Below are 243,793 nucleotides of genomic sequence, written 5' to 3' on the forward strand. Positions count from 1 at the left end.
TTTTGAGCATTCCCTTCCCCATGGAATGCCCTGTCCAAGGCGGGGCCTTGGTCAGATCCTGCCTGACCTCTCACCTACAAAACTGGCAGAGCTTTCTCCGTTCAAGTCAAGAAGGTGATTGTTATTGTCACAGTAATAAGCCTCACACCTTGTTATTAAAAAGCATTTTGTACAGGATAACTTAGGTTAGAAACGCCCCCTCCAAAATCTAAAAGCCCCCCAGAGTCCAAGGCCTCTCAGTGCTGCTTTTCTGATTACTGTGTGCAGAACTCACCTCAGCCCGAAGGGTTAATCTGATCCCTGAGTCAATATCCCCCAGACAACAAGCCAAGAGCGTGTGTTGGTCCGTTTGTGTGAAATGTGTTTCCCCAATCACCTGGGCTGGGCTGGGCTGCATTGTATCGGCCGGCAGCTGCTCTGCACTCAAACTGACAGCTACATTAAACCTTGGAATTCTGAGGCAATAAAAAGTAAATTAACTCTTATTTTTTTCCTGTCCTGGTGGAGTAAGTGAATGTGTGTCTGTGGGGAGGTGATCAAGCCCTGGTTCTGCGTGTATACTTGTAGCTCGAGTCCTTGGCCTCTCCCTCCTGAGCTGGGGCCTGGTGTTCTGGCTCCAGGGAGGAGCCCACTGTCTTGCTATGTGGTGTATGGGCCCCCCCCCATGGGCTGCTGGGCCACTCTTGGAATCATGGACTCAGAGTTAACAGTGATGTCAAAGGTCATCCATTACATTTTCTATCTGAACAGGAACTCATCCCTAACCAGGGACTGGGATGGGGGTGCCTGCTCTGGAACCCCTGATCTGCAAAGCATCCTGGGAGTTCTCCAGAAGGTGCCAGAGGAGGAATCCATTATTTTTTGTGACAGCCCCAATGTTTGAGCTGAGATCTGCCCCTTCAACTTATGCCCATCGTTTCAATTCTCCTTCCTGGTGTCAGACGGCACGTCTGATCCTGCCTCCACCTGAAGACAGCCGTCCTGTTGTCCCTAAAGTCTTTGTCTTCTCTGTACCAAATGTCACGATTCCCTTCTGATGGCATGGTTTTGACCATTCTGTGCTCTGGCTCCACCTCCTCTGAATGCCCTCAAGTTAGTCATGCTTTCTACAGTCTTGCGCCCAGAAGTGAACTCTATTTCAGTGTGGTCTGGCCAGAACATGGGACAGTGGCCCTTTGGCCTCCCTTGTTCCAGACACAGTGATTCAGTCTACTTTCAGGTTCGCTTTTTTGGGCTGCTGTGTGATTCACGTTGAGCTTGCTTATGGGCCCCTAAAACTTCCAGGGCTTTTTGATGCAAAATGTTCTGTAGCTATGCCCCTTTCAGCCGGTAAAGGTCTGAGCTTGATGTTCTGAGCCCAAGCATGGTTGTTCACGTTTGTGCCTTCTCAGATTCAATCCATCTTTTTAGTCTTTTTGGATCTCAGTTCTGTCCTCTGTGTTGTCCAGCTTCATATCACCTGAAAATTTCATAAACATGACATCTGTCTGTTCATCTAACTAAAAGTTAAACACAGCAAGGCCAAGGGCAGACCCTACAGCAGTCCACTGGAGACCTCCTTCCAGATCCATCTGCCCAGTCTAGTAACCCTTTAAAAAATAAGAGATCCTAGGGGGTAGCTAGGTGGCACCATGGATAGAGCACCGGCCCTGAAGTCAGGAGGACCTGAATTCAGATGTGGCCTCAGACCAAACACTTGACACTTACTAGCTGTGTGACCCTGGACAGGTCACTTAACCCCAGTTGCCTTAAGAGAGAGAGAGAGAGAGAGAGAGAGAGAGAGAGAGAGAGAGAGAGAGAGAGAGAGAGAGAGAGATCCTACCAGGAACTGAATTTCCTGAAGCCATCTGGCTCCTAGATATTTCTCCTTTCCTTCTAAGCACCCAACTCAATTCACCAATTGTTAATGGAGTGCCTGCTCTGTGCAAGGCACAGTACTGATGTTCACAGACTGTCGGAGGAAAGATGTGTTCTAGAATTTGGCCAGGAAGTGAAGTCAAGCATCCCAGACTATAGTAAGACAAAGCTATCTTCATGCCCTTTAGAGAAAGGGTGCCCAGGTGCCTCTCCCATTGTCTGTGACTTCATCTCTCTTGGGATTTGGGCCCCTCTTAGCCATCTGTGAAGATTTCTTAGCCTTAAGACTGTTGGTCAAGGATATAGAAGAGAATTCAGATCCGAGTAGTTAGTTTAGTGGGAATTCTGTGCCTGCTGAGGTAGCTGCCTATGGCTCACCCTGGCTACCTGAGTGATTTGGTAGTGAATGGCTTCTTTTTGTATATTAGCTACCAGCCTGTAACTGCAGTCCTCAGAGTGACGGAGAATCTCTTGGGATCTCCTTAGGGATTTCCCTTGGGGCCAGAGCAAAGAGAGAGGGACTGCTTGCAGACCCCTAAAGGGGTCCATTGCAACTGGACTTAGTTGAGAAAATCAGGAGGACTTCTGGGAGAATGAGTGATTTCCAGGGCCCAGAAGTTGTCACCTAGAACTTTTCAGGTATTTTTGAGCCCTGGAGACTTAGGAGCCACTTTAGAAATGTTGTGCTAGTAGGAATAAGCTGAGACTTTTTCCCTTTTAACAGAAAAGAAACTACTTTACAAAGAGCTGATCCTCCCACTTCCAAAGCATGGCCAATGAGAGGTGGGATGGTAGTGCCTAGGCCCCAGGGTTTACCTTAACCTTGAATCTTCTTGTAGGTGTCACCTTTCTCTCCAAAGTGCTTCTCCCCCCATTTTCAGATCTACTTCCTGAAAACTAACCAAGTGCTGTTGGGCTCTTCAACCCATGCAGATTGGCACCTGTGGTGCCAGTGAGAATAGATTTAGGATCTGAGCTGGGGAATTCATTCAGTGAATATGGTGGTATTCAGTCAGCACCTACCAGATGTTGGCATGCTGCTCTGGGGAGGCAGACGGCAATAGGACCTTAGATGCAGGGAGGTGGTGGGGGGGAGTGGAGAAGCAACATGCAGAGAGAAAATGACAGCTGTGAAGTAGGCAGATACAGAGTCATTTCTGGGGGCTCAGGAAAGGGCCTCAAGGAGCAGATGGGGCTTGCGCATTAGAGCTTCTACCTAAAAGTTAGTGGGAAGGAGGGAATGAATCTAGACATGGAGTGTAGGCAGCCTAAATCATGGCAGAGGAGCAACAGGTGGCCCACTTTGTCTGGATTGGAGAGGACAAAGAATACAGTGAAGAAGGTGGAATGAGTCATGAAGGATGCAGACATTCATCTCTTGTCCTGGTGGGCCCTGGACTCTTCACATGTCATGTCGGGAGCTCTGTGGAGGGGAGAGACCGGAAGAGGGGGCCCATTCGCTTGGGCTGTCGCACTAGTACTGGTGAGAGGTGCTGAAGAGTTCTGCTGTCGTTGTGCATGTGTCCGATAGAAGCCAAAGGAAAGTGACCAATGAGAACCAAAGACTTAAGGAAGGCAAAAGTGGCCGTCACTGGCCTCCTCCTTGGGTTCTGGCTAGAGGCCTCTAGTCTGTCCGCCCTTTTGCATTGCAATGAGAGCCCTTGGCTAGCTGTGTTCTCTTGGTGCTGGACTCTGAGTTGTCCTCATCTCACCATGACATTGGTGTGGAAGCTCTTCTCCACCCTATCCTCGGAGTGAGTTTTAAGGTTTTGGCACAGGGTGGGTGGTAATGGGTGAAAGTCAGGCATGGGCATGGGTCCCAGGCAGGGGCCAGTAATCCCTGGGAGGAGTCCGTTTTGGTTTATCTGAGCCCTGGGCAGGAGAACATAGTAATGAGAACCAGATGGTACCACAGATTTCTGCATCTTGGGTCTAAAATGGTGGGGCTTAGAGCATGAGAGGGGAATGTGGGCCTCCCACCAGGCCAGCTCTCGGTGGCGATTCTCTGTTGCCTCCTTCTGGCTGGGGAGGCTTCATGCCCTATATCCATCTCTCAGTATTCCTGACTAATGCAGCCCTATCCTGTACACACCCAGCTGCAACCCCAAGGCCTGGAGTTCAACTAGAAGACTTTTCACCTTCTTTCTTCCCTCGTCTTTCCTGTTTGTTTATTTTCCAGATTGCTGCTCTGCGCCTGAACAGAGTCTTTTGACCAGGGCTTACCAGGGTTGTGTTTCTGGTCTTGGGCAGTGGGCTCAAGTGCTCGGCGGGGTACTGGGGAAGCAGGAGGAGGAGGTGGAGGAACCTTGTGTGTCCCTGAGTGGCTCCCATGGGCAGTGCTAACCTCTGAGGCAGCCCCGATCGGCCCTATCACATCCGGTGCTTGTCTCTGCAGCCAGGACCAGAGGATAAACTATCAGAGCTGTGGGCCAGAGCATCATTCCTCTTATTATTTTCTTCTCTGCAGATAGGGGTCGTGGAAAGTTCAGTTCCTTTTAACCCTCAAAGCTCTGTTTATTCTACAGCTGGTAGCCCAAACGCCGTGTTTCCCATTACATCACAAAGGAGCTCGGACAGATCTCTGCACAGAAACGTGTTGCAACTGTTTATTTTTTTCCATATTTAAACATTTCTGACAGCCCAACCCAGCTGAGCCAAAAGATGGAGCTTTGTGAATGAGTCTGGTTGTTGGTGTCTGCAGAGAGAAACTTTAGCAAGCTGTTTGCCTCTCTCCCCTGTGTCTCTTCTCCCTTGTGTGTATTTGCCCACGCACAGTGTAGAGGCTGGTTACCTCTGCAGGACGTGTATGTGGATCGGAGGGCCATTGTGTGATTAATGGGGCCGTGTCCGGCCTGGCTCCCAGGACGCTCTTGAAAACAAGATGTTTCATTTCACTGCATTTTCCTCGTACAGTTATTCCAGTAAATAAACTAGCATTGGTCTTGTCCACCTGGAGCCACTCGGGATATTCCACACCCACCCTCCTTGATCCCCCCCACCCCTTCTTGGATCCTGCCCAGCGTGGTGGAGGCTTGCAGCTTGTCCCTTCCATGCCTTTTGTCTTGCCTTCTTCTGAGGGTCCAGAATGGTGATGTTGCTCAGGGTGAGGCCCCCACACTGAGCGAAGGCGGGAGGAGGGGTCTGAATACAGCAACTTCCCCAGGGAAATTTCAGGTTGTGGCTTGTGCTGGTCATTCCCTTCTGCTCTCTACCGTTCACCTCTTGGGCTGAGCTGTGAAATCTTTGAGGATGACTTTTCCTTTGGTGGAGTAGCATTCCAGGGCCAGTGGGTCTGCTCTTCAGTGGCCTCTCTCAGCAGTCCCGGCTATCCTGAGGAAATCTGACTCTCTCACGTTGCCTGAGTCTGCTGCCAGCCTTGGTTTGGCTTTAAGAGTCATACCTGGTGCAAGCAAGGCAGGCTGCTACCTGGGCCAAGGACTGTCGCATAGGCTGTTGTCGTTGTGGTTTGTCCTTTGTTCTGGAAGGGGACTGTGACATCAGGAAGGAGATGTCATGATCTGCAAGTGAATTGGATGTAAGTGAGGGAGAACTGTGCAGAGTCACCAGCGTCCCTCTCTCCATCTGGGTCCAGTGGCAAGATATAGATCAGGACAAGTGGAGATGGGCCTGGAAGCATAGGCCGTAATAACAGCCCAGATCACAAAAGGATTCGATAAGTGAAAGTGAACCTCTTCCCTCATCACTGTTGCCCTGGAACTTGAACTGAGAACAGCCAGATAATTCACAGGATTCTTCTTCAGGCCCAGCTGGTGTCTGATCATAAGAATGATACTGAGGATGATAAGGTTTAATGTTTGCTATAAGATTTTATAGCTTTGTGCTGGATCCCATTTAGTCCTTCAAGACTCTATATAGTTATGCAGTTAGGTGGGCCAGCCGGTTTCTTATAATTATCCCCCAAGAAACTAAGGATCAGAGAGGTTTTGTGATTTGCTAAAGTGATAGGGACAGAGCTGACATTAGTTAAGGAAGGAAGGACACAGGCATTTATGAAGCACCTACTATGTGCCAGGCACACTGTGCTAAGTGCTTTCTACAGGAATCTCATTTGATTCTTACAAAAACCATGGGAGGTGGGTGCTGTTATTATCTCCGTTTTACAGTTGAAGAAACAGCGCTTCAGAGGCTTGCCCAGGGTCACATAGGTAGGAAGTGTGTAAGACCTGATTTGAACTCAGGTCTCCCTGACTCTCACTGCTTTGTGCACTGTGGTGCCCCCTAGCCACTTCAAGGGAGTGGGATAGACAGTCTGACATCGATGTAAGGGTTTTTGTTTTGTTTTGTTTTGTTTTACTGAAAACATGTCAAAGATCTTGCTTTGGAAAAGAGATGAGGCCAAGACATCTTTCCTAGGGGTGATCTTGCCGTGTTTTTCTATGGCTTGGAAAGAGGGAAGAGATTGCAGAAATACAGGGAGCAAAAGACTCCTGTGATTCTTGACATCTGTGCCTGGGTACCCCATGTCTGTCGTGGGGGGTGGGGAGAAGAGTAAGGCAGGCGCCATGGTGACGTGTCCATGTGGCATGCACTTGGCTGGGCCAGAGCTGGGGAACTGTGGGAGCTGCCTGAGGCACTGTGTCTCGAGTGTCTGAGTGAGTGTCCCAGGCGCACTGTCTGCAGAGGCGACAGGGCCTACATGAGACAGCTGATCTTCTAAATTCCTTTTCCTCTCTGGTGGGGATTTAAAAGGCCCCTAACCAATTTTAGCTTTGAGTACATGGAAACACCCCCAGATTGTAGCCATGGGCTCAGCTTGGGATCCTGGCTTGCCTTGCAAGGTTTCCTGGCAGATGCCCATGCTAACGGAGGTTTGTAGAAGTCCCCTCCCTAGTTGTGGGTGCGAAGAATGCTCCAGTGCATCCCACCTCAGAGCCACTCATTCCTCTTCCCCTCTTTTTCACAGGGTCGCCATGGATGTGTGGGCGACGCTAGCTGATTTCTGTAACATTCTGACAGCAGTGAATCAGTCGGAGGTACCATTGTACAAGGACCCGGACGATGACCTCACCCTTCTTATCCTGGAAGAGGATCGGCTGCTCTCGGGCTTCGTCCCCCTGCTGGCTGGCCCCCCAAGACCCCTGCTACGTGGAGAAAACCTCGGACAAGGTCAGCACGAGGCCAAACATCCCCCCACTCCCACCCCTCCCCTTAACGCTCCAGACTTTTTTTATTCTTGGGGAAGTTTTCTGTGCAAACGGAACATGATTAAGTCATTGAGAAGGGTGTTAAGGGAAAATATCGACCTTTTAGCCGCTGACATCCAGCTCTGTGTCATGAAAAAAAACCCTCTCGACTTCCTTTGGTGTGTGTGTGTGCTCGCTGGCATGTTGTATATACGATCATTTCCTCACTTGTTTAAATAGTGCAGCTTGTGTTGGCAATGCTCTCACTCAGCTCCAAATGGTTTGCATCATGCTTAAAGCACCCTCCTCCCTCCGCCTCCTCCCTCCTCCTAGCCACAGAACTCGGCCCCAGGAAAGGAGCCAGGGCTTTCTTCCCTTCTCTAAAGAGGAGAGTGATAAATAGGTGACTAGAGAGAAGCAGACACCATGTGTTAACTTACAAAAGGCTTTCAGGAATATGAAGCATTCCCCACTGCCTGGTTTCTATTTTCCTTCCTTTAAGAATTACATTTTAACCTGGATTTTTTTCTTGTCTGTCTGTTTATAGAAAAACAAACCCCATTCCCTGTTGACACGGTGGGGACTGTGGGACTTGTGGCCTTGGTTCATCAGGGGAGTCCTTGGCCAGGTGGAGAGTGGGGCAGTGCTTCTAGCTTCCTGTTCCCCACATAAGTTAATAGTCTGGAGAGAAGGCATCCTGATTTCTTGCCCCCCGGGAATAAAGAATTCGCCTCTGTGGGGGCTGGGTTTCCTATGTGAGTTGCAAGTTTTGCAAATTTGTCGGCAGTGTGTCCCCTGGGGGAGAGACCTTTTAGCAGGAGCCTGTAAGTGGCTTCTTAGGAGAATGCTGTCTGTACTTCAGAAATTCCTGATGTGGTGGGGCAGAACTCTGGATATGTTGTGGCTACGGGCAGGGCGCATTAGGAAAATGTAGGGTTAAGGCAAGGGAATAAAAAAGAATTAGGAGACAAAAACCAAAATTCCAGACTGCAAAGCTGTATACAGGGGAGCCCTTAATTCAGTGTTCAATGTTGAGACCCCCAAAGTAAAGAAACTTTGAGTTGAAGGATATTGGTGTACTGGAAAATGGGACATGGGAAGTTAATAGATAGCCATTTGGCCATCCAAAATCATGTTGAGTGTCAGGTTTAAAGCCCCAGATGTGAAGGTATTGGCCTCCATCCAGTTAAAGATGAGGCAAGCAAAATGCAGTCTACTGGTGGGAGATGGAAGTGAGAAAATTTACCTTGTGCCTTACGAGAGAAGAAACCTAGGTGGGGGTTCCTCTTGAAGGGAATATAACCTGCTTTCTGCTTTCCTGAACCAGCTTCTCTCCCTGCTGGATCAGGGCATAATGTGAAGGACTTTAGTGTGAAAAGAGTGAGAGTATTTGACTTACCATGTATGTACAAAGTTTAGAGAAGAGGTTGAATCCGAATAAAAATAGCATAATCACCGCCTGGGTCAATGAAAACCTGCATTGCTCTTCCTTGATCAGCAAGTGACCTTAACTGTGGAAGGAGATGCTTTTGAGGCATGTGGTTATTGTGTTTCTGAGCTGGGAGCTGGAGAAACTCTGACCAGCTACAGTCTTCCCCTTCACACAAACTGAACATATGTCTCTTCAGCAGCCTTTCCAGCTTCAGTGCAGCTGAGGGTCCTAGCTGAGGTCCATACCCATAGCCTTGGTTCTGAATACCTCTGGAATTCAAAGGCTACACAGAAGGCAGATATAGCAAAAGACCAAGAACGTGCATATAACCCCCGCTTTGAAGGCCCAAATGGCAGAACAGAAAAACACCTGAGACAGAATTGTGGGGTGGGGGTGGAAGAGCACCTTTATATCAGCACATACATATTTTTAAAAAACTAAGAGTGTGCACACACACATATACACATACAGATACACGTGAGGGAACCTAAAGATGTGACACCCTGAAGCAAATCTGTGAAAAGTGGGGCGGGAAAAAGGATTTCCATAGAACCAACCAACACCTTAATCATAAGATCACAGCTTTAGAGCTGGAAAAGAACCCCTTGTTTTACAAATGAGGAAACTGAGACCCAGAGAAGTTAAATGACTTGCCCAAGGTCACACAGGTAGGAAGCATTGGAGGCAGGATTTGAACTCAGGTCCACTTCCCATAATCTCCCACCTCTGAAAAGAGGATAGGGGAAAGTGTCTTTTCTCTACTTTTCTCTAGGGCCAAGCTTGGTCACACACACACACACACACACACACACACACACACACACACACACACACGCCCCTATATACATGTATAGATAAATAGTTTTCCTGGTTCTGCTTGCTTTGCTTTGTATCGATTCCTAGAAGCATCCCAGTGCTTTTCTGACACGTTCATGCTTATCATTTCTCAGGAGCGTGGCGATAGGCCATTCCCTTCATGAACACAGTTTGTTTAGTCCCTCCTTAATCAGTGAGCAGCAACTTTGCTTCCAGTTCTGTTGTTGTTGTGGTTAATTGAGAGTTTCCTTTCCTTTTTCTTTTTAAATTATGTTTTGTTTTTCCAGTCCTCAGAAATCTACCTGTTCACCCTCCTGCCCTAATTGAGAATGAAAGAAAACCAAAACTGTTGTAAACATGTATAAGCAATCAAAACAAATTTCCATGTTTTCCTTATCCAAAAAAAAAAAATCTGTCTGGTTCTGCACTCGTAATCCTTTCACCTCCCTGTTAAGAGCAGCATGTTTCCTCATGGGTCCTCCGAAATTGTGGCTGGTCATTGTGCTGATAAGAGCTCCAGGTTCTCTCACAGTTGTTTCTTTTTACCATATTCTCGTCATTGTATAAATTTTTCTTAGCTTCACTTTGCATTAGTTCACAGAAGTCTTCCAAGGTATTTCTGAAACCATCCCCTTCATCATTTCGTACAGCACATTAGAATTCTGTCACATTCATATGCCATAACTTGTCTAGCCATTCTTCAGTTGATGGACACCCCTTCAGATTCCCCTTTTTTTCGACCTAAAAATAAAGTCATAAATATTTTTATACACCCATAGTTAAAGTTTGTTTTGCTTAGAACTGATCCCTCCATTAGTTTACATCTCCCTTTTCCCTCCTATTTCCCTAATGAGTAAAATGTATTTCTTACCCAGATATGTGTGTGTGTGTCTGTGTGTATGAGAGACAGAGACAGAGAGACAGAGAAGGTATTCTTCCATCCTCTGACCATTTCAGATGAGAGTGAGGATCAAGTGTCAGCCATTCCCCACTTTCTTGTTTGTGTAAATGTCAGCTCAGCCTGATTATGAGGCAGTTTTCCCTAAGCTTCCTTTCCCTGCCCTCCTGGTATATTTCTTTTCCCTTCTCTTTCTGTTTTTTTCTTAAGATCATCACAACATGACCACTATGTCTGTGACCCCTGGTGATGATAAAGTTGTGAAAGGATACATGTAGTCTCTCCTTACATAAGAATGTAAACAGTTTATCCTTTAGTTCTTTATGATTGCTTGATCATGTTTACCTTTTTATGTTTCTCTTGACTTGTGTGTTTGAACTTCAAAGTTTCTATGCAGCTCTGGTCTTTTCATTAGGAATATTTGGAAGTTCTCTCTTTTATCCATTCTACTTCATTCCATTTTTTTCCTCTGTAGAATTATACTCCGTTTTGGTGGGTAAGTATTCTTGGCTGTTAGCCCATATCCCTTGCCTTCTGTGATATCATATACCAAACTCTTCACTCTTTTATAGTGGTAGCTGCTAAATCATGTGTGATCCTGACTCTGGCTCCTTAGTGCTTGAATTCTTTCTTTCTGGCTGCTTGCAGAATTTTTTCTTTGACCTAACAGCTCTGGATTTGGACTATAATTTTCCTGCGAATTTTCATTTCGGAGTTTCTTTCAGGAGATGACTGGTGGATTCTATTTCTGTTTTGCCCTCTTGTCTAAGAGGTCTGGACAGATTTTTTTTTTTAGCCAGTTGGGGTTAAGTGACTTGCCCAGGGTCACACAGCTAGCCAGTGTCAAGTGTTTGGTCTGAGGCCGGATTTGAACTCAGGTCCTCCTGACTTCAGGGCTGGTGCTTTATCCACTGCGCCACCTAGCTGCCCCCATGGACAGATTTTTTGAAATAGATTATCTAAGCTCTTTTTTTCATCATAGTGTTCAGGTAGTCTGATGATTGTTAAATTTTTATCTCCTTTATTTTTGCTGTAAGATACCATACACTTCTTCTGTTTTTTCAGTCTTTTGAATTTGTTTTAATATTTCTTATTGTCTCATGAAGTCAGTGACTTTGGTCCATTCTAATTTTCAGGGAATTTGTTGCTTGGACAGGGTTTTGTACCTCTTACACCAAGCTGTTCATTCAGTTTCCAATTCTTTCTTCCATAGCTCTCCTTTTTTTTCCAATTTTTTTCCTGTAGCACTCTCGTTTAATTTATAAAGACATTTAAAGCTTCTTTTTTAACCTCTTGTTTTAGCTCTTCTAGGAATTCTACTTGAGTTTGTGCCCAAGCTGTGTTTTTCTCTGAGGCTTTGCCTGTAGATGTTTTGTAGATTTTGTCTTCTCCTGGGTTCATGTCTTGAGCATCCTTATCAGCGTAATAACTTTTTATGGTGGAATTCTTGTTTTTCTTGCTTGCTCATCCTTCCATCCTTCTTCCTGACTCTGGACTTGGTGTCAGGCCTGAGCTCCACGCGCTTGTGGAAGGAAGGCTTGGCCTGGTCTTACTGCTGCTTTCTTGGGATGTTGAGTTCTTTGTCATTCTAGGCCATGAGGGACAGCTCAGGCTGGGAACGGGCAAGCTTTCAGTGCTCCTGGTCCAGGGCGGAGTCTAATCGCTACACCCCTGGTCTGAGCGCTGCAAGTTCCCGACCTAGATTTGGATCTGATCAATATTAGGTGTTGCTGGACTCATCACTCTCAACTCACTGAAAAGCTGGGCTGATGCAGAGTGACAGAACCACAGGCTCCTTTTTGGCCTGGGAATCCTGCCCCAGTTATTCCTCTAAAGGCCTCTGATGGGACCAGAAGCTTGAACTATGACCCTGGTCCACTCGTGGTTCCAAACCACACCACTGCTGCTTTTTCCCAAACTTATTCAGCTCTCTTGCTGTGTTGCTTGGGGTCTTCTCCTGCTCCTTACCCCAGACGACCTCCTCAGTGTGTCCTGAATCTAGGACCTGGAACCAAATCATGAGCAACGAGGTGCCGCTTGGCACATGTTCCCCTTGTGGGTCTGGGCCCATCTCCTGCCCCAGCACACGGCCCTATGGTGCTGTTCCACGTGTTCCTGTCCAGACCTTATCTCCACAGTCCACGGACCTTTCTCCTGCTGCTGACCTAGGGCTGGAGAAACACCTCACTGGGATTTTGCCTTCAATTCACCTGCCAGAATTTGACCTGGTGCATTTTCCAGGTCTGTTTGGAGTCATTTGAGGGGGAGTACTAGGCTCTTCTGCTTCCTGCTGCTATGCTGTCCTGCCTCCACCTCCTCTGGGTCCTTTTTTACCACAAAACATACTGCTATGGATATTTGATTGTGTTGTAGGCCTTTCCACCCTCGACCTCGGAGTATGGGGCTTGGCAGTAGGATTTCTGATTTAAAGGGTGTGGGCATTTTGGTTACTTTCTAAGCATCATTCCAAATTACTTGTTAGAATTGATAGACCAATTCATAGTTTCCCCACATCGTATATTGTCGTGCCTGTCTTTTTGAAACCCCTGAGACATTAAATGTTCCCATCTTTTGTCATCTTTGCAGTCTGCTTTATGTGAGGTGAAAACTCAGAGTTGGTTTGAATACATTTCTCTTATTGTAGAGATTTAAACCATATTTCATCAAGTTGCCTTTGAGAACGCTTTGTTCATATCCTTTGATTGGTATCCATTGGGGAAGAGATCTTGGTCTTATGTATTTATGTTAATTTGTTGTCTATCTCGGCTTCCAGGCCCTTCTCACAGATACTTGATGTAGAAGCTTTCCTGCTTCATATCACTGAAGTGATTCATTTGATCTTTGATTGCCTGAATGGATTTTTTTGGTTGTTGTAGTGGTCCTTTGGGTGCCAGTTTGTTGGCCCTTCCTAGGCTTAAGGAACTGGAGCATCCTGGGATAAGAGGAACCAATCCACACACTCCTGATAGTCCTAGAAAAAGGGTAGCGTGATAGGGGCTGTCCAGTCACCTTGACTCCCTGACTGTGAATGTTGGTGTGAGCATCTTCTTACCGAGAAAATTGGCATGTGCATTTAGTCTTTAGCAACTTTTGCTCTTTGAATTTGGAATTTAAGAAGAGACACAGAGAAGGAGAAGGGTCCAGATCTTCCTAGATTCTAGCATGCAGTAATGGGAAATGAGAAATGGGAAATACCCTGGTCAGTGCTATCCAGTCTTTACCCACAGGTGCCCAGGGTTAGGCACTTGGATGACTTGCTTTGCTTCTAACCTTGTTACATTCATTCATAGAATAAACACCTAGAGAAGGAGCATTTACTGTATTCAGAGCACTATGAGAGTAACAAAGATTTAGGAAACGTGATCCCTGCCCTCAAAGAACATGCTAGGGAGACAAGCAGGAAACCCGTGGAAAGCTAAGTAGCATAGACAGTGTATGATTATGTCTACAAATAGGAGACATTCAGAATAAGCAGAGATCTCTCTGAGTTAAGAGCAGACAAAGACCTCATGGGTGGGGGCTGGGCCTCATTTGGATGGATAAGTTTTGGACAGGCAAAGAGAAATGGCATCCCATGTTCAGGCTACAACATGAACAGAGGGGCGGAGGTGGGTAATCTACAAGATGTGTTTGTGGGATGAGTAGATCAGCCTGGGGAGAGCAAAGGGTGAATGTTAGGGTGAGGGAAGACAATATTGGAAAGGTAATTTTAGGGCCATACTCTGAAAAGCCTTGAAGGCCAGTCTTGAAAAGCTTTTATTTTTGGGCAGTGGGTGTCAGTAAGGGTTTTGAGCAGGAAGTGATGGAGGAAGCAGCATCTTTAGTGAGAAGAATACTAGCCAGCAGTCAGGAGGCTGGGCTGGGTTCAAGCCATAACTCTGTTGCTCAGTGACACCCTTCATGATCTTAAACCAGTCACTTCCTTTTTAGGGACCCTGATTTCTCATCTGTAAGAGGAGGGGATTGAATGAGATGGTCTCTGAAGTCCTGTGCACCTCGAGCATTCTGTGATTTGTAGTTCTTGAATGAAGGCAGCTTTTGATAGAAGTGAATTTGACAGTGAAATGCAGAATGACTAAAAGACAGGAGGTTATTGCCCTTATCATAGAATAAGGGGAGAAGGGACTGTGGTACGGTGTTTGAGAAATGGAGATGAGAAGAAGACTCGTTACTTATTCCATTGGTTTCTGTCAGTGTAGAATTCACATAATTTTTGGATGATTTTTGAACACTGTTTTATTGTTACTTACTCTCCAATTTCTGGAGTTCATTGTGTTTGAGATCTGGAGTAACTTGGAGTTTGACTACAGATCAGCATAGACACCTGTAAATATCCTCACTTAAGATGATCAAGAAACAAGGGGATAAAGACCCAGGCCCTCACAGCACGAGTGCCACTGTAGCACCAAGTACCAGGCTCAGCTGGCAGCCCAAACCATTCTTATTCCTACTCTGTGTCTTGCTCACTACCATGTATAGACTGCTTTGGTCCATGATATACCAGCCCTATGCACCTCACCTGTCTCCCATAAATAATGTGGTAGAAGAACAAATATATTCAATGGATGATACATTCTACTTCAGCCGCTGCATGAATAAGGTGTGTGGCTGCCCTCTGTTCTTTTTTTTTTTTTTGAAGAGTAGCATTGTGTAATATATTTGGGTTTTTTTAATTAATTTATTTTGATTTATCAACAATCACTTCCATAAGCTTTTGAGTTTTAAATTTTTCTCCCCCTCCCTCCCCTAGATGGCGTGCAATCTGATATAGGCTATACATACACATTCCTATTAAACATATTTTCACATTAGTGATATAAGTAAGAATTAGAACCAATAGGAGGAACCACCAGAAAGAGGAAACAAAACGCAACAGAAAAAAAAAATAGCAAATAGTCTGCTTCGATCTGCATTCAAACTCCATAGTTCTTTCTTTGGATGTGGATAGCATTTTCCATCATGAGTCCTTTGGTGATGTCATTGATCCTTGTATTGCTGTATTAGTATTAGTATTAGTATTAGTATTAGTATTAGTATTAGTATTAGTATTAGTATTAGTATTAGTCATCGCACAACATAGCTGTTACCGTGTACAATGTTATCCTGGTTCTGCTCACTTCACTCAGCATCAGACCATACAAGTCTTTCCAGCTTTTTCTAACGTCTGCCTGTTCATTATTTCTTACAGCATACTGGTATTCCATTACATTCATATACCACAACTTGTTCAGCCATTCTCCAATTGATGGGCATCCTTTCAATATCCAATTCTTTGCTACCACAAAAAGAGCTGCTATAAATATTTTTGACCATCTGGGTCCTTTTCCCATTTGTATGGTCTCTTTGGAATACAGCGCCAGAAGTGCTATTGCTAGGTCAAAAGGGTATGCACATTTTTATAGCCCTTTAGGCATAGTTCCAAATTGCTGTCCATCTAAGACATCTCCAAAGGCCTCATGATGGAAAATGCTATCCACAAAGAAGAAAGAACTCTGGAGTTTGAATGCAGATCAAAGCATACTATTTGCTATTTTTTTTTCTTCTGTTGTGTTTTATTTCCTCTTTCTGGTGGTTCCTCCTGTTGGTTCTAATTCTTACTTACAACATCACTAATATGAAAATATGGTTAATAGGAATGTGTGTGTGTGTGTGTATATGTATATATATATATATATATATATATATATATATATATTATATATATATAGCCTATATCAGATGGCATGCCATCTAGGGGAGGGAAGTGGGGAGGGAGGGAGAGAAAAATTTTAAACTCAGAAGCTTATGGAAGTGATTGTTGATAATTCAAAATAAATTAATTAAAAAAAATTGTTCTCCAAAATGTTTGGATCATTTCACAACTCCACCAACAATGCATTAGTGTTCCAGTTTTCCCACATCTTCTCCAACATTTATCAGTTTCCTGTTTTGTCATGTTGGCCAATCTGATAGGTGTGATGTGGTGCCTCAGAGCTGTTTTGATTTAGGGCCTCGCTTTTGGACAAAAACTTTTGGAAAAGCTGGAAAACATTCTGGCAGAAATTAGTGTTAGAACAACATCACACACTATACCAGATAAATTCCAAATGAATGCATGACTGAGATACGTGGACAAATAAGAGGGGTAATACTTATCACAGGTATGGGTAATGGAAAAATTCATGACCAAAAAAGGGATGGACAAGATTATAGAAGGTAAAATAGACAGTTTTGGTTACATAAAATTGAAGAACTTTTGCACAACAAAATTAGTTAAAATTAGACTCCTATGGACTAATAAGGAAGCATGCTTTCTACCTCCTGACCGGAGTGATGGACTCAGGGGAAGAATTAGATATCAATTTTTTTGACGTGGCAAATATCTGCATTTGTTTTGTTTGGGTAATCTTAAGTTTTACAAGAATTATATTTCTTTATTGGAGTCAGAGAAGAGGAGAACTTGTGATAAGAAAGAAGGGAAAGGAAAGGAAAAAGGAAAGGAAGTCACTGAAACTTTGTTTAAAATGCACACGAGACCTGAAGGAAGTTCAAAAGGAAAAACAAACTATCAGGGAAGCTTTGAAAGTAACATATTAAATTTACTTCTTAAAAAAGCGAGCTGTCTGTGATAGAGATTTAAATTTTTGCATGGAATCATTTTTTTCTGTTCTAAAAATATGGAAATGTTCTTTTTTATGTTCATTAAATTAAGAACAAAGCTCCTAATTAAAGAGGAAATGGCATAATTGAGGGGGGAAGTCATTGTAGCAAATTTTACTGATAAAGGTCTGACATTCAGTATGTTTAAGGAACTGATTCAGAGATATAGGAATGAAAACCCATCCCCCATTGATAAATGGGCAAAAGATATTGAAGTTCTCAAGGGAAGAAATCCAAGCTATCAATAGTCATATGAAAAATGTTCCAAATCACTAATAATTAGACAAACACAAACTAAAGAAACTGTGAAATTTTACCTTTTGCCCATCAGATTGCCTAATATGACAAAACAGAAAAATGACAATTGTTGGAGGGGCTGAGGTAAAACAGGCACATTAAATACAATGTTGGTGGAATTGCAAATTGGTGTAACCATTATGAAAAGCATTTTGGAATTTTACTCAGAAGCTAAATTATGCATATCCTTTGATCTGTCAGTTCCACTACTAGGCCTAGACCCCAAAAAAATTAAAGATAGAGGTAAAGGTTCTACATGAACAAAAATATGGCAGCTCTTTTTGTAATGGCAAATAACTGGAAATTAAGATGATCATCAGTTGGGGAATGGATGCACAAATTCTGGCATGTGTCTGTAATGGAATAGTAGTCCACCTTGAGAAATGATGAAAAGTATTGTGTCAGCAATCCTGTAGGACTTAAATGAACTGATACAGAATGAAATGAGCAGAACTTTGAGAAAAACTTTTACATTACCAACATCATAAAGAAAAACTATTTAAGAATTCTCATCAATACAATAACCAACCACAATTCTAGAGGACCAGTGGTAAGACTATCTGCTCCCTCCTTACCTCAAGGTGCGGAAGGAGACATACTTTCAGCTGTGGCCTTGGTGGAGCTTTGCTTTGCTTAATTGGGCATATTGGATACAAATGCTTTCTTTTCAGTTGAGAGAAGAAGGAAGGGATTGATAGGGTTACCATAATGGGGGTTGGGGTCAGACATTTTCAAAATGCACAGAAGCAGGAAAGAGACAAGCAGGATAGCTTTGAAAAAAATATATTACATTTGTTGTATACTCAGAGAAACGATTTATAGGTGGTACAAATTTGCAGCTGCTTATGTTATCAGTCCTTTTTTGTTCTGTTTTGTATGTGGACATGCTCATCTTATTTATTGCTTAAGTTAAGAATCTTTAATTTTAAAAAATGAGAAAGGATGGGAGAACAAAACAGGAAATGAGAGATTGTGCATAAGAGAGACATGTCTAGATTTAATTATCTGCTCCCCCTTTCTCCGAGTTATTTAATAGTTCTCTAGATCCCAGAATATTCTGGGTACGAAGACTACTGAATGCTTCATCTGAGAGCTCTCCACTACCTTTTCTGCAGTAACATCTTATAGTTTCTAGGGCATACTCATTTGTGAAGCTTAATGAGAACTTGGGTACCTCATCTCAGTGTGCCCAGAATGAAGATAGTTGTGGCAAAATTAGCTCTGAGGTAAAATGATGAAGATTGCTTGCCCTGGACTTAAGGGGGTATCTTTTGGGATGAGGTCCTTTGAGGAAAAGGAGGTCCTTGGGTGAAAATGCAAACCTCAGAAGGGTCACATATAATGTAAGTCGAATCCTACCCCCATATCACCGTACTAACTGTTCTTTTCACATATGCATGTGATGCTTATTTTAACCCTATTTCACCCAGTTATAAGAAAGGTGGGAGGGGTCACAGAGTCTGATTTGCTCCGGGGCATGATCCCTTCTTCACCAGAGCCCCACAGGATGGTCCCAAATTATGGGGCCTTCAGATTTATCCCCAAAATGCAACTTTTGGAATGAAAATTGTACAGGCCTGATGTAGTGCAAAGGTGAATTGTCATGGAGAGTTTGTGTGACATCCTCTGTCATTACAGTTGGTGTAAGAGAATATAGACACGGATCTTTTAACTGCCTCTGTGTTGCTACTAACACAGGGATGCCCAGACACAGTCATTCAAACTGCACTAATAGCAAGTGCTGACCAGGCAGAAGATCCTGGTGAGTGTTTTGGTGTTTTTCCCCCCAAACACATGCAAAACAACCTCTTAATTCCAGAGTGGTAACACAGTGAAAAACGTGGTTTGCATATGTGCAGCAGAAAACTTTGCTACAGGCTGGAGTTGTGCAATGAGTGGAGGTTGAGCAACTCAGCGCCTCAGCCCGAGCCTTCCACGTTGGGCTCGTTGGGGGACACGGCTGTTGCACAATGATGGAGCTCCGGAGCAGCCAGGACAGGGACTTTCCTTTTGCTTTCAGGAGCGCCTCTGTAGAGCTCACTTTTCTTCTTGACTATACTCCTCTCCTTCCTCTTTCTTTCTTTCTTCCTTTTGCTTTTGTGTTCTCAAATAGAGAAAGACAGTGTCCAGACCTAGTCATTCATGGCCTGGCAGCTCTCTGAGGGCCAGGTCCCTCTCCGAAGCCCATCGATGGGGGGAGCGGACTTAGGGGGCTTTTCATCCAGTGCGTTGTTTTGTTCTGTTCTGTTTTTGCAGAGAAACTGCACCCAAGTGTGTAGACTGACCAGTCTGTGTTCTCTTAGCCCTGGGTCCTAATTGGCAAGCTTATTAATGTGTGGGTTTTGTTTCCCTGTATTTGGGTTGGGTTTTTTTTTTGGGGGGGTTGAGTTTTTTTATGTTTTTGTATTTAATGGTAACTAAGATGGCTGTGGGGATCAGTTGTTGTCAGCCTGAAAAGCTGTGAAAAACTGCTGGCCATGAGCATAGACAGCAGGCTGTGCAGCACCACGCAGGAACTGACATTCTTTTCTCTCCAGGAAAGTCAGATTCCCTTGAATCAACTCTGCTCTGCTCACAAAGTCAGTTCAATGCTAAGTGGGCTTCGGATTCTTTTGTCCCACCAGCATCTGTCCGTCTCCTTCCTTGCACTGCACCTCGTTGGGTCCGGGCACCAGAGAAGCAGAAGTTAAGTGTATGGATTTCATGGCTCTCTGTGTGAGTGTTTGTGGGGCAGGGAAGCTTCTAATGGAAAACATTTGTGTCTTTTCTGAAAACAGAGAGAGGCCTGGTTATAGTCTGTCTGCTCTGTCTGTCAGTCTGTTCCCCACCAGCACTAGTCATTGTTCTCCTGGGAGTCTCGGGCGTATCGTGGTTTCTTCTGCTCTTGCCAGAGTTTTTGTGTCACGGGTGGCCCCATGCTCAGTATGGAGTCAAGTTGTAAGGGTGGTGACTAGTAGCTGTGAAGGCTCCCAAGTCAACAGAATGGCTTTTGAGACTCAGAGCAGAGAGGGAGGAGGGAGAAGGGTTTCTAGAATAGCCTTTGGGAGCGACGACGTGTTTCGACACATAAGGACGCTTAAGTCTCTCCTTTTCTTGCTAACGCAGCAACACCCAGGAGTGCCGAGGCTAGAAACAAAGACTTAGTGCTTCGTTCAGCTTGTCGTTTCATTTCTCACTGTTCTGGGGGAGTTCTACCTGGGTTCCCCGGCTCGTAGCTGATGGGGGTATTAGGGCTCAGGGCAGTGTCACGTTATCTCTGAGGCTCCTGGAACTTGCGCCTCTTTCTTTCCCTTCAGCCCTCTGAAGTTCACATTTGTTCATCTTTTTTAGAAACAACCAACAGCCAAAGTCAAGGTAAAAGCTGAGAGCTCTCTGGGTCCCTGAGAAGGCACTGCACCAGTGTGGTTTTCACATTTTCAGGTTTTTGGCGGCTGAATAAGATGGAGGAGAAGCACTCCTTCCCCTGATAACCATCCATTCAGATGCAGGGTCAGGATTGTGCGGATTGAAACCAGACGGTGGATGATTAATACTTTTGCTTATAGGGCTGGACACCACAGCTTCCTCCATTTAAATGAAAAGACCCTTTCTCTGTATATGTACGTGTGCATGCATCTGTCCCCTTGGAAGGTGCAGGTTTTCATAGGGGTGCTTTGGTGCTAGCTGTTTTCTCTTTTCATTTTTTAAACCCGTTGGGAGCTTCCTCATGCGAAAGCATTGGCACACCCCAGTGATATTTCCAGGAGGACTTTGCAGTGGAGTTGAGATGTAGGAGAGGGAATTTGTTAATTCTGTGAAACTGGCTGCTGGCACAGTACCTGACACATAGTAAGTAGTTCATAAATGTTCTAGCTCTAACATATATGCTGGGGTCACCTCTCCTCGGCCCGCCCCTAGGCCATCCCCTGGACCAGTTCCCTGGTCTGGAGTGTGGGCCTCAGGGAGCAAAGGGGAACTTTACTTGGCCTAATTGTAAAAGGTGTCACTTTTTCTTTCAAAGAGTGAGGTTTTTTGAAGGTTGCTGAATTATCATTGTAAGGAGCAAGTTTAAAAGTGCCTATTCTTATGGTGAGTTCAGGAGCTTGGTCTGTGTGCCTTGTGCTGGTGCCAGAGGCTGTTCTGATCCCGCCTTTCCCATCCCCCAGCTTCCACAGCCTCCAGTCTCTTCTGCATCTCTTGTCTGGACCTCGTTACTTACTTTTGGAATGTGAGCTCCTTGAGGGCAGGGACCATGGGTTTTTGTATGTCCAGCGCTTAGCACAGTGTTGGTGTATAGTAAGGGTTAAAGAAATGCTTCTTGACCAGACTCATGACCTACCCTGGCTTTCACAGACAGTTTATTTAAAGTGGCCAACCTTGGCCTTCACCTTCGCTTCAGCAATAATCTGTGTTTCCATGCCAAAGGTTCCTTTTTCCTCAGCTCAGAGGTGAGTCTCAGTTTGATTTCTCCATTGGCAGGTTAAAGCCAGGACAGGTCTGGGCTCTGTTCTTGGCCCTGGTTCACTGAAGCAGTGTTACCTGTGGCTGCTCAGAGCTCCTTTCTCACTGATGCCTGAGCTCTCCCTCCAGGGCTACCAAACTGCAGACACTCACTCCTAAGCAACACAGTCTTTTAGAACAAGGAGCAGCATGTAGAAATGTTGAAAACTGGTAGGGATGGGTAGTCTTAGTGGACCCCAGGCAGGAAGTTTTTGAGCTGCGTCAGCAGAAAGATGGGGCTTCACTCCAGTCAAAGCCGTTCATCTTTTTTTCTCTTCTTTTTTAAAAATTCTTTCTTGAGGGGCAGCTAGGTGGCACAGTGGATAGAGCACCAGACCTGAATTCAAATCCAGCCTCAAGACACATAACACTTACTAGCTCTGTGACCTTGGGCAAGTAACTTAACCCCATTGCCTAGCCAAAGGAAAAAAAATTCTTTTTGGGGAGGTAAGTGGAAAAAGAAACAGTGCACATAGGCCTGTTTGAACTGTTTTCCCTCCTCTTTCCCTTAGCAATCTACTATATGTATTCTGCTCCCCCTTTTGTGGGCATTCTGACTTTTGCCCTCCCTAAGAACTCCCAGAGCCTGGTTCTCCAGTGGGATGCCTAGGGAGACAAAAAAGGCTTCCTACCTCAACTTTAATCCACATACAAGAAGGATTTGAAAAGTAATCAATCCAAACCCCCAAAGTAGTAGAGGCCAAGAAGTTACCCTCTTGGAAGAGTTCTTTTCATCTCTGGCTGGATTTCTCTCCAAACAAGCATTGGCAGAGCCCAGCAAGAGCCCTGTCACACGGGGCCCCTGGCATGAGAAGTAGCTTGGCAGCCAGAGGCCCTACCTCCCCCTGCCCCCCACCCCCGGCAATGGAATTCAAAATGTTTGGCTCTCAGGACATGAATTAAAATGTGCGTGTAATATTTATTTATTAAATGACCCTTTTTGTGTCGTGTGGAATTCCTTCCTCAAGGTGGCCTGGTTAAGGCATGGAGAAGAAAATCCATCCTGCCCCGTTAGGAAATTGGTTTAAAAGAGAAAAAAAAAAGGTAATATGTGGAGCCCTGTCATTTTTGAACTACTGAACCTGTTTGAAATTTCTTTTTCTTGAGCTTCTCATGCATTGCTTATCTAGACACAGCGAAGTTTCTCTGGCATACTACGGGTGATAGGCATCACTGGCACTGTTTGCTTATAATAGAAGGAAGGACCACTTGGGGTCTGGAGATCTCTCCATCTCTCTTGGCCTTGTGCATGGAGGTCAAGGACTGACTTTTGACCCCAGTAAGGTTGAGGACTTTCTGACCTTCCACTTCGTACTAGTTTTTTCAGTGGCCTTAATGAAATAAAACCACATCTTGAGCATTAAAGTTCCTTTTTTTGTCATTCATAGCTCAGCCCAACATTCTCACTTTCCCAAGAGCAAGTAAATCGAGTGGAAGATAAAGCTGTAACATGGAATAATAGTTCAGTCCTTAAAAACAGAAGGAGGGGGGTTAAAGAAAAGTTCTGCAATAAATCTGCAAGTGTGGAATCTAGGGGAAATGATCCCATCTGGAAAACTCTAGCAGCAGTGCCATGGCCGGTTTGAGGAGCAACACAGATCTCAGTGAAGAGAAAACCCTGCAGTCTTGGAAGATGACAAGCTCCGTAATTGATGTCCATTTCAGCTGGTGCGGTGCCAGCTTTCATTGGCCTTCATCCAGCGTTCCTGTAATTTGGGAGCCAGGTGTGAAGCATTTCTGTTCTGTCTTGTTCCCCAGCACTTACGGAAGCCTCACGGATCTCACTTGGAGGCAGCAGGAGCCCTGTAGGAAACAGATGTACAGGTAGAGGTGGAAGGAAGTGTCACACACAGCTGGGTTAAGGATATTTAAAAAAATCCTCTCCCTATTCTCCAATGAGGTCTGGGTTTGGGGGTGATGGTAAAGGCATTTCCCAACATGAGGTGTGACTACAAAGTGCTCTAATGAGACTGGTTTTCCTCTGTGACTTGTGCAGTCAGCCTCATCGTCTTATGGTTAAACCTCATGTTGTCAAGTGGCCCCTCTGACGGCGCCCTCGTCTGCCACTGGGCAGAGGGAGAGCCACTGTAGAGTGTCTCCATGGGGCAGAGTGTAATGGAGGAGTGGGGTAGAGTCAAAATAACAGTGGGTTTGTGAGGGGAGAAACTGGGTTTGAATCTTGCCTCTTCGTTTTGTGGCCTCTGTGACCCGAGACAAGCCACGTAACTTTTCTAGGCCCTTGTTTCCTCATTGTTAAAATAAATGGGTTGGACTGGGTGGATTCTAAGGTCCCTTCCAATGCTTAACCCTATGATCTTAGGTATCCAGTGGCTCAAGGCATTTCTAATTGCTGTCAAGGCTATCTGTGACACATCTGGGGCCATACATCTGAGGTGTTGGGTCTGACCAGTCACTGCTGTCATGTTTCTCCATAGGCTGGAAGATCACTGCCCTTGTAACTCTGGGACTAGGTTACTTCCCTTCTTGAGGCCTCAGTTTCTTCCTCTGTAAAATAAGGGGGTTGGACTTGGTGATGGTCTCTAAAGGACCCTTCCTGCTCTCAGTCCTATGGTACACTAATGATGCAGTGATTAGAGATCAGCTGCCACCAGCCAGGAAGGAAACCCTGGAGTCTCTGCTGGATGAGCATAACCCAGTGATTCCTGGCACAGGGAAGAATATAAATGCCAGCTTGTCTGTCCCTCTCTGCCAAACGCCACATGATGTGATGTGATGTGATATTATAATCTTATATCACAGGCCTCCCATGACTCTTAAACACTAGATAAATTTCCCCACAAAGAGGTTCCATAGGTAGAGCTCATGAACTATCCTGTTAGTCTTCTGAAGTTTTACTCTTCTGAACCCAGGGCTATGGTCAGTTCTTTGCCACTGACTCAGTATGTGACCAGGGGCAGACTTCAGCCACTCAGGGCTAGGGATCCTTTCCTGTCAGCTGGAGGGCATATCCTGTCAACTGACAAATACTGGAACCTCATGTCATCCTGACTTTCAGAGTCTGAACCCCCTGAAGACAAAACTGGGGGAAATCCCCTTCCCCTGTGACCCAGGGACGGGTGCCAAAGGCTGCTGCCCCTCAGCACGCCAGTCCCCTTGACTTTGCTGACGGATGAGGCGGCTTCTTGCTGCCTGCTAAGCTCCATGTGTGGTGGGCGAGGGCCGAGGGATGGCCTCTTACTGGCATCAGAGCCAGCTGACTGCAGAAGCCCTTGTGCCAGATGGTTCAAGAAATCAGAGGAAGAGAAAAGGGGCTAAGACTGAAAGTTCTTCTCTAATGAAAGGGTTATTCTCTGAGGTATACTGAAGACATTTTCAAAGTTGAACCTGTTTGACTTTTGCTTATGATTTGCAGAAATCAAATGAACGTAACAGTGCTCTCCCACAGGCTGGCAGAGGAGGGTGCTGTACTGTGCTGAGCCTTTCTGCTGCTGCCGTGGCCTCATTCCTCACATGCCCTGATAACCACGGTCTCCTACCTGTAGGCTTCCTGTGGGCAGCACCTAGCAGATGATTGTGTCTGAAGGTGGAATCTGTAGCTACTGAGATTTTCTTGGAATTGGAGTATCTTAAGCTCTTCTCATTTGCGTAGCATCTTGGACTCTAAAACAAGCTCTACTCTTACTCGACTAGGCAACTCCTGGCAAGTCACCTCACCTCTCTTAGACTCAGTCTGAGGTGGGATTGCCCTGCAGTGGGAAGGATGCCAAATGAGGACCAGGGTTTGAACTAACTGTGACTTCGAGAAAGTCACATAAAATGTCTAGGCCTCAGTTTCCTCATCTGTAAAATGAAGGGCTTGGACGAGATGGTTTCCCAAGTCCCTTGCAGCTCTGGGAGCCTGTGAAGCTGTGATCTACACACTACAGAGAAAACCTAGACCATAAACTACTATATGTGAAATGTAGGCGACTAAGCTTTGACCAGTCTAAGAGCTGTGTGTAATAACGTAAGATAATGTTCTCATTAGGTTGGGCCATTGATGCAGCAGTTCCAGAAAACGCTCCTGGAATTCATTCATTCATTCATTCATTCATTCATTCATTCATTCATTCATTTTGGCTAGGCAATGGGGTTAAGTGACTTGCCCAGTGTCACACAACTAGTAAGTGTTATGTGTCTGAGGCCAGATTTGAACTCAGGTCCTCCTGAATCCAGGGCCGGTGCTACCACCTAGCTGCCTCTCCAGCTCCTGAAATGTATAGGGAACATCTAAAGATGCCAGCAGATTACCCCTCTGTCTGAGGGGAAGGTCTTCTCCTTCAGCTAGAGTAAGGGGACCAAGGGGGAGGGAGTGGAAGGGACTGACTGCCCTCTCGGCCTCGGGGTTCCAGATACAGGCGACATCTCCCTTGGCCTCCAGAAAGCCTCCTGGTCCAGGTCCTGGAGTCCAGCCTCTTCAGTAGCATGTGTGAAGTAAAAAGGCAGGTAAACTGGCCACACATGGGGTTCTCCTTGTCCCCCCACAAGCATTGCCGCCAGACTGTTCCCAAATGTCAGCTGTGGGTCAGCACAGCACCGCATGTGCACAGACTCTTCAGAAGGGTCTGAAGTGAGGCGCCCCACTCACCCACAGGGCAGTTCTCTGGTGCCATCGACCTCCATAAGCAGCACATTGATCTGAGAACTTTTTAGCTTTCAGTTCAGTCCCCTTTCTAGAGCAAAGGAAAAGAAACTTGAGAATAAGGGCATGTAGTTTGTGTGGACATGCACAATTCATTGGAAGAGGATGTAGATATCATCCACGTCCTTAAGTGAAGGAAGAATTAGGTGCTTGCTGGGGCTGTCCTTGGATTGTGCCCCTGGAGGTCTCCAGTTACTGGGCCTGTCCCATGACTGAGCTCCAAACGGGCCAGCGGGGATGGCTTTTCCTTCCCGGGGCTGCTGATCCTGACCTGTGGGCTGCGCATTTCCTGTGTAAAGGGGGGGATGGGGAGGGCATTGGCAGGAGTCGCTGTCTCCCAAGCACAGGCTGTGGGTTTTGTTTATGGGGCTGTAGCAGAAGCCTGTCTTTGTGACGTCCCCTGAGTGCCCAATGGCTGCGCTACCCCCTGCGTATGCATACTGACATCGTGTACGGAACTGGTCACAAGGTGCTTGACCTGGAAATTCGGACTCTCTAACTAAGGGAATCACCCCACTTTCTCTTTGCTTTCTGAGGTCTGTGGCTTTGGTTAAGATAAGGGAGTTAATCTCTAGAGACCCGTAAAGATCCTCTTGCCTTCCTTGTCTCCTTCCTGTGCTCTGTTCTCACTAGCCTCACCTCCACTTGGGGTCTGATTCAAGAGCCTCGTATGCAGATAAGGCCTCTCTGATTCTTTGGGACACAGAGGCAGCCTTACAGGCCAGACTCCTTATCTCAAGGATGATAAGTTAAAGAGACAAGAGTTTTAGAGCTAGAAAAAGAGAGAGGGCCAGAGGAGTTAGATGACTTCTCCAAAATTCAGAGATAATTAGGGGCAAGATTCAACCCCAACCTAGGTCCCCTTCCTCTTCATCCCATGGCCCCACATTCCCTCAGGAGGGCTTCCCCAGGGCCCGCTATGAGCTTGACTTGGCTGTTGCCCAAAGGAGTACTGGAGCGAGAGCTCCCTGGGGCCTGCCCCCGCTCCCCAGTCTCCTGCTCTGCCTTCCCATGGCTGGACTGTTGGGCCCCCACGGCCACACTCCACATCTAGGAAACCTCGCCATTTAGGGCTTACCAGCTTCACCTTTGTTTCCCCTTTTTAAAAATGTGAATGTGTTTTTGGCCTCTTCTACTTGAAACTGAGGAGAGGAGCTGGCTTGTTTCTGTTGCTGGCTCTGGGCCAGATGTCATAACTTCAGGCAGTGCCACGCTACACATCTCCAGCAGTTTGAAATGGAGAGACAGAGGGAAAGATAAGATCAGCAGCTTTAGGTGATGGCATTGTTTCAAATAAACCATGCATGACCCAAAGCTTCCACTTCAAATGGGGAATGAAATTGCTTCATCCTTTGACAGCTTGCTCCATGAAAGAAATTTATCTTCACTTAATTGCTTTAGATCCCAAGAGGCTACATACAGTAATTTCTAGGAGATAATTATATCAAATTAAAAAAATATGTGAGTCCGTGAATGTGAATATTTGACTGAAATGGACAGGGAGGGAGGAGAGAAGAAGACAAGGCCAGAGACCCTCACTAGACTTTGCTTGTCAGTTTCTGGTCCCATTCTCAAGACTGCCCCTTGGTCCTCAGACTCTCCCCAAGGCTGATGATCCAGATCAAACACTTCCAGGGCTCACTCAGTTCAGGCTGTGGCTTCTACACAGATAGAGGTGGTGAATCATCTCACCTCTTCATGAAACTGGAAAACATTTTGTTCCCAGGCCCTCCGTGGGTTAGACGAGATGGGGACAGATGGCCTGCTTTGCTTCCATCCGTACTTCTGCATTCAGCCAAACTGGGCACAGTCACCTTACTTCCAAGGCCACGGCCACTGGACTTTTTTGCCTTTCAAAGGCAACTCAGAACTGGCAAACTTGTGATTTTTTAAAATGGCTGTTTAGATGTTGAGTGTAAACTTCCTGCAGATGAGACAGGATCCTGGGGTGTGAGTGTGTTTGATTTCTAGTTTTCATTTCCCTTGACTCCATATTAAAGTGGTTTGAAGCTGCCAGTGTGTCTTTTTAACTAACCCTAGCCCTTACCTATCCTTACCCCACATTTTTCTTTCATGTCTTGAATTCCTATCCAAGTGTCTTCTAAACATGTTGTTACCATAGTGGTACAGCAGTTCCTGTAAAGGACTGAAAGTACTTACCCAAGTTCTTCTGTGTCCTATTCCTAACCCTTCTCTTCACCCCTTTCAGTAATGTTACAAAGTGCGGCTGGGTGGATAAAGCCTGGAGTCAGGAGGACCAGAGTTCAAATTTGTCCTCAGGCACATACTGGCTTTGTGACCCTGGACAAGTTGCTTAACCCCGATCACCTCCAAAAAATAAAATAAAATAAAATAACCTTGTACCTTGAAAATTTTCTTTTAGTCTCCTTGAGGCTTTTCTCTAATTCATGTTCCCAGGTACCTGGTACAGTCTTGTGTGTGCTCAATAAATGTTTCCTGACTCTAAGAGTGAGCCAATCTAGCTCGTCCAAACAGCATGACTTAGGCGTAGTTCTGCCCTAGAGGCAGTTGGAAATGGGGAAAGTTCTCAATTTGTTCTGGCTTAAATAAGTGTCTTGAAGTGCCACAGGAGAGTGAGACCACAGCGAGAATTAGAACCCAGAGTTCTCCTGGTAGAATGTACAGACCTCCTGTGTGGTATGGGAGCTTTTAGTTCCCTAAAACACTCGTGTTTAATAAGAAGGGGGTTTTCTCATCATCTCCTGCCTCTTTTTCCCCTAAAAAAGCATGGCAGTTTTAACCAGAAAGCAAATTTGGATTTGAGAAAAATCAAGGCAGTGTGCCTCCAGTATAGCAAGCATCATAATGTTCTATTATTTCTCGAGTTCACATCAAGGTGCTTTTAAAGGCATTACATCAAATCTAGGATACTAGCACCTGAGTGGAAGTCAGAGGGGATATTGAGGATTAGAACAGACGTTGGAAGGCCAGGTAGGGGTTGTGGCAGGCATGGAGTTCATTCTGCTACAAATTTAGGCCCTTGGTCTGAAACCAAAAAAATTAACGTTCAGTAAAATCATTGTTTCTAATACTTTTACCTCCAGGGGCTATTCCTGTGACTGCTTTTGTATGTAACTACAACTCTGAAGGAAGTAATGACCTGGGCAGACCCAGGGAGAGCCTGCTGACAGCTCTTGGGTTCGTCCAGACGTCTGTAGCAGGCTGATAGACGAAGCACCTCTCCGTCCTCCGTGGAAATGGTCTAAGCTGTGGGGGGGGCACTCTGACCTTGTCACTGGGGCTGAAGGGTTCTTCATGGCTAGTGCTCTCAGCCTGGGCCAGAGAGACAAGTGCTCTGAGTGAATGAGCCCCTTATTCACATACCTGTCCTCTGCATGCCTGATCCGTCGACTTTTCAGCTATTGTGCCAGTTGTTTCTTTGGTCAGGGATCGTTCTTTAGGCCAGTTCTCTTCAATGGCCTTCTCCTTTCCTGTTTCTGTGCTTTGGCTCTGCATTTCCCTCTGAGATTGGTGATGATTTTTACCTGAGCAAAAGGGCTAGGCTTATGTCTTCTACGTAGACTTAGCACGGAAAGAGATGGGTAAACTGTTGATGCCCCCAGAGCACTAAACTGGAAAGAGGGCCCCCAGTGTCAGCTGTGACTCAGTGACTCTGATCTGCCTGAGGACAATGCTGCTATTCAAAGCACAATGAATTATGGACATTACCTGAAGGACTCCAGTTGGGTCCAGAGATTTGTGGAGTAGAATGAGGGAAAGTGTACGTGCCTGGGGCCTTCTGTGCCATGTAAGTTGTGAGTTGTTTGTGGCTTTTCTTCTAGCTAGAAGTAACCGAAGGCAGATGCTGTAGTTGGCAGATGAAGACTGCCAGCTAACCGGCGTGGCATGAGAGGTTAGGAAACAGCTCAAGAACGAATCCGTTGAGCAGAGGTGTTGGGTAGAACTGCAGAAGCTTATGTGGGTAGGAGGGCATGAGGACAGAACCTGCCCTCTTGGTGATGACGAGAAATGTGATGAGAATTTTAGGGATGGGGGTGGTGAGTGAGGATTTGGGGTGAGCTTATGTAGCAGATGCCAAGTCGGGGATCAGTTGAGACGGGAAGCAGTGAAGTGCAGAGTAGAAGACTGCATCAGACCTGCCAAAAGAGAATTAAGTTAATAATGTGTTAAACAGGGAATTGTGCCCTCAAAGGAGTATGCACACTTTGATTTCTTTCACTATCTTACATTTTATTTATTTTTTATCCATTTATCAGTCTTCATCTTTTTTCACACCCCCATTTTCTCAGTACTTTTTTTAGAATTTAAATCAGCATCTTAGACCATATGCCACAATAGGCTCAAAATGGATACCATGTACCTAAATGTTAAATGTTAAAGGTCATTCCACAGCAAAATGAGAAGAGAACCAGATCAGGACTAGTAGGAGAATTGTATCCAAACAAGGGAGAGATGCACTCATCTAAGACAAAGTAGGTGAGTTTGAAAAGCTTTTCCATAAGCACAGTTGCAGTTAGGTCCCAATTAGAATGAGTAATGAATCCTATAAAGTGGGTACGTGTATTTGAATTCACACTATTTGAAGTTCTAATTATGGAAATTATGCAGTTGATTCCAGCCCATTGGAAATAATGTAGTTCAAATTCCATTAATGCAAATGGATTAGTTATTCTCACCAAAGGGTACCTAGCCGTAGAGTGAGAAAGGAAACAGTCAGTTGGGGGGAAACCTTTATATCAAATATCTCTAATGAGGGTCTGATATCTAAGATAATATCAGGAACTAATAAGTGTGTAAGACCAAAGACCATTCCCTAATCAATAAGTAATCAGAGGTTTTGAACAAAAAAGTATCAAAAGAAGAATTATAAAGTGTTTGCATAGGAAAGTTTTCCAGTTCACTTATAATTAGAGACGTGTAAATCAGAACAATTCTGTAGTTTCACGTTACACCCTAGCAATTTGTCAGAGATAACAAAAGATGGGAATAGTCAAATATATGAGGGTAGTAGAAAGAAAGGCAAACATACACTAGGTGAAGGTGTGGATTGCTTCACCCATTTTGGAGAACAATGTGGAATATGCTAAGAAAGTCAATAAAATGTCCCTGTCCTCTGACCTAAAGACACCACCGGCATCTTGGGCCTGTAAACATCAGAAGGTCGGTGGTAAAAAAGAAGGTCCCAAATACACCAAAATCCTGATGAGAGTACTTCTTGTAGGAGCAAAGAACTAGAAATAAAATAAATGTCATGGCACCCGAGGAGTGGCTAAACAAGTCGGCTGGGGTACGTGGAAGCAGCAGAATATTACTGTGCTTTAGGAAGTGATGGTGATGATGAATGAACAACTCTTGGGATGGCTTGTATGAAGGGAAATAAGCAGGACCTAGTAAACACAGAAAATAAAATAGCAAATGCAGGAACACAATAAACGCAGTGACCACGTCTGTGTAGGTGGAAAGAACAGCAGCAAAGCAATTGAAGTTGAATTCTCTGAAATTCTGATGACCAGATTGGGCCCCGAAGAAGAGAGAAGGAAATACGCCTCTTTTCCTTCTTTGTAGGGGCTCTGGATGGAGAACACTTATGGAAGGGTGGCCTTGGCTGATGCTGTTGGTTTTTACTGAATGTTTTCCCACCTTTTAAAATTATTTGTTATAAGGGATGGCTCTGTAGGAAGTGGAGGTGAGGGGAAGGGTGGATATTTTGGGAAGTGGATGTGATATAAAGACAAAAGATATCCGCCCCCCAAATCTCCATTTTTTAAGTGGTCACCTGTGTGACCAGAAGCATAGCTCCCCAGGAGTGACAGTGTCATAAGCAGCTGGGAAGACTTATCTAGAGACGTGCAGAAGGAACCCACCAAGAAATAGCTTTCTTGTTGGAGTCGTTCTCAAGCCTGAGTGCCTGTTTCTTTGTCTTTCCTCTTCCCAGTCTGTCTCCTATATTAGAGGCTGTGGAAGGAAATTCAGGAAATTTTAAGGAGATTTTGGAGAGTTAATCTTCTGAAACTCATGCTGGAACTTGTGTGAATAGATTCTGCCTGATAATTAATTAGGTATCAACAAGGAGCCCAAAGATTCAGTGTTTTTATTTCTTGTTATAGGAAAAAATTTTCTCTAAATAATATTTATGCCCTCTCTGCCCTCCCCTACCTCTTTTCTCCGTAGTGTTTTGCTCTAGTTGGGCTTGATGAGAGCAAAACTCATCTTTCTGCAACTCAGCCTCTTTACCCATGGTTATCTTAGGCAAGTCATTTAACACCTCTGGGCCTCAGTTTCCTCATCTGTAAAATGAGGAGATTGGACTAGACGATATTTCAGTCCCTTCCAGCTCTGAATCCTGTGATCCTATAACCTCATCAAGGCTGGAGTTTGAACCTACCTGACCTCAATTCCTGGAACTGTCTAACTCTATCCCTGCCAGATTCTGGCATCATGGGCTCCTGCTGTGCGGCCAGCTGCTTTTACTGAGGGAACACCCACTACCAGGGGAGTAGTTCCTGCCTTTCTCCCTCCCCAGAGATGCTGGTTCTGCCCCCACCCCCACCTAGGGGCCTGAGGATCAGAGGGGAGCATTGCCTGGAGGGGGGAGGTGCAGTGGAAGAGGGTTCCAGGAGCCTTGTGTGCTGTCCAAGTTTCCTGAGAGTGAACAGGACCACTTTGGGGATTCCTAGCACCCACAATGATGGGTTCCAGTTTCTACCATTTATAAAGTAACCATAATGATAAATTGTTTTGCTCTCATCCTGATGAACTGTCCAGTTAAATAAATATCTATTTTTTGTAAACAAATTTTTAATTAATATGTATTTTTAATTTTATTATTATAATTTTTTTTTTTGCTTTTTGGTGAGGCAGTTGAAGTTAAGTGACTTGCCCAGGGTCACACAGTCAGTGAGTAAGTATCTGGATTTGAACTCAGGTCCTTCTGACTCCAAGGCCAGAGCTCTATTCATTGCACCACCTAGCTGCCCCTTAAATATAATATCTTGAAAGGCAGCCATGGAAGCTGTTGTGGTGGATCTTGTTAGGCCTGTTGTTGTTGTGGAAAAGGAGAATGGCTGGGACTTTCCCATTTATCAGATGAGGAGGTCGGGTCAGGTGAGCTCTAAAATCCTGTGGTTCTTGATGGGAACCTCCTTAGACAGCTTCCCCAACCTCTACCCAGTTTTACTGCCACCCTCGGCCTCCATCCCCATGCCATTTACTCGAGGCCCGGGTTTGATGGGCATGCCTTATTATCCATCCACGTCTTGGTTTCCTGTTTTGTCACTGCTACATCTATAGGCCTTGTGTTCATATGCTCAACAAGTATTACTTAATGTATGTTCTGTGCATAGTCCCAGGCAGGGGATTCAAGAGATTCAGCCTCCCTCCAGGACCCTCCAGTCTGGTTGGGAAGACAAAATACAAAACTGTGAAGCAAGTAGTACAAGGCAAGGTGTATTAAGTGCCTGCTAAACACAATGGAGATTACGAGAAGAAGGCAATCACTGAGCACAAACGTGGTAGTAGGCGGCCTGTGCAGGAAATGAGATTTCAGTTGGACCACGAAGGATAAAGGTAAGGGGCAGCTAGGTGGCATAGTGGATAGAGCACCGGCCCTGAAGTCAGGAGGACCTGAGTTCAAATGTGGCCTCAGACCAAATACTTGACGCTTACTAGCTGTGGGCAAGTCACTTAACCCCAATTGCCTTAAAAACAAACAAACAAAAAAAAAGGATAAAGGTAGGCTTGATTAGGCACAGAATAAGATGGAAAGGAGTGATGAGGACCAGATGGTAGTGAAATTATGAATAGGGTTAAAAGAGGCCTAAATAACTCTGACTAGGTATTAACAGCTTGGGGACAACTTGGAGGGCAGTCTCCAGTGTGGTGCTATGGGGATCTGTTCTTGGCCATGGGCTAGTTACAGTTAGCATTATCACCAATGACTTGGATTAAGGCATAGAAGGAAAGTTCACCAACTTTGCAGAACATTGGAGTAAATCTGTGGGATGAAAGTTAATGGAAGAAGATGTCGAATATTACATGTGTTAAAAAAAAATAAATTCACAAGAAAAATGTGGTGTGGCACGATTAGACGAAAGTTGTCTGAAAAAAAATTGGAGGCACTGTATTTAGCAAGCGCAGTGTAAATCGACCAAAAAATCTAAGGTGAGCTAGCGCTTCATTAAGAGAGGGTTCTACTGTAGGAATAAAGGAGCAATGGTTCCTCTGTGCTCTGCACTAGTCAGACCAAGTCCCGGTTTGGGGGAGCACTTTCTGGCTTCACAGACCTTGCTGCTGGGAAGTGCCTAAAGGAGGGCAAAGGGCCTCAGTCCCTGCCCTGGGAGCATCTGCTGAAAGAACCAGGCAGACAAGGAGCACCTTGACTCGAAGGTGGGCAAAGAAGACAAATCGACTCTTCGTGTCAGCGAAGCTCTACTACCAGTGCTGTCCAGGGTAGCGGGGGCTGCCAGAGGAGGCTCGGTTTCCCCTCATTGGAGGTCTTCAGACAGAGCCTTGCTGGGCAGGGAGACTTTTGGGGAGCACAGCATAGGGTGGAGGAGGTGGAGACCAAGGTCCTTCTAATGGTAGAATTCCCTGTTTCTGTGGGAAAAAAGGTCATTCCAAGCTTCTGAAGGGAACAAGCATTTATTAAAAGTGCTTGCTATGTACCAGACGTTACATTCAGTGCTTTCACAAGTGTTATGTGATGTGATCCTCACAGCAACCCTGTAAGGTAGGTGCTCTTGTCCCCATTTTACAGTTGAGGAAACTGAGGCAGGCAGAAGTGAAGTGACCCAGCCAGGTCTTCCGGATTCCAGAACTAGTGCTCTATCCATTGTACTCCCAGAAGCTCGGAGTGAAGTGGAGCCTGCGTGTAGCCTCCCTGGCACAGGCAGGAGACTAGCCTGGCTGGAGGAGGGGGCAGGGTGGGGGGAGAATGGTGTCGGAAAGGAAGCTGGGTACGCGATTGTGGCCCCCGGGTGGTACACGCTGCCCACCTCCGGACAGACCGGCAGTGGCCTCAGCGTGAAGGACGAGATGGAGTTTGGGATGCAGTCAGTGTGGGGATTTGTTACAAAGGTTTGGGGTGGGTGGAGGGGAGAGAAAATGGTTCTTACTCACTGAAAAGTGAAAAGTGACGAAAAGAACGTCGGATGAATGGGATGGGCTTAGATTGTGCCTCTGCGGGCCACAGAGTCTGGGCTTTGTTCTGAGAAAGTTGTTGAAGACGTTTGAGCAAGAGTGCGCCCTGCTGAAGTGGTTTTAGAAAGATTAACCTGACAGCAGTGCAGGGCATATTCTGGAATCACAGACCGACTGCAAGTCCGCTTGTTTCATTCAGTTATTCAGCCACTTCTGACCCTACATGGCCCCGTGGACTCTGTCCGTGGGGTGTTCTTGACAAAGGTACTGGCGTGGTTTGCCACTTCATTCTCTAGTGTGTCTCCATTTTACAGATGAGGAACTAAGGCAAGTAGGGGTTAAGTGACTGGCCCAGGATCACACAGCTAGGAAGTGTGTGAGGCCGGATTTGAACTCAGATCCTCCTGACTCCAGACCCAACGCTCTCTCCACTGTACCACCCAGCTACCCCCCTGTCCCAGGGAGTGGCAGTAATGAGAATGAAAATAAATGCATCCCAGAAGGACTTGGTGATTACCTTGGGTTCAGAAGATAAAAGAGGGGAGATTCGAACATGATTTCAGACTTTCAAGACTAGGTGATTAGAAGAATGGTAGTGCCGTTAACAGAAACGTGAATTAGGTGAACATGAGACTCTATTGTGGCTGAGTTAGAAGGGCCAAGCAGCTGAGGCTTCAGTCCCTAGGAAACCTCATCAGCATTATTGGGATGTGGAGGCAACATTTCAACAATCAGGGCCAGGGGGGATTTCAGAGGGAGACCAGAAAGATTGACTCCCTGCTGGGAGGCTGCAGGGAGGAAAGGGATAGCTGCAGGGACAGCTGCAGTAGGGCCCTGCCCGGCCATCTATCTGGCAGATAACAAAACCCACTTGGAAGGGGCTTCTTGTCTTTCTCTTTGACATGGTGACTGTCCCCACCTCCTGCTGGGCAAAGGCATGAATTCACAGCCTTGGCCTGTGCCTTGCTGCAGAGCTCTTCTGTGTTCTCGCCTCCCTTTAGAATAGGAACTTGTTGAAAGCAGGACTGTCTCCTTTCCCAGTCTGTCTTCCCAGCCCTCGCTAAAGTGCTTGTCATGTTGTAAGAGCTTAAGAAAGGATTTTCCATTCACTCTTTGTTTGGTCAGACTGGAGCTTCGATGAGTACCGGTGACAGGTAGCCTTCGCATGGTAGAGCCTGGCTCCTAGGAAGAAGACCAGGTTCAGAAATCTTGACTTGGCCGTTCTGTGGCCTTGGGCAAGTCACTTAATCTCTTTGGATCTGTTGGATTAGATGATCTCTTAAGAACCCTTCCAACCCTGAAAACTGGGATCCCATCAGTCGAGGGGTCACTCTTTCTTAAAACAACCCCAGACTCTCTTAGAGTGTGAAAACCCTCTCACTCCTCTTTCCCCCCATTTGGAAATGCTTGGTTTTTCCCAGAGCCAAAGGGAAGCTATTATTGCCTTTACTCGAATCAGCAAGAGGCCCACTCTGCTCCTGGCCACTGCTTCTATTCCTGTTTCCGTGGAAACAGAGGTCATGTTGCCCAAAATGGGGTAAGTGCTTTAAAAAAAAATCCCCTCTCTATCTGAAGATGATGATTATTTTAAAGCACTTAGACTGTGCTCGTCAATCTAAAGCCTGTTCCCATGGGAACAAAAACTCTTCTAGGTTTCAGTGATTACTGAGCTCCCTTGATTCTGTTTTCCAAACAACCCAGAGGGTCTGGGGTCTAAGAGGGCTTCCAGTATCAGTGGCAACAAGTTTAATGAAAAAAAAAAACAACATCAAAAGATCACAGAAAATCCCTTTGTATGTCCACATTCTGTCCCCTTTCCAGCCTCCCTAGTGAACAGGGATGTTAAGATACCTGAAAAAGGACAGACTTTTGTCTTCTTAGCCTTGTGTACCATACCCAGACAGTCTTCCCAGCTTCATCACCATCTCTTCAGAATGATCTGGAAAACTTAGTACATCAGAGAGATTCTTGATGTGTTAGCACCCTTCCCTGAGCAGGAAAGAGAATCTCACGGACTTGTGGAGTTGGACATAAAGCTGTTGCCGCTCCCTGTCCAGTGGTGCCCTTCAGACTTCTCCCATACTAGAAATAATTGGAGAAGTCCCTGCCTGCCCGTTTCCGCTATGCATATGGCAGCATTCCTGATAAATTGGAGGACAGCTGGTACTTTCCTCATATTCAGAGTTTGACTGGCCGTGAAAGGCCAGTTCACCAAGAGGCCTTTCCTTAATATGGCTCTGTGCACAGTCCTCATCCCCCAGGTGCAGAGGATATTGGGGGTACCCTTCTCAGCAGTGACCTGAGGATTGGGATTTTCCGACCCTGGAGTTGATCCAGCACCACTCTGCCAAAAGGGTCATTCACCATCTGTGTTGGCAGGACACCCCTCCACACCGCCACATGGGTGTTCCATTGTCAAGAATCAAAAGTATGTCCACTGCTCCGTCCAGCCTCTCCTCCAGCCTCCCCCCTGGGGCCCTTGTGTTGGAGTGATGCTCCTCTTGGGTTTCAGTGTGTGCAGCCTTGTTTGGGTGGAGCCCTGCTCTGTTCACAGCAGTGCTGGTAATGTCTGGCCCTCAGAGCTGCCAAAGGCAAGGAGCTGGCTGCTTCTCAGTTTAAAGCACATAGTTATATTGCTGGGACACAGTTCCATGGAGGGTGGGGTGTGAGTGAATACCACTCTCTTCCTACTGTGTTTTCAGGAAATGTCTACAGAACAGCTGTAAGTGTGAATGAAGTCAAAAGAATGGATCAGTACCCTCCCTGCCCCACCCCCTACCCCTCTGGGGCCCCATCTGAGATTCACACCCCTATTGTTCTCTTGGACTCAACTTAGGTACCAGGTCATGGTTGAGACCCTGCTGCTGGACTCCTGGAAGGGGGACATGGCTGAAAACTGGGCCTCAGTTCTCAATGTTCTCCCCTTCTCTCCCTGACCCCTGCCCCTTAAAGGCAGCCAGGAAACGTTGGGGGAAAGGGGTGTATGTGGGTGTTGAGGGGAGGTATGAGTGTGTGCACATGTGCATGTCGGGGTGAGTGTGTGTGTGTACAGGGAGGATGAGCTATCACCCAGATGACAGCTTTCCTTTCCCAGCCAGAGAGATGGTCCGGTTGGTGGAAACTGCAGCAAAGGAGTTTTCTGGTGGAATGAATCAGGGCTGGGATGGTCACACAAAAAGCACCCTTTCTCCCCCCCCCGGCCACACACACACTTTCATGGCTCTTTGTGCCCCTGCTAACGCCTTGTTTCTTGGCAGCCTTAAGACCCTCAGAAATCATAGCTCCAGAGTCCCCCGAGTGGCAGCATTCAGCTGTGGCGAGCCATCCAGCCCTGAGTCTGTCCCTCCCCGCACTGACTGAGGTGACAGCTGAGCCTGTGTGTGGCCCAAGCCCTGGGGAAACCCTCAGAGTGCGGTTCCTGTGGCAGCCAGATTTGCCAGCCCTGCTCATACCTTCAGGGCTGTGGCATAACAGCCAGCCCGAGTGTGGTGGCATTGTTTAGTGGGAGTCGAATTGCCTTCTCCATCCCCACCCTCTCTGTTTAAAGGAACTTGGCGGCCCCCCAGGAGTCAAAGACCTGGCCCTTGGGGAGAGTGTGGCTTCCTGCCGACTCTGCCTCACTAAGAGCCAAGACCACCTCCTCTCTCTGCCCACCTACCCTCATGGCCGAGGCTCTAGAGCCCCTCTGCCCTCTGCCTCCTGTTGTGAGGTTTCAGATTGCATCAGCCTGGGACACAGCTATCCTCCAGGTTATCTGCCCAGATAAACATTTATTGTTTATAGGGAAGTGTTTCAGCTGCTCTGACTGATCCCAGTGGTAAGAGCTACTAATTTCTTGAGGTTTTAAGCCAGTTTGTGGGGCTAACATCCAGGCCCAAAGGTGCTGGGTTTAGGGGGCTGTCAGGGATGGGCAGGGTATGTCTGAGCAACGCCTTAAGGGTTGACTTTGCTCATATTCATTCTAGCATGAGTCTGGGAAGGTCCCTCTCAGGGCTCGGGCCTGCAGCATTCAGGTGGTAGAGACACATAAATATTTCCTAAATGGAATCTCAGTACTAGTAAGAGAGGGTCCTGTGTCACAAGTGCTGGGTTGCCTCATACCAGAAGTTCTGGGGTGACTGTGCTGTCCCACAGGGGATCCTGCCTTCTTGCCGTGGTCCATAAAAATGAGTTCTAAAGTCATTGTCACTCACGTTTCAAATATGCCAGAATTTATGTACCTCGGTGAGTGTTGTCTTCTTCCAAGTAGTCACTTCGGGAGGCTGTGTGCTTCCTCTAGGAATGCCACCGTTGCACCAAACATTTTTAGAGCTTCTCTTTTCAAATTGCGTTTAGCTACGAAGCACATTTTTTAAAAATACATTTTCTGTGTGCCTTTTGTCTGTACTCTTTAGCCAGGATCAAATGAGAGAATGTATGCAGATTGCCTTGCAAAGCTTAAAAAAGAGTTCAGTAGACCTTGTCACTGGCTGTCCCCAACACCTGAAGCACTCTCTCCCTCCTCATCTCCATCCACTTCCCAGCCTCCCTGGTTTCCTTCATGGCCCTTCCAGAGGAAGCCTTTCCCAACCCCTCTTAATTCTAGGGTCTTCCCTCTACTGACTGTTTCCCTTGTCACGTGTAGATATATAGCTTGTTTGTCCATATCTGTTTTACGCATGGGCTCCTCCATCGCACTGGGAGCTCCTCTGAGGGCAGGATCTGTTTTTGCCTTTCATAGTGTCTGTCCCTACGATAGGTGCTTAATAAATGCGTATTCACTGTTTTGAGGGAAGAAACCCTTCCCCTAAGACTGAGCTCTCTGCTGTAACAAGCAAACACAGGTAGGCCAGTCTCACCTGCTAGTACTGCTGGGCCGTCCTCTCAGTCCTCCACCTCTGCCACGAGGAGGGCCATGTCTGTTCTCTGCGATCACCCTTGGTTTCTCATATACTAGCAGCTCAGCTTGCTTTGAGGAACTTCTTTGCTTACAGTCTTATGGTCATAGGCTATACTTTTTTTTGGTTCTGCTTACTTCACCTTGTGCTGGTTCATGCAGATTTTTCCATGTTTCTCAGATTCCTCATATTTGCTCTTTTTTATTGCATGGCAATATTTCGCTGTATTCCCACACATTGCATTCACACTGAGGCAGTTAGGTGGTGCGGGGTTGCTCTTAGAGCCAGGAAGACCTACATTCAAATCTCACCTAATGGACTTCCTAGCTGTGTGACCCCTGGACAAGTCACTGAACCTTTTTATGCCTCAGTTTCCTCATCTGTAAAATGAAGGGAGTATAATAACACTTACCTCACAGGCTCAAATGAGATAATTTGTGAAATACTTTGTGGACTTTAAAGTTATTAATATATGCCATAATGGCTTTTTCCCCCAAGTGTTCCCCATTCTGGAATGGAGACTCCTTTGTTTTCAGTCCTTTGCTGTCACAAAGAGTACCACTATGAATATTTTGGTATATACTGGACCATTTTTTCTGTCTTTAATTTCCTTAGTCTACCTGTCTCTGGAATAACTTCAGTGATGCCTATTTTTCATTCCTTGAGGTTGGATCTGATTTTTGAAAATAACTGGGGCAGCTAGGTGGCACAGTGGATAGAGCACCAGCCCTGGATTCAGGAGGACCTGAATTCAAATCCGGCCTCAGACACATAACACTTACTAGCTGTGTGACCCTGGGCAAGTCACTTAACCCCATTGCCTAGCTGAAAAAAAAAAAAGAAAAGAAAAAAGAAAATAACCAAAAGTCATTTGAAGCCAATACTCATGAATAAGGTGAATGTTGATGCTGAGGAGTAGTACTGTTTGAGATTGTATAGTTAAGTTCCTAGGGCAGCTTTAAAAGACAGTGTCCACATCCCTAGGGGAAGGGTATGTTTGTATATGTACATGTATATGTGTGTGTCACTGTGCATTTTGTAGTGGTGTCCTGTGACTTCTTCATGGGCAGGCAAGTGGAATTGTCCCCTTTTTGTGGTTGAGTTTATCCACTTTATGTAGTTAGTCGGCAGCAGATTTACGACTGGAGTTTGTGGTGGGGCCCCTGGATGAGTCATTAGCATTTTCAGTTCAGGGTTCAGATAGAATCCGGGGAACCCAGGGCGAAGTCCAGGCTCAGTGGAGCCAGGGCAGTGGACCGTGGCAGAGCCTGTTTGTTCCTTTTGTTTTGGGTGATTCTCGTGCAGTCCGGGCTCCTTAGGAATTTCTAAGGCAAAAAGAGCAGCTGTGCCAGGATCGTGGCACCTTAAACATGTTGGAGCTTCCTAACTCCAGATGTGTTTAAAGTAGCTGAAATCAAGGGTACTGATATGACTTTCAAATTTCTTATTCTCTTTTCCTTGACAAAAGGGGACAGAAAATTATCAGGTCTTTTATCCAAGCGTGAATATGAACTTAGGGAATAGATCTATAGAATTTGGAGTGGGCTCTCCAGAGCATTTTTTAGCAAGGAAACTCAATAAAGAATAGGACTATGAAGGACCCAGACTTGCCTGGTAAGACTGTCCCACCGCCCATGAATCTGCCCCATATCTAAGGCTTCAGGGCCATCCACACTAATGATGGGGTGAGGGAGGGAATCCCAGCTCGACTCCAGGGCTCAATCTGCTGGGAAGGCTTTGGCACCCCTGGAAGAGATTGAAATGACAGACAGGACGTATAGAGATTTGTAAATATGTGCTCAGTGCCAGCTAAGCCACAGAGAAGATACTGCATTTGTGGTCCAGGGAAGTTTAAATATTTGTGGTCAAACTTAAAATTCAACATAAAACTCTCATCTGTGATGGAAACTTTCCAGAAACTGCATGGAAGGATGCACAAGCTGTGTAAACTCTTACAGGCCTCTCCTTCCACAGCAGCTCTGCCAGGTTGAGCCAGAATGGTGTCACTCTTGTCCTCTTTCCTTCTTCACGTTGTTTAAATGACCAGTCCGTCTGTACAGGAAAAGGCCCCCCGGATCTTTGTTTGTCCGTCCAAAACTCTACCTCGGGAAGGACACAGTTTTGTTATTAGTCCTCTCTCTGATCGGAGCACCACCCCTTTGAGACTTATAAAGCCACACTGGGGAAACTTCCAGAGAATATGATGTAGGGAGGAAGCTATTGTATCTCATTCCCCTGGAAGATCAATTAGATGGAACTTCAGACCTTGAGATCAGCCCGACACATGTTAAATATCTGACTTTCTGTTCTAACTTGCTAGCTGATTGTGTCCCCAGTTAAGGAGACAGTACCTTGGAGAAAGCAAAAAAGCTTTAGAATCCATAAAGCAGCTTATGCCACAGCATCTGGGTCCACACAGAAATGGAATTTCTCTTAATTAACACAATAAAAATACTCTAGTTTAAAGATTACTATATCCCTTTATCTCTTACATCTCTCCTCCCTTTTATGGTTAAACTCCTTCAGAAGACTGTCTACAATATGTGCCTCCACTTCCTCTCCTCTCACTCTTTTTACATCTTTTCGGTAGAGTCTCGCTTCCAAACTCATTAAAATGAAACTACTCTTTCCAAAGTTACTAATGATCTCGTGATTGCCAAATTGAATGGTCATCCTTCTTGACTTCCCTGCAGCCTTTGACACTCACTATATTTTGAATGGTCACCCTCTTTTTGCTACTCTCTCTTCTACCTAGATTTTTGTGACCCTGCTCTCTCCTGGTTCTCCTCCTCCCTGTCTCACCACTTTCCCTTAGACAGACTGTCTCTACATCCCCCTTGATAATCCTGGCTGTCCGTCAGGGCTCTGTCCTGGGGCCTTCTTCTCTTCTCAGTCTGGACCAGGGGTGGGGAACCTGCGGCTTCGAGGCCACATGTGGCCCTCTGGGTCCTCAAGTGCGGTCAAGGGTTTGTTCTGGGAAGCCTGGATTCCATCAAGGGCATGTGAGTCATGTGACTTGGTGAGCTCCTTAGCTCCCCTGGTTTCAGGTGAACATCTCTGCAGATGGCTCCCATCTCTTTGTCCAGCACTAACCTCTCTCCCAGTGCCTCCCACTGCCTTGTAGATACCTCAGACTAAAGATCTTGTAGATATCTTCAATTCGACATGTCCTTCCCTCTTCCTGACTTCCCCATTGCTGTCAAGGGTACCAGAATCCTCCCAGTCACCCAGGTTCCCAACCAGGCTGTCAGCCTCAAGCCCCATAGCCAATGGCTGGTTAAGTGCTATCGTTTCTACCATTGTGGCATCTCTGGTAGAGTCCTCCTCTCTCCTCTGACACTGCAGCCACCTCAGGGCAGGCCCTCATCACCTCCCACCTGGACCACTGCAGTAGCCTGCTTTGGGGGGGAGGGGAGTTGTCTCCGCCTCAAGTCCCTTCCCAGTCCAATCTTTACTCTGCTCATCTGTCAAATTGATCTTCCTAAATGACTGACACACTCACATGTTCTTTCTCTCTCTCTCTCTCTCTCTCACACACACACGCACGCACGCACTCACGTACGCATGCACGCACGCACGCACACAGCCCCTTTATTACCTGGCCCTTTCTACCTTTCTGGTCAGTCTTTTTCCCCCTCACTCCCCTTCACATAGTCTGTGACCCAGTCACACTGTCCTCTTTGGTGTTCCTCATACATCACACCCTGTCTCCTGACTCAGAGCATTTTCCCTGGCTGCCCCTCATGCCCTGAATACTCATCCACCCTCCTCGTCTCCACCTCCCGGCTTCCCTGGCCTCCTTCAGTTCTCAGCTAAAAGCACGCCTGCTGCAGGAAGCCGTCCCCAGTCCTCCTTAATGTTAATGTCTGTGCCCTCCCTCTGAGATGACCCCCAGTTTATCCTGTGCACATCTTCTTTGTGTGTAGTTGTCTGCGCGTTGGCTTCCCCATTAGACTGTGAGCTCCTTGAAAGCAGGGGCTTTCCTTTTGGGGTAGGAAGGGGCCTTCTTTGTACTCCCAGAGTTTAGCACAGAACCTGGCATATAGTAGGTACTTAATAAAGATTAGTTGATTGAATGGCTTCTCATACTTCTGATAGTGGGCATTACCTTTCTGGGTAGGTATCTTTGATAGATGCTCTATCTAGCACTTTTCTACACCACACTCATTGAGATTGTCCTTTGATTTACAGCTGTACCTCTCTGTAAAACCTATTTCAGCTTTAATTTCAACCTTTTAGACGTGGGTCTGCTTAAAGCCTTTGCTCATGCCTGATAGTTGTGTACCAGGCCATGATGCCAGCCTATTTGCTGGTTGGCTTTGGTGCTGTCCCATTTGAGCTTGTTGTCATGCTGCTACCTGGAAATCTTACCATCACCTGTTCCTTTTCCTGCCCAGCCCATGTGCCGTGGCCCTCGGGAGGGCTTTGCTGACCTCTCATTAAAGTACTCGCTCCCTCCTCGGTGTTTCACAGGGGAGGAGGACCTGCAGCCTTGAGGCCGGGGTGGCTGTCTAGATGCTCAAGTGTGGCCCTTTCACTGAATCCAAACTTCACAGAACTTGAGGACCTAGAGGGCCGCCTGTGGTCCCCCACCCCTGGATCATATATGCACACTTCTTCATGTCCATGTTATTAATTCTTTCACCCTCTGACCATCAGGAGAATGTGAGCTCCTTGAAGGCAGAGATGGTTTTTCTTTTTGTCTTTTATCACTCAGTTCTGCTTAACTATTCTGCTTTGTCTGATGGGAATGAGAGAGAGAGATGACTGGTGTTTAAAAAAAAAACCCAAACCAGAAAATACTCCTCTAACTTTAAAAAGAAATGTAATTCTTAGGGTCAAGTTCTGAAGGTTTAGGAACGAGCCCTGCGTGGTGGATCTTCATCTTGGCACCAAACCCTGTAGGTCTTCCACAGGGCATGCCATCCTCCTTGGTTTGCTTTTCTGTTCTTTCAGGGTTTGAGGATCACTAGTCAGTGTGCTAAGTAGTAGAAATCAAGATACCTTCTAGAACTTTATCAGCAGCAGTATGAAATCTTTAACTATGGACAGATATCCGTGGGACAGACTGACATATGACTTCAAGCACAGTGTATTTGTGCTGCAGAATGGTTCACAATTATTTGTGTGCAGAGGCACTGCTTCAGGACCCCTCATCAATATGTAAGTCTCTTGGTTACTATCTTTAAGTATATCCTTGTCTTATTGAGTTAGGTGATCTCAAAGGACCAGAAACATATTCTTACCACAGCTTTCACATCTCTTTTCTCATCCTTCCATGAGGCTGTGCAGAAAGTATTATGATCAGACATGCAATCCTGCCTTGCTCTGTTGGGGATAGAAAATGGATCAGACAGGAGGACACCTCAGCTCTGATAACGCCATGCCAGAATTACCAATCCCCCCCCCCAAAGTTGTGCCCTTGAGGTGTCGTGCATGGTCATCTTTATCTAGCCACCTCAGAAAAGCTAGGCTGCAGAATCCAGCAAGGAATTTTCTTCCTGAGGTTTCTGATGGCCTGATGGATAATTAGAAAGTGTCTTTTGTTTTCTCTTGTTTGTGAGTGTTCCTTCATGTCCTTCATCATCCTTGTCTGTACCTTTCAGCTACCTTCCATGTCCTGAGAAAAGGAAAACTTTTTCTTAAATTTTTACTTGGTTTCAAGCCTAGCAACAGGTTAGATAGCTGTTCAGAGGCCTCTTCTGCTTCCAGATATGTCATCCCACAATCTCCTTCAAACAGGGGATGGTTGGCACCTTCAGGGATGCAGAAAGTCAGTACTTTGTTAAGAAATGCTGTCCCTTGTAATTGGAAAAAATAAAATACTATTGCGGGGGAGAAACGCTGTCCTTCCCTGACACCAGGCTCTCTGCTTTGGGGCATAGCATCTGCTCTGTTGTCCCATGCCACCTGTCCCCCTTCTCTTTGGCCCCCTACATTAGCTTGCTTTGTTTATTTTCTCCATGTCCTTGCCCCCCCTTCCACTTCCAGATTTAATGACCTTATAGATGGCTTGTTCTGTAGAAGTTAACAACCTACCATCAGAGGAACTGTCTCCAAAGCTGCTTGTCTTTCTGAGGCCCTAGAAAACTTTTGTTAGCAACTTCCTCAGAGTCCATAGACTTTGAGCGGAAGTCTTGCCGGTTGGGAGTTAGACAAGGTCTTGAACACAGTCATCCTTCAGCGGCTAGCAAATAGCTCTCACTCCAGTTTACAAGTCAGAACCTGGAGTCTGTTAGCTCACACTCTCCATTTCCCACAGAAGACAGAGCAGTGTACAGTTGGCATTCCTCCCCCTCTCTTTACAGCCTGGAGATCCGACAGAAATGGCAGTCCCATCTGTGCTCTGGATGTTGGTTCGAGTTCTTACCAAACCTCTTTTTGAACTCCTGGAAAGGCCGAGGCCTCAACCCTACCTGACCTGAAGGACAGCATTCCCAGCTGTCAGCACATCCCTGGGAAGGGGGTGAACTTCAGGCCCCTGTTATAAATCCTGCAGATGAGAGAGAACCCAGAGACTTACTCTTTCTTTGCTGTCAGCAGAGACGTGTAAAGTTTCCTGTCTCCCCTGTCATCAGCCTCAGGACACTGTTGTCTGCGCCTCCCAACCTTGTCCAACAGGTCTGTGAGTGCCTGCCCCTCTCCTTATTCCTCTTGGGCCCTGTGGGCTCTTTTTCCTTTTCTAGTCAGGTAGCTATGGAAAGGGGCTGATCGTGCCCTCAGACCAGGTAGTTCCCTCCTTGTTCCTGGGAGCTGCGTCTTTGCAGCTGGAACGTAGCAGCAAGTCTGTGCATCTCCCAGCTCACTTATCCATCACCCTGCTGTTTACTCCATCTCAGTCTCTTAGATCGTGGTGGAAGGGAAGTAAAGCTGGCCCACCCGCTACTAGAGGAACGAGTCCCTTTCCCTTAGTAAACAGAGCTCCTTTGGGAGACTCCCTTCCTCCACCAAAGAGCACCGGCCACTCTCTTATTTATTTGAACTCCGCAGTGCCAGACCAGATAAAAGGGAGTCCACTCTTAGCCAGGCAAGAATGGTATCTAAAAAAGGAGGGATGGGGCAATGTCCTCCAATAAGGAAGGACCTAGAATGGGAGTTCTTTCCTCCAGAAGCATCCTGGTTTCTTCAGGTCATATCTTACCCTATTTCCGCTGCAGCCCTTTCTAGATTGCTACACTGTCTCAAAAAAGGGACCAAAAGTGAAAATTGACCAGAGCTTTTGTAGAAAGAAGGAGATGCTGCTCAGCTCTGTTTGCTACCATCTTAAACCTCTGTGGTGGGTTTTCTTGCATTTTCAGGAGGTTGTATTTTCTGGGTAGTTCTCTACCCCAGCCTGGAACAATTCCTTTGTTCTCCCTTATAGATTTTTTTCATGCTAGGGGGCGAGCTGCCTTAAGAAAGGATAGTAATGCTCTTTGTAAAGAGCAGGATTCGGGGTTAGATGACCTGGGTCTGAATTCTCCTCCTGCTGCTTATCCACCTGGAGGATTCTGAGCAAGTCTTTCACCTCCATGGGCTCCAGGGTCCTCATCCAAGGGGGTCTCTTTGCTAACCCAGAAGGGGCTGCTGTTAGCATTTTGTGGGAGCAACGGCCTGGGAATGAGGTCAATGTCCAGTGATTGTCCGGTCCACATATATTTGAATTACCACCATAAGAGGAGATAAGTGTGAAGAATTCACAGAAGCAGGGGCAGACTTAGACGAACAGATAAAGAGTAAAGTGAGCTAGACCAGAACAGCGTACAAGTAACTATAACACTAGGCAGAAAACCGACCAAACAAACACACAAAACCAGAACTAAATGCTGTATAATTAGAATGACCAGGCTCTCCCCAGAGAAACGGCAAAAAAACACACCTGTCACCATTTCAGATCTGAGGTCTGTGTAGAGTATTACCTGGACCGTCAAACACAGGCAGGGTTAGTTTTGTTGAACTATTTCTCCTTTGTAATCTTCATTACGAGAGATGGTTCACTAGGTATGGGAGGAATATGATGTTGAAATGAAGATAGTGAAATCAGTAACAATGAGAACCACTTTAAAATGAAGGGGTTAAAGGTACCTTTCAGCTCTACGTCTTAGATCCCATGACCTTACAGGGTTATTCTGAAAACAGCTCTGTAAACTTGAGAGTACCCTATAAATGTCCTTTACTCTTCTTATCAACATCCAGAGTGGGAACAGTCGGTCATCTTAAGGAGAGGCTCACTTCCCTTGGACCTCCTGGGAGCAGGAAACCCAGAGAGACAACATGCACCAGCATTCACAGTGTGTGACCTGAAGTGAATGAAGAATGAAACAAAATGTTTTTTGGACATAGCCAGTATGGAAATGTCTTTGACTCTACACATGTTTGTGAGACAGAGAGAGAGAGGGAGAGAGAGAGAATGAGTGTGCGTGTGCACGTGTGTATGTGTGCACACACGCACGCGTGCATGCAAACTTGAAATGTACCTGGCAGACTGGCCTCACAGGTCCACCTTTGCCGCACCAAACCACCTGGGCTACATTACCCAGAAGTCATCCTTCCCTACTTTTTATTTTTCAGTCCCTGTCATCTAAGGCAATCAGCCAGCAATAAGATTGTAGGAATTTATGACCTCAGCAGTGAAAAGGGTATTCACGATATCTTGTCACTGTTGTCCAAAAGTCTTCAATCTCCAGCACTCTCAGACCAATCATGTCCACTTTGGCTTCAGATCTCTGGGACCTGGGTGCTAGGCATGGCTTATAACCGTGCCTTGGCCTGGAGGCAGGAGAGACATGGGCTGGAATTGATGACCTGGCAACAGCAAAGAAACAAATCTATCCTAGCAACAAGGTAGGAACCAGAGCCAGAAACTCTGCTCTTCAGTCCCCTCTCTTCGCTGGAAAAAAGCTGGGCAGGGAAGCCGGCAAGATCCTTCAGAACACTGAACAGGTGATTAAAGCATCAGGACGAGCCTTTCCAAGCCTCTCGGAAAGCCAGAAACTCAGTTTGGACACCATCAAAAATTTTCCTCTCTGGAGCCATATAACCTAGTCCACCGCTTCTGTGGCCAGATGGGGAGCTCTGTGCTGATGATTCCATAAAACCCTCCAAGTTATCCTGAGTGTATTCTCATGTGAAGAGAGCCTTCACTGTATTTTTCCATCAGGGATTGTCTCCCAGCCCCTCACTAGATCAAATGCTGAATCTTCAACCAACAAACAAATGACAGGGCTGACTAACTCCTGGCCCTGTTTCTTCTGGAGGGACTTGGCTCCAGCGCCTAGCCAAGTGTCGACGCTTTGTTCGCTCTCTCGCTTCCAAAATGGCTGCCCAGAGTCTGTTATGAAACACAGAAGATCTGGTAGGCAGTTGGTCAGTAATGGGGAGGTACTTAAAGGCAGGCCTTGAAAGTATGACCAGACAGGGCTAGCAATTTCCCCCGGTAATATTTGCTGATCTTGTGGGTAAAGCTTTATGAGTGAGTGAGTCAAAGTTGAAACCACCCCTTTCCCAGGCTCAAAACTTTCAGAAAGACAAAACAGTATGTACTTTAGTTGGTATTTTACAAGGGGCCATCTTTTTGTTAACCTTGAGTCATTGGTGGTAGAATTTATGATCTGGGGATCTTGAGGCCTTCATGATTCAGCATCACATGACCACCGTAAGCCCAGGACATTTCTGCCGTCCATGTCCGCTGTAGAGGCACAGTTTGGCTTTCTCTCCTTCTGTATAATTTTTCTCGTCTTTGATCCCGTGTATCTTTGATGCTTTGAAGTACACAGTCTTCTTCCCTTTTCCACCAGTAGTTCGTGAGAGGTACTTAGGTATTCATACTTTCCTATGAGGAGGGTGTCAGGCGTACCCAGAGCTAAGCTCCTAAGCCACAAACATGGCAGCCAGCCAGCTAGCCAGAGGAGAGCACCCACTGTCACCTGGACTGCAGGACTGGGCCTTTGGGGCAAGCAGAGCAGAATGCAAAGCTGAGAGCAGCATCTTTCAAAGAGGATGTTAGATAGTTTCTTTAAAAAAAAAAAAGTTTTAGGGGCAGCTAGGTGGCACAGTGGATGGAGCACTGGCTCTGGAGTCAAGAGGACCCGAGTTCACATCTGGCCTCAGACACTTGACACTTACTAGCTGTGTGACCCTGGGCAAGTCACTTAACCCCATTGCCTAGCCAAAAAAAAAAGTTTTTATTGATACCTTTTGTTTTTCTAACACCTGTATTTCCCAGTGTATTCCTCCCCCTTCCTCCCCAAGAAAGCCATGAGCTATCCCTTATGACAAAGAACTTGGAAGAGGATAAAAATTTTAACAAGACGAACCAACACATTAACCCAGTTCAGTAATATAATGTAGTGTTCCGCAGCTATCATCCCCACCTCTTTAAAGACACAAGCTAGGAACATTCTTATATCACTACTTTGGACTCAAGCTACGTCATTGTTATTTCACAGCATCCAGTTTCAATTGTTTTGTCATCATTGTTTTTTCTGTTTACATTGTTGTAGTTATTTTGTATGTTGTTTTCCAGGTTCTGCTTCCTTTACTTTGCATCAGCTCACGTACGCCTTCCTATGCTTCTTTATGTTTGTCGTATTCATCATTTCTTACAGGGAAGCAATATTTCATCATACTCGTGGTACCATAATTTGTTTAGCCATTCCCCTCTTGATAGGCAACTATTTTGTTTCTAGTTTTTTGCTACCCTGAAAAGTACTGCTGTAAATGTTTTGATATACATGGGACCTTTGTAATCATTGACTGGGATATAAGCCTACCAATGAAATCCCTTAGTCAAAGGATGTGGGCATTTAAGTCACTCTCTCAACATTATTCCAAAGTCTTTCAATAATGCTTGAACCAATTTGCCATTCTACCAATAGTGTATTAATAGGCCTGTTTTTCTGCCACTTTTACATCATCCACTATCCCCATCTTTTGTCATCTTTATGACAGCTTGCCAGGTTGGAGGCAAACCTCAAGTTGTTTTCATTTCCATTTCTCTGATATTTAATGCTTTTAAGTACTATTTCATACGGCAAGAGTTTGCCGTTGTTTTGATAACTGTCCGTTCGTACCCTTGACCACTTAACCATTTAGGAATGGATTTTGGCCTTATGTATTTCCATTAGTTCCTTATTCATCACGGATAACAGTCCTTCATAAGAAATATTTGAGGCAGTGATTTTTCCCCCCAGTCCACTGTTTCTTCTCTTACTCCATTTGTGTTGTGTTTGTGCAAGTGCTTTTCAGTTTCATGTAAGCAAAGTTATCTATTTTATCAATCATGATTACACATATTACTTGCTTGGTCAAGAATTCTCTCAGCTATCACTGTGAAAGGCACCTGTTCTGCTTCTCTTAATTTTGTTATGGTTAGGACCTTTAACATTGAGGCCCCATAACTAAATACTTTTTATGGTCAGTCAGCCACATTTTTAAGCACCCACTGTGTGCAATGCCTGATAGTGGATGATGTGAAGACATAGCAGAAGTAATTTTAGAATTATGGTCACTGCAGTTGAGAAGTTGAAGGCCACAAAAGCAAGTGCTCATTAAAGTGCTATTTTTAAGTATAAATGAGTAAATAATGCAAATTAGTTATCAAAAATTAATAAAGAATAATAAAAGTATAAAGAAAAATTTAACACTATCATATACACACACATACATATATTGTGGGGGCGTGTATAAATACACATATGCATACACACACATACATATATTGTGGGGGCGTGTATAAATACACATATGCATACACACACATATAGTCTGCCGTCGTATGCAGTGTTTCGCATCCATCGTTCCCTACTTTTTTTTTCTTTTTTTGTGAGGCAGTGGGGTGAAGTGACTTGTCCAGGGTCACACAGCTAGTAAGTGTCAAGTGTCTGAGGGCAGATTTGAATTCAGATCTTCTTGGATCCAGGGCCAGTACTTTCTCCACTGCACCATTGAGCTGCCCTATCATTCCCTACCTTTGCCAAGAAGTGGTGGAGCCAAGTTTGATCGTTACCATTCTGCCGCATCTGTTTTTTATTATTGCTATTTTGTCACAGTTGTGATGATTGTGTATATTGTTCTCCTCTTCAGCCCTCCTTCCTCTAAGGTGCTTTATCTGATATCCAGCACGCTTGTCATTCCATCACATTGGGGATCTGTTGGGCCCTTCTTCAGGGATTCAGCAGAATCTCCAGCTTAGGGAGTACAGACAGCTAAGTCACTTTCTTTGCGTGATTCCAGGTCCGGGCACCTTCTTTTTTTAACATGAACTCAGTAAATATTTATCGAGCGCCCCCTCTGTACAGAGCGCTGTTGAGCATCGGGGAAGAGGCCGATCTTAGGTAAGGCACAGTCCATGGCCCTGCGACTGTCTGTACTCTCTTACTTGATCCAGTTGTACAACAACACAGGCCCCACGAGTTCAGAGAAGGTCAGCATAGGTCCAGCAGCGCGGCTGAAAACGAAAGGCAGGTGCAAAATAACTAGTGCGGGTCGAGATTCATTAAGAAAGGCTTCCTGTAAGAGACAGCTCTTGACCAAGGTTTATTTGATTTTTGTAAACTTTATTTTCTTCAATTAATGAAAACCCACTTCTCTCCCCCCTGCAACAGATTGCTGAGAGTCTACATTTGGAATTCTTACTACCCTCCCTAAGTCTGGGGAGCACGGGCTGACACCAGAGCCGTAGGTTATTGCCTAGGTTTCTCTTTAACGGTGCCTCCCCAGCTGTGGCCGTTCGGTAGGAGAGCCTCCTCCCTGGCACAGCCCTACTTGTGCTTTAGACCACATACTCGCTGATTGTCTGAGGGAAATAAGTCCACGTGTCTGCCGTGGCAGGAGCAGGACCACCAGGCTGCCCAAAAGAGGCAGCGCAGCCCAGGCCAGAGCTTCCGTGCCCGTCAGCAATGAGGTCAGGCCTGCTTGTGGCCACTGCGTTTCAGCCTGGGCGAGATAAGGAGACCCAGCCTCAGTAAACGAGAGTCGGCGTCATCTCCCGGGCTGGCGCTTTGAACAAATGGGCGCGTAGGAGTCGCTCTCGAGTTGGGAGTGTGGCCCCTTCCATTGGCAAGCGGTCATGATGAAGAAGCCTAGGGATGCCCTGACACCTGCTCAGAATAAGGTTTTAAAATCTGTAAAATCCACAGCATTGGAAAGGAGGCCAATTATATTGAAATAGTTATTGAAAAAAAACAACATCGTTAAGCTCACAGACTGCAAGTTAAGACCCCTCCTGTAGGGGGCACAGAAGTAGAAGTGAGCAAGTATGTACTTTAGCAGACTGCATGCCAGTGTGGCTGCCACGTCTGCTGGGGCACAGCAGGTACCCCTTTAAGGAGAAGCATTGGATGGAGGCTTGCTCTGGGCAGGACAGCGACTTGGTCTGAATGGTATTTGCGAAAGAGGTCCTTAGTTGTCTGTGAGATGGGAACAAAGCCACTCTCCCGTGTGACCCTCTCAGGACTGTGCACCACGAGTCCGGTGTGGGGCTCTACCGAAGGCATGCCTCTCTTATCCTTCCTTGAGGTTTTTGAGCCTGCTGCGGAAAGAAGTGTCCTGGCTTCTGCTAAGGAACCCCCTAGAAAGATTGCCCCTTGTTAAGCCGTTGTAGCAGGCGTAGGATCCCTTTCCCCATCTCCTTCATCCTTATGGTTCTCACCCTGTTTGTGGGCCACAGCACAAGCAGGAATGTGCCAAGGAGAAAGGTCTCCCATCAAATGGCCACAACTCGGAAAGTATTTGCTTAAAAAGAAACCTGGACCATAACCTCAGGGTCTCCAGAGGACAGAGGGCATTGTGACTTGGAATGATTAGAGTCCCCGAGATTCTGTGCTCTACTCCCAGCACCTGCTAGCAGGGAGGCAGTAAACAGTCAGCCTCTGTGTGGGAGTCTGCAGATTAAGGCAGACTCAGGGTGTTTATCCCCAGGGGCTGAGCTTGTAGCCTCCCCTGCTGGTCTAGTTAGTGAGAGACCTAGCTCCTGAGTCCCAGGTTTCAGACTAGCTCAGTCAAGCTAGACCTGAATGTTTTGTGTTGGCAATGCCAGCTGGATGCCCCTCCCAGGGCTTCAGAGTACAGCCTTCCTGCCAGTGTGGGTAGCAACATTGACAGCTCTGTAGGGGCAGCATTGTTGGCCTGTAGCCCAAGCTGTGTGCAGCCTATCATCGACGGCATGCCAGCTGCTGGGAGGGCACCTCGGTGGCAGAGCCTGACAGAGCTCGCAGCTTTCCATTTGTGGGCAAATGAGAAGAGCCGAGCTAAAACCCACAACCGCTGCCCTGGGAGGCACCAGTCTCCTGTCTGGCTTTATATAGAATTTTCAAGACCAGGAATTTCAGGTAGGTGGAAAATTCAGTATTAGAGATTTGCTCATCTTTAGTGAGAATATATTACAGGTTCTTTTTTGAGAATACATTTGGCACAGTCCCCCCATTTTTAAGGAACCAAAGAGGTGGTAATATTTAGGCAAAGGATTTCACTTGTGTTGCGATTTTTGATAATAACTCCTTGTGTGGTTACTGTCCTACAAAACTTGCCTGAAACGCTGCAGGCCGTGTACCCATCACTTGGCAGGAGGGAGTTAGTGGAGCTCAGAGTGGTTATCTTCTTCAAGACCAAGAATAGAGGGAAGCTGGCAAGAGTCCTTGAGCTCATGTCTGTGATGCCTGCTTAGCAATATGCCTTGAGCATCAGAGGCTGAAACGAATGCTCCAGCAGCTGTGGCGGCCAGATGGGCAACTCGGTGCCCCCCTCCCCACCTCAATCCCAGGCTCCAAGCCAACACCATGCCTGCCTGCCTCTCTGACTGGCCCTGCAACAGTAGTTGGAGGGCAGAGAGGGAGGCAGGACCATGGCCTCCCTGGTACTCCTAGCCCCACTGCATGTTGCCACCTGAGCCCTGGCTGTAATGCATTCCTTCTTGCTTGCTTCAAACCCAGTCTTAACTGTGGATTCCTTCCTGTAACCAAATGCAGGTGCCTTTTGTAAGTAGCCTTCAGTGAGTCTCCATTGAAATTGAGCCTTTGGCCACCCAGCCACTTCCCTTTTCTCCTGCCTTCTTGGTGGAAAGGAGACAGATGAAAAAGTTTATGATGGAGGAAAAAGGCCTGCAGTGGCAGCTTCAAAAACACATCCCAGGGGTGGGGGCCTTTAGTCCCATAGTGCCTTCCCAGGAGAAGAACACATCCATTGAGCCTGAGAGCATACATATCTCTCATACACACACATACACACACACACACACACACACACACACACACACACACACACACACACACACACACACACACACACACACACACGATTCAGAGATAAAATCTGTCTGCCCCAATTGGCTATCACAGGCTGGAACAACAGCCACTTATCTGGGAGTGCCGAGTGTAGAAACCAGAGGCCTGGTAGCTGGGAGTGGCTGATCCTTTAGGGGAATGATTGGCCTAGGACAGCCTGTGCTCAGCTGCTGATCACTGAAACAGGGCACGTCTCCCTAAGCTTGCCCAGTGGAGTCTGGGCTTGGCACCCCTGGGAACATCACCCTTCATTGACTTTGCTCCCTTGTTCTGTCGGGGCTGTGTTTTGGGGGCTTAGCTTCTCCTGCCCACTCTCGCCTGGGTTAGTTCTACCCAAGTCTTGTTCTGTTTCACCCTCAGAGACCCGAGGGTGCCCCTTTGCCAGACCTTTGGCAGGTTCCATCTCCCACCTGCAGCCAGGGCTTCTACCAGTGCAGTGGCCTCCGATTCCTTGCATCTACTCCTTCTACCCCCAGCTGTCTGCTTCTTGTTGGGAAGCCTCTTCCCTAGGAATGTGGATCCACACAGAGGAGTAACCCATTTCCTTCATCCTCCCAACCCCAGAGGATTCCCTGCCTTTTGGAGTCTAACATTTCATTGGCAGACTCTTGTTCCAGCCGACCCACCCATGACCAGCACAGGGTGGTGCCTTCTGCTCTCATCTGCAAAGTGTGAGCCTTAGAAACCTAAAACATATTCATCTGAGTTGAATTCTTATAGCCAGTCCTGTGGGCTTGGCTTGTTAAGGATGATAATTAACCCGTTGCTAATTGGTGCTTTAGAAGTCGGGCCAAGCAGCCCTGTATTTTACCAGCCTTGGTGAGGGGGGTTTGTGAGCTAGTCTGAGGTTGCTTAATAGCTACTACAACACTTCACTTTCCTGTGTGCCTCTTATTTGCTCTGAGGATATTCTGTAAAATTAACAAGCAGTAAATTTTGATTGAAGGTTTCAACAAATATGAGGATAACTGGCTCCACTTATAACAAGAAACAAGAATGGCAACCTGTAAACTCTTTTGTTTGTACGGGAAACCCCACTGTGACTTTCCCCTTAGCCAGGGAAGCAAAAGAAGGCTGACCTTCTCAGGGGTAGAAGGAACGGTGCTGGCCAGAGGATCAATTTAAATGTGGCACCTCCTGCAATTCCAGCGCCGGCTGTGGCTTGTGTTCCCCATTGGCTCTGTTGCTTCCGCAAGAACAGGTCTCGGAGCAGAGCAGCATGGCACCAAGAAGGCAGCGTGGCCCACTTGCCCCAGAGGTCAGCCGGCCAGACGGGAAGATGCTGCCAAGCCTTGTTGCCACTTCAGGGAAGGACCAAGTGCCAGGGCCTCTGGGATGTGGAGCTTTGATGCTGTGGGACTCCCTCCCTGGCGTGGGAGGCACTGGCAGTGTGGACGTCCGCTCTGTCCTGAATTGGGCCTGTTCTGCTGCTTGAGCATTTCCATCCGTGCTGGGAAGGGGAAGGAATGGAAAGAGGCATTTATACAGTGCCTCCTGTGTGCCGAGCACGGTGCTAAGAGCTTTCTACAAATATTGTCTCATTTGATCCTCACAACAACCCTAGAGGGTAGTGCTATTATTATTCCCATTTTACAGTTGAGGAAACTGAGACAAGCAGATTTTACGTGACTTGCTTAGGATTACACAGCTAGTGTCTGAGGCTGGAATTGAACTCAGGTCTTCCTGAGAAAGCTCTCGCTTTCTCGCTCTCTCTTTTGGTGAGACAATTGGAGTTAAGTGACTTGCCCAGAGTCACACAGCTAGTGAGTGTTAAGTGTCTGAGGCCAGATTTGAGCTCAGGTCCTCCTGACTCCAGGGCTGGGACTCTAGCCTCTGAGCCACCTAGCTGCCCCCTCAGTGCTCTCTCTACTGTGCCACCAGCTGCCTAAGTACAGCTAAGTACCTGTGGCAGCCTCTGATTTCCAAGGACAGAGCAGCCCTCTCCTCAAAAGCTGACGAGTGAGCTCAGCTGTCTGTCCCCCTCTTTCCTAGCTTGGCCTGAGGTATGTTCTCTTTGGTTCAGAGATGCCTCTCTGCATTCTGGCCCTTGGCTCTTCCCTTGGGAAGCCTTCCCATCACTGATCCCCTCGGAGGAACCGAGCCTGGCTCAGGGAGGGCCATCGTCTCACTCCATCACATCTCACTCTCAGTTTTTCTTTCTGATTGGCTGCTTGTGTGTGTGCCTGGGCTGGCCGATAAAGAGAGTCCCACAGACCAGAGTTTCACTTCCACTGATGGCCCTGAACTTGCTGCCCCAGGTGTCACCTGTAGGGAAAAAGGAGTTCTCTTTCTCTGAACTCCTCTGTGTGATACTGCCCTGGCCCCCAGCCCCACTTTCCCTCTCAGCAAAAGACTGCAAGATCAGTTGAGGGTGGGAGTGGAGTTTTTAAGGTAGGGACATTCTTGGTGCCTTCTCTGTCCCAGAGCCCTGGCACAGCCACAGAGCAACTTTTCTGTTGTTGAGTTGTCCTGGCCTTTGGGGCCACTAGAGCTAGACACCCACCAGGCTGGCTCCTCATTGCCCCGCAGCCTCCCTTCTGCAGAGCCCTCAGGTCTGAGCATCCCAGGGCAAGCTCTGGCCACATAGCACTGAAAAGCTCATCGAGGCTTTTACTGTGTTTCCCCAGCAGACACCTCAGAAGGTGTGGGGCGTTTCCTCTTGTCTAAAAAGAAAGGCCTGGGTGATCCCTGAGCTTCCTTCTGATGAGAATTCTCTCATCTCTTCCCCACTCCACCCCACCCCCCACCCCCCTTCCCCAAAGGACAAAATGCAGGTCGTCCCGTTGGGCCTTCAGAGCCCTTCACACCCACCTCGAGTCCACTTTATTCTCTCTCCTTCGGACTAGACTTCAGCCCAGCTGACCAGCCTCCTTACTGTTCCCCTGCCCCTCTCCCTAGGCTGTGGCCCTTGCCTCCTCGTTTTTCCTCCTCACCTCTCCCTCTACCAAGGTTTCCCTTAAAGACTGCCTCCTTTGAGAGACCTTCCTGACGCCTCACAGTTACCCTCACTCACCTGTGTGTATGTGTGTATTGTTCTGAAAATGCATGTTCTCGCCCCCTTAGTCAAATACATATTCCCTGCGGGCGCATACTGAGTCAGGTTTGCCCTTGCATCCGCCAGCACCTAGCCCAGTGCCTGACGACCAAGTGTTTAATTGATTGAGCCTGTGAAATGACTGCTCGTAGTGGGACCTTGTCCTGCCTGGCCTGTTCTAGGGTGATGCCCCTACTCAGACAGAAGTCTGTTTGACAGCAAATGAAACCCTCCAGACAGGACCAAACCCAGAAGTAAATGAAGTTAGCTCCTTGGTGGCAGAAGTAGCCAGCACAAAGGTCATGGATCACAGCAACATGACGTGAAGGGTGGGATAGGCTTGGAGTCAGGAATATCTGTGGCTCTAGCCTGCCTGATACAAGTTGTACAACCATGGGATGCCAGTCACTACCCCTCTGGAAGCCTCAGTTTGCCCAACTATAGAATGGATCTGGTGCCCAAGATTCCCTTCTCAGAGGGTTGCTGTGAAGCTGCATGAGACCGTTTATGTGACAAGCTTCTCAGGCTGTACAATGCCCCCCAGTGCCCTTTGGGACATCAAGGACCACCTGGACTGTCCCTTTGGATCCCTGGTGCTTTTCGGTCCCTTCTGTTCATTTCTCAGCTCTGTCAGCCTTGGTCACCTCCCCAGCTACAGAAGCCTCTGCCCCTGCCTCTGTGCTGTGTGAGCCCAGACCAGGAGACCCTGCCTCCCGGCCTCTGTGTCCTGCAGCTAGAGCTGCCTGGGGTTTCGCTGTGCATACCACTTGCCGATCTCTCTGTTTTTCATTGATAGAGGATGGAAAAATGTGCTCATGAACAGAGTGATTGTGGGGATTATGTCATAGGCTTCATCTGGACTCCTTCCTCCCCAGCAGGCAGGCTGACTTTAACCCCTCCTCTGCCAGGAAGTCTTTCCTGTCCTAATAGGGAATCTCCAGGAGTTTGCTTTTTGTACATCTGGTCTAAAGAGCATCATCGTTGTCCTGCTGGCCCTGGCACTGAGGTTCCACCCATGGATACACTCTCCCAGACACACCGGTGCCCATGGACTTCCCTGCTCCAGCTGGGCCCGTTGAGAGGGCTTGAGGAGACCCTCGAGGCACCGAGCGTCCCCAGGCAGGTTAGGCTTTAACGCTGACACAGTGCTTCCTGAACAGCAGCCCTGGGAGCAGGGAGGACCATTTTACAGATGAGAAAACTGAGGTTTAAGGAAATTGGGGCCTTTTCATGGCCACATAACTCCTAAGGATCGCAGGTCTCTGACTCCTTATCCTCCTTTCTGCCCCTTTTTCAATGCGGGGAGACAGGATGAGAGAGGAGGGTAGAGCCACACTTCTCTGGTGAGAAAACTCCCTTGTTAAAATGCAGACCGGTTTTACAGAGTTGCCTGGGGTCAGAATCCTGTGACCAGTATGGGTCAGGGGCCAGACTCGTACCCAGCTCTTTCAGTCCAGAAACATCCTTGGCTGTTTTCCGGGGGCAGGCAGACGGCTGCTCTCCCAGGCTCCCTCTTGGAGCCCCTCGTGGGTCAGAGCCTCTCCAGGCGGAAGTAAACGTGGAGAAGACGCACTCCCATTGACGTCCGCCTGCCGTCCACCGGTGGTGTCGTGGCATCAGAAAAGGGAACTCCCCTGAGCCCAGCCTTGAGGATGCCGCCCACCTGCAGGCGCCGAGCCCCAAGAGCTCCGCGGGGCGGAGCCAGGTGTCCCCGCCTAGGACCCCCTCTACCCCCGCCAGCGCCACGGCTGACCCATTACATAATCCTCCTCCTCCTCCTGGGGGGAGCAGGGGCAGAAGGTCAGAGGTCACGGTGGGGTCAGGCGGCTGACACACACTGTAACGACAAGGTGGTTAAAATTAGACCACAGAGAGGAAACTGGCAATCTTGGGGAAAGGCAGAAGCTTCCTCTGCGAGTGAGTGGCCGGGGGTGCAGGGAGGCCGCCGTGCGTGCCGCTGCCAGGCGATTACTCATTTCAGCTCTGTTCTCGAGCGCTCGGAGCCCCCGCTTCTGTATTTCTGGCCTCCTTGTCACACGCCTGGGTACACGCAGCATGACCCACCAGGGGCTAGCCCGGCACTCGGAAAATTTCCTTCCCTTGCAGCGAGGTGGGCCCCGCCAGGGCCGTCCCAGGTCTGGGACCCTTGAGGGGAGGACAGTGGGCACGAGAGGTTGAGGCTGAGGAGCCAGGCCCAGGGTCCATGCTGATGTACACAGCTGCCCCACTAATCAATCACAGGCATTTATTAGTGTCCTGCTGTGTGCCAAACCACAGTCACGTGACTTAGCATCAGAAACTGACTTATCAGTGGAAATGACAGGAAAGAAGAGCATCTGCTTTCCCACTCCCCTCGAAGGACCATGGCATCTTTCTGTCTGACACGGGGCTGACACCTTCCCCCATCAGAATGTGAGCTCCTGAGGGCACAGGCTGGCTTTTCTCTTCATATCCCCAGCTCCTTGCACAGAGTAAGTGCTTCATAAGGGCTTGCATCATCCTTGCTTTCATTCCTGTGCCAGGTAGTTCTGGCAGGCCCCGCGAATAAAAACAGCCGAGCCCCTGCCCTCCGAATAGCTCCCCTTCGGTTTCTAAGAACAGCAGGCACTGAGGACGCTTCCCTCTTTGCTAAAAGGTGTTGTGATTGGTCACTTTTTAAAATGTGCCTGATCCATGTGGTATGAATCTGATTGTAAGCTCCTAGAGAGCACAGGTCATTCCTGCTTAATTTACCTAATTCCATGACCCTGCTCTCTCCTGGTTCTCCTCCTCCCTGTCTCACCACTTTCCCTTAGACAGACTGTCTCTACATCCCCCTTGATAATCCTGGCTGTCCGTCAGGGCTCTGTCCTGGGCCTTCTTCTCTTCTCAGTCTGGACCAGGGGTGGGGAACCTGCGGCTTCGAGGCCACATGTGGCCCTCTGGGTCCTCAAGTGCGGTCAAGGGTTTGTTCTGGGAAGCCTGAATTCCATCAAGGGCATGTGAGTCATGTGACTTAGTGAGCTCCTTAGCTCCCCTGGTTTCAGGTGAACATCTCTGCAGATGGCTCCCATCTCTTTGTCCAGCACTAACCTCTCTCCCAGTGCCTCCCACTGCCTTGTAGATACCTCAGACTAAAGATCTTGTAGATATCTTCAATTCGACATGTCCTTCCCTCTTCCTGACTTCCCCATTGCTGTCAAGGGTACCAGAATCCTCCCAGTCACCCAGGTTCCCAACCAGGCTGTCAGCCTCAAGCCCCATAGCCAATGGCTGGTTAAGTGCTATCGTTTCTACCATTGTGGCATCTCTGGTAGAGTCCTCCTCTCTCCTCTGACACTGCAGCCACCTCAGGGCAGGCCCTCATCACCTCCCACCTGGACCACTGCAGTAGCCTGCTTTGGGGGGAAGGGGGGTTGTCTCCGCCTCAAGTCCCTTCCCAGTCCATTCTTTCCTCTGCTCATCTGTCAAATTGATCTTCCTAAATGACTGACACACTCACATGTTCTTTCTCTCTCTCTCTCTCTCTCTCTCTCTCTCTCTCTCTCTCTCTCTCTCTCACACACGCACGCACGCACGCACGCACGCACGCACACAGCCCCTTTATTACCTGGCCCTTTCTACCTTTCTGGTCAGTCTTTTTCCCCCTCACTCCCCTTCACATAGTCTGTGACCCAGTCACACTGTCCTCTTTGGTGTTCCTCATACATCACACCCCATCTCCTGACTCGGAGCATTTTCCCTGGCTGCCCCTCATGCCCTGAATACTCATCCACCCTCCTCGTCTCCACCTCCCGGCTTCCCTGGCCTCCTTCAGTTCTCAGCTAAAAGCACGCCTGCTGCAGGAAGCCGTCCCCAGTCCTCCTTAATGTTAATGTCTGTGCCCTCCCTCTGAGATGACCCCCAGTTTATCCTGTGCACATCTTCTTTGTGTGTAGTTGTCTGCACGTTGGCTTCCCCATTAGACTGTGAGCTCCTTGAAAGTAGGGGCTTTCCTTTCTTCTTTCTTTCCTTTCCTTCCTTCCTTCTTCCATTCCTCCCTCTCTCTCTCTTCTTTCTTTCTTTCTCTTTGTATACTCAACATTTAGCATAGGCCTCACACATAGTGGGCTCTTAATAAATACCACTTGACCAGCCGACAGATAGGGTGTCCAGCACGGTCCCTCTGCAGATGGGCCAGGCGTCTGCTTTTTGGAGCTGAGTGTCAAGCACAGTGAAGTCTGAGAAAGCTAAGCAGGAGTCCTCATTACTTAGGACTCCTCTGGTGTCCTCTCACCCAGCAGTGGCTCTGTGACCTAGTGTTGAATGTGTGAGATGGTCTTGTCAGGGCTGTGGGCATTCAAAAAAGGGAGGGAGAGATCAGTAGGGAGTGGCAGAAATGACTATTCTGGGGGAAGGGGCCAGTTCACTAGGGGGATGTCACATTTAACCTTCTTGTTGATGAGCTTAGACTTCTGCTTGTGACAGACAGTAGGAAGATGAGGTCACCAAAGGCCAGAGAAGAGATGCATGCTCCCCTCCCCCCCAAAAAAAGATGGGTTTGGAAGTCAAGGTGTGTTTGTATGTGTTTACGTGTAGGCATAATGGGGAAAGAGTCCAGATTCTGCCTATGGAAATTCCATCTGAAAGTCTCATAAATGTGATGATTACTCGAGATATTGAATTTCATTTAAACTAAATCAGCCCCAGCTTCCCTAAAGTACTTGGTTGTGTTCAGATATAGTCACGCGGGAGAGGAATAGTGTGAGCTCGTGAGGAGCAGAACTTTGGAGAGACACCACAGCCTAGTTCAGTCACCTCCTGGTGTCTGCCTCCCTGAGCCTGGGAGGACCCTTGGGTCCCCTGCAAGAGCTTGTTCAGAGGAGTTCGCTGTGATTTACACCTGAGAGGGGGAGAGGAAGGGTCTTGGGAGGGGGGGCAGGAAGAGGGCCTCCATTGAGACTGATGATTTCGTTGCCCTTCCCCATAGCAAGGGGTTAGGGCTGCTTGGGCTCTCTTCATGCCTTCCCCCCCCCCACCAATATATTCCTCAACATAGCCCCTTTTCCTCAGATGTGATCAAAAGAAGTTGGAAGACTGAAGGAAACACCAAAGGTGATTTCCCAAGGCCCTCCTCGCAAGGAGGAGGACTGTGGCCATTTGTCAGAGCACGCAGCCCAGAAGTCTGAGGACACTTGGCCAGCCTCGTCCCCAGGGTACACGCACCCAGCAGCCTCCCTCCCTGACAGTCGCTTTGACATGGTTCTCAGGAGCCCCTCAGCCAGCAACTGATCCCTCCCACCATCTTCTCTTTCAGCGAATTCTTGTTTCTCTCTCCCCTTCACTGTAGGTTATTGCAGCTGACTGCAAGAGGGTCACAGTGCTGAAGTATTTCCTGGAAGCCCTTTGTGGACAAGAAGAGCCTCTGCTGGCATTCAAGGGTGGAAAATATGTGTCAGTGGCGCCCGTCCCAGACACCATGGGAAAGGAAATGGGAAGCCAAGAGGGAAAACAACTGGAAGATCAGGTACTGTGCGGGAAAGCTCCCCGGGGACCAGCCTCTGCCCGAGGCTTCAGCTCCCTCTGAGCTATTTATAGCCACTGCAGGCTGGGTCTGTGGGTGAACCTCCAACAGCCAGCTTCTCACGAGTGCACTCTGCTGGTGCCCCTGCCGGGCCCTCCTGCCCGCCCGCTGCCTCCATCTCTCCTACGAGTTCCAGATGCTGCTATTCTGTAGTGCGTTGGAAGGGAACGGGGAAAAGATTTAATAACGTGCAGCTCTGGAGGCTTAGGGAAAGGGCTGGGGTGAGGGGGGTGTCAGGGTTCAGGGTGAGGATCAAGTTTATAGACATGGAGCTCAGGGCTGCACAGGCCTCCATCACAAGGACAGGAAGAGCTGACACTGCTGGCCCCTCCTGCCCCCCCCCCCGGTCCCTGAACATCCTGATGTGATTAAGGAATTCTCCTCATGTTTGTTTGCCCTGGGTTGTTTCTGTAGCCCTCATTTCACTCCAGGTCCTGGGAGGGACAGAGAGACACTAACTGTATACCTGTGTACATGCAGAACATCACTGCTGCCAGAGGCTATGCCCTGTGCGTGCGTGTGTGTGTGTGTGTGTGTGTGTGTGTGTGTGTGTGTGTGTGTGTGAGAGAGAGAGAGAGAGACAGAGAGAGAGAGGTCATGTTTGCTTGCGTACATGTAGAGTGAGATTGCCTTCTGTGTGTGCATATGTGCGTGGGGGGTGGTCAGTGTGAATGTCAAGGTCACCCTGCTGCCAGGCTCCCTACCTGCGGGTACCTGCCTGCTGGGTGCCTGAAAGGGTATGGATTCACAGGGCTTTTGCCCTCCTCCTTGCCTGCTAGGTTAAATGAGGAGACTTACAAGGTCAGAGGCGTATAATGTGGGGAGGTCGGGGCCAGATCACCCTCAGCCAGAAGTTGGCTGGCCTGTAACAGTGGCCAGTGTTTGTGGGGCAGGGAGGCATGAAGGAGGTGAAACCAGTGTCCACTAAGAGTTGTGAGCGGGGGCCATTTGTGATGAAGGGGGAAGCGAGAATAGCCAGGGCCCTCAGACCCTCTCCTTGTTTGGGCCAAGGCAGATCTCACGGATGACTGTGGGTCTGCAGGGAGCTAGAGTCATACTAAGCACTTTTCCTGTTACCAAGCACCTTCCCTAGATCCTATCCTTTGCTTCTCCCAAGAACAGGCAGGTGAGAGCCCTGAGCTGGCAGTGAGAGGGCCTGCTTCCCAAGCCTTTGTGCCCCTCACTGTGGGACCTTCCAAAGCCCCTTCTCACTCCAGATCTGTGGTCTGTAGTCCCTGTTAAGAGATGAAGAAACTGAGGCCCCTGGAGCCTCAGTAGGTGGTTCTCAGTCACCACTCAGCTCCAAGGCTTCTAATTCTCTCCAACAAGTACCTGAAAGCAGTCTTTTGCTCCCCTCTTCCGAGGTGGCACAGAACAAGTCTCTTGTCACAGCACCATATTCCACACTCTCCCCATCTCAACCCATTGACCAGAACAAAGGTCATGACCCACATGAGGCTGCCCACTTCTTCTCTTTCCCACGAGCCTCCTGGCTTCCCTTCTGTGAATGACTCCTGGGAAACCCTTCATAGGCCAGCCTGTGTCATTTCATAACCTAGCACTTCCTCATCTGCTGAGAGAGCGGAGCAAGTGAGGCTCAGTAACCACCTCTTGACCGTGGGCCGACTCTCCCCAGACTCTGTCATGGCCTTGGCCATTGCTGAATATGTGGGCACTGTTCCCCAGGGACTGGCCAGGTGTCCTGCCTCACTTTACCCGGGTGTTCGTGAGCTCTGCAAGGGAGGAAATGGTTTTGAGATGAAGTCTTCCTCCTTCTCATGCACAATCTAAGCCTCTGGAAGGAATGAGGGATAAGAAAAGATGACAAGAAACATGGGCAGATCAAATCTGTGTTTGTGTATGACACTCCAGGCCCCTCAAGGAGAGGTAGTTGAGGTACATGCTCAGTCTGGGACCTCCTGTCCTCTAGAGAGTGACCCGACATCGTCTGTATCGTGGGCAGGAGGCAGGCTTAGTGCGTGGTGCTGTTAGTCACATGCAGAAGAGAATCCAGCTCCCCAGTTCCTCAGAAATGCTACTGGAACAGCAGTAGAGCTCCCTGGGTTCTAATTTTTCAAGATCCTGCTTTTAAGACATGACTCTCACTTCTTCACAGCCAAGCCAACAAACCTCATCAGAATATAATCTTATGAAGAGCAGTTGAAGGGCAGAGCAGAGGCTGGACATTGCCTGGGAAGGGTTCTCAGACCTTACTCAACCAGCACTGGAAGGATTGACTGGGTCTGAGCTTAGGCACTTGACTTAGTCATAGCAGTGAGCAGACACCAAGGGGATCTTGGTTTCTCTTTCACCAGGCTCCTGCCCCTAGACAAAGAAGTCCAGCCTGGTGCTTCTCATGTTAGAACTTCTAGTGGGAAGCATCGGAGACAGTGTCTTGGAGCAGAGGCTGAGGCCCACACCCTCTCTCCCTCCCTCCCTAAGCCCTCCCCATCTACCCCTGCTAACCCTGTCCCTCCAAGGAAGAGTTCCCGAGCTCCGTTGGGCAGCTGCATTTTCTCTGCTGACCAGGGCCAGAAGGAGAGAGGAGCAGAATCTGGGACCACCCGGAGAGTGGCCTTTGAGAGCAGAGGCTGCGGTAGGGGAGGTGACGACCCCCGGGTGTTCTATCAGACTGGCAGCAAGTTTCCCAAGCTGGATACCCTTGGCCCTGGCTGCAGGGGGAACGGCTAAGCAGCCTGACAGTTGAGAGCATTGCTGGAAGAGGGAGCCAGGCTCTAGCCCTGAGAAGGGGCTGTGGCAGGCTCTTCTGGGCCAGGGTGTCAAGGGAAGTTGTAGGCCCACTTCAGCTGTCAGTCACTTTGGATTCCTGTCACATATACTGAGCATGAATTAGATTTCACTTTGAGCACTTCAATTTTCCCGGTTGTTTTTTCTTGTGGTAGTTTCAGAAGGAAAGTAGTCAGGGGCTGACTTAGAACATATAAGGATGCTTGGGAGGACAGTTAACTGTGAATGTGCAAGAACTGTTAGGGATATCCAAGCGGGCCAGCTGGGAGGGCTGGGTGTCAGTGACTGCGCAAAGGGAGTAACTCGGAGTGTGCTGGAGGGAGACAGTAGGGCTGGTGACACAGCTCTTTCCCTACCCCCTCAGCCCTGGCCCACCCTCTGCCTGGTCAGACTGGCCTTTCTTCAGGGAAGTAGAGGGCAGGGCCTCAAGTGAGGGTTCAGGGCTAACTATCTTTTCTCCTGCCTCTTTTACTGGCCTACTCCTGCTGCCTAAAGGAGGACGATGTGGTCATTGAAGATTTTGAGGAAGATTCTGAGGCCGAAGGCAGTGGGGGCGAGTATGACATCAGAGAGCTTCGAGCCAGGAAGCTGGCGCTGGCCAGGAAGATAGCTGAGCAGCAACGTCGCAGAGAAAAGATCCAGGTGTGTCTGGGAGGGCGGGGTCGAGGAAAGGGAAGGTGGTGAAGAGCAGGCTTCATGTGGCTCATGGGGAGGCACTCTGACTTGGTAGAGATGCACTTTGTGGTAGCCTCGCCATGCCAGGGCTTCCCTGGCTGGGCCCATCCTTCCTCGTGGGCCTTTGGGGATCAGGCACTCTAAGGAGCAAGAGGTGAAGTTCTGGCATAGAGTTAGTGCCCTTTTAATAGGAAGGGAGTTTTGGAGGAATTTCTCTGAACCAAAGGGTTTTTAACTTTTCTGTGTCCTGAACCCTTGGTAGAATCGTGTTTTTAAATGTGTCAAAGTACATAGGATTGCAAGAGAAACCAATGAAGTTAAAATGCAGTTACCAAAATATTTTTTTAAAAGTCAGAAACAAGTTCTGGACATCAGGCCCAGAAGCCCTGCTCCAGCCCTTCCTAGAAAGTCCTTCAAATAAAGCGTTTTCACAGCCTCCCATCACTTGCCCTCAGCAAGTCACACCCCTGCCTCCTCTGTCTGCAGCCCCTTCTGCTCCATTTGAAGTCTTCTCTCTCTCTCAAGTCCAGCCTCAATGGAAAAAGGACCCGTCCTCTCTAATCAGCTTTCACATGCTTAAAGAGACAACAACGTCCCGTCTTAAGTCTTGGGGAGACTCTTCCCTGTTCCTATAATCTCTTTTCATCATCTTTGTGCTTCCCCATCTCTGGGCATGATAGAATAACGTCTCCAGTTGCCTGGCCCAGGGAATGCTAGGCTTTACCCACAGGACCTCCATCTTCCTGTGTGTCCTGGAGTTTACAAGGGTGTCTCTTCAGACCCCAGCCTCAGGAGGCTTGCCAGAGTCCTGAGAATCGAGCTTGAATTGCTGGGGAAGCCCCTCTGGCCACCCTGACTGGCCCCTTTAAGAGAAGGCCCCACATTCGCCATGACTGGCTGCCCTGCCTCCTGTCAGCCTCCTTCCTCTGGCCTCACAGCCACAGGAGGATTTCTCAGCAGAGGAAAAATTCCCCCCCAAAACCCCCCTCTTCCCCCTTTAATGCCCAGGGCCCTTCACTTCCATAATTCTTCATTTTCCAGCCTTGAACGTAAGCCAGACACATCTGTCTGGCCATATGCGTGAACCCTGCAGTCTGTGCCGAGGTGGCTGTAAAACAGGGCCGGTGAAGGCCCTTCTGGGAGAACGCACACATGTGTGTACCCTCGGGCCTTTGGCTCCCTGCCCAGAACCACTGGGCTTCGTCTCTCCAAACCCACGTTAACCTTTTCTTATTTTTCCTCTTTTTGTTTAATTTAGAAAAAAAAATCCCAAGGAAAAGGTATAAATTGTCCTGGGAGTGGGGGGAGAGGCTCCCAGTTAGAGGGGCCATTATTGTTGGCAGGTACCTGGGTTGCTAATACAATAAGGAAGAATAGAGCATCGAGTGCATTAAGGTTGGGGAGATGGGCTGTAAATTAAACTGCTCTGAACTCCACCAGCCTCCGAGGGGTGTTAACTGAGAGGTGTAAGTCAAGTCCCCAGCTCTCAGCAAAACAGGAACCACACGTGTTTGGGGAAAGGGATGTAAAGATGGGGTGCAGAAGCTGCCCCCTCTCCACCTCCATGAAGAAACCAAGCACGATTCTCAGGCTGTGGCCCCTCCCCCCTTCCTCACTTGTGGGCCTGGACCCCTGGGCCTAAGCTCATCTATTGCCGGGGGTGGAAGAAGGAGGGGAAGATCTGGGCTCTCTCCACAGCGGACTCCTCCCTCCTTCCGGAGCTGCCGAGGGGCTGTGGAGTGGGGCCGAATGGAGGTCAGAGCAGGGGTGTGGGCAGTTCCCTGGGTCTGTGCAGCTGGAGCTGAAGCCTAATCCAGACCCTTCATGCTCAAGGCAGCCCAGCCCTGGCTTTTTTTGTTGTCGGCCTGGCCCCGCTTTCCTTGGTCATCCTTGACGCCTTGAGCCCCCTCTTTCCGAGAACTCACGCTGAGGGGTGAACAGAGGGCTGGGATGTCCCCAACTAGCCAGTCCCCCGCTGGACATCCTCCCCGAGGTGTGGCTCCTTGGCACCTTGCCCCCTTGCTGGCACTGCTGCCCTGACCCCAGGAGGCTGCTCTGTGCTTTGGGCTGCCACCAGCTGGGAGCGGCCAGGCTTCCTGAGCAGTCGCAAACATCCCACCTGAAGCACAACAGTCTCTTCCTCTCACCATGGCTATTGTTCTGCTCGGCATTACAGCAGCAGTCCCACTCGCCAGCCAGCTATGACATGTGCTCTGAAAATAGCTCTCCTCCCCATCCCCTGCCCGCCCGCCTCCTGGACATGCAGCCGCTCCTTTGTGGCAGCCCGAGGAGTCGGGAGCTAAATATAGCTGGGGAGCGCGGGGGGCTGAACAATGGGGTGTGCGCATGACCCCCCTACACCTGTGTGAGAGCAGCTCGGCTTGCCCGCGGCGGAAGGCAGACACCCAGGCCCGGCTCCCGCCTGGCGGGAGGGCCAGCGCGCTACCAGCCGAGGAACACGTTCACGCCAGGGCAGGAAGGGGGAGCGGAGGAGCCGCCCTCCCAGGTCGAGCATTTATTCCGATCCTCCTGCCCCCATCAAGTTGCCCCTTTTTACAGAGGAAGAAACTGAGGCCCCAAAAGAGCCTTGCTGAAGGCCATGCCAGTAGATTGGAAAGCCAGTCCTCCAGCATCCCCTACACCACTTTCCTTTCTCAGTCAAGCCAGAGGTATTTCTGTAACATGTTCTGTGCCTGGCCTTGGTCTAGGAACTATGAGGGAAACCAGACAAGGTGACAGTATGTTCCCTGGCCTCAAGGGGCTGCCGTTCAGTCTGAGGAGACAGGCTGAGCCCATGCAACACCTGGTCATTAGAATGTTCAGCCCCCGAGGTGCTCCAGGAGAAAGGACAGCTCTGCTTTCCAGGGCCTCTTGTCTGCCAGAGCATTAGGCATCCCCTGAGTCAAGGAGAGGCTGGGAGACATCCACAGTAGGAGCCTCCAGCCCTGGCACTTCCACACCTGCCTAAAGGCACAGTGTGGTTCTGAGCAAGTCTTTATTTCTGGGTCATGTGTGGAGTGGAGATGATGATAGCCAGGCTCATTCTTGATGAGGTGTGCTTTGGAAGCCCTGGAGGCCTCAGGCAGTGCTCACCCTTCTGCCTAATCAGAGGAGCCATGGGGCAGGAGGGGATGAATGGAATAGCCTGTCAGTCAGGAGGAGCCTAGGAGGGGGGAGCAAGGCAGTCCGTGCCTGGCTGTGCCGCCCAATCTTTGCTTAGCTCCTTGACGCCTCTGTTGGCTAGCTGGGCCAGGGTTTTCTCTCTATGCCCACTTACTAATGTCAGCACATCAGAGCTGCCTCACTTTATAGGAGGAGAACATGAAGCGGGGTTTCTCCAGGTATACACAACACATTTGTCTCCTCCCAGCTAGAGGATGAGGGGGTCAGTACCCTTGAGAAGCAGCATGGTCAGAACTTAGCATATCTTTACCTTTGTCCTTTTCTACCTCCATGGCAGAGTGATGTCCATTGCAGATGTATGGCCTGCTCTACAGGAAGGACAGGGGTGGGATACTCAGTCCCCTCTCCTGCTCTGGGCCCTCCTGGCTCACTTCTACCTTTCACCTGGTCTGAGCCAACAGGAACCTCGGCAGGGTGACATTCGCCGTCCGGGGCATCACACTTGGCCAGGGACCAGGCAGAATCTGTATGAATCACCAACCCCTCACCCCTAACAATCCCTCAGCCAGAGACTTCTACAGCTTTTTATTCATACAAACAAAAATAAATCCTGCTACCGGCCTCTGAACTCCACCACAGTGCGCTCCCCCCACTCCCCAAGCGTCCCCGGGCTGGGAGCAGGGGCTTGGCACTCTCCCCACCGACCTCACTTTTTTACACTCCCTGCGCATCCTGTGTCCTTCTCTCACCGTGCGGCCGAGGGATCAGAATGGGACGTGACGGCCGGCACAGGCGCCATGCTCAGCTGCCAGGAATCTGACGGGTAAAATCTGGAAAAGTTGGGAGGGCAAATGCGCGCCACACACACACACAAACACACACACACCCACAGCACTACAGAGAGCATCCACAAAGAGAGAAAGCCTTGAGAGGGACACTCAAAGTGCTCAGCGTTCTGTACTGCTCCTGTCAAGGAAGCCATAGCAGGCTGATGACCCAAACCAGACCATCCCTGGAGACTCAGCTGGTACCTCGGGGAAGAGCGAGCAGCTCCTTTGAACCCTTCTGATACTAAGTGAGGGCATGGGGGGAACAGGAAACGGTTTTTTGGTGACTCACTGGGCAGAGCTGGGTTAGGGGAAGTTCGCTACAGGAGGCCCTGTTACCAGATGAAGGGGCCACGGCTTGACGTCTCACCGCCCCTGGAAACACGAAGGGTTGTTGCCACCGCTGGCCCTGAGCCAAAACCCCTTCTGCCTTTGCTCTCCTGTGTACCTTTCCTTCTTCCCCTCCTCTTCCCATCCCACCTAAATGGTTAACATTTGGGAAAGGCTTGCTGGCCTCTCCCCTTTCACATCAGGTCCCATGCTACCGTCCTGCCACCAGGTCAGGTGCAGAAAGCAGACGAGGACCTGGAAGATGTACAGACTAAGCAAGATAAAGATAACATCAGTCCTCAGTTTCCCTGTGAAGGCAAAGACAGGCCAGTCGTGAGGATGTCCTTGCTAGGGTGAACGAGACTGGCTTGGAAAAGGTTAGCCCTATGATGAGTGAGATCGGCTTGCTGCCCTTGCCTACATGTCTCTCCTCAGAGGGAGGCCAGAACAGGGAGTGCTTCAGGCAGGCAGGAGCGAGAAGGCCTGGGGAAGGGGAGGAAGAGGAGGAAGAAGATGAAGAACAGAGCGGATGCCGTGTTTGGGTGGAGCAGACAGGACAGGAAGAGGTTATCAGAGCTGTGGGGTTGTGGTACCTGGGAAGGGGAGTGACCTCAGTGGTTTGTTCTCACGCTCTCAGTTGCTTGAAAAGAGTTGGTCCTGCCGGTGGGCATGCACGGGGCGGGGGTGGGGAGTAGGGGGCCCACAGATGGCAGCCAGCAACAGAGGTGCGAGGCAGACTTCAGCCATTCAGGGTCACAGAGGCAGCATTCCCTTACTCAGAAAGAGAGGTCCCCCCAAGGTCACAGGGAGGCTACCTTCTCCCTCCTTTAGAAACCCTGGGCTTTCAGTTTTACTGTCATCACCCGGGAACTGGAGCAGAGCTTCTCTTTTCTGTTGGTGGCTGAGGCTCAGCACACAGGACCTGGCCCTTCCGGGTGCACCTGCCCTGGGATCGATGCCACACCCGCTGTGTCCTGAGCAGTTCTGAGGCCTTGCTGAAACTCTCATTCAGAGAGTGTCACCAAGGGAGCTCATGTAGGTGTGGTGGTCAAGCCCAGCTTTGGGAAGATGTCAGGGATGAGGCCCCCCAGAGCACTTGGAATATTAAAGCTCACCCTTATTAAGAAGCCAAACAGGTGCAGAGTGCTGGGGTTCCACAACACCGAGTTTGGAGGGGTGGAAGTGAGGTGCCATGGAGAGAATGGAGAAGAGCCCCTGAGGCCCTCTTCCTGGGTCATCTCATTCAGAAGACTTGACATCAACATCAGCTCTAGGCAGGGGAGCCCTGTGGTACTGATTTGTTGTAACAGTCTGTAAGAGTTTGGACAGACCAAGCATCTCCAGTGATTTCAGAACGTTGACCCAGTGCCCAGGAGATCTATTCGCTTCCCATGTATGTAACTCGCCTTTCTGGGGGCCATTCGGTCTTCATGCTGTCACTGCCCTCGTCCCTCTGCCTTGAGCCTCTGGGGGTCTGGCCCCCGGAAGCCCAGCACTCCTCTCTACCCTCTGAGCCCTGCTTTCAGAGCTGGCCCTGAGCTGCTTGGGACTCCCCTTTACTCTGGTTCCTCTGACACATCTTCCAGCTGACCCTTTCTCACTCACCCATCGGCCTGCCTGTGTCTTGTAGGCTGTCCTGGAGGACCAGACTCAGATGAGGCAGATGGAGCTAGAGATCAGACCCCTGTTCCTTGTACCAGACACCAACGGCTTCATTGACCACCTGGGCAGCCTGGTACGGCTGCTGGAGAGCAGGAAGTACATCCTCGTGGTGCCCCTCATTGGTGAGTCATGCCAGAGAGGCAGCAGGGCCACGGCCTTCCCCGCACACCCGCTGCCTTCACACAGGCCTGAGGGCTCCCTAGACATCACACCCCTGTGATGATGGGCCAGGCATGCAGAGTAGGGCCACTTATATAAGGCTGATTCAGAGGGAACCTGGGAATGAGGAGGGCGAGGGAAAATTGTTTAACAAACCAAGCCTGGCAGATGATTAGGGCCGAACGATGGCTTCGGCTGCCGAGCAAATGGACTCCTGCATCTCAGCAACTAGGGCCTGCCTGAGCCCAGCCCTTGTTTTTATCCTTATAAAGCTCGCAGTAAAACGGCAAAGCTGGTTCCCGTTATTGGTAAACACTCAGCCCTGGCAGATAGCGGCAGTGCTGCTGGGTGGTCTGGCAGCAAGTCTGGGAGGATTTGAAGTGGTTAGATGCCTTTGGTCTGATTGTCTTACAGCTTTTCATGATGATTCTGTCGGTTGGAGGTAGCATTCCTCTGGCCGGTGTCACCATGAGACTGCACCAGGGAGGCCATCTCGAACCAGTCCTGGGCTTTGAGTGGTCACCACTGTCCCAGTGCTGGTGTTGGTTGGGTGTCGACATCTCAGAACCTCAGTTCATCCTGGCCCTTGGAATGAGGGCTTAGTTGAGGCTTCACTGGAGTTAAGAGACACTTTGAGCTTCTCTTCTGAGGGCCCTGGTCTACCCTGTGTCCTGGCACCTCAGACTCATCCCCAAGTGTCTGGTCAGCTTCCCGCAGACTCCATCACGGGGCAGTCAATGGCTAGTCCACAGAGCATGGGCTTCAGAATGTCTCTGTCAAGTTGGCCAGGGGTCAGTTGCCACGGAGTCCTTTTCTCTGGGACATCAGGGAGTATGGGGGAAATCTGCCCAGCCCTCCACCTCTGCCACCCCTTCCAAGACCTCCAGAGAACTGCTTCTCTGCCCTGAGCATCCCAGCTCCTGGGCTGGGGGAAGCAGGTAGGGGGTGACTGCCCCCAGAGAGGTGATCAGTCCCTAGATTACTGCAGGAAACACACTATCAGTCACCACCTAAGCACTGTGGCCCTTGGGGGCCTCCCTGACAGGCCTCCCTCTCTCCCTTCAGCCCCACAGATGCAGGCAGGGGGAGTGACAGCTGTGTGCTGGGGAAACATTTAACAAGCAGTTCTCCTGTGCACACAACACCCTTTGACGTTTCATCTGCATTATTCACATTTTCTCCATCACTTTCTTAAGTTTAAACAATTAACAAAATGAGTAATCTGGCCTTGCTTTTTGGCGGTTTGCTGATTTCTGAGGTGTAAATGCTCTTCCTGAAAATGTAGCAGTTGACTCTCAGGAGGTGGTTAGAGCTGGCTCCATGGCAGCCCAGCCAGGAAAGGGAGAGAGCAGAAATAGCTAGCGGGGTCCTGAGTGCAGGTTCTGGGGACACTGCAAACAGCTGGATGGCAGAAGGCAGACAGCACTTGAGCTGTTCCCCACACACGTCCCTGAGACACAGCTGACAGAAAGGCACCAGCTCACCCTCTTTCTGAGCCCTGGGGGGTGGAGCAGCCTCGGGGCCGTATTCTGCTAAGCCTGGCCTGCCCTGTGCAACCCAGATCAGTGAGATGGGGAGGGGGAGGGGGACCAGGTGGCAGGCCAGAAAGGGATGAGCTTGCTGGACCCAGATGCCGCCGACATCACCTTGGTCACACTGACGTGTCTTACGGACCCAACCTTAGTTCTCTGTGGAAATTCAGAGCCGAGGACCAGCCCTTCCCTGGGACGAGTTTACAGTCTTCATTGGGGAAGCAAAGAGTGTATAGACAAGGAAGTTTGAATTAAATGTATGAAGAAAAAATCTGAATTTGTAGAGGAGATTGGTAGCCCTAGCAGCCCCTCTCTGACCCCCTTCAGGCTCGCAGGCCCTCCAGGGACCAGCTCCTCTTCCATCCGGGCAGCAAGGGGTGAGGGCCCGAAGCTTTCTATTGGGCCTCTTTCCCTTGCCCTTTAACCCGCTCCTTCTCCTCCAGCCTGACCCCAGCATTGAGAAGTCCTGCCTGGTGCCGAAGCACAAACAAGCTTCCCTTTGAAGCCTGTTTGGTTTGGAGCAGGAAAGCGGGTTTGGGGATGGGATACCAGCTTTTCCTGTTTGGTGTTCCTCTGGCTGCTGCGCCACTCCCCTCCCCCTCCCCCTCCTCCCCACCACCAGAATCCCAGCTGAGCCTCAGGGGGCATGTGTGTCCATCCATGTCCGTCTCCATCCCTGCACAAAGACTTACACATATGTGTGTGGGGTAGATCTTCGGAATACCCAGACAGTGAGTGCCAGGCTTACCATGGAACAGCCTGCTCATGCCGGCTCCCCAGGCTGTGAATCACTGTGCTTAGGAGAGGCCTCAGACCCCAAACTCTCCCCGAGCCCCCAAGGAGTGCATATTTCCCACTTGATCTCAGGCTTTTGGCTGGAATCTTGGAAAGAATCTTCACCAGAAATGGAGCTGTGTCTCAGAGAGAGAGAGAGAGAGAGAGAAAGACACACACACACACACACACACACACACACACACACACACACACACACACACACACACACGTCTTGCTGTGTCAGAGGTAACGGGTTTACCGAGGCAGTGGTGTTGGAAAAGGACAGGGCCCTGCTAAATTAATCTGGTAAAGCATTTGAGGCAGTGCTCTCTCCCTCCACTTGGCTTGTGGCATTACCCACTCTGCCAATGGGCACATCCAAAACGTTGGCCTCAATAGCTCCTAAATCCCCACTTGGGCTGCTGCTCCAAGTGTCCCCAAGGTAGAGGAAGAAGAATTTTCCCTCGTTCTCATTCCCTCCCCCATATCCTCCTATTCCACATATACTCTCCCTGCCCTCCCCCTCTGGGGAAAGGCACACCATTTGGCCACATTCTCCCTGAGGCCAGGAGGCCCTGGTGGTGCCTATACCAGCCCCAGGAAATCCTTTTTGAGACTTCAGGGAGGGAGAGAGGGAGTCCCTCGGGGCAGGCTGGCCCTGAAGAATCAGGAAGGAGAGGCAGCGGGCCTGGAGCCTCTCATTGCAAAGAACCTGGGTACTGCCCCCAGAAAGAAAGCAGAGCCAGCCCTTTCCTTGCCTTTTTTTCCCTTCCCAGTGTGTGCCATGATGTTCAGCACCAGGTGGATGAGTCCTGTGGCCTTGGGAGGAAGTTGATATAGGTTGGGAATCCTGTGAATAAGCTGTGACTTGGATAGATGGCCCAGAAGTTGGAATGGCCTTTAGACAAGTGACCCTCCCCTGACCCAGCTGCACTGTCAGAAGGAGCTCAGTGTGGTTGCTAACCTGAACTCTCTGGGGCTCTGTCCATCAGTAATTAATGAGCTAGATGGCCTGGCCAAGGGGCAGGAGACAGAACGTCGAGCCGGGGGCTATGCTCGAGTGGTGCAAGAGAAGGCTCGAAAGTCCATTGAGTTCCTGGAGAGGCGGTTTGAGAGCCGGGACTCCTGCCTGCGGGCCCTGACCAGCCGTGGCAATGAACTTGAATCCATTGCCTTTCGAAGTGAGGATATCACTGGCCAGCAGGTAAGAAGACAGCTTATCTGGGGAAGGGAGAAGTGGGACCAGTAGACTCAGTCATACACCAAAAGGCAGAGCATCAGGAGAGAAGGGGAAGAAAGAGAACTGACAGGGGGCTATGCTGAGGTACAGGGAGCACATAGGCAGGCTCCCCTTGGGCACCATCTGTCTGATGCCAGGCCGACATAGCACATGCGAGGGACTGAGCTGGAGCCGAAGGAACAGGGACGATAGCTGTGACTGTGTAGCTTATCGAGCCCTGCGGGGCCCAAAGTGTTTGACCCTCTCCATTTGCGGTGCACGCCCTTTCCCAGAAGGTTTCAGAGCCACCTTCTGATGTTTTTCACACTCTCCTTCTCCAGGGAAATAATGATGACCTGATCCTGTCTTGCTGCCTTCACTACTGCAAAGACAAGGCCAAGGACTTCATGCCTCCCAACAAAGGTACGGCATGGCCTTGGGCCTTCCTCCCCCCCCCCCGGCCTATTCTGTACCGGTGGGTGCTCTCTAGACAGAGCTGGCAGGAATGTGGGTGGTTTAGGCATGAAAAGCAACCTTTTTGTCCACATTTGCCCTGCTCTGTGCATCCCCAAGAAGATTGGAGTCTGCCTGGAGAGTTCTGAACCAGCTTGCTCATAAGCCTGGACGCAGGTTGTAAACAGAAGCCTCTTCCGTGGCCTGCATGTGGCCCTCCACCACAGCCCTAGTCCCACCCATCTCAGCTTCCACTTTGGTTAATAGAAGATGGCACCAAAAGCCAGTTCTCCCTAACAAGAATATAAATTACCTGATTTCTAACAGGTAACATACACTTCTTTTTATAATCTCATCCCCCACAGTCCTGGTTACCTAGACCAAAAACCCATCAGCCCCTCCAAGCTATGCATGTTCAAATCCCCGTTCTTAGCAGACATTTTCAAATTCTCAAATCCCATCTGTCTCTACTTCCTTTAGTTCGTATTTGAATTCTGACCACATATCAGGCATGAGGGTACTGTTTAAGAGAACCTCGGGGTCTGTAGTCTGGAGGGCAACGTGTATTTTTACCACTTTTCATTCAGGGAAGGAGGAAAGCCCCTGAAAATGTGACCAGTGTCAGATGAATTGGCCAGACCTGTCTGGGGACGATGTTCCCATCCCAGTCTAGAATAATGCTGGCCTGCTGTGATTCTGTCCCTCATGCCTGGGCTCTCCCCAGAGGCCTCGAAAGCCTTCAGTACTTTCCCCACTTGTCCCAGCCCACTGAATCACTGAGGTTCCAGAGAATCCTGTCCTCCTGAGATGACTTTCATCTTGGTGTTTTCTGGCCACGTTTCTGGCCTAGCCTGCTCCCTGTGTATCATTTCTTCTATTTAATGGGAGTTCCCAGTACTTCCTAGCTGAGTGTCATCTGCAGAATCCATCATTGCTCTCAGAGCTCCAGAGCTGGTCATTCTCACCGAGTTCCCGTCTCCATATATGTCGACTGTCTTTGTCTTTTGTCTCTCTTTCATTCTCTCTGTTTATTTTCATAGCACTGACTTTCAGGACAGTCCCTTCTGTCCCTCTCCTGCCCATCTACCCTGGAGGCCTCACTCCAGAGGGGCTGTTCGCCACCCCCCAGCTATCACTTCTTCCAGGCCCGCAGAAGTTTCCCAGCTCTGTTGGTGTGCAGACCCTTTTGGTCATGGCCTTCCGTGCCCCTACTGCAGGATTTGGAGGGAGAGCTCCAAGCTGACTAGGGCTGCCCCAGTAGAGCCCTGCACAGGTGGGATCCTCGTGGTGTTGGGAGAAGATGGACAAATGGCGCTAAAGCCAAGGAATCCTCTTTCCTCAGCCCTGATGGCCCCCCCACTTTGGCTCCCCTTCCCAGGAGGCTGCCACAGGACTCTAACTGCCACCCTCAGGACCGCCCCTATTGCAATTACATCAGCAGCTGCTGGAGTAATCAAACCCCATTTGTCAGTGTGAATTCTTAGCAGATTAACTTGTCAGATTCACAGAGAAACCGTCACCAAATGTTTATGTGTAAACGATGTTGAATTTTAAAATCATGTGGATTATGGCGGATGGGGCCTGACAAGATGACAGTCTCTGGTTTCTAACAAAGTTCAGTTACCAGTGTCAAAACAGAGGATGTTTATTGTTAAAAATGTCTCCAAGTATCCGCAGAAACCCCTTCGGACCCCTGCCAGCAACACCGGGCCTGGGCTGACTGACCTGGGGCCTGGGACTCTCCCAGTTTGAGTCCCAGGCCAAGCAGGGATGGGGTTGTGTGTAGCCTCAGGCCCAGGCTCCCAGCCACCATCCCCACACCCACAAGGGGTCCAGATCTGGACCTTGAAATGGCCTCTAAGAGCATCCCTTTCACAAACCCTTTTCCTCGCCTTTCAGTTCCATCCATGGTCCTCCCTTTTCAAGCCCATCACACACATCCAGCCATCCTTCTCATCCTCCCCAAGGATGAGGTCGGCAGGTCAGACATTGGATGTTTATGAGAGGGAGTGTGCGCACACACACCCTACCCCCTCACACTGGGGGTGGGGGGAGGCCCTTCCCTTCCAGCCTATGCCACAGGCGCAGAATAGAGCATGCTGGAGCACTGAGGAACAGGCATTTGGCCATGGAGATGGGGTCATCAGGCTACCCCCATGCTGGTACATGTGCAAGGAGAGAAGAGCCCTCACTCCCCCAAGACTGAGCTTCATGCCAGAGAGTACCGAGGAATCCTCCCTCTAGTTACTTCTGCCCCCTGGAATCGAGAACAAGGTTTCTTAGCCTTTTATGTGTCTAGACCCCTTCATCAGTCTGGTAAAGTCCTTTTCAGAACAAGGTTTTTAGATGCATAAAGTACATTGGATTACAAAAGAAACTAATTCTATTGAAATAGTTATCAAAATATTTTTTAAAACAAGTTCACAGACCCCAGCTGAAAAATCCTTGGATCTAAGGCAAATGGAAAAAGCTACAGAAACACTTCAGCCTTGGACCCTCCAAGGCGTGGCACCTAGGGAGCTTCCCCCCTCCCTTTACTGTTCCTGTCTCTTTCTTGTGGTCACAGATGAGCCGATCCGGCTTCTCCGAGAGGTGGTGCTGCTGACAGATGACAGAAACCTTCGGGTGAAGGCACTGACAAGAAACGTGCCAGTCCGGGACATCTCTGCCTTCCTCAAGTGGGCACAGGTGGGGTGAGAAGGCCACACCGGGCACCACCCCGATGGAACCGTTCTCGTGAGGCCGACAGGCGCCACGCATGGCGTGGGAGGAGCCCAAGCGCCCTCGCCACCCACCCCACCCAGACAATAAACCATCCTCTTCCAACCCACCACCGTGGCCGTGCTGTGGGGGAGCCAGGACCCTCCTGAGGCAGCAGAGATTTAGCAGGGAGACTGGCTGGTGTCACTGAGCTGGGGCCCATCCCTGGTCTTAGACCTTCTCCCTCCCCTCCTCTCTCCCTCCTCCACCCTGATCCACTAAAGACAGTGGAAGAGCCTCGCCCCTGCAGGAACTTGGGTGCTAAGGTGTGCCAGGTCATTAAGGGTTGGAGTTGGATGCAGGTGAATGGGGATGAGGGCCAGTTAGTGTGATTCCTTGGAATTTCCCCATCTCAAGGTCCTCTTTCTGTCTGTGCCATGATGAGAACATGCAGGGTGCCTCCACCTCCTCTGGGCCTTGGCTTCTGACCCATGCTGCGCTTTGGACGCCTCGTCCTACCAGCAACCCGCGTGGTTGTCCTTCCCCTGGCTTATTTGCTACCTACTGGTCAGACAGACTTTGCTCTTTGCTTCTCCTTCTCTGGGGAGGAGAGGATGGGGTCTAGACTGGAAGGAAGGTCGAGGTTGTTACCTCAAACTTCTTGATGTGAGTGTTCCAGGGAAGATGTCATCCAAGCCCTGGGCCCATCCCTCTCCTCCTACTCCTCCTCCTCTCCCCTTGGCCTTTCATGCCCAATCCTCTCCCATCGACATTAGCCCTTACCCTGCTGGTCCCAGGTGCAGGATCCTGTTTCCTTTCCTCCCTCCCTCCCCTTCTCCCTCATATCTGTTTGCCTTTGTTTCCCTCTCTTGCTTCACTTTTCCTATCTTCTCACACTGTCCTGCAAACTTCCTTCCTTGGCAGTGAGACATGAAACCATTCTGTTCTGTACCCAAGTTTCTGTGCTGTGAGGAGATGTCTGTAAAGCCTGTCCTGCTTGCCGGGGTATCAGGAGAGGATGCCTGCCCAGGCCTGGACATGTCACCCAGGCAGAAGCAAGGGTCAGGGAAAGGAGTGACTAAGGGGCCTTGGGGGAAAGTGCATTTGTAAGTAGGGTTGGTTGTTTTGGGGGGGAGCTGGGGTCCCAGCCTTCTGCAGTTCCTTTATGATGTTCGCTGGAGGCAACTCTACAGGCACAGCCAGGACCACAGGGCTGGGGAGGACAGGAGGGACTGTGGCAGCCCAGGCCACTCATGGGGTGACCACCTCAGCGGTGAGTGGGTGGGGAGGGACAGAGACTGGCTGCTGCTTCAAACAGGGAAGTGTTCCCGGGATTACCATAGGCAGGGCAGGGGGGGTGGGAGGTGGGGCTGTGTTTGGGTATCTGGGAACCCCCTACCCCCACGCCCTTGGGCTGAAGCAGAGGCCTGGAAGGAGGGGAAACAGGCCCTCCCCTTTTCAGCCTGGTTTGCAAGGCTGGTTTTGTTGTTTTCTTAATAAATTTTTAGTTATGAAACATACCTGAGTCCCAGTCTGATCTGTTTCCAACAGGACTGGGGGAGGAAGGGGTTGTACTTTTTGCTAATTTAGGCTTGGGTCACCTAGAGCAGTTCCCTACTTCTGACCAAACTGCCCCCGTCCCTGGTACCCCACCCCCCCCCAGGAGAAAGTGGCCAGGCGTTGGTTACTGCTTTATTGCTGTTGGTTCGAGTATAGAAAATGGAAACGGCTCAGGGAGAGCCTGTGTGTACACGGTAAGAAATATACAAACTCGAGAGATGGGGAGAGGGGAGCTAGGAGGTGGTCGTTTGGGCCCAGCCTTGCCTAGACGAGGACAGGGGCAGCCCAGGACGCATGCAATAAATATCGTCCCGGGCCCCAGGGGAAAGGGGAGGTGAAAGGATTTGGGAGACTGGGTCTGGGGGCTCCTCCCTCCCATCTCGCCTCACAGGGGCTGCGGTCGGAAAGCGAAGTGGGCCCCGGGGGCTGGTGCCACTTGTGCAAAATGAGGAACTTCACATTATCGGTCCCAGGGCGGGGGCGGGGGCACCCCCGGGCCGGCTCAATCCTCCCCCCGCCCCCCCGATTTGCCCTGGCCCTGGCGCCGATTGATTCACAGTGAGAACGGGTGCAGACGCAGTGGCCGGAGGTAGGGCGGGGAGCGCCCCCACAGTGAACCCCAGCGCGGCGGCTGTAGCAGCTCAGGGGCCAGTCAGCTCCCGGGATAGGGAGCGGGAAGACGGGGCAGAGGAACCACAGGAAGAGGCGCGGCTGACACCGCGGCCGTGGGGGCGGGGCAGGGTCGGGGTCTCCTTTGGTTGAAGCTATTATCAAAAATAGAAATCTCCCTTTCCCACCCCACCCCCCACCCACCCCCCCACTCCATTCCGGGCCTCCCCTGCCCGGGCTAAGGCACAAAGCGGTTCCGCCTGGTGTGGCCTTGGGGCCGGCCGGGAGGGGCGAGGGGTGGGGGGGGGCTGCCTCGGTTGCTCGTTGCCGTAGCTGCTGTCCCTCCCGGGGCGGGAACTTCTCTCCATCGCCCCCATTTCCCACCCCACCCGGCGAGGGGGAATGCAGTGCAATCCCCACTCCGGGCTGGGGTGAAGGGATTTCTAAGTAGGGGAGAAGCGGTCAATGGTCCGGCCGTCGGGTCCCCCCGCTAGGTGCGCGCTCTGGCTCAGCACCTCGGCCGCCTTGTCCGGGCTCAGCCCCAGCTGCTCGGCCGTGAACTTGGCCAGAGGGTAGAGGCTCTCGAGCGCCGCTTTGGGGTCGTGCAGGAAGTGCGTGGTCTGGGCCAGCAGCTCGGCCGCCGCCGCTGCCTTGTCTTGCTGTTTGAGGCCCAGCTGCTCCGCCGTGAGCCGTGCCACCGCGAAGACTCCTTCGGGGAAGTCGAGCTTGGCTTTGCCGTCGGGGCAGCCTGGCGCGCCGGGCAGGCCGCCGAGGCCCGCCAGCGCCCCAGCCGCCCCGCCGCCCGCGCCCACGGCGTGCATCTTCATATGGCTGATGAGGTTGCGCTGCTGAGCGAACTTGCCCCCACAGACCTGGCACTCGTAGGGCTTCTCCCCCGAGTGTATGCGCATGTGCTCCGTGAGCCGGTACTGGCGGGTGAAGCGCATGCCACACGCGTCGCAGGCAAAAGGCTTGAGGCCCAAGTGGCTGCGCATGTGGCGGGTCATGGTCCCGCGCTGCGTGAACTTCTTGCCACAGATGGTGCAGGGGTAAGGCCGCGTCAGCCAGTGCGTCTTCTCGTGCTGCCGAAGGGTGGCCGGGTCCTTGTAGCTCTTGTCACACGAGGCGCAGCGGTAGGGCCTCAGCAGCTCGCCCAGCCCCCCGGGGCCCCCGGCCCCCTTGTCGCCGCCGCCGCCACCGAAGGGGGGTCCCAGGCCTGCTGCACCCACAGCCGCTGCTTCTGCCGCCTCCGCCCTCCCATACAGCGCTTCCTCCTCCTCCACGTGCGCCTCGACATGCGCGTTGAGCTGCTCCGAGCTGGGGAAGCCCTTGTCGCACGGGATGCACACGTAGCGGTTGTCCCCGAAGCTCTCAGGCTCTCTGTAGGTCAGATGAGGGCAGTGGTAGCTGGCCAGGTGGCCTCCGCCCGGGCTCGGCTCCTCGCTGCTGCCCGTCTCTTCACTGCTGCTCTTGTAATCGTCCGCGTCGGGCCCGGGTCCGTCCAGGCCCACCCCTGGGTAACGAGGCGGCGGCAGGGGCAGCGGAGGGCCCCCAGGCGAGTCCCCCTCGTCTGCAGGTTCTTCAGCCCCGCCGCGCTCCCCAGGGGAGCCGCGGTCCCGCCCGAGCTCATCTCCGTAGCTGCCCAGGCCCGGCTCAGCCTTCATCCAGCGGTAGATCAGCGCAGGCCCATCCGGTCGTCCCGGGGGCTCAGGCCCGGGGCTGCCTCCCGGCCGGAACGGATCAAGGGGCGGCCCGGCCTCCTCCATCTTCTGGAAGGGCAGGGGCAGCGGCAGCGGCAAAGGCAGGGGCAACGAGAGCGGCGGCTCCTTATAGGCGGCCCCGGGTGGGCTGCTGTCGTGGCGCGAAGGTGCCTCGCGCTCGCGCTCCCCGGGGTGCGGCCTCTCGGGGGCAGCCGCTGGGCCTGGGGGGCTCTTCTTGGACAGGTCCAGGCCGCAGAGCGGGGAGCAGCGGCGCTCCGGGGCGCACAGCGACGGCGGCGGCGGCGGCGGCGGCGGTGGCTGAGGGGGCGCCGGGCCTGAGGCATACAGCTCAGCGCAGTGGGTATTGACCGGCGCCTCGGCTCCTGGGGGCAGCTCTGCGGCCGAGGCCTGTGGCGGCGGAGGCCCTGAAGGCGCGCCACCCGGGTAGCAGGCCTGGATGACTGGCGTGGTGGCACGCAGGCCCCGGCCAGGCCTCCCGTAGGGCGCGTAGCCGCCACTGCCCCCGCCCCCGCGCAGGTGACAGTACTTGCCGTGTCGTTTGAGCCGCTTTTTGCACAGGGACACAAGGTCTGGGATCTGCAGGTAGCTGGCGGCTGCCAGCACCGCGCCCAGACTGGGCTCGGCCCCGGGCGCCGCCGCCGCTGTTCCATCCGCGCCGTCGGCCAGGCGGCCGGTATAGATGAAGTCCAAGACTAAGCGAAAGACAGCGGGGCTGACCATGTCATGGTCCAGGTTGAGCAGATTGTCGTGGACCACCAGGGACTTGAGGTAGGCGCTGCTGGCCGCCAGCACGTTCTTGTGAGCCCGGAAGAGTGCGTTCTGCACCACGATGATCACGTCGCAAAGGAACCCTTTGGTGCGTTGGCTGTTGAGCTGCAGGAGCAGCTGTCTGGAGTGTCCCGGCGCCTCCATTGCGTCCAGCATCATCTGCCCTGTGCTCCCACCTGTGGGGACACACGCGACACGACAGGACACGACACGACATACGTATACACACACACACATGCACACACATACACACACACACACACACAAGCACAGAGAAGGTCAGAGCGGATGCTCAAGGGGCCTCTCTCTCCACCCCATCCCGCTCGGGCAGCTTGAGGGAGCGCCTCCCTTATACACTGCCTGCCTCAGACGGGGGACGCGGGAGTTGCCCTGCTCGGCCCCCATATGATGACCTCGGTCACCTGAGCCCGAAAGGCAGCACGGCCTGGACCCCAGGAGGAGGGAGGGGGCCAGAGAAGCAGGGAAGGAGGTCGTCCCCTCTCTCTTCGGCTGTCTTCTTGATAGAAGAGCCCAGTGAAGAAAGGGGACTGAGTGCCCAAGGCCGAGGCCCCAGTACAGAAGTCGGGGGCAGGGGTGGCAAGCGGGGAGTTTTCAAAAATAAATCCACTTAAGGGGAGAAATTTCCGCTTCGGAATGAGTTACCCGATTTCAGGGAAATATCCTCTTCAGAAAAAGTCATTCAGTCCAGAGGGGAGTGTCTCATTGGAGTGGGGGGGGGAGAGAAATTATCCGATCGAGATGAAATTCGTTCTTTCGCAAAAGTCCCGGTTTGGGAAAAGTTAGCGGGTTAGTGGGGAAATGCTGTGGGTAGTGGTATCGGCATCGGCATCGGCTGCAGCCGGTGGGTCGGGGGCTGGACTCGCGCCGCGGAGGTAGAAGTTCCTCCACGCCGGGCCGAGCCGGGCCGGGGCCGAGGGGGAGCGGCTGCCGCTGCCGGGGCCGGGGCCGAAGGGGAGAGGCTTCCGCGGCCACGGGCAGAGCGCGAAGGGCCCGGGCCGCCAGCGGGGAGGGCGTTATATCGGGGCAGGAGGCTGCAGCAGGAAGCAGGTGGGGGGGGAGGGGGGAGCCACGCAGCTCCCGGGGGAGGGAGGGGGCAGCGCCCCGGGCACGGCGCGGACCCAGCGGCCCTGACCCCGCGCCGATCGCCTCGGCGCCCCGCCCGCCGGCCGGTCAATTCCTCCCGGGAGGCCCCCAAGCTCGCCCCGGAGTCCCTCGGCTGCTCCGCTCGGCCAGCCCGCCGAGGGACAAGAACTTGGGGAAAAGTTGCTCAACTTGGGATGGGCCGGGAGCTGGAGGCAGGCTAGCGGGCCCCTGCCGCGCCCCTGCCGGCGGGGCCGGCGCGGCCGGCGCGCCTCGTCCCTTCGCATCCCTAGCCCTGCCCCGGCTCCCAGCCCGTCCCGTCCCGTCCCGGACTCTGGTGGCGGCGCCGCTCTCCCCGAGCCTCCCCGGCCCGTTACCTGCGGCCCCCGCTCCCGCCGGCCGGCCGGCCGGACTCCGCGCTCGCTCCTCGCTCGCTCGCTCGCTCCGGGCCGCCCCGCCCTCCCTCCAGCCGCCCCTCTGCCAGGCGCCGGGCCGTGCCAGGCCAGCGGCCCGCTGCCAGCTCCGCCCGCCCACCCCCCGCCCATGTGCGGGCAGAGCCCGGGCCCCGAGCCGCTGACCCCCAGGTGAACCCGGCGCCGCGAGCGGGCGGGAAGAGGATGCACCGTGCTCCCCCCGATCCCCGAGGCAGCGCCGCGGAGCGAGGCTGTCCCGGCCCGGGCTCCCAGCCCCGGCCCCAGCCCCGGCTCCGGCTCCGGCTCCGACCCCGAGCCTGCCGTCCCATCTCCGCGCCTGGCCCCAGGACCCACCTGGGGGGCATGTCGGAAGCCCCGAGCCCGGCTGCCGGCAGATCCAGGTGGAGAGGTGGCCGCACTCCGCTCCGCCCGCCGGTTCCCCGGCCGGTCCGTCCTACCGCCCGTCCGTCCTCCCCGCGTCCCGGCCGCGTCTCAGCCCCGCCGCCCGCTCCGCACACTCTTATCTGGAGTGGCCGGGCCCGGGCCGGGCTCCTGGGGGATGGCGCCACCTGGCGGTCGCGAGCGAGCACTGCAGCTCCGGAGCCGGGAGGCCCCGCGCACCTGGGCCCTGGGGCGCGCAGGTGCGCCCCCTCGTTTCCCCACGCCTCTCGCAGCTGTGTCTCTGGAGGACTCCACCCCCACCGACCCCGCCTCGCGGGACAGATGCAGCCCCAGGCCCCTAGTAGCGTGAGGAGTCAGGGGTGGGGGAAAGGTTGGGATGCGCCCTGTCACTGCCCTTATGTGCGCGCGCGCGCGCGCACACACACACACACACACACACACACACACACACATACACACACACATACACACACACACCCTAACCTCACTTCCCAAGGGGGGGAGTCTCAGGTAGGATTGGAGAGGTGAGTGGAAAAGAGACCCCCAATCAAAGCGTGGCCAGGACTGTGGACAGTGTCAAGGGAGAGGATTTGGAGGTCTGGGGATCTGATTTCAAATTGAACGCTCCGCAACTGCCTAGTTGTGTGACCATGGTCAAGTGACTTCCCTTCTTCTTGGTCTTAGTTTACTGCTCTGTAAAATATGGGAACTGGCCTAAACGACCTTTGAGGTTTTAGCTGGTTCTGGAAACTTTTCGCATTTCATTCAACTCTACTCTGTAGTCGAAGAGACTAAGACCATCACACTGTGTTGACCATGCAGCGGCCCCCACTAGGGGATCAGACTTCAACAGGCTGGGTGCACGCAACTAAGCACACATCCAGGAGCACCCAGGCTCTCCTAGAGACCTAATGCTCCCTCACACCCGCACAATGCTGCCCCTCTCACGCACACTCGCTGCGGCCGCCGCCTCCTCATCCTCGTCCTCGTCCTCGTCCTAGTACTCGTCCTAGTCCTCCTCCTCCCTAACCCACCCCACAACCTCGACAGGTGCTCGAGGGGCAGCCTTGCTGTGGTCTGGAGAAATGTGCTAGAGAAACTGTCTCAGAGACACCAGGCAACAGACTGACATCCCCACGCCTCCGATGGTCGCGTCGGTGGAATGACTTGTTGGGGGAGAGGTGGGGAATGGGGAATTGGCAATGTTTCTACTAAGGTCCAGGCGAAAGGGGGGGGGCGGGGAGAGATAAACACGCTTTACAAGGAGAGTATTCCCCCCCCTTCATTGCCATGGTACACGTGACTCCTTTGGGACAGCCCCCTCCCCTTCCCTCTTGCAAAAGCCCCGGATTCTCCAGTTGAGAGTTGACTCTTTCCTACGCACGATTCATGCTTCCTGTGGGGGCGAGGGCACTTCGGAGAAACAAGCAGCCCAGGGTACAAGGGTCTGTTACACGAGACAGGCAGGCAGCCCGAAAATCTCCCTGTGCGCCCCTCCTAAATAGCCTAGTCACTCCTAACCTGACCCTCCTGGTTCCCCTACATTTAGGCCTCCAGGACCACGGCAGAAGAGGCTGCATTACGCTGCCTAAACTGCCCATTAGTACTGAGAGGGGGGAGCTGTGGCCCCGCTCCCTTCGCCTATACGTTGGGGTAATGGGGTCCCCATGTTGGGCATTCAGCGGCCAGAGCTTCCGATCGGCTCCACAGTCCCCCATCTTCTCCTCGCTAATGGTGGAGGGGAGTGGGGGGCGGGGATAGAGGCAGCGGCGGCGGCGCGAAACGTTGCCATAGTAACCGATGAGGTTTGTACAGATCTCTTTCCTCCAAGGCCTTGGGGAACCTGGCAACCGGGCCGGGGGCTCCGGCGGACAGGAGGCGGAGCGCCCTTCGTATCCTCCCGCCCCCAGCTCTGTCCTCAGCCTGTGGCCCCGCGGGGAGGTCAGGGCTGAGTCACCCTGCAGTGGGCACAGGCGGGTATCGTGAAGTTAGTCCTCGGGCGTGGGGACAAGTTTCCCTGGAACCTCTGGTGCTCGGGACCCGGACAGAGTCCCAGGGCCCCTCTTTGGACCCCCTCCAACCAGGTGACTGCAGGGCCTGGGACTCATAGTCATGCAGAGGGACTTCCTAGAGCAGGGGCTGTCTTCAAGGAACCGTGGTTCACCTGGAGGCCCGGAACTTTTTCATCCTTCGCCAATTTTCCAAGTTCCAGGTGCCATTGCCTCTAGTCCCCCCAAAGCAGACACCAAGGTCTTCGGCGCCCTCCAGAGGCGCTTCCAGCCCTCGGCGGATTCACCTCCAGGCTTGCTTTTGACAACTCCCCACCCCGCCCCCGTGCTGCCCTAGACCAATCTCCCCACCAGTCCGCAGTCTCACCCGTCTGCCCTAGGAAGAGTACCACTCTCCCCATTCAGTATCTGGGCTTTGGGGGTCCCTGTTCCCAATTTTTTGCCCCCACTGTCGAAGGATTACATTCCCATTTCCATACCTCGTCTTTCCTGTATCTCTGTTCCTCTCTTTCCCTGTCTCTGCACCTCTCTCTCTTCCCAGGCACTTCTGATCACTCCCTCCCTATCTCCAGTTCTCTGTCTCCACACCTCTCTTCTCTGTTCTCTGTCTCCATCCCCTGTTTATCTCCAGCACCCATTTCATAGCTATCACCATCATTTATACCCTACTCCATCCGGTCTCCATCAACCTTTTCTTTTTCTACCAACTCATCTCTACTCCGTTCTTCAATTACCATCCACTCTTTTCCTTCCCTCTATCCACTTCTTTCCTGTCTCCATCCTTCTTTTAGTCCACTATGCTTCATCTCCCGCTGCCTCATTCCCATTTTCCTGTCTCCCAATATTTTCATTCCCATCCATTGTCCCCATCTCTCATCCTACATCCATTCCCTCCAAATCCTCTCTGTTCCTCCTTGTTCCCCTCTCTACCCACCTCTCTCTATCCCACAAGCCCTTCACCTCTGCCTCCCCCCTTACTCCCCTGTTCCCCCCACCCAAGATTCCAGTCTTATAGATCCAGGACTTCTTAGGGTCACTCCTTCCTAACATTCCAAGCAAGATTTAATACTGCCCTCTCTCCTCTCCCCAACTCCAGGGCTCTATCCTTCCCAATATCTCCTAATTCTCTAACACCTATCATTTCTCTTTAAGAACTCCTTTGGGGGCAGCTAAGTGGCCCAGTGGATAGAGCTCTGGCCTTGGAATCAGGAGGACTTGAGTTCAAATGTGACCTCAGACAAATGACACTTACTAGGTGTGTGACCCTAGGCAAGTCACTTAACCCTGATTGCCTCACCAAAAAGGCAAAAAACAAACAAAAAACATAAAACTCCTTTGCCTGCCACCCCCACTTCACTTCCATGCTTTTGGTCAATTAATTTCCTACTTGATTCTCACCCTTTTCCCTCTCCAGGAGGGCATCATCTCTGCTTTTTCAAGTTTCTCTTCCATTTGAGGGGAAGGGGTGCAAAGGAGAGAAAGATCATGCTCCCTGCAGAGGAGCCCCTTTTCAGCCAGCCTTACTTGCTCCATCAACTTTCTTGCCCAAGTCAGAACCATCACCAGCCCCACACATACACCTACCTCCGTCCTCTTCTTCCTGTGGTCATTCTCCCATTCCATTCCTATCTGTCATTCCATCCCAATCCTGACTCTCCTGAGATGGCCACATTAGCCAATTTGGCCAAGAGACCAGACCCATACTTCTGCACTCAATAAAAGGGGTTTTTTTCAACCCATCTCTCTCCATCTCCTTCCCCTTCCCATTTCTGGCTTTCTCTTACAGAATCCTTTTTCTCTCTATCTGAACTAATCCTATCCATTGCAATGGCACCATTTCACCCATAAGACTTCTTCAACTGGATGAGAAATAGGCATAGGCTCAAAGAACATTCTCTTCCTTACCTTGCCCTTACCCTCCCCCCTCCCCCTCCCCCATGTCCATGGGATGAGCACAGATGTCTGTATTCACAGGAATCTCTCACACTCCCTGGCAGTGAATGGCAAAGAACAAGGTGCAGGTCCTCCACCTCACCCACAATCCTCTACATCACCTACCTTTCACTTGTCACCTCACCCAACCTGAGCCTCACTTTAAAGTCTTCTTTTGCCTGACTCTACCTAGCTAGTGGCTCAGCCAAGGAGGGACAGGGCCTCCCCCAGCTCCCACATCCCCATGAGGACGCTCTCCTTACAGGGTATATGCATGTCTAGGATCTTCCTTTTTTTTGTGTGCCTCTATTCACCAGAATTCCCCTCATTTCTATCCAAGTGGATTCAAGTCTTCCTTTCTAAGAACCCATCCCCCTCCATCCCTCCCTCTCTTGATCCCTCCCCTCTCTCTGCTAGTAAGGAAGGTAATTACAGACCCTTGGTATCTACTTTATAGAACTAGTACTGATGGGGCCTCAAAGGCCATGTAGCCAGCCCTTCCTTTTACAAATGAGGAAAGTGAAGCTTCAGGAGGTGAAATAAGAGACTTGCTGAAAGTCACACACATCCCGGATGCTCTGCTCCATAGGCAGCACTTTTTTCATTTTCAATACCAATAAAAGCTTTCACCTGTTTAGGCCTCTACTCCAAACTTCCCTCCCTCTCCCGTTTTTCTACTGACACCTGGATAGACTTTTCTCAGGGTCAGGGATCATTGGATTTAGAACTAGGAGGAATCTGAGGCTTTCTAGTGCAACCCCCTCCTCATTTTTACTAACAAAGAAACTGAGGTAGGATAAGGATAGCATGTCTAGACCTGGCACTGTTTCCACTGCCCCCATGACCGCCCTACACCTCCCAGACTGGGCTTCTCCTCAAGACTGGCCTCCAGCTCCCAGGGCTTCCCCTCCCACTTACTTTCTGCTCCTCATTCCTCCTATGCCAGGTTGCCTCATCCAAAAAAACCCTCTCAGACTGTTCCTGCTCTCCATTTGACCTCCAGGGTCTCTCCAACCAGTACAGCACAAGCTGTTGCATCTCTCTGCTTGTCCCTCTCACCTCCCTGAAAGTCTCTTTTCCCCTCCTTCTCTTTCTCTTTCTTCCTCCCTCCCTCTTTTCTCCCTTCTTCCCTCCCTCCTTTCCTTTCTTCTTTCCCGTTCCCTTTGTCTTCCTTTCCTCCCTGCTTCCTTCTTCCTGCCTTACCCCTAGGTGGTGACATCGTTGACGTTGTTGTGAAGGTGGTTATGAAGCGCCACTGGAGAACTCTGTGACGTCACAGAGCTGCTCCCTGGACCCAGGTGAAGGGAGCTCTTTCTCTCTGACCTATGAAGAAGCCAACCCCTGATTCCCCAAGCTTAGGAGCTAAGAACTGGCAAGGAGCAGAAGACAGGAGCTTTCTTCCTCTCTCTATGCGGAGATTATTATAGTTGATAATAATACTAGCTGGCATGATTCTATAGCGCTTTACCCTTTACAAGTGACTTCATATATATGCTGTCATTCGAACTTCACAAAAGGGCTGTGAAGTAGACGGGCGGTACAGGAATCATCCTTCCTATTTCACAGATGAGGAAACTGAGGCTGAGAGAGGTCATATGATTTGCCTGAGTTCACCCAGCTAGTAAGGGTGTCAAACTCGAGCCCAAGTTCTCTGTATCTGATTCCAGATCCGATGCTTTCCACCATACCATAGGTGAATCACACCAGGACTGGAGCCTCGTTCTGCTTGGATATTTCCCTTCTTCAGATGACTTAAATGTTTTCATGACTTAAATGTTTCCGCTGAGCCCTAGACCACCAGTCACCGTTGCCTCCACAACCTGAGGCAGCGCAGGTGTAGAATACCCCTGGAGTGGCGACACGCCTTCCTCTGGGCCCATAAGGAAGGGCCCCGAGAGAGAATGAATACAGGTGTAATTAGCTATGGTCCCCTGTTCCTCCTCAAACCACTATTACCAGCACCCCCATCCTATCTTCTATTAGTTCTCTCTAGGCGGGAGCCCTCACACACACACGCCTTGGGTCTGCCAGGGAATTTAACATCTTCCTGCCCCAGGGTCCTAAGCTAGTGATTACCCCTTTCTGAAACAGTTGCCCCTCTCCCGCGGCCCCCCAAAGACACACTACATACATATTGGCCCCTTCCTTCCCGGCTCCCCCCCCCTTGGCTGCCGCCGCTATAAATAGCCCCTCTTCCCGTTTCCTAAATTCCCTGCTGACGTTGGAGCTACGTCAGTGTGTAGGAGCCGCGGCCGCATGAATGAGGAGCCGGCCGGAGTACTATCCCAGCTATAAAAGCTGCGGCGCGGTGGCGACGGCTGAGGGAGCTGAGCGGCGGGGGCTGGGACGCCAGGCATCCAGCCGTCCAGCCGACCGTCTGTCCGGCTGCTTCTACCAGGTAATAGGGGCGCATGAGGGGTGGGAGGTGAAGGTGAGTTAGGCGGGGGTGGGACTGAGTGGTGGCTGGGAGTTCAGGGAGACCAGAAGGCTTCCAGGGAGCACCAGGGGGCCGGCCCGGCACGTGCTGCTTCCTTGCTGCCCTGTCCCTCCCTCACTGTCGGAGACCGCCCCCGCTAGGCCTCTAGAGGATCCCTTGGACCCCAGGAAGTGTGAGGGCTTTGCCGTGGCCATGTCAAAGCCCTCTACACCCGGGCAGCCCCTGGGTGGGTTAGGTAGGTGGGACCACATCTCTCTCTCTCTCTCTCTCTCTCTCTCTCTCTCTCTCTCTCTCTCTCTCTCTCTCTCTCTCTCTCTCTCTCTCTCTCTCTCTCTCCCTCCCTTCCTTCCCCCTCCCTCCTTCTCCTCTCTCTCCTGAGTTGTACCGGTCCACGCACTTCTAGGGCCCTGGGACAAAGCTGCAGTAAAACCACTTATCTTGGTCCCTCCACCCGCCCCGGCTTCTGTCCCAGAGGGAGAGTGGAAGAGCCAAACGCCAAGAGCTCTGTGGGTTCCTCTGGTTCCTGCGCCATCCCAGGCATGGAGGGAGGAGGGGGAGGCGGGAATCCGCCCCCTTTCCACTCCCCTGCCCCAGTCCGGCTCCACATGCCTATCTTGCTTTCCCACCGAGGGCCCCATCCCCCGGACTCCTGCCCCCCAATTCTGTAGCTCCACGCACCCCCGCCCCCTCTCTGCAGCGGCGATGGCTTGGTGACTCAGCCTCGGCGGCCAGAGCTGGGGGTGGGGGTGCGGGAGAGGGAAGGACGTGCTTCCCACTACCGCCCTGCCCCCAGTAGAGCCACTCCGTTTTCCCTGGCTTTGCTGGACTTCGAGTCTTTCCAGGAACCCCTTCCTCGCATTTCTCTCATCTCCAGATCTAACCCATCTCCTTCAACCTGTCCAGAACCCCAGCTCTAAGCCTTCTTCTCTCTTACAAAGGTCCCTGTCCCTCCACTCTCATCCACCCTCCACCCCCTTTACTGCTGAGAGCTCCAGAGGCTCGGAGCTGTCCTCTCAGCACCAGGAGCAAGAGAGGCCGGGTTGCCGCCGGAGCTCCGCTCAGAGTACCGCCTCCAATCCTTCCCCCCACCACATCTCTTCTCTCAGACCCCTTCCCCCCTCAGCCACCGGAACTGCCCCCTCCTTTTCCCCTCCCCCGCTGCAGCCTCCCACGTCACATTGGTTCTGACGTCAGGGGCCGCGTGCTGAGCCCCCATGCTCTGGCACTTTGGGGGGGAGGGGGAAGAGGGGAGCCTTTTAATATTGGGGTGCGTCTGTCTCTCCTGGCAGCTCAGGCTCCTGTCGCTTGTCCCAGCCCCTCTCCAGAGACACTGCAGAAGCAGTAGGAGGAGGATTTATTCAGGTCCGGCCCGGGCAGCGCGCCGGCACCTTGGCTCTAGACTGCTTACTGCCCGGGCCACCCTCAGTAACAGTCTCCAGTCACGGCCACCGACGCCTGGCCCCCGCCCCTGGACACCCGGACACTCCTGGAAGCCCCGCAGACTCCCGCCGCCCCCTTCAATATTTCTGCCCCAAAACATCTTCTGGGCTCCCTCGCCAGCCCCGTGCTGCAAATTTTGCTCCCTACGGTGTCCCTGAATGTAACCTCGGACGATGCCCAAGGCCCCAGACGATGCAGAGGAGTCCCAAGCGGTGGGCTAGGGTGGGGGGCAGGCAATGGAAAAAGCTCTGCCTTCCCAGCGGGGTCCCTAGGCTCTGGGCAGTCCTCCTGCCCCGAGGGCCCATCTTTGGAGCTGTCCGTGGTGCTGATCCCAGCGGACTGCTGCTCCTGTAATCAGCCCGAGCCTCTTCTGCGTTCGGCACCCCGGGGCTGCAGTGCTGCGACTGAGCCCCCAGCCAAGGTTCGAGTGCAGGCCAACAGGTCGTAGGGGGTGTAGGCAGACCCCGCGGGAAATGCCGCAGTCCACTCCCTGGCTGCGGCCCCGGACATCCGGGACTACAAGACCCCAGCCTGGAAAATTTCATGGGGGAAGCAGGGCATTTATGGCACGAAGTATCCCGACCAAACCTTTTTGGGGCCGGGGCTGCTCCACTGAGCGGCCCCTGGAACTGCGCCAACCTTCTCCTCTTCTCCAACATTCCCCTTTCCCCCTCCTCACCCCCCACAACCTAGCCTTAGCCCTCCCCTACCCCCCCCAGCCGCAGTCTGTGACGTCAGGAAGCTACGGAGATGCCGTCACTCGCGCGCCCCACCCCCGCCCCCGCGTCTCCAGGGCAACCGTGGCTTTCGATTGTTACTGTGGGAACCGGGGGTAACAGTCTACAGCCATGGTCGCCCCGCAGCACGCCCACGCGGCCGTTCCTCCCCGCCACCCCTCCTCTGGCGCGCGCTTCTTCGCCCGCCCCGTCTGAGGGCTGGGGGAGGGAGGTGGGACTGTAGGCGGGCCGAAGGCTGAGGGGGCGGGGTCAGAAGCTCCCGGACCCCCACCCCCACCCCTCCCCTGGGTGAGAGACAGGAACCAGGCACCTATGGAGGCAAAGCATTTTGTCTTCCTCCAACCCCTTGGCACCATTTGGGGCTGGGGACACGGCATTCCTGGGTCTACAGCTAAACACAGCTTGAGGGGCCGTCCCACCGCTGCCCCCTACCACCCCCCCAAAAAAAAGGAGAGCAGCCCCAGACGAAAGCTACTGAAGATCGCGGCCATTTGTCACAGTGAGTCTATCTGTATCTATGTCTATTTGTCGCCATGAGTCTGTCCACATTGTCCCTCCTCTCAGGTAAATGTCCTTCCTGATGCCATCTCTCACCCCCCTAGCACCTAGAGATGATTAGTCACAGCCTTCTCATAGCCACTCCATCCCTTTTTCTCTTGAAAGCTCTCCCTGGCCCAAAATAAGAAAGTGGAGACTTGATGGCAAATCTTACGTTCAGCCTCTTTATGTCCGGATGACAATGTCGGACATCTTTGGCCCCTGCAGCCACCGGGGCCTGAATTGGTCAGATCTTCCAGGGATGAATTTGAGAATAGAATTTTCCAGGGGTCTCTTCCCCACCCCCAATACATGCAAAGAAAAAGAGACACTGGTGAGAATTATCATGCTGAGGCAGGAGACAGAAACACAGAACAGAAGGAGGGAGGGAGAAAATATGAATGGCTTCATGCAACCTATTATAGGCATAGTTCCCTTCTCTCCTCCACTAACACTTTCTGCCCAGTACCATTTAGCGTGGCAATGGTAAACTAGAGAAATAACGTTCTCCTAGGATACCAGAGTTCAGCCAGGTAAAGCAGTTCTAAGTGCATGTCTCCAGAAAGTCTTCAATAGATTTCAGCCATAGTGTGACTGGTATTTCCAGGCAGGTGGGTTTTCTGGAGCCCCACTGCCCAAACTGTAGGTAGCTATACATAGGAACCCACTTTGCAGATGTGTAAGATAATGGAACATCCTAGGTCTGAATCCTTACCCTGTAAGACAACAGGTTGTGGGTTCAAACTTCCCTGTTCCACCTCCATAAGGAGGGTGAACTTTGCTTTTCTATTTAATTCCATCCAGGGCAAAAGTCTTGGAGCCTGAAGCATCTAGGATGCTAGAGCTAGGAGAAATCTGAGCTAATTAGTCCAACTCCCTCATTTCATTGATAAGGAAAATAAGACTATCTAGTAAGGAAGTGACTTCCCTAAGGGGATATAGTGAATTTGTGTCAGAGCTGGAATTAGAATCCAGGTTTTCTGGCTCCTTCCTAACCCTAGTTATTATTATTAATTTTTTTTTTTGCCTTTTTTGTGAGGCAATTGGGGTTAAGTGACTTGCCTAGGGTCATACAGCTAGTAAGTGCCATGTGTCTGAGACTGGATTTGAACTCAGGTCCTCCTGATTCCAAGGCCAGAGCTTATGTACGGTGCCACCTAGCTGCCCAACCCTAGCTCTTTTCATTCAACCAATGTACCACAGACAGCTGGGAAATTTGGTTCTGTGAACTGTGAGGTGGGTGCTTTGTAGGTCTGTGAAAATATGGACTCAATCTGTGGAGAGAGAAGGTAGGACAGAAAGACCAGGAATCACACAGAAAGAGAAAGTTGTGTCTAAAATAGCAATTTGGCAGGGGATGAGATCATAGAACCTTAGAATTTTAGCTGGGGAAACAGACTTTAGACCTTTAGTCTCGTTCTCTAATTTTACAAATGAAGAAGCCAGGGCCCAGAGGACAAGTAACTGATTCAGGAACCACATACAGGTAAACAGGAGAGCTAGAAGTTCTGAGGCAAATGATGGCACAGTTTCCTTGGGTTTCCTTACAAGACAGCACAGAACGGGGGAAATGCTGGATTAGGAGCCAGGACCTGAGTTCTACTCCCAGCTCTGACACAAATCTAGCTGTGATACTGAGCAATTCAGGTCACTTCTGGGCCTCAGTTTCCTCTTCTGAAAAATGAGGGGCTTTGGATCTTTTTCTGTTATTGTAAGAGTTACTCTCACTCTGCCCATCATCACCACCATCATCATGCTGTCTGGAGTTAACAGCATTTTGATTGGTTGGTTTCCCTTCTCCCTTCCCCACTGTTCAAAATACAATCAAACCTCATCTTTCATTCTTAGAACCCTGAGAGGTAAGCATAGCAGCAAGCATTATTTTCTAGATCAGGAAATGGAGGTGCGAATGTCACTCCTTTCTCGTTTCCCTCAAAGTACTCACCTTCCCACATTGACACAGATTCTTCAAAGTTAGAATGAGGCTTGCGCCTCAAGACTGTGCACATAGCTGCCAGGGTGCCAGTGCCTAGGGCTCAGAGATGGTGTGCTGGGTGGAGGGGGGAGGGGGGAGGGGAAAGACAACTCCAAATCTCCTTGTGGGGACCAAAGCAAAAGGGGTTTAGGAAGGGCCTGAGAAAGAGAACAAATGGCTTAGTGGTGATGCAGGTTTTCCTTTGTCTCCGAGTCAGTCTGGAAGGACAGTATCACATGGTAGCGTGGCTGAGGGTGGGACCAAGCACTAAATGGAACAAGAGGGCAGTGGGCCAAGTTGTCATACAGTGGAAGGCAGGGGGGGCGGGGCTGGGATGTCTCCAGAGGAGTGACTGGGAAGCCACTGACTGTGCCTCCCAAGGGTAAGGCTGTCAGGCTCAGGTCTAGCTGCTGCTACACAGAAGACTTCAGAAAGCTGTCCTGTGACTCCATTCTACTGGAATTCTACGAATCTTACTCTTGCCTGGGCCTCTGAGTGAGGATCTCTTTTCCTTTTCCTCTTCGCCCGTGGACAAAGTGCCTTCAGACCAAAAATGGAAAATTCAAATGAGAAACTTGGGGATGTATGTGTGTATTTTGTACACTTGTCTTGGGAGTGGCCGACACACTCATTCAGCCCCTACCCAGGGCACTTCATTCACACCCATTCATTCAAAAGTATTTATTTAACACCTGCTGTGAGATGAGAACTGGAGGCACACAAGTAGCTTTCATTCTATTGGGGTGAAACAACCCACACATAAATACAAAATCATTCCCAAGAGGAACGCTAGCAAAGGGGTGTGGGGGAATTAGGGCAGGTTTCATGGAGGAGATGGTGCTAGAACTAAGCTTTAAAGGAAGCTAGGGATCGACAAGGCTTAGAGACATCAAGATTGCACCCAGGCACAGAGGACACCCTATACAAAGACACAAGGACACAAAATATACGGGGAATAACTGCTAACTTGGATGAAACACAGAGTGTGCAAGAGGAAAAAAGAATTGCACAGTAGCAGACCTGGAAAGACAGGCTGGAAACCAGACTGTGAAGGGCTTTCTATGCCAAACATGTTTTATTTTATTCCTACAATCCAATAGCCACCGGAGCTGCTCTGAACGGGGGAGGAACATGACCAAACCTGGGCTTTAAAGTGTATCACTGACAACTGTGTGGAGGAAGGATAGAAAGCAGAAAGTGGAGGCTGGGTACCCAATGAGGCTAACTGCAGTAATCCAGGCAAAAGATGAAGAGTCTGAAGTATGGTGGTGAATGTGAGTGGAGAGATGGGGACAAACAAGCGAATAGACGACAACTGACTGGATAAGAGATGGAAAAATGATACCAAGACTGAAAGTGGGGGGGGCCTGGAAAGACAGTGGCATCCTCAACAGAAACAGGAAAGTTAGGAAGAAGGGAGGAGAGTTTGGAGATAAAAATGAGTACTGGTCTTGAGATGCCAGTTGGGAATATTCAATAGGCAGTTTGGCAAAGTCAAAGCTGGATAAGTCTACGAGTTTTATTTGAATATAGATGATCATCATTAGTGAAAGGATCACTTGCAGAGTAGAGCAGAAAGCCCTGTGATGCACCAACACATAGAGTCAGGGCACAGAATGATGATCCAGCAAACCAGACTGAGAAGGAATGGTCAGAGAAGAGGAGAACCAAGGGAGAGCAGTGTCAAAAGAATGTACAGGAGGGTGGTCAAGAGTCAAGTACTTCAGAGTTCAAGAAGTCTGACTGCTTAGCCCACCCTGCTTAATTTGAGTAGGCCAGAGGCTCCCTCCATGCGACTGGTATATGTGTGCACTAGAGAAACAAACACCTCAAATATCAAAATATATGGTTTATTGGGTGGCAATTACATTACTAACATTTCTCTGAATCCACCCCTTTCCTGTCCACTTTTAGCCCAATATACCCGCTTTAAATTCCCGACAGGTCAATCAGCCCATTTCTTGTCATAGAAACTACGGCACAGAAAATCTGTCCAGTGTCTCAGCCTTTTTGCCCTTTCCCAGTTGAATCCTCCTTCATCTGACTGCAGAGTTCACAACCCTGCTCCTCTCTGGAGGATGGGCATAGTCTGGGCCCAAAGGTACCAACATCTCTATTAGCTGATCGATGAAGGCTAGGAGCTATACCCACGTCAAGCTTGCTGGCAAAAGAGTGGCTGGCCATGAGCTTCAAGTATCCTCAATGATAGGTTGCGGGGACAGAGGGTCAAGGGAACCCAGAAATCTCACTTTGTAAACTGGTCCAGGAACTTGAGATATACTTGGCGCTGGGGAGAAGCTGCTGGAATGAAGTGGCCACCAGGGTGGGAGAGAGTGACTGCCCCAGAGAAGCACCCAGCTAGCTCAAGACTCTCCTGAGTAGGGATGACTCTATCATTCTCTCCCAGCACGTGCAGTGAAGGTAGCAACAGGGGTACCTGCGGGGAAGGCACTGCGAGTTTGGGGCCTCTCGGGCGAAAACCTGAAACCAAGATGACAAATCGAGGGAGGGGGAAGCGGGGGTCACCCGCCTGCCCCAGCGCGCACACCAGGGCTGCTAATGCCGCCCCTTGACTAAAACCAAGGAGTCCATCCAAGGGGCCATACTTGGTCATTGCTTGGCCGACTACACCCAAAGCTTCCTCCAGGCCACGGCACTCAGCGGGCTCCTCTAGGGCGGAGAACACGGCTGCCTCCGGATCCGAGAACCACCAACCTCGAGGGTCTTCCTCCGGGGAATAGGACCCTATGGGAACACGAGCAGGGCAACACGGTGAGCCGGAGCTGCAGATGGGGGGGGCTGGGGGAGTAACTGAGGGCAAGGGAAAGGAGCAGAAGCAACAGAGCAAAGGGTGGCAAACGGGGGATGGGGAAGGGGAGGTCCCGCCAGAGGAGAGCAGCGCGGAAGCTCCGGGTAACCAAGCAGAGAGGCCGCGTGCGAGGGGCGGGGACGCACGCGACTGGGGTGGGCGGGGCCACTCACCAGCCGGAGGGGCGGGCCCTGGGATGGGGTGCGGGCCGCTGAGGTACAGGAGCTCAGCGCGGCCCCGCAGCGCCTTCCTCAGAGACCCGGTTTTCTCGCGGAAGCCGCGCTCGCTCTGTCTAAAGCCGGCCAGGCACAAAATCCGCAGCAAAGGTCGTGGTTCCGACATGGCGACCTTCACACCAGAGAACCGGAAACTGCTCGGCAGCAAGCGGAAACGGAAGTGACTGGGGGTGGGCTGAACACAAGGGGCGTGGCCAGCCTGGACGATTTTTTCCTAGACAGGGTGGGGGGAAAGGGGAGGTGCCGCGATGAAATCCAAGAAATGGGCCTCCGGCCAAGGAACACTAGTTCAGTACGCGGGCGAAGGCGCTGCCTTCTCGAGGCAGGCACAGTCATTGCAACCGACGGTCGGCCCGGTAGCCACGGGCACTTTCACCTGGCGGAGTAAGAAACCTGGTTAGGGAGGCTGCGTGGAAGCTCGCCCCGCCCTCCCGAGGTGGGGGAGTCCTTCCCCTCTACGGCCGCTGGGCGGCAGCGTCGGCTCGCAGCCATCGGACGAGGGGGGCCGACAGCGCCTGCGCGCCTCTCTCCCCGTGAGGATTCCCTTCAGTTCCCCCGCCTTCCCCCCTTTCTTCGCGCACGCGCAGCACGCCCCCAGCCGCCCCACCTGCTCGCCCGCTACAGAGGACGACGCCCTCGGCCGCCAGCCCTGCCGGTGGCTCGTGTGGTTCACTGCCCACGGCCCCAGGGAGTTGCTGGAGTAGAAGTCCATGGGGTAGGGCTGCTGCCAGGAGACGTCCCTCAGGGCCACAGCTGCCTGCGGGGGGCAGGGGGAGTGGTGCTTCTGAGCAGGTGCCCCCCCCCCCCCCGTGGGTAGCAGCCCCACCCACATCACCACCTCCCCTGCAGCTCGGGGCCAGGGGCAGCCCCTCGAGGCAGAAGAGCTGGAGCACCGGTTACCAAACCACTCCGCGCCTCAGTTTCCTTATCCGTAAATGGAGGGGGTAGACCGAGAGGCCCTCTAAGGCCCTTCCAGGGCCAAATCCTGGATCCTTCCTCAGATGTAAACGGTTCCCAAGGGAGACCGTAGCCCGCCTTTGGGGACAGGGGGAGCCCTGACCCGCTTGCCCAGGGGACCCTTCATGCAGTGTTACCTCGTAGGTGGTAAGCAGCGGTTTGGGAAAGGCTGTGCCCCAGTCAATGGAGAGGCGTGGACAGGCCACCTGTACCCACCTGAGACAAAGTATCAAAGGCTCAGCAGACCAATGAACCCCTTCACCGGAAGCTGGACCTGATTCTGCCCAGCAAGAGGCCAAGTGAATGACCTTGGCATCACCTCCATTACCCCCCCACACTTCGGCCACCCCCCCCAGGCCATAGGCCAAGTCACCTTAACTACCCTGGGCCTCAGTTTCCCCATCTGTAAAATGAAAGGGTTGGACTAGATGACCTCAGAGTGTCTTCTAGTTGCCGAGATACATGATTCTGCGATTTGCTCCTCTGGACTAGAGGCTCCCTCTACTACTCCTAAAATTTGTTTTAGGGAAGCTTGTATTTTTTTTTTTGCCTTTTTGGTGAGGCAATCAGGATTAAATGACTTGCCCAGGGTCACACAGCTAGTAAGTGTCATGTGTCTGAGGTCAGATTTGAACTGGGGTTCTCCTGACTCCCTGGCTGGAGCTCTATTTACTTTGCCACCTAGCTGCCCCTCCCAAGCTTGTAATTTTTTCTGCAGGGCTGGACCCCCAGCCAAGTCTGTAAGCTCCCCAAGGGCAGGAATGATGTATGAAGCCTGCCCTGTCAGACCCTCCTGTGATCAAGGCCAGATGACCCAGTCAGTGATCAGTAAATGTTGGCATCTGATGACCACCCTGTTGTCGAGGCTGGTGCTGAGGTGCCCAAGGTGGGATAGTGGTTTGGGCACGTGTGCTGCCAAGCTCCTGTCTTGCTTGGCTCCCTCAGAGTCCTTAGGGGGACTGCTTAGGGGGAGGGGCTCGCTAGAACTCACACATCCACTTCTGGGAATAGGCTGAGCTTGCTGGGGAAGATCTCGGACAGCAGCAGCCTGAAGAATGAGAGCCCCAACTGGCCGAGCCGGGATTCCAGATGCTGTGGAAGTCACACCGATCAGAACTCCAAGGCCACCTACCCACAGACCCATTCCCTCATCCGCAGACATAACTGTCTGAGGGGCCCTGGAGGGTCTCCTCTAATGCTGCAGTGTCCCCCATTCACCTGCCTGCCAGCCAGGCAGATAACGCAGATCATGCCCTAGCCCAGCCCCAGGAGAATCAGAGATCACACTGGACATTGTCTACCTCCCCTAGGCTACCATCTCACCTCGAGGATCTTGGGGCTCCCCTGGCGGCCCAAGGTGCCCAGGATGAGGCCCCAGGATCGGGCAGACTGGGCAGCGGAGACGGCCTCCTGGCGAGCAGCTTGCATTTGCTCATGGCTGTAGTGCTCCCTGGACAAGACCTTACTGTACGGGTCATACCTGCAGAGCAGAGTAGGCTGCCCCCATGCCCAGGAGGCTGTGCCCAAGACAGAAGACTCCCTACCCCCACCCTCCAGTTCACACGGCTTACACAAGCCCCATCCACCACCTGCTTCTGCTGTTGAAGGCTAATTGAGGAGAGGGCTAAGGAAGGCAAGAGGGGGAGGGTTGGGGAGAAAGCAGAGAAAGGCTCTGCCTACAGGGAGGGGCAGCCAGCAGCCCCAGGAAGCTGGCTCATCGGCAGCTGGGATCTTACTCCCACCATGCCCGACCCCTCAGATCCCCCGAGCTATGGGGCTGACCCAGTCCTCAAAGGGAGTGAAGCAGAATTTCTACCAAGTGGAGCCAGGGCAGAAGCAAAACACACCGGAAGGCCCTTACACCGCAGCATTCCAGTACCTGTATGCAGAAATGCCAGGATTGGCAATCATGACAGACTCAAGATGGAAACGGCCATCACCAAGATACCTGTGAGTGCAGAAGAATGTTTAGCATGCCCTCGAGCCTAATCCCAGATGAAGACTGAGGGGAGGCCCCCTCTCAACTCCTGAGGCTGGGAAACAGAAAGCTGATGTGTACCCTGGGGAGGAAGGGCTTCACAGGCACACCAATGCACTGCCTCTAATTCTGTTCTTTGTGAAGGGCTGCCCCCAAGCCCCTTCCTGTCCAGTGGTCCAACAATACCCTTCTTCATCTTTAAAAGGACCAGGGTGTGGGAGAAAGCCTCCATCTCCAGAACAGCCCCTTCCTACACACCCTAGGGGACCAATTCAATTTTAATGAGCAGCTGCCCTCCACACTGCCTCTTCCCCTCCCCCACCTATGCTCAGAGGCCCCTAAGTGCAGGTACTTATCTGGGGAAGAGATATCAACTGACCACAGGCGTCAGGGAAATGGCTGCCAGAGAGGAGGTGGGGGCAGGGCAGGGCAGGGCTGGGAAGGATCAGACAGGGGCCTGTCTGTAGAACTGAATGTTCTCTATCCTACAAAGGGCAGAGATCTAGGGTAAAAACAGCCTTCCCCTTTGGGACAAGGGTCCAGCCAGAGATACCAGCTTCAGGCAGGCCCTGGGACAGGGGGAGTTGAGAAGCACCTTTTCCTCCCTTGGATTAGGGTGGAGAGTGAGGGGCCCCTCCTCAGGGCTGGGGGAACAGTTTCCTCCAAGGCAGTCTGCATTCACACAACATTAAGCATTTCCATTACCTAAAATAATTAGGCAGCAGGAGATGGTGTGCTCCTGCTCGTTAGCTGTCCTGATGCTAAATTAATGGGGCTGCAGTGTGGGCCTGGCCATTCGTCTTCTCCAATTACCTCCCCAGCACTTCGATCCCACCTCCCTGGCCCCCACCCTCTGCCCCTCCCAGTTCTCTCCCACCCAATTCCAATTCACATCAAGATATTCACATCTTGAAAAGAACACTAGAGCCCAGAGAAGCCACTGTGTGACCTTGCGCAAGTCACAGGTCTCCTATAAAATGAGGGCACTAGACCAGGTGAAATCCAAGGTCCCTTCAACCTCCAATGTTAGCGTCTAGAGGTTCCTCTGTCCCCTGCCTCCAGAACTCACACAATGGCCTCCACATCCTCTGAAAGCCGAGGGGATGTGCAGCCCAGGATCTCTCCAGGGGACAGTGGCTTGCATTGAGGCACACAAACTTTGTACTCAGTTCTCAGCTCTTGGGCAACTATCTGTGTTGTGGACAATAAAAGAGAAGAGATTGGCTGGGAGGACACAGCTCGGAGGCAGTGAGATTTCTCTGACGTTCCTTGATTCCACTCACCTGTAAAGTAGATACAAACTGGATGGTGCTGACCAGCGCCAAGGAAGTCTCTGGGGGGAAGGTGAGTCGAACTGAGTCCAATAAGTGGGCAGCGTCTATCCGGATATCTACGAAAACATAGAGCATCCGAAGGCCCTGGGCCGAGATGTCGATGGGCACTGGGGGCAGAAGGAAATCGGTCAGGATGCTGACATTCTCCCTGTGCTCTGGGAGGGACCCCGAGGGCTTGGCTCATGGCTACAGAATCAGCCCAGAAGCCAGGAGGGGGGCTGGGTGGGGAGCAGGCACAACCTGGCTCTTCCAATCCCACCCATTTAGGACCCTCACTGCTTCAGCCAAGCTTTAGAACACCCACATCTGGGACAGCAGCTGTTTCTATGGCAACCAAATCCAAAGGATGGTTCTACCTGGGGATCAGGGAGGCCTTGGCCTTCCCAGCAATGAAAAGAGACTGAGAGCAAAATCTGGGGGAAAAGAAAGCGAATGAGGCTGCAGAGGAGAGGGAGAAGTCACAAGCAGAGCTGCCACCGCATGGGCTCTGGGTACCCAGGCAGCTGTGGCCGTAATGCACCAGGAAGTCGGCTCCCAGGGCACGGGCAGTGAAGTCATCCACGCAGCAGGCGCCATACGTCACATCCCCCATCACCATGGCCTCAGCTTCTGTGAACCTGCCAGGGTAGGGGGTAATGAAAGAATTGCCATCAGCTCCAAAGGTCTGGCAACCTGCACAAAGTAGGAGGGGCCCAACTACTGCCACCCTCTATCACAGCACTGGTATGATGTAAGGATGGTTCCCACAGTGTCCTGTTCTTCCCCCCACTCCACTCTGCCCCCCCACACACTCCCCCAATAAGGAGCTGGTTGTCCACATCACCACATTCTGATACACACGGCACAAACACAGATCAATTCAGATAATCTCACACACACACACATACACACACACACACACACATTACAGAACCATCCAAGGGCCTGCATGTGTAGGTAAGAATACAAGCAAAGAAAGGAAATCATGTATGTAGATCGAGATGCACAGATTCGCAGAGGAAGATGCTGCCCAGCATGGGCGCTCCCTCATGTGGCTATATACCCCTTCACATGGGACCACATGCAACCTCTGCCAACCCAGTCAGACCCAGCCTGCCTCAGAGCTCTTGACATGGGGGAAGGGTCTGTGCCAGTCACTCCCAACACATGCATCACTGGCACGCCTCACGATGCAGAGTGGAATCTGGGTGACACAATGCTGTGGGCACCAGTGCCAGGCCTGAAACATTGAGGGGAAGGGAGAGGAAGGGGAGAGACACTCTCCCATCCCCCCCTCACTGCCACAATCAATGCCAGGCCTGAATCACCACCAGGGTGGGTGGGAGTCAGAAAAACCCTGCCAAAAAATGCACCAAGCCCTCCACCCCAGTCCTTGGCTTGACTAGTCCAGTGTGAGCCTGAGATCCTGCAAGTTACCCCTTCCCAGCCCCCAAGCCCCCCAATCAGGCCCAGCACAGCAGTGTTGTTTAGCTCCTTAAAATGCAGCCTGGGTGTCTGAGTCAGCCCTAGCACTTAATTTTTTATAGATTAAAATGTATGCAAATTGGCATGAGCCCCAGAGAGCATCCCCAAGGGGGTGGGGGAGAGACTGGAGAAGTAGATCTGTGGCAGCAGGATGGGGGAGTTGGGGAGGGGAGCAGCAGCAGGGGAGTAGGAGGTTCCCATCACGAGGTGACCTCCCCTCCCCCCCTCACCCTCCCCCCTCCCCCCTCACTGTTCTGGTGGTATGTTCCAGACAGCTCAGCACACAAGGCCCCCCAACTGTGGATAAGTGTATTGAGGAATCATGGCGGGGGAATGGAACCTTCCAAACACAGGCCTACTGCCCAAATATGCCAGCCTCCAAGGCTGCAACATAGTTGGGCTTTGGGGAAGAAGACCCCTCAGAGCTTTAACCTTACTTGAATCAGCTCAGCACACATCTGTCCATTAACCTATCCCCTGAGCCCCAAGGTACCCTGGCCTCCATATTGCCACCTCGGCATCAGAACTGCCCTGCCCCTGTGACCAGGGGAATGACATTCCAACTTGAAGGTCTTAGACAAAGAGGTGAACCGGGTCGACCAGAGGCAGCTCCTGCGAAGGAGAATGGTGGGAGCCCTGATACACCTAGCCATCCCTGCTGCCCCAAACCTGCTGGAACCGCTCCGTGGTTGCTCATTGCCTCACCTTTCCAGAATGTCAACAATGGTACATGCAAACATGAGAAGGCCTTCTGGCATCTGCAGGGCAACTGTAGACAAAGTTGGGAAAACGTGGGGGCATCAGGCTATGCTTGATGTCCCACCCTCCCCCCTACTCTGATGCCAGGCCCACAGCACAGGTCTGCCCCAAGCAGATGCTTGCTCACACTGTCCAGGGAGGACAGGTGAGCCTGCCCTACCAACAGCTTACCCTTTCTGGCCCCGGCTTGCCGAACTCTCCAGATGGTCTTTGGGATCTCAAAGTTGTAGTTGGAGGGCAGGGCCTGAATGGCCTCCTCCAGCTGTGGGTCGCTCAAGATCTCAGGGGGGATCTGACTGGCTACACGGCCTCGGAGGGGCCCTCTACCTGCTGGGACACACCCAACAGTAAGTCTTCCCCTCAATCCTGCCACGGTCATCCTCACACTCCCTGAGGATACCTACCTCCTGCCTTTCTACACACCGGGGAATCCAAAAGGCAGATGCCCAAGGCCAGCCCTGGGAGAAAAGAAACCTTTCTTCCTCCAGTCCCCCACAAAACCAATATGAAAGCCGTATCACTCGGTGACTGGGAATAAATGAGTGTAATAAATGGGGGCAGGGCTGGTTCTCGAATGTGAAGGGAAGGAACAATCCCAGGGAACTGAGTGGCAGAGAGAACTGTCTTCTATTTGGGGAAGGCACCACCAAGAAAAATGAGGTGACCAGAACAGGGGGACCAGGATGGTGACTGGATCAGTTAACTTGGGAGTATTTGGCCTAGAGAAGACTTGATGGGGGAGGGGGGACAGCTGTCTTCATGTACCTAAGGGACTGTCACATGCAAGAGCGATCAGACTGTGCTCCCTGGCCCTAGATGGCCGGGCTGGGACCCACCAATGGGTGTAAGTTGCTGAGAGACAAATTTCAGACAGACAGAAGGAAAATCTGGACTAATTAGAGTCCTCCCTGAATGGATTGGGCTGGTGTAGAGGGGCTCCTGATAGGATTGGGGGGGGCTGGACTCCAAGGCCTCTGAGATCCCTGACAACCCTCGAATTCTGTGATCCCAAGCAGCCTGGCACAGAGAAGTAGCCTGAGCCTTACTAAGAGATAAATCACCTTGGTATAGTGCTAGGAGGCTTACATAGCACTTAACCGGGGGAAAATCTCATGACCACAGGAGTAAATCACTACCACCACTGTACACAGGAGAAGGGGGGCAGCTAGCTCCTGCAGTGGATAGAGCACCTAGCCTGGAGTCTGGAAGACCTGAGTTCAAATCTGGTCTCAGACACTTACTAGCTGCGTGACCCTGGGCAAGTCACTTCACCCTGTTTGCCTCAGTTTCCTCATCTGTAAAATGAGCTGCAGAAGGAAATGGCTAAAACCACTTTTGTATCTGTACCAAGAAAACCCCAAATCAGGTCACAGAGTCAGACATGACTTAAAAACAACTGAACACATAGGAGAAAACTGAGGCTTAGAAAAGCTAGCCAATTTGACTGGGGGGTTCACACAGATACTAAAAGACAACAGCCCACCCAGACACCCCATTCCCTTGGGCTTGGCAGGAATTCGGGACAGGTTATAGATGATCAGAGACAGATTCCCCAAGCCGGAGGCCAGCTTTATCTGGTGATAGAATAGGTAGATATATTATAACTGGACAGTTGTATGGGGAAAACGTTAGAGAAATCTCACTTTCCCCTTCTCCCCCATAACTCTGTCTCAATGACTGGCCTGGGGGTGATGCCTAAAAGATTCCATCATTAGAAACTGAGTTTCAAGCATATGGCTCCCTGTAGCATAGAATAGAAGGCCCAGAGCAGAGTCCCAAAAAGCTGAGGACCCTCAGGCCTTTGGGAAGGGAGGAGCTTGCCCAGAAGAGGAACATCTGGGAGGTCAAACTCTGCCTGATCCCCAATCTGGGAAGCCATGGATATGTCCTGATCAGGGCAGGCAACCCGTCTGTAACTTCAGACACGAGTCTGAAACCCAAGGAGCCAAGTGACTTGCTCAGTCACATATGACAAGATTTGAATCCAGGTCTTCCTGACTCCACTTCCATTGCAGCCAGGATGCGAAGATTACACCAGGGATCCCAAAGCACTGGGACCTCCAGGTAGGGTACCCCAAGTGAGCAATAGAGCTGGGGTCCTAGGTCTGGAAACCCCCCTAAAAGTGGTTTCTTTGAGTATTTGGAGGTTTGTTGTGGGGGGAGGGTCTGGGGATTGACGATCCCCCCCCCCATCTTTGGGTTTTCACAGATTCTGAAAGGGACCTCAAAAATCAAGGAGTCGTTTCATGGAGGAGAGGTAAGCCTACTATGTGCTAAACTCACTTTATGTCTCATTTTTATGCTCACGACAACCCGGCAGGGTAGGTGCTACATTATCAGCCCCATTTTACAGATGGGGAAACTGAGGAAGGTGGAGGTTCGGTGACTTGCCCAGCTGGTGTTTGAGGTCGGATTTGAACTCGGGTCTTTCTGACCGCAGACTCTATTTTGCAGATGGGGAAAATGGAGCCCCGGAAGCGCCGCGACGTGCCCGAGGTCTCGAAGGCACTAAGGGGTCGCGGGACCCAGGTTCCAGCCTCTCCACGTCCTCTGCTCAGGCCTGCGGGTGCCTCAGACCCGAGGCGAGCGTCTTCTCCGCCCACCACGGGAGGGCAAACGGAGCGGCACCGGAGCACCTGGCGGGCGGCCCCGGAGAGGCCCGGGTACGGAGAGGGAGATAAGAGAAGGAGGAGGACCACCGCCGCAGGAGGGAGGCAGCGCCGGGCCCGGAGTGAAGCCGCCGCACCTACCTTTGCCGGGGCCGCCCCGGCCTCCCGGGCTGCTGGCCTCCGGCTCGGCCAAGGCCGCCATCGTCAGCTCCCCCACGTGGGGACCCAAAAGGCAGCGCTAGAAGAACCCGAGCAGCCGAGACCGCAGGCATCGCCAATTGATCGCCGAGCAGCTCCTGGGAGGGGGCGGGGCGGGGATTGAGAGGGTGGGGAATGGAAATATGGGAGGGCGTGTCTTGCCTCCGAAGCGCCGCGCCCGACCTCGGACCCTTGGCGCGCGGCCCAGCCCAAGTTCCTTCTCCTACCACCTGAAGTCCAGCGGGCGGAGGAAAAGGAGGAGGAGGAGGCTGGGGTGTCTTTCCTCGCCCCTCCCCTCCATAGGACAGACCCTCCCACAGCCCCGCCCTCTCCCAGTGGACTGTCAGCTCCAGGTGGGCAGGGGCTGCTTTGCTGAAACCAGCTTGGTGCCTCCATTGGCCCAGCACAGGGTCCAACATTAGCTAGACTGGACTGGACCGAGGTCAGCACAGGGGGCCGGTCTAGCTCTGGAGGGTCACACTTAATGTCACAACACGTGTAGCTCCACAGACCTAGTTTGGAGATCAGGCAGGAAAGTCCGGCCAAAGGGCGGCTTTCTACCCTCCGGATTTAAGGGGAGCCTGAGGACCGCCTTTGCCAATGTGCAGGAGCCTCTAAGTTCTTCAAATAAGTGACCTTAGACCTGAATCCGAGGCTACTTTCCTGGATCGAGGGGCTAAAGGGTCTTCGGTGTCTGAGGGCCCAAGGTCCCTGGGAGCTGGCTAAGGTTTGAACTGGAGGCGGGGGGGGGGGGGGGGGGGGGCGGGGGGGGGCGCTGCGGCTGGAGCCGGAACCAGCCAGCGTTTCTCTTGCTCTGACCAGGCTATTTTGTCCTTGGTCTGGTTTGAGTATTGGACACAGCATCATGAAAGGCTGGGTCAGTCTGGAGAATCAGAGCGCCCCGGCCAGCCCAGCCCCTTGGGCGCTGCTCCCAGCACAGCCTGCAATAATTTAAATGCCCTAGCTTTCTGGGCTGCTTTGTTCTACCAACTCCCAACCAGGCCTCCCCTGGCTCCTCCCCCTCCCTAAACTAATCCAGGCTTCTGGCCCTTTAAGCGGAACTCCCCGAAGCCAAGCGGCCTCAGGCTCCCCCCGGAGGCCCTCTCTGCTTAGAAACCCCTAATTAAGGTGCCGGAGAGAAGGAGAAAACAAGAGATTGGGTCTAGGCCCTGCCCGGGAGGCAGCGAAAGAAAGCACAGGATGGGGAGGACTAGCAACTAGCTGGCCGCAGGGCGGGAATCGGGGTGAAGGGGCCCAAGCCCTCCTCTGCTTAGTCTGGCTCAGTCACCCTTTGAAGAATCCGCCGTAATATCAGCGACTCCCTCCAACAGGGCAGACTGCACTCCTCCATGCCCTCTCATCCTGCATGTCTGTGCTCTCATCTCCAAAAGCTCCTCTCAACCAAGCAGCAGCACTTATTAACCGCTTACTGTGTTCCCAAACCTGTGCTTAAGCACTGGGGATAGAAAACAAAAGGGGGAAAAGCCCTTCTCTCGAAAAGCTTACCTTTTAATGGGGGAGGGGGAAGACAACGTGGACATATAGGATATACAAGATAGATACCAAGGAGGTACAATACCTTTTAAGGGGCAGGAGTGGGGGGTGGGGGGAAGAGAGACAACGTGGACGCATTAGGGACATACAAGATAGATACCACGGAGATAGGGAAAGCACTCCCAGGCATTATCTGTCGGCTCTCACAACCACCCTGAGAGGTAGGCATTACAAGATATTATTCCATTTTTCAAATGCGGAAATAAATGGAGTTAACGGAAATAGATGGAGGGAATGTTAAATGACTGGCCTCAGGTCACCCAACTGGTGGGTATCCGAAGCAGGATTTGAACCAAGGCTTCCTTTGATCGTTGTTCTATCATTCCTGTTGCCTCTCCCTCAAGATTTCTTGGCATTGCATGGATTCCAATGAATACACATGGCCTGTCTGCTGGCTGGTTATGTCTCATTCCCATTAATGTGATTCTGTCACCTGTTTTTTCAGTCAGATTAGTCTTCTGTCTAACCAGGTTTATGGATGGCAAAAAGCCTTCCCATCCCGGGGCAGGAGCCTAAACCTTTGTGCTTTCTGCTTTCTTTCAACCTGGACCTACTCTGTGGGTCTGCGTCTGTCCCCTTCCCCCCCTAACTCCGGAGGACGTGCCGTTCAAAGCCCAGGCTCCTGTGGGTAGATGCCGTCCTGAGGGCCCTAGCAGTGGTTCGAAGTCCAGGTGAAAATTTGTCTCTGGGCCTGGCTCCTGTCTCAAATCTGAGGCCTGTTCTTGACATCAGATGCAAATGCTAAGGCATCTCAAAGGAACCCATCCTGGCCTGCGAATTGGATCCCTCTGTGAAACTTCCCAGTGAGCATCTCCTCACTTTCCTTATTTCCAAAGAGTGACCCGGTGGCCTCAGAGGCCAGGCAGGAATGAAGTTCGGACTTCTAAACGGCCTTGCTAGTCACTCTTTGTCCTTACTCGTCTCTATGTCTGGTCGGAAGCACCTGAGATCCCTGGCGATCCCTGAGCCGCAGCGAGACTGAGATCGGTTGGTCTCAACTCAGGTCGAGAAGCGGTGATGGGGACCCCAGAATTTTTCTCAGCTGGAGCCTACAGGGTGCCTCTCCACCCTCCATACTCCTGAGCTCCGCCGTCAGCAGATCACACTTATCGCCCCCCTCCCCCTACATACACTCAGCCCAACCATTTCCCCGCGGGGGCTTTTTGGGCCGAATTACTCACTGGCCTGAGTAATTGCAGTACCTAGGGGACAACTCAACTAGCTCTCCCCCATCTTACACCACAACGCCCGCCTCCGCGCCACCCCCGTCCCTGCCCGGGCCCGGACTCCACAGCCGCTCCCAGCTCGCGTGGGGACCAAAATAACTCCGTCCCCCACGCTCTCCAGCAAAAGCCAGTGAGGACCCAGCAGCTGCCTTTGCCAGGGAAGAGTTTGTGTACCCACTAACCGCACCCCCTCCGGTAGCTGCCGGGAGATTGTAAGGAGCTGTCCAAACCAGGCCGGCTCTGAGCTGACCCAGAGAGAACCTGTACACAATTGGTTCCAGTGTCCCCTCTTTTCCTCTCCTGTACCGGCCTGCGTTCCCGGATCGGGAGCTGAGGAGGCCCAGTCTCCTTGCTGGACTTCGTCCTGGGGGTCTTTCCTTCCCCCTAAACTTCCTCTTTTACCTCCACCGCATACGAAGGATCTGAAACCCGGGCTGACTAGGGAATAGGTTGGAAAGAGACCGAGGAACGGTGCTAGAATAAACCCACCTAGGATCTAGTTTCCACAGCAGGCAGCTTTTGAAAGCCCCTCGGTCATCAGTCCCCGCCCCGCCCCGCTCCATGCTATAGTCCTCGTCTCCCTCCCTAGCCTTGCCCAAGCTCTTAGTTTTCCCTACATCCACCAGTGGAGGGGGGCAGCTTCCCAGCCCGACACTCTAGAACCATGGACTATCAGAGCTGAAAGGGAGTTTATAGGTCATCGAATTCAAACTCATTTTACAGAGGAATGCACCGAATGGGGTTAATAGGGTGGGAGGGGGGACAAATGACTTGGCCAAGGTCACACACGTGAAGGCTAGAACAGAACCTGACTTTGAGGACTCCCAGGCTCCTTCTCCCACGGTCTTCGCCACACATCCCAGCGTGCGCCCACTTTACTCAGCCCACACCCCTTCTGCGCCTCTCTCCAGTCCATTCTCTAGGCTTTAGGGAGAAAGACTTGCGCTTCGTAGACAAGTCCCCAAGTGCCAAGGTAACAGCGGCAAGGTCTTATCGGTGTGCCCAGCCCCAGAGAGGAGGGCCCCTCCCCTAGGCTCAAATGGGGCTGGTGGGGTGGGTTCTGACCAGTGGTCTCTCTTTCACTCGCTCCTCCCCAGGACCTTGGCGGAGGTCTGGGGTTGGGTCTCCCCAAATGCCTCTGTTGAACTGCAAAGGTTCATTCTGCCCGGGTGATATCAACCACTTTGTCCATTTAGGAGACTCTCCGGGCTGGGGCTTGAGTGTGTCTATGTGCGTGTGGGAGGAGGAGATATAGTGGTCCTGGAAAAGACCTGCACCTGCTGACGTCCACATAAGAGACCATGTCTGAGACAATCCTCCCCCCCTCTCCCGGGAATGAGGAGAAAGGGGGAGCAGAGGAAGTAGGGACCCCAGCGGGTTAGCTCCAGGGCCGAGCTTCCTGGAGGGTAGGGGCTGGACTTGAATGGGCTTTAGATTGGGTGGGGGGCAGGAAGAGGAGTTGGGATCTCCTCCCCCCACTTCCCCCATCCCCCACTGCCTGCGGAATGTGCCATTCTCGGTTCCCGGCCCATTTCTCCCCGTGACCTCCAAAATCGAGGGGCCGGCGTAGAGGCTGTGCTGTCCTGCCGCCTTTGAAGTCCCTGGGGAGGAGGGGCGAAGGGTCAGAAAGGGGCCAAGGCAGGGAGGGGGCAGAGTCAGGGTCAAGGCTACTGGAGGGAGGGCACAACGGGGCCAGCTGGGAAGGTGGCCCCAAGCCCCCAGGGCACGGCGTGGCTATCGGGACGGGTGGAGCAGAAACACCTTGGGAGGCGCCGAGCGGCTGAGCGCAGCTGCCCAGGGAATAGGACGGCGCTTGGGCACCGCGAGCAGAGCGCACTTTCATAAATTTTGTATGGGAGGCGCTCCGTGAGCGGGGGCGGGGAGCGGAGAGGAGAAGGCGGGAGGGGAGGGAGGGAGAAAAGGGAGGGGAGTGAAGGAGAGGTGGGGGAGGCGGGGGGAGGAAGGGAGGCGCCCCGTTCCGCGGCTCCTCCGTGTCCTGCAAACGCTCAAAGGGCTCTTTCCTGCGAGCTCTGGGGCAAGCGCCCATTTGCAGCAGCAACCCGAGGGGGCGGGGAGGGAGGGGGCCGTGGCCCACAGGCCAGGGGGGCGGCTTCTCCCCTCAAAATCGCCGCCAAAGTGCTCCAGCCGGCAGAGGCGCGGGAGAAGCGAGAGAGTAAGAGAACGCCGTCGTCGCTGCCGCCTCCGGTTCCTGGGCAGGAGCAGCTCCCAGCCCGGCCCAAGGCACCTCCAGCGGACTCGCCCCGGCCGAGCGCTAGCGGCCGCCCCTCATTTGGGCCGGGACAGGGCAGGGCAGGGCAGGGCAGGGCAGGGCAGGGCAGTGCAAGGCAGTGCCGAGCTGCCGCAGCACTTGACCGCGGGGCAGCTATCCCCTCGGCTGCAGAAGAAGCGGCAGCAGCGGCGGCGCGAGGTTGGGGCTCAGGATGCCCCTGTGGAGTCGGGGCGCTGGGCAGGAGCAGGTCGCCGGGGCGCCCCCCGCTCCGCGCCCTCGGATTAGCTGCAGCTCACACCCAGGGATCTGAAGCTGGACCCCGCGTGGGACCGCCCCATCTCCGGCCTCTGACAGAGCGGCGGCCCCGCGACCAAGATGCTCGCGAAAGGTGAGTTTGAGCCGCAGGGGGAACTTGGGCTCCGCCGCGCTGGAATGGGTTTGCTGCGGGAGGACTCCTGCAACGGGCAGTGAGGGGACCGCGGGTAGGTCGAGGTAGTGCCGAAATGTGGGAGGCGCTGGTACTGGCTGCCGCTGGAACTTACGGGGAGAATAGCCCCAGGGTTAGCCAGGGCCAGTGCCCAGGAAGGCTGGTCCTCCGAGCTACTGATCTCGGAGTCAGTGGGTTCCTGAGGACTAGCTGCCCGAAGTGGGGCAGGAACCAGTCATTCGAGTAGAAGCGGAGGAGCTTTTCATTCCCTCAAAGTTCTGCCCTTGTAGACTGGATCTTCCCGCACTGGGAGCCGCAGCCGCTTACCCCAGGCGGCTGTGCTCGGACCCTGGCTCCCGTGCAGCAGTTGCTGTCCCTCCAAGCTGAGCCTCTGAAGGTCTCTCGGAATTCTGCCCGGCCCACCCACCCCTGCCTCTGCCCCATGCCGGTTGCCCGGTCTTTGGCCTCCTCTCCCCATTCCCGTCCTACTTTATTCTCCCGGGAAGCAAGCAGAGTTGGGCCCCGAACTAGGGGATGAAGGCGTAGTGGCCGCACTGTCCCTCTTGCCCCTCAAACTTTGCTGCAGCCCCCGGCAGGACTGAGCTAAGGGTGTGTGCCCCGACTGGAGGCCAGGGAAGGGCTGGGGTGTGGCGATTGATGGAACGGAGAGCGCAGGAGCTGGCTAGGGGAAACGGGCGGGAGCTGGCCAGCAGGTCTCACGCCTGCGGGAGGCGGCCGGACCCCAGGCAGCCTCTATAGCTCCCCGGCAGTCCGGTTCGGGAGCCCGGAGAGGCGCGGCAAAGTTGGCGCCGCTTCTGGGGAAGTCCCACCGCGCCCCCACGTGGCTCTGGCGCTCCTGGGCGGCCGTCACGAGGGAGCGGGGCGCTGTCCCCCGGGCCCCGGGGAAGAGAGACAGCGCCTTCCGAGCTGGGGCCGGTCACCCGCCACGTGGGGTAGCGATCCGTGCCGCCCCTGCCCGGATCTCGGGGTGCTGATGAGCTCTTCTGGGACCACCCCCGAGGCATCCTCGGCTCCCTTGTTCTCAGCATCATCCCTGCACTCCGCTCCCCCACCCCATCCAGCAAGCCGGCAGGCCCAGGCGCCCGGCAGATCCATCGCGCGTCCTCTGGGACAAAGGCTGAGTCGAGAGGCTCAGGTAGCGAGAGAGGGGCCTGATCCGTGAGCTCGCAGGATCCTGCCTTAATTCGCCCTTGTTTCCATGGCAACAGACTGTGATGTCGTAAGCATAGGATTGTGACCTCACAGCAGGATCAGGAAGGAGAACTCTGGTTGGGGGAAGAGGCCCCGGGATTCGGGGATAGGAGCAGGTTTGGGGGGAGGCTGATCCTATTAAAGAGGGACCGGGGCACGTGACGAAAGAAAAAAGATCAAGGCCAGTTTGAGGAACTTGAAGGCTCTTTTTGGTGATGTGGTCTTTGCCTGTCTCTGGGCCACTAGGGGGTTCGATGGAATTGTCTCTGCTCTCCAAAATAGGAGCCAAACTTCTCTGTTACTTTTTCTAGATTCCTGTTTATTGTCCTCCACGTGAGTCAGTGATGAAAAGCCCAGGAGATATGGTTAAGTGTTGTGGTCCGGGCTCTGTCCCCTTGTCCCAGAATTCCCTTTTGTTCTCTCCATCCTACCAGGATGGCTAGTCGTGGCTCCCAGATCAGGTGTTGAAACAGAATGTTTCAGGCTAACCACCACTCGAATTTATGCAGCCCTTTGAGGTTTAGTTGTAACTTCTCTCCAGTCCTGTGAGGTTGGCAGTGCAAATATTACTGGCCTCATTTTGCAGATGAGGAAATTGAGGCCTGGAGAGACTGAGCGACTGGTCTAAGTTCACACTGCTAGCAAGTAGCAGAACCAGAACCTTGGCCCCAGCTCCCTTGATTTCAGACATTCTAACAGGTTATGAAGAGTGATATAGGCTCGTGACCCAGAAGTCTGGGGCTGCAGAGACTTCCATGTCTAAGTCTGTAGGTTTCTGCTGGTAGCAGTAGTAGAGATGAACTGACAGATATCACTTCTTTTTCAGTTATGGGCCTTTTGACAGCTCACAGTTAAAAATGAACCATTGAAAACAGCCCACATGCTATATTTATATGGCTTAGGTGCATAAAGATAAATCATGTACTCCTTTGTATTGCATTTTTTCTCTTACTTCTCGTCTCCAGGCAAGCCAAAGAAGCCTGGCTCCTGACTGGGAAACGGTCCCTTCTGGGAGCCTTTCCTTGGGGAGGGATCTGCACCTCTCCAGGACTGGTTGCTAAAGGTTGGGCAGTCAGTCATATGTGCTTGGGACAGACTATTTTCCTTCTTTGCACTGCTGAATTTGGAGTATGATGCACTGGTACCCTTGGTCACTTGAGAGGTTTCCATCTTGGCTTACCCATGGGAATATCAATAGTGATACTACTGCTATTAATAAATTTATGTTATATGTCACCTTAAGGGTTACAAATGGCACTTTCTTAACCACTGCGGAAGGTAGGTAGTCTCAGCATGAATCTCCCCATTCTACAAATGAGAAACTGAGGCTCAGAGAAGGCAAGTCATTTGAGACAGTCATGGGATTTGGGACTTGAACTCATAGAGGAGAAGCCATAAATAAGGTAGTAGTCCTTGATTCCGTAGGAGGAATATTGTCTTGAAAGGTATCATGTTTGCCAGCATTTCTCTCTTCATCTTCTAGCTAGAGGACTTGGTCCCTCTGCAGAATCTAGCCCAGATCACCCGGGTGGATCCTGACTTCACCCCCTCCCCCCAGAAACTATGAAAACCCAGAGCTGAGGGTCAAAATAAAGGGAGAATGTCCAGCTTCCAGGTATGGGTGGATGTTTTAGCAGAGACCCAGCCAAAAAGGCTTGAGTGGATACTCATCAATAGTGACAGGCTTTCTATAACTTTCTGATTCTTGACAGGCTGTCTGTACCAGGTCTCCAGGAAGCAAAACAAACAAACAAACAAACAAACTGGTATTATAGAAAGCACCACAGGCTTGGAGTGAAAAGAGCTGGGCGTAAGTCCTGCCATGTGACCTCCTGTTAGGCAGACAGTTTTACTGATCGGCCTCAGTTTCCTCATCCATGAAATGGGAATAATGGTATTCACATAAATCACAGAGTAGCTGTGTCAAATTTGAAAATGTATCCAAAATCCTTTTGCAGCCATATATAAAGGACTTGTGATTTACACTGTGGGGACTCTCCAGAGTCCCAACCTCTTTGTTGTTGTTTTGGGGGATGGTTAGGATTCCTCATTTCATCTTTGTGGGGGAACTCCCAGTAGGGAAGCTCCCTCTAAAGATACCAGATGGGTAAGTTTTCTGTAACTCTTAGAAACTTAGTTGCCTAGGGCTCAGTGAAAGTTGGAAATGACTTGCCCAAGGACATCTAGCTACTGTGTGTCAGAAACCCATGACTGCATGTCCTCATGAATGCAGAGCCAGCAGCTATCAATTCACTACAGCAACACAGCCTTTGTAAGTGGCCTGATCCTTTAGGCATCGAAATTAGTGAATTTAAAACTAGACTTAGCTTCCAATGTTGGGTTTCTAACAAAAAGTTTTTTAAAAAAAGAATATTGCCCTAGGCCTGGAGAGATCAAGTGTTTTGCCCGTGGTCAGCCAATTAGTAAGTATCAGAGCAGGATTCTAGCCTAGATATTTCTGAGTCTACCACATACCTATTCATTACACTACACTGCCTCTCCTTGTAACCATAGAGCACTGTGCCAATGGGAGATGCCATTATTATTAGCCTTACGAAGACTGGGATTTTACAGAATGCGCTGGAGAAGAGTTTGGGGAGAGTTGGAAGCAGGGAGGGCAGTGTAGACAGCCCTGAAACCCAGTGGAGAATCCAGAACCCTTCCTATAATGGAAGGGGTCCCACTGAGGAAGCTTGCTCTGACTGGGTAGTGGCCTGCTTTAAACCTGAAGGAAAGCGGAAGGGCATGTACTGCATTGGTTATGTGGGGATGGTGGCTGCTGGTTGAGGGGGAGGCCTTGGGTTGGCAGTCTTATCTCTTTGATCTCCACGTTGCTCAAGCTCAGCTTAATAGTCCAAACAAGCCTGTGGTGCCAAGGGCTTAGCATTTCCAATCAGGGGAAAAGATAGATTCCCCCCACCCTGCCTAGGGTAGATGAGGCCCCCAAACCACCCCCACTGTCAGAAGGCAGAAGCAGCCCAGCACCCCAGGCGGCTTACAGCTGCTGACAATGCTGGGGCTGAATACAGCCGCAGCTGCCCTGGTTTCCATCCCCTGGCTTAGCCTGGTGGTGCTGGGGATATAAAAAGCAATGATCTGGTCAGAGATGGGAATAAGGGAGAGGCGAAGACAGGGAAGTCACCCAGCAACCTTCAGGAAGGAAGGAGAGGATGGTCCAGGGTTCTGTGCCACCAAAGGGAGCCTGTTTAAAGTCAGGAGCTATGGATTTCATTTTTAGAGCTCTGAAAAACAGAATGCAAATCAACAGCCTCTAGGCTCATTTAGAGCCTTTCCCTAAAGTTTTTTGTCTTGTTAAGCAAGGAAATAGAGTGCCAAATAGGCTTTGTTAAGTGGTAGCCTAATTAATAATTTAAAATCTTGTAGCTGTCTTTCATTAGGATTTATCTGTCCACCAACCACAAAATCAGTCAAACACACTCATTTATAAGTTAATGCCATCTCTGAATAATTCAGTGAGCAGCTAGATTAAGGCCTGCCATCCTGCAAGATGCCTTGGTTTCCACAGCCAGATGGTCTGACATGGCAGCATGAATGGACCCCCATCCTTTGGGGATGAAGGAGTCAGTGAGCCTTGGGACTGTCAAACAGTTGGTGGGGCCTGAGTCTCCAGGGCTTCTTTAGGCAGGCCAAGGGGGAGCATACACTATCAATCAGGCATTAATTAAGCACCTATTTGTGCTGGGAGCCATCCTGGCCTCTCTTTGGGTTGATCATGACTGGGCGCCCTTAAAAATGAAAAACTTAACCCAGAGAGAGAAGGGAAGAGGTTGGGAGGAGAGCTGCTCAAAAGAGCTTTTTCCATTTGGTGCAGGGATGTTGGGCTCATAAGACCGTAGCTATAGAGCTGAACACTCCTCTGAGGGGAGAGAGATGAAGATTCTCGAGGGAATCAGCTGGCTTCCTTGCAGGGACTGAGCACCTGAAGATTTTCAGCCCAATCTCCATTGGAGGGGAAGGGCTTAATTCAATCCCTTTCTCCAGGCCAGGAATCCTGCAGTAATGGAGTCTTGGCAGCTCCTAGAAGGGCCTTCAGCCCTCAGCCTGAGTGCTATGTTCTGGGTCATTGTGGAGTCTCTACAGGGCTATGTTCCATAAGGAAAACAGAGAAGAGGGATTGGAGAGAGAGAGCTGAAAATCCTGCCAGAGAGGGAAAGGAGAAGGGGTGCCGGAAAAGGGGAAGCATATGCTACATGACTGTTCTCTCCAGTGGCCTGAATAAAAGAAAATACAGTCGTGAAGGCTTGCGGGGAAATGTTCCCCTTGTGGTGTGTGTGTGTGTGTGTGTGTGTGTGTGTGTGTGTGTGTACACATACATTAGTGTATACACACACACACATCTGTATGGATACATAATATATATAGATCCTTTAGAATTGGAAGGGACCTTGGAGCCATCACTAGATGAGGAAACTGAGGCCTGGGGAGATGAAGTGATGTGGATCATAGCATCATCGTTCTAGATTTGGAGCAGGGCTCTGAGGCTACCTCATCCAATCCCCTTATTATATAAAGATAGAAACTAAAGCTCAGAGATGTTAAGTGATTTGCCCTCTGTTTCACACAATGTAAAAGGAAGCTTTTCATAGCATTCTAAGGCTTGCAAAGCACTTTATAAATATTATCTCATTTGGTTCTCACAACAACCCTGGTAGGTAGGCCCTTTTATTATTCCCATTTTACAGTTGAGGAAGCTGAGTCTGGGCAAAGGTAAGTGACTTGCCCAGGGTGGCAGCAGTAGGAAGTGTCTGAGGGAGGATTTGAACTTGGGTCTTCCTTAAGTCCAGTCTCTCTATCCACTGCACCACTCAGCTGCCTCACCCAGGTCTTTCTGGCTCCAGGCTCAGCACCTCTCCATCATACCATACTGTCTCTGGTCTCTGAAATCTTATGCTTCTGCTTACCCAGGGCTGGATTTTCAGGATTTCTCCATAGAGTCTTCCTTTAAAATTCCCCTCCAAGGCCAACAAGTGGTATTCTGGCTTTTTGAAGGTGATGCTCTATGGGTCTGGCAGGCTTGGAAAGGCTTCAAGGGTGAGCCCAGTGATGCCCTGAGACTGTCCTTATCCAAGAATCAGCCTCACTAAGCTTGTGGCCAGAAAGCTGGCCACCAGGGCCTGCCTTTGCTTTCTAAGTCATGGCAAGTCACAAAGGCCGTCTAGCAAGTGCTGAGGGTCTTTGGTCTACCCTGATTGAGAGGGTGCCCTGTGTTCTGATACCCCAAGTCCTGGGAATGCTGAAGAAGCACAAGGCGAGGCCTGCACGGGAGGCAAGCCCTCTGGCATAGTGTTCGGGTAACATAGTAGAAGTCTTGGTTTCCGATTTTACGTACCAGCCCAAATCAGATTTCACCGAGCAAAGGAACCCTGGCCATAGGGACAGAGTGAGAGAGCAAAATCAGACAGAGAGATGAAATGCAAATGCAAAGGATTGCCAAGATGTGCTTTCAGTGACTTCAGAAGGTGAGCTCACCACCCAGCTCTAGCTCTTGCCATAGGGTGGGGGAGGGGCAGGTAGCCAGGCATGAAGAGGGCCTGGAGCTCTTGGACCCTGCTCTGGAGATGCTGGAAGGTGAGCCCTGATTAGCAATCAGCAGGTGATGGCCCTGAGGTGCCAGACGGAGGGGCTTGTGTGGGCCAGTCAAGGCCAGAGGGATCAGCCACCATAGGGTTGCAGATAAAGTTGGAAGCTTCCTCGATGAAAGGAGGAAGGAATTTAGAAGGCATTGGGATTGTCAGGGGCGGTGCCCATCCCTGACTCAGTCCCAGCTAAGGTTAGAGAGAGACAACAGAGACACGCCAGGACAGGCCTTGATGTGGAGGAACCAGAAACAGGCATTTCCTAAGAAGGAGCTGGATTCTCCGACAGGGAAATGAGGGACTCACATGGCCTGCGAAGGTGCAGGTGGAGGGAAGGGGAGGAGGAGGGAGCAGGTGGGCCGCACAGTGCCATGCCAAGGACTTCCCTGAGGAGCAGGGGAAGAAGGAAGAAAAAGGCAAAGGGGACTGCTCCCACTGAGGCTTCTCCTGCCAGGGCAAGGCACCCACTTAAAGGGTTTCCAGAATGAAGATGCAGATGGGCAGACAATCATTCAGTGCTGAGAGTGCCCGAGGGATGGCCCACCTTGAGTCCTAGGTACCTGGGGAGACTGTAGGGTGGCTCTGGGATCCTTTAGGCTCGGAAATCCCGGGGTGTGCAAGTATCTGTTCTACTCCACTGATGGGGGTGGGTACAGCGAGGGGGAACTGGGCAAGAGCTCCAGACGGCAGCTCTGAACTGGAACCTCCATGGCAACCGTGGCCAGGTCACTGTTCTCCATTTTAGCCCAGTCACAGATCCGTGAGTCCTCAGCTTGGCATTCCCTGTTCTCTAAAGGAGACAGACACCCAGGAAAGGATGATCGGAGATAATTCAGCAATCAGGACAGGGTGGGAGGAGCAGAACCATTCTCTGCTCCATTGCTGAGAGCTACTGATGCTTCCCTGCGTCTACCTCTCCCCTCCTGCCAATCTGTCTTGTTAAGATGACATTTGACAGTTGATAAGTCCTGAATTCTTTGTATCTTTCCTCTTTCCCTCCCTTCTTCCCTGTCCTCCCCCCTCCCTTCCTTCCTTTGCCCCTCCCTCTTTTCCTTCTTTCCTTCCTCCATTCCTTCCCCCTCCCCCTTTCCTCTTTCATCCTTTCTTTCCTCTATCCCTTCCTTCCCCCTCCCCCTTTTCTCTTCCATCCTTTCCTTCCTTCCTCCTCACTTCTTCCTTTCCTCCCTCCCTCCCTCTCTTCTTTCCTTCCTTCCTCCCTCTCTCTCTTCCTTTCTCTTTACCTTCCTTCCTTCCTCCCTTCCTTCTTCCTTTCCTTCCTCCCTTCCTTCCTCCCTCTCTCTCTTCCTTCCTCCCTCTCTCTCTTCCTTTCTCTTTACCTTCCTTCCTTCCTCCCTTCCTTCTTCCTTTCCTTCCTTCCTTCATTCCTCCCTCTCTTCCTTCCTTCCTTCCTCCCTCTCTCTCTTCTTTCCTTCCTCCCTCTTTTCCTTCCTTCCTCCCTTCCTTCTTCCTTTCCTTCCTCCCTTCCTTCCTCCCTCTCTCTCTTCCTTCCTTCCTTCCTTCCTTCTACCCCTCCTTCCATAAGCACTTGTGTGATGCCCGCCATGTGGTGCCAGGTGCCAGGTGCTTGGCTTTCTTCCCCTCTGCTATTCAGGGGCAGTGACCCACAAGTGTAAGCACTGCCCTGGTATCAGCTGCCATCTTGCAGGCCATGTTTGTCTCTGGGTGCCCCCTCTCCCAGGTCCCTCTGCCTTCTCCTCTTCATCGCTCTGCTGCAGTTTTGGAGAGGCAGAGAGGCCTCTGCCAGCCTGTCTCCTGCAGGAACACTAATCTCCAAGGCCTCAAAGGGCAGAGACGCTGTGTTAGTTCCCTGCTTGTGTTTACTCTCCTGTCCTTGGCTAAAGCGGATTTTCTGCTAATGAGCACTTGGCTGCCCAGAGGCCAGTGGCCTTCCTGTGCTTGGCTTTGCACTTGCTTGTGCCAGGGACAAAGAGAGGAAGCCCTATTTTTCTCATTCCCTTCTCCCGAACCTTTCCCCCCATATCATTCCTCACTGGCTTGTCTTTGGGGGCTCTGGCTTTCTCTAATGGCTTCCAGGCCTTTACTGATAGGCTGGAAGCTTTGGGGATAGCAGTCAATCACCTTTACCCTTGGATGCCTGAGCAGTTTATGTGGGGCATGAAACTCAGGGTCACCACTGGCCTTTACCAGCTGGGATTCAGAGCCCATCAGAAAGGGCACTGGCTTTCCAGAGTCAGAGGAGCTGGGTTCAAATCCTGCCTTGGACGCTTACTCCCCATGTGACCTTAGGCTAACCTTTTCTGCTCTAGGTGTGGGTTTCCTCCTTCGTAAATTAAGAGGTTCTCTGAGATTGCCTCTGTGGCCTCTTCTAGCTCTAGTTCTGGGGTCCCACTCCCATCCCCAAAAATTACTTGGCCCTCCCATACAAACTGGTTACAGACCATACCATGATGTATTCTCCAGCTCTGGGAGAGCCCAACTGTGCCCCAGCCTGGTGGATTTCTGAAGCCAGGACAGGACCCGAACTCAGACTTGCCTGCCAAAATGTGATTCTCTTCTAGAATTCCAATAGTTCTTGCTTTGGACTGCAAACTCCACGAAGGCAGGGTATGATGTCCTGTCTAAACTTTGAATGTCCCTCCCACACAGTGCGCTATCTACAGGAGTCGACGTAAGGATGTTTCTCAAGTAAAAGGTTGGATGATTGGGAAGCCCCCTGTGCAGGCTGCCCCATACCTGGAGTTTTCTCCATCTGCCTCTTTCTTAGGTCTTCAGTGCTCAGCTCTGCTGCTGCGTCCTTTCCTTCCTTCCTCCCTTCCTCCCTCCCTTCCTTCCTTCCTTCCTTCCTTCCTTCCTTCCTTCCTTTTTTCCTTCTCTGATTCCCTGTATTCTTAATTCCACTTTATAATGACTTGAGATTTCTCTTTTATGTCTTTTGAATTATCTTTGTACGCGATGTTTCCTCTCCTTTGGAATCTAAGCTCTTTGAAGGCAGGGGCTGTTGTATTTTAGTCTTTGTAAGCCCACCCTGATATATCTAGCAAGTGTGTAATAAATGCTTGTTAAATCATTGCATTAGGACAGACCAATTTTATCTTTTGGGGGAGAAAGTGGGGAGGGGAAGGGAAGAAGCATTTATATAGCACCTACTATGTGCTGTTAAAGTGCTTTATAAATATTATTTCATTTGATTGTCACACCCTGGGAGATAGGTACTATTATTATCCCCATTTTACAGTCAAGGAAAATGAGGCAAACAGAGGTTACACAGGGTCACACAGAAAGAAAAAAGAAAGTAAGGTATGTCCCAGGAAGTCCAGAGGGAAAAGATAGACCCACATGGGAAACGCACTTTTTGCCTCAGAAGAATTTTCTTTGTCTCTTGTTTAGGTTAAAATGTTTCTGATATAACAGATAAAATTTGGCTGGGGATGAGCCTGTGATTACTGTCTAATCGCTCTGAGTAGTCTGGATAATAAACGGCAAACAGCCCCTGCTAAGCTTATTCAGGAAAGTAGCCGTGGAGTCTCTTGTGCTGGCAGAGCAAGTGGCTTGGCACAAGACGATGTGTGTGCTTGAAGACAGAAACCCACCTGGCATGCCAGCAGTGGCCTCCCGGAAAGGGGGATCACAAGGGCACGCTAGCCACCCATGCCCTGTGGGCATACAAGGTTGCCTCCATGTTGGCATTGGCAGCCCCCAAGCACCGGGAGCCCATTGGCATGAGGTGAGATGTTTTTGCCGTGGGTGTGCTAGTGAGACACGCTGTGAGTGGGCATAGGGAGTAGGTGCCATGGTGCGATCCACTCCACGTGTCTCAAGAAAAGCTTGTGGGTGTGGGGCATACATTGCCCACAGAGTGGGTGAGTTGTTGAGACTCATAGCACAAACCAACTGAGCTCTGACCTACCCCACCAGAATGGATGACAGCCAACTCAGGAAATGGCAGCGCGTAGACTTTTGGTGGCAGTCTCCAGGGCACTTGGGAGAGGATGAGGGTTACAGCAACCCCTTTCTTCAAGTTGTGGGGTAGAAGCTTCTTTCTCACCAAAATCATTGCAACAGATCTCTTGGTCTCTTCCAATGCCTCTGCCTCAATCTCGGCACCATTGTGAGAGGGCCCTTACCTATGCTTATGTAGAAAGAGAGATTCATGGGGCCCTTGGGGGGGAAACTGGCAGTCTTCGGACCATCATTTATTTATAGGGATATTGGATGATGAGGGGATGGGGAGCTGAGGGGCTTCCATTAGCGAGAAGTGGACCAGGCGGGAAGCCTTGCTCTGCATTTGACATTTCCTGGGCTCAGTTCTACTAGGAAGCTGCCTTTTCTTTTATGAGGTTTTGCCTTTAATGTTCTATTCATGGGCTTGTCTGTGCAGTCCGTGCAGAGCAGTGAGGACGAGGCTGGGCAGGCTGAAGGTTGAACTGGGCTCCCCCTGCGAAGGGGGAGGGGAGCTGCGGGGGTCAGAGAGCTTAGTCGGGTAATTGGGTGGCAGATGTGGCAGAAGCCATAGAGAGAGCGGGTAAAGGAGGTAACTGCTTTTTGGATTGGGAGGCCGGTTTTTCTTTCTACCTTCATTTGCGATGGGCCCTAAACTCGCATGCCCATTTGTGTTGTCTGCCCCCGGGGAGATGCTGCCAGCCAGGCTGGGGAGCAGCAGCTCTGCCACCACTCTCCTGGCTTGGGGTCCCAGAGAGGAAGGGAAGCCTCACCAGAATGTGAGGAGGAGGCTCTCCAGCATTCCTAAGTTCATTTGCCTTCTGTGGGGAGTGTGGCACAGTGGGGTAGCATGCAGGAAAAAACTGGGCTGCGTGTCAGAACACCTGGATTCCAGTACCATAGTAAACTCCTTCGATCCTGGCGTTAGAAATAGAAAGTCCTTGGAGGTCAACTAGTTCAACCCCTTCAGATGTGACAGAGTGGACTTGCTCAGGGCCACACAGGGAGTAGGTGGGAGAGCACAGATTCTAGTCCCAGATGTTGCAGCTATCCTTAGTGTGACCTTAGACAAATCATTTACCTCTCTAGACCTCAGTTTCCTCATCTGTAAAAATGCGGATGGGGTTGGACTGGAAGACCTCTAAAGACCCTTCATGCTCTAGATTTAAGATCCCATGACACGGATATTAACAGCCTAGGATAGTTATGACAGCCTAAGAATCAATCACCTGTCTACTCTAGCTGGTAGGATACTCTGCATACAATCATAACTCAAATTGCTGTATCTCACCTATTAAGATGAACTGTCAGGGAAGAGCTTTGAGGTGTTTTCCTAGTGGTGAAGATGGATTTCACAGAGCCATCTCACCCTCCTACAGCCCACCCTATCCTCCCATCCTGCGACCAGCAGCCTACATTGGTGAGATGGTTGGTCAAGAAATAGCCCAGTTGTATTGTTATACCTAAGTGTCTCTTCATGAGAGAACAGCTGTGTGTGCTGGGAGATGGGGGGAAGCCAGCTTCTGAGACAGAGGGAGCCTGGATTAAAATCTCAGCTCTGAAGCTTTGGAGGATTCTAGGCTTGTATGTGGATCGATCACTAGTTCCCCAAACAGGGTTTTCGTTGTTTAGTCTTATCTGACTCTTGGTGACCCCCATGTGGGGTTTCCTTGGCAAAGACACTGGATGTTTTGCCATTTCCTTCTCCAGCTCATTTTATAGATGAGGACCTGGGGCAAACAGAGCTAAGTGACTCGACCAGGGTCATACAGCTAGTAAGTGTCTGAGGCTGGATTTGAACTCAGGAAGACGAGTGTTCCTCATTCAAAGCCCAGCACTTTATCACCACACCAGCTAGCTGCCCTCAACACAGGCTAAAACAGTGCTATTATTCTTTAGTCAGGGATGACGTTGGCATGAGGTATGCTCTCTGTCTCCCCATGTAAGATCCCTCTCTGCGAGGCCCATCTCGTGTGCCGTGAGCATATGGCCAAGGGCAGGTGTGCTGACCTAGGATGACAGAAATGGCGGCCACATTCCGTTTCGTGCTGGAGAGTCCAGCAGGGCAGGCTCTGGGCTGGGAATAGAAGCAGTGGCCTCATTTGGAGGGAATTTAGTGTTTTACTTGGCAGGATTTTGTGGAACAGAATTCACACTATTGATTCCGTGGCAAACGAAAACCTCCTTCTAGACATTTTGGGCTGTGGAGAACTGGAATTTTTCAACAAAGCCCGACCTAGCACTAGGAGATAAACTGCAGGGCAATGCTGAGCTCAGGCAGAACCTGGCACAAGCAGGATTCTCCTGTCTTGTCTTCTTCCTGGCCAGTTGCTTTGAGCTTCTGCTTCTCTTCCCTTGGAGGGAATTAGATTGTTACCTAATCCTGTGGTTTCACCTGAATCTCTGAGCAGCTGGAGAGAAGCTTCATTCAGAGGCCCTATAGAAGCATCAGTTCAGAGCTCAAGGGGACCTCTTAGGCCTTCTGGTCTTACAAATGAGGAAACTGAGGCTGAGAGAAGTGATGGTGATTTGCCCAGACAAATCTGAGTGGCAAAGCACAGATTCAAAATCGTGCTCCTTCTTTTCCCAATCCAAGCACTCTCTCTACTACTTGGGTGACTTTGGACAAGCCATCTGAGTCAGGTTTTGGTTTCCTTGTCTGTGAAATGGGAGGATGATACCTGTCATGATTATTTCACACCAGGCTGTTTAGAGGAGAGGGCTTTGCCAACCTCACAGCACTGAAGGCATGTGTTATTACTTTGGACCGCTGTCCTGTGGGCCATCCCTCTGGAGGCACCCAGGAGCTAAGGAGGCAGATCACAGGAGGCCACAGAGCTGGAGAAGCCTTCCAGGTATCTTCATGGGATCTCCTGCTTCCATCTTCCCCTACCCATACTGGAACCCATCCAGGCGCATCTTGTGAAAAATGTTTTGTTGACACTTTCTTTTTCCATTGCTGTTAAGTCCTAATTACCACTCTATACCTCATCACCCCCTTCCCCCCAAAAGAATGTCAGAGTTATAAGTGGTTAGTGATCATTTAGCCCAGCCCCTTCATTGAACAAAGGGTGAAACTGAGACCTAAAGAGGGTCAGAGCAGAAATGCAAACTCAGGACTCCCGACTCTCAGGTCCTGGTTCTTCATACTGTATCACGGTGCATTCTGGGACAGGGATTTTCTGAGCCCACTGAGGCCTGGCCCGAGCTCAGAGATTGTTAGACTCGGACCAGAACCTCAGAGGCTGCTAGTCCAACCTAAATCTGAACAAGAACATTCTCAAACAGTCATTCGGTTTCCCCCTGAGAATGCCCAGTTACCTTGCTGCCTTCCAGGGCAAATCATTCCTCTTAGGGAAACGCTTTAATTGTTTTCTTTGTTTCTTTTTTTGGCCAGGCAATGGAGTTAAGTGACTTGCCCAGGGTCACACAGTTAGTGTCAAGTGTCTGAGGCCGCATTTGAACTCAGGTCCTCCTGAATCCAGGACCAGTGCTCTATCCACTCTGCCACCTAGCTGCCCCAAATGCTTTAATTGTTAAGTTTTTCCTTACATTCAGGTGAATCTGCCTCTTGTTAGCCTTTGGCAACCTGGCTCCAGCTTTCCCTTCCCATATTCATCATACATGCATTTTATTGGCCAAACTTGCTCTTTTTCATACATGATACTTGATAACCATTCTCTGTGCCTTTGCATAGGCTGTCCCCTATGCCAGGAATGCCATCCCTCCTCTCTTACTCTCCTCAGAATCCCTGATCTCTTCAGAGTTCAGCTCAAGTGCCATCTCCTGAAGAAGTCACCTTCGCTGAGGTGCCTCCCTATCTGAAATAACATTGTATTTATTGTGCATCCACTTACGTGTTTACAATTATTGTCTAGTTCTTTTCAGTGGTATCTGACTCTTCCTGACCCAATTTGGGATTTTCTTGGCAAAGATACAGGGATGGGTCGCCATTTCCTACTCCAGCTCATTTGACAGATGAGGAAACTGAGGCAAATAAGGCTAAGTGATTTTCCCAGGGTCATACAGTTAGTATCTGAGGCTAGATTTGAACTCAGGTCTTCCTAACTCCAGGCCTAGCACCCTATCCACTGTGTCACCTAACTATAGGAGTGTACGGGGTATGGAGGGAGGACTAGCACCTTTGGTGAGAGGGCTTGCTGAGCCCTTTCCAGGGACGCTTATCCACCTTTGGTGTTCACCTGTCACCCAACTCTCACCTGTGACTCCAATGAGCAGTGGCCACACCCTGGCAAAAACCATCTTGGCAGATGGGTTAAACCAAGTTAAGGGTAACAGACAGGCCTCAAACCCGTCAGTTAGGAGGGCGTCTAGCCATCATCTTGATTTCTATCTTGCCATTGGACTTGGATGACTTTAGGAGAGAGAGTGAGGCTGATGACTGTGTAACTTCACCTCCCTTAAATCTAATTCACAATTAAGTTATTACTGAAGTCATGATGTCACTGCTCTTCTTAAAAATGAAGGGCAATGAGGGGCAGCTAGGTGGCACAGTGGATAGAGCACCGGCCCAGAAGTCAGGAGGACCTGAGTTCAAATCTGGCCTCAGACACATAACACTTACAAGCTGTGTGACCCTGGGCCAGTCACTTAACCCAACTGCCTAAAAAAAATTAAATTAAAAAAAACAAAGGACACTGTGTGACCCTGGGCAGGTCACTTAACCCCATTGCCTAACCCAAAAAACAAAACAACTCCCCCCTCCCCGAAATACAGACAACATATGCTTACCTGTTGTCTCCTCCAACAGACTATAACTCTCCTTGAAGGCAGGAATTGTTTTGATTTTTGCCTTTGCATCTTCCTCACCTAGCACAATGCCTGGAACACTGGAAGTGCTTAATAAATGCTTGTCCATTGGTTGAGTAGTCTTAGTTATCTCCTCCAGAATTAACCAAAACAAGTGTAGTAATCCCTAGACCAGCACTCCAAAGATAGCTATTATGGTCCCCATCCCCACCCAAGTCTTCTCTTTCCCAGGCAAAACATTCCACCAGTTTCATTGACTGACTCTCACATGGCATAGTTTTGAATCCCAAAGCCTCACTGGTCCCCTGACTCCAGGGGTTACCCCATTCTGTCCTTTGGGGATAGTTTCAGTTGGATATGCTCCAGTTTGTCGGTGCTCCCCCTACTGATGAGGGTAGAGCATCACAGAACTGTCTCATTCCACATTCTACAGAAGGAGTATTAGCATATAGAAGGAATATACAAGGGCATTGTTCCTTCTATTAGTATGTCTTCAGATCGCATGAACCTCACTGGCTACTGTATCACCATATCACACCAGGACTCCATGTTGAGCCTGTTGTCATCACCAACCCCAACTTCAGATTGCACACAAACTATTATTTAGCCTTGTCTCTCCTGCCCTGAATTACAGGATTGAAAAAATTCAACTACACAGTAGAGGGTGAGATCACTGGTAACTGCTTCCTCCAAGGTTTCGTTTTCCTAAGAATTGCAATCTGCAGCATTAACAGGAAAACGTTTCCATTAGAGAGATAGGTCTGTGCACCAGGGAGTAGCTTGAGGCGATTTGAAAGCTCTGTACAATTTCCCAAAGGCCCTCTACCCTCTCTTCCTCCTATTCATCTCATGGTAGTCCGTCCACCCATAGTACCTTTCCCCAAATGTATGTACTAATTCAATGTACAGTATCTATATATCCAGTCAATCTGTCTCCTGAGCCCCAGGCCTGCATTAATTACCTTTTGGACATATCAGATTAGATGTCCTCTCGGCATCTTAAAATTCTGCATGTCCAAAACCAGATCTCATTGTCTTTCCTCCTAAATTTTTTTTAAAATTTTTAAAATATAAATTTATTTATTTTTAGCTTTCAACATTCACTCCCACAAGTTTTTGAGTTCCAAATTTATGCCCCATCTCCCCCCTCCTCCCACCCCAAGATGGCATGCATTCTGAATACCCCTTCCCCTAGTCTGTCCTCTCTTCTATCTCTCTCCCCTTCTCTTATCCCCTTCCCCTTCTATTTTCCTGTAGGGCAGGATAGACTTCTGTACCCCATTTCCTGTATTTCTTATTTCCCAGTTGCATGTGAAAACATTTTTTTAAAACATATGTTTTTAAAACTTTAGGTTTCAAATTTTCTCTCTTCCTCCCTCCCCACCCACCCTCATTGAAAAGGCAAGCAACTCAATATAGGTTGTACATGTGCAGTTATGCAAAACACGTCCATAGTAGACATGTTGTGAAAAACTAACTCTATTTCCCTTAATCCTATCCTGCCCTCCCATTTATTCTATTCTTTCTTTTGACCCTGTCCCTCCTCAGAAGTATTTACTTCTGATTACCCCCTTTCCCAATCTGCCCTCCTCTCTATCATCCCCCTGCTCTCTTGTCCCCTTCTCCCCCTATTTTCCTGTAGGTAAGACAGATTTCCATACCCAATTGAATGTGTATGTTATTCACTTCTTAAGCCAAATCCTATGAGAATAAGATTCACTCATTCCTTCTCACCTTCCCCGTTTCCCCTCCACTGTAAGAGACTTTTCTTTTCTGTTTTTTTTTTGTGAGATAATTTACCCCATTCTACCTCTCCCTTTCTTCTTCTCCGAGTATAATCCTCTCTCATCCCTTAATTTTATTCTCCAGATATGACCCCTTAATCTTCAACTCACCCTGTGCCCTCTATCTATCTATCTACATATACATACATAATTTTTTTCCTCCAACTACCCTAATACTGACAAAGGTCTCATGAGTTATAAATATCATCTTTCCATGCAGGAATGTAAACAGTTCAATCTTAATAAGTCTCTTATGATTTCTCTTTCCTGTTTACCTCTTCATGTTCCACTTGAGTCCTGTATTTGAAAGTCAAATTTTCTATTCAGCTCTGGTCTTTTCATCAAGAATGCTTGAAAGTCCTCTATTTCACTGAATGACCATTTTTTCCCCTGAAGGATTATACTCAGTTTTGCTGGGTAGGTGATTCTTGGTTGTAATCCTATCTCCTTTGCCCTCCTGAATATTATATTCCATGCCCTGCGGTCCTTTAATGTAGAAGCTGCTAAATCTTGTGTTATCCTGATTGTGTTTCCACAGTACTTGAACTGTTTCCTTCTGGCAGCTTGTAATATTTTCTCCTTGACCTGGGAACTCTGGAATTTGGCTACAATATTCCTAGGAGTTTTCCTTTGGGGATCTCTTTCAGGAGGAGATCTGTGGATTCTTTCAATTTCTATTTTGCCCTCTGGTTCTAATATATCAGGGCAGTTTTCCTTGATAATTTCTTGAAAGATGATGTCTAGGCTCTTTTTTTGATCATGGCTTTCAGATAGTCCAATAATTTTTAAATTCTCTCTCCTGGATCTATTTTCCAGGTCAGTTGTTTTTCCAATGAGATATTTCACATTGTTTTCTAATTTTTCATTCTTTTGGATTTGTTCTACTGTGTCGTGATTTCTCATAAAGTCACTATCTTCCAATTGCTCTATTCTAATTTTTAAGGAAGTATTTTCTTCAGTAATCTTTTGGACTTCCTTTTCCATTTGGCCAATTTTGCTTTTTAGGGCATTTTCTCCTCATTGGCTTTTTGGACCTCTTTTGCCATTTGGGTTAGGCTATTTTTTAAGGTGTTATTTTCTTCAGTATTTTTTGGGTCTCCTTTAGCAAGCTGTTGACTTGTTTTTCATGATTTTCTTGCATCACTCTCAGTTTTTCCTCTACTTCCCTTACTTGCTTCTCAAAATCCCTTTTGAGCTCTTCCAAGGCCTGGGACTGATTCATATTTTTCTTGGAGGCTTTGGATGTAGGAGCTTTGACTTTGTTGTCTTCTTCTGGTTGTATATTTTGATCTTCTTTTTCACCAAAGTAAGATTCTAGTCTGACTCTTTTTGCTGCTTGCTCATGATCCCGGCCAATTACTTGAGTTTTAAACTCTTTGTTAAGGTAAGAGTCTGCTTCCAATGTGGAGAATGTATGTCCCAAGCTTTGGGGGTTTGTGTAGCTGTTTTCAGAGATACTTGTAGGGACCTGTACATTTTCAGTTCTTCCAAGGTGGTATGATAAGGGGCGAGGTGTTTACTCCTTTCCTGGCCTGTGACCACAGGTATTCCTTTCTGTCCTGTAACTGTGAGGAAGGATTCCTCTGCACAGCCACTGCAAGCTCTACCACGCCAGCGTTCCTCCTCACCCCAGCACCGCTGCCCAGAACTGTGACCCAGGTCCAAACAGGGGCAAACCAAGAGATTCCTGCCTCAGCGCTGGCAAAGAGATCCCTGCAGTCCCTCTCTGATCAGCCACTGGATTCCCCCTCAGTCTGTGGGCTGGAAGCTCAGGAAGCAGCTGCCCCCCCGGCGCCACGCTCTTGGGGAATGGAGCTGAAACCCCACCTTCCTGTCTCATCACCGACAGAAACAGACTTTTCCCACTGACCTTCTAAGTTGTCTTTGGCATTCGTGCATTGAGGAGTCCGGAAACCTCCCCAGCTGCCCGCGATTCAGTCCTCTGAGGCCTGCTCCAGGTTCCCTGCGTCCTGCTCGCCCACACCACACTGCCCTGCGCTCCCAGCCAGGCGCGATATGCCTTTCTGATCAATCATCCAGGTTGTCTTGGGCTGGAAATTTGTTTCACTCGGTCTTTTTGTGGGTTCTGCTGCTTCAGAATTTGTTTAGAGCCATTTTTTATGAGTATTTGGAGGGGTTTGGGGGAGAGCTCAAGCAAGTCACTGCTTTCACTCCGCCATCTTGGCTCCACCCCCCTAAATTTTTCTATTACTGTTGAGGGCACAACCATCCTCCTGTTCACCCAGGTTAAAAACTTCAGTGTCATCCTCAATTCCTCACTCTCATTCACCCCACAGATTCAATCTGTTGCCAAATCTTGTCATTTTTTTGTATCTTGTATATGTCCCCTTCTCTCCACTAATAGATACCAACCACTCTTATCTAAGTGCTCATTACTTCTTCCTCTCTGGACTACAGCAATAATTGGCCTTCCTGCCTCGAGTCTCTCCCCATTCCAACCCATCCTCCTCACAGCTATCAAAGTCATTGGCCTAAAATGAAGATTTAACCATGTCACCCTCTTTTCCTTCCCCCCAAGAAATTCCACTGGCTTTCTATTGCCTTCAGGATCAAATATGAAATCCTGTTTGGCATCTAAACCTGGCCCTTCCTACCTTTCTTTCTATTCTTCCTTCATGTTACTCCACTCTGCAAATTCCACAATCCAGTTACACTAACCTATTTACTATTCTACACGTACAAACTCCATTTCTCAGCTATGTACCTTTGTGCTTGCTGTCCCCCACCTCCTAGCTTCCCTGGCTTCTTTCAGGATTCAGCCCAAATCCTACCTTCTGCAATAGGCCTTTCCTAGTTGCCACCTCCTCAATCCCTTCGCTCTGAGATTGCCTTCCATTCACACTATATGTATCTTGTATGCACTGTTACTTGCATGGTGTCTCTTCATTTAAAATGAAAGCTCTGTGCAGGCAGGGACTGTATTTTTGCCTTCTTCCTTTTGGGAGCTCTTTAGCACAGTACCTGGCACATTGTAAATGCATAATAAATACTTGTTAACTGATTGACTTGGACTAGCCATTAAGCTGTATGTCTGGACAAGAAACATTTTTCATCCATTTAGTTTTTCCCATGTAGACTGTGAAAGCCAATCTCTTGAACAATCTTGGATCTCACTGAGGGAAACTTTAACGTTTTCCAGTTGAAATCAGTACAATGCCTTCCAGAAACAAAAGCACCTCACCATCTATAGGGAATCCTGATACTACTGAGACTTTGCACAAGACATCCTCTGTAATTTTGGCAAGCATACATTTCTCTGTTCTCTGCCTACTTGACACTGATAATTAGAGGATTATTTGAATGGTTATTTCTGTGATCAAATTCTTGAAGGAATCCTGGATGATTTTAATATGTGCACGAGAGAATCCTTAGGGTTTTTGGTGATTGACAAACAATAAAATGGTGGGATTTTTTATTCTCTGTACCATTGGTCAATTGTGCAACTGTAAGGATGTGGTCTACTCTAAAGAATTTTTTGCAGAGGCCCACCTGTTCCCATCTTACATTTTCATTCAAGATAAATAATAATAATATATCATATATATCACTCAAGACAAATAATAATAAATAAATGATAAATTATTTTTGATTGAGGCAAGGTAACTTCAATACATACATGCAAATTTAGAGACATCTCCACTCTGAATGTTCATATGAACTATTTGTACCCGACTTGTGGTAGAGCCTTCTAAGCTTGTATTGATCTCATCAGCTACAGTCAGACACACTGTACCTTGACCCTAACATAGTGACGTCATGTTGGTCTTCTTGGAGTAGAAAGGACAACAGCCAACCAGCCAGCTCATTCTCTGTGTGTGTCTCTGTCTCTCTGTCCTTCTATGTCTCTCTCTGTCTCTGTCTCTATCTCTCTCTCTCTCCCTCTCCTCTGTATCTGTCTTTCTCTCTCTCCCTCTCCCTCTCTTCTGTCTCTGTGTGTATCTCTCTCTCTCCTCTGTCTCTCTCTCTCTCTGTCTCTCTGTCTCTGTCCCTCTCTCTCCCTCTCCTCTGTCTCTGTGTGTGTGTGTCTCTCCTCTGTCTCTCTCTCCTCTGTCTCTCTCTTTCTCAGTCTCTCTTCCCCTCTCTCTCCCCCCCCTCACTCTCTCTGTCTGTCTCTCTCCTCCTCCCTCTCTGCTAGCTAACATTTTTCTTTCTGCCTTTATAATTTGTTGGTACATTCTGGGTTTGACACAACAGATACTTCCCAACAAACACACAACACCTCCCCACAAAGCACATTGCCTGAAAACATTTACACACAATAAAACCATCTAATATCATGATTGCAACTGATAGTAGATGCCATTTTTTGTAGTTTGAACATAGATCATTCTCATAAAGATTTTATAAAGATGAGAAAGTTGGCATGTATATGGGTAGATAGTTATTGATTTTCTCTCAATTGTCTTCTTTTGGATAATGATGTCATTTGATTTTTTTTTCCTCCCATTCTTTTGGTAGCTTCATTTCCCTTTCCCCTGTACTCCCCTTCCCCCAAGACATCCCTCAATTCTTTCAAGATCATGACTCCTTTGGCATGGATTTTTTCAGTATGGGTTTGGTTTGTCCTCCCTGATTTCATCTTCCTATGCACCGTTTCTGATATTCTGGAAAGCCCAGTAGGAACTGAGAGGTCAGGGGCCAAATATGGTACCTTCTCTGCCACCTAGGTTGAAAATAAATGACTCCATCTTATTAGATTGGTCCATCATTCTACCTGTCGAGGACTCTGGATCCTGATTCTGTCATCCAATCTGCCAGCTTCTTAATCCTTTGTCATTGGTATATTTGATGAGCAGACCATTTATGTCCTTATCTAAGTCATTGATACAAGCGTTGACTATAGCAGGGCCAAGGACCAAGTTCTAGATTAGAGACTTCCTTTCAGATTGTCATCAATTCATTTCCGGGGTACATTTCTCCAACTTCTCTACATACAGACTACAGAGAGACAAAGCATTTATTAAGCCTTTGCTATGTGCCAGGCAAAGTGCCAAGCCATAGGAATCCAAATGCATTGGTGGGGGTGGAGAGTCCCTTCAGGGAGCTTTCATTCTAATGAGGGATGAGAGCCCATAAAAGGCAGCCAGGTGGCAATGGATGCATCTCTGGGCCTGGAGTCAGAAAGACCTGAATTCAAATCCATCTTCAGACTAGTTGTGTGACCTTGGGCAAGTCACTTAACCTCTGTTTCCTCATACGTAAAATGGGAACAATAATAATACCACCTACCTCCCAGGATTGTTGTAAAGATCAAATGAGACAATATTTATGAAAGTGCTTAGCATGGTTCTTGGCACATAGTAGGTGCTTAATAAATGTTTCCTTCTCCTCCTATAAGATCTGGAAGAGGTTGAAAGAGTAAGACAGAAAAGTCTCAGTCAGGAGCATAACCAAGAGAGACATGGTCATAAATGGCCTGAGCCTCTCCTGAGATGGTACTGCCAGGCAGACATTCACCAGTCAGAGAAGGCGTAACATCCAATTCACCAATAACCATTTAGTAAGCACCAATTCTATCTATGAAGTAGTGGGAGGGAACATGATGTAGTTGCCAGAGAGTGTCAGTCTTGGATTTAGGAAGGAGTTAAAGTCTAATCTCTGACACATTGTCTGTGTGACTCTGTCACCACCATTGAATTTCTCAGTGCCTCGGGCTAAGTTGCTGCCGGCCTGAATTGGTGGAGGGAATTTTCTTGCCAGGTATTATCTCTACACTAAGGAAATCAAAGTATCCCCCACCACACCCCCAAATGTGCAAAGCACTGGGAACACAAAGGCTAAAATTAAAAACCCAAGCTAAAAAATAAAGCCCAACAGTCCTGTCCTCAGGGAGCTTATATTCCACTGAGGAAAGACAGCATGAAAACAGAGAGGTAGGGGTACGTGTATGTATGTATGTATGTATGTATGTATGTATGTATGTATGTATGTATGTGGAGATTAGGACAGACTTTCCTCTCCAGGGACTCTGTCCATTGCTGTCAGCAGAAATCAGCTGGTTTTGGAGTTGGGGGATCTGAGGTGGAATTCCTGCTCTGCTGCTGCTGCTGCTGCTCTCTGTGTGACCTTGGGCAAGTCCCTTAACCTCTCTAGATTCCTGTAAAATGAGATGGGACTGGACTAGAAGACCCTCGTTTGTATCTGCCAGTTCTAGATCTAGGACATGATTCCTTACTGAAATCCAGGAAGCTTCTCACTTAGGGAGAGTTAGGATGCACCCTTCTTCCTCAAATCTCTCTGTGGGTCCACACTGAGGACCCCAGGTTTGTGCGGTGTTGCTACCCCTCACCTCTAGGATCAAATGTGAACTTCTCTGTTTGGCATTCGAAGCTCTTCATGAGCAGACTCCAGCCAATCTCTCTATCTTTCATCCAAACTGGCCTTCTTCTTGTTCTAGCTATATAATATCCAATATCCTACCTCCCTATCATTGCATAGGCTGTGCCCCATGCCTGGAATGCTTTCACCTCCTTGCCTTCCACTTTTTGAGTCCCTCACTTTCTTCAAAATTCACTTCAAGGGCCATCTTCTATATAAAGCCTTTCCTGACACGGTCAGCTGCCAATATGCTCCCCTCCTCCCATTACTTTGTGTTTACTATGTATATATTTTGTATTTATTTATATATGTATATATTGTTACCTATCCCCATCTCCCCACCCCCACTCCCACCCCCCATGTCAGTTCCCAGAAGGCACTTTTTTGGTCTGTGTAACCTTAGTACTAGTGCCTTGCACAGGGTCTGGGATGTAGTAGGAACTTAATAAATGCTTATTGCTTGATTGAACAGTCCTACCAGGACTGCCTGGCACATAGTAGGTGCTTAATAAATGCTTCATTCATTCACTCATTCATTTGTTCATTAAAGGCTCGTTGACTGACTGACCGCTAACCACGCCCTCATTAGGAGCCATGTTCCCTAATTGACTTTTCAACTCTAAAAGCCTTTGAGAAGCTAAGCTTTTTAGTTCGTTTCCTGACTATCCACTCTCATGATTTATCTCCTTACCCAGGGCATCTGCACTCAGTGAGGTTTGGCCCTTTGCCAACCCTGAATCCACTCACCCTTCCCCCCTCCCCTTTCAGGGAGATGGAGGAAGGAATGGTGATAATAATAACTGACATTTGTATAGCTCTTTAAGAGTTATGAAGCTCTTGACATACATTAGCTTGTCTGATCTTCACAACAGCCCTGTGAGGTCAGGTACTGTAATTCCCATTTTGCAGACAAGGAGACTAAGGCTCAGAGTGAGTGACTTACCCAAGGATACACTGATTGTAAAGTTTCTTGGGCAGAATTTGAACTCTAGACTTCCTTGATGCCAATTCTAGAACTCTATCCTCTACACCATACTTGGGAGGGGAGGGAGGAAGGAGTATTATCATCACCATTTTAACAGTTGAAGAAACTGAGATCTAGCTCTGCTAAGTGACTTGCCCAAGGTCACTCAGGTAGTACTAGAATTTGCATCTATGTATGTGAATGCTTGACATATCCGAGGGTCCAGGAGAGGGTTCAGGTTAGCATCTACTGCTCCCCGATCACCTTGCTTTGTCCCTGGTAACTCTTAGTTTCCTTGAGCAGTATCAGAGGGCCTCTCCTCCCCTCCCCCTAGCAAAGACCTGGAGTTTGTTCTTTGGGCTGTGGTCTCTAAGAATATTCTTTCCCTCCTCTTTATGCTTCTACCCCCATAAACCTTCAGGCACAGTATGTACACACAGGTGCATGCTAGATGCACTAAACAGGGTTTGCAGGAGCAGCTGCCGTTACTGGTGAGCCGATTATTAAATTTCAGAATTAGTCTTTACACCTGGGAAACCCACAAAAGCTACAAATCTAAGTTTGATTTGTTATTTTTGTTGATTATCTCAAATTAAGAAAGTCATGGAGAAAATGTTAATAATGAAATTTCAACTTAATGTGAACATTTTTTTCCTCAGAGAGCCGACTGTTAAACATTTAGCAGCACACCCCTGCCTCTACTCCTAACTGAAGGCTACTTTGAAGTGCCAGAAAGCACTTCTCCTTAGCTCTCCCTAGTAGGTTTCCTCTCTTCCTTTAAGACACACCTCTTCTGGGTAGCTAGGTGGCACAGTGGATAGAGCACTGGCCCTGAAGTCAGGAGGACCTGAGTTCAAATCCTGCATCAGACCAACCACTTGACACTTACTAGCTATGTGATCTTGGGCAAGTCACTTAACCCCAATTGCCTCACTAAGGGAAAAAAAAAAGACACACCTCTTCTTCTTCTGCAGAAAATCCTTCCACTTACTGGTGCCCTCCCTCCCATAGACCTGCTTTGTGTGTATAGATAGGCACATATTTTTATGCTGTATATATTTGCCCTTAGTTTTGTTGTTTCCCCAATTAGAATGTAAGCCCACTGTTCCCAGGCTTCATTCTTTGTTACCTGTATCTCTAGTGTTTAGCTCATAATAGGTGCTTAATTTATTTATGCTCGCTGATAGATTGACTGAGGGAGAGGTCTGCTGGTTTCTGGCCCCATTCTCCCCACTCTCACTGTGTCCTTTCTTAACAGACGATCTAGCCTCTATCCCACCCCAATTTAATGCACCTGGGACCTGCTCCTTGCCCTGCCTCCCACAATTTCGTCTACACAGAAGCAGGGAGTCTAGCTCTCAAGAAAAGATGATGGGAACCCCACTCCCGCCCCTCCCCTCTCCCACCTCCCCAGCCAGAGGGATCTCAATCTTCCTGACTACCAGCTAGCATTTACCCCTTAAGGTTTGCTTTATGTTTTTTTTTTTCATTTGAGAGTCACAACAGCCCCGGGAGGAGGTGCTATTATTATCCCTATTTTACAAATAAGAAAATTGGGGCTGAGAGGGAAATAGCCAAGTGAGGCCCTAAGATTCAAACTCAGGTCTTACCGCTTGCAGGTGTAACTCTATCCACTGACCTCCAGCCAGTTGCCAGTGACTTATGGGAACAGGAAACAGAACCACTCAGTGAAACAAGGCAAGGCAGGGCACTTGCTTCCTTTCTGTCTGAGCTACTCCCAGGGCCTCTGGTCCCTGCTTGTACAACTGCCTCCCCCCCAAAGAGTAGTTAGTGTGGTACAAAGTAAACTGGATTGGCTACTACCCCTCACAAACTTGCTCTATGACCTCCCCCTCTGAGCCTCAGTTTCCCCCTGTGTAAAATAAGGGGTTTAGACTAAATGATTTCTTAAAGTCTCTGGCTTTCCACACTAATCATTTAGGATGAGAGCCCCTGTAGTAAAGTAGAAAGAATATTTGCTCTGAAGGCAGAGGACCCAGGTTCAAATTCTGCACAAATCAACCAAGAAGTATTTATTAAGGACTTTCTATGTGCCAAACGCTCTGCTAGGTGGTAGGGCTAGGAAGACACAAATAACTTAAGTTCCACAGAAAGATAACACTAGCCATGTTACTTCAGACACATTATTTCCCTTCCTTGACCTCAGTTTCCTCATTTGTAAAATGAGGTGATAGTTGAGTTGTGTCCTACTTTTTGTGACCCCATGAACCATACTGTATGGGAGATATTTTTGGCAAAGTTACTGGATCAATTTGCCATTTCCTTCTCTACTGGACTAAGGTAAACAGAGTTAAGTGACTTCTCCAGGGTCACACAGCTAGTGTGTGTATCTGAGGCCAGATTTGAACTCAGGTCTTTTTGCTCCAGGTTCATCACTGAGCCATCTAGCTGCCCCTGTAAAATGAGGGGGTTGGGCTAAATGACCTCTAAGGCCCCTTCAGACTCTAAAGGGATGATCCCTGGAATGCTAGTCTTTGCTTGGGCTTCACCCACAGAGAACTGCCTTCTCTCTAATTGGGGCCCTTCTTTCCCTGATTCTGGGCTTCTTCTTCCTGTTCTCTTCACCCTTCCTTTCTATGCTTACAAGCTTCTGTGGGGCTTCTCCCAGGCCCAGGATCCTGGCAGGAGGAGGGGGGGTGGGCCATTCTCAGCTCTTCCTCCCTGGCTCCTCCTACGCAGGTCGCAGGTCGGTCGTTGGAGGCCTCATGCCCTTTTAGAGATTATTTAAGCTCAGCTCACTCCATCTGCAACCTGACCACAAGCTTCTATTAACCTTACTTATGCTGTGCTGTGTAACTGTAACCCCAGAGGAGGAAGGAGGGAGGACGAGCCTCACTGTCCATAAGGGCTCATTGGTGCAGTCCCAGGGGGCAGCCTAGAAGCCCCCTCTGCCACTGTGGCTTTCATGCTGAGGAGCGTGCTGGAATTGATCTCTCCTTTTAGGCTTCCTTGAAAAGAGCAGCAACACATGGGGCCAGCCTGCTATTGGCTGAGGCTTCGACCCAGGAGAACAGTGAGGGTGTGATAAAGAAATAGACCGAAGCACGTGCCAGAGGGCAGGGTCTTTGCAGCCGAGGAATGAAAACACCAAAGCAGTGGCCGTACTGGCCTCCCTGGGCTTGTCTCCAGGCCAGCCCTTTTGCCCCTCTGGTGGGTGCTGCCCTCCCTCGGTATCTTAGGTCTGGAGCATCCCAGGCTAGGTCCTACTTACCTACCCCTTCCCATCAGGTTCCCAGTTAGCTGACCTTTGGAGAGGGTCCTAACTTGCAGCCTCACTCAGCTCTGCTACTGATGCAGCCTTGTCTTCCCCTAGGAATTTATTGGGGGTGTTTTTGCTAACAAGCTGGGCGCATTATAATTTCAATGGAATTAGGGGGAAAAACCAACAAAATAGTCCTCACACGAATGGCTTTGCTTAAGTCTCTGCCAGGACCTAAGATCTGGTTCTATCTATCTTTTAATAATTGAGGGTAATAAATATGTATTTCTTTCTCCCTTTCCCCCCCATCCTCCGCAGCTTGTCAGCTCCCTGTGTCTCTCCTCTGATCAGACCTCATCTTCGCTGAGCAAAAAAAAAATCCTTTAAGCAAAAAAGGATTAAAGCCGTGAAAGTAGGTCTGCCTAAGCATCCCACCCCCCAGCAGAATGAGGCTCTCCCCCACCCAGTGATCCTCTTCCAGGTCTAGGGAGGGGCCCCTTGGGACTGTCAGGGACCTGGGGGAAATGCAGCTTCTGGGAGAGGCGGAGGCCAGGAGGAAGGAGGAGGGGAAGGGAGGGGAGGAGAGAGCAGGACAGCCTGAGCAGCAGAAGGTGAGGGAAGGGATGCTTCTCCTGGGGCGTTTTTCCACCAGCCCCAAACCGGCCTCTGCTGCTGGTGTATGTGCTGGGATGCTGGGAGCCTGTTCAAGGCTGCTTTGGGGTGGGCAGGCTTCTTCAGACACAAAGCTCAGCTCAGCCCCTTCCCTGCACAGAGCTTTCTCAGCTCTCTGACCAATTAGCTGTAGGGAATTCCCCCAAAGAATGAGCTGTAGGTGCTCAGGGCCCCCTAAACCTTCATAAGAATTCAGCTAATGTAGTGACAAGAATGTTGGGCCTGGGGTAGGGCAGTCTGAGGTTGTACCTCTGCCTCTTGGTAACAATGTGACCCCTAGCTAAGTCACTTCCCTCTGCCTCAGTTTTCTCTTCTATAATATGGGAAGAATACTTGTACGACTATTCTCAAGAAAGCACCCTACAAATGTGAGTTATCTTCTCTTCCCTTCCCCCACCAGTGGCCAAAGGTCTCCAAGTAGGGACAGTCTCTTAGAAATACTAACACGATTTCACAGCCTATCTTCAATTTATAGGCCTAAGGAGATGTCTGAGGCTGACGGGGGTTAAGGAAATTGCCCTCTGTCTCAGAGCTAGTAAATGTCAGAGGGATGATTTGAAGGCAAGTCTTCTTGACTTCATCGAGGAAGGGGGATGGACTAGGTGTCTCTAAGGTTATTCCAGATCCTAGTGTATGATCCTGTGAGTTCAGGCCCAGATAGTATTGCCCCTGGAAAGGTCGAGCAGGCCACGTTTATGTGGGCCTCATCCTACCACAAGCCTGGGAGAGGAGGCAGTCTGAGTATTCTCACACCCCTCCCCCACTTAACAGATAAGAACCCTGAGATTTTTGACTGGCACATGGGTCACACAGCTGAGTACAGCAGGATTTAACACAGGAGGCAAGGATGAGTAAGTGATTTGCCCAGAATCATTCAGTGACAGGTCCTACATGAGAACCCAGGAGTCCTGACTCCCAGTGCATTTCCACTAACTGCTTCAGTCAGACCTAGATGGGCTCCCCTAGGCCTGGTGCTATAAGCTTCACCTTGCCTGGCTTCCTCCAGTCTTCTGTTGACTCCAAATCTACACCCAGGATTACCTTTGGGAGAGGGGTGGGGGCCTATGGGCATGCAGGCTGCTGCCTACAGAGAGAAACTGGGCTGCAGCCTCCTGGGGTGTTTCTAGGCAGCTATGCTTAAGCAGCAGCTCTCGCCAAGGCCGAGCTCCGTGCCCAGCCCCATCAGAGTCCACTGGCCTGGTTGTAGGCCTCTGCCCACCCCGGGTCCTGCCCTTCCCATCCAGCTTTGCTCCAGTCTCTCTCTGTTGCCCCCACCCCCAACTCGTCTGAGATCCAGGCAGCCCAACTAGGCCCCGAAGCCCACCAGCTCAGGAGAGGTAGGCCCACCAGCGCAGGGGGCACGGGGCGGTCCCTGGGCCGCGGGGCGAAGAGGCAGCCCACCCCGCCTCCCCAGTCCCCTGCCCAGAGGCAGCTCAGGGCCCGAGGCAGGAGGAGAACAGTGCAGAAGGCCGGAGGGCAGGAGAAGCGAGAGGGAGGGAAGAGGCTATTTATAGCTGGCTCCTGCTTTTGTTGCTTTTCCAGCAAAGCCTCTCTTTAAATAGGAGCAGGGCTGCTGCTAGCTACATACAATCCTCCCTTCCCTAGCGTCTGCAAACCGGCCTCTGCTGCGTGCGCTAGTGTGTGCACTCTAGGCAGCTGTGTGGACACCAGGCATGGACCAGGAGGGGTCCAGGGGAGGAGGGCACCTGCCAGGGAGTGGGGTTCAGGGGTGACCTTTTGGCTGCGGGAGGAAAGAGGGCCACCTCGCTGGGAGGGCTCGGTCAGCCCATCCTGGCAACTGGCAGCTGAGCGCAGGGGAGGCGGGGAGGCCGGGAGGCCGGCAGGGAGGCCGGCGAGGAGAGGGGTGGTGGCTCCCTCCCCGAAGCCCTTAGCTCTGCTTGGAGCTGGGTAGGGCCCCCTAGGAGGCCAGCTGGCCTGCGAGGACGCAGGGCCCTGAGCACCTGGCCAGATCTCTTTGCACCACCCTCGGGGCCAGAGCTGGGGGCGAAGGCTACAGCCGTAGTGGCAGCCTTGCCAGAGTTAAGGAGCTGTCGGCTTCGCCGAAGCAGGGTGCTAACCCAGCCTATCAGCGTCGCAAAGTGGCTCGTTGAGGATGACTTCTAGCTCGTTGAGGGGGGCAGGGGGCTGGGGGGAAGCGGGACAGCCGGGAGGGGAGGCTGGCTCCCCCGGGGTCCCAAGCTTCCTGAGAGGCTAGCTTCAACAGGCCTTCGGTCTGCAGGTGGCTAACTCGTCAGGGGCGCTCAGCTCGGAGCCCCTCCCCGCCTTCCTGCCCAGCCCAGCCCTGTGGGCTCCCAACCCTCCTCACTTCTCCTCTCAGTCCCAGGTGGAAACTTGCCCCGGCTTCTGCTCAACAGCTCCCTGATCAATATGACAGGCCAAAGGAGGGAAAGGAGGCAAAACAAAACATGGTAAATATTTAATCCGGTCCAGGGAGCCAAGGAGCCCGCTCTCCCCCGCCCTGCCCCCCTCTCCCCAGCCGTCTGGCTCCTGAGCCAACAAGCGAGCTCCTCGGGAGGAAGGGGCCGTGGGCAACAGTGAGAATCGATAGGAGCCGCTCAGCTGAGGGGGTCCAGGCTGTCCAGGCCTTGCAGCTGCCCTCCTGCTCGCTGCCCATTTGGTAGGTGGGGGGGTGTTCCATTTTTCTCCCTCTGGCTTTCCCAGGCCATCCCTCCAGTGACTGACTACTGCCTCCTTCTCCATCACCTTCCCACCCCCCAGTACCTCTCCCTAGCTTCCCTGATGCCTGTTCTGCTCTGATGGGCTCTGTTCCTGGAAATGGGCAGAGCTACAAAGCAGAAGACCCTTGAGGAGTATCTGGAGGACCTTCGGAGAAAGATTATGAAACAGGAGGGTACTCTCCCCCCCCACTCCTTTCCCCTCTCCCCAAACAAGTGGCCTGGTTGGGTAGGAGGGACCGAATTGGGTCCACTGCTCTGTCTTGGGGTGAGAAGCCTAGACCCTTTGGTGGTAGCTCATAGAGCACGCTGAGGCCCTGTCTGCTTTGGTCACCATCTTGGCCTTGTTTTGTCAGAGAACCCAGCATGAGAAAGAAAGACAGATTAGGAAAAACATCAACAAAGGAGAGAGAGAGAGAGAGAGAGAGAGAGAGAGAGAGAGAGAGAGAGAGAGAGAGAGAGAGAGAGAGAGAGAGAGAGAGAGAGAGAGAGAGAGAGAGAGAGAGAGAGAAGAGAGAGAGGAGAGAGGAGAGAGAGAGAGAGAGAGAGAGAGGGAGGGAGAGAGAGAGAGAGAGAGAGAGGGAGAGAGAGAGAGAGAGAGAGAGAAAGAGAGAGAGAGGGAGAGAGAGAGAGACAGACAGACAGACAGAGAGAGACAGAGAGAGAGACAGAGAGAGAGAGAGAGAGAGAGAGAGAGAAAACACCTCCAGTCTGGGCCCTGCCCAGCCCCCTGCTCTCTTTTCTCCATCCTCTCTGCACCCCTCCTCTCTGCTCAGAGAGAACACGTGAGCTGCGGTCCCAGGAGAGAAAGGGGGCAGGGAAAGTGGGAAGAGAAGGAGGGAAATAAGCAGAAAAGCATCTCTTCAGTCTGATCGTGCAGTTGTAGCCATTCGGGCCTCCAGTGACCGTTTGCTCCAAACTGCAGCACATCCCCACCCTGCAGCGACCAAGCTGCCTTCGGGAGCTAGCTAGGCCCCATGAGATCCTCACACCAAGCCCTCCCCTCATATTGGCTCCGTCCAAGGGGAGGGGGGACCTAGGGGAGCTGGGACCCAGGGCTCTGGGGTTGGATGGATGTAGGCCATGGAATGTGGTTGTTTACTGGAGAGCTGGGAGTCCCTTGGAACTGGAGGGCAAAGGCCCTGGGGCTGCTGGGACTGTCTCCCTGAAGAGCAAGCCTTTACTCTCCGGCTTTCAAGGGAAGATCGCATTGTTTTGGAAGGCCTTGGCCTAGGTCATTTCGGTGATGGCTGTGAATCTTTTCTTCACTTCCATAGCTGAAAGGCCAGGCCCTAGGATCTGTAGTAGAAAAGGCCAGAATGGTCTAGGAGGCTGCAACCCAACCTGAGGCCTCATTTCAAAAACACCACCTGGCCCTGGGTTCCAGGGGTTGGGAACAATGTAGCCAGTGGAAGGAGCACCAGCTTGGCGGGGGGGGGGGGGGGGGGGGGGGGGGGGGGGGATCTGGATTCAATTATGTTCTTTGTTACTTGCTGTCTATATGACCTTCAACCCTGGATCTCAGTTTCCGTATCTATAAGATGAGAGAGTTGGACTAAATGAGGACCTTCTAGTTCAAAGATCCTATGATGTCCACAGAGACTTTGGGTATCCTGGGATGGTTTGGGAGCCCACAGCCCAGCCCTGAGCTCTGTGACTGGCAGGGTGCTCCCACCAGAGAGGGTTCTGGTACTTATGGCAAAGGAGCCCCCCCAGGAAGCCCGGGACAGGCCAGGAACCCGAATCCTGGCCTTGGCCTCTTGGCTGGAAGCCCAGAAAGTTTTGCAGGAGCATTAGAAAATGTTGACATGTTTTTTGAAACAATTTCAGATCTGATATCTCCGCCAGATTGAGTTTGTAACCAGCTTTATTGTTTAAGCCTGCTGGGATTTCATCAAAGGCGTCTGCTGTTTACCCAGAACCATTTCATTGGAGAAAACAGCAAACAGACCTGCATTTCTATCTGATTTCACTTTTTCCTTTTTCTCATGAATTTAAGTGCTTGTGAAAAGTGAGGCTCCAGTCCTGAGGAGGAGGAGAAGGAGGAGGAGGAGGAGGAAGATGCTTCCAGAAGGGCTCAGTCAGTGGTGTGGCTGCTTTGGGGCTTATGTTCCAGAGGGAAGTTGGGGCTCATCAGGAAGCGGGGGGGGCCCAGCCATTCAGTGAGTCACCCAGAGAAAAGAATGGAGCTCTTTGCCCACAGGGAGTCATGGAGCAGGGCATGGGAGTTGCCTGGCCCCTAATCTAGACCAGGATTTTTGAGCTATGCCTTGGTGTCTGGTGTCCTTTTTTTTAAACCAATTTCCAGACCATTTCAGACTCTGGCAACAATAAAAAGGAAAACTTCGACTCCAGCAAGGAACACAGCAGCAAGCCGGCCTTCAAGACAGGTTCAGTGAAAATGGACACAAGTTTTCCTGGTGGAAAGGCAGCCTGAGGAAATACAGCAAGGTGAAGGCAGATACCAGCCATTGAGAGTGCATGGGGAGATCCCAGCTCTCCCCCTCCTCCTTCTCCCCTTCCCCATCCTTCTCCTCTTCTTCCTCCTTCTCCCCTCTTTCCCTTCTTCCTCCTTCTCTTCATTTTGTTCTTCCTTTTCCTCTTCCTTCCCTTCTTCCTCCTCCTTTTCCCCTCTTCCTCTTCCTCTTCATCCTCCTCTCCTCTTCTTTTTCCTCCCCTTCTTTTCTCTTCTTCTTCCCCCTCCTCCTTTTTTCCTCTTACTATCCCCCTCCTCCTCTTCTTCTTTTTCCTTCCTTTTCTCTTCTTCCTTCTCCTCCTTTTTCTTTTCCCCTCCTCTTCCTCTTCCTCCTCTCCTCTTTCTCTTCTTTTTCCTTCCCTTCTTTTCTCCTCATCTTCCTTCTCCTTTTTCTCCTCTCCCTCCTCTCCTCCTACTCTTCCTTTTCCTTTTGCTCTTTTATTCACTTCCTTACCTTTCTCCTCCAATCCCAGTACTCTGGAGCCTGGCTCTATGTGCCAGTAAGCCTGGTCTAAGATCAGGGCTCAGGCACTCTGGCTGAGGCCTCACAAACTCTTCCCTGGGTTTCTTCCAGCTTGAATGCCACAAATTTAATGGGGTACAGGTTCCTTTAAGTGGGATAGCTGATCCAGCAAATGTTTTCACTGAATGGGAATATTGCCTCTCAGTGGGAAATGTTCTGAAGTTTGGATTCATGTGAAACTGGTCCCCTGCTAATGATGACAATTGTTTTCTCTTTAACCAATTGTAGGTCTTGTTGCATACTCATCAGGGCTAGACTCCCCCATGTCAATTCCATCTGAGGCTTACTACCTGTTTGACCTTGGTCCAGTAACCTAACTTTCCCGTGCCTCAGTTTCCTCCTCTATAAAATGAGAGGGTTGAGGTCCCTTCAAGCTCTAAATCTGTAATACTATGGTCCTGTGAACTAGCAGGAATTCAGCTTGAGTGCATTCAATTCAACAAGTCTGATCAGGTGCCTGTTATAGGATATACAATAGTAAGAAGCAAAACGGTCCCTGCCTTCACAAAACTTACAGTCTGTGATTCAAAGGAAAAGTCAGTATGTCTCCAGATTGGAATTGGGAGGAGTAGAGACACCAAGGTCAGAAGAGCCTCACTTGTAGAGACACCCCTACTGCACTTACTGACCACAGAAACTGTGTTCAATCCCCTTTCCCTGCCCACAGGGCATTTGGGACTTCTGATGGAGTCTGCTAGGCATCCTGGCCCTTCCCTTCCTGCTCATGTGCCTTCTCTCCAGCATGTCTCAAGAGGAAGCATGACATGATGAAAGGTAGCTCAGGAAAATAAAGTACTGGACCCCTGGGTAAGAAAGCCCTGGCTTTCTTTGTATCCCACCTCTGACACCTGTTGGCTGTGTAACCCTGGGCAAGTCATGTGACTTCTTCATGGACTCAGTTCTTCATCTGTAATAGAGGGAATTGGACTAGAGGGCCTCAAAGATCCCTTTCAGCTCTGGATCAGTGATCCCAGGAGCATGGATCATAGGGCCAACGTCCCTGGCAACCTTAAAGCCTAAGTCTAGGTTTTCTGAACCTGTGGGAAATAGTCACAGAGATGTTAGTCCTTGAAAGAGCATTTTTCTGTCCCACCAAGGGGGGGAGGTGGTGTTAGAGTTGTGGGGGGGGGGATTCTTCTAGATCCCTGATCATCTACTCCATGGCTGTGCTAGGAACCCAGCTAAGACTGGTGATATTTGAACCAACAGGGTTCAATTCAATTCAATTCAGCAAACATGTACTAGGCACCTACTATCTGAGACGTCATGTGGTATAGTGGAAAGAGCATTGACTTTGAAGCCTGAAGACCTAGGTTCAGATCCCACTTCTGATGCTTACTGCCTATGTGACCTAAGGCAAGTCAATTAACTTCCTTGGAACTCTGTTTCCTTATCTGTAAAATGACAGGGTTGGATTAGGTAGTTCCTGGGTCCCTTCAAGCTCTAGAGCTGTGATCTTATGTGCCAGGCACTATGCCAAATAAGCATTGGGAATACTAAGACAAAAGCAGATCAGTCCCTGTCCTCAAGGAACTTACATTCTATCATGGAATTGGGTTATGAAGGGAGATACTTTTTAAGTGACTACATGGCAGTTTGAGAAAGAAGCAGGTAATAGCAGTTATGGAGATCAGGAAAAGCTTTGAAGAACTGCAGCTGAACCTTGAATCAGAAAGATAAGGAATCTATAGGGGCAGAAATGAGGAAGGGGCAAGATCATTCCACCATGGGGGACTGTCAGCCTGCCCAAATACCTAGAGGCAAGAGACAGCAGGTCAGCAGTTGGTGTTACAGCTTGGCTAGAATTTAGGTTGCGTAAAGGGGAACGAGGCAATATAATGTGAGAAAGGTAGATTAGGGACAGATTTGGGAGCCTTTGAAATGACAGGCTGATGATTTTGTCTTTTCTCTGAGAGGCAATAAATACCAGGGAAGGTTTTTGGCCAGGGGAGCAACATGGTCAGACTCGTACCTTAGGAAGGTTATTTTGGTAGCTGTTTGGAGGATGGATTGGAGAGAGGAGAAAATGGAAGCAGAGGGATCAGTTAGGAAGCTATTATAGTATGGAGAGAATATGGGGGTCGGGGGACGGCTGGCTGCATGGACGGGAGAGCTGTGGATATAGAATTGAAAGGCCTTAACACGGGGTTGCTTATGGTGAGGTAAGGAAGCAGGAAGAGTCCTTGAAGGGGGAGAACCCAGGAACACTAGCCTCCCAACAGTAACCTATGGTTTCTACCTTCAGACTAGAAGGGTCATTAGAGATGGGAATGGACTAACAACCCAGGAATTCTACCATCTCTTCTTAAGAACTATTTGATTAATTTCATTAGTTTCAAACAATACAATCATTTGTTTGAATATCAATATCCTGCTTCCCCATTTTTTCTTCCCATCTAACAACAACAAAATTAAGCAAAACTCTCCCATACACCAATTGTGAGTGACAGCTGTATGTAACTGACAAGACACTTAGTCTCCTCATCTGGAAAATGAGGGGGTTTACCTCTGCATCTATAGTCCCACAAACCCTCTCTGAGTGTTGGCTTCCTCATCTGTAAAATAAGGGGGTTTGACTTGATGACATTTGAAGCCCCTTCTGGCTCTAGATCTATAATCTATGAATCTCCCTGGGCCTCAGTTTCCTCCTCTGTAAAATGAGGAGGCTGACTAGATGGCCTCTGGGATCTCTCCCAGCTCAGCATCTGTTTTCCTCTGATATTACTGTTGTGATAAAAATAGTTGCAAAACCCTGTATGCACATCATATGATACTTGGCACCTTCATGCAGCACCTCTCAACAAAAAGAAATGTGTTTTTTCTCAGGCATCTGAAATCAATATTGAGCATTGCATTTGATCTTAATGCTCTACTTTTTTCCGGTTGTCTTAATTTATATGATTGTAGCACTTGTGTATACTGTCTCTTGATTCTGCTTTCTTTGCTCTGCTTTGGTTTAAATGTCTTCCTATGCCTCTAGGAATTCCTCATTTCTTTTCTTACATTCCCTTTCTTACTGTCACCACCCAAAGGCAGACTATGCTGTCTCCTATAAAGTAAAAGTTTTGTGTTTCTTCTCCTTCTCCACCCCCCCCCCGCCCCGCCCTGGCATCGCCGCCCCACCCCCACCCCCCTGGCCACATGGTTACCTCTTCTCATGGCACTCTATCTTTGGCTGTGGCTATAGTCAAGCAGATATTATGAGACATGGTGCAAACTCTACCCTGTCTACAGATGGTGAGAGAATTTGGGAATGAGATAGACGAGGTGTGACTTCTAAGTAAGAAAACTGACTTCTTCTTTTGAGCAAACAGACCAGAAGGTATCCACCCAAATGAGTGTTCTCCCCTCCCATTGGGTTTCTCCAATTGCTTAATCCGAGGATGCTTCCCTTACTTGAAGTCCAAGTCCATGACACATGCTTCCTCACTGATGGTGGCAACTCTTTGTCCTAATCTAATCCCAAACATCTCTATTTTATGAAGGTGAAAGTGACCTTCAGAAACAACCAAAAAGCATTTTGAGATCAGCCTGGCAAATAAGGCAAAGGGATCAGCCCATATCTCTAATGTAGCTTCCAAACCCCAAGTTGGTCAGAGGGGTTGTCCCAGCTGGAGGTTCTTAGAATTTAGAGCAAGGAGGGGCCTTAGGGATCAGTTAATCCAAGGATTCTTAAGCTGTGGGCAATGAATTTAAAACATTTTAATAACCATGTTTCAATATATCTAGTTTCCATTGTCTTATGTCTTTTATTTTATGTTTGAATAACATTGTTCTGAGAAGAATCTATAGGCTTCATCAGACTGACTGGCTAAAGCGGTCCACGGCACCGAAAAGAGTAATGCCTCATCTATCTCTTACAACTCCCTCATATCACCATCGATAGTAGTTGCAGTAACAAGAAATAATAATAACTAGCATTTTGCACTTTGAGGTTAGCAACACACTTTACAACTATATTATCTCATTTTATCCTTACAACAACCTTAGGAAGTATGTGCTATTATTCCCATCTTATAGATGAGGAAACTGAGACCCAGAGGGAGGAAATGACTTGCCCAAAGTAGCAGATAAGTAGCCCAGGCAGGATTTGAACTTCTAGGTCACACAGATGTTGCATGTGCTGACTTGTGTATGTGTGTGTATATGTATATATATCTTCTCCCTTGATAAGCTCCTTGAGGGCAGACACTTTTATTTGTGTCTTTGTATTGCCCAAGCCTGGCACACAGTAGGTATTTAATAAATGCATGTTGATTGATTGATTGCCCAAGGTCACACAGAGGGTACAAAGACAATATGCATCAGGCGCATACATTCTATAAGGGGAGACAGTACATACATATATATGAAATAAATGCAAGGTCATTTTTGAGAGGAAGGCACTCAAGCCAGTAAGATTCATGTAGAATTGTGCCTCTGACACTTACTAGTCACACACAATAGGCAAATTGTTTCACCTCTTTTAGGCTCAGTTTACTCATCTATAAAATGGGGACAACAATACTGCACATTCCTATCTTACGGGATTGTGGTAAGTCCCAAATGAGATGATGTGCATCAGGGTTTGGCAACCATTTTTATCACAACAGTAATATCAGAGGAAAACAGATGCTGAGCTGGGAGAGATCCCAGAGGCCATCTAGTCAGCCCCCTCCTTTTACAGAGGAGAAAACTGAGGCCCAGGGAGATTCATAGATTATAGATCTAGAGCCAGAAGGGGCTTCAAATGTCATCAAGTCAAACCCCCTTATTTTACAGATGAAGAAGCCAAGATTCAGAGAGGGTTTGTGGGATTATAGATGTAGAGGTGAACCCCCTCATTTTCCAGATGAGGAGACTAAGTGTCTTGCCCAAGGTTACACAGGTAGTATTAAAGGCAAGATTTGAACCCATGTCCTCTGATCCCTAGGGGCAGCTAGGTGGTACAGTGAATAGAGTGCCAGGCCTGAAGTCAAGAAGACTCATCTTCCCTGAGTTCAAATCTGGCCTCAGAAACTTATTAGCTGTGTGACCTTGGGCAAGTCACTTAACCCTGTGTGCCTCAGTTTCCTTATTTGTAAAAATGAGCTGGAGAGGGAAATGGTAAACTGCTCTAGTATCTTTGCCAAAAAAAACCCAAAACAACAAAGCCCAAATGGGGTCAAGAAGAGTCGGACACGGCTGAAACGAATGAATAGCCACAAGCTCTGGTTCCATGGTTTGGTCTGTCTGCTTTTTAGCCCTGGTAGGTGGCATCTGTCAGAACACTGCTCATGTTCCACTCAGAACTCTTTCTTGCCAGTCAATCAGTCTGTTCTTTGCCTCCCCCCTTGCCCCTTTTCTTTCTTTCCCCAAACTGGGCTTCTCTCCCTCTGAAGCCTCCCGTAGTTTCTGGACTGCTCCCACTCTGTCTCAGGTTTAAGGCACTCAAGTGACACAGTGCCATTTTCTGACCATTACTTAAAAATCGACATCTTTATTCTCCACTTTAAAAAAATCAGCGTGCATTTGTTAAGCATCAACTCTGTTCAAGGCTCTGTTCTAGGCCCTGGGGATGTAAGGATGAAAAATGATGCAGGGCCTGCCTCTCAAGGAGTTAACAAGATAATAGAGGGCATAGCATGGAAACACCTAAGTACGATACAAGACAGAATGGGATGGGGCATGAGGAGTGCCAGACAAAGTGCCCTTCAGATGATGCAGGGCCTGCCTCTCAAGGAGTTAACAAGATAATAGAGGGCATAGCATGGAAACACCTAAGTACGATACAAGACAGAATGGGATGGGGCATGAGGAGTGCCAGACAAAGTGCCCTTCAGATGATTTCCTGCTAACCGTCACATATTTCCTTCAAGGTATAATATTTAATAATAACAGCTAACACTTACATAGCACCTCAAGGTTTACAAAATGCTTTACAAATATATTATCTCATTTGATACAGCAATGCTGAGAGGTAGGTACTATTATTATCCCCATTTTACAGTTGAGGAAACTGAGGCAAACAGAGGTTAAATGATTTGCCCAGGGTCACACAGCTAGTAAGTGTCTGAGGCTAGATTTGAACTCAAGTCTTCCTGACTCCAGTGCAGCCTAGCTGCCTATTATGCCTAGGTATAATGGGAAGAATGATGAACCTGGAGCCAGCAGAGGTCTGACATCAAATCCTGCCTCTGCTGCTCAATTAGCTGTGTGATCCTGGGTGAGTTACTTTACCTTTTACTCTTATCCCTAAAATGGAGGTAATAAAATCTATGGGACTTCCCTCCCAGGCCTGCCCTGATCCTCACATGAGATAAAGATATTCTTTGAGACAGGGGGTCTTAACCTGGGTCTCTGGATAGATTTCTGGATGTCTATGTACTTGGAAAAAAACCCATCTTTATTTTCATTCACTCTAACTGGAATAGCAGCATTTCCTTCAATGATTTAAAACCATTTTTCTGAGGAGGGGTCCACAACCTTCACCAGACAGTTGCTAAAAAGGGTCTGAGACACAAAAAAGGGTAAGAATTCTAGCTTTAAAATCTTAAAAACTGTTAGATGAATACCAGATCTTATTTCTTCTTTCCTCCAGACTAACCATCCCTAGTTCTTTGGTAGATCCTCAGATGACAGGGTTTTAAGACCCTTAGCCACCCTGGATGTGCCCTAGCTTGTCAATTTCCCTCCTGAAATCTGTGGCTGTGAAAATTGATCCCAGCACTTCAGATGTGGCATAGCCAACACAGAATGCAACCAGATACGCTCTCTCTCCCAGCCTCCCTTTTTCTGGATGTTGATCTTAGGAAGAGACAATACATATAAGGGAATGGTGTCCAAGGAAGGGAGTTTTGGTCTAGAGGGACCTAGGGATGGTAGCCAGTGATTGACATGCCCTTTCCAAAAGCAGTGGTGGTGTTGATCTCATCACTGTGCCCAGGGCATAAGGGGGAAGACGGGAAAGGGTAATGCATGGCAAGATGGCTGGATGGACAGGTGGCCTGGGTCTGAGTGATCTGGCAAGATAGAATGGGCTAAATGATCTTTCACTCACTCACCCATCAAGACAGTTCACCCCCAAGCAGGTATTCCAAAACCAAGTGGATGAATTGCCCTGAATGCACTGGGAGCATGATTGTGGATGTCTTCTGTCCATGGTATTGCTCCAGGTGTGGAGAAGCAGGGTACAGTGGAGCACATGGCAAGATGGCCTGACTGGAAGGGATAAGATGGGAGGTAGCCCTGCAGGGGACCTTTCACAGAGCAAGAAAATCAAGTGACTGGTCCCAAAAGGTCCCAAAATGATCTCAAAGATGTAGGCTGAAATCATAGAATTTTAGAAGCCAGAATGAGCTTTGGTGGCCACAGTCCTTCCTCCTCATTTTACAAACAGGAATCAAAGCCCCTCTGAGAAGCAAAAGGAAGTAGCTGAGTTGGAATTTGAACCTGGATCCTCTGACTCCATATCCAGGACACTTCCTCCTCTCTAAGGCTGCCTGGAAATTTTATATGAATTTCTGGGTCAAAGATCTGGAGGGCTTAGCAGGCTGCTTAATAGGAGTTAACAGTGTGATATGACAGCAGGACAGCCTCTTATAATTTTAGGCTTTCTTAGGAGAAGATATTGCTCAGGGCTGAGGAGATGGCAGGCCTTTTGTAATCAACCTTGGTCAGACCCCATCTGAAACATCATGTTCATTTCTGGGCAGCATGTGCTAATAGAGACACAGATAGGCTCTGAAGTGTCCACAGGAGGAAGCTAGGGGATGATGGAGCTTAAAACTGCCCATCTGAGGAACAGTGGAAGAACCCAGAGGGTGTTTATACTGGAGAAGAGAAGATTTGGGGAGAGGGGAGAGGGGAGAGGGATGTAGTAGCTGGGTTTAAATTTTTCAAGGGCTGTCATTGGAAGAGGGATTAGACCTGTTCTCCTTAGCCCTTGAGGGTAAAACTCAGTCTAATTGCTACAAGCTACAAGGAGTTAGAATTCTGGCTTGATGTCAGGGAAAAAAATTCCTAACAATTAGAGCTCTCAGTGCCAGAGGAAGTAGTGAGTCCCCCCTCTCTGGAAGTCAGCAAGCTTGGTTGGATGGCCTCTGCCCTCCCTTTGAACTCTGGGATATCTGACTCTCTACTGGTGAGACACATCCTCCATCCTTATAGGATCATGTAATCATCCAGTTAGAGCTAAAAGGGACCTTCAAGGTCATCTACAATCCAATTCCCCCATTTTACAGTTAGAGAAACTGAGGCATAGAGGAATTTGACCAAGGTCCAACAGGCAGTATTAACAAAGGATAATAGGTCCAGAGCTGGAACAGCCAGCTCTGGTCAAACCTCCTCATTTTACAGATGGGGAAACCAAAGCCCAGAAGGGTTAGGGAACACAGATAGTGGAACAGCCAGAATGCCAATCCAAATCCTCTGATTCTATACCCAGGGCTCTTTTGACTGCTTCCTTCATGTGCCTTACAGATTGATTTTTTGGAACCTAAATGAAGTCCTTTGGTTTGTTTTTTTTTTAAGCCAACATTTTTACATAATACATAAATAACTACAATCTAAGGACGAGAGAAGGGATGCCTCATGATGGAGAAGAGGAGGATGGTTCTGATTGGCCAAGGCCGAGGCCAAATGTCCCCACATAAGCCAATGTCTTAATTCCAAGAAGACGTCACATGAGAACTTGAGAGTCAATAGGCCTGAGTTTGAATCCTGAGTCTGCTAATTATGACCTGTTTGACCCTATACAAATTACAACATTTCTCTGAGTCTCAGTAGCCTCATCTATAAAATGGGGACAGCATAGGGGGTGAATTGTTGCAAGGAAATGCTTGATAAAAAATCAACAAGCATTTTTCAAGCGCCTACTATGTGGAGGGTACTGGCGATACAAAGTCAAACAGTCCCTGCCTTCAAGGTGTTCATAATTCTATCAAGAGAATGGAAGAAAAAGCCTTTATTAAGCTCTTGTTGTAAGCTAAGTGATGGGACTACAGATAGAAAAGACAGGCGGTCCCTGCTGTCAAAGAGCTCACATTCTAATTGGGGGAGATTACTCATAGAGAAGGTTCTGCAGCAGGGCAGATGAGAAGGCCCAGTGCTGCTTAGGATGCTGCATCAGAACCAACATTAAGGCCGAGGGGCCATTAAGGTTACTCTGTAGGAAAGGGGAGAACCTTAAAGGGTGGATCTGGGGGTGGGGAGGGCCGCTGCGGGGTGGAGGCCCACCCTAGTTCTGGTGCTTGGGCCTTGTGTTATACAACACCTGTAAGTCATACAAAACATGAGCCTTCCAAAAGTTCTGTTGAAATGGGAACAATTGTTATCATTACACTTAGGGACAATATGGCGTTCTATAAGTAACTCTCGATTTGGAGATCTAGGATCTGGGTTCAAGGCCAGCCATGTGGAAGCCAGTCTTGTGCCACAAGCTAGATGAGACTGATGTGTGTCATTGGCTACAGGAGGGAAGAGTGTGTGTGTGTGTGTGTGTGTGTGTGTGTGTGTGTTTGAGAGAGAGAGAGAGAGAGAGAGAGAGAGAGAGAGAGAGAGAGAGAGAGACAGAGACAGAGACAGAGAGAGAGCTCATGCCATCTGCACTACTGAAGGTCCAGTGTAGTGGGGGAGGGGTGGAGAGGGCCTCAGATCAGCATGGCAGAATGAAAAGACCCTTGTTGAATATTGGCCCTTCCATTTATTTATTGCAGGGTTTCAGTCAAGTCGCTCCTCTGAACCCTAGTTTCCTCCTCCCCAAAATGAGCATGACAACCCTCACCATCCCTGGATACTACCTTCCCTCCTTCCCACCCTCCCTCACTCCCATCCTCCCTCCCTGGGCTGCTGTGTGGCTCTGAGGAGACAATGCTCGGTAACCAGGAAGCCCTGTTTCAATGTGAGCTCCTCATCTGACAATTGTATGATCATGCTGACAGTGAGTCACCAGCTTCCTCTTTGTGGATAAGGGAGAGCCCATTCTAACTCTACTGCAGACAGATATGCAGAGAATTGGCGAGAGCAGGCATCTCTTATGGGCACCAGTTAGGGCCTTCCAAATAGAGAGAGAGAGACACAGAGACAGAGAGAGAGACACACACACAGACACAGACAAAGAGAGAGGAGAGCTCTCTGAGCTCCTGGCCTCCTGACTCAGGATGAATTAGCTGCCCCCAGCCCCCAGCTCCCAGTGCCTTTCTTCTGAGATGACCTCCCGTTTCTATATAGAAGGCTGTTTGCCTATCATCCCCCCCCCATTAGAATGCCAGCTTGGTCTGTGCTTGCCTTTCTATGTAGCTCGAGCACTTAGCATACAGTATGCATTCAGTAAGTCTTTGTCGATTGATTGATTGACTTTAACCTCTCTGTGCCTCCATTCTCCTTATCTGTAAAACGGGATTGGATTCAGTGGCCTCTGAGTCCCCTTGAGTTCTAGGGCTGTGATTCTGTGACTCTCCCTGCCTCCCTGGACCTCAGTTTCCTCATCTGTAAAATGAGAGGATTGGACTGGTTGGCCTCTGAGGCCCTTTCTAGCTCTACAATCCTGATTCTAAGATTATTTTGGTAGCTGGTGAAGATGAGATTGGAGAAGAAAGGGAAAGATATGGGATTATTCCAACCATAACAAGAGGGGCTAGGGGCTTGAAATAAGAAAAAGCGGTATATAAATTCAGGAGAATATGCAAATTAAGGTCATCAGAAATACAGTCTATGAAAATACTGAACCTGATGTCTCCTACACCTCCTGACCTAGCCCAAAGTCTGCCATCTTTGTTCCCTAAATGCACTGGCTCCTGGGCTCCCACAAGGGAGCCTGCTCTTTGTTTCCCCAGTCCAGGAGCTCTTTGGTCCTTCCCCCCACCTCTCCCTTTCCTTCTCTTCCTAGTCCCCAACTAAGGGTTAGCCCAATCAGGTCCCCTGCATGAAATTCACTGGTCTCTTCTTCAATCCCAGACTCATGCTCAGCCAATCAGGGAGCTTCCTGGTTAACAATGGGCTTCTGGGGCTCCATCTACACATTCCTATCAATCACTGGCTTACTGGAGGTTATCCCTCCCTTTGGCCAAGGCATAGTAGAGGAAAAACCGAGATCCAGTAGCATCCCTAATGATGCTATTGGCTGACCACTATCTTTAGAGGTCTTTAAGATATCCAAAGCCTTTTACTTATTTGGCCTTCACAACAACACATTGGATTTGGTAAGGCAGGCATTTCACACCTCCATTATACAGATGAGGAAACAGAGGTGCAAAGTGAGTTTGTCGATGGTCCCAACACATCTTGGGGATAGAATTTGAACCCAGTACCCTGCTACCTCCAGATCCAGCGCCCTTCTGTTATATTTCAGTGCTTTTCCTACCACTCAGAAAAACAATAATTCAACTGGATGGCTACTTCTCCCCCAAGGTTCATGAGAAACCACTATTTTCCTCATACTCTTTTGCTGATAAATCGAATCAAATTGAAGTAAATTCAGTAAACTTTTATTAGGAGGAAATAGCGGGCCTCAAACTCAGAAAAGACCTGGGTTTAGGCCTCACTTCTGACCCAAGCTGTCTGTGTGAGTTGGGTTAAATCACTTAACCTTTCAATACCCCAGGCAATCCTATAAGGTTATAAATTGCCGAGCTGGTGTCTTCTGCCCCAGTAGAGAGATTTCCTCGCCAGGCACTCCCTATGTGGATATAATCACAGGACCAGTCAAAACATGGAGAACAAAACAAAGAAGTATCCATTAATAAGCATCCGCTATGGTTGAGGCTTGTGGGCTGAGCAGTCAAGGAAGTTAGGGATTCCAGCTGATGGAGAGGAGAATGCAGAGGCATTCCAGACTGGGGGACCCCCTGTGCCTAACTCAGAAATGCCATGTACCCTTTGACTATTTCAGACTATAGGGCGAATTGGGCCACAACCATCCTGCTCACAACCCAGGCTTCTATCTCTATAGGAGTTAGGACAGAGCTGCTTTGGCCTACCTTAGGTTGTAGGGCCTCTGGTGCAGCCGCACTCTGGTTGGGGGCACCATAAAAGGGCGTGAGGACAACCAGGATTTCCTATTTTCCTACTCTTGCTTCCCCAAGGCCTATGTTCCAGGCAGAGCCCCTTCCTAGCAGGTCAGGACATTGGACTAAATTTCCAGGGTACATCTAGGCGACAGAGGGTGTTTCTTGCTGCAAGGGAGGGCACCCTTTTCCCTCTGGAGAAGGGCTATCACACACCTCCTCTCCTGACATGATGGCTTCAGCTTCAGGAACAGTTATGCTCAAATCAGAAACACACACACACACACAAACACAAACCCAAGGTTTGAGAGTGGAGTCTTCATCTCTACTGACACTTACACACTCTACCTTTTTTCCTTCTGGTCCATCGGCAAGGCAGGTGGCTTTCGGTGGAAGAGTCCCATAAAATCACCCGAGTGGTATTTTGGTGGGGAGAGCAAACAGAGATGTCATCTTCTCCCAGAGCCTGTGTCAAGGCCACCTTGAGACATCTTTCCAGCGCGGTCCCTGAAAGCCAGGGGTCCACTCCACCGCTCCCAGAAAGCCAGAGTCCCTGGTGCCCAGTGGTTGGCGAGGTGAGGGATGGCATCCCTGCCAATCACCACTTTGCCTTGGCTTGGAGGAGGCAGGCGGAGGAACCCTGTGATTTAGAGTGATGAAATGTAAAACGCAGAGTTCCTGCAGCCCCAGCCCAACCCGATCCCATCAGCATCTCATTCCTGTTACCTGGGGCTCCTCCAGGCCTCATTTAGTGGATTCTGTCAGCTGAGTCCCTCCTTGGCGACTGGAATGACTTGGTTCTTACATCTATCACACCTGCACTGTGACAATGTAATTTTTATCTCTGGTTGTTTATTTCTCAGATGGAACTACTTGTAAATTCCGAGAAGAAAATATATCCCTGTATGTGACAGAGGCAACACAAGACGATTAATCTGGGCCCTTACGACTGGAATGCAAAAGCTGGGCAGTAGAACTCGTTGAATTGGGACTAAAAGTCATCAGGCTGGGACATGATTGCTCCCAAGGGCCTTGTCTAGGGGTTGGAGAGATTTAAGTTCAAGGCCTCATTGGGTGGGTGGGGGTGGCAAAGAAGATACAGCCTCTGGGCTGGGCTCAGGGGGCAGAAGATTTGATGCTGACGAGAGCAGCATGACCACTCTGGGCCTCAGTTTCCCCTGTTTGTCAGTTTTGGGGATTGGACTCTAGGGTCCCAATCCAATTCAACGCCATTCAGTACTCGGCTTGTTTGTTTATACACTGGATCTGTGATTTTTTTGGGGGGGTGGGGAATTTCCGTAGAGTAAGCCTCTCATTAGAACAGATCTGTCTCTGTTCTACAGCTTAAAGCTGCTTAGAGCAAATGACTTACTTGGGGTCACACAGCCACAACTTGAACCCAAGTCCTCCTGACTTCCGAGTCCAGCTCCCTACCCCGCCATATCCCCTGCCTGCCTCGGATCAGCAACGTTTAGATGCCAAGCACTCTGCTGGGGCCTGAGGATACAAACACCCAAAACAAAGCAGCTCCTTCAGCCCGAGGAGCTCATACGCTAATGGCCAGAAGCAACATGGACTCAGATAAATAAATACAAAATAAAGGCTTGGTGCTTTCAGAACGGGGAGGGAGGCCCTAACAGCTAAGAAAACAAGGAAAGGCCTTTTGTAGGGTGGCATAGGAAATGAAGGGAGCTAGGTGTTTCAAGAAATGTAAGCAAAGAGGGAGAGCAGTCCAGGCGTGGGGGACAGTGTGTGCAAAGTTATGGAGGTGAGAGATGGGTTATCTTGTACATAGAAGAGCAAATAGGTCAGTTTGGTTGAAATAAAGAATCCATGAAGGGTAGTACCATGTAACCAGTCACATAAACAAACACTTATTAAGCACCAACATGCTGAATATACAAAGAAAGGCAAAAAAAAGTGGTTCCTGCTCTCAAGGAGTTTACAGTCTAACAGGGTAGACAACAGACAATTATGTACAAGCAAGATTGAGCAGCTAGGGATGAAGTGGATTGAGGTTTGGGCCCAGAGTCAGGAAGATTTGAGTTCAAATCTGGTCTCAGACACTTCCTAGCTGTGTGACCCTGGCCAAGTCATTTGACCTCTATTTGCCTCAGTTTCCCAAGCTATAAAATGGGGATAATGATAGCACCTATTTCCCAGGGTTGTTGTGAGAATCAAATGAGATAATATTTGTAAAGCGCTTAGCACAGTGCCGGGCACACAGTGAGCATTATATAAATGCTAACTATTACTACTATTATTGTCATCGTTAAGATACGTAACAAATAATTTAGATAATCAGCATAAAGAGGAAGGCATTAAGATTAAGGAGGGCAGAGAAAAAACTCTTGAAGAAGGTAGAATTTGAGTTGGGACCTGAAGGAAGTCAGGGCAGCCAGGAGGAGAATATAAAAAGGGAGAGAATGCCAGGCATGGCATTGCCAGGGACGACCAGTGAGGTTGAGGATGAATTGTGAAGGGCTTTAAACACCAAATTTACAAGTTTCAGTTTTATCCTAGAGGTAGTTGGGAGCCACCAAAGCTTCTTCAGCTGAAGAGTGACATGCTCATTCCTGTGCTTTAGAATTAACTCTTTGACAGCTTTGCAGAAGAGGGATCAGGACTGGGAGGCGCTGAATGCAGGATAACCAGTTAGGAAGGTATTGCTATATAGAGCTAAGAAGCAGCTGACCAAGGTGATGGCTGTGTGAGTGGAAAGAAGAGAATCGCATGAGACATGTTTCTTTAATGACGTTTTATTTTTTCCAATTACATGTAAAAAACAATTTTTAATATTCTCTTAAAAATCTTTTTGAGTTCCAAATTCTCCCCCCACCCCAAGATGGTAAACAATTTGATGTAGGTTATATATGTGCAATCAAGCTAAACATTTTTCCGTGTTAGTCATTTTGTGAAAGAAAACACAGACCAATAAAAAAAACCACACACATACACAAAAGAAAGAGAAAAATAGCATGCCTTGGTCTGCATTCAGACGCCATCAGTTCTTTCTCTGGAGGTGGATAGCATTTTTCATCATGAGTCCTCTGGGATTGTCTTGAGTCGTATTGCCGAGAATAACCAAGTCATTCACAATTGATCATTATACCACATTGCTGTTACTTGTACAATGTTCTCCTGCTTCTGCTCACCTCAGTTTTTATCAGTTCATCTAAGTCTTTTCAGGTTTTTCTGAAACCATCCTGCTTGTCATTTCTTCACGATAGTGTTCCATTACAATCATATACCATAACTTGTTCAACTATTCCCCAATTGATGAACATCCCCTCAACTTCCAATTCTTTGCCACCACAAAAAGAGCTGCTATAAATTTTTTGTACAGATATGTCCTTTTCCTTTTTTAAAATCTCTTTGGAATATAGACCCAGTAGTGGTATTAACTGGGGCAGTGATTATGCACAGTTTTATAGCCCTTTGGCCATAGCTCCAAATTACTTTCCAGAATGGTTGGATAAGTTTGCAACTCTACCAACAATGCATTAGTGTTAATTTTCCTACATCCCCTCCAACATTTATCATTTTCCTGCTCTGTCATATTAGCCAGTCGGATAGGTGTTAAGTCGTATCTCTGAGTTGTTTTAATTTGCATTTCTCTACTCAATAGTGATTTAGAGCATTTTTTCACATGACTATAGATAGCTTTGATTTCTTCATCTAGAAACTGCCTTCTCATCTCCTTTGACCATTGATCAATTGAGGAATGACTTGTATCCTTATAAATTTGACTCAGTTCTCTACGTATTTGAAAAATAAGGCCTTTATTAGAGACACTGTAAAAAAAAAATGGTTCCCAGTTTTCTGCTTCCTTTCTAATCTTGCCTGCAGTGGTCTTGTTTGTGCAAAACCTTTTCAATTTAATATAATCAAAATCATCCATTTTATATCTCATAATGTTCTCAATCTCTTGTTTGGTCATAAACTCTTCCCTCATCCATAGATCTGACAGGTAAACTATTCTTTGCTCTCCTAATTTGCTTGTGGTATCGCCCTTTATGTCTAAATCATGTACCCATTTTGACCTTATCTTGGTACGCTACGTAAGATGTTGGTCTATACCTACTTTCTGCCAAACTCTTTTCCAATTTTCCCAGAAGCTTTTGTCAAATGGTGAGTTTGTGTCTGAAAAGCTTGTATCCTTGGGTTTGTCAAACACTAGACGATTATGTTCATTCACTGCTATTTACTGTGTACTAATCTATTCCACTGATCCACTACTCTATTCCTCAGCCAGTTTCAGATTGTTTCAATGATTACAGCTTTAGAATATATTTTGAGATCTAGTATTGCTGGGCCACTTTCCTTCACATTTATTTTTCATGAATTCCCTAGATATTCTTGACCTTTTGTTCTTCCAGATTAATTCTGTTCTTATTTTTTTAGCTCTATAAAATAATATTTGGCAGTTTGATCGGTATGGCACTGAATAAGTAAATTAATTTAGGTAGAATTGTCATTTTTATTACATTGATTTAGCCTACCTGTGAGTAATTAATATTTTTCCAATTGTTTAGATCTGACCCTATGTGTGTGAAAAGTATTTTATGATTATGTTCATATAGTTCTTGAGTTTGTCTTGGAGAGTAGACTCCCAAGTTTTTTATATTATCTACAGTTATTTTAAATGGAATTTCTCTATATCTTGCTGCTGGATTGTGTTGGTAATATACAGAAATGCTGATGATTTATATAGGTGTATTTTATATCCTGCAACTTTGCTAACGTTGTGAATTATTTCAACTAATTTTTTAGTGGATTCTCTAGGATTCTCTTAGTATACCATCATATCATCAGCAAACAGTGATAGCTTTGTTTCCTAATTGCCTATTCTAATTCTGTCAATTTCTGTTTCTTCTCTTATTGCTATAACTAGCATTTCTGGCATATTATTGAATAGTAGTGGTGATAATGGGTATCCTTGCTACACCCCTGATCTTATTGGAAAGGCTTCTAGCTTACTCTATTATAGATAATACTTGCTGATGGTTTTAGATAGCTATTGCTTGTTTTGAAGGAAAGTTCCATTTATTCTTATGCTCTCTAGGGTTTGTAAAAGGAATGGGTGCTGTATTTTATCAAAAGTTTTTTCTGCATCTTATTGAGAAAATCATGTGGTTTTTGTTGGTTTTGTTATTGATATGGTCAATTATGCTGATAATTTTCCTAATATTGAACCAGCCCTGCAATCCTGGTATAAATTCTACCTGGTCATAGTGTATATATTGTGATATATTGCTATAATCTCCTTGCTAATATGAGAGATACTGAGAATCAATAAACCTTGGGAACTGATTAGATGTGGGAAAAGAAGAATCAAAGCTGTCTCTGAGGTTTTGATCCTCTGTGTGACTAGAAGGATATCTTTAATAGGGAAGTTAGGAGGAGGGATGGATTTAAGGGGAAAGGATAATTAATGTTGTTTTGAACATGTTAATAGTATGAAAACCATGGGAAGAGATGTCAGAGATACAAGCTGGAATTCAGCATCCCAGTGATGACATTCTTCTAAGGCCCCTCCCAGCTCTGGCATTCCCCTGTTCTAAAGCCCCTCCCAGGTCTCATATTCTTTCCTTATGTGGATTTGAGATAGTGGCAAGGACAAATATAGGAAATGTTCCTGTAGGCTCCTTCTCCCTCCTTTTTTCCTTCTCCCTCTTAGCTCTTCCTTCTTATTTTCCTAGGTTCTCCACTTCTCCCTTTGTCCTTTCCTCTTCCTCCCCACTGCCTTCCCACCCTCCCCACCCCACCTTCTCCATTCAACAGACAAAGTTTAAGCCCCAGTCATTATGGGCGAGGTGCCGGTAATACAAAGATTAAAAAAAAATGATAGTTCCTGCCCTCAGGGAGCTTAGAATCTACCAGTTCTCACAAGCTTCTCAGCCCTATGGGAGGCTCTTGAGGTAAAAGAGAGAGGTGAGCTCTGGCCGCCATCTATTTCAGGTGACTAGATTACCCATTTAACAGTACTCCACTGAACTCTGGCACCGTACCACTACTTGGAATGTTTGTTTGTTGGTTTTGGGCCCAGAATTGTAATTTCATTAGTAAAGGGAATTCCCCTTCAGGGTATCCTTCTATGAAAACTGTTTGGCAGCTTAGAGTTACAGAGAGAAAATAGCAGTCCCATTCTGTTCAGTTTATCTGGGCTTAAGATCCAGGCCAGTCAATGACAGAGTCATAGGACAAGTTAATTCAATACCCACCCAGCCCTCTTTTACAGGTGCAGGAAAAGAGGCCTAGGGAGATTAAGTGACTTAGGATCATAGATCTGTTTGGAAAGGGGATTTTAAAGGTCATTTAGTCCAATCATCTCATTTAACAGAGAAGATGATAGGCCTCTGGAGTTAAATGACTGTCCCAAGGTCACACAGGTCACAGTGAGCATGCGAGGCAGTATTTGAACAGTGTTGTTTTGTATTTTTTTCCCACTGTACCAGGCTACCTCCTTCCTGTGGCATGGGAAGCAACCTCTGCCCCAATTCCAAGTGTCTGACCAGGTCTCTTGACCTATTCCCTTCCAGTTCCAGAATAAAATTTCGTTGTTGTTTTTGAGTCATATCTGACTCTCCATAACCCCATTTGGGGTTTTCTTGGCAAAGATACTGCAGTGGTTTGGCGTTACCTTCTCCAGCTCATTTGACAGATGAGGAAACTGAGGCCAACAGGGGGAAGTGACTTGCCCAGGGTCACACAACTATTAAGTGTGTGAGGCAGGATTTGAAAAGTTTTCCTGATTCTAAATCAAGTCAATAAGCATTTATTAAGCACTTATCGTGTGCCAGGCACTTCCCAAGTACAAGTAAAAAGAAAAGTATCTGCCCTTTAGGAGCATACATTCTAATGTACAGAATTTAGACAACTTTAATTGTCTAAAGGCAATACATAAAAAAAAAACTGGGGTGGGGAAGGGGACTGAGAAGGCTTGCTGGGGCACGATGGATAAAATCCAGGAAGTCAGAGGTGGAGCCAGGAGAGGAATGGAGATATGGCTGACCTGGGCACTTTCCTTAAAATGAAGTTTCTGGGAGGTCCCTCTGATTGGTTCTGAGGAAGGGCATGCAGGGGCAGAAGTGAAAAGGCTTGTTCGTTTTTTGTTTTTGTTTTTGTTTTTAGGCAATGGGGTTAAGTGACTTGCCCAGGGTCACACAGCTAGTAAGTGTTATGTGTCTGAGGCCGGATTTGAACTCAGGTGGTCCTGAATCCAGGGCCGGTGCTCTATCCACTGTACCACCTAGCTGCCCCTCATTTTTTTTTCTTTTAGGCAGGGGGCTGGTATCCTGCAAAGAAATCCATCAGTGCCCTCCCTAGTTGGCCCATCTGCCCTCCCCTCTTCAGGCACCACTTGGAGATCACGTGTTAGTCTCTTTATATTCCCTTCACATTCCAAGGTTCTTGAAAGCCCAGGTTTCAATAGGAACTCTCAGCTCCTGTGGGAGAAAAGTATGAAGAAAGGGAGTTGATGGGGAGGGTTGGATCATGGGAGCCATTGGCCCCTGTCCCATCTGACAGATGGAGTGGTACTGAGGCCAGCTCATCCTTTCTCTGAGAATCCTGACCCTAGAGCCAATGTGAGACTAGGAAGAGCCAGAGGGGGATCAGGAGGGGATGAGAAGACAGTGGTATGATGGCAGCACAGAAGGAGAAGAAAGCTTCTCTCGCCATTCTCCTAAAAGTCAGACTGAGGCCAGGGAGATGGAACAGAGAAGAAACCGCAGTCCTAGGGGCTGGAGGCCAGCCAGAGGAGGATGGAGGCAACAGCTGAGGATTGACCCTCAGACACCCTAGAGAGGGATTAAACAGTCTGATACCAAGCGAGCTGTCTCTCCTGGCTGTCCCCAGTGGCCTTTTCCCCAAGCAGAGACTTGTCTGTCTTTTTTAAAGCACCCATTCAATGACAGGCTTCGTATTGTTTCCGTCACTTTTCCCTTCTAAGCATCTCCTCTCCCCTCTTTGCTTCTGCTCCTGAAGTGTCCAGTTCTGCGAAGAAATTAGAGAAAAAATGAGAAAGAAAGTCCTTCTTTGTATGCAGGAGCTACAGATGTTTGTTTCACACCAGAGTTTCTTAATTATTAATAATAATGTTGTTGAGTCATTTCTGTTGTGCTCCACTCTTCCTGACCCCATTTGGGGTTTTCTCGGCAAAGATACTGGAGTAGTTTGCCATTTCCTTCTCCAGCTCATTTTACAGATGAGGAAACTGAGGTAAACAGGGTGAGGTGACTTGCCCAGGGTCACACAGCTAGTTAAGTGACTGAGACTGGATTTGAACTCAGGAAGATGAGTGTTCCTGATTCCAAGCCCTGCGCTCTATGCACTATGGCGCCATCTAGCTGCCCATTAATAATAATAAGAGGTAGCCTTTATACAGCATGTTCAGGGTTACAAAACACTTAACGACTACTATCTCGTGTGATCTTCACAACAATCCTAGGAGATAGGTGCTATTATTATCCCTATTTTACAGATGAAGAAACTGAGGCAGGAAGAGGGTAAGTGACGTGTTCAGGATCACCTGGTGAGTGTCTGAGGCTAAATTTGCATTAGCTCTTCCTGACTGTAGGCTCAGCACCATCCACTGTACCACCTAGCTGCCTGGGAAAGGGAAAAAATTCCAGGGGCACACACAAAATGAGACAGATCCCTAGAGCCTGTTGTAAAGTTGGCACAAACACAGAGCCCTGAACTAGGTTCTCTGCCCAGCTCCCTACTTCCTCTGGTCAGTGTGACTTGACTGGGTCTAAGCTTGAAACCCAGACCCACTTCTAGTATAGGAAGTCGGAGTTCTGCTTCAATATAGTGCCGCCATCTTGGAATTAGTAATCTTCCAAAATGAGTGTTTGCAGAACCTACCCAAAGCTTTGAAATGTGCTTTTTCCTTGAAGTTGTGTGCCAACAAGCAACTAGGGAGGAGCCAACTTCTGCCGCTCTGTCTTAACCTGGGCAAAACCTAAGCATAACCCGCTTTCCTCAGAGCAGTGGCAGCTGCAAGCCTTTGGGCATGGCCAGGGAAATGCCATAACATGTCTACCCTAGCTAAGACTATCCAATTCCATCCCAAGCCACATACATAGTTCTCAAAGCGATTCATTCTCAGGAATCTAAAAAAGGCTCGTTTTCAGGAAGCTAGTCAACTTATCCGTGCCTTGATATTCCTTGAGCAGGTGTGGTGGATGAAAATTACCCAAAAGGGATAGAGTGAGCCTGTCTGGAAGCATCCTGACTCAGTGGCCCCAATTTTTTCCCTAATGGGGTTTCCAGTTTTTGTTTTTGTATCCCCCGATAACTAATACAGTGCCTGGCACATAGTAGGTGCTTCATAAATGCTGGCTGATTGTTTTCCAAAGGCCGGGTTGCAGGGAAGGAGACCAGGATTGTTAAAGATATGACTATGAACCTTCTTCCTCCCCCCTCTCTTGTAATCCTACAATCCAAATGTGAAATCCCCATAAGCCTTTGATAAGGATTTAAATGGCAAACCAGATTGCGGAGTAGACCCACTAATTAATCTTTTTTTTTTAAACTGTGTCTGATCCAACCGGGCTTATTTAACAGGTTTTTAGCTAAAATGGATTCATGGGTGTACCCCAACGGTCCCTGGGCTTCAAGAGAGGAAACAGCTGGGTGTGAGTGCCGGACACTGGCAGCTTACTCACCCATGTGCTGCCAGCACATCTCTGTCCCGGATTCCCTCAAGCTTTCCCTAAAGGGCTGGATGGCTGTTTGCCTGAGCTGCACAGATTTTTCCCATCTCTGTGTACTTCCCCTGAATGAGACTTTCACACCTCTCGTGCAGAGTGAGGAAAGTGGGATGAATGAATGAATGAGCCAGCAAGAGAGAGCCAGCCATATCCCCACCGCCCTTTCTCCAGAGAGAGGTCCTATGTGACCACAAAAAGCAAATCAGATCAGGGTTTCTTGAGTCACTTCCCCTTTGGAGGCTGAGGCAGGGGGACAGAAAACCAGTCAGAACCCGTGGCCCCATGCCTCCAGAGGCTCACCCTTCGAAGACCCCTCTGTTCCACTTGGTGCAGGGGCAAAGACAGTTCAGCCCTGCCCTCGGCTGAATTACAGCTACGTGGTGGCTCTGGTGGAGAGGCAGGGGGGGCCCCCAAAGACAGCCTTACATGAGAGACCCCACTGAGTGAGATGAGACTGAAAGCAGAAACCTTCAAATGCGGCCGTGACTCTCCCTCACACCCCCAGTCCCCAGCCCCAGTCCTGCGTTTGTAAGAATTGCTGTACATGTCATTGCCTTTTAGTGAGAGTGGCCAGGAAGGAAGGAGGACAGCAAACAAAGGCATTGCCTCTCCAGCAGAGCTATTCCTGGCCTGCCCACCACTAGTGGGAGAGAAAGGCAGGCTTCAGGGACCTGCAGCATTTGGGGAGGGGGAGTCCAGGGGCTTGGAGAACTCATAGAGAGATTGGCATTATCCCCCCCTCCCACCCCAGCCCTTTACTTTCTGGGATCCTCATCTGAAAAGAGTGAGCTTGGCTAGGATCCTGGAGTGGAAGCCATGAACTTGCCACATGGTGGATTGGGCCTGAACTTCTAAGGAAAAAAGCAGAGGGGAGAAAAAATCATTCTGGCTTGTGATCATGGTGAGCCAAGCTCTCTGATCCAGCTGAGCTTCCCCACCTCCAATCTTCCCCCAGGAAACTAGCTCACTAGGCTGTAATCGAAGGGAGCCCCCTCTTGTTGGTTGGTGACCAGGGTGGGAAACTCTGCCCCATTCTCACCCCCATTTCTAATGGACCTTGGGACAAGCAAGACATCAGGAGGTCAGATTAAAGGCTGGCCCTGCCTGGTCCCCCACTTCCCCCCTACCCAAATGATGCTCAGCCCTGAAGAATGTTGGCCACAGAGTCAGGCCCTGCCCATCACACCTGCTCCTCCTCCTCCTCTGAGGCCAGAAACCCAAGTTTGCTGATGAAATCTCCACTCCTCAGACTACTGCTGTCTTATTAGCACCTTCCCTAGGAACATAAGGAAGTTTATTTACAACTCCCGGGCTCTGGCAGCTCTTTGGTGGCAACAAGGGAGCCTCATTTCCCAGAGGGCAGTGCCAAACGCCGTCCTTCTCAGGCTGATTCCACATGATGGAGGTTTTCCCCAAGGGCCCGATAATGGGCCTGGGGTGGGGAAAACATCAGAGGGGAACTGACAGTCGCTAGCTCTTCAGATGTTCAGTGTTGCTGGTCACTGATTTCACAGCAGGTCAAAGTATAGGGAGTTGGCAAGAAGGAGGAAGATTGGGGCGGGGGGGAAACAAAGTGTGACAGTGAAATTAAGCTCTGCCCAGCAGGACTCATTTCAGTGGGAAGCTAAAAAGACCTAGATAGAGCAGCTCGGTAAGGCACAGGAGGACTTGTCCCCAGCCGGGGGAGGAGGCAGGATTGAGGGAGGGGGGGTTAGCTGGTGAAACCAAGGGACGCAGGAGACAGGCCAGGTTGGTCCCCAGCATCAGTCTCCCACCTGGAACAGACCTCTCTGGCTCTGGTTGGCTCGCTGGGGATGCTGCTTGCCCTATCACATACCTGCATGGTTGCCAGGCAACTGGGACCAAGTTGTAACACCTATGCAAAAAAGCCTGATGGTGTTTTCCTTTCTCAGCGGTTGTGAGGAGACTCACCTTAAAAGTTGTGGAGGAAGGATTTTTTTTTTAATTTTCAGTTCTGTAGAACCACCCCCATCTGTGCTTGGGCAAACCTTCCCTCTCTCCTGGTATAATCCGCCAGGAGGAAGCAGGGAGTCCAGGGGGTATTCGTTTATACCCAGTGCCTGGGGCCCAGGCAGAGGCTGGCAGCCATGCCTGCTCATTAAGGCTCCGTGCAGCATTCGCTGGGGGGGGGTTTTACCCACTCATTTTGGGAAAACCATCACCGTGGGACATGAGGATTTCCACTGGAAATACAATGGTGGACCCAGGGAGAAGCCCACAGGAGCCTGGGCTCCTTCTTAGTGTAGAGCTGCCATCCCCAGGGGCTAGGATGGGCTTGCCATCACAGTCTCAGGTCCCTGCACAGGCCTTCTAGAAGAGACATTGGAGGGAGGGAGATTAGCTCCCACAGGGCCAGGCAGAGACAGCAAAGGAGACATGTTCCCTCATCTGACATTTACTTGATACTCAGTGGTGGCTGACTCTTCCTCACTCCATTTGGGCTTTTCTTGGCAGATACTAGAGTAGTTTGCCATTTGCCTCTCCAGTTCATTTTACAGATGAAGAAACTGAGGCAAACCGGATGAAGTGACTTGCCCAGGGTCACATAGCTAGTAAATGTCTGAGGATGGATTTGAACTCAGGTCCTCCTAACTGCAGGCCCAGAGCCACACTAATCTGACATGGGCTGGGCCAAACACTCTGTCTTGAAGGCTGCTGAGTCCACTCCTGACCGTCTTCTCTATAGCTGCTATAGTGATTTTCCTAAAGTGCAGATATCAGCATGTTGCTGCCCTCCTCAGTCAACTCCTATGGCTCCCTATTACCCCCAGGATCAAATATGAAGTCCTCTGTTGGGCTTCCTACCTTTCCAGTCTCCATTATACCCTACTGCTTCCCACCCCACAGGGGCCTATTTGTTGTTTCTCCAATATAATCTTTCACCTTCTGTCTCTGGGCCTTCACATTTCCCCACCCCCATGTCTGCAATGCCTTCCATCCCCACTTCTGCCTCTTAGAATCTCTTTGTTCCTTCCAGACCCCCGCTGTCTCAGTCCCAACTACTTCTGCTCTCCCTTGCCCAAATCCATGCACTTCTCTTGTTCAGAGTCTGGAGTTATACGTTGTCTCCCCAGTTAGAATGCAAGCTTCCTGAGGGCAGGGGCTGTTTCAGCTTTGTCACTGTATCCCTGGCACTTAGCACAGTCCCTGGCACACAGCCACTTAAGAGTGTTTATCAGTGCAGGGCTGTGCTGCTGTGAGGCTGAAGTGTGGTGGGGAGGGAAGAAAATACTAGATCTAGGGTCAAAGGATATTGGTATGAATTCTATTGGGAAAGACATCGTTAATAGTGAGCCGTACCTGAAGAGGGCATCGAGGTATCACAGTGGATAGAGCACTGGGCCTGGAAGGAAGACCTGAGCTCAAATCCGGCCTCAGACACTTACTAGCTATGTGACCCTGAACAAGTCACTTAATCCTGTTTGCCTCAGTTTCCTCTTCTGTAAAATGAGCTGGAGAAGGAAATAGCAAACCACTCCAGTATCTCTGCCAAGAAAACCCCAAATGGAGTCACAAAGAGTCAGACATAACTGAAAAATATCTGGAAAAAAAAACCTGGAAGATCTGAGTTCAAATCCCTGCCTCAGTTTCCTAGCTGTGTGACCCTGGAGAAGTCATTTGAAATTTCTCAATCTTAACTTTCTCATCTGTAAAATGGGGATAATAATATCCACAGCCCTTAAGCCCCTAGGTTATTGTGAGGACCAAAGGAGCTAATGTATATAAAATGCTTTTTTAACCTTAGCATCCAATATAAATTAATTTTTTTTAACAAAACCTCTGGTTTCATTCTGGTCAGGAAACTCCCTCTATCAATGCAGATCCCACCTCCCTGCTCTAGAACTGAATGGACCCTGAGAGGTTAAGTGAGTTGGCCAGGATGATACACCCAGTATGTATCTGAGGAGAGGACTGACCCCACATCTTCTGGACTCAAAGGTCAGTCCATCACTCACTAGGCCACGATGCTGCTCTCTACCTCTGACAGTTATCATTCTTCTTACCAGCATGCCCTTGCTTCCCCTCTGTGGGCCTTGATTTCTTCCCACGTCAAATCTGTAGTATAGTAGACAGAGCCTTGGCTTTGGAGTCAGAGGGATAGAATTCAAATACTGCCTCTGTAATTTACAATGACTATAACTATATATATATATTTACACATACATACACATACATGTGATATAACATACACACATACATATATCTTTAAGGTTTATAAATTGCTTTCTAAACATGATCTCATTTGATCTTCACAACAACCCTGGGAGGTAGGTGCTATTTAACTCCATTTTACAAATGAGGAAACTAGGGCAGATGGAGGTCAAGTGACTTGTCCAGGGTCACACAGCTATTAAGTGTCTGAGGCCAGATTTAAACCTGGGTCTTCTTGATTCCAGGTCCAATACTCCCCCCCCATGCCTTCTATTTGACCTTGGGCGAGTCACTTAAACTCCTGTGCCTCAGTTTCCTTATCTGTAATATGAGGATTACATGGCCTCTTAAGCCTTTTCCAGCTCTAGATCTATGAGCCTATAATCCTATGACTCTCCTCCCGCTCCTTCCCCTGCTCCCCACCAAAATAGTAATAACAACCTTTCCCTTAGCACAGGCCTCGAACATGGTAGGTGTTTAATGAATGCTTGGTGAATGGATGATTATTTTCATTGGCCCAGAAAGCTCCTTGGACCTCAGTTTCCTCCTCTGTAAAATGACTCAGTGGCCCCTTAGGTTTTTATGATCCTTGACAGATCTGGTCTAGGTCTCTTTTTCAGTTCCAGTGGATTCAAATGAGCTCTTTCTGTGAGGTGGCAGGTGGGGGCAGGTGGGGGGCAGGGAGAGGAAGCTGGGGCTTGTGACCTGGACAGTGCCCAGGATCTGGTCTCAGGGAGGGTGAGCCATCCTGGCATGCAGTACCCCTGCCACCACCGCCAGCCCTCCCCAGCCTCTTCTCTCTCTGTTGCTCAGCCAGAACCTCATTTAGAAAGAGGAACCTACTGTTCTCACAAGCATCTTGCAAAGCATTCAATACCAGCTGCTCCCACCTCCCCCTTCCTCCCCGCCCCCCAACTCCAAGTTGCGACTTGAAACCTCTTGTCCCCACTTTCTGCAGAGAAGCCTCAGGCAGGACGACTTCCTCCAAGCCGGTCCCCTCCTACCCAGAAGCTCAAGGGAGGGCTCCATTAGGCATGCAGCCCCCAGGGGCCAGCTCTGAGCCTCCCCACAGCTCCCCACCCCCCAGGAGCAAACCTCCCGGCTCCCATCGGGCTCGTTTGAAGGAGGTGTTTCTTTGGCCCTATTGTTTCTGCTCCTGTTGGGGCAGTCCATCACGTCCTATCAGAATGAGTGACTACATTTCTCACTCTGGAGCTGGCTGCCTCACTCCTACCTCGAAGGGAAAGAACAAGGGCGCCTTTGGAGAGGGAGGAAAATCATATGTTATTTTTAAAAGGCATTTTGAGTGAGAGCTGAATAGAGTTCAAGGAAATTGCCTTAAAGACTCGCTCTCCAGGGGGGATGGCTTTTTTCAGGGCCCACAAGTATTTGGGAACTTAATTGCACATTTGTACGGGCTACTGTTTTTATTTCTCTCCGGGCTCCGAGGTGGTCTTTGAAGATTGCTGTCTCCCAGTAATGGGTTTCTTTATCTCAAATAAATTTCGCACACCTGCGAGGTGGAAATGCTGGCAAGAGAGGATGGCAGGAGAACCGGCCCGAGATTTAATCAGCCGGCAAATGGAGTCGGGGTGCAGGGAGGAGAGGAGATGCACGGCTTTGGGTGGCCCCTCCCCTCCCTTCCCGAGGCCAGCCCCTCCCCCTGCCCTTGGGGCGTCGGCCCTAGCTTCTGCCCCTTCCTCTTTCCCAGCCTCTGCCCAGTCCTGAGCCTTCCCCCTTCTCAGCCCCAATTCCACCGCAAGCCCGTAACCCTCCCCCTTTCCCAACCCCCAACTCCTCTCCAGCTCCACTTCATACCCTACCACGCTCCCTTTCTCAGCTTCCCCCACCCCAGTAATACTCTCATCGGGCACCTCTCCACCTTCCCCAATCCATACCCCTGCCCAGCTCCTCTCTCTTCTCCTTCCCCTTTCCCAGCCCCTGCTCCAGTCTCATTCCCAGCTTCAATTCAAGGGGTGGGGTGGGGTGAACAAGTAAACTCAGAGGATGTGAAGAAAGGCCGGCTTCAGCTCTGCCCCTGACCTATCCCCACCCACAGACCCCCTTCTTTAAGCCCCAGGCCTGCAATCCAAGCAAATTCGAAATTTAATCCCTTCTTTTGGAAAGAGAGCTGCCTAGCTGACCTCTGGCCCAAACTTCCCTTGCCCCTCTGCCTTTTTCTTTTGCCTGCTTTTCCTAGATTTTTGCAAGAAAGACACCTCCTCCATGAAGCCTTTTTGATGGGAAAGCAATTCACTAGTGCCTTTCCCAAGGAACAACTTTGTATCTACTGTGTCTATAATATGTATCTACTTACATTTGTACCTTAGGTTTCCCTTGATAGACTCCAAGCTCCTTGAGGGCAGGAACTGGTTTTTTTTTTTGGTCTGTATATCCCATAATGACTGTCACATTAGGCCTGTCAGTAGACCTGTAATTTTATTAGAGTAGGCAGCTCCCAGTGAGAAAACTCTCCACCAGAGGAGACTTTTGACTTTCCTACGATATATAGTTTTCAGGAGTTGTGTGGAAGAGCTTTAGTGGCTTGTCCAGGGTCAAAGAGCCAGTATGTGCCAGAGGAAGGCCCCATTTTCCTGACTCCAAGGCCCTTCTCTAGCTACTCAACCAAGTGGCCTGAAGGTGAAAAAGAAATACTTATTGACGGATTGATTGGTGAGGGCCATTGAAAGACTGAAGGAAGATAGGTGACTTCTGCCTTTGGTGAAGAGTTTATATTCTGGGCTGCAGATTCCTGGTTAATCGAAAAGTAGTTAGATCTCCAGTGGAAAGGTACCCCTTCTTCCCCACCCCCCCACTTCTGTTTTCCTAAGGTCGAGACAGAAGAAATAATGATTAGTAGGGAATGTATACCCAAATGGTTAGAGTTCTGATGGAAATCAGAGGATCTGGGTTCAAATTCCAGCTCTGTGCCTTACTACCTATGTAACCTTGTCCAAGTCCGTTCACTTCTATGGGTCTCAGTATCCTCAACTGTAAAATGTGTAAAGGACTCTAAGGTTTTTACAACTCTAAATCTACAATTCCCTTTCAGGAAGCCCCAATCATCTTTGAACTATATATTTATTTGTTTGTTTGTTTATTTATTTATTTATTTTTAGGAAATTGGGGTTAAGTGACTTGCCCAGGGTCACACAGCTAGTAAGTGTCAAGTGTTTGGTCTGAGGACCTCAGGTCCTCCTGACTTCAGAGCCAGTGCTCTATGCACTATGCCACCTAGCTGTCCCCACTGTTTCAACATTCTTAGAGAACTCACCTGGTCCTTGATCTTAGAATTCTCAGGCCTAGCTTAAGGGGTGTGACATTAGGAATTCTGGGGAGAGAGAGGCGGGATGATACAAGGTCTTGGACTGTTTGGGGAAGCTGGGTGAGTCATCTCTGGGCCTCTGAAAGTGTGACCTTCCCCGGGGGAAATGATGGTGGGAAATTTATTCTGCTTTGGCACTGCCCTCCTCCTTTCCTCCACTCCCTACCCCATTGCCAAGGAAATCACCTAGAAACCAAAACGGGAGTGGAAAGGCTAAGGCTAACGGGGCCAATAAAAATGGTTGGGGGAGGGGGGAGGCTTTTATAAGAACTGGAAAGGATCCCAGATGCCCTCATTTGACAGATGAGGAAACTGACTCCCTGAGTACTTGCCCAAAATCACACTAGTAGTAAATATCGTGAGGTAGGATTCAAACTGACACCCTCTGACTCCAGAGCCAGCTGTCCCACACTACCCCTTTCCACCTTTGGGCCAGTCCCATCGGCTAGTCCTCTGCTTCCCCATTCATTAACTCCACCCTGGCTGATGGGTAAGTGGGCCTCAGGTGAGAGGGGCTATGAGGGGGTCAATTCATTAGCATGTGGGCCAGCATCCTTTCAAAGACTATTTGCTTCAGATGGATGGGACAGGAAATGCACGGATGTGTATTCTCTCATGGCTTTGTTTGTTCCAATCTGCCATTGGGAAAGCAGCCAACACCAATTATCCTAAAACTTGGTCCTTCCTAAGGATTGGGCCAAAGGAAATAGAGGACAGCAAACTACCTCTGGTGGGCCTGCCAAACAAGGGGGTGCCTCTAGAACTAGGTTGTCAAACTGAACTGAATCTCTTTCCACCCACTAAAGGATGAGGCTCCAGACTTGTCCTCTCAGCACAAGGTTGGCTCCACTTGTCCAGCAGCCATCCCGAGGCCATCTGGAGCAGGGACAGATTCTTGGGTCTCGTTCCATATTTTAATCTGTGAGTCTTGGTACCAAGAGGATGATAGCACAGTAAATATGCAGAGAGAGAAATATATCAATCGACCAGCAAGTAGTCATTGAGTGGCTGACAAAATCTAGACTCTTCTTAATGATAATTTCATTCTTTAAAAGGTGGAAAAAACAGCAAAGGAAACCTCTAACCTGGACCTGATTCTGACCAATATATAAGGATCACCTGCTAAAGTAAAAATGATAGGAACCTTGGGAGGAAATGAACATTCCATCTTTGAGATTGTAATAATAGATAAGGAGGAGGAAGCCTGGCATAGTCCAGGGCAAACCCTCAATTTTGGGAGAGTGCCTTTTAAAGAGTTCAATCCATCAGGAAGCATTTATATAGTAAGCGCTTATTCTATGCCAGGCACTGAGCTGAGCACTGGGGATGCAAAGAAAAAGTGAAAACAGGGACAGCTCGGTGGTGTAGTGGATAGAGCACCAGCCCTGGAGTCAGAAGCTGAGGTCAAATCCAGCCTCAGACATTTACTAGCTGTGTGACCCCGGGCAAGTCACTTAACCCCGATTGCTTCCAAAAGAAAGAAAGAAAAAGCAAAACCTTCCTGCCTTCGAGGAGCTTCCATCCTAATGGAGGAGACAACATAGAAGCCATTACATAAAAAACAGAGTACTTGGAAAGTAATCTTAGAGGGGGGAGAATAAGTGGGATAAATAAGTGGCCTAAAATTTTGAAGAGAAATTGGACCAAGATAGATGAGATGCTCAGGAATAAAACTATGATCACACAAACACAAATTGTTCTCGTGCTTAACAACAAGAACCACTTCATAGCATTTTAAGGTTTACAATGGGGAACTGTCCAAAGAAAGACAGCTACAGATGGTCAAAGGAGGGCAAAGGACTTCTAGGAAAACATACAGCAGAGAGGTAGGAGGTGTGCCTAGTGTACATAGAGCATGGGCTAGGTGGTCACCCGGTGAGTGGGGCCCAGGCCACACCCTCTGCAGGTCTGCATCCTGAAGGAGCCAGGGCTGGTGATGTTTGCTAATGGGACAACCAAAAGGGCTTTGTTATTTGGGGTTAAGAGGAGGATCACAGAAAGGAGAGGACAGATATTCAGTGTGGATAGGACAGTGGAAAGGATAACAGAGAAAAGATAAAGCTATTTAATACTAATTTTACTTCCGTTTTCTTTACCAAAGAGGATGGTTATCAGGCTATAAAAACTGAGCAGAATTGGTTAAGGGGTAGTTGAAAACCAAGAAAAGGGAAACAGAATGGTCGAGTCGATAATGTGCTTGATTCGCAGTCAGGAAGACCTGGGTTCATATCCTGTTTTTTGACCCTCATTTTTTAACCACAGGCAAGTCACTTAGTTTCTCTGGGCCACATCTGTAAATGAAAGGCTGGATCCTATTACTTCCAGGGACTCTTCCAGAGCTAAATCTATGGTCCTGTGAGTTGACATCACCAAACTGCCTCCGATGAGTTCAAATCACCTGGTTAGTTTACTTCCCAAGCTACTGATGATGGCTGAGGAGTGTTGGTGACCTTTGAAAAACCATAGATAAGAGAGAGGTCTTAGAGAAAAACACCCAGATGACTGGAAACAGGCTGAGTTGTCCTGATTTTCAAAAGAACTAGAAGAGGGTGGTGACTTCAAGCTAGAGGCTTCAATTACTGAAAAAATTCTAGGAGGTATTTTGAAAAATCTACATCAATATAATTTGCTTTTATATCACCTATGTTTCCTACTCTATCCCTCACTCCTCCAAGAAAATCAGCCCTTATAATAATTAAAAAGAGGAGAAAAAAACAATTCCATAAGACAAATCAAATATTGAAAAAAAATTGAAATTGTATGCAGTATTCTGTACCCACAGTCACCCACTTTGGTAAAGAAGTGGGGACCTCTCACATCTCTTCTCTGGGGCTAAGCTTAGACAGTGAAATTTTGCAGCATTCCGTTTTCATTATTTTGTTTTTATTGTTCTTTCCATTTACCTTGTTGTAGACATTGTACGTGTCATTTTCTTGGCTCTGCTTCTCTTTGCATCAGTTCATTTAAGTCTTCCCACGCTTCTCTGTATTAATCATATTTACAGTAATATTCCATTATGTTCATGTACCACAGTTTGTTTAGCCATTCCCAATAGATGGGCATTTACTACCATTCTTTGCTATTTCAAAAAAAAATGCTGCTCTAAATATTTGGATGTACATGGAGCCTTCCTTTCTGTCACTGAATGTCTGGAAAGTATTTGTAAAGACATCATTTATGGGGGCAGCTAGGTGGCACAGTGGGTAGTGCTCTGGCCATGGAGTTAGGAGGACGTGAGTTCAAATCCAGTCTCAGACATGACCCTTACTAGCTGTGTGACCCTGGGCAAGTCACTTAAACCCAATTGCCTCACCAAAAAAATTTTTAAAAAAGAGAGATCATTTATGAGCTTTTAGAAACAGTAACCTGTAAGAGACAGCATGGTATATATTAAGAACAAATCATGCCAGAAAACCTAAATTTTTTTTTTTGACAGAGTTACTACACTTTGACAATAATAAGATTGGATTCATTTTAAAACATACTTTGCTCTTTGGTCTATTGTATATACTGAAGGTATTAAGACAATATAGGGGAATGATTAAAAACATACTATATCTTAAGAAAGCCATTTGACAAGGTCTGTCATGATTACTGTTACAGACAAAATGGGAGAAATGGATTAGTTAGGGGGATGTGGTTGAATGCCTGGGCCTGAAGAGTGGTGATCAATGGATCAATGTCAACCTGGAGGGAAGTCTCTAGTGGAGTATTCCGGGATCTGTCCTTGGCTCTATACCGATCAACATTTTTTTGTTGAGGTTTTTTTTTTAAAGGGACCTAGATGAAGTCTTATCAAATCTTTAAATGACCCAGAGCTATGAGAGATATCGACACTGTTGGTCAACAGAGTCAGGACACAAAAAGCTCACAATAAACAAGAACATTTGGCTGGATCTCATTTGTAAAGTCATACACTCGGGTTCGAAAAATAAACTGCATAAACACAAGACGTAGGAGAATCAGCTAGCCGGCAATTTGTGTCATAGGCGATCGAAGGTGGAAGTCTTTGCTCCACTCTACTATTTATCACAGGCTTTAGAGATCAATCAATCAATCAGGAAGTACTTATGAAGTCCCCGCAATGTGCCAGGCCCAGGTGAACTAGATCCCTTCGTTCTAGTCAAATTGACCTGCATATAAAATGTTCTGTTTGCCGTCCTCATGCCTTTGTTCGCGTGGTTTCCCATGTCTGTAAGACAGTTCCTTCTTATTGCCACCTCTTAGAATACTTACTTAGCTTTCTTGAAGAGCCTAGGTCAAGTGCTATGAAAGGTCTTTCTCAACCTTCCTCCATTTTAAACCTCCTCCCCCTCTTGAAATTACTTCACATTATTTTCCATACAATACTGTGGGTGCATTTGCGTGCTCTCCTGCTTCATTTTTGCCTTCATGTGCCCAGTCCCGAGCATAGAATAGGAACCTAATAAGCGTTTGCTGAATTTAAATGAATTTTGCCCAAATGATACGGAGGTTTTAGTCGATTGCACATTCATTAGATCTCAATAATGTGACCAGGCAGCTGAAAAAGCTTATGGCATTTTAGGGTGCATTAAGAAAGACATCATGTTCAGAACTAGGGAAGTAATGGCCCACTCTGTTTTGCTCTGCTCCAGACTACATCTGGAGTGGTGTGTTTTGTTCCAAGTGCCAAACTTCAGGAAAGACACTAACTTAATGGAGTGTTCCCAGAGGAAGGTGAACCAGGATGCTGAGAAGACTGGAAGGGAGGCTATGGACCTGGAGATGTCTAATGAGAAGAGCAGAAGATGTAGCAGGGGAAGATGATAGTTACCTTCACATGTATGAAGGGCCATCTTGTGAAACAAAGATCATCTTTCTTCTGCTTGGCCTCAGGCAAAGCAAAGAACAATTTCTGCTCAATATAAGGAAAACTTTCTGATTGTTAGTGGAATTCCAAAGTGAAATGGGCCGCCCAAGTAGGTGGTGGATTCCCCGTAATTTAAGGTCTTTGAGCAGAAGCCAGACAATTGTTCTTGGGATATCATAGTGGGGAAGCCTTTCCTGGTCCACCCCCTAGCTACTAATGCCTTTCCAACTAAAGTTCCAACTTTGTGCGCATATTTTACGTACCTGTTCCAGTACCTATCAACTCCTTCAATGGAACCTAAGTTGAATAAAGGCAGGGTTGTTTGTTTTTATCTATATATCTTTAGTGCATAGCATAGTGCCTGGCACACTGTCAGAGCTTAACAAAATGTTTGTTGATTGACTGATTATTGAGGCACGGGCCAATCTCGATATCTCTTGAGGTTCCTTCCAAATGTGTGATTCTGTAATGCCCTGAGCTAAGTTCTGCTGACAAGAGGAAATAGAAGAAGTGATCCCTGTCCTAAGGAAGCTTAGAGTCTAATTGGAAATTTCAGACTCTCCAGTCATAGAACTGGATTTAGTTAGGTCCAGACCATGTGATGCAGCCGGGACATGGGGTAGTCAGTGCAAGCTTTATGGAACTGGAGCTGGGTATTGAAAGAGGAGCATAGAGATAGAAGAGGAGGAGGGGCCTCCTGGCAAGGGCCAGAAGTGGGCAAGTGGTAGGAAATAAGGTTAGATAGCCCCATTATTCAGGGTGGGCAGAGCAGAGGAGTGTGGACTTGCTGTTTGCCATATCAAGTGCTGTATCATGGTAATTTTCTATTACCATGGAAATAAAGAAACAATAAAGAGTTTGGAGCAGGAAAGAGACATGACCAAACAGTGTTTAACGAAGGTTAGATTGGCAGTCTCAATTCAATTCAACAAACATTTTTTTTTCAACTTAGAAAAATGTCCAGACCCATGATTTCATCTCTGCAGGGAACTTCAGGAAGGAAACTCCTCTTGCTCCTCCCCCTTAATGGCAGTGCCTTTCCTCTGTGATTATCTCTAATTTATCCTGTCTGTAACTTATTTGTACATGATTGTTGGCATGTTATCTCCCCCAGTGGAATATGAGCTCCTTAAGAACAAGGATTGTTTTTGCCTATGTGCCTGGCATATAGTAGGTGCCTAATAAGTGCTTGTTGGCAGGCCGATTGAGTTGACTAATTCAAATTGGTCACTGTTTTGCCGCTTGTGGCATTAGAGAATTGCCTGGGGTCCTGAATGGTTGAGGATTCTGCCTAGGTCACAAAGACTATGAATAAGGCTTTGGGGATACAAAGAGCCTATGCCTGGAAATAGCCCCTGTCTTTAGGGAGATGCCATTCTTCTCAGCAGTTGTTGGAGTTGGGAGAGCCTAGGAAGACCAGCGGTCTTGGCTGCCTTTGGCAGTCGATAGATCAGCAAGTATTTATTTAGTCCCTACTAACAGGGCAGTTAGGTGGCACAGTAAATAGAGTGCAGGGCCTGGAGTCAGGAAGACCTGAGTTCAAATCTGGCCTCAGATACTTACTAACTATGTGACCCTGGGCAAGTCACTTAAACCCTGTTTGCCTAAATTCCTCATCTGTAAAATGAGCTGGAGAAGGAAATGGCAAAACTACTCCAGTATCTTTGCCAAGAAAACCCAAAATGGGGTCACAGAGAGTCAGATACAACTGAAGTGATTCAACAAGAAGATGTCCTACCTAGAGATGCAAAGATAAAAATGAGTCAATTCCTGCTCTGAAGGAACTTGCATTCCATTGGTGGAGACAAACACGAACATACGTAGGCATATACAAAGTATATACATGGCAGGAAGTGTTACCGCCTGGGTGGGTGGGGCACCAGCAAAGGCCTCATTTGGTGGTCCTTGAGTCTTGAAAGAAACAAAGGATTCCAAGAGTCATTAGTGGTTCTTTGACCATAACCCAAGCGTCATTGGTGGGAATTAGGCATTGGCTGTGGGTGGCAGCATGGTATGGTGGGAAGAGCATTGTTATGGACCTGGGTTCAAGTTTTAGGTCCGCCACTTAATACCTATGTGACTTTGGATAAGTCACTTCATTTGTAAGGGTTTCAGTTTCTTCATCTGTAAAATGAAGGGGTTCACAAGATGGCCTCTAAGGTTCTTTCTAGCACCAAATCCATTAAGAGCAGTGAGCTCTGCCCAGCACAGGTAGTGCTAAAAGAGGAGATGGGGCACTGCTCTCTACCCAGTTGTCACCCTCTCCTACTTCTTTCTCAACTTTGGCAACCTCTGCCTTTGATTAATCAAGGCTGTCAACACCCAAGACTTCAGGATATCCCTCTCCATAAGAGAGGTACAGTTAATGGAGCAGTGGACTTAGAGTATAGAAGACACAGGTTCAAATCCAGCTTCAGGTACTTTCAAGCTGTGTGACCCCAGGCAAGTCACTTGCCCTCTCAATGCCTCAGTTTCCTTCTCTGTAAAATGGAGATAATAATAGCAGCTACCTCATAGGGTTGTTGTGAGGATCAAAGGAAAGGATCAAAAGCACTTTTTAAACCCTAAAGCGCTCTATTAATAATAGATTTATTATGGTGTCAGGAAACACACCACACCACTTTTCTCTTCCAGGGGATTCCTTCTAGTCAGGGGACATACATCTAGAGTGTGGGTGCTTAACTAACCCAACACAGAGAGGAGGGACAAGTCATGAGGAAATTGCACAACTCACCAAAATAACAGAAAGGATCAGGGGATTGTAGCATAATAGAAAAGTCAGAAAACCCAGTCTTGAGTCCTGGATCTGATACTTCCTGGCCATGGTATGTGATCAAGTCACTTGAGCCTCACTTTTCTCATCTGTAAAACAGGGATAATAATTCTTACACAACCTATCTCATAAGGTTGTTCCTAGGATAGAACTTTGAAAACTTTAAAATGATGTATGAATAAGAGTTATTATCTAGGTCACTAAATATATAATATGTGGGGCAGTCAGGTGATAGAGTGGATAGAGTGTTGAGCCTCAGTCAGAAAGACCTGAGTTCAAATCTGACCTTAGAAAAGTACTAGCTGTGTGACTCTGGGCAAGCCACTTAACCCTGTTTGCCTCAGTTTCCTCATCTGCAAGATGAGCTGGAGAAGTAAATGGCAGACCACTGCAGTATCTTTGCCAACAAAATCCCAAATGAGGTCATGAAGAATCAGACACCACTGAAAAATTACTGAACAACAACAAAATATATAATTATGCTGGCTAATCACAGCTGCAGAGCAGTAGCTAAGATGAGGCAGCTGGTGCTCTGACCCAGGATGGGGAATTTAGAGGGCATTGGCAGCACTACCCTGGGAGTCCTTTCTTACCTTTCATGCTCCCAAGCTGGCAGTAGCAGGGGTATTTCATCTGGGGGCATTTCCTACCCCTTCAGCACCCTGGAGAGCACCTGGTTTCCTGGTGCTACTTTCTCTCTACCCACTCCTCTCCTACCCTACCCCAGGTGAGTCCGCCTTATTCCTGACCACCACCAACCTGGCTCAAATGAAGAAAGGACTATTTATGTCCTTGTATCCCTCACCCACTACATTCCATCAATCATTTCCATGCCTTTGTATAGGCTGTTTCTCATGTACTGTATGTGCTCTTTCAAGCTCTGCTTCTTAGACTCCATAGTGCCTTTCAGAGATCAGACCAAACACCCTCATCTACATGAACCTCCTTTCCTGATTGCCCCTGAAATTATGCTGTGTTTACCTTGTATATATCTTGTATTTACTATATGTGTATACTAGATTCCTTTCTTCCACATAGTATATAAGCTCCTCAAGGGCAGGGAGTCATCATGCCTAGCACACAGTAGGACTTAGTAAATGCACTTTGATGGACCGATTGATTTGCCAGCTCCTATTCATAAGCATAGCTTTTCCCCCAGATTGAGTGGGTGAGGCATCTTTTCCATTTCAATGGTTCATCTCTCCTGGTCAGAACCAGTCTGACCTGATTAAAACCAGCTGAACAATCAATCAATAAATGTTTATCCAGCGCCTACTATGTGCCAGGCACTGTGCTTGTCACTGGGGATACAAAGACTGAAACAATCGTCACTCTCAAGGAACTTGAATTCTTTAACAGGCATTTATTAAGCCCCTATTACATACATGGCATTGTGCTGGGTGCTAGGCATCACAAACAGAGTTCTGACCATCCTGCTCTCCACTATGAGATCTGTCCTTGGTCCTGTCTCTCATAGCAACTGCACAACCCATTTTCGGTAATGACACAATACTTTCTCTTACTATTGGTTGGAATTGTTACTAGTGAAATGGCATTATTCTCTGTCATGTAAGAGTAGGGTTACAAAACTCTTGGGGGTTTGGCGTGATTGGTGAGAGCTGGGGAAAGGGCCACATAAGCTGACTCACACTATTTGACATCGGCCCGTCTTGGCCACTGTTGACTCTGCCTCTCACCTCAGTCTCCCAGATGCACTCTCCTCCCTGGGTTTTTATGACACTCCTGGTTTCCCACCTACTTCTTTAATGTTCCTTTTGGCTCTCATTTCCTCGATAAGATCACAGACTTAGAGCCATAAGGGAACTCTGGTCCCTTGTTTGGTAGATACAAACACTGAGGCCCAGAGTGACTGAATAGCTTACCCAAGTCCACACAGGTAATAAGAGACACAAGTGAGATTTGAACCCATATCTTGTCACTTTCAATCTAGTGCTTTTTATCCACATTCCCACTCCCTATTTGTGGGCATCTCCCATGGCTCTGTCCTCTTCTGTCTCTGTACTCTCTCCTTATCAGAGCACTGGGCCTGGAGTCAGGAAAATGACACTTATTAGCTATGTGGCCCTGGGCAAGTCACCTCACCTCTGTCTGCCTCAGTTTCCTCGTCTGTAAAATGGGGATAATAATAGCACCTACCTCCCATGGTTGTTTTGGGGATAAAATGAGATAATATTTGTAACTTAATATTAATATAACTTAATAAAGCACTATATAAAATGTTAGAATTATTACTATTATTACCACCTCTCCTCGGTCAATTCCCAAATCTCACCTGTAGCCCAGACCCTTACCCAAGCTACAACTCAGCACCTCCAACTGCTACTGAATGTTTCCATTTGGATGCCTCATTTATCACCTTGAACCCAACACATCCCAAACTGAACTTGTCATCTTCCCTCAAAGCCCTTTCCTGTTTCTGATGCTGCTGCCATCATCCTCTGGCCCACCCAGGTCTAAAACCCCAGAGGCCTCTCTGACTTCTCTCTCTGCTTTACCTGGCATGTCCAATCAGTCACCAATGCCTCCTGCTCCTACATCCACAGTGTCTTTTTCATTGGTTTCTGTTTACACACACACACACACACACACACACACACACACACACACACGGGCCTCACCCTACTTCAGACCCTGAGCTCCTCTTGCCTGGGCTACTATGGAACAGCCTCCCTCTTGTCCTCTCCTCTCTGCAGTGCATCCTTTGGACAACGGCAAAAATAATCTTCCTAATGCACAGGGCTGACCATGTCATTCATGTTTGGAAAACTTCACTTGCTTCTCACTGACTATGAGATATGTTAACTGTGCAGTTTGGCAGTTAGGGCTCTCTGTACCTGGCTCCTGACTTCCTTTCCAGTCTCACTTCAGTCTGCTCCTTCCTCCTCATTCCCCCCTCCCCACACACTTCACATTCCAGCCAAGCTGGCCTCCTGGCTCTTCCCCAATCTCGGGGAGCCTTTGCTGCCTTCCTGTCTTTGATCAGGCCATCCCCCATGCTTGGGAGGTGCTCCCTTCCCCCACATCCCTTCCTGTTGGAATCCTCTTCCTTCCCAGCTCAGATAGGATGCCACCTTCATGGTACATGATAGGTGCTTAGCTAATGCTCGATGATTGAATGATTTCCTGATCAGCTGACTGGCTAAAAAAATGACCTTGCCCTCTTCAGATTTCTCAAAGCCCTTTGTCTGGACCTCTCCTTTACCCCCATCACATAGTACTGGGGCAGCTGGGTGGATACAGTGCCTGGCTTGGAGTGTAGAAGAACTGAATTCAAATCCAGCCTCAAACACTTACAAGCTGTGTGACCCTGGGCAAATCACTTAAGTCCTGTTTGCCTCAGTTTTCTCATCTGTAAAATGGGGGTGATGATAATAGCATCTATTTCCCAGAGTTGTTGTGAGGATAAAATGAAATGATATTTATAAAGTGCTTAGCATGGTGCCTGGCACATAGTAGACACTATATAAATGTTAGCTATTATTTATTTGTTATTATTATTATTATTTTTATTATTACCCTGTATCCTACCTTTTTGTATAATGCCCCCATTAGACTATAATAACAATAGCAAAAGCTAGTATTTATATGATGCTTTAAGGTTTGTATAACACTTTACACATATTATCTCATTTGACCCTTGAAACAACCCTAAGAGGTAGGTCAGTAAGCCAATAAGCATTTATTAAGCACCTACCATATGCCAGGGGCAATTAGATGGTTTAGTGGATAGAACACTGGAGTTGGAATCAAGAAGACCCAAGTTCAGATCTGACCTCAGTTTCTTCATCTGTAAAATGGGCATAATGATTCTTACACCACCTACTTCATAAGGTTGTTCCTAGGATAGAGATTTGAAAACCTTAAAATGATGCATGAATAAGAGTTATTATCTAGGCCCCTGAGTATGTAATGTGCAGGGCAGGGGATGGAGCACCGAGCCTGGAGTCAGGAAGACTTCAGTTAAAATCCAGCCTCAGATATTTACTAGCTCTGTGACCCTGGGCAAGTCACCTAACCTCTCTTTACCTTAATTCATTGGAGAAGTAAATGGCAGACCTCCCCCAGCATCTTTGCCAAGAAAACCTTATGGACAGTATTAGCATGTGATGGTCCACAGTGTCATGAAGAGTCAGACACAACTGAATGCCTAGCCAACAACAAATACACCAGGCACTGGGCTTCATGCTGGAAGTAGGTGCTATTATGATCTCTATTTTCCAGATGAGGAAACAGACTGAAAGTGACTTGCCCAGAGTCACACAGTTAATAAGTGTCTGAGCCAGGATTTGAATAATAATATTAATAGCTAATATTTATGGAATGTGTTAAGGTTTGCAAAGTCCTTTACATATATTATTTTGTTTGACCCTCACAACGACATTGTGACATAGGTGCTTTTATCTCCATTTTACAGATGAGGAAACTGAGGCTGAGTCAAGTAAAGTGACTTGCCCAGGGTCACATAGCTTGTAAAGATCTGAGGCAGCAGGGCAGCCAGGTGTCACAGTGAACAGAGCACTGGCCCTGCAGTTAGGAGGACCTGAGTTCAAATCCGGTGTTGACACTTACTAGCTATGTGACCTTGGGCAAATCACTGAACCTCAATTGCCTGGAAAAAAAAAAGTATCTGAGACAGGATTCACATTCAGGTCTTCCCAATTTCAGGTCCGGCATTTTATTTACTATGTCACCTAGTGGAAGACAGGGACTGTCTTATTTTAGTTTTGCTATCTCAGCTCCTAGAACAGTTCCTAGCACATAGCAGACACTTAATATTGAATAGTGGCAGCTAGATGGCATAGAGTGCCAACCTGGAGTCAGAAAGAGTCCTCTTCCTGAGTTCAAATCTGGCCTCAGATACTTACTATCTAGGTAACCCTTGGCAAGTCCCTTAACCTTGTTTGCCTCAGTTTCCTCATCTATAAAATGGAGATAATCATAGCACCTGCCTTCCAGAGTTGTGAGAATCAGATGAGATAATATATGTAAAGTGCTTTGCAAACCTTCAAGAACTACATAAATGCTAAATATTATTATTATTTACTGTTATAATCTAATGGAGAGAGAGTGTATTGTGCAGAGGTATGGTACAAGGTAGTGTGTGATAAGGGTAAAGGAGAGATTGAGACAAAGGGCTTTGAGAAATTTGAAAAGGGCTGATCAGGAAATCAGCCAATCATCAAGCATTTATTAAACACCTATTGTATATGAGTAAGTGAAACCTGAGTTGGATCTTGAAGAAAGAGGTCATCTTGGTCTAAGCCTAGAGCAGGGGCGGGGACCTTTGGCCTCAAGGCCACATGTGGCCCTCTAGGACCTCAAGGCCTGAATCCCTGTTTGACCACATGTGGCCTCGAGGCCACAGGTTCTCCACCCCTGGCCTGGGGTGTGACTGTGCCTCCCTCTTTGTTTCTTTCTAAAAACTTCTGTCCTGCTCCAAGAGGAAACCCTTCCCTTGCCTTTGTTGGGAGTTATAAAAGTATTGCTTTCGTGCCTGTTTTAAAACAACAGGCAGGGGAGGAATGCAGTTAGGGGGCTTTGGGGAGTGTCCCCTCCCTCCCTCCCTGGGGAAAACCTCAATGATGAGTCTTCAATTTAAAACCTGGGCAAGTGGGCCCCAGCTGGTACCCTTAGCTGATAGCGGCATGTAGCATTCACTGAACTAGAGACATGTCAAATTATCTGCAAAGGAGATGAGGGCTGGAGATGCTCCTAAGACAGGAAAGAGGAGCTTAGTGGGTGCGCCCAAAGGGAATCGGGGCTTTAAAACAGGAGCAGAAGTAGGAAGTCTTTTTCTGGCTTGGGTGTCCAACTTGGTAGCAGGAGTACCTTAAGCTTTCAGAGCGTGTGTAAGTGTATGCTGGGCGTTGGGAAGGGTGGAGGACCCTGAAATACCATTCCTTCATCCAAAAAGTACCTACTATGTGGAAGGCACTATACTAGGTGCTGGAGGTAATGAAATGAGAAAATGAAACCCGGTTCTTGAACCACAAAATGAAGCAGTCACTACGTTCCAAGCTTTGCACCCGTAGGATTCGGAACAAGAAGAAACCCAAGAGCTCATCTAGTCCAATCTCTCCACTCACTCCAATAAACATCTGTAATGTCCCTCTCTATATAAGGCACTATGCAAGGTGCTAGGGATACAAAAAAAAGAGAACCCAGAAGAGTCCTGCCCCCAAGGAGCTTACATTCTACCACATGGTGGTGGATGCAACTCATGCACAGAGAAGGAAAGATGGAGTATATTTAGAGTAAATTTTGAAGTGGGATAAGGGAAGTTGGGGAATAGTGCCTTATAAAAAGCACTTACTAAGCACTTACTGTATACTAGGTACTGGAGACACAAATGAAAAAGTGAGACTACCCTTCTCCTACGGAATTCGAATTCTAATGGAAAGGCATGGTGATACTAAGGGTATAGTTTCAGAGATCATGTGGCCTAAAGGTCCTTAGGGTATATGAGGAGTTCAGAAAGCAATGTCTGATGGGCCAGAGGGATGGTGACAGATAAAATGGTAAGGTCCAGTGGTCCTCCACTTTACTATAAGGAAGTGGCTATGTTTGGGGGGAGAGGCTAGGGCCACCATTATTGGGAAGGGGGAAGCAGGGTTGGAGTAGACACTGGCTTCCCTCCCATAAGGGTGGAAATGGAGGGAGATCAGTGTGAAGGGAGGAGGGGTAGGAAAGTTGGGGGAAGGGACTCCCTGGAGAACCCTCTGGTACCTAGTTAGAGTCTAGAATGGAATCCTCTAAAGTGATGGACCTCTGAATGGAAAGGGGATACGTTCTAACTGTAGTTGTTCAGTAATTTCAGTCATGTCCAACTCTTTGTGACCCCATTTAGGGTTTTCTGGGCAGAGAAACTGAAGTGGTTTTGACATTTCCTTCTCATTTTACAGATGAGGAAACTGAGGCAAACAGGGTTGTGACTTGTCCAGGTTCACACAGCTAGTAAGTGTCTGTGCTCAGATTTGAACTCAGGAAGATGAGTTTTCCTGACTCCAGGCCCAGGGCTTTATCCACTGCACCACCTAGCTGCCCCAACATAGACTCTAAAAAGTGACTAAATTTATCATCCTGGGGCATCAACTTGGTTTTCATTTTTCTGGGATACTTGGTACTCTCTTTCAGGCAAATAATAAAGTACATCTCTGTCTGTCTGTCTGTCTGTCTGTCTGTCTGTCTGTCTGTCTCTCTCTCTCTCTCTCTCTCTCTCTATATATATATATATATATAGAGAGAGAGAGAGAGAGAGAGAGAGAGAGAATGTGTGTGTGTGTGTGTGTGTGTGTGTGTGTGTGTGTGTGTGGTAGCTTAAATGTGTGTGTATTCCTGTTACCAGTGTATCATGGGCTGATTTGGTTTAAGGGAGTTTATCCCTTCGTAGAGTCATGATGGAATAAAATTTGGGAAGCTACAAACCAGTCAATAAATCACAAGACATTTATTAATCACCTTCTGCATTTGGGGTACTGTGCCAGGCTCTAGAGATAAAAAGACAGAAATGAAAGCAGGCTAGCCCTCGAGAGTTCTCATTCTATTGGAGAAGAAAGCATTCACACAGAGAAGCAGATACAATATATATATATATATATATATATATATATATATGTATTCATGTATGTATAAAGTAACTACAAGGTAATTTTGGAGGGGGAGGGGCCCCTACTCTGAGCCTTGAAAGGAGTGGGGGATTCTTAGAGGCTTCCTAGATGTGAGGTAGGAGGGAGAACGTTCCAGGCATGGAGGACAGTCCGTAAATCACCACTGAATGGGCTGAGACTTAATTCTTCAGGAAAAAAGAAACCCCGAGGAGAAGCTTGTCACAGGAGACAGAATGTTCAGGACTAGAGAGATGTTGGTTTTGCTGCACTCCGCCTTGGCGAGACCAATCCTGGAATATTGTGTTTGGCTCTGGGTACCGTATTTCAGGAAGGGTGTTTGGGGAGGGGGAACCAGGAAGCTGAAAGGGCTCAGGATCAGGTCATATGAAAATCAGTTAAAGAAACAAGGAAACCCAGACCTGGAGAAAGGGAGCAAGTTGCTTTGGGCCACACAAGAAGTCAGCAGCAAAGAAGGGCTTTGCATCTAAGACACTTAATGTAGGGATGATCTCTGTGCTTCACATCCCATCTAGCTATTCTCTCCAGCTATGGCCTTGCCATCCACCCTGCTTCAGCTCTTTGCTGAGACCATGTCCCAGATGATCTCATCTATACAACTACAGCCAGCTTTTCCTCCTGATAGATGAGTGAATCAGCTAGTGGGGAGAAGTCCGGCTTGCCCTAGACCCTAGAGTAGCACACTTACATCCCCTCTGATCCCCCCCACCCCTACCATCTCCTTCATATCTGCCCTGTCGCACTCATGTTACCCCATTACCACCACTGCCTGGTACGCATTATTTCCCTCCTACTAACAGAGAACTCCTTGAGGGCAGGGATCATCCTGCCTTTGGGTTTGTATAGCCCTTAGCACATGGTAAACACTTAATAGATGTTTTTCATCCATTGATAAATAACTCCCTTATTTTAGAGAGGAGAAAAGCCAGAGAAGGAAGGTGACCTGTCTTAGATGGGGTGGGGGGGGGGAGAGGAAGGAGAATGCTAGAGCCAGCTGTAACTGGCTAATAAAAGAGCTGATTGTTAAATTTTCATTCTGATCATTTACCCTCAGAAATAGGCAAATTCTGCAAATCATTGTTTTGTTGACTTTCTTGACTTAAGAAGGTGATGGAAGAAATGTTAATATTGCAAATTAAACTTAAAAGTGTGTCCAGAATATATTCTCTCCCCCCACCTCCAGCTAGCTGTTAAAACATTTACCAGTACATCCCTGTCTTGGAGCTTTTCCTCCTAAAGTTACCTGAACACTGGGCAAGTCGCTTAATCTCTATTTGCCTCAGTTTCCTCAATTGTAAAATGGAGATAATAATAGCACCTATCTGAAGGGTTGTAGTAAGGACCAAATGAGACAACATTTGTAAAGCACTTAGCAAGTGCCTGGCACATAGTAGGTGCTTAAATGCTTATTCCCTTCTCCTTCCTGCCCCTTCCACCTATTCTGTATCTATTTTTATGTGCTTTCTTATCTAGACCTGTTAACCCCAGAGTGGGCATGGAGGGAAAGGGCCATAGAGGAAGGATAGAAGAGAAGAAGCATCTATTAAATGCCTACTGTGTGTTCCTTGGTTGGAGAAAGGCTCTTTGTGAGGAGACAGCTTTTATTGAAAGGGAGAGAATGGATGGAGGGTGGGTAGTGAGTTTGTTCACGCGAAGGGTTTCAGGTAGAGTCTTGGTAATATGGCTATATTTTGTCTGGGGCAAGAAGTCTTTAAAAGGTCATAAGATCATAGCTTTAGAACTGGAAGGGACCTTAGAAGTCATTGACTCTAACCTTTCATTTTACAAATAAGGAAACTGAGGCACAGAGAGGTTAAGTGATCTGCCCAGAGTCATACAGCTGGAAAGTGTCTGAGCTAGGATTCTACCTGACTCCAGGGTCACTGCACCAAGCCGTGTCTGACCTCAAGGGTTAATGAAGAATGGAAAGGCAGTGTGATAAAGAGATTTGAATTTCAATTCAGAGGACCTGGGTTTGCCTCTAGGCTCTGTCACTTACTGGCTGGGTGTTCTTAGGGAAGCTATTCACTTCACTGGGGCTCACTTTCCGCTATGAGGTGAGAGGGTTAGATTTGACCACTAAGACCCTTTCCAATTCTAGGTCATGTGACCCTATGGAAATCAGTAGATTTTACTGAAAAACACAAGTGGGAGCTGAATACTAACTAGGCTGGAAGACAGGTAACTGAATGTTGGGCTCTTACGGACAGCTCGGAGTGGAGGCCAGGCCAGATGTCGGTGAATGCGAGCGGGCCCACTTGACAGCTGTTTTGAGGGCCAATGAGGGGTATTTTAGGATCAGATCCCATGCTCTGTAACTCACCAGAGTTCCCTCCCATAAGGGTAGGAATGGGGGGAGATCAGTGTGAAGGGAGTTCTATACTCTTTGTAAGCTCGTTGGGTTTATTTTAATTCTCTCTTCCCCCTACATTTCTGGTAAGAGCCTTTTAAAAAAGACTTCAGTTCTGGTTCAGGTTTACCAAGGAAGGAAGGAAGGGTCCATGCAGGCCAAAGGAGGTCTGGAGACAGTGGAAAGAACACAGAAAGAAAGAAGTCTCACCCTTTGGGGGCTGCTGACTGCTAAGGGAGAATGGTGGGATCACAGCAGAGCAGAATTAAAATAGGAACAAATGGGGTAACGGAATGCCTCAGGCAGGATTGATCACATCTTCCCCGCTGGCAGCTACGGTTTTCACACCCACCAGGCCTGGAATCTGTGCCAGCCCAAATCCACCTTGTACTAGAGTAACTGTATTTAACATCCAGACCAATTGAGAAAGCTATACACTGTGGTTTCCCATGTGTCCTTTGCCTTAGTTCTTAGTAAATTACCTGTAAGCCTTCAAGCAGCTTGCAAAGGTATCAAGCGAAGGAGCCGTGGGTGCTTCTGCTCCTCAAATAGCCCAGAGAAGGGAGTAGGGAGCAGTGGGTCTCTATGGAAATGGCGTGGTGACCGCCATACCAGCTTTGGAGTGGGGACGGAGGGAGCTGGCCATCGTAAAGGAAGAGGAAGGGAGGAAGGCAGTAAGCTTTATTAAGCACCTACTGAGTGCCAGGCACTTTACAGATATTGTCTCATTGGAGCTTTACAAGTACTCCATAAAGTAGATGCTGCTATCATCCTCATTTACAGCTGAGGCAGACAAGGGTTAGATGACTTGCCTAGAGTCATACAGCTAGTAAGCGTCTAAGGCTGAATTTGAACTCAAAGGAGGGAGCCAGAAGAGGTAGAATCAGGACTAGTTAAGGATATTGCCTCCGGTTCATGTTCCCCCATCCCCTGAACTTAGACGAGCCTCTGCATGATCCCAAGGGCAGCTTCCTCTGCATCCTCATGTGTACAGAGGACTTCTCATTCCACACCAATGGTCCCTGAGTTGATGGGTTCTTGCCCAGTTCTGCCCCTTCTTCTAGTTATAAACCAGTCCGCTTCCTCTCTTCCCTTTTGAGACACCCTCTATTCATTCTACTAATTTCTTTTTTCTCTGTTTTCTTTTATTTCTATATTAGCAAATATTTATTTTCTCTCCCTCTATCCTCCATTCTCATTTGACAAGAAAAACAAAACTCTTGGAACAAGCACGCAGAGTTAAACAAAACCAATTCCCACATTGGCTTGTCCAACAACATGTGTTTCATTCTGAGTCCTGAATCTCTCCTGTCTGTCAGGAGGTGAGCAGCAGGTTTTATCAGTGGACCAATGGTTGGGCATCATAGTCATCAAAGTTTTTAAGTCTTTCAGAGTTGTTTGTCTCTGCGGTGTTATCCATGTCGTTCTCCTGGCTCTGCTCCATTCACTCTGTATCAGTTCATACAAATCTTCTCAGGTTTCTCTGATATCATCCCTTTCATCATTTCTTACAGCTCTATAGGATTCTGTCACATTCACATACCATCATCTGTTTGGCTGCTCCTCCGTGGACAGCACCCCCTCAGTGTCCAGTTCTCTGACCCAACAAACAGAGCCACCATAACCATTTTTGTACATACAAGTCTTTCTCCTCTTCCTTGACCTCTCTGGGGTCTAGGTCTAGTGGAGGTCATCCCACTGTGTTTCTACAATCCATGCTTAGGATCACAAAATCGGACATGTAGACTTGGAAGGGACCTGAGAGGTCTTTTAGAAAAACCCCCTCATTTTACAATCTGAAGAAACTGAGGCTCTGGGAGATGACGTCAGCCCCCAGGCCCTCTGACTCCAAAGCCATTCCTATTCCCCCCTCACTCAGCTGCACCAAACACTCTCAATGGAATACAGGGTCAGGGTGGGCAGCTGTTTTCACAGGGGGCCAGTGGTGCTGGTCAGCACAAAGAGATTCAGAGTCAGAGAAACTGGGTGTAAACCCTGGCTCTGACACTTACTACTTATGTGATCTTAGGCAAGGTAAATTACCTCTCTGGGCCTCAGTTTCCCCACCTGTGAAATGAAGGGGTTGGACTCCATGGTGTCTGAGGGCTCTTCTGGCTCTGGGTCTAGGATCCTATGATCTTGAGCCTCTTAACATCTCTGGGCCTCATCTGTAAAATGAAAAGGTTGGACTCTGTAGTCTCTGTGGTCCTTTCCAGCTCCAGAGTCTATGAATGATCTTGGATAAGTCATTTAATTTCTTTAAGTAAAACAGGTGGTTGGACTTAATGACTTATGAGGTCCCTGCCTGCTGTAGATCTGAGATGGTGTATAGATTGCCCATGGTATGCCCCTTCCTCTTCTCTGTTTCTTTTCTCCCTTCTCCTCCTCCTCCTCCTCCTCCCCCCTTCCTTTTCAATCCCCCCTATCCCCTTCTCCATTCCTGCAGTCCCCTGCCCAGGCTTTGGGCCTATGTACAACCCCCTCACCCCCCCCCCAGCTAACTCTTGCTCAGGCTCCCGAGGGATCTCAAAGCCTCAGAGCTGGGCCCCAGCTGGGTGGTCTCCTCGGCATAGTCTTCCCAAACAGCAGGATTCATCCCCAAATCGGCTTGAATGAGGGGACAGCATCATATTTGTCTTAAAATGCAAGCCCCTTCTTCCTGTTCCACATGAAGAGAGGGAGGCTCAAAGGCCAGATCTGTTAACCAGTCAATATCTCAGGGCATCCTCCTGAGCTGAGATCTGGGGAAACACAGCAGCCTGTCTTCCCTTCCCCTCATCTCTTTCCAATCACCGTCACACACACACACACACACACACACACACACACACACACACACTCACACTCACTCTTAAAGAGACTGTTTCAGCCTGTGCCTGGATAATTCACCCCCTGTAAGTGTGAAGTTATTATGATATTGTTTCCTTTCTCAGCTTTCAATCTTCTTTGAGCTGAGAGATGGAAGGTGGAGCCATGAGGGGTGAGCTTGGCTCGCAAGAGAATTTCACAGCCCATCTGTCTGCTTTTCGCTCACCGGTTTCTGGGGCACGGGGATCCTCAAGTGGCCAGGCCTGCGATGATCTAGGGGAGGTCAGGCCACTGTGAAGTCTCCTGGGACCAAAGCAGATGTCCAGCTACTCCCCCGGCCAATCCTGAGGCTTGAAGCCATCCCATCAGGACTGGAACCTCATGGAGTTAGAGCTGGGAGACACCTTAGAGGCCATCCTGTCTTACTCCCTCATTTTACAGATGAGGAAACTGAGGCCCAGGGAGACTGAGTGATTTACCTCAAGGCCTTCCACTCTGAGGTTACCTTCTCTACTTTTCTCTGTTCATATCTTTTAGGCACCTTGTATGTTTTCTCCCTCATTAAAATGTAAGCGCCCAGAGGACAAGGACTGTTTCTGCCTTTCTTTGTATCTCTAGCACTTAACACAGACCCTGGCACTTAGTGTTTCATAAATGCTTGTTGATTGCCCCATGGTAGGGGCAGCCAGATGACAAAGTGCATAGAGCACCTGAGTTCAAATCCAGCCTCAGACATTTACTAGCTGTGTGACCCTGGGCAAGTCACTTCAACCCCATTGCCTCATTTAAAAAAAAAAAAGATCAGCCATGGTCAATGGGACTTGAACCCAGGTCTTTCTGATTCCAGACACGGTATTTTACTTAGTATACCGTGCTGTTTCTTTAGGAGAATTAGGCTCCACTGAGGGGAATTGGGGAATGAATGGGAATGAGGAGCCAGGACGTCAAGGATGGTCAAGCTTCCTTCCCCACAGAGTCCCATATTGTCCGGGATGGGGGTGCCTGGCCTAGGAGAGACGCCAGAGTCTGGCTGACAAAGAAGAGAGAGCAATGGGAAGGCCCCTGCAGTACACAGACAGGTTAATGACAGCCTTGGTGGACAATTGGATTTAGCTTCCTTTTACCTTGTTGCTTTGGGGACAGTGTCTCTCATCTGGGGGAGCTTGGCTGGGCCTGCTGTTCCTGCAGAGGAGGTCTGGCTCTGGAGTATTTGATTCAATTAGGAAAAAACAAAGGGAGAAACCAGGGCCTCAGATGCTCCTAAGTGATAAAGAGAAGGTGGGGAGGCATCGGAACATAGGAACGAGGAGGCAGGAAGGCAAGAAGGGGAAAGGAGCTCCGTGGGGGATGCCATCTTCGAGCTGGAGCAGAGATTTGGGCTCTCAACCCTGGATCTGCAAACCTCCTGTGAGGGTGGCATGGAATTCTCAAATCAAAATTAATTCTTATTCACTTCATTTAAAAAAATCAATATCACTACTTTAAGCAGGGCTTAAAATCAAACAGGATGAAAGGAAGAATCAGTCACAGAGCTGGAAAGGACCTCAGAGGACGTTGAGTCTAACCCCTTCATTTTACAGATGAGGAAACTGAGGCCTAGAGGGGCTCAGTGACTTGCCCAAGGTCACACAGGCAGTAAGTGACAAGGGGCAGGATTTCAAAGTCATATAGGATAATAGATTTAGAGCTGGATGAGAGCTTGGAGACTATCTGATCTGACATTCTCCCCTGTCCTCCATTTTACAAATGGATACACTGAGGTCCAAAGAGTGACTTGCCCCAAGTCAAACAGACAGTAAGTGACACAGGCAGGATTTGAACCCAGGCCCCTATTCATCAAGTATCTCTCAAGCCCTAAATCTAAGATCTAACCATCGACACCGAGGCTGAAAATCTCTTCCCCTCGAGCTCCCACCGGTCTCTGAATCTATGATCTTCTGGTTCCAGCACTTCCCAACCAGGGCCCCAGTTGGACCAAAAGGGGAAAAGAGAAGGTATAGATCGGAAGAAGGTGGGGGTGGGGAACCTGTGGCCTCGAGGAATGTGGTATAGACAGTGCCCTCAGATCACTTACATTTTATCAGAACAACTTGCCCTATACAGATGGAGTGTTAACTCCTCCTTCCTCCTCACCTCCGATTAGAATGTAAATTCCTCGAAGTCAGGCACTCTCACTTTATTTTTGTAAACCCGGTGCCTAGCCTGCAGTGCCTGGCACACAGTAGGTGCTGAATAAATTGTAGACTGATCGATTGAGCGATTGATTACTCCTAATCCAAGATCTACGGATCAGAAACACCCAGAGGATGAGAGAAAGGCCGGAAACTGTCCTGATCACTCCCTGGCTTTTTGATTTGCTGAAAAGATGAGCCTGTCCCAGCTGTCAAGCCCCTCTCTCCCCAGTCTGAGATTTCTCTCTTTGTCCCTCTCCCCTTCAGGCTCAGAGGAAGGAGTAGTTCTCTCCTCCCTGCTCAGGCTAATCTCGCCACCTTGATGCCACCCTCCGCTGTCTCTCTTGGGACACAGTCCGTCAATTATCCTCTCTCTCTTCTCAACGGACGTGACCTCCCTGCTGCAGCTGACAGTCTCACTCACCCCAACTGCGGTGCTCTCTGCTCCCTCCGCCTGGCCTTTTCCTGTTTCACCTCCTGTCTTTCGGCTAGCTCCTTCTCTCTGGCTGGTTTTTTTTTTTGGGGGGGGAGGTGGTATGATCGCAGCTAAAAGGGATCTCAGAGGCCATCTAACCCAATCCCCTCATTTTACAGATGGGGAAAATGAGGCCCATGAAGGTCAAATGATTTGCTCAAGGTCAAACAGGCAGCAAGCATCGGAGGTGGGGTTTGAACTCAGGTCCCCCAGCTCTAGAGACAATGCTCTCTCCGTAGATCTAGAAGGGACCTCAAAGACCGCCTAGTGCAATCCCCTCTTTTTTTTATAGATGAGGAAACTGAGGCTCAGCCGGGTCACCTAGGTTTTCAGAGGCAGAGCAGACATCAAGCCTTGTCTTCCTTATTCTTAAGCCCAGCTATCTAGGCACCGTGCCGAGATGCCCCTCACAGCTCTGAGTAATGCCCTCGCCTCTTCTCACAGCAGAGGATTATCCCGTCACATTCAGGTGCCGCACTTTGTATAGCCGTTCTCCAGGCGAGTGACGTCTGCTTCATTTCCAGGTTTTCGCCGCACCCTGTTTACCATTCATTATACGTTGTCTTCCCCTAGACTGTAAGCTCCTTGAGGGCAGGGACCATTTTTGCTCTTCTTTGACTCTCCCAGCACTAAGCACATTGTCAGGCACCTAGTACATGCTTAAAAAATGACAGGCTCATCTTATTTCATTGGTCACATCACTGCTCTGCTCATAAAACCTTCAGTAGTTCCCTACTGTCCACCAGGCAAAGTAGTCTTCACTCCTTAGCTTGACATTCAAAGCCTCTCTATGTGGCTTTAACCTATTCTTCCAGTCTGGCAATACTAGTTCGAGTTAAACTGGGCTACTAATGATTTCCACTAGGTGGTGCCATGGTGCACAGAGCCCTGGGCCTGGAGTCAGGAAAACTCATCTTCCTGAGTTCAAATCCAGCCTCAGACATTTAGTAGCTGTGTGACCCTGGGCAAGTCACTTCACCCTATTTTCCTCAGTTTCCTCCTCTGTCAAATGAGCTGGAGAAGAAAACGGCCAACAAGATGATTCTTAGCACACATCTCAGGCTTTCTAGCCTCTGTGTTTCTGCAGATCCCTAGATTGGCATTTAGAGAAGCCAGGTTCAAATCCCACATCTCCTGCTTATGACTGATGGAACCTTTCTGTGCCTCGGTTTCCTCATTTGTCAAATGAGAAGATTAGACTAGAAGCTCCCTTCCCATTCTCCACCTCTGCTCCTATCCTTAATCTCTGCTGGTTGGAATCCTACTTGTCCTCCATGGTTCACTTTAGGTTCCATCTCTTATCTATTTGTGGAGCCTCACATTAAGGGATTGCTAGGATTCTGGGCGTCAGCTCCCATTGGTTTTATTCCAGAAGAGGCTATACCATGCAGTGGCAAGAACACTGGATGGAGAATCGGGGATCCTGGGTTCAAATCCCCAACCTGCAGCTTACTACTGTGTGGCTTGGGACAGGTCGCTTACCTTTTCTGTTCCGCATCTATAAAATCAAAGAGCTGGATGAGGGGACCTCTCCCAAGATTCCTAGCTCTCAATCTATGCTGATAACTCCTGCTGGAAGAGAGCTCACCCTTTGACCTCTCATAGCCTTACTTTCCATCCTTCTTATACGCTTTTCCTACTTCACTTTGTCTTGTGTACCTGGCCTATCTCCCCTACCAGCCTGTCAGCCCCACATGGGCTTTATTCAGCTTTGCAGGCCGTGGAGACCCCAGCCCAGATCTCCGCATGCAGTGGGCCCTCGGTAGATATTGAGTGAATTATGTTTGTTAAACCTCTAGTCTGTCTGGTATTGCTAGTAAATTCTACAGGATTCATCAAACTGGAAATTCCTTTTCAAGCACAAAAGGGAAGGGGCTGAGAGATGCAGGAGGCCTTAGCATTTGGGCAGCACTGAAAAGTAAGCATTGGGAACCCCAGTCAAGCATAAATTAATAGCTTTCAAGTTGGAAGGGACCTTAGAGGTCACTTAGTCATTTTACAGTTGAGGAAACTGAGGCCTGGAAAGGTTAAGTGACATAGGAATTAAGTAGCAGAAGGAAGATAATAATAATAGCTAGCATTTATGTAACCCTTTAAAGTTTGCAGGGCACTTTATAAATATTATCTCATTTGACTCTCACGACCATTATCTCCATTATTATCCCCATTGCACACATGGGGAAACTGAGGCAGACCAAAGATAAGTGACTTGCCCAGGGTCACACAGCTACTAAGATTTGAACTCAGGTCTTCCTGACCCCACGTCCAGTGCTCTATCCCCTGTGCCATCCGCTGGGCTTGAGCACACTCCCCTGCTCTGCCCTCCCATGATCAGGCTTTCAGTATTTTTTCAGGGATGCTTTCTGGGTGCCCTCTTTCAGCATTTTTTTTTTTGCCTTTACTTAGCTTCTCCTGAGCTGATTCATATTTCAATAAATTCCAGCTGAAAAGTGATCAGATTTTGAGCGGGTGGCACGTCAGCACATTGAAATGTGATATATTTTGACTAATGCCGTTTTGAAATTTGAAAACTGCCGACAATTTTATTCAATCTCCATTTTTATACCAACTCATTATTTGGGGAGGGGGGAAAGGGGAGCAGGGGAACAGAGCTTGTTTCCAGGTTCCCGCAGCAGTCACGGGGATTCTTGGCCCATCCCCACCCCTGAGCCTCGCGGCCAAGTGGCCCTGACATTATCCTCTAGGCCTGAGCTCCCGGCCTGCTCCTCTCTCTTCCAACCTGATCCAGCAGCTTCTTACAACTATCCCCCTGTGGCTTCTAGTCCAATTTAATCTGACCTTCAGCCCCACCTCTGCCGAACAAACTTTAGCAAATCCCCAGGGTAGGCACTTAAGACACGTTTCTGAGACACGGAAGATGGTATTACACAGAATTTCCACTTCCTCCTGGGTTTGTCTCCTCCGTTGCCCTGACTGCCGCCTGAGCATTAAGCACTGAGAAGGAAAATATAAGAGCAAGGCTAAGGGAGGAAGAAAATTAGAAGTAAGGGAGGAAAGGCATGCTGAGACTGTAATTATAACAATTCCTCCCTGACCATCTTCACGGGGCCAAAGGGCTGGCCACATTTCTGGAAGACTATGTTAGTGGAGGGCAAGGTCCTGGGATTTTGGAAAGGTTCAAATGAATCACTCAGTCACCAAGCATTTATTAAGCACCCACTTGTGATAGATCACTCTGCCGGGCCATAGCAGAGAAGGACAAAAAAGCCCTAAATAATGCTGCCCTCAAGACACTTATACTCTATCGGGGAGATGACATGTATACATGGGCCCAGTGATGCATTACTGTAGAGTTTATTATCTGAGGACCAATTTAGCTAAACTCAGAGAGACTCATCGTGAAGCTGAACATGAGAGATGAATTTTTCAGCCACAGCACCTCTTGGAGGCTGTCTATCATGTCAGTCAGTCAGTCAATCAATCACCTAGCATTTTTTTTTACTTTTATTTTGTTAATTTTACTTATTTTTAACATTCATTTTTAAAAATTTTAAGTTCCTAATTCTCTCCCCCTCCCCCTAGCCCCTTCCCCATCCACTGAGAAGGTAAGCAACATGATGCCTGTTATACATGTGAAATCATACAAACCGTATTTCCATATTAGCCTCAATAAGCATTTATTAAGTGCCTACTATATGCCAGGCACCGTGTGAAGCACCGGGGATAAAAAGACAAATTGAAAGTCTCCGACTTGAATTTCAATGTACATCCTATCAGAGAGACAAAATATGTATAAGAAAATGTTCAAGACCCAGCCTCAAACATTTATTGCAATTCATAAGCTCTCAGTGCCCCTGGCAGCAATCTAAGAAGGGAGGGATCTGCATTGAAAGAGGGAGTTTCTTTATCAGGTAGTTCCCTACATCAATGAAATCACAGGCCTATCCCACTAGCATATATAAATATTGTGGGGGAGGAGAAGCAGCAATCGCTAGAGAGATCTTGAGTTGAGCTTTGAAGTGAGCTAGGGGTTCTATGAGACAGAAATGAGGAGGGAGGGCATTCCAGGCGTGGGGAACAGCCTGGGCAAAGATCCAGTGGCAGGAGATGGAATGCTGGGTGAGAAAGGCAGCAAGGAGGACACTTTACTTCCAAGTGGAAGACGGCAGGGCCTTGCAGTCTTGGATGGTAGAGGGTGTGCTCACGGGATGAAAGCCTGGGTTCTTGAAGTTTTGAAGTAGACAATAATAATCTGCTGTCTATAGAGCTTCCATATTTGTGATATCTGCAGTCATCCTCGAAACAGGCATGGTGGGATTATTTTCCCAAGTTTGCAGATGAGCATGGAGGTAATATGACATAGGGGACGGAGTGTGGGCCTTGGAGTGAAGAGGATCCGAGTTCAAATCTTACTTTTCTCACTTGCTAGCCAATTGACCCTGGCCAGGTCACGTTACCTGAGGGTAACTCCCTAGGACTTGAAGGGTGATGTAGAGAAAATAATAACTAGCATTTCTATAGTGCTCTAAAGTTTTGTAAATCTCTTTCCAAACATTTCATTTGATCCTCATAATGACTCTGGAAGATGCTATTGTTGTCCCTGTTTTATAGATGAAGAAACTGAGGCAGACAGAGGTTAAGAGGTTTGCCCAGGGTCATACAGCTACTGTTAAGGGTAGGACTCACACCCAGGCCTTCTACAATCAAGTCCGGTCTTCTATTAACTGCACTAGGCCACCTGTCAGAAAGAGAGCTATGCCCTGAAGTCTTGGGTGATGGTAGCAGGGATTTATCAAAGTCAAGGTGTCTGAGGCTGGATTTGAATTCAGGTCTTCCTGAGTTGCGACTTTCTCTCCATTTCTCCACTTAGATGCCTCAAGAGGAGAAGAATGTAGTGGTGAGGCAGGGATCAGGAAGAGATAGACTAGACCCCAACCCCTCCCCCCTCCAGAGGCCTGACCTCCTAATTGGGGAGAGTTCATTCAATTCTACAGGCATTTATTAAATGCCAACTATATGCACGGTACTGTGCTAAGTGCCAGGGAAACAAAAATAGAATTAAGACAGTCCCTGCCTTCAAGGAGCTTCCAATCTACACAGGCATAAAATGTGTCTATACATATATATGTACATATACATATATTATATCTACATGTACATATATCTATACATATATTATATATACTTTATACCTGCATATATTAATATATATTCCATAAAGATAACCAGCAATAGCAGATATGGTAATCTATTGAATACCACTAATAGTAAACACAACTCATATCTTGCATAGGACTTCAAGGTTTTATCAAAGCAAACACATTCCTCATAGCATCCCCCTGAGGTGGTTCAAGGATTCTTATCCTCATTTTACAGGAAAGAAAACTGTATCTCAGATTAGGTGAAGTGACTAGGTCAGGGTCACTTAGTTAGTAAGTATCAAAATATGTCATAGTACAGAGGAGGAGAATCACCAGAGGCCCTGGGACAGACTGGTGACCTAGAGCTAGTAAGGGATGAGGTTGGAGGGGCAGCTAGGTGGCGCGATGGATAGAGCACCAGCAGTGGAGTCAGGAGGACCTGAGTTCAAATCCGGCCTCAGACACATAACACTCACCAGCTGTGTGACCCTGGGCAAGTCACTTAACCCCAATTGCCTCATATTAAAAAAATTGAAAAAAAATAAGAGATGAGGTTGGAACTAGACCTTTAATAATGAATGAGCTGAAATCCAGCCTCAGACACTTAACTAGGTGTAAGATCCTGGGCAAGTCACTTAATACTTTGTAACAACAAAGTATAGTGGCTGTCCTGGCAGGGAGTTGAAAGTTTTCAAGGAGAGGTTAGATATACATTTATGGGGGATGTAGTGGGGATCCTTTCTGGAGGAACAGGTAGGAGTAGGTGACTGTTGAGGTTCCTTCTAATTCTAAAAGTCTATGATTCTATGGTAACTGAGTGACCTTGGGCAAGTCACTTCATCTCTCTGGAGATCAGTTTCCCCATCTGTAAAATGAAGGGATTGGACAGATAACCTCTAGGGGTCCCTTCCAGCCCTGATTAGGTTAATAATAATAGCCAACATTTACATAGTGCTTTGAGGTTTGCAAAAATGCTTTACATATATATATTATCTCATTGGATCCTAATCTATGATCCTAGCAGGTTGTTTTAGGCAAGGGATAGGATTTGTACCAAGGTGCAGGCTAGGATTGTGTATGCATGCTTTGTGGACCATTTTTCCTCCGGTGAAGGATCTTGTAAAATTGGAGAGAGAGAGTGGGGCCAGATTATAGAGGGTCTTAAATGCTAGGCGAGGGAGTCCCTGATCTCATCCTGAGGAGCTTTGGAAGGTTTAAGAGAGGGAGAAGTTTGACATGCTAGCGTTTAGGAAGGGCGAAGCTGCTGAAGGTGTGCGTTATTGGGGATTGGGAGGGAAGGGGAGCGAGCAAGAAGAGAGAAGACCAATCTGGAGGCTTTTGCGGTAGTCGTGAGGAAGCGGGTCTGGAATGAAAAAAAGCAAAGAAAGGATGGATGTGAGGCACATTGTGAAGGAATACGAGGCCGGCTTGGTGACTAGCTGGAGGACAGTCAAGAAGGGGAGGAAACAGGAGGGAGGCGTGAATAATGCGTGCAGTGGAGGGCTTTCGTTTAATGTTAAAGCAGTGGACAGTTGGGTCCAAGGGGAGCATGGTCTGTTTTGGCACCTTCTACCAGCTCCCTACTGACCCAAAAAGTGCAGGCAGCTCGTGAGATGCAGTACAAAATGTCAGCCTTAATGTCAGGAGACCTGGGTTCAGATCTTCACTCTGACCCTTTCTGGCTCTATCTATGTGACTTTGGGCAAGTTATTTATCTCCCTGGACCTCAGTTTCCTCATTTGCACATAAGTGGATTGGACTAGACAATAGCCAATGATAACACACACACACACATACACACATACACACAAATACACATGCATGCACACACAAGCGTGTGTACACACACACACACACACACAGAGTGCTGTAAGGTCTGTAAAGCCTTTTACATGTTCTTTCTTTTTTTTTTTACATGTTCTTTCATTTCATCCTCACAACAACCCTGTGGTAAGTACAATTGTTACCCACATTTCACAGACTGAGGAAACTGAGCCTATGAGAGATTCAGTGGCTTGTTCAGCTGTAGAAAAGGTCTGAGTCAGGATTCAAGCTAGGGCTCTGGCTGGGAGTGAGGCAAAGGTCACATTGCCAACACTTGTCTATGCCCAGGCTTCTGCTTGGCCCGATCACTTCATCAAGAAAGCATTTATTAAAAACCTACTATATACCTAATTTGTCAGTGACCTTCCTAAAATGTGGAGCCCACTACAGCAGCTAGGACCCAACCAGTGAAGAAGACAGCAAACCATGACTCCCCCTCCCAATGCCTCTGCGGTCTAGCCTGACTGGCCTTCCCTCTGTTCCTCGCACATGGCGCCAGCCCGTCCTTCATTAATTCTGACTCATCGAATTCCTCTGGTCCTTCAAGAGGCACCTCAGGCACCATCCTCTGTATGATCCCCTAAGTCCTAGTGCCCCCCCCAAACAACCTTGTATCAGTTCACTTTATATTCGTGCTACATATATTTTTATATTTACATCATGTCTCACGCATTAGATTGTAAACTCCTTGAAGGCAGGCACTGCTTTTTCTTTTTCTCCCCAGTATCTAGCACAGCTCCTGAGGACCCAGAGATGCCTGACAAATGCTTGTTCATCGTTTGAGTAATTGATTAGCATCTCCCTCCTTCTAATCTGATCTGGGTATTCCCCAAGGGGAAAATACTCCCTTGGCCTCCACTAAAATCCTCCTCTGTGCCTCAGATTGCAAGCCTTGGCACGTTCTACCGAGTTGGAGAAGCTTCAAGTAAGGACCTGGCAGGAGATCATATCTGTTGTCCGAGGACCAGCGGGGCTAAGTTTCAGAGGCTCATTACCAGCTAGGCTTTGGGGTGATTAATTTTTTAACTGTTGCTACTCTCAAAGATTGCCTATTAAGTAGTAAATGGGTTTTGATCTCTGTTGAGAGACGAGGGTCCCAAACAGATCCGTAAAATATTGATGCAACTGCAGTATGAGGGGTGTGTGTTCTTTTCATGTGTTAATGCCGGGGGAGAGGGGAGCAGCGCCTGCACTCAGTTCACATAATCAATTAATCTCAGTATTGGAAAGGGTCTCTAGTCCAATCCCTGCCTAAACTAGAATTTCCTCTGAGTCAGCTAGTTAGTGAAGTGGACGGTGTGCTGGATTTGGAGTCAGGAAAATCCGAGCGTGAATCCTGATCCAGACACTAGGTGTGTGACCCTGGCTTGTCACTTAACATCTCTCAGCCTCAGTTTCCTCATCGGTAAGATGAAAATAATAAGAGCACCTACCTCCCAGGGTTATTGTGAGAATCCACTGAGATAACATATACAGAAAGCACCTTGCAATCTATAAAATGCTATATAAATGCTAATTATTATAAATGTTACAACATACCCAGCAACGAGTTATCTAATAATGCTTGAGGACCTCCAGTAATGGCTAGCACTCTTCTTTCCTGAGTCTGCTCATTCTATTTTTGGGATAGGTCTAGTCATGGATTAGCATAGACCTAGAGTAGCCAGGGACCTCGGAGGCATCAGGCTCAGTCCCTTCATTATATAGAAGAATCCCAGAGAAGCTAAACGACATCACGGTAAGTGTTGTCTCCCTGGGGACAGTCTTGATTTTCTCTTTGTATCCCAAGTGTTTATCGTAGCACTTTGCACACTGTAAGGACTTAATACATTTTTTCCTTCTTTCCTTCCTTCATTGCCCAAAATCACACAACTAGTAAGCGGCCCAGCTGAGATTTGAACCCAAGTTCTCTGACTCCAAATCCACTGCTTTTTTCACCACAGTAGGCCTCTCTTCCTTGCTGCTTAGTTGTTTTTGGTCATGTTTGACTCTTTGTGACCCCATTTTGGGGGGTTTTCTTGGCAAAGATACCAGAGTGGTTTGCCATTTCCTTCTCCAGCTCATTTGACAAATGAGGAAACTGAGGCAAACAGGGTGAAGTGACTTGCCCAGGGTCACCCAGCTAGTAACTGTCTGAGAGAGGCTAGATTTGAGCTCAGGTCTTCCTGACTCCAAGCCAGGTGTTCTATCCACTGGGCCACCTAGCTGCCTTAAACCTTTTCTTTACATGGAACCAGTATCTGTCCCTCTGAAACTTCTGCCCTTGCTCCTGTCCAGCCTTCTGGAGCCAAGTGGAACAAGCCTAACTCCCCTTCCACCTGACAGCCCTTCAAATACCTCCTCCTGTAAAGGATCTTTACATGGCATGATCCCAAGGGCCTCCAACATCCATGCCAGTGCCTCTGCAGACCCTCTCCGGCTCACCACTGTCCTTCCTAAAATGGACCACCTGGGAACAGACAGGTGGCACAGTGGACAGAGCACTAGCCATGGAGTCAGAAGGACCTGAGTTCAAATCCAGCCTCAGACATGTGACACTTACTAGCTGTGTGACCCTGGACAAGTCACTTAACCCCATTGCCTAGCCCAAAATAAATAAATAAATGAATGAATAAATGAAGTGGACTGCCTAGATCTGAACCCAAAACTCCATGTCCTTCCTGAACCAAGAGCCAGGAAGGCAGCCCAGAGGCCATGCTCCAGACGTGCAGAGGACACGGCACTACCATTTCCCTGCTCCTGGACATCGGGGTTTGTTTTTTTTTTTAACACAGCTCAATGTGGCATTTTGCCTGCAACAGTATGCTATTGATTCATGGTGATCTTTCAGGCCCGGATCTTCTTCAAATGAATAGCTTCTAGCTATGCCTCTCCAGCCTTGGACTTCTTATTCAAGGATTAGTATTATCATCACCAGATGATTAATAATAATAGCTAACCATTAAAACCCGGGGCTTATCCTAATAGAGCTTGAGGTTTAGAAGGACAGATAAGAGACATACACAAAAACTTTACTGCCCAGTGAAATAGTGTGAGTGCACAAGAGAACTGGGAAAAGTGTTCTGAGAGTTCAGAGGAGGGGGTCAGGGAAGCCTTTGTGGGGAAAGAGGCGTCTGAGCTGGGGCCTTGAAGCATAGGAAGTATTTGAGTGGGCTAAGACGGGGAAGTGATCCTCCCAGGCAGAAGGCATGCAGGGTGCATTTAGGAAACAGGGAACAGTACGGTTTCGCTGGACATTATGTATAAGGACCTTGAATGTCAGGCTTAGGAGACTACACTTGATTTTGTACCCAGTGGGGAGCTATGGAAGAGTCTTGAGCTGGGGAGGGATGGGATCAGAACCATGACCTAAAGGTTCAGAGCTGGAAGACTGAGCACTTTTTAAAACATAATAGCCAAGCTCATGAAGATAAGGCAACCTGGCCCTGCCCCCAAGCCCTTCACCCCTCAACTAACATTTTGACTATTGTAGTTGCTTCCTAATTGTGTTCTAACTATTCCTGACAAATCTTTTCATGTGCAGGCTTTCTCTTCTCAGTCCCATCCTCCACAGAGCTGCCAGAATGATTTTTCCAAAACGCAACTCTGACAATGTCCCTTCTCTGCTCAAGAATCTTTAATGGCTCCCTATTCTCTCCAGGTTAAAACAGAAGATTTTCAGCTTGGTCCTTCGTTGTCTGACGGCTGTCTCCCCAGACTTCTTTTCTGTTAGTTCCCTTCACGTGCTCTGTGTTTCCGCCAGACAAACCTACCTGCTGCTTTCTCTCACGGGACATTCATTCCATGTCCTCTCTGTTCACACCCACGCCTGGAGTGTGTGCCCTCCTCCCCACTGCTTCTCAGAAGCCCCGGCTTCCTTCCTGCCTTCTTCTTGTCAGCCTCCTGGTTGTTGGTGGGGTCTTCAATGGTAATCTCCTCCTCAAACGATATCGTGCTTGCCTGTCAACTGTCCAGCCCACTCCCTGGCCCACCAGACAAGAGGAAGCTCCTTGAAGGCAGGGCCTGTTTGCCTCTGTCCCGTATCCCCAGTGCCTAGGACACAGTAGGTGCTCCATAAATAGTTGTTGCTTTGAGGTGAATTGAATCTGTCACCAACAACTCAGAGAGACAGCTGAGCTGAAAAAAGGCAGCTGGGTGATACAGTGGGTAGAGCACCAGGGCCTACAGTCAGGAGGACCTGAATTCCAATCCAGCCTCAGGCACTTACTAGATATGTGACCCTGGGCAAGTCACTTAACCACGATCTGCCTCAGTTTCCTCAACTGAAAAATGGAGATAATTATAGCACCTACGTCCCTGAGTTGTTGTGAAGATCAAAAGAGATAATATTTGTAAAGCACTTAGTACAGTGCCTGGAACATTGTAAGTGTTATATAAATGTTATTATGATTAATTAATTATGCAATGGAGGTAGATGCTATGACAGTCCTTACCCTTTGCCCCTAAGGTTCTCCTGGTCAGTGTCCCTGACCTTTCCCCTCCACCTTTGAGATGACCCCCGTAACTGACCCTGATGGGTCCCTGAAGTAGTAAGAAGGTGCTTTCTGGGTTTAAGTCTCAAACCCACCCCTTCTGGCATCATCAGATCAGTGGCCCATAGCTTTCAAACTGGAAGGGCCCTTAGAGCCAAGCCTAAATTCAACAAATATTTATCTTTTAAGCTTTTTATTGATGTCTTTTGTTTTTCTCTGTTGTTATATATTTCTTTCTCGAAAACAAATTTTATTGATAGCTCGTGTTTTTACATCACCTACATTTCCCAATATATCCCCCTAGAGAGCCATCCCTTATTACAAAGAATAAAAAAAGAGAGAAGGAAAAAACAGTTTCATAAAACTAGCAACACATCACCCAGTCAAACATAATCTCGGCAAGCCGTAGCCCCCAGCCTCACCCCCAAAATAAAGAAGGCCAGCAGGTGCTTTCTCCTGTTTCTTCTCTGGGGCCCAGCTCAGGCAGTACACTTTCACAGTATTCAGTTTGTTTATTTTATTGTTGTTTCCACATACATTATGGTTATTACGTATATTGTTTTGATTCAATTAGTGGATAGACAGCTAGCCTAGGCAAGTGACCCATCAGCCCATGCTCTATAGCAGACAACTCTAAGACTATCAGCTGCAGAGAAGATGTTGACCTGCCAATTGTCAGAGGGCATTCCCTTGTCTGGGGATTCAATTTAACAAACACTAAATAAAACAGACATTTGCATATATTAAAAATAACTAAATATAGTTAAATTATAGTTAATATAGTTAAAGGCTAGTTATTATTATTTATTTAACTTCTTGTTATTAAATTAACTTATTATTATTTATTTATTATAATATAATAATAATATTATAATATTATACTATTATTATTTAACTACAACAATAATTAGTGCTTTTAGGTTTGCCACGCATATGTTGTCTCATTTAACCCTCACAACAGTCCTGGGAGGTAGGTCCTATCATTATTCCTATTCTACAGATGAGGAAACTGAGGCTAAGTTAAGTGACTTGCCCAAGGTCACACAGCTGACAAGTATTGGAGGCCAGATTTGAACTCAGGTCTTCTTAATTATAAGTACATAGGAGAATAGAAAAAGAAGATTGTACGTGAAGCCACACGTCTGTATTCTGAACAGCTTGCTATTTTATTTAAGCAGATAATGTAAGTTGGCCCATAGCTTTCAAAGCTGGCCTGCTAATCTGGGCTCTTTTTAGACCCTCCTTCTGTCCTCTTCTTGGCATTTTTTAAAAGACGCCTCAAAGATCCTCTTTTCTTCCCTCTCATTTTCTTCTATCTTATTCCTATGCCCCACCTTCTCTCCCTCCGTTAGAAAAAGAAGAAAGAAGAAAAGAAGAAAGCCCTTTAAACAAATATATGTAGCCAAGCCGAGCACATTCCCACACTGCATCCAAAAACATATTTCTTCATTTGCGTCTTGAATCCATCACCTCCCTGTCAAGAGGTAGGTAGCAGGCTTCATCATCAGCTGCCTAGGATTGTAGCGTGCCATTATAACCCTGGGCCATGAATTATTTAGCCATTTCCCAGTGGCTTTCAGTTTTAGATTACCTAAATCTCTCTTTTTAACAAATTCTTTTTTTTATGAACAAAAATATAAAAATCTATTTTTTCTCCCTCCCACCACTCACTATTGGGGAAAAAAAGAAAAAGAAAGAAAAAGGAAAATGAAAATGAAATACTTCCAACAAATACAGATAGTCAAGAAAAACGAATTCCCACATTGGCCATGTCCAACGATGGCGGTCTGTATTCTGCAGTCTGCCTGGATCACCTCTCTGTCAGGAGGTGAGTAGCTCGGTTCCTCATGAAGCCCCTGAAATCCTGGTTGGTCATTGCACTGATGAAGTTCTTAAGTCTTTCCAAGTTGTTTGGTTTTATAATGTTGTTATTATTGTGTAAATTGTTCTGCTTCTGCTAACTTCATCCAGTTCTTTCCAGTTTTCTCTGGAACCAGCCTCTTAATCCTTTCTTACAACAAGAGAGTGTTCTATTACACTCATTTTGGGGGGGGGGGGCCTGGCAGTGGGGTTAAGTGACTTGCCCAGCGTCACACAGCTAGTAAGTGTCAAGTGTTTGGTCTGAGGCCAGATTTGAACTCACGTCCTCCTGACTCCAGGGCCGGTGCTCTATCCACTGCTCCACCTAGCTGCCCCGTGATCAGGTTTTTTTTAATGGTTATTATTCTTTGCATTGTGCATATGTCAACAAATATTTACCAGTGGGCATCTGCTATGTGTAGAACACTGTGCTAGGGGTTGTGGGAGATAAAAAATGTTGATGAGACGTGGGCCCTGCCTGCCTGCTGGGGCCCATGATCTACAAAGGGCACAGGACACCTAAACCAGCCAGTTTCTGATCTCCAAGGGCCAGCCCAGCTAAGTTTGCAGAGGTTATCACCAGGCACCTGGGGATCAATTCTATAGCCTTGGCAACACATGAAACAAAGAAAACCACAGAATGGACCCTTCTAGGTCTTCAGCGGGAGTAGCAGAGGGTCCAGAGGGGATACTCTGTTGGTAATGCTCAATTCATGTGACTCAGTAGGAAGAGATTTGGAGTCAGGGGTCCTGGGTTCCAGTCCTGGCTCTGCCATTTACTACCCATGTGATTTGGGGCACATGGCTTCCTCTCTCTTAGCCTCCTGTGTAAAAGGCAGAGCTTGGTCTAGATGACTTCTCAAGTGCTTTCAACTCTGGATCTCTGGTCCTAGCATGAAAGTCCTGCTCATGGAGGTCAGCAGCCCATTCTACTGTTGCTGGACAGCTCTGGTTGCTAGAAGGTCTCTCCTTGTACAGAGCAAATATCTCCTGTAATTCCAACCACAGTGGCTAATTCTGTCCTCTGAAGCAACACAGAAAAGAGTACAAAGGCATGGAAAGAAGGAAGGAAGGAAGGAAGGAAGGAAGGAAGGAAGGAAGGAAGGAAGGAAGGAAGGAAGGAAGGAAGGAAGGAAGGAAGGAAAGAAGGAAGGAATAATGAAGGAAGAAAGAAAGGAAGGAAGGAAAGAAGAAAGAAAAGAAAGAAGGAAGAAAGAAAGGAAAGAAGTAAGAAGGAAGGAAAGGAGCGAAGAAAAGAAAGAAGGGAGGAAAGAAGAAAGGAAGGAAAAAAGAAAGAAAAGGAGGGAAGGAAAGAAGAAAGAGAGGGAGGAAGAAAGGAAGGACAAAGCGTTTATTAAGTGCTTCCTATGTGCCAAAGACTGTGCTGCATGTTTGGGCTATAAATAGAAAACCAAGGCAGTCCGAGTTCCGGAGGAGCTCATATTCTAATTGGGGAAAGAACACATACAGGCGGGTTCAGCTGCAGGGAAGATGGAAAGTCCCAGAGGTGGGAAATGGGAGGTTGTGTGCAAGAAGCAGAAAGTAGGTCAGTTCAGTGAGATGGTGGCAATAGAGAAGGGAAGTCATGTGTTAGAAGCCCAGAAAGGCAGGCTGGAGCCAGGTGGCGAAGGGCTTTAAATGAGAAGCAGAGGCATTTGTAGTCGATCCTAGTGGTAAGAGGGAGCCACTGGAATTTCTTGAGCAGGGGAGTGACCTGCTCAGACCTTGGTTTTACCAAGAATACCCCACTGGCAGCTGGGGGAGGATAGCTGTAGAGCCTGAGAAGGCTGCAGTGTAATCAGGAGGGGAGATCCAGAGTGCCCTCCCAGGAAGCATGCAGTTTCTGGTTGGAACAGCTCTCCCTGGGGCTGGGTCCTTGTGTCTGGCCCCTGCCCACAGAACCCAGTGGATTCTTTCTTCTTCCTCCATCCTTCACAGAGAGAATCCCATCCTGCAGAAGCTGTGGCCCCAGACCCGCTCTTCTGATGAAAGCTGCCTAGATCATCTTTCTTCTGCTCTCCCAGCCTGCCTCTCTCTCTCCCTTGCTTTCTGCCAAAATACTCTTCAATCCCCCACTACCCCACCTCCGGGCATCTTCCACCCACCTGGCTCAGTCAAAGCTTCTTCCCTCTCTCCCTCCTTCCTCCTGGGCCTCATCTCTTTTTACACCATCCCCATTCAGAGATTCACAATTCACAATACATCTATTTTCTTGTTAAAGGTATAGCCAGCTCTGTCCAGGGCAGTCCCCAAGGATTTCCATTGACAAGGCTTCAATATCTTCAAGACCCCACATTTACATTTCAACCCAGAAACCTCAGGCAGCCCAGAGATTTACAGTTGCTCTAGGGGAAGGGACATCTTGCTACAGGGACTTAAAATGGAAAATTCTGTATGTGTTGTGAGCCTCTCCACCCCCTCGAGGACCCCAGGACTCCCCGGCCCACCTCCCACCCTCAGGAAAAAGCAGACTCCTTTTAATTCTGAGCCCTCCTTGGCCTGTTTAAGCCTCAGTTTGCTCCTCTGTGAAATGAGTGCGTGATGTGATGCTTTCTAAGGCTTCTCCCAGCTCTGACATTCTACTGATGGATGCCACCAGGAGCTCTCCATCACTTTTTGGGGGGGGTGCCCTGGGGTTTTTTATCAGGCAGAGATAGACAGCTCCCACCCCACCTACCCCCAAGGCATCTCCACCACAGTTCTGCTTCCTGTTAGATTCCCTCCTGGGAAACAGACAAGGGTACTGGCTCCAGAAATCCTGCTTTTACAAAGCATAGATCCCTTTGAGGAGGCCTCTCCCATGGGTACATTAACCCAGGCTTCTTTATCTGATGCACCAATTGGCTCTTGGAGCCCTGGAGGAGGGCGAGAGGGAGGAATGGTAGAGGCCAGGCAGCAGTGAATTAGGGGCGGGAAAAGATGAAGAATGCTGGGTCCCAATCAATACTCAACAGCATTTATAAAGTACCTGCTGCATACTTTATATTCTTGCTCTCCCTCTTTCCCCCCTTCTCTCTCTCTTTTTCTCTCTCCTCTCTCCACTCTCTCCCTCCTCTCCTCTCTCTCTCCCCTTCTCTCTCCTTTTCTCTTTCTTTTTCTCCTCTCTCCTCTCTCTTTCTCCTCTCTCTCTCCCTCTTCTCTCCCTCCTCTTCTCTCTCTCTCTCTCTCTCTCTCTCTCTCTCTCTCTCTCTCTCTCTCTCTCATACAAACACACAATATATCTAGATGAGGCAGAAATACACTAGAAGGAGGGAATCAGCAGAGCTTCATGTAGAAGGTGGCATTTGAAGAAAATGAAGAATGCAGACAGAGGTGAGGGGGAGTGATAATTGAGGCATTAGGAAAATCCTGTGCACAGAAGTGAAGGCAGGAGGTAGAGCCGTGAGTCTGACCGCCAAGAAGGCCCAGTGTGGGAAGGAGAGTTAAATATAACAAGGTTGGAGCCTTAAAGGAGGAGCAGAGGAGTTTCTATTTGATCCTAAGGGCAGTGAGGAGCTATTGAAGCATGTTGAGTAGGGGAGTAACACAGGTCGACAACCTGCACTTTAGGAAAATCACTTTGGCAGCCATGCAGAGGATGGATTGGAGTGGGAGAAAGCCTTGAGGCAAGGAGATCAGTTAGGATGCAATGGCTAGAGTCCAGTCCAGGGCCTGAACTAGGGTGTAACAGTGTGAACAGAGAAAAGAGAGGGAGGATGGGGAGATGGGAGCAGGTGTAGGGACACGAGGCAGGAGGGTGTGAAAGGGACACTGTAAAAGAAATCTTGTTGTCTCCCCTGTTTATATCATCTCTACATTTCCCTTCCCCCCCCATTATTGTTGTTTAGTCATTTCAGGTGTGTTGACTCTTTGTGACCCCATTGGGGTTTTCTCGGCAGAGATACTGGAGTGGTTTGCCATTTCCTTCTCCAGCTCATTTGACAGATGAGGAAACTGAGGCAAACAGGGTGAAGTGACTTGTCCAGGGTCACACAGTTAGTGTCTGAGGCTGGATTTGAACTTGGGTCTTCCTGACTCCAGGTCAGTGCTCTATCCACTGTGCCACCTTGCTGCCCCATAAAAAAAAAAATGTTGAGCAAAACTGACCATCATATTGAAAAAATCTGATAGTGGACCCCGTGGGAAAGGGGACTTATTTTCTTCTTAGAGCCGTGCTTGGAGAAGGACACTTTATAATGCACATCTCCTCTTCCTGAGTTCAAATCCCACCTCTGACACTTACTGTGTAACCCCAAACAAGTCACTTCACCCAATTTGCCTCAGTTTCCTCATCTGTAATGAGCTGGAGAAGGAAATGGCAAACCATCCAGTACCTCCACCAAAAACACCAAACCCAACCCAAACCAAACCCAAATGGGGTCACGAGGAGTCAAACTGAAAAATGACTCAACTGCAGAAATTTTAACACCAAAAAATTCCCTTCTCTGTGATCATTCCCGGCACTGATACAGGGGAGGCTCCGAGCCTCCTGTGGACAAAGCCTAGGGGCACAGAATTTTCAGACTTTGCCCAGACTGACTGAATGGTTCGTCCTGGCTATCCCTGCCCTGCCCCCTCCCTGGGTGATTATGGAATCAGAAGGGCAGAGGTCACATGCTTCTTCCCTTTCCACTGCTCCTCCAGGTCTCAGGCTCCTGCGGATACAGTCCAGTCACCAATGCCCTGGGGCAGACTCCAGCAAAAGAGTTAGTGCTCTTCAGTGTAAAAGAGAACTCCTTCTGGAGTCTGAAGATCTGAGCTCACATCCCATCTCTGGTGCTTACCACCTGTTCAACCCTGGCCAAACCCCTTCCCTTCTCTAGGCCTCAGTTTCCTCATCTATAAAAGAAGGTTCCATTGGATTGGGCATCATAGACCCAGAGGGCAGGGGATGGGTTACACTGGACTGGGCATCACAGACCCAGGGCAGGGGATGGGCTCCACTGGATTGGGCATCACAGACCCAGGGCAGGGGATGGGCTCCACTGGGCTGGGCATCATAGATCCAGGGCAGGGGATGGGTTCCATTGGATTGGGCATCATAGACCCAGGGCAGGGGATGGGTTCCATTGGCCCTGATGGGGGTCCACTCCAGCAGCTTAAGTAGCATAATTAGTAAAGTGTCTCTAGTGGGGAGTGCTTCACAGGCCGAGGAATGCTCTAAATGAAACCCGAAAGGTTATCGTACCAAGAGGCCACCGCTCTTCCAGCTAAGAGCTGTTCTCAGGGAGTGCTGGAGGAGCTTGGAGTGGATACATAATTCAGTGTGTCGGAAGGCGAGGGGGGAGTCAGAGGAGCAGCCAGAGCGAGGCCGCAGATGAGGAGGGGGCCGACATCACAGATGCTGGAAATAGCACAGCTGCTGGTGATACATGTGTTTACCCAGAAGAAGGGGCTCTCCTTCACCCGCCTCAGGAATCAGCAGAAGCCCGGAGAGACATTTCGGGATCCACTGTAGGAATCAAAGTGAGGGGAGGAGAAGAAGGGGGGAGCTACCCCACTTCTCCCCTAGCCATACCTGCCAGGAATAGAGCATGGCAGGAGGGAGGCACCTGAAATGAAGGAGGAAAGGGCCATCCGATCCGATCTGCGCTCCAGGCTGCCTTCAGGAAGGACAGATGCTTCCTGAGATGGCTGAGACCCCCTCTCCCCCCACCCCCAGCCACACGCCTGTCCTGCTTCCTGTGGTGCCGGCCTTGAGAAGGCGTGAGGGGATGCCCAGGCGGGGGAGTCTGAGATCTGAAATGAGCTTCACGGTATTAGAGGAATATTTGGGGTCCATTTGCTAGACATCCCAATAAAACCTCCCCTTCTATTATTTATTTGGTGTGTACTATGCCTAGGAGCTCTTCACCCCTCTTCTGCCCACAGCCAAGGAATAATAATAATCCCTGACATTTCCATAGCCTCTAAAAGTGTGGGGTTTTTTCGATTACATAGTCTCTTTAATTTTAATTTTTATTGACATCACCTTCATTTCTGAATATACACCCACCCCCTCCCCACCCAGTGAGTCCTCTCTTGTAACAAAGAATGAAAAAAGAAAGGCAGTGAAGGCCTGGGAGTCAGGTAGGGTTCAAATCCTACCACTGGCACCACTGGTTGTGTGACCTTGGGCAAGTCACTCAACTTCTCAGAGACCCAGGAAATACTCTAAGACCACCGTTCTGAAACTTTGCTTGTGTGTTATGGCCTCCTGTAGGTCTGCTGAGACCTACGACCTCTTCTCAGAATGGTCTGAAAAGCATAAAATCCATAGTTACCAAAGAATTCAGTGATACTGAAATGCAGTTAACAACATATGTTTGAAAAAGTTCATGGGCCCCCGAGATTAAGAATCCCTGTTCTGACTCGAACTGACAGCTGATGGCCCTGTGGACAGAGCTCAGGGACTGCAGGCAGGAAGACCTGAGTTCAAGTCCAGCCTAGCTATATGACCCTGGGCAAGTCACTGAGCTTCTGTTTCCTCAATTGTAAAATGGAAATAATCACAGAACTCCCCTCCCAAGGTGATTATGAGGATCAAGAGGTATTTGTAGAGCACTTAACACATTGCCTGGCACATAGTAGGTGCTTCATAAATGCCTATTCCCTGCCCCTTTGCTTGATAGAGGGAGTTCCTCATGAGGGAGCTCCCTACACTGATAAACTCAAAGTCTGGGTTAAAAAACAACAACAAAGAATAAAAAGGAATTAAAGAGAGAGAAGCAAAAGGCAGGTCAGCAAAACTGACCATCACCCCAACCAAGTCAGACAGTATGCAGTGTTACACACCCAGAGGCCCCCACCTCTGAAGTTTTCTCATCTCTTCTCTATTAGCCCTTTATAAGTTCACAAAGCACTTTACAGACAGCTAGGTGGCACAGTGGATACAGCATCGGCCCTGAAGTCAGGAGGACCTGAGTTCAAATCTGGCCTCAGACCAAACACTTGACACTTACTAGCTGTATGACCCTGGGCAAGTCACTTAACCCCAATTGCCAAAAAACAACAACAACAACAACAAAAACCAGTCTTTAACCTCATGATGACTTCGTGAGGTAGGAGCTACCGGTATTATTATTATCTCCATTTTACAGATGAGAAAACTGAGGCCCTGAGAGGTGCCTTGCGTAGGGTTTTACAGTTAATAAAAGTCAGAGGCGGGATTCAAACCAAAGCCTTCCTGACTCCAAACAGGAAGACAGAATTATCCACGCAGGGAGGTACTTACAAATCAACGGATCCTACCCACAGTTTAGGGGCCCAGAGAGCAGCAGCTACTTTCCAAAGGTCCCTCAGCAAGAGTCCGGCAGAGCCAGGTGACCAGACTCTTTGGTAACACCAGGGCTGACCCCTCACTAGGCTGCTTGGCATGAGGATGTCAACTTCAAGGGCTTCCCTTTGGAGGCAGGGAGGTGGGGTAGAGAGCAGAGAGAACGGAAAGGACAAAGCTGGAAAATGCTCCTTTGCTGCCCCCTGCCCTCACCCTCACCCTTGCCCTTGCCCTCACCCAGGCTCTGGGGGTTGGGTCAGCGCCAGAATGAGCAGAGACCTGCAGCTTTCCTAGGGAGGCTTCATCGAGGGCAGGGAGAAGTCGGGAGGGGATGGGGACCACTGAGGCTGGAGAGTGTCGAAGTAGAAGTACCAAGCGGCCCAGGCGCCAGCCGTTCTCTGTAGCTAGCTGGGAAGCACTGGACAGGCCTGATCCGATTAGCAGAGAGCATTTCACCACTGAGATCTATTCTATTAGCATCGATTGGCTTAGAAAAAAGCCTTCAGTTAACCCAGCGGGGCAGCCCCGTCCCAGCTGAGGGGGGAGGCCGGGGCTGAGAGAGGCCCACGGATGACCAAGGCAGCGACCTAGGCAGCCGGCTAACAGAGGCCTCAGGGCGTAAAAGCCGGCAGGTAACTGGAGGACAGAAAGGGGGACAGCCAGTGGAAACTCCGTTCTCCCCAGCCACCGGCCCTGACCCCACCTTGACTGTCTTTGTCCTTTCCCAATTTTTTTTATTGCTATCTTTTATTTTTACATCGCCTTTATTGCTAAATGCACCCCTTCTCCCTCCCCTCCCCACTGAGCCTATAGCAGAGAATCACCAACTAACACAACAGTCTGACAGCATATGCAGCTCTCCTCACCCGTAGGCCCCCACTTCTTCAACGAGTGGAGGTACATTTATTTCTCTTTCCTATGGCCTGCCTGTGTTTTGGTTGAATTCAATCCAATGGGCATTTATGAACCAAGTACTGTGCAAAGCCAAAAATAAAAGGAACAGAAGTGGTCCCTGCCTTGAAGGAAGTTACGTTCCCCTGGTATCACTTTCGGTAAAGCCTGGTCACAGTATTGGACAGGCTAATTCAGAATTTTTTCAGCACCTGCCAAGCCTCCAGTTAAATGTAAGCTCCTTGAGGGCAGGCAGGGACTATTTCATGTTGCCTGGCACTTAGTAGGTGGTTGTCGAATCTCGAAAAGGGTCAAGGTGGCTACTTTGGATGGGAACCAGAGTTCGGGCCCTCTGGAGAGGCCTCTGGTAAGGAAGTGGCTGTTGGGTGAAGGAAGGCGGGGAATCTAAGAGGTGGAGATGAGGAGGGCGTATGCGGTAGGCACGGGGACCAGCCTGAGCAAAGGCCCAGAGATATGGCGGTGATGGCGATGGAGCGTGGGTGGGCGCCAGCTACGGCCCGTACGTGGGTGGTGGTGATGCTGCTGGTGGGGGCACGGGGAGTAACCTGTGAGTCCCATGATGAGGTATCAGTGATAGGTTACCGATCAGCAAAGTTCCAGCCATTGAGTCAGAGGAAGGTGGAGATTGGCAGGAGGCCAGAAGGCTTGGGGCCACTGACAATTGGCTGTTCTCCTGGTAGAAAGAGGCTATTCCTGACTCACCGGCAGCAGCTGAGCTGTCTCAGCTCTGCTGGGGATGGGCCATACCGATTCATCTACATCCCCCAGGGCAGCATGGTGCAAAGACCAATGCATTTGAGTAAGACCCAGCTCAGCCACCCACTACCCACAAGGCCTTGGCTAAGTCCTTGCCATTCTCTGGGTCTCAGTTTCCACCCCTGTAAAACAAGTGTTAGAGTAGAGGACCAAAATTCTTGCCCCATTTCCCTTTGAGCACAGGCAGAAGTGGACTCCATTTTTCTCTGGCCGAGATGGATGATTGACTTACAATCCATGGAGTCCATCCAGACTGAGTTAGCAGCCTGCTCTCAGAGCCTCGGGCTGAGTGGAGTTCACAGCACAGGCTGAGCTAAGACAGATTAGCAAGGAAGATGCTATGATTGAAGACAGCGACCACAGAATCTAGGCTCATCCTCAGGCTGGGAGAGGGCCTTTGGGAAGGACAGGGGCTGGGAGGTCCAGAGGGAAAGCGGGCCAGCCACAGAATGCACAAAATTTCACCGTCAGGGGGGACATTGGGGCCAGCTTGACCAACTCATACCCCAAGAAGGCATGTCAACACACCGGACAAATGGTTATCCAGTCTGTGCTTGGAGACTTGCAGTGGTGGGGAGCTCACTACCTCCCCAGGCAGCATCCCAGTCCATGAACGTTTCTTAAGTGCTTATAATGTGCCAGGCACTGTGCTAATTACTAAGGCATGAGACAGTCCCTGCCTTCAGGGAGCTCACAATCTAATGAGGGAAGAGAACACCTAAAAATAAGGTGAAGAGGAAGGTTACCCAGAGCAGGGGCATAGAGGGAACCAATCTGAGGAGGTGAGAGTTTCTGAGTTGATTTCATCTTGCAAAATGATGAGTTTATGGAGGTGCTGAAGTCCAGCAGAGCAGCCTGGCTGGGAAATGATGAGAAGACTCCTTCAGTGGTGCAGGATCTGGGAGGAGAGGGAAGGAAGGAGGGGACCCGAGGGCAGTGGGGTGCTGAGGAGGGCTCTGGCGGTGCAGAGTTGATTTCATCTTGCAGCTCATGCAGGAATGATGGCAGATGCAAAGGCAGATGCTCGTCCCCCAAATGGAACAGCTTGAGGAGTGGGGGTGGAGAGGACTAGAATATGGCAGTCCTGGTGTGCCCAGATGTTAGGGGGGTTTTATTTGGGGGGTGGTAAATGAAACTTAATTTCCCAAAGTAGCTTATAGCCTTGGGGAGTTGCTGGGGGACACTGACTTGCCCAAGGTCACACAGCCAGGAGTGTCTTACCTGGGACGTGATCATCTCTCACTTCCCTATGCTTATCTCTCCTACCACCCTCATGTTTCTCCTCCATCCTCTCTCGTACCTGTCTCCTCCCCCGACCCGCCAGTCTTCTTTTCTCTTCCCTTCTGTGTCCCACCTGTTCAGTTGTTTTGGACACTTCATGAATTCAGGCCCTGGAGCTCTATTCACTGCTCCACCTAGCTGCCCCACGTCAGGAGGACTCCTCTTCCCGAGCTCAAATCCAACCTCAGACACTCACTAGCTGTGTGACCCTTGGGCAAGTCACTTCACCCTGTCTGCCTCAGTTTCCTCATCTGTGAAATAATCTGGAGAAAGAAATGGCAAACCACTCCAGTATTTTTGCCAAGAAAACTCCACATGGGGTCAGGAAGGGTCGGACACGACTGAACGGCCAAATCCCATCTCCTTTCTTTCCTCTGTCTCCTACTTCATGAGTTCCCCACTCCCTTCAGCAGCTGTGTGTCACCCCACCAAGCCACGTCTAGAGGCCTTGGGGAGGAGGAGGAAGCGGAAGGGATCTGGAAACAGGAACCACCCCCCATCCCCTCTGCCAAAGGCTCAGCCTTCTTCTTCCTCCTCAGCCACAGAATATCTGGTCCCTGCTTCACACTGGGTAATTACGAGGAAGCTTAGTACAGGCAGCTTTAAAAAAAAAAATCCGACACTTGGATTTTCAGCCAGAGCACCCGGACCTAGGGCAAGTTACTTCTGACTGGGCCTCAGTTTCCTCATCTGTAAAATGAGGGTCTCTAAGTTCCCTTCCAGCCTCTCCCCTATCTCAATCAACAAGCAGCCATTAATGAACGATTACGTACCAGGCCCTGTGCTAAGTGCTGGGGAGATAGAGACAAAACCATACGCTCTATGGGGAAAACACAGCTACAAATACGGGCAGGGGAGGAAGGTGGCGCCAGAGCCGAGCTCCCAAGGAAGCTGGGGATTCTGTGAGGCAGAGTGAGGAGGGAGGGCATGCTAGGCATGGGGGACAGCCTGGGCAAAGGTGCAGAGATGGGAAATGGACTGTTGTGCTCGAGGAAAAACAGAAGGACAGTTTGGCTGGACTAAAGCCTAGAGAAAGGGAAATCACGTATAGAAAGTCTGCAAAGGTATGTTGGATCCAGGCTGCCAAGGGCTCTGCGTGCCAAACACAGGAGTTTGGACGGAATCCTAGAGGTAATGGGAGCTACCAGAGATACAAGGATGATGGAGGGAGCTTTAGAGAGAAGCTGCTGAGTGAATTAGCTAAAGGCAGACAATTGGGTTTATGTGGAATCGTGAAGGCTCAGAGGTAATGACTGATTGGTCCACGAGGTCAGGCAATCAGTCATTTGTGCGTGCTCCCCCGGGACCCACCACTGTTCCAGGTACAAGAGGATGATGGAGCACAGGCCCCGACCTCCAAGATGTTCCAGCCTCCTCCGCTTGGCACTTGAGGCCTGTCACAATCCGGTTCCAGGAACCTTTCTAAACACAATACACATTACTCCCTGTGGTCCAGTCAGACTGGTCTTCTTGTCGCTTCTACATGATTTTCCATCTCCTAATCGCCAGGCCTTTGTACAGGCTGGGCCTCATGCCAGGAATGCTTTCCTTCCTTATCTTCCCTCTTAGAATTCCCAGCATCCTTCAGATCATAAGCTCAAGGGTCACCTCTTTTGCACAAGCTTTTCTGGCTCTCCTTCCACCAAATTGCCCTTTATTTACCCAGTATTTATTTTATTTACCTGTGTGCCCTGATAGAATGTAAGCTCCATGAGGGTAGGGCCAATGTCATTTCTGTCTTTGTATCCCTGGTGCATAGCACACAGTAGGTGCTTAATCAATACTTGTTGATTGATTGTGGCAGACGAGAGTCACACACAGAAAATGCTGAGAACAGTACAAGATGATGGAGAACCAAAGGCCAGAATGAGGAGCAGCCTGAGCAGTCCAGGCCCAGACTGGCCCTTGTCTGAAGGCTGCTCACACAGGACTGTTGGCCAGGGTGGCCTGCCCATCAGAGAGAGGGACTGGGAAGGCCCCGGGCCTGAGGCTGGGGAGGAGGGGGCAGGGCCTCTCTCTCTCTCTCTCTCTCTCTCTCTCTCTCTCTCTCTCTCTCTCTCTCTCTCTCTCTCTCTCTCTCTCTCTTTCAACCAGTTGATGAAAGACTCCCTGTTTAAAAGCCTTTCATGTGGCAAGCTCAAATGATGAAAAGCTTGGGTGTTGGGGGGAATGACAAAAGTGCTTCAGGCTTTGGGAGAGCAGCAGGTGCCTCCCGGAGAGAAAGAGTATTAACTGGGGATCTGCAGGGAAGAGACTGGGGAGCTTGACAAGATGGAAGCAGTGCTGGATTCTGACTCAAAGGGCCTGGATTCAAATCCTTCCTCTGCCAATTACTACCTTGATGACTTTGGGCCTCAGTTTCCTCCCCTGTGAAATAAGGAGTTTGGACAAGATGGCCTCTACCCTGGGCAGATCACTGAACCTCATTTTTCTCATCTAGAAAATGGGGATACCAGTCAGAGGACCTACCTCCCTGGGTTACCATGAGGGTCAAAGGAGATAATTGTAAAACACTTTGCAAACTTCAAAGTGCTATATAAATATTTGCTATTATCATATGTACATTCTGTTTTCCTCCAAGGGAAGAAAGCACCAACCTGCAGGAGGGTGCAGTGGGGGACTGTTTCCCTGTCTCTTTGTATCCCCTGCACGCTAGCACATTAACATGGTGTCAGACAGAGAAAGTGCTAAATAAGTGCTTACTCATTTCTTGCTAGCCAAGCCTGGGGCTCCAGGGCTGGGAAACAGAAGTAACCCTGCCTTCCTCTTCTTTGAGGGGCTTCCCCAAAGAACTGTATCCCGTTTGTCACCCAGCTTTACAGGAATCATCACCCCTATCTCTGTGCCCTTCAAGGTTTTGCAAAATGCTTTACATGAGGCCCATTTTACAGGTGAGGAAACTGAGCCTCAGGATGGCCTGGCTCATGTTAGAGGGAGGACCCAAACTGACATCTCCCTGATTCCAAGTCCAAGAAAATCACCTCTCTAGTCCAGCTCCCTTGTTTTTCAAAAGGAGGAAACTGAGTCCCACAGAGCTTTAACAGCAACTTCGGGCCACACTGATAATACAACACCAGACGCAAGATTCAAACCCAGGTCTTTCTGTGCCCCCTTTGCCACTTTTGTACCTTATGGAGTCTGGAGTCTATTGGCTCCGTGGGTGATGGGGGTGGCTGTGGCAGCTTCTCCAGGGGACCTGCTCTTTCCCCTAGGATCCTGCAGTCTAGGGAGAAGGCAGCAGGACCCGTCATCTTCGCCCAGTAGAATATAGATCTATCTCTATCTCTATCTCTATCTATATATCTCTATTTCTATCTCTAGATCTATTCTCTAGCTGTCTGTCTGTCTGCCTCTCTAGTTGCCAAGCTCTCTGCCTGTCTGTCCATCTATCTGTCTCTCCGTCTATCTATCTATCTGTCTGTCTGCTTATCTGTCTCTTTCTCCCTGTCTGTTTGCCTGTTTCTATCTGTCTGTCTCTATCTGTCCATCTGTATCTATCTGTCCACCTGTCTGCCTACCTGTCTCTGTCTGTCTCTGTCTGTCTGTCTGTCCATCTGTCTATCTATCTCTCCATCTTGGTACAAGGAGTGCCTCAGATAAGCCCACCATCTTGCCAAGCAGGGGGAGTCTGGGCAGGGACCCAGCAGAGATCAGGGCAGGAGGAGGTAAGAAAGGGGTGGGCAAGTTCTCGAGGGGGGTGGGAAGGATGCCCTTTGTTCGATGGGGGCAACAAAGAGAGGAGGCCCACACGGGATACGCCGCGGGAGGGAGGACTCTTTGCTTTGGGCAGTGGAGGGGGAAGCGTGAAAGCTCACCTCTCCAAGGTTAGTGATTTAAAGCAGGTAAAATGTTTGCACGCTAATCAGACGGGTCAACACAGCCACGGCTAGTATGTTTATTATCGGATTTAAAGCTGGCCGAGACCGGAGGCCTTCTGGGCCAACCCCTTCATTTTACGGGTGAGGAAACTGCAGCCTCACATGGAGAGAGAACTTCTCCAAGGTCACTTGTGGGTAAGAGGCAGAGTGGGAATTCGAACCCATCTCCTCTGACTCCAAATCCAGGGTTCTGTCCACTGCCTTTCCGTTGAAAGACACAGACATGCAAGCCCCTGTGGCTGCCGGTGCTGGCCCAGGGTAGCCCAGCCCCTCTGGAAACAAATCCAGTTGGACTGGGGGTCAGAAGATGTGGTTTTCCAGACTAGCTCTTCGATTTCCTGCCTGGGCAAGTCACTTTGGGCTGACTCTGGGCCTCAGTTTCTTCATCTGTAAAATGTACTTGATCTCTCAGGAGGCTTCTTGCTCTAATTCACGATCCCACGATCTCCTCTGGCCACGTGTCTTGTTGAAGGAGAGCCAGGTCGGGGTAGGACTCATACTCCTGATTTCGGTCATCTACAGTGGGAAGCAGCGTGGCACCGTGACTTTGGAGCCAGAGGATCTGGGTTTGAACCTGGGCCCTGCCACTGACCTCCCTGACCCTGGGCAAGGGTCCTCACCTCTCGAGGTGTGTTTCCTCCCCTGTAAAATGGGGGGGAGGACTAGATGACCTCTGAGTCCCTTCTGGCCCTGCGTCCACAATCCTCGATGGAGGAGCTGACGGATTGTAGACGTGGCGGACCTCAGAGGCCATCACGCAGCCAGGCCTCACACAGCCATCTACTCCATATTTTCCCTGATAGGACAAAACTACTTGCCCCTCTCCTCATTACCTTGATCCTTGGTTCCTGCCCTTCCTTCCACCTAGAACATCCCCACCTCTTCCCATTCTCTGTGTCCTTCAAGGCCTGTCTGTGCACTCTGAGGACAGAGGGATGGATGCTACAGATGATATGAGCTTGGTGTCCAGAAAGGGAGATGAGGGTGTGTGTGTGTGTGTGTGTGTGTGTGTGTGTGTGTGTGTGTGACAGACAGAGACTGAGACAGAGGCAGAAACAGAGGAGAGTGACAAAAAAGACAGAGATAGAGACAGAAAGAAGAGAGAGACAAAAAGAGAGAGAGAAGAGAGACAGATAGACAGAGATGAGAGACAGAGAGACACTTCCTCCACCAAAGGGCTGGAGGTGAGCCTGAGCTCTGGGAGGGAGGCTGGGCCAGCAGAGCATGAGTCCTGGCGGCTCCTAATAATAACTGGTGCTGATAGAGAACTACAAAGTCCGCCAGCTCTTTGCCTGCATCATCTCATTGGAGCATCACATCATTAGATGCTGTTCCACGCAGTGTAGTGAGGCTTGGATCTGGAGTCCCAGGACCTGGGTTCGAATCTCAGCTTGGCCACTCATTACTTGGGTGACTTGATTATTTCACTGTCCCAGACCTCGGATTCCTTCGCTGTAAAATGAAAGGGTGACACCAGATCCCATTTCTCTATCTATGATCCTTTGGCGTCTGTTTTGAGGAATATTAAGAGGAAACTGAGACTCAGAGGCAAGATGGCACCTGGGTCTTCCTGATTCCAAATCCCTGTTGATTCAGGAAAGCATTTATTAAATGACTCCTATGTGCCTGGCATTGTGCTGGATATGGACCTGAAGTTAGGAAGACCTGAGTTCAAATCCTACCTCGGAAACTTACCGTGTGACCCTGATCAAGTCACTTAACCTCTATTTGCCTCAATTTCTTCATCCATAAAATGGGGCTAAAGTCTAAGGGAGTCCCGATTCCTCTCTGGGGCTGGACTTTTATGTCCTTAGGGATACTGGGATGCTGAGCCAGCAGCTCAAGACTTGGCACCAGGACCAGTCAAGTTTTGGCTCCCCCGCCTTTTAGGGGGAAAATAAATAAACCTACCTGCACGGCAGAGGCCTGCCTCGGAAGACATTGTTTCTACCACAGGGGCGACTCAACATATTCACGGGTAAGTTCACAATCTGTACAAGAGAAATACAGAGTGATCTGGGGAGGGACATTCAACTGCGGAAATCAGGAATGGCTTCTTGGAAGAAGTGATCCTTAGCTGAGCCTGTTGGCAGGGACTGGAGGCTGGGAGAGGGAGAAACTGCCAGGCACGGGGCCACAGCCCATGCAAAGACACTGAGACCAGAGAAGGAGTGTTCTCTACAGGGAACAGTGGATAGGCCCATTTGGCTGGAAGATTGAGTGTAGGAAGGAAGAGTGATATGTAAATTCTCTTGGAAAGACAGGTTGGAGCCAACTTGTGAAAGGTTTTACATGCCAGGCACAGGCGTTCCTATCTTATTCTTTAAAGGCCACAGGGAGCCATTGACGCTACTTGAGCGGACCGGTGACCTGTCAAACCAGCCTTTAGGGGTGTAGGTTTGGATAAATAAGGGAAAGGTAAACCTGGGACCTTAGGGAATTATCCTGGACCCCAGATCACCAGCTATCTGACCCTGGGCAGGTCATTCACCCTTCCAAGTCTCAGTTCCCTCACTTGCAAAATGGGAGTGATTATCCTGGTCCATCTCAGGAGGTTAGTAGCTTTTAAAAAAAACCTTCCAAATTCTAAGGCTTGCAAAGCATTTTATAAAAGTTTTCATTGTTCACATTCGGGGTTTTCTTGGCAGAGATACTGGAGTGGTTTGCCATTTCCTTCTCCAGCTCATTTGACAGATGAGGAAACTGAAGCAAGGAGGGTGAAGTGACTTGCCCAAGGTCACACAGTAAGTGTCAGAGGCAGCATTTGAACTTCCATCTCTCTGTCCAGCTCTGCCACCTAGGACAGGTACTGTTGGGGCCTTTTTTGTCCTCAGTGCTTAGCACAAAGTCTGCTACATAGTAAACATTCGATAAACGCTTGTTAATTGATTGTTCTGTAAAAAAGTTTTATTGGGCAGATGGATGAATGACTGAAAGAATGAAAAAGCATGTATTGTGTTCACACTCACCAAGCTCTCTATTTAGCACCAGGCACATAAATATAAAATGGAAGCCAACCCCTGCCTTATGGGGGAAAACCGTAGTGACCAGGAAAGGAGGGCCTGTTTGGTCCAGAAAGTCACCGGGGTGATGGAAGCCACTGGAAGCGGGTTGACACACCCTACCCAAGAACAAAGGCAGAGCTGGGGTGGGGAGAGGAGGCTTTTGTGGAAAGAAGGGCTCCACCATTTCTGAGGTCCTTCCAGCCCAAACAGATTCTGAGTTTATTAGACTATGAACCGGAAGAGAGCAGAGACTCTCTTCTCTATTAAGAGGAAACTGAGACTCAGAGGCAAGATGGCTCCTGGGTCTTCCTGATTCCAAATCCCTGTTGATTCAGTAAAGCATTTTTTAATGACTCCTCTCTAATCTTTTCTCCCCCCAGTGCCTAGCACTGTGTTCTCCCTATGAGAAGTGCTTGCGTGTGCCGCTCAGTGAATTGATTTGAGTGTGTTTGTGGTGAAGGAGGTTTGAGCTCAGTGAACACTTCCTCATTCACAGTTGCCCCAGAGTGGATAGACTGCCTCAAGATGTAATTAGCTGCCTATTACTGGAGGTCTCCAAGCAAAGGCCATGGGGGACAAGTCATGGGGAAATCTTGCAAAGGGGACTGAGGTTTATTCCGTGCTTGGAATAGATGACCTTGAAACTCACTTTCAGTTGTGTCCCGGGAGACAGCAACGTGGGATTTGGTGTCAAGCGATATGGATTCAAATTCTGACTCTGCTTTGCGATTTGCCAAGCTCTCTGTGTGCGAGTGGGTGCCAATCCGGGCTGTGTGAGCTTGGGTACACCGCTGGCCCTCCCCGGGCCTCAGTTTCCTCAGTTGTAAAATGAGGGGTTTGGGTGAAGTGATCTCCAAGGCCCCTCCCAGCTCAAAAGGAATTGAGGGGGAGGGCAGGAGCAGCCCTTCCTGGTCCCCCACCCGCTAGATCTCTTTCCTCCTCCCGCCCCATCCGGTCCCCGTACTGACTGCCCACTGAAAGGCCGGCGCATCGGAGGGGTCTGGGGCCCAGGCGTGAGGTGGGTGCGCAGCTCCCCCAGCTTCCCAAAGCTGAAAGCTGGCCGCCTTAACCCGATTATGCACAAAGCCAATGATCTGCGATGATTTTTATGGGCTGGAAACGTTCTGTTGGCGGGAGCGGGGGATGGCGGGCGGGGGGAGGGGGACGGGAAGCAGCTGTCACTCTCCGGGAGCCCATAACTCCCAACAGCTGGGAGCTGTCACCTATTTACGAGCCCGTTTGCAGCAAACGAGGGGGGCGGCAGCGGGAGCAGAGAGGCCCGCAGCGGAGGGCAGGGCCTGGAGCCGGCCGAGCAGAGGAGGGAAGGAGGCAGGGAGGGCAGGAAGAAAGGAGAGAGGGAAGGAGGGCAGGATGGAGGGAAGGAGGGCAGGATGGAGGGAAGGAAGGAGGGAAGGCAGGAAGAAAGGAGAGAGGGAAGGAGGGAGGGAGGGAGGGCAGGATGGAGGGAAAGAAGGAGGGAAGGCAGGAAAAAAGGATGGATGGAAGGAGGGCAGGAAGAAAGGAGAGAGGGAAGGAGGGAAGGATGGAAGGAAGGATGGAGGGAAGGAGGGCAGGATGGAGAGGAGGGAAGGATGGAAGGATGGAGGGAGGGCAGGAAGAAAGGAGAGAGGAAAGGAGGGAAGGATGGAAGGAAGGATGGAGGGAAGGAGGGAAGGAAGGAAGGAAAGCAGGAAGAAATGATGGATGGAAGGAGGGCAGGATAGAGGGAAGGAGAGAAGGAGAAAAAGATGGAAGAAGGGAGGGGAGAGAGCACTAAGGCTTGACCTGTCCCCCACCCCTGCTCACATACACCTTCCAGGCTTTGGGGGTTTGAACCTCCCTAGGGAGGTCACCATGCTTGATGGGAGCCCCAGAGAGCCCAGGAAGAGAAAGGAAGGTGAGGGGTAGGGGTGGAGAGTGCCGCTCCTCACCCTCACTCGCTCAACACCTTCCACCCAAGGAGAGTGGGAGGGTGATTTTCAGAAGTAGGAGGGACACCAGGGAGAACCTCATGTGGGGGCTCCCCAGTATGTCTTAAGTACTCAGATCCCTAGCTCTGTGCCTTGGACATGGGGGGGAAGGGGGAGAGGGACCCGAAGGCTTTTTGAGAGTCTCTCCTTCCCCCCTTCCCCCAGTTTAGGCTATGGATAGTATCATCAGGCACCAGGGGTAAGCAAAGAGGCAGCCTTCCTGAGTGAACTCCTTGGAGAAGGAGGGAAGACAAGCAGAAACCCACGTTAACGGCGACTTTCCATAACGTCTCCATTCCACCCACCTAGGGAAACCTAGTCCTGATTCTGATCTCAACTGGCTGTGTTGCCCTGCGCACGCTTACCTTGCCTCAGAGAAGGTGCCGACTTGTACTGGGAGTGGGAGTTCACTATTTCTGTGAAGTTCCTTCCCATTCCCTTCTATAAATGCACATTTTTAAAATGTCATAAAACTTGGAGGGAGGCAGTGTGGGGTAGGTACAGAGAACTAGATTTGGAGTCGGGAAGACCTGTGCTCAAGGCAGTTAGTCATTCATTCATTCATTCATTCAACATTTATTAGGCACCAAAGAATTGCCAGAAGTGTGGTTGGCACTGCAGAGACAGACAAAAACTAGAGCCCCAGTGGAACTAGCACATACATATATAGGCATAGACCTGTTCCTTGGTAGAGAGACCTCCCAGGTGAGGAAACTCCCTTCACCAATGCAGGTTAACACCCACTCTGAGGACTAAGAGAGGACCGGTTTCACGGTCAGTATGTGTCTGACCCTGGACTTAACAAAGTTCTTCCTGGTTCCAAGGCCAGCTCTTCACCCCTCATATACAAAATAGACATACAGCAGACATAAATAAAGCGGTTTCAGTGGGAGAAGCCCAATTAGCATGAAGGATGGGGAATCTGCACCCTTTGGGAGGCAGAATTTGAGTTGAGCCTTGAAGGAGGCCCAAAAGTGGAGGTGGGGAGGGAGGGAGGGAGTTCCAGGCATTCGGGCAGTTCCATGAAGGAGACGGCACATCTTGGAGGGAGAATGGCCAGTTCATTTGGAATGCAGTGCCCATGGACAGTCTAAAGACCCTCTTGGTGTGCCAGGCAATTCTATAGGATTATGAAGTTACAGACGGCTCGGCTGCCTGTCTGCATTGGTGGAGGGGGTTTCCATACTGGAATTTCATCTACACCGGTGAAATCTCAGATCTGGACCTAAACTCCAATCATGGTATTTGTCTTATGATAAATCAAGATGAGCGGTAAATAGAGAGCTCCACACTGGAATCAGTCAGGGAAGAGTCAGGTCTTGCCACAGCCTGGCTCCAAGGACTCAATAAACCCAGGGGGTTTCTCATCAGTTTTCTCATCTATGAAATCGAGATGGATAGACTGTGTCCAGGCTGGCTCCCCAGGCTGCTGACAGAAAGGCTTTTGTAACCTCTGACCAGCCATCTAAAGTATGAGCTGTAGTCATTATTATTTGTGCTGGGGTGGGGGTAGAAGAGGGTGAGACAAAGGTTCTGAAATCCACCCCTTCCCCCTAAAGCTGCCTAACAAGGAAATTCTGTGGAGAGAAAGAACCCTCCTTCATTAAGAATGTAACAGGAGGAGATCTCCACTTACCATAACGGCTGATCCACCCTGGAAAGTAGCAGGTAATGACGAACATTTGTAATGAGGCCGGTCTAATAATGAGCGTAGGGCTATTATCAGACCACAGGCTGGACACATCCGAAAATAAATTATTTTAAGGATCCATTAACGAATGCCTAATTAATGCCCAATTAGAGAAAGAACTACAGAGGAAGTGCTCTGGACAGGGGCAAGTGCTCACCACAGCCAGGGCCGGCAAGAAGGCTGAGCATCAGGGGAAATGGAGCTGGGAGTAGGGACTGCTAACGGTCAGGGAGCATGGGGTGAGTGTAAGAAGGGAAAACAAAGGCGAGGATGAGGAGGGGAAAGTGGACCACGGGGAGCAGAGAGACAGCAGCTGTTTGTGAGGGTCAGCCACCATTTATCGCTGCTACCGGGAAGCGCCCCCCCAGCGGTAAGCTGGGGCTGGTGTTCCAGGAAAGTTCCCCTATGATATTTTCTGGCCCTTTGACATTCTTCTCCTGAGATAGGTGTGGCCAAAGTGAGGCCTCTGGCCTAGCCAGGGGACTGAGAGTCAGTGTGGAGGAAGAGGAGCTCCTCCCAGACTTGGGAGTCATTTGGACCAGCAGCTCCAGCTCTGAGGGCCTTGGCCTATTTATCACAAGGCCCCCCCCCCCCCCCCCGCTCTCCTCCAACCCCCCCTAATGTTGGTGTGGATGAGACTTCGTACGGCCTGCTTCTCCCTGTTTACAAAAAGGGACCCCCATGTGGAGGCCCTGGGTGGGGAGTGGGGGTAGAGGACCTTCAGAGCTGGTGCTCCTCCCCATCCCAGTAGCTAAGGGAGATGTTGGGGATGGGTTGGATTCCGTGATTACGAAGTTTCCTTCTACCTCTGAGGTTCTACATCTCTGTGACTCCCACAACAAGGCTGTAGGATAGAGAGCTGTACCCTTACGACATGGAGCCTTGGGCCTGGTGGAGACTTACCCATTCTACCTTGGGGTGGGCCCAGCTGGCCCATGCCCTGTATCTTCTCTTCTCCCACTCCCTCCAACCTAGCTGACCCCCAAATTCCCTTCTGGTTCAAATCTCTAAACGCTCCCCTCTCTCTCCACCCCACCTGGGGGCTCTGGGAAGGATGGGCCCACTGACTGACCTGAATGTGGGCAGGTGTATGCTAAGTAATTGAGCCAGTGCCAGGGTGGGAAGCAAAGGTGAAGGTTCTCAGCAGAGGGTGCTTGGGCCCTCCCCTTGCCCCGCCCCTGCCCACTCCAGAGCCCCCTGACCTGGCTCTCCTCTCTCCGCACAGGTCACTATGTGAAGCTGTTCCTGGTGCTTTGTGGTCTGGAGCTCCAGGCGGGCATCTGTTGCCCCGTGGACTGTGTGTGCTACCCTGCGCCCATGACCGTCAGCTGCCAGGCACACAATTTTGCCACCATCCCTGAGGGCATCCCTGAGGACAGTGAGCGCATCTTCCTGCAGAATAACCAGATCAGCTTCCTCCTCCCCGGCCACTTCAGCCCCTCCATGGTCACCCTCTGGATCTATTCCAACAACATCACCTCCATCGACCCCGACACCTTCAAAGGCTTTGTGCGCCTGGAGGAGCTGGACCTGGGAGACAACCGCCACCTGCGGACCTTGGCCCCCGAGACCTTCCAGGGCCTGGCCAAGCTCCACGCCCTCTACCTGTACAAGTGTGGGCTCAGCTCCCTGCCCGCGGGCATCTTCGGTGGCCTCCACAGCCTCCAGTACCTCTACCTGCAGGACAATCGCATCGAGTCTCTCCAGGACGACACTTTTGTGGATCTTGTCAACCTCAGTCATTTATTCCTCCACGGCAACAAACTCTGGAAACTCGCCCAGAACACCTTCCGGGGACTGGTCAACCTGGACCGCCTGCTCCTCCACGAGAACCGGCTGCGGCTGGTGCAGCACCGGGCCTTCCACGACCTCCAGAGACTCACCACCCTCTTCCTCTTCAACAACAGCCTCTCTGAACTTCAGGGGGACTGTCTCACCTCCCTGGGGGCCCTGGAGTTTCTCCGGCTCAACGGGAACCCCTGGGACTGCGGCTGCCGGGCCCGGTCACTGTGGGAGTGGCTGCGGAGGTTCCGGGGCTCCAGTTCCAGTGTGCTCTGTGCTTCTCCCGAGACGTTGCAGGGCCGGGATCTGAAGCTGCTCCAGGCCCAGGACTTCAGGAACTGTACAGGGGTTGAGTCTCTGAACCAGCTCAAATCCCACACCCTCACCACCACCGACCGGGCAGCTCGCAAGGAGCATCACCCCCCCCACAGTGGCCCCAAGGACAAGGGGTCCCAGCACAGCTTCCACGGCCACCAGCCTGGCTCCCGCCTGGGCTCCAAGAAGTCTGGAAAGAACTGCACGAACTACAGAAACCGGAACCAGATCTCCAAACCGGGGGCTGGTGGGGCCCGGAAACACGGCCACGAGGTCCAGGACTACGTGCCGGACTACCACCACAAGTTCAACTTTGACATGATGCCCACAGCACGCCCCAAAAAGAAGGGCAAATGCGCCCGGAGGACCCCCATCCTTTCACCCAGTGGGGTACAGCAGGCCTCCAGGGGCAACGCTCTCAGGGCCTCCCTCCTGGCGTGGATCCTGGTGCTGGCGGTTACCCTCCGCTGATAGCTGAGGAGGGCAGTTGGCACAGGGCACTGCCACCTATCTACAAAGGAACAGAATTTCTTTTTTCTTTTTTCTACATGGAGGATTTGCCGGTTCCAGGGAAAGGATGGCGGAGGCTTTGGCCAGTCTCTGTCCACGGCCCGGTGGATTATCAAGCCCAAAACTGTACAGCACCCACAGTGGAAGGGGATTAGAGGCATTACCAACCCAGCTGTCACAAACAGCCCTGTCCGAGCACCCACTGAAACTGCCAACCCAAGTGAGGAGATTTAAAAAAAAGATTTTTTTAAAGACACAAGCTAATCCTTCATTAGCAACAAATGAACAAACACACACACAGCTGTGTTCTCTACAAAATCCTGTTAATTTTAAGGGGGTTGGAAAGACCCTACACTTCTCGGATGGAGCAAGACGGCTCTGCGAGAATTGAGGATGACCACGGAAGTCCTGAGCGTGTCCACCCAGCGGATGGCCCTCACACGTACAATCCTTGGACCCCCGCGGCCTCGTGGGGTTCAGGCCTCTCACATTCCTGTGTCTCAGGAGACGCTGGCCTATAGCACTTCATTGCTGGGCTCCTGAGGGGCCACCTACCAAAGGAAAGGTTGTGAGAGGCTGGAATTTAGGACTTCCCTGGGAGAAACAAGGCCTTTGCAGAAGGTGGGGTTTCCTAACTGTTCACTTATATATATATACTCTCTCTCTTTCTATATATATAAATGCACAGGCCTTCCCCCTTCAGTTATCAAACTGTACATCTCATATCATGTTTATAAACTATAAGGAAATGATACCTGCTGAAACTAAGGATTGTATTGGTCAATTTTTAGTGGGGGAAAAAGTTCTATAATTTTTTTTTTTTGGTCTAGAAAAACTTGGTAGCCATATTTACAAAATCTGACCCTGGCTCAATCCAAGGTAAGGGGGTGATTGCAGAGGAACTGGAAGGTGGCAAGAATCACTTCAGGGGACCAATGTTCTTGGTGGCTTAGGGCACTTTTTATATGCAATGAATTCCCATCTACCTCCCCTCCCTGCCCCCAACACTCCCTGACACCTCCTGAAACAGCTTCTGTGCCCAAGAAAAGGAAAGAAAACCCAACAGCTTGTGGGCTTCCTAATGAACCAGGTCCCTGGGGAATGAACAGAGTGAGGAAGGGGAAAGGAAGAGGGTCGTTTTGTTTATAAGTGAAGCCGTTTTAAACAGTGTTAGTCCAACAGGTGTGGACAGTGTAGCTAGCCTAGAAGTCACCTACGAGGAGGGCAAGAGGACAGGAGCACAGAGGCTCATACCCAGTCGTTAAACCTAACCCAACCCAACCAATGACATTCCTTAAGACTTGGGGAGAGAACCCTAGTAGAGAAGGGGATTAGGCGGGGGGGGCAGATACATCACCATTAAGCATCACTGTGCTAAATGCTGGGGATACAAAGAAAGGCAAAGCCAGTCCCTGACCTCAAGGAGCTTACATTCTAATGGGGAAGATAACAGGCACATAATGTCCATGCAAGATACATACTGTGTAAGGCGGGGAGTAATCTCAGAGGGAAGGCATTAGCAGTAATGGGGACCTCAGATACTGGTCTAGACTCAAGAAGAAGAGGGGGCCTTCACTCTTACACTGCTTGAGAGTTATGTCTCCTGATTAATAGACTAAGGAGATTTTAAGATTAGAAATACTGAATGGAAAAAACCTGCTGTAGGTAAGAGGAATGAAGACAGGGAAGGGAAGAGAGGGTAGGATGAGGGTCCATTTCTATCCTTGATCCCAACACAGGCTGGAAGCACCCCCCCAACTTAGCACAACCCCACCTCATCCCCCCCAAACATGAGGGTTGCTGATATTTTTTCTGCATTTTGCACAAACAGCAAACACAAATTTCCCCTTCGGAGAGGGTGTAAAAGGAAAGAAACACTGAATCCAATTAGGGAGAGAAAAACAATAAAAAAAATTATCTTGGACAAGAAAGCTCTGTTTTTCATTTCCTAACCCAACATTCCTGAAGGAGTGACAGATCTCTGGGCTTGTGTGGGGCCTGCAGAGCCTGGGCATAGCGCTGAGAAAATGGCACGTTTGCTGGTGAATTAGAGACGTGTGGAGCAGGGCACGTTGACTCATAGGGACGGCAAGAGAAGGAGGGGGGAAAAAAAAGACAGAAAAGCCACTTGTTTTCCAGATCTTCCCTCGCACAGAACATGATTCACTCCCCACTCGCTGCCTGAGCTGGGTCGGCACTGCCTCTGCTGTCCCTCTGCTGAACAGGCTGCTCCTGGTTCCTCTTTGGCCTGGGCCCAGAAGCCTGGGACCAGCTGGCACTGTTGTTGAGGCTTATCCGCCCCAGGGGGTCCCCATGGCTGGAAGGGGACAGCCCGGTCCTGGGGCAGCAGGGGCTCTTTTTGGAGGCTTGAAATGCTATGCTTCTGCCATAGAAAAGCCCAATGTGGGAAACCTGGAGGGGAGGGATTCTCTCACCTATAGCGGTGGGACAAGGGAGTGCAGCTTCATGGATAGATGCTTCCAACTCTTCAGGCTAAAGAGAAAGTAAATGGTGCCCCAAGAGCAAGGAAGGAAGGAAGGAATAGTTTGCCTCAGATCTGGACAGTCAAATCCTGGCTACAGGACTTGAGACTTCCACTAAAGGGAGACCCAAAGAAGCCAAAACAAATAATCTACAGTCTGTAATTATCCCCCAGGGGTCCCCCTGTTCTAACCGGTGGCCATGCAACAGTCCCGGCCATCCCTTACAAACAGAGGATATTGTTACGTTCCTTATTTCATTTCCAACTTTGGACATCAAGGCTCTCGGTGGGAAAATGAAGGCTATAAGCACTTTATTAATTTTTTTTAAAACACCTGGTAAGTCCTGTAATATAAAAAGTGAAATGTCAGTACAAGAGATGCTAATGTTTTATAAATGACCCAGCCCCATCAGGCACAGCAGACTCTCATGGCCGAATGTTATTAGAGGTGAGGCAGTGGGGCCCAGAACCCAAGTTATATTTTTAGTAGCTTTTCCTCTAAGAGGTAGAGGAAATAAAGTCAACTCCTCTGTGCATTACATCACTTGTCAGTCAACAGCTTATATTCTGAGCAGTAAGAGGACCTGACTGCCAACAAACTCAAAGTAAAATGACAAACCGGTTGATAAGCGAGGGCCCCTTTGCCCCCCAGACTCAGGGATCCTTTTTCCTGGCTGCCGCCCCTTCAGCTCTTCATCCAAGCTTAAAGCTTGGGGTGTCTGGGTTTGCTTCTGGGTTCTGTGGCATCCCTGGACACTGCCCCTATTCTCTTGGGCGCTCCATCGTGAAAGACCCTGGCTGTGCTGTTCCAGCTTCTGTCTCCCTCCCCTGGAAGTTCTCTCCTGTTGTCTGAACCTTTCTCTCCTTCCCCCTTCCCTTAACAGCCCTCTTTTCTCAGCAGACAGTATGAAAGGGAGTTGGGTGGGCCTGGGGAAGCTCTTGGCTGCCATCGGCCACTCGGAGTTGCGTGACCCTCCCTCTCTTAGGCAGCCCCCTATCTCTGCCTGCCTGCTCCCTACTATGGCCCATTTCTACTTGGGTGAATTGCCCTGAGATGTGGGACTCCCCTCACCATGGTTCCAAACGCTGGCCCAGTAGCACACATGCTACATCCCTCCCCCTCCCCTGGCACTTGCCAGCATTTCACTATCAAAATTTCCATCTTCTGTTTAGGCAGAGCCTTCCATCTGTGCCAACAAATTGGGACTGTTCCCCAGAAATCCATCCGGGCCGGAGGCCCATTCCCAGACACCTGCTGCTTCTCAAAGTAGAGGACGTATTTGCTAATGACTCTCTCTTTGAAGCAGCCCTCTGCTTCACTTTGCTTCTCTATCTGTACCAGTTTCTCCCCAGTATGACCACCCGTCAAAGGCACCTGCCCATCTGCCAACCCTGCCCCCTCCAGCTCATGTGGGACTTCCTGATCATCAAAAATGAGATTAATAAGAGAGCCCATAGCCCTTCCCAGTAATCCCCTTGATTACCCTTCTGCTCTGGGCGGTTTACCACAGAGGAGCCAAGCACCCTAACAGTGCTGTGGGCTGATGCGGTGACGTGACTGAGCATCTCCACCAAGCTGAGCACAAGGCAGCACCTCCTCGTGGGAGATCCAAGAGTATGAGAGACAGGGGACCTGCAGTCTGGGTGGGGAGTCAAGATCTGAACAAATGGATAACAATCCAAGGTTGCTGACAAGTGCGACACAGGCATTCAGGAGGTGGGGGTGGCTGGCCAAGAAAGGATTCGAGGAGGAGGTGGGGCTTCAGCTGGACCCTGAAAGTGAGGTTGTGTCAAGGGTGAGAGAAAAGATACCAGCAAAGGCGTAGAGGGAGGAACATGTGTGTGGGGGGTGGGGAACAGGGCACAGATTCGCCTGGCTGGAAGGAAAAGAGTCAACCAACTGACTGCAGCTAGCAGAGATCTGGTTGGGAATGGTGGAGGGCATTGAAGGCTAGTCTGGCTCGCTTCTCAGCCCACCATCAGCCACACTTTGAGGCCACTGTCAAGAAAGCCTCCTAAGTAGGAGTTCTTAAAGCTGGGGTCCATCAACTTGGGGTTTTTTAACTCAATTTTATTTCCAGTTCTAATTCTCCGAGAAGGCAAGAAAAACAAAATCCATTACAAATATGTACAGACATGCCAAACAACTTTCATTAGCCGTGTTTTGGAGACGTTGTCTAGGAGAGGCTTGTTCTAGCAGGGGCTGGCCATAGCAGAGGCAGTGTGGCCATAGCACTGGACCCAGAGTCAGGAAGACCTGTGTTCAAATCCTGTCTCTGACACTAATAATCACAGCTAGCATTTCTATAGTGCTTTAAGGTTTGCAAAACATTATATATGTTGTTGATCTTCACAATGACTACCTTATGAAATGCATGAACCTGTTGGAAAATTTTTTTTGATAACTGTATCAAAATGGGTTTCCTTTGTAATCCCATGCATTTTATTTTATATTTATTTATATTTCATTTATATCATTCCCATAAGGGGTCCATCAGACTGCCAAAGGGTTCCATGACACAAAAACAAGGCTAGGAATTCCTGCTTTAAAGCCTTCTCTTCCTTTCTTTTTACTGAGACTCTTAGAGGGTGGAAGCTGCAGCTGCAGCTTCCAAGCCCTGTGGGGTGTCTCTGGAGAGGGGCAGGGG

The 243,793-nt window shown here is 49.3% G+C and overlaps 5 protein-coding genes across 9 annotated transcripts in view; 2 read left to right on the top strand and 3 right to left on the bottom strand.

Annotated features, from left to right (window-relative positions):
- Window positions 1-81,762, top strand: part of SMG6 (SMG6 nonsense mediated mRNA decay factor) — a 172,480-nt gene extending 90,718 nt beyond the window's left edge. Inside the window, 8 exon segments of the mRNA XM_021007027.2 lie at window positions 6,782-6,941; window positions 6,943-6,984; window positions 63,804-63,980; window positions 67,281-67,427; window positions 73,371-73,524; window positions 76,863-77,074; window positions 77,431-77,512; window positions 80,109-81,762. Of these exon segments, the coding sequence (XP_020862686.1) occupies window positions 6,782-6,941; window positions 6,943-6,984; window positions 63,804-63,980; window positions 67,281-67,427; window positions 73,371-73,524; window positions 76,863-77,074; window positions 77,431-77,512; window positions 80,109-80,239 (1,105 nt within the window). The 3' untranslated portion in view covers window positions 80,240-81,762.
- Window positions 81,763-81,921: 159 nt separating this feature from the next.
- HIC1 (HIC ZBTB transcriptional repressor 1) lies at window positions 81,922-86,850 on the bottom strand. Of its 3 annotated transcripts, none has more exons than XM_021007029.2 (2): window positions 86,769-86,850; window positions 81,922-85,076 (listed from the first exon to the last, which is right to left on the bottom strand). In XM_021007029.2, exon 2 carries the CDS (start codon window positions 85,057-85,059, stop codon window positions 82,855-82,857), a length of 2,205 nt encoding a protein of 734 aa, XP_020862688.1. In that variant the 5' UTR covers window positions 85,060-85,076; window positions 86,769-86,850; the 3' UTR covers window positions 81,922-82,854. The 3 variants fall into 3 exon arrangements, with proteins under 3 accessions (XP_020862688.1, XP_020862689.1, XP_020862687.1); XM_021007030.2 differs by lacking the exon at window positions 86,769-86,850 and adding an exon at window positions 86,379-86,640; XM_021007028.2 differs by lacking the exon at window positions 86,769-86,850 and adding an exon at window positions 85,564-86,359.
- A 12,867-nt stretch (window positions 86,851-99,717) lies between these two features.
- OVCA2 (OVCA2 serine hydrolase domain containing) lies at window positions 99,718-101,034 on the bottom strand. Its single transcript, XM_021007007.2, has 2 exons — window positions 100,866-101,034; window positions 99,718-100,628 (listed from the first exon to the last, which is right to left on the bottom strand). The coding sequence occupies exons 1-2, from the start codon at window positions 101,032-101,034 to the stop codon at window positions 100,129-100,131; spliced, it is 669 nt and encodes a 222-aa protein (XP_020862666.1). The 3' UTR covers window positions 99,718-100,128.
- A 180-nt stretch (window positions 101,035-101,214) lies between these two features.
- On the bottom strand, window positions 101,215-110,295 carry DPH1 (diphthamide biosynthesis 1). Of its 3 annotated transcripts, none has more exons than XM_078154760.1 (12): window positions 110,167-110,294; window positions 107,592-107,743; window positions 107,367-107,430; window positions 105,693-105,814; window positions 105,147-105,304; window positions 104,933-105,054; window positions 103,765-103,833; window positions 103,209-103,365; window positions 102,877-102,977; window positions 102,023-102,101; window positions 101,536-101,685; window positions 101,215-101,304 (listed from the first exon to the last, which is right to left on the bottom strand). In XM_078154760.1, the coding sequence occupies exons 1-12, from the start codon at window positions 110,229-110,231 to the stop codon at window positions 101,218-101,220; spliced, it is 1,326 nt and encodes a 441-aa protein (XP_078010886.1). In that variant the 5' UTR covers window positions 110,232-110,294; the 3' UTR covers window positions 101,215-101,217. The 3 variants fall into 3 exon arrangements, with proteins under 3 accessions (XP_078010886.1, XP_020862663.1, XP_078010887.1); XM_021007004.2 differs by having other exon boundaries at window positions 107,592-107,750; window positions 110,171-110,293; XM_078154761.1 differs by lacking the exon at window positions 101,536-101,685 and having other exon boundaries at window positions 107,592-107,750; window positions 110,171-110,295.
- A 4,704-nt stretch (window positions 110,296-114,999) lies between these two features.
- Window positions 115,000-240,594, top strand: RTN4RL1 (reticulon 4 receptor like 1). Its single transcript, XM_021007033.2, has 2 exons — window positions 115,000-115,625; window positions 237,282-240,594. The coding sequence occupies exons 1-2, from the start codon at window positions 115,613-115,615 to the stop codon at window positions 238,622-238,624; spliced, it is 1,356 nt and encodes a 451-aa protein (XP_020862692.1). The 5' UTR covers window positions 115,000-115,612; the 3' UTR covers window positions 238,625-240,594.
- Window positions 240,595-243,793: the final 3,199 nt, after the last annotated feature.

The sequence above is a fragment of the Phascolarctos cinereus genome, unplaced genomic scaffold, assembly GCF_003287225.1.
Source record: "Phascolarctos cinereus isolate Bilbo 61053 unplaced genomic scaffold, phaCin_HiC Scaffold_5;HRSCAF=322, whole genome shotgun sequence".
Taxonomy (NCBI): Eukaryota; Metazoa; Chordata; class Mammalia; order Diprotodontia; family Phascolarctidae; genus Phascolarctos; species Phascolarctos cinereus.

What these genes read in the sequence shown, in the direction of transcription:
- DPH1 (XM_021007004.2), bottom strand. Translation starts at nt 110,231, where the DNA reads ATGGCGGCCTTGGCCGAGCCGGAGGCCAGCAGCCCGGGAGGCCGGGGC. An exon ending in CCGGGGCGGCCCCGGCAAAG is followed by an intron (nt 107,751 to 110,170) that starts GTAGGTGCGGCG and finishes GGTGTGTCCCAG; the next exon opens with CAGGTAGAGGGCCCCTCCGA. An exon ending in TTACGGCCACAGCTGCCTGG is followed by an intron (nt 105,305 to 105,692) that starts GTACCCAGAGCC and finishes TTCTGCCCCCAG; the next exon opens with TGCCCATCGACATCTCGGCC.
- HIC1 (XM_021007028.2), bottom strand. Translation starts at nt 85,600, where the DNA reads ATGACTTTTTCTGAAGAGGATATTTCCCTGAAATCGG. An exon ending in GGATATTTCCCTGAAATCGG is followed by an intron (nt 85,077 to 85,563) that starts GTAACTCATTCC and finishes GTGTCCCCACAG; the next exon opens with GTGGGAGCACAGGGCAGATG.
- OVCA2 (XM_021007007.2), bottom strand. Translation starts at nt 101,034, where the DNA reads ATGTCGGAACCACGACCTTTGCTGCGGATTTTGTGCCTGGCCGGCTTT. An exon ending in AGGGCCCGCCCCTCCGGCTG is followed by an intron (nt 100,629 to 100,865) that starts GTGAGTGGCCCC and finishes GTGTTCCCATAG; the next exon opens with GGTCCTATTCCCCGGAGGAA.